Source organism: Ambystoma mexicanum, chromosome 10 (assembly GCF_040938575.1).
Source record: "Ambystoma mexicanum isolate Mex_15411 chromosome 10, UKY_AmexF1_1, whole genome shotgun sequence".
NCBI classification, from domain to species: Eukaryota; Metazoa; Chordata; class Amphibia; order Caudata; family Ambystomatidae; genus Ambystoma; species Ambystoma mexicanum.
In genome coordinates this window covers 756966458-757254815 of record NC_090932.1, presented here as the reverse complement: position 1 = coordinate 757254815, position 288358 = coordinate 756966458, and positions in this window count along the sequence as shown.

Below are 288358 nucleotides of genomic sequence, written 5' to 3'. Positions count from 1 at the left end.
TAGTGTTTGATCAAGTGGAATGAGTAAAAGAAAAAGAGTGAAAGGAACATCTTTATGGCCAGTAAGGTAGCTCAGGAAGTTAATCACGGCTTATTGGATCTGGGTTTGATCTGTAAGGTGCAGGTTTCAGCCCAGCAAAGCTGATTCAGACTTTCATGTAACTCGCATGGCCAAATGTTCCAGCTCAGTAATAGGTAATACTACTACTACTACTACTAATAATAATACTAGTAAGTATTTCCATTGTTATTATTATTACTGAACCAATAATACAATTATTTTATTATTTTCAGGACGATAATAAAATAGATATGATCTAAAAAGTAAAACAGTGTTCATTAGAAGTGAGGCAGGTGCCTTGGTTGGGGAAAAGATTAAATGAGAACTGTATACATCGGCGATCAGTATTTGTGAGAACATACATTCACCCAGCACACCAGTTTTGGGTGAATTTATTAGTTCAAACTTTGAGATTCCCAAATTTCAGGTGGGTCGAAAAGTTGGAACCAAGGTCAAACATATGAACATATCAGTGTGCTTGAACGTCATGCAGCCTTGAACAGCTTCCAGAGAAGCATGAGCTTTTTGTGGAAATAGGCTTTGGACATTTTGGAAAGTGTAATACCATTAGAGTAGTTGAGTGGCTGCAAGGTTGGGAGAGGTGGTGATTTTTTGGAGAGCCAGATTTAAAAAAATCATTCACACAGTTTATTGATATTTTTTTGATTGTGTTGTGCGACACATTCCGTTACTTACCAGTTCAAGTCTTCTCAGTGCAAGGGGATCCCTGAGAGTGATATGAGCTTGGGGGTCTGGTCGGTGGAAAATAGAAACAAGAACATTTGATGTTGTACGAGACTTATTAGGATCTGGAGAAAATAACAGTGACACTTGGTAGCATAGCATGACTGACGTACAGAAAGGCAAGAATGCTTGGGTGCATGCCCATGAGCGACACAGGACCATAGAATCACTTTAGACCACTTGTTCTATTGTGTTGACACACTGACATGACATTTGTGGTGGGAGAAAGTTATAATCATTCAGGGAGACAAGAGACACCTATTAGTGTACACTGCTTCAATTGAGTGAACTGTGCATGTGTCCTTGGGTGCCACTTGGGTGCAGACATTCATGGAGTCATGACAGGAGATAATATTTCTTGAATTGTGGGAGCTGCAAAAGTGCCCTTGGACGACCTCAAGTGCTCGGACGAGCAGAAACTCCCTCAATTAAACTTGTGATGTTGTGGACATGCTCACATAACGCTCACAGTGTGTGGAAGTTACAGACATTCAGAGAGGCAGTAGATAGCAGCCTGTCAGTATCAGATATGAATTGAATGAATGTTGCATGTGCCTTTGGACAACACTTGGGTGATGGGAGTGGAAGCATTTGCAATTGTCATGTGACAATGTTGGTGGGAGAATGCTACAGACATTCAGGGAGCAGGTGTAAATTATCAATGACCATATTTTGAATTGAATGAATTGCGCAGGTGACCATGGGTGGCACTTGGGCACACATTCAGGGTGTCATGAAACAAGATTAAATCGCTTGAGCTGAGGGAACTGCACAGGTGTCCTTGGGAGACACTATGGTGTAGGAAAAAGCAGAGAATCCCCAAGTGCACCATGTGTTATTGTTTACATGCTCACTTGTGGTGGGGGGAAATAAATACATCCAAGGAGGTAGAGGATACTAATCAGCGTCTGTCTCTTGGATTGAGTTATTGGCTCATTTGGAGAGTATGTCTGGAGTGCCAAAACTATTTAGAGACGGGGAGACATGCTGCTCTTCCTGCATGCATCTGCAAAGCCACAGGTATTGAACCACGATGAATGTGCACCTGGAATTTCAGAGGAGATTGCACTTCCAATTACATTCACTATGTCAGGGTACAAGGAGCGGATCTCAAATATTGACGATTGTGGCATAAAAAAACACAGCGCACTTGAAGTGCATGTTGAAATTGAAAGAACATGTTTGGGATTACATGGATGATGATGAGCAAGATTAAGATTGTGATCCATCAGAGTCTGCACAAGAATCTGCATTGCTTCTGAAAAGCAATGACAACAGTGGAGAAGCGGATGAGCAGAATGTGACCATTGGCCACGATGTAGAAGTAGTAAAAACTTGCCCCATGTACAGTCTCATGTACAGTCTCTATAAAAACCAGTCTTGCTGTCACACATCATATAGTGCAACATATCATCAAGTGCCATGTAAAAGAACATCCTCACCACTGCCACCATCAACACAATGATGCAATGAATTGATATGAATCCCTCCTGTATGTAGTTAGCCCACAAGAAAAATCCAATGTGTGGCAGTACTTCACACAATATAACAATAAAATGAACCTGGCCACTTGCACAAAATGCTACAAATATGTGTTCTGAGTAAAGGCAGGCGCGGACTTGGTGCCAACATGGGGCCCCATATATTTGTGGCCCCCTGTAATGCAAAGTCATGGGAAGAACTCAAAACACACTAGTCACATTCTTCCCCATACCAAATGACATGCAGCATAACACAATGATTCCCCAAAAATACTTCTGCCGGTGCTTTGCTTGGGATTCCAAGCCTGTCCCCTTGTACTCCAATGATGCATACCAGTAGCACCCCTTTGCTTCAGGCCATTGTTGTGGACGCATTGCAGCATAGACAAAAATATCACCGGTCAAATGACCTAAAGTGTGTGCTCCCCACAATTCATACCATTATTTTTTAGATGGAACATTTTTGATGGAATGATATTAGATGGAATGGGTTTAGATGAATTGACTCGATACCTGGTATATAACAGACATAGTGCCCTACTCTTTCGTTGAGTAACCTAGATTCCAGGGGCTTTTTGCAAAAAGCCAATCATAGATGGGAAATTCCCAGCCATTGTTTTTCACACCCAAGGGGTACTCATATTATTATTATTATTATTATTATTATTATTATTATTATTATTATATTTATTAAGTGTGGACGAGATTCGAGAAGCAATGACACACATTACAGAGGTATTTAACAATACAGACACACAATGGAGCATTTTACAGAGGTAAAGTACAGTACAGATGCATAACGGAGAACTTTTCAAAGGTAACAACAAAACAGATATACAGCGGGGAGTAGGATACAGAGGGGTCAGAGGAGGGGTACAGCTGTACATGGTCACAGGAACGAGAGTGGTCTATAGCATCTAGTGAGTCTGTTGACACAGGCAGAGCCATGATGGCCTAGGTATTGCGGAGGATAGACTCCTTGAAGTTGTGGGTCTTTTGTTCTTTTCTGATTTGTAGGATCATGTGGGCGAATCTGATGCTGACAAGGAGGAGGTTCCATAGTCTTGAGGCATATATAGAGAAGGTTTTTTTTGTTGGTCCTTTCCTTTTTGCAGCCGTGGATTTCAAGTCTGCACATGTCCTAGCTTCTGGTGGTGCGCTGTCCGCCCGAGATGCAGAGTATCTCCTTGAGGTAGCTGTGTGACTTGAGGGTGACTGCCTTATAGATGATGCAGCAAGACTTGAAGGTGATTTGTGCTTGCATTGGGAGCCAGTAAAGGTTGATGAGGGCCAGGGAGATGTTGTTGCATCTGCATAGAACCTTGATGAGGCAAATGGCAGCATGAAGGACACTTTTCAGGGGCACAACGGAGGAAGATGAAAGGCCTTAGCGGAGGGGATTGCCCCCATGCAGGTAGGATGGGACCTGTGCTTGAACGGTAGATCTAAAGCTTTCCGGAGGGATGAAGCCCTTTAATTTCTGCAGGAGGGAGAGCTGATACCAAGCTGACTGAATTTTCTTAGCTATGTGTGTCTTGAAGGAGAGGTGATTGTCGATATGGAACCTGAGGGACTTTGCACAGGAGGTGAGCTCGGGTGTGAATCCCTCAGGGTTCATGGTTGATAGCCACACCTGCTTTCTGAGTGCTCTGTGTTGTTGGTGAGGAGTTAAGTCTTTGGTCTTGGAGGGGTTGAGCTTCAAGTATGCACTGGACATCCAAGACTGGATCAGCGAGAGGCAGGTTTTGAGCCTATGGATGTCCTTGACAGAGTCGATCTTGAGTTCTAGATGTCTATTGTTAGCATATTGGTGGATGTGGATGTTGTGTGTGACTAGGAGAGCTCTCAGTAGCTCCATGTATAACTTCAAGATCACTGGGGAGACAATGGAACCCTGCAGGACTCCGTAGGTGATGGGGAGCATTGGCAATCTAGAGGAGTCCATCTGTAAAAAACGGCTGGCTGTTGGCAAGGTAGGAATGAAGCAGCGCAGGTCAAGGTCACTGATCCCCATGCACTGATGTAAGGTGTCTGTGAGTGCCTGGTGGTCTACTGTGTTGAAAGTGGCCAAGAGCTCAAGTAGAACCAGGAGGCAGGAGTGGCCGTCGTCAAAGAGGGTGTCGTCGACCACCTGTATGGTTGCCATCTCCATGCTGCATCTGGGTCTGAACCTGGATTGATAGGTTTGGAGGAGATTGTTGGTGTTGATGTGTTGCTGAAGTTGCTCGGCTACCAATTTCTCGATTATCTTACCTAGGTAGAGAAGATGGTTGATGGGGTGATATTTACCTAGGTTGTCGGGATCCAGAGTGGGTTTCTTTGGTAGAGAGGATTTTTCTTGTCTTTAGGGTCAATGAGAAGGTGCCTTGAGTTAGGGAGCTGTTGATGATCTCCATGTAGGGAAGGAGAGCTTCTGCAGGGAGGGTCTTGAGAATGGAAGCTGGAAGTATGTCATCTGTGTGCGATGCAGCTTTGAAGATGCCCAGGTTTTCTACCAGATCCTCTGTAGAGAGTGTCTTGAATGGTGCCGAGGGTGTGGAGATATTGTGAGGAGGCACATGAGGTGAATCTGTGGATGTAGAGCTGGTGTCTATGTGCTGGCGAATCTTGTTGATTTTGTCAATGAAGAAGGTGTTGATGGCGATGGATTTTTCATTGGAGTGTGGTATGGCAGGGTCGGGTAGCGGGTTGGTTCCTGTGCTTGACCACTTTAAAGAGGGCTCTGATTTTGTTGTTTACTTCTCCTATGGTACTATGATAGTAGGAGGTGGTGGCTGTGTTTATTATTTGTTGACGGGTCGCTCAGAGTTCCTTGAGGAATGCCAGGTGGCTTGCAGTCCTGGAGCAGCACCAGGTTTTCTCTTGTTTCCTGATGACTGTTCTGCTGAGGTTGAGTTCTCGTGTGTACCAGGGTGCTCATGGTTTTGGTTTGCTTGTGCGTCATTTTCGAGGCGTGTGTCAGACGATGGAGTCTGAGTGGGTGGCGTTGAGTGCTTCCAGTAGAGAGTCGCAGTTTGGTTGGGGGTGTTCAGCCCATGTGAGGTGGAGGTTGTCGAGGTCTTCCATGAGGGCATCCACTCAGAGGTTTTTGGAGGACCTGAAGGTTTGTCTGATGGGTTTCAGCTGGAAGTGCTTGACTGAGGTGGTGTGCAGATGTTGAAAGGCACAGCCAGGTGGTCAGATCAGTCAAGCAGGAGAGGAGAGTTTTAGTGGAGGGAAGCAGTGGATTGATGATTAGGTCGAGGATGTTACCTTTCTCGAGCACTAGGTCTTTCATGGGGTGTGTGAACCTGCGGTCGTCGAGAAGTCTCAGGAGAGCTTCCTTCATTGTTTTGGTGGCCTTTTTGCCTGGGTGGTTGGAGTCACCTAGGCAGATGTTGGTGGTGTTCATGATGGACATGGTGGTGACCAGGTCAGTGAATTCTCTGTAGATGAAATGGAAGGTGACTGTGTCTGTCTGGGAGAGCAGGAAGTGGCAGGGGAGAACTTTGAAGGAACCAATGTTGTCAACGTCAACTCTGGTGCAGGGCCAAAAGGTCTTGTGGATGACTGCAAGGCCTACGTCTGTCTTGTTCGGCTGGTCTGTTTGTTGGATGCTGCAGATGCCTGGAACAAGGATGTCTAGGATGTGGGTGGAGGTGGGTGTCAGCCACGTCTCAGTGATGGTGATGGTGACAAGGTTGTATGTAGTAATAAGGTCAGTGACATCTGCTACATGGGTGATAGCTGAGCAGACGTTGGGGGGTATCTACTTCAGTGTTGTGCATGGTAAGGTGTGTTGATGGTGGTGAGGTTGGCATTGCCTGGTGCTGGTGGGGATAGCCTGCGGGGGTAGAGGGAGAAGAGGGAGAAAATACATGTCGGCTCATGCTTACCTGTTGTCTGTGCAGGGTTTGGTCCCTGGATCTTCCCAGTCCAAACAGGTCCACTTCACTTTCGATGCCCATGTGAGAGACACCCTTCATGTAAGAGTTAAGAGCAGAATGCAAGAGGCAGGGCTAAGTAGGTGGATGGGGCTTATGCCATGTGACCTAGATCTACTTGCACCTGCTCATAAACTGCAAAGGAAAAGAGGCTGGAGAGCTGCTTAAGTAGGGGAAAAGGGCAGCAAAACAGGAAGGCACCAGCATTTTAGCAGTGATTGACAGGATGAGGGTAGGACTTAGGCCACATGAACTAGTTCCACTTACACCTGCTCACCAACTGCAATGGAAACGAGGCTGGAGGGCTGTTTAAGCAGGGTAAAAGGTGGTAAAACGGGAAGGCACCAATAGTTAAGCAGTAAATGACAGGCAGATGGTGCTTAGGCCACGTGACCTAGATCCACCTACATCTGTTCACCAACTACAATGGAAAAGAGGCTGGAGTGCTGCTTAACTTAGGAAAAAGGTTGGCAAAACAGGAAGGCACCAACAGTTTAGCAGTGATTGTCATGTGGGTGTGGCTTAGGCCATGTGACCTAGTTCCATTTGCACCTGCTCATCAACTGCAAGGGAAAACAGGCTGGAGGGCTGCTAAAGTAGGGAAAAAGGGTGGCAAAAAAGGAAGACACCAACAGTTTAGCAGTGATTGACGGGTGGGTGGGACTTAGGCCTCATTACCTACATACACTTGATCCTGCTCACCAACTGCAAAGGAAAAGAGGCTAGAGGGCTGCTTAAATAGGGAAAAGGGTAAGCAAAACAGGAAGACACCAACAGTTTTGCAGTCTGAGTGTCCAAAAATACATCTTGTAATGGACATGTGAACCACTGGTCAGAGCAGTGACTACATTGCCATCACTGCACACTGGGAAGACTTCCCATTCTCTAAAAGGCAAAGTAGGTCTGAGAATAATGCAATAAAGCAGCACATGCTTGCCTGACATGAGGAACCACTTTTAAATCAAGGATTTCAGGGCAGAAGCCACAGGGGAGTTGATACCTGGGAGAAAATGAAAGTGACTAAGGCCTCATATTTTGCAATTCGACCCTTATCACTGCACACAATGGATCACATTTCATTGCTTCCTTATGAATTGGCAATAATATGCACATTCACTTTATTGCACGTGTAATACACCTGGTCGTCACAGGCTTTTATAACAACTGTCAGAATGAAGAGGAAATAGTAACAGTGGCACAGAAGATCAGCTTCTATTTTAGCTGGGCTAACCATGCCAAAAACGGCCTGCGCCAATTACTAGTGTGCCACATATGCCACATAATAACTTAAAGGGATAAGCAGCCACTCTTTGGAACTACATTTTGCACATGTTGGAGAGGTCGTAGGAGCAGTGCAATGCCATCTGAGACTATTTTCTTTAAAATGTAGTATTCATCGGCTGATAAGACTTTCAACCAAGATAACAGTTCAAACTAAATATCAAATAGAGTAAAACAATATTAATCATGGCAATATAAAACACAGTTCAGAAGTATTGCCAAGTTAAAATGTTAATATATCTAAAACCTGTTTGTTAATAATCAACATTTTTACCAAGTGATTTATAATGACTACTCTTCGTTAGCCCTAAAGAGTAGTTCCCATGTGCGTTCAAGACTTTTGGGTTTCAGATCCCATATTCCTATCAACCTAAATGTCCCCATTTTAATAATCGCTCGGTTATTGCAGTAGAGTAACAGATGTTTAGTAGTCTATATTGACCCGTTTCTACAGAGCCTTCATAATCTGAGATGTTTATGCAGACTCATCCTAGACCAAGACATTGAGCATATTCGCCTGATTAAACTTCAGCCACAAGTATTCAGTGATTTTCTGATTATTAGGATAATCAAGTAAATAGCAAAGTGATGGCAGTAAGTGTTTTATGTGCTAACGTGCTGGGTTAGTCGTATTTTGTCCTCCCAGGTTCCTTATGTAATACTGTACTTCCATAAGGTTAGTTGCCATAAGCATCTGCAAGCTTGCTCTGCATCTATTTGTTGCCTTGCGTTCAGCATTTCTGCACTTAGCTAATGAGAAAAATAATAAAGGCTTTTGACAGTATGTATTTGTATCTGTCCTCTATCTACAGAACTATGTAAGCATTTCCTTTGTGTATTCACGTGTGTGTTTGTGTAACGTTGTGCATGGCTGCCAGTGTACTTCGTGACTAACGTGGCTACATCGTTGTGTCACTAATGACGTCAGCACAGTGGTTTCTCAGCATTAGTCAACATCATCCATCGATGAATTTGGGTCCATTCACTGGATAAGATTTGAATGGCTATGTGAGAGAATATCTTTCCACATATGTGTCAGTAACTGGTCCTCCTGGGGACTGGTCAAATAATGAGTGACTCTTTGGGCTGTCATGTTCATGGAGGTGATGAGGGGAATCCCAGGGAACCTCTCTTCAGGAACATTAGTTTAAACCCCATTTTATAACCTCTGATGTCAAATGTCTATTGAAAAAGACCTTATATGAAATTACTCTTTCCTCCTTGAATTTGTGCCAAAGGTCCCTTCTCCCTTATTCATTTTTAAGGAATGATTTTTCAGATTATCTTAGATATGTTTCACAACCTATGGCAAGATGGTTCATTAAATGATTACATATAAATCACTTACCTTTGGCAATAAATACAGTAAAAGGGTCTCCTGCTGGTCTGAAATGTGATCCTTGTAACAGTCTCGATGAAGAGAATACGATGCACTTCATGATTTTCTGTCAATTCTATCAAGCTCCAAGATCAAAATACTTAAAACCACTGCGTAAGGTTACATCAGGTTGTTTTTCATGGGATTTCTTTTCATATAATAATGCACTTTACGGGTAATGCACTTTATTAGTAATTTTATCTAGAAATGCATTTTATAAGTAATTGTATTGATTTAATGTTATACATTTTATTATGCATGCTGTTGCTGCTTAATTAAATATTTTTGAATAAAGCATGTTCCGACTGACTTATCTCAATAAATAGGACTGTAGTCTATGGTTAGCAAAGTTAAACACTACCAGTAACCCATTGTTAATGTATTAGTCGGCCCACCCATGGCATACGTCTAGCCATAAGTACTTCCTGTGGGTTGATGTTTGGCCCCCTTATGTTGGTGTTACTCAATGGGACACCTTATTTATAAGTGAGGTAGGGGACGCAGTTTTGGCTTTATCCAAAGGGTCCACATTTGTCAGTAGCCTCACTAAAGGCACAGCTATCAGCTATGAATAACTTGAACCGTTATCATTTTTTGGACTATATTCTTAGAATAATAAGTAACTGAATGCAATGAATTTTAATTGTAATTTTAACTTCGCCTGGTATATGAATTTATAATGTATTCAGAAGAGTGTCTATGTCTAAAAAAACATTGTTTAACATGTTTTATGTATTTTATGGTGTATTTATCAGTGTGTGCATTTTGTCAAACCATTTTGCAATTTAATAATACATTAGTGCCATCCATTTCCTAATGCCTGGTACATAATCCACCATATTTAAGGTGGGTGAAGTAGGGAAGGATTCACATCTTTTTTTCAACAAACTAAGGGCCTCTGACTCAAAGGCAAAAGAGAAGTTCAAAGGTGATTAAACCAACAACCTCTTGGGGAACATCCCTATCAGTAAACAAGACGTGACAGAAGGAAATCCAAATCCACACTCATGGGTTCTTCTAAAGCACCCATCATGTTTGTTAAAGTTCATTTGCATGTTTCAACTAAAACTTTGGTCTGTGGATGGTTATTGATTGAAAACATACAAGTTGCATCACATTCCATCTACACTGCCTTCAAATAGTTGGACATGAAGTTGGTCCTCCTACCAAACACAACTTCTTTTGGAAATCCAACTTGGGTAAAATACAATGGAGGATTTTTGTTTGCAATTGACTTGGCAGTCACAGTCCTCAATGGGATAGCATGAGAGTACCTTGAGGCAGAGATGACTACTAGTAGTATAAATCTGTTTCCTGGAGTAGGATAAAGAGAGAAATTCCACAACAGGGAGAGGCAACACATGTGCTTTTATTTTGTCCCACTTTTGACAGACATTTATAAAGTTGTACAACTCCTATGTGTGGCCCTCTAGGGCCTCTAGAAATAAAGAAACAAGCTGGGTTTTTTGTTTTCTTTACCTCAGGGTGTGCCGCTAAAGGTCTAACTGTTTGGGGGACCATCATCTTCCTGTGGTTTCCAACAGGTAATTAGAAGGGATCACTATGCAGGATCCTATGTTCCCAACAGGCCCTGGTGTTGCCCACTGGCTTCCACCTCAAATTCCACCCTAGGGAGAACATGTTCTGCAGATAGACTCTGCAGATCAGGATGGTCTTTATGGTAAAGCGATCCAAGGCCAGAAAGAATGTCCTCATCCTCGCCACTGAGAATGGCTCAGTGGTAGGTTCAGGTTTGTTGGGTAAAAGTAAAGGTGGCATTTGTCACCAGGAGGATAGCTCAGGAGAAACATGTTTCTCTTGGAAGCAAGATACTGCATATCAATACAGGTATGAATGAATCCCAGGCTTGCAATTAGAAACTGGTCCCTGATATTAAGAGCATTATGAAAGAACAATTATGAATTATTAATTATTAAACTGTGAGACATTGGAGAGGCAGAAAGCTCCTTCTCCTTATTGACCCAAGATTTCACCTTTGCTTTAAACTTTACCTTATTCTTTGATAAAGACTGGGCCTTTTTGGTCTGAAACCTTGTCCTCTGAGGATCTGCTTTGTGAGAAACTAGATCCAACGTTTCTATGTCATTTCCAGGGAACATCCTTCCTGGTAATCCCTTATGTGCACTCAATGGTAAGTTTACAGTCTCACCATTATCTGAGAGGGATACATTTAAGACATGTAAGACTGTGAACCTTCTGGATGCCCCATCAGCCAATTTAGTAAGCTTCTGAAGGTTCATAGCATACTCCACTTGGATGACAAATGTTATCTATTTTTCTGATGTGCTGTCTCTAGTGTTGTTAATGTCAGAGGATTCCCGGCCATTAATGAAGAAGCCATCCTTGACATAACGTTAAGGTGACATACAGCCCCCCCCGCAATGGTCTCACCCTTACATGCCCTTCAAATGGTCATTAGCCCCACAACAAAAAAACATTTACCAAAAGCTTACTGTACTCCCATTGCAGTTTGGCACAAAAGCTCCACTATCTTTACCAGGATGCCCATGTGAGAGACCACCCATATTTATGTGCCCCTGCTTGGGAAGATGTTTTATGAGATTAACTTTCTTAATGTGTCTTACCAACCTCAGGAGCCCCTTTGTCCATGTGGGAAATAGGTATGGTATGTATGGTATTGTATATATAGCACCTAAATACAGGCAAGTGTTTCAAAGCGCTCAAGGAGGGTGGGAGCACAGGGAAAAAAGAACAGTCACTCAGAGCCCTTGAAATCTGAAATGATAATAGTCTGCAAAGGCAGAGTAAGTGCATAAAATACATTTAACAGTATGGGATATCGCAAATAGGCCTGGCAGCGATTCTGCAATTTTAACAGTACAAATTATGGGTGAAGACAGGGGAGAAACAGACAGATGATCTTCAGGCCTGGTGTGCACGGATTGAGGAAGTGCTCAGAGGGTCACAGGGAGGGGAGGGTCAAGTGCACCCGGTCGGTTGAGACTGGGGTAAGTGCAGAGAGAACCACACTCTTGGTTTAATTTCTCAGTGCGTTGAGTGTGGTGGGGTGTAGGGCTCTGAGGCAAGTGTGAGAGAGGACTGGCGGGGGGGGGCGGTGACCAGTGAGACTCTGATGTATACCAGGCAGCCAGTGAGCATGTTGTGAGGAATAGTAGAGAGAGAGGGAAAGGAACGAGAACTAGGTTAGCAGGGTAGTGGGAGAGAGAAGGAAGAGAAGAGGAAGGTCTTGAGGTGTTTCTGGAATTTCAGGAGATCCGGCTGAAGACGTAGGGTGGCAGGAAGGCTATTCCAGAGGGAGGCATCTGCTGACGATAAGGATTTCCCACCAAATCTCTTCTTGGAGAACTGGCTCACTTGCAAAAGATTCGAGGTAGATGAGCGGAGGGCTTGTGAGGGACAGTATTTAGGTAGGCAGCGTTGAAACTTTGTGGTATACCCATAACTCAGCAGTACTGCTAACTTCTCTTAATTAGTGGTCTTAAATCTGGAGAAGCAGCACCAAAGATATGCTTAAGCATACTCAAATGTACCACACCCAAATTAATATGTACCTTGTGGATATCTATCCACCCATGCAGGTTCTTAAAGGAGTCATTCTTCCACGTCAAATATTTCACAAGTTGTGTCATCCTATGAGCTCAGAATCTATTTTAAGTATTTGTAAGGAGTCTTCCCAAACTTCTGTGTAAGAGCTTTTTCAGGTTAGCATATACCATTCCTTTACAAGCACTCAACTACAAAAAGTGACTCCATCCACTCTGGGGAAGGCTACAAATCAGCCATGTAACCTGATAATTACCTCAAATCCTTTGTACCTCACAAGCAAACTGAATATCAATTAAATGTTTTAAGATGCCATCCTTAACATCATACAAATTCAGCATATAAGTATGGAATCTAAAATTATAGAGGATCGAGAGCCATTACAATTGCTGGATTCTTAGACCATAGGAAATGTTTGTTAACTCCTATGGCCTCTCCTCCCTTTGAGCATCAAGCAGCCTTAAAGGCTGCTTGATGTGTTCTTTAACCGCCCTTCACAATTTGTTTGGGCACAATCCGCTTGGCACTTGCCCTTTTCGAGTGTTGTTCAGGTTCCCTAAGCCTAAAGGTGTATTTCTCTATTCTTTAAAGGTTCATAGCCTCAAAGGTAGTTACAGAACCAGCGGATGAGTGACTATACACTGTAGACAGCCCTTCAGTACAAACACCATCCCCAGAAACTAAACAAGCAGATATAACTTTGTGGAAATCAAGGATTTATTAAGTCAACTCAGATTTGGTGCCTGGGGAACCTCAATCCCTAGAGGTACATAAGTAATTCAACCAATGTAACTTTATACTTTCCTACTTTCCTAGGGATTCCACTGTGTACGCTCTAAACACCTTTAGCCCTCATCTTGCCACCAATTTGTATTTTTTTATTTATTTATTTTTCAGAATCACTACTTATGGGTTCTGGTATCCAACCTTAGTGGATCTGTAATGGTTCACCAAACATCTCTAAAAAAATATCTCTTTGTAAAAAGGCTGAGCAGGAAAGCTTAGATTACCTATTTCAGGGGCCTGGTCAAAAGTACAACCAACATAACCATAAGATTGTCAAGCCTCATGGGCCTGTTGCCTGGATCACCCACACTCTGCTGCAGTGAAATGCACAGTGCATCCTACTGGTGGGCCCTGCACATCTCTAGTCTGCTGCTATTCTCTCTATAAAAAATGTGTCCTGCTGGATCTTGACACCCGAGGTCCTGAGTTACAGTGCCAGCAGGTCCTGTCTAGGGTTACTTCACCTGCTTTAAAAAATAGGGACAGAGTCCAACTGCACTGGTTGCCTTAAGGAGTGACCAGTACCCCCAAAACAAAGTACAGTCAGGGAGTTGGGTTTAAAGAGAACTCAGTCCTAAAAATATCTCGCTCCATCTAAATAAACATCTTTTCTAACAAATGGTAGAAGTAGAAAACCACAGTCGTCATTTGCAAGCCTTAGATTGAAGCAGGGAAGAAATAACGAAAAAATGCAAAGGGGTTTTGTATTGGGCACCTGTCCCATTTTGGCAGCCTTGTAACACTTGACTCTGCAGGAAAAGAGAACGGTGGAGTTTGGTAGGGTAAAAGGAGAAGTAGGTGTGAAACCTAAGGTGTTGATGAGTGCAGGCCGAAACTTATCCAAGTCCTGCATGCCAGTTGGGTCCTATTTGGTTTCTGTCAGTGATACTTGCATATATGTTTTATCTGGAGTTAACCCAAGATCTATTTGATGACATCACAGAGGCACAGTGGGAGCCACTGGTGTGGAGGTAGGGGGAGTATCTGAAAAAGTTGTACATATGGCTGGCTGCGCATCAAGCTTTACGGTGTTGATGAGTGCAGAAAGGAAGTACCTGAGTTCTGAGTGCCAGTAGCTTTCTATACGGATTCTGACAGTGATACATGCATATGTTTTATCTGGCCAAACCCAAGATCTATTAGATGACTTCATAAAATCATGTTGGGGGCCGGCTGGTATGAATGTAGGGGTGAGTAAGTGACAGCCATATATAGGGCTGGCTGTGTGGTGATCTTTTAACTCCCCTCCAAGGATAATGTGACTGGGAATGGTCTCAGTAGGCATAAATATCCTGTGTATCTGTGGTGCCCCATGTGCACTATAAGGCTGCTAGTAGAGTTGAACCAGTTACATTGGAAAAAGAGACCTGGTTTAGGGCTGTTGAAGCATCAGGTTGATGGAGTTTCTGTTAGGCAAACTGGTCGAGTTCCAGTCTTCTGAGGGGGGATTTTGTTGTGTTATTATGCACCTGGATGTGCTGTTATTACTGTACTGCATTCAATGTATGATGATTTGGGGATGGATTTGGTGTCTTGCATCCCTTGGAGAGAAAGAGTTAGTAGACTACACCACTGAGTCAAATTCCATGATTTATGATTGATTACGATTGATGCTAACTTAAGTTTAGCCTGGTGGTTCCCAAACACTCCTCTATTCGGCAGAGTTAAATTGTAGAAACTAGTTTCTGATGTGGCACCTAGTGTCTAAAATGTGGGATCTAGAGGTTGGGTTCCTTAGGTTGTATCGAGTGTGCTTTACTCAATATTAGCTGTCCTTTGATGAAGACTTCTTCTTGTTACAACTAAATGAAAAATACCAGCATACATTTCTATACATTTGAGGAAATACAGTCTTTGTGGTTTTGGACTGTGTTGTTGATGACATTTCTAATGTAAAAGATTGGTAATATAATTCAATGGCTGGGCCTGTCTGTTGGGAGGGAAATGAGCTTTTCCCTCCCCCCATGCGCTTTAGAGTGAGGTGAGTCCCATAGATAGATGTGCGATGTACCAGGGGGGAAAGGGCCGTGCTAAGAAACCCGGCACGAGTACAATATCACAATATTTATTGATTCATAGACTTAGTGCGCGCATATAAAGAGATGCCATTTTATAGTTATGGGAGACACATTCAGGCCTACATGGATGCGCGGTAAACCTAGGCCCGGCGGAGAAATCTGAACAGGCCCAAATGCTGAAGGCAGATGAGCCTGCACTGCTAATTCTCACAGAAACTTCCGTTTGTTCCTTAACTGTTTCAATTACTTATCATCCAAGAAAGGAATGCACCCTGCAAGGCCATGAGACAGCACCAGGCTCCTTGCGGCCTACATTCATCACAGCCAGGCCAACAGCAGACCTCCAACCCCCACCCAGCGCACCAGGAGTAATGGCACCCACTACTGACCCAGTCCAAGTACCCCTGGATTCCACGATAGTGGGTGATCTCCGACCACAGCATTAAAATCAATGGCCATAAAAGATTTAAATGAACATGACCATTTCACCTTATCCCATAAACACACCCTTTGTAGTACGAGGTACAGGGAGGAATACATTATAGCTCAAAATGAGGGTGGAAGCCTTGGATGCTTAGAATGCAATATGAACCTAGCAGAGAATGTATGGGTCAACACGACTGTGTTCTTCCCCCTGTGCCAGTCCCCAGGTTTCCCAGGTGTATGCCATCATGATGTAGTAGGATTATTGTACAATAGTAACCCCGAACTGGCAACATGTGAAAAGCCTGACTTTCAGTCCCTGTAGAGTCAAGCCCAGCTGTCAGATCGTTCTCCAGCAGCAGAGTCATTTCATTGCACTATTATTTTTTGTGCGATTAAAACTTGTTATCCTTGCAAGCAATCTCTTGCCCTTTTTTCTCTAGCGGGTTGTATTCCTTTTGGTGCGAGCATACAGGGGCATGCCTTCATGTCCTTTGGATCTACACTGTCATATTCTTTTCTCTGATGTTTCATCCAGGCTCATGTGCATGGGCACTTGTTCTCAATGTGGTAGCAAGAACTCATGTTAAAACCTCTGAAGTGTTCTATGCATTTCCAGTGGGTGACCAGTGCAGTGATCTGTTGTGTACCCAATTGAAGGACAGCAATGCAGCAGGTCACCAGAATGCAGAAGTTAGATGAACCATCCAGGATGTGCACTATCTGAACAGCATCTTGGTTCCTTTCAAATCTATAAGTTGAAGACATTGTTGGCTGTCAATGCTCTTCCCTTTTAGGTGTCCTCTCCTTCTCAGCTCAGTACCTGCACTGTCTCACAGACAGGTATCTCAAGGCAACGGGTCTTGAAGGATTGCCCCTTGGCTGGTTCTATCAGGCCTATTGAAGTAGGAACACACCTTTGTCTTAAGAAAACAGTATTGGAAGGTTTTCATGACCAGCAAAGCTTCCACAGAATTCATATTCCGTTTTGACTTCTTATTCTGTTCTTTGTAACTCGTACCCAGGTTTGAAATAATATGACTGCAGATCATATGACTGAAAAGGAATATTGGGGCATATGTTTGCAACAGTCTCTTCACTTGGGCCTGCCACTGTAAACTATGCTGTCGGAAGCAGCTGCTTTGCAGTGCAGCTTGATGGCTTGGGACGCTCACAAGGTCTTTCCTCTAACTCATAGAGAGTGGCATGGTGTCTTGTTGTGCTCCATGTTTGGAGCTTTTCCCTGGTACCCACTTGGTGCAGGAGTCTGAGACCACATCTGGTAGAGGGCAGCCTGGTGACCCGTGAGTTTGATGAGCCATGGCCGGTTTGTTATGGAACACTCTTCCATCCGGTTTTGACGTTGTTGAGATCTGGACATGTTAGAGGATTTTGCTGCACTGTGTTTCACATCCTGATGTTCATCATGCTTGTTAAGGTATCCTCCCCCACCACAGGAAGAGGCAGCAAGTTGTTTTGTTAGTACCACAGGAGGTGGCAGTGGGTACTAGGCTCCCTTGGTCATCAATGGATTGACTTTAATGTGGACACATACTTGTGCTGTTTTTAATTAAGCCACGTAGTGTTCACTGTAATAGCCAGTGGATTTGAGTGGGGTGTCTCAGTTTTCTTGTTTGGCCCTTTAATTGTGCCCCAATGTTGGTGTACCCTGGAAATAATTTTTGAATTCCTATCACAGGAGCCCATGTGTTTAAAACGTGGTCTGGGCATGTAACTGGTTCTCTCCAACAACCTAGATTTGTTGATCCAGGGGCAAAAAAGGGGCTTTTCCATGAAGGACTTAATCTTGGGATTTTGGAACAGGACTATGTGTACATCCACAATGCAGAGTGGTAGTTGTATGTCAGAGGTTTTGGCTAGGAGTGCCCAAAGAAGACATCGGCTCCAAGATGTGAGAATGGAACTAACTATTGATGGTTGGCTGATTCTATTAGGCCTATTGAAGGAGGAAGAAAGCTTGTCTCCTACTCTGGCCACTTGGAAAAGGTTTAGGAACACAGATGGTGGCAGAACTTTATCATCTGAAAGCAGACTTGGAAGGTTTTCATGTCCAGAAAAGCTTCTACATGATTCATATTCGGTTTTGGGTTCTTCTTCTGTTCTTTGTAACTCATACCCAGGTTTGACATCATAAGACTGCAGACCATATGATTGAAAGGGCATATTGGGGCTGATTTTTGCAGCCGCCCATTCACTTGGGCTGCTGAATCATATCATGGATATTCCAATGTTAAGATTATTATTGGATAAAGAATAAGTGGTTCAAGCCGCTCATCCAAATAATCATTTAAGTTAATTTGGAGAAAGTCTTTCTGAAAGCCAAATTGGAAACATTGATTGCTTACCTTGAGCCTTGATCATGGCAATGAAGTCCCCCATGAAGAGTATGGATAATGTTATCTAATTGGCCATTTCACAGTGCTATCTTGGAGAAAGACGCGGTGGATGATGGCCCAATGGACACCGTGAGATGGCACGGTAACAAGGAAAAGATCATTGTTAGGGAGAATTCTCAGAAATGTGCTAATTCCTCTCTACCTTAGAGGCCCCTGTCAACTTTGCTGGATTTAAGGGCGTTTAATTTTTAACCTGGAGAGAGTGAGACCCTTTTCCCACTCTCTCATGTATTTTTAATGTGATTTGAACTCTGTGGTTCTTTGTTAAGTATGGAGTCTGACAAACTCCATAGGCATCCTCTTTACAGCTTCAGTGCAGTGGCACAGGGAAGTCTTTCAGATTTCCCAAAGGTTTAAATACCTTCTCTGTTTCCAAGAGCAATGAAGTGAAATTGACTTTACTTACATTTGTAACTTTCTAGACCCAATTCACACTATCTTACAATAGGGTCCTGCAGGGGTTACTTAGTATCCCCTTTATCTAGTTTCTCATGTAACATTTTTATGTTACCCTCTCCTCGATGAATGGCTGGTGGCAGTGGTGTGCTTTTACCGCGGCCTGCGTTTGCAGCTGCAGTAAAGAACCCAAGGGTGCCATTTTTGTCAAAATGGCCCCAGTCTTCTTTTTACCCATTTCTTTCTGGAAAGGTCCTTCTTGAGATTTACTCTGCACGCCAAACCAGGTTTTTTCCCATGTTCATTTTGTATTTGGCAGGATTCACCAGTGAAGGCCGCCTCTGGCTCCAGTGTGTCTGGTGGGGGAAGGAAGCAAGGGTGGTGCCCGAAACTCCCTGTGCTTAGTCTCCTAGGAGACAGAAATGCACTCTTAGATGATTGGCTGGATGTCTGTCCGGCAAGGACAGCCACCCTGCTGGGTAACTTACAGCTAGGCTGGAATGAATGGGAGAAACCTGCATAAAAGGCAAGGCTTTTTGGCTTGGAAGGCAGAGTCGACCACTGGACAAAGGAATCTGTAGTACAACTTGGAAGAGACGCCTGCTGCAACTCCTGGACCGTTGGTTTGCCTGGTGAAGCCCTGCTGCTGTGCTGAAGCACTTAATTTCTTTTTGACTAGAGAAGTCCTGTAAGGACGATTTTTCCCCTTGAGTTGGTGCAACCAATCAACTTCAAAGTAGGCCACCTGGACACCCTCTCAAAGCTGGTTGTAATTGCACTGCAGTTGCTGCTGGAACCCGAAGGGCCAGGGAGAGGAACACCAGATCATGTGCGTTGCTTTTAAGTTGGCCAAGAGCTCCAGGAAGATCAAGAAGCAAGACTGACCAAGCCTGAGCCACCTCAACAGAGTTCTGGACCCAGATGCAAGGAAAGCCCATCTCAACAGCCAAGATTGTGCAATGGCACTATTTGCTGAGACACAAGGAGCTGAAACCGCAAAGTGCCTCTGAATAGAAGTTGCTCCTTTTCTGTCACCGACCATTCCGTTGCAGTGCAGGAGTTCTCCAGACGTCCTCCCTCTTTTCCCCACAACTGAGGCCCAGGAACACAGGATCTGCAGAGCTGCACAGGAACGGAAGCCAGCTGGAACTATTTTTCTTCTAACCAAAGGTACTGTAAAATCTAAGAGAATTTACCTTGTGTTGTGTAACCTCACTTGTCCTCATTGGAGACTTGTCTTGGTTGCTTCTGTGGAGTTGCTAACAGCTTCTTTACCTCACAAGCCTAATCAGCTTGTGTACCTGCTTTGATTTCTTCTTTTCTACAAAGACTTCAAAAATAGTGTGTAAGACTTTTACCTACCTGCAAGAAGTACTTCAGCTCACCTTGACTTTTGTCCAATTTTTTTTGGTCTAGCCTGGCTCCCTGAATAACTCTTTTCCCTCTGACTGTGTGTTTTGTCTTCCTTCCTGGAAGGGGTTAACGTACTTTGCATTGGGGGTTACCAAAAGTGCTTACCTGCTTCAGAATATTTGTGAGATCTCTTGTTTTATTCTAATAATCTGTTTCTTTGACATACTCCAAAGTATTGCCCTAAATGCAACAGTGATATATTAATTGCCACAGTGTCCTAGCTATTGAAGTCACCTGAGGGTGTAGGAAGTGTCTGTGTGCCATCCCAAATGGGTATTTGCTTATTTAGGGAAGCTCAGAGTGTGTATTTTGGAGTGTATTTGAGTGTTACTATTATATTGCCCCTTCTGAAGAAGGCTTACTCAAACTGACTGTTAAATACATTAATAATTGTTTAATCAAAAACCCTTGTGTCTAAGAGTTTATTTGAATACTTGTCACTGTGAATCTCTGTGTAACTCCCCTACAGCTCACATTGGCCCTTCTTGAGATAAGCCTGGCTGCTCAACATGCTATGAACCTGTATAGTACAGACGTATTCCAAAGGTTGGGATCCTATTGCCAGGAGGTCAGGGTTGTTGTAGTGCACCCAAAGGGTACTGCATACAATCTTGCCTAACAATCATTAAGGATCTCAACCAGTGTAAAAACATGAGTATTTATGCATTTGTGTATAGTTCAATGAACTTTTACAAACACAACAACAGGTAATGTAATACAATATATAAAATTAAGAATCAAATATGAGTACAAATACAAATTCAAATACTGATACAGATACAGAATCAATTGGATGCAGACCTCCCATGATTAGTGGCACAATTAGGGGGTCGGATTGGCATTAAATAAAATTATCCCAACATGTTAGCAAGGATCGCAAGTCAAAATCTGAGATCTTATATTCTATAATCTATGGCCTCTATATCTACATCTACCATTACCTCACCATGCACGAGTTACAATACATGCCATAAGCACATTGACAAATGTGTTAACAAAACTTGGGTACCCGTAATTAACATTCCTAAAATCAAATCTCATCAAATCGTTGAAATATGAAGTAAACTCTGTGAGTAACCACCAATGAGGGCTCTCAATAAATAAATAAATATTAAACTAATGCGGGGCATCAAAGCGCGTTACCCATGGTAAATCAATTAGCTCCATGTAAGAAGATTAACCACCTCAGCATGGAAGCTCACAGTATACCATTTCGAGCACCCGGTCTAAGTTTCGTTAACGGGCCTTTCACTATTTACATCAGCAAGGTTTCTAGCCACAAGGCACCACAGGCGAAACAAAGCAAACTTAACTCTTTCTGATTCCAAGTTTATACAGTAATTCCAGAAGTCATCATGTTTAACCGCTTCATAGTTATATACAAAGCTCCCCAGGATTGTCATAAACAAAGAGCATAGCTTTTTTGCACTGCATAAGGAAGTGCATGAGGGGTTTCTAAGGCCCCAGGTACATTACAAATATGGCATATCCTGTCCACTTCCGGAATCTTACGCCTGACACCAAGGAATATCATCAGGGGTAGTTGATTCATTCTTAATTTCAGTAAAAAAGACTACATTACAGGGCACGGGCATTGCCTCAAATATCTTTGGGCTTGTAGATAGGTATGAGTCACATTTGCAACATACTTGTAGTTTGTAAGGGTATACAGGTGCAAATAATCGTTAATCCAATCCCACTACCTTATGCTATTTTTAAACAGTTGGTTCAATATGTGGACCCTTGTCCCTCGTTTGAAGTACGGGCACCATCCTATCCACTCATATATCTTAACATTATGCTACCATGTTCGGTTTCGCACTGTCTATTAAGGAAACCCAAAAATAATACATAAGGGCACCTGGCCAAACCTGATAAACCCAGGTGGGCATACATTTCAATAATCGCAACAATTAGGGTGAGAGATCACACATTCATTTCATATTGTATTCCTACACAGTGTCAACAACTTTTCTGAGGTTGTAAAAAAGTAAATCAAAAGATGTTTTGACTTTAGTTGTTTAATTCACATACATTTAGCAAATGTGGAGAGAAGAGAGTACCCAGAGACACTCTTAATTGGCACTTTTATGTACAATACAGGTGAGTACAACCCAGCCAAGTGGATTGGATTTTGGTAAACAAACAACATGTTTTGCGTTCATTGGTCAGCATATTTTGCTTTACAAATACAATGTGAACACGGAACAAAATAATTTTCAATGAACAGGAAAAACGTATATCAGTGTATGGAGTCAACACTGAATCAGTAAAGGAGTCGTCAACACTATTGTGTTTCGGCCCAGAGACAAGCTGTTGGATGGAGCTTATATGTAAAGGCCTTCATTAGAACGTGTGGTAGATGGTGAATCAGAATCCTGGGTTCTCTATCGTAGACTATCCTGTGCTAAGGTAAGTCCTAATTTTTCCACTCTTTTGTGGATAGGGAACAATATATGAAACACCGAATAGAAGGGGTAGCCGTGTAAAGGACATGACTTCCTCCGGAACCTGTATGTAAAATGGTCCTATTAGGATGTTGGTTTTCTATCGGCTGGTTTAACGTTCCGGCCATTGTGGTTCAAAGTTTTATCGGAGGGGCTGCTGTGTCAAGTCACTGTCATCCCGCTCTGTCTTACGTGAGCGTACTGGACCTTAGGCCCTTTGTTTGCAAAAACTTGGTACACGTACAAAGCATCCACCAACAAAGTACAGTCCAACCAAGTTTTCTGCAGCATAAATATATCAAAGTCAGCCAGGGTTTTACCAGATCCCTCTTCAGCCAGCAGATGACTAACCCCCTAGTGTTCCAACTAGCAACCTTCAGAGGCCAGTGCAACCCTATCTTGCTTTCATCCTCAGTTACCTGTTTGTGGGGCAACATCACCCACTGTACAATTTCAAAACCTGGAAGAGGGTACACCGGGGGTACATTTGGCAAGATGCTACTACAAGATTTGTTTACTGCCCTATTTTCTTGGTGTCTAACTTTCCCCGCAGTATGTATAACCTTCCTGGGGGAGTTGGGGCACCTTGGGACAGAGTATGATTCATTGCAAATTGTTAATTTCAACCCAAGGGACAGCATAACACCAGCATTTGCACACAATAGCGACACTATAGATGTAGAAACAAATCGAATCAGAACCCAATTAGTTGGGCTTCCCCACTCGGGTAATTCCAGTTGCACCATACCTGTAGAAGAAAACGAAGATAGCCATGCTGTGGTTGCCCAGTTTCGGAGCAGCGTTGCTCTGTTAAAAAACGGGCTTCTGTCTGTAGGCTTCATCTCCTCCAGTTTTACAGAATTTCCAGGCCTAATAGGACACAGCACTCTATGACTGGTGGTCAACCTATTCGGGCCACATAGTGTAGTAGTTCTCGCCCCTCGATTCTCCATGTCAATCATAGCCTTGGCACACCAGGCCTTCCGCTATCCAAAGGTAGTAGCCCCCCTCCATTTGTTTGCAAATGAGCCATAGTAGTATCCTTTAGTGGACTCTGAATGCCCCGTCTCAGCCCATGGGGAGGGTAGTGTTCAAGTTTACTACCCGCAGCTTCACTAGCTGCTTTCCTTACACTTTCTTTTCCTGGACCAGATTTAGTATGCACATGGGGGAGGTGTGATAAAGGATCACTGTTGGAGAGCGTCCAGCAGTCCCAAGGGCCCTTCAACGTCACTGTGCGCCTGGTCCCATCCGCCTGAAATCTAGTCACTTTCCGTCCTTTATCAGGCATTTTCTTACTGATATCTCTATCCACAATCCCATCGGTTTGGAGTAAGTAGGGTAGACAGGTAGCCTAAAGGATTTAGCCCCTACTCCAACCCTAAGCCCAACAGGAGTGGACATCTTGTTGGGAGAAGGTAGTGATTTCTCCATCACAGATATTTCCACACAAAGGGCTTCAGGCGGATCCTCCTCATTCCCTGCCTCAATGTTAACTGAATCTTGGGAATTTCAAGACACCTCAGTTGCCTCTGGGGAACCCGTGATTAGTGTTACTGGCCCGCCCCAACCCCATGTGGGTTAGAACCAGGTCTCACAACCGTCTGCTCCCTAGCGGGCGCACCCAGAGCCACCACCCTTAAAGGGCAAGTCTGTGAGGTTTCCCAACTCAGGGACTTTTGCATACAAAATGTTTGTCAATTTTTGTTTGACAGCAAATATTATGGATTTTTGCTCTTGGGTTGATTCCTTTGATAAGGTGGTAGCACAGCCATACCCCAATAAGCTGGACATAGGTTGTCAAACTGTCCTATATAAAATACAAGCTTCTCCCAATAGGGTTAAGAAAGCTGTAAAATTGACCTGAAGACAACCAATAGTTTAATTACTGCTGGTGAAGAAATCATTGTTGGTCAGGATGAGCCGATGTGCTTAGCTTTCCGGCTTACTGCTGCTGTTAGTATCTGCAGACTCTCTCTGTGGTATTATACCTACTCCCCAAAGATCTGTGGTTTCTACAGTGCCCACATATAGTCCAGCTACTTCCCCTCTGGGGAGGTATATTCACATTAAAATACCCAACTCCCAACTGCCAGAGATTTTTTATATAAATGAAAGAGGGTTTATTATGTACAGTAGAAAGATCACTATAACGAATGTGGATAAACCGGAGAGGACAGAGCCGAAAGAAAGCTCTCATTATCAAAGTCTTGGCCTGGATACATATGACAGTCAGACGTGGCTGCATTAGAACACAGGACCTGAGATTCTTCTGAAGGGTTCCAATTTAAAGACTGGTGTTCTGTGAGCAAAACAGATTGTATTGTCATCGGTTGTGGTCGAAGCAATTGCCTGTGTTTTGAGTTGATGCCACAACCTGAGTAACACTTAATTCAGCTCAAACTTAAGAATTATACTTGACTGATCTGCCTTTAACTTTGTTTTCAGTCTTCTTGGGCAACTGTATCATATTTTAATGTTTGTCTTTGTGTTTTCGTTAGAATGTACAGATTGGGATGTGTTTGGGATGTTTATTCATTTGTGTTGTTTTGGTTGTTTGTTTAGTGCTCTGAGGTCTATGGGTGAGTTGGCGCTTTATAAATAATGAATAATAATAATAATAGCTGTTGCAGACATCTCTTCGGGATTTCAACTCCAGTTTGGAATCACCTTTTCTTTTTTTAATTAATTTAATTTAGTTGCAATGCAACTTTACAAATAACGTATCTAAAATTGGTTCTACACACAAGATCATGTTAATAAAACCCAAAAAACAGTTATTCAAACACACATTTTTCAAAAATATTAAAACTAACATAAAATCACATCATTGTTTAAAATGATTACAATCTTGGAGTTCAATATACAACAAATCACATTTCCACATTGGAGACTTTACATTGATCACACTTAGCACTTTATAGTAGTCAAATTCCAACATTTTGTCTTATGGTACCATCTCTGGGTTACTTTACCTTATTCAGCAGCTATTTTTTTTACTTGAGTGATCATCCAGCTGTATTTTGTCAAGATAAATAATAATCGCTAAATTCATCGATATTTGTTGCGCATTGCACATCTTGATCCACACAATACACGTGTTTAATAATCTGAAATAATTAAAAAAGGTTGAAAAACTTTCTTGTATTATGTTTGCAAGAGCTTCACATTCGCACATTCTATGTTGTAGGGTCTCAACTTTTCGTTCATTTTTACAATATCTACATATTAAATTAAATTTCTTATCTTTGCGCTGTGCAGCTTGTTGTGCTCTGGTGGGCCATAAATCGAAAAGAAAATGCATAATTTTCATTCAGTAGAATGTATCAGGGTGCTTAACTAAGTATTTCGGGATGTCATTTATTTTTTTCACCCCAAAACTGTTCATTTTGAAAATATGCTATTTTTCACATTTAATAATTTTTTTTATCCAATCTCACAAGCAATATTTCTGTTTGGCTCGATTGGGGTTACAAGATAAAAGGTCATCATCAATGTCAGCCTCTTCCATTATTTTACTGCAATCTGCTTTCCAGAGGTTAATCATGTCTGAACTATTCTCAATGAAAGCCTATGCATTCGTGTTAATTACTGAAGTTTCATACTGGCTTCTATTCTTGCATTTCTCGTATAATAAAAGTGCATTCCAATTTACAACTGCTCCTAGGGATGTCAGCCCTAGCTGCCATGGTCATGAAGTCAGGGGCACAGGCATTCAGGGGTTGCATGCACATGAGACCTGGGTGGACACTGCCGCCTTTGGCACCAGGCTCATGAACAAAAGTAAAAAAGAACATCCATTTAACACCAACAAGATTTTATTATGGACATAGCACTTCAGATGCATTAACCTTGAACATTCCATTCATTAAGCGGGATGCATTAACCTTGAACATTCCATCCATTAAGCAGCCACAAGTGTATTATTGGTTGTGACTGCTAATGGATTGCTTTGCACGTGCTCACTCTCTAGGAGTGGCAGGGTGTGGCTGGTAAGCCGGCCCTAATGGGCGTGCCCACGATCTCAGCTATATAAGCTGCCACGATCGTCAAGACAGACGCTTTGCGTTATTCTGCACTTGCAAGCAGCGTAACGCTCACGGTCGCCTTAGGTCAGATTTACCTTTGAAGATCATGCTTCCTGGACATCCTGCTTCCTGCCAGCATACTTACCAACTGGGGGAAGCTGTTCTTACCTGTACATCTCTTCGTCGAACCAAGTATTCATCTTTACACTTTATGGAACGCCGAAATCTTCATCTTGGCAGCACAGCACGACACGCTGCATCGTTGACATCAGCACCTGCAAGGAAAAACAGAAGACAAGGTTAGACATCAAAAAAACAGTCAGTTTAAGGTTGCGCTTCGCCATACTTTGTGCTTTTCCTTAAACCATCACTTACCTGCTGTTGAACATTGCGGTAGCATCCATCTTCCATCCGGCTACGTCTCGCGTCTCAAAGCTGCATTGAGGCTGCATTTCCATCTAAGGGCAGAAAACAGAAGAGAGACATTATTGTGGGCATAAATAGGAGCAACATGTAAAGACATTAAACAGAACGAACAGCATCACAAGAGCTCAAGAAACACTTACCAATCATAAGGAGAAGGATAGTCGCAGCAGACTGGACTAATCCTTATCAGGGATCAGTGAAGCTACTAGATCCCATTCGACGCGCCCCTGCCCGAAGTAGCAGGACGGAGAGCTTATCTTCCATCATTCATAGGTGAGCTTTATGGGCCGGTATATACTCACTGAAACTGTACTTTGGGGTGAAGGGTTTGAGAGGTACAACAATCACAGATTGGCACACTCGCACACTCTTATCTCCACGCAGGAGCAGTATCACCACATACCACCGCTCACAGATGATTTTCTACTGAGGGAGAGGCCTGAAGGGGGTGATTCAAGTTTAGGGAGGGCTGCAACCATGCCCCAACACCTCCTCAGAGACCAGGTGAGCGTAACACTAGCTCATAGAGTATGATAGGCATAGGGAAAGATTTTGGGAATCTTAAGATGTTTTATCAGTAAAGACCTTCCAATAAGTCCAATTTGGATGGTCTGAGGCTAGTTTGCTTGCGGCTCCATATGTGACAGTAGGGATCACCTTTTGTTTATATTACATTATAGTTGGAACCCATGAGAATTTGCCGTACTTTCTCTGTACATTTTTGGCTTGAGAGTATAGCGTTGTCATCTTACGCTTCAGCTCTTCTTTATACGCCATATCAACCTTGCACTTATTTATGTTAGTACCCAGATATGTGTAAGTTTTAACTACTTGTATTTGTGTACTATCAATGATCCAGAGTTTTATCATCTTATTGGTCGGAAAATGTTTGCCTCCAAAAATGTATACATTAGATTTATCTGTATTTATTTGCAGGTTGTTTTCTTTTGCATAGTTTTCTAAAGCACTTAGAGACCTGGATAAACCAATAGGAGTCGGGTCTATTATTACGAGATCATCTGCGTAAAGGAGATATCCCACACTCTTATGATTAATTCTAGGCGGAAAAGATCTTACTTGACTAAGGTATTGTTTACATCATGGATATAGAAGTTGAAAAGAGTTCATGCCGGCAAGCATCCTTGTTTCAGGCCAATGTTAGTAGGTATTGTTCTTGTTAATAAGCCCCATCTGTTCAATTTCAGATGAATCGTTGTTACTGTATAGAACTGCTGTATTAGATAGAGTAAATGCGGTGGACAGACAGCATTTCTTAATTTGTTCCATAACATGGGATGAGATAGATTGTCGAAGGCTTGTTTGTAATCTATAAATGCTATATAGATGGGTGGTTTTCTTTTGATAGCTTGTTTTTTTTAATGCTTGTATTGTTAGAAGGTTAGGAGCTGTTTTTACCCCTGCAATGAAGCCCAGGGTCTATAATTGGAAGGATTTAATCCTGCAAATATTTTAAATAAAGGAAAGATAATTGAATTCTTCCAGGAATCTGGGATATATCCTGTCACATTTATGTTATGATAGATGTTCTGAAGTGTCATAGCCCATTTTTCAGGATGCCATTTAAGGGTGCCATTAGAAATACTATCAGGCCCTGGAGCCCTCTACATACTCAGTTTCTTCATGATTGATTCAATAATCATGTAAATCTATTGTCAGTTTATGTTCATCTGGTACATATTTTGAAAGAGTCTCCAGGCCCTGTAATTTGTTATAGAAAAGCCTGGTAAAATGAATGACCCAACCGTCCTCTGCAATACCATTCACAATGTTAGAAGTCCTATCCATTTCAGCACTGTCTTTCAGGAGAGACTTTATCTGGGCACTAGATTTAGTAGCTAAGGTTCAAAACATACACTTGTTTTCTTTTTGCGTTTTTTGTCTTTTGTACTTTTTTAAGGAATTTCTATATCTCGTGTGAATTTTAGTGTATTCTTTGCGATATTCCTCATTGTCTTTTGCAACAATTTGTCGTATTGCCCACTTTTGTCCGATTTTGTACCTTTAATGACCGGGTCATAATGTTTAATTGTTTGGTCAATTACCCGTTGTCTTTCATCTGTTGTAGTTTTGAACAAGCATAGGGCATTGATATAGTCTACTGATTTGGTTGTCATCATGTTTCCCAAAGGTTTATCTAGTTTAACATTCAACCATTTTATCCGATTAAGGCCTTGATTCAATCTGAGTTTGTATTTATAAGGATCTCTAACAGGGAGCATGGGTATGGCACATGTTATTGCTAAGATGTTATGATCATTTGTTTTTGTTGGAACTATTGAAAAGGTTTCACTATATCTAGGTGTCTCTTTGATATAAACTCAAAGTCTATAATTGCTTCTGGTTTATGGCTTTTCCATGTTGGGTGCGTGGGGACATCCTCTTCTATACATCCATTCAGCATTGTCATATCTCTGTCGCTCATTAAGCTTATCCATTGAGTTGCCCTTACAGATAATGTTTCTTTCCCACTAGATATGCAATGCGTGTTCAAGTCTCCAACATTTAAAGTCAAGTGTATACTTTGATCAATGTCAATATTTTCTAATACATCGCTGACTGGGTCTAAGAAGTCATCTTTGGAAATATTTGTTTGGTTTCAATATGCATTGATTATTGCAATAGCTGGGGCACAAGGGTGCTTAGGATTATCAGTTTCAAACATTAGAAGTTGTAAGCCAGGGTGAGGGTTTGCCCACTGAATTAGTTTCCCTGGTGAATTCATATTCAGAGCCACTATCAAACCCATCATGGGTCTACCCTTAGCAGCTTTTATAGCTGTCACCCAGAAAATATGGAAGTTTGGCCATACTGGAGGTGTAGTCATCCACGTCTCTTGGGGGAGTATTCGATCATAGCTCATCAAATTAATGTCACTCTCTGCTTGCATCAAATGCATAAACCCTCTGGTGTTCCAACTGGAGATTGTCATGCTTGTTCTCTTTTGTTCACTTGAGAGCTAATCCTTTTGCTCGTGTTTTGTTTCTAGTAGTGCTTTAGTCAACCATGCCCATTTCATAATTTTACTTGCAGGATTTACAGGCATTGTGTCTTGGTAGAACACGTCTCATTGCAGATTGCCCATGTAACCTTGACAATTAATCAGCAAGGGCCTATATTTGGTAATGTAGTGCTGTGGAGACTCTTAGTGAGGGATTCCTCTATTCTGTGAAAAGAGGACTTTTCTTTATATGTTTTTGTAAATTTGCATATCGAACCATCTTTTATAAATGCTCTTTCTTTCATCCAAAAGTAATTGTCTTACTATTAGCGACGGGACTTATCATAGCCACATCCATCTGACTATTTCTGGCTATGGTTACAGATTCAATATCTCTTGATTGTATTGCTCGAAGTGAGGGAATGGTGTGGAATGCTGCTATAAGAGTAACTGTATTTGGATAAGGATCCCTATGCTGCCTATCGCCCATATATAAGGTGAAGCACTTCGTTGAGTGCAGCTCCCCCTTATTAGGTTCATAGCTCTCTCTCTCCTGTTTGTCACTTGTATTTGAACTGGTCTCATGTAAAGCAGATTTTGAATGAATTTGCTTATTTATTTTATTATATTGAGAGTAAGGACTTATTTTTACTGAGACCCTTTTAGTGATATCTAATCTTCTCTCTTCCATTGTAACATATTTGGATACTATGAAACCATTATTGGGATTAATTAATTTGAGTGTTATTGGGGGCATTGGCGATTCTATTTCCTTTTGTTCTGCTGGTGGTACAGAGTGCATGGTTAGGTTGATTATTAAGCTAGCTCATATCAATCTCTTGGTCGGACACTTGAGGAGGACTTTGCCTTGCATCCTCATTTTAATATATACTTGTTTCTAAATCTTCTTCTGTTAACATGGTCTTACTCTTAGCAGATTTCTTTTCGGTGCTTTAGTTTTTTTAGATGTTGAAATAGGTAAATTAAGACCCTTTATGAATATTAATTTTCCTGTTGTTTGATTTAGGTTTTTCAGGAGTGTCTGATTCTTTGCTTTCTTATTTTGTTTCGAACTGTTCTTATTTTTGGTTTTTCTTTGTGGTTGTAATGGTTTGTATACTACTTCATTTTCTTGCAAATTAAGCAAACCTGAACATGGGCTTGTAGAGATGGAGTAAGGCTCACTTGCACCGTATGTGCATTCACCTCTACACTATAGGTGGCGTGAGAGTATGCACATCTTCCAGTAACTGGTTTATTCAGCGACAAGGGGTGGCCACACAATAAAGATCATTCTTATTACAGACATCTTGAGCCAACCCGATATTCACTTTGGATTCTAAAATGTCTAATATGTTTTCACAAATTGTTTTAGATGATGGTATTTCTCATTTCATTTCCATTATTCTCATATTTAACTGATTAAGTTCAGAATATACCTGGGCAAAATTTGTATTTATGCTTGCCAGTGTTGTAGAGTTTTGCTCTATTCTAGTTTCCATGTGTTCATACATTTTTTTCAGACTATGAAAACCAGTGTTCATAGCAGCCAGAGAAATTTCGTAGGCTGGTGTAATGGGATTTTTTAATCCAAATGAAGGTCTCGGGGTGGGTTATATATATGACATTTCAGAAGATGCAGTGGAGTCCAACATTTGATTGTTTGCATCTTGATTCAAATTGGAGAGCCCGACAAGTTTGATTCATCTAGCATACTACCTACGGGTTGCTCATTCATTTCATTCATCACATTATCTACGTATGTCTCATTCATCTGTGTCTCTGGAACAATAACCTCCTTTCCCTCACCATTGAGTGGCTCTGTAAGCAAATGTTCAGAGCTAAGGACATTAGTTTTGCGCAATTGGGTACTCAGACTTGGTTTCAAAAAACGTCTTTCCCTCATATTTGTTGATTCAAATGTTAGTGCATCACTTGACTCACGTTAACATTTTTACATATATCTTTGATATTTTCGTTATTGCATACGTTAACAGTTTCACCATCAACATAATCCCTGTGAAAAGGACAGGATGCAATTACTTGCGAAAAAAGTCTTGGGACAGGCAAGTTCTCATTAGCATGAATGTTTTCTTGAATAACAATAGGGAGAGCGATCATTTCGGTTCTACTCACGTGAGGTCGCATGAATTGGTACACTACGGACATCCTGTTGGCTTTGTGAATTACATTACAGAATTTCCACATCTGAAACGTTTGATGATTCAATAGTTGTCGCATCAGGAAGGCGCCCAGTTTCGTTCAATGAAACGTTAGCTAAGGCTTTCTCTTTGTTGTTTATAAACAAATTCACTTGCATATGTCTCTGAATAGGGGACCATAATTGGCGTAGGTCAGCACCAGCTGATTTGGATCACAGCACACCCTTTTTTGTCTCTGTAGAGTTTTGCTGGGTTGGTGGCTATCACATTTTCGAGGGGGATTTAGGTGGAACGTTTTGCAAAAGATCACTCGATCCAGCTGGCATTGCAGTTGACTAAGTATACATGGTGGAAAGGCACACTGGGGGTGACCCGGATGAGCTGCAAGGCTCTCCCAAATGTACACACAAGTTATCAGATGCTGACTGCGAAGGCTGTCCGGCTGCTCCGCTGCTCAGTTGAACAGCCGAATAGCACTCACAATCAGCACGCCCGAGAAGCGCACGTGCAGAAGCACGTGGTCACGTGATTAAATAGCCCTCTGGGAGATATGGGAGGAGTCACACTCTAAGGAAGCAAACAAACAATAATTACATGTGTGTGTATATACAAGGAAAGGCTATGCCCTTTAGGCAACCATACCGAGCATCCACTTTTAAACAAAGTTTGCAAATCAGTCCGTGGTGAAGCAGGGGATCCGTCAGAATCAGCACTCACAATCAGCACTCTGGAGAAGTGGGCGGCACGTGATTAAAATGCCCTCTGGGGGTTATGGGAGGAGTCACACTCAGGCATTCCATGTTGCATAGGTTACTATCCACAGGTAAACCAAGTTTGCAAATCAGTCCGTGGTGAAGCAGGGGATCCGACAGAATCAGCACTCACAAGCAGCACTCCCAAGAAGTGTGCACCTTCACAATTGAATCTACACAGCATTTAACATTCCAGCCATGAACTGGAATGCCAACTGTAGGACTCTCTCTGTGCGGTAGGTAGAGTACCTGCCCATACAGTGTCAATCGCATATGTGACTCACTCACTGACTCACTGACACTCACTCACTCTGACTCAAAGGAAACAATGTTAGGTTAATTGGCTTTCTTGTGGATTTAAACAGAATTGCAGGTAGGGTCAACCTTTTGTAAAAAACGTTGCACCCCACATAAAAGTACACACATGCTGCAACCAACCAGCCAAGCCAATACAACCTGCTGTGGAAGAACATTTATTCTGAGGACAGAGTGAGTTGCAACTCCCTAACCTTTATAAGCTTAGGGCTTTCTGGGGCGCATGCAGGACTTCCATTCTAATGTTGCCTTTGATCATGACTCATCAGGGAAAATATCAACAAAGCAGTCAGAAAGGTTGATTTGTATTCCAAGACAGGTGATCAAGAGACAGCAATGCATCCACCAGCATCAGGCGGAGATCTAGCAGTTAAGACATCAGCATACTTGGGGATGGGGGTATAAGCTTTTGAGTGTGATCAGCACCATTGTGTCGGCAGACAGATGCACATACATTAGTGGAAGTGAGAGTGGGAAGCTACGGTAGTAATGCTAAGCCATTTTGCTGCATTGATCCCAGGCACACTTAGGCCGATTGCCACTCTGCCAATAGTGGTTTCCAGTAACTTCAGGGTGAGCTGGCGTTATTGTATTGCCTGTCCCATTTCATAAACAGAAGCTTAAGTATGTATTTACGTATGCATGTAGTTCGGTAAGTATGTATGAATAAACAGTTCATTGAGTACAAGAGAAGTAGCTAACAGAATTCTGGTGGCTATTTAACTGACAGAAATATGTGTTTTTAAGTATTTGCTAAAATTCCTGTTACTGTAAAAGTTGCCAGAACTAGAAAAGCTCCAGTTCTAGCCTTTTGAAATCTGGATATCACTAGTAGGTGGTAGTCAACATATCAACATTTAAACTGGCTATCCATATGACACAAGATATTATGCAACCCAAGCAAGTCAAGGACCTTTTCCCCTGCAATGAAGGTGGTGTACAATAACATTATTTTAATTATACTACGGAATTCTTTTGAGGAGGCCTCCATCCCATCTTACACCCAATCTCTACCAGCACCCCTTTTAATATTCAATCAGAACAAAAATATGGCAGCAGCCACTGATGTTTGGCAACAAAATGCACAGCCTTCTAGAACATAACCAGGTTAAAAGATACTTCAATACCACACCAGTTTTTTGTTGTGAAAAGCAAAGCCAAAAAATGTCCCTCAACTGATTGCAGGAAGGGTAAGCGCTCCCCTCTTTGACAATGGAAAATTGTGTTTTCAATGATCTGATACTACTGCTATGGACAGTACACAAGGGTACTTCGGGCTGCTTACACTAGAGAACAAATAGGGCTTCAACACAGAGTAGCTAGCACACATGGGCAATCCAATTGTAACACAGGCAGCACATGAGAAATAAAAGTCAAAATAAAAGGGAATATAATTCAAATCCGTGATAAGGGGGTGATAGAGGAAGTAGGATAGAGTAGGAAAATGATTTTTCAAATGTGAAAAGAAAGATTTAAAAAAACGATATTGCAAAACTCTCTAAGTTTTGCTGGACCTGGAAATGACAGGCAAGCTTAAAACACTGAAAAACGAAGGAAAGGCAGTACCAAATCCAAGCTCAGAGCATGATAGAGGAAAAGGAATACTCTGGGCAAATCGCTTTTTAAAGGAGGAAAATAATGTTTTGGAAAAACGAAATTGTAATTAACACTTAATTAGGCTGGGGCTGAAAATAACACACAGAATTTCAACAAGGAGAAATGCACATAGAAATGCACATAGGAACCATGGTTTCCAGTAAAAATGACAGGGGCAATTGGATGCTCACAGTGGGAACAACGGTTGGGTTTAATATGACAGATGACTTTAATGACTAACAATTAATTAAACCACTGGGGACAAGATGGCTGGTTTCGAATTGCAACAATCTTGATATGTGAATTTCAATGGGGGAATTAATTGATTTACTAAGCCAACTATACTAAGGACCTACACAGACACAAGGAGTTCTTAATTGGGAGGTAGCAAAAATACACGGACAGGAAAGGAATTCTTTCACAGGAAAATAACTTAAATATGCAAACAAAAAAATGACTGTTCAGGTTGAAAGAGAACTATAATCAACAGGTCAACAGTGGGAGGATTTTGTTCCCTAGGAAAAATGACTTAAATGCACAGATGAACACAGTACTTGTCAATGGCAGGGTTACCACAATGCACAGACAAAAAAATACTTTTTTCAATAGAAAAATGACTACATTTCCCAAACAGATAGAATAGAGGATTTTTCCTTATGGTGACACTAAAGGGTAGTGCTTAAATAGATAGGACTTTTTATATCTGTGGCTGGGATCTATACTTACAGAAAAAAATGGACTTTATGGTCATCAAGGGTGCCAGTGCTTCACCGCAGGAACCATCAAATGGGTCCGTCAAGGCCTCACTCTGTCCTCCCAATCAGCTACTCCAGCTCCCTGCTTCACTCCCAAGACTAGGCCTAGTTTTCTGCAAGGATAACTACGGATTTTCAGTCAGCTGCACACCACAGATTTTGTAGCGAGAATCCTCAGTTGAGGAAGAGTAACTTATTTATAGACCAATGACATCACTGCTGTGGGATCCTCCTCGCACAACTGATTGGGCAGTAGTTAAGGGTTCTCTCCCCCCTCTACCAGGCGGTACGCTCAGAGAATGTAGGAGTGATTTGAGCAGTCAAGGGAGTATACACCATCAATCATATGCCTTTTCTCATCATGTTATGTCACCTATGGCAGCATTTCTAAATACTGTATTTTTCAGGCCGTCACCTCACCCTTGCTTGATGATTGTGGGACCTATTTGTGTGAAGCTACAGTTTCCCTCATTCCAGCCCAAACTATATTACTAAAAATTCAGGCATTCGATGGGCAGAATACCTATCACCTGTTACACATTCACTCACATTTTTATGATCATCATATTTAAGCAGAAATCACAATCAATTTTTTCCTTATAACTTTTGTTAAGTTGGGGTGACCAAAATCATTTTCGGTTGACCATATGAGCGTGCTGACAGCTTTCCAGAAATTTGCACATGAATACTCTGGGATGGATATTGTGATTATTACACAAGGAAAAGCACACATCCCATTTGTGTGCAATGGCACATCAACCCCCTCTATAATCCTGCCCCTCCCCTCTGCCATGGGGGGCTGTGATGTCACGGCATTGCTGTTCCTGCTTCAAAGGGATAATAGCAAGCTACGCCAGATTTTATGATGGGCTTAAGTGCTTTTGGTCATAAAACTGGGAAAGCAGAGAATTCCTCAAGCCATACCCTTGGCAACCAGGCTTGGACACAGCCAGTATCAAACCTAAGGAGCCCACAGCAGAAATGAAACTGATACTCCGGCATTTCCGCCCTGCAAGCATTTCCTTATTCAACTATTAGAATGGCAGAATTGCAATATGTAAAAACCCTTGCACAGTGGTTGCCTCCAATCACTGATTATAGAAAGGCAGCACAATGCATTTGACAAGACTTTAACTGAACATGTGTTTGAAAGCTCAATTACAATTTTGCTGCAGAAAGTTCCAGTTGTGACCCTTCATTTTGTGGCAATTTCCTGTTACTCCATGTGGATTCTGCGAATTATGTCTTCTCGTGATGGGCTCAAGATGCACACACGCACAGTTCCTTGATTATACCTTTGCCCTCATTTTCAGGAGCATCTCTTTAATACAAAGGAAGGGACTTTGAAGGCATTGATTTAGGTCATAGTGAGAAACTCCATTCTGCAGTGCAAGTTTGCACACAAATTTACATGCTGGCTGCTTCCATTTTTGCCAAGATGGTTTCAGTCTTTTTGGATCTTTCTCAAAAGGATCATAAGGTCTTCCCCTCATGTGTGGCAGGGAACATTTTCAGCCCCCCCCCGTCTTGGGTGCCTAGATTTTCTCCTTTGTGTTTGGGCAAGGGCCGCATTTTGCACATACTCACACGCAGGCCTTTACTTATGGCATTTTAGGGCTATTTCACCAAACACATAGCCTTAGATGAACTGAATGGAAGCATGTTTCAGTACACCAAAGTGCGAACCCCCTTCTGGCATCTTTGTACAATCAGCAATATGCCTGTGCAAATAAGATTGCTGAACCCTGAAACACTTACATTCCCAATGTTTTCGGGATTCACTGACTTTCTGAAACTTTTAAGAGATTGGAGTAAATAGATCAGGCAGTCAAATTCAGATGTCTATCAAAGAACTTGCTTCAGGAGATCTTTGGCAGTCACAGGAACATTTCTGAGAGAGGAGAGTACTATGACTTGCTGTGTTAGAGTTGGAGTATTTTAAATTAGGCCGGACTTGTACGGCTTCTTTTTAGCGGTAATTGTAGGCAGCAGTGAACGGAATGCAATTATACTTTTTATTTGTGCAAACCTCTTTACTAGCAATTATCTCTATTTCATATAAAGGCAGACAACATATGCATTGCTAGGACGTTGTCATTTTGCTTCTGGAAAGAGTTCACTTCATCCTCCAACCAGGCCCATCACCACTTGCCTGCATATTTTGTGCTGAGGTGTTTTGATTGAATACACGCTCCCACACAGCTTCAGGGGGGGAGTCACTGATTCACTGAGTAATTCACAGAATTTCGCACAAAAGTGGCGCACGCGGCTGGCGCACAGTGTGCGTGCACGAATGTCTGCCGTGCGCTAAAATCGATTTCTGCGCACAGCGTATTCATGGATTTTAGCCTCCAAAACCAGCCGTGGCAAAGAGTGGCGTAGCGACCCTGCAGCAGCGCCAGTTACGCCCCCAAGAACGCTCCTAGCGTAAGGAAAAGCCGTCAAAATCCCCAATCCAGCCCAAAGGGCTGTGCTAACCCTGGACCAGTTTACAGGGATGCCAAACAGCAAAAGCCAAGCGGGAAACGTGTATTACTGGGGTTCGCGTGAAGTTTCACACGCGAAAGGGCCTGTGCGAGTGGGGTACGTGTATAACTGGGGTTCGTGTGAAGTTTCACACGCGATTGGAGCAGGGTACGTGTATTACGGGGTTCACGGGAAGTTTCACATGCGATTGGATCCAGGTATGTGTATTTCAGGGGTGTGCGGGAAGTCTCACACGAGAAAGGGCCTGTGCGAGTGGGGAACGTGTATAACTGGGGTTTGCGGGAAGTTTCACACGCGATTGGATCCGGGTACATGTATTTCAAGGGTGCGGGGGAAGTTTCACATGCGAAAGGGCCTGTGCGAATGGGGTACGTGTATTCTTGGGGTTCACTTGAACTTTCACATGCGAAAGGGCCCTGTGCGAGTGGGGTACGTGTATTCCTGGGGTTCGCGTGAAGTTTTACACGTGAAAGGGCAACATCCATGCGTGATACATCACAGACGTGCTTACGCGCTAAGGGCCTTTGGTCCAATGAAATCGTGTACGTGTGCTGACCCGCTTACACACTAAGGGCCTTTCCTCGAATTACACGCTGACGTGCACATTTTTCACATGCCAAATACCTCTGTATCAAGCTGGCCACGCATACACACATGAAAGACCACGCTCCTGCCCTGAAGGCCATTTTCCTGCCCCCCAGAGCCCCGAGCACGCTCCCACCTGCCATCTGCTGCTGCCTGACTGTCTGCTGCCCACGCGCCCTGCTATTTGGTGCCTACACATCAGCCATCTGCAGGGGTCCAGTTGCTGTGTCCACCCCTTCTGGAACAGAAGACTCCCGACTGGGATACCATCGCTCCACAGCCCAGCCCCAGGACCCAGTTGCCCACCCACTCCTGCCTCTGGGGTTGCCATGTCGCGCACATCTCCATCTGGCACCACTGGCAACCCCCAGCCAGAGAGGCAGAGGACCACCAGCTTCACTGCCACCGAAGTTGGTGTCCTGGTGGAGCATGTCCTGGGGCATTATGATGCCCTCTTCGGAACATCACGCACCAACAAGGAGGGACGGGAGAGGATCTGGGACGACATAGTGCTTGCCATCAACGTGGAGGGGGTGGCAACCCGCGACATCAAGCACGTCAAGAAGCGCTTAGAGGACTTCAGGTCCAGGACCCTCCACAAGGCCCGGCGCCTCGTGGAGGGGTGCCGGGCATGCATGATTAACATCCAGATGAGGGTCCTGGAACTCCACGCCCAGATCCTTCGGGGGTAGACCCGTCTGGAGTTGAGCGGTAAGTGGCCAAGCATTGCTGTGTGAGACAGGGCATGTTGCAGTGTGCTGGTAGTCTGATGCTTGCCTGTATGTGTGACATAGGCCATGTATGGATATGTTTGTGCAGGGACATCATGGTCATGCATGTGAGACCAGTTATGTGTGAACCACATGGTTGGTGCATGTGTTGTAATGCAACATGGGGAGCTCTATGCGGAATGCACACAGTAAAGCATGGCTGTCTCTGTTCCTGGACATTAAGGAGGGGGTTAGGAATGGGTGCTGATGTCATGTACATGTATGGTGTACATGTGTGTGTGTGTGTGCCTGAGAAGTGTGTGTGTGACTTTGAAACGCTATGTATGCCTGTGACTTTGAAGGCAACATCTTGGTTTACAGGGGCCCTTCTACATGGATGTTGATGTTGATTGCAGGCGCCGGGACTGTTTCTGCATGTGTGTTGTGTGCATTCACCCATGTGTTGTGGAATGACAGGATGGAAGAGACATTTGACAGTGCCACTCATGTGTTATTGCTTCTTGTTTAGGGTATTTTGTACTGTACCCTGATGCTTGTGTTCTATGTCTCCCTCTACGCAGCGTCAAGTGAAGAAGAGGGCAGAGACGGCGCTGTTGAGCCAAGCGGCGGGGATGCCTCCACTGGGCGGCGACGCAAGGCCCAGCCACCCGCCCAGGAATTACCATCATCCGGGACCGAGGGGGCTGGTGCTGCGTCTGCCACAACGGCTGTGGCGGAAGGGCCGGGTGAGCCCCCACAGGGGCTTCTCCAATGGCAGAAGATGGTGTGGAGACATCCAGGTTGGTGGTCTCCACAGAGGAGGAGAAGCCTGCTACTGAGCCGCACATGGGGCCTGTTGGGGGTAGTACCACTGGTGCAAGTGGTGTAGTCCAGGGCCAGGGTTAGGAGGCAGCACAGGTCACCGCGGAGGGGCCTGTGCATGTCCCTGTCCTTGACCCTGTGACTGCACCACCATGCACCAGCAGGGAGGCCCATCCCAGGCCCGTCCGCAGGTAGGGGAGAGTGCCATGTCATCTGCCTCTCCACTACCTGCAGTCGAGGGGTCCCACGAACGTATGGGCTCCGTCCTGGTTGCTGGGTTCCTACATTTGTCGCGCACTCTGGCGGACCTCTCCTCCTCTGTGGAGACTATGCGCCAGTCGTTCTCCACACCGTCTTCCAGCCCAGATTCCACCAGGGCCCCCTGTGGACCTGGCCCGACCAACACAGCCAGCTTGGTGGAGCTCACATCCCTGCCACAGTCGGGAGTCGACGGCCCAGCAGGGGTGGACACCACAACTGGAGACCAGCTGATGGAGGATGTGCAGGTACCATCAGACACGGCACATGGACAGCAGCAGCAGGAGCAGGCTCTAGTTGGGAGCAATGATGGCTCGGGGCCATCAACATCGGAGGGGCAGGCATCGGCCAGAGGGCAGGAGGACCTAGGACTGTAAGTGTCTTCCATGTGGCAGCGGTTAGGCCATGCTATAGATGCGGAGCGGCAATGGCAGAAGAGGCACGGCTCACAATGGTCAGGGCGGAGAACTCCATGCGGAGGGCTCTGAGGTGGGCCGAGTGCCTCGAGGCAATTCGCAGGGAGTTGGAGGAGAACATGTCGTCGTCCCTGCGAACCCTCGGGGCCATGGAAGAGGACCGCCTCCAGGACATTGAGCAGGAGTTCGATGATGCCCTGGCCCGGGACATCCAAAAGTGAGCCGTCGGACTAGCCCGCTGCCATCGTAAATAGTTTTTAGAGTTAGGTTTCTTTTTCGTTTTCCTTTTATTTGTGGTCAATGGACAATGCCACCCAAATTTGTATATAGTTATATTTTTAGGTAGTTAGTTAGGTAGGTTTCATTTGTTTGGTTGGGATCATGGACCATTTACATCCTTGGACAATGGATTGTATATAGTTTCATCATGTATTCATTTTTTTTTTTTTTGCATCATGGACATGGAGCAATGGATTTATTTTTTCCGGACAATGGATTGTAAATAGTTGGACTATGGATTGATTTCTCTTATTTTTTTTATTATGAACATGAAGCAATGGAGATTTTTTATACATTTCCTTTGGATTTGCGTTGTTGGAGGGTGACTTTGGACTGTTTTTCTTTCAAACTTTTTTTGGATTGGTTATCATTTTCATTCAATCATCTTTTTCACATGCTTTTCATTTAATGCTTCATATGTTGGTATGCTTTCATTTCATTTTTTATTTCATGTACATAATACATTTTCATTTTTTAGTTCCATGTGTGGGATTCGCTCAATGGGTTGATGCATGTGAAAATGTGGGTTTACACAAGCAATGCCAACCAGTGTATGTGTGCGATGGACATGTGTTGATGTACATAGTTGACTTAAGGTTTGTGTCATGAGATCAGCATTTCACTGTTGGGGGGTGGCGGTGCAGGGGGACATGAGTGGGACATGAGTGGGGGCCTGCTGGCAGGTGCCCTGCACTGCTGGGGGGTGGGGGTGCAGGGGGACATGAGTGGGGGCCTGCTGGCAGGTGCCCCACACTGCTGGGGGGTGGGGGTGCAGGGGGACATGAGTGGGACATGAGTGGGTGCCTGCTGGCAGGTGCCCCGCACTGCTGGGGGGTGAGGGTGCACGGGGACATGAGTGGGGGCCTGCTGGCAGGTGCCCTGCACTGCTGGGGGGTGGTTGTGCAAGGGGACATGAGTGGGGGCCTGCTGGCAGGTGCGCCGCACTGCTGGGGGGTGGGGGTGCAGGGGGACATGAGTGGGGGCCTGCTGGCAGGTGCCCCGCACTGCTGGGGGGTGGGGGTGCAGGGGGACATGAGTGGAGGCCTGCTGGCAGGTGACCCGCACTGCTGGGGGGTGGGGGTGCAAGGGGACATGAGTGGGGGCCTGCTGGCAGGTGCCCCGCACTGCTGGGGGGTGGGGGTGCAGGGGGACATGAGTGGGACATGAGTGGGTGCCTGCTGGCAGGTGCCCCGCACTGCTGGGGGGTGAGGGTGCACGGGGACATGAGTGGGGGCCTGCTGGCAGGTGCCCTGCACTGCTGGGGGGTGGTGGTGCAGGGGGACATGAGTGGGGGCCTGCTGGCAGGTGCCCCGCACTGCTGGGGGGTGGGGGTGCAGGGGGACATGAGTGGAGGCCTGCTGGCAGGTGACCCGCACTGCTGGGGGGTGGGGGTGCAAGGGGACATGAGTGGGGGCCTGCTGGCAGGTGCCCTGCACTGCTGGGGGGTAGAGGTGGAAGGGGACATGAGTGGGGGCCTGCAGGCAGGTGCCCCGCATTGCTGGGGGGTGGGGGTGCAAGGGGACATGAGTGGGGGCCTGCTGGCAGGTGCCCCGCACTGCTGGGGGATGGAGGTGCAGGGGGACATGAGTGGGGGCCTGCTGGCAGGTGCCCCGCACTGCTGGGGGTTGGGGGTGCAAGGGGACATGAGTGGGGGCCTGCTGGCAGGTGCCCTGCACTGCTGGGGGGTGGAGGTGCAGGGGGACATGAGTGGGGGCCTGCTGGCAGGTGCCCTGCACTGCTGGGGGGTGGGGGTGCAGGGGGACATGAGTGGGGGCCTGCTGGGTACGAATTCCATCTGGTATCCTACCCCTTTGACCCCCAATTGCCCAGGACAATAGTTTACTGCAACTCCCACACGCACAACAACATCAGTGCCATGGTTGGGAGGCGACCAAGCAGTAAGGCAGGCAAAGGTGGCCGACCCTCAAAAGGTGGGCGTGGTGGGCGCGGCAGGGGACATGGCCGGGATTTCCAGGGTGCCCCTATACCCCCATGTGTGGAGGAACAATCAGGGACACCCATGCCCCCCCTCCATGGTTGAGGGAAACGTGGCTGACACCATCCAAGCTCAGCCCCTGTTGGACCAGCCCATTGTGGCACCTGACCTGGCACAGGATGACTCCCTGGCTGACTTCCATGTCATCAAGTCTAGGCCACGTGTGGCGGTGCAAGTTGTTGTCACCAAGCCACGTGGATCTGGGGCAGCTATGTCATCTGCTGCCCCAAGTATGCAGGGTGGGGAGGCTGCAGGGGCAGCTGCAGCTCCATCCGCCCCAGCTCTGACTCTCCCAGCCAGGACAGTGTCAGTCCCGGTCCATCAAACTGACGTTCCCCCTGCCAACATTACCCCTCAACCAATGCCTGCATCAAGACCTATGGTCATTGTGCATTCCGACACTCCTACTACCCAGTCCACCAGTGATTCTGCCCCTACTGACCAGAGCGGCGTAAGCCACTTTGGCTCTGCTCCACCTTTAAAGAAGAGGAAGAAGGGTGCTCTGGCATGACAGGCTGAGACCCCAGACACGGCTACACACTCCAGTACCTCAAGGAAGCCTTGCTTTAATGATCCGGAACTAGATGCACTTGAGGCCTATGTGTCGGCACATAGCCACGAAATGGTGGTGACTGCAGGGTGCAAGACCACACCTGGTCAACGTAAGGCACACTGGCAGACCATCGCTGACCGCATAAGTGCCCTTGGATTTGTGAGGCGTACAGCTGATGATTGCTACAAGCGGTGGAATGACCTGAAACGCAGAGCCAAGAACAAGCTGGCCTCAAATCATGCCGCTACTCTGGTGACTGGTGGTGGGTCTCCACAAATAGGACAACAAACTCACTGAACATGAGTCTGTTGCTGGGGCCTTCGTCACAGAGGAACAGATCCGAGGTGTGGGAGGACTACCTGATTATGATGCATTGTCCGGTGAGTGCCCATGCATGTGTGTGTAATGCATGTGTATGTTGTTTGGGTTACGGGTTCTGATTGAGTGGTAGGTGAGGGTGTGTGTGCCTGAGTGGTATGCGTCACCCATGTGCTTCATCTTAAACATTCAGCGGCCTTGGATTTGGGTGTGACAGTATTCCTTCTGTCCACAGTAGTAATTTTGCATAACATTACGGTAGTTGCCCTTGAAGTGGCATCTTGCAACAACATTGTTTGTATTTTTCAGTGTTCGTTCAGGCTGATTGTTTCAATTCTCCCACTTTTGCTACGCATTCCTCAGCCCTATTGTCACATTTGTGACATGCTTCTGTCATTGATGAACCCAACATTGGCCCACATGTGTTACCTTGTTAGGTGAATGATTTGACCATTCAGGCTGATTGAGTATTGGCCTGATCACAGAAATGTTTGGGGCCTGTTTGAATGTGGAACATGATAGTTGTTTCCTGTCATGTTGAAGTGCACAACCATTGATGTGTACATCAGCCTGCTATCACTGTATTTGTGTACACTGGATGTGTTGCAGTGTGTGGCACATGCGTATTTTGTCACACTATGTAGCATTTTTCATCTCATCATGTCCATCTCACATGGATGGCTGACAGTATTCATTCACTGACATATGGATGTACTTGTGTAATGTACATGGCTATGGTACATGCCATCTGTGTGATGGCATGTGTCATGTATGTGTATTGGACATGCCACTCACAGGCCAATATGTGATGAAAGTGCTACCCAGCATGCAGCAAATGTGTTGCTCTTCCATCTTGGTGTCATCAGTGTCTGCCTTTTGCCTCCCCTTCCAACTCAGTGACAGTGCTTGCATGGGAGGGTTATAGTCATGTAGGACATGTGTAAATCATGTACTGGTTCTGTAGCTTGTCAGGCCTATTTGTGTGCTATGGTGCTAATGCCTGTTTCCATTTTTTGTCTTTCATGTTTTTGCAGGGGATGACGCACTTGATGCTGTTGAGGTTGAGGAGATGGTGCAGACCCAGGAGGAATCTCAGGCATGACCGGGCACCAGTGGGGGATGTGGTGTGGTGGTGGGTGAGAACCCAATCTTGCTGCAGACCATTCTGTCGAGGGGTGCCTCTGGATGCACCTCCCCAGACCTCTATTCAGGTGCTGATTCGGATGATGAGACCTATGTGCCGTCGCAGGTAAGTGTTTCTGGCAGGGATTCTGTTCTGTCCAACCCACCTGCACCAGGGGTAGAACCCTCTATGGGGATGTCAGTGTTGGTATGTCCGCCTTTGGTGGTTACGGATGCAGGGTCACACTCCACAACATCTGATCCTGTTCCTAGGCCAGCAGATCAGAGGGGGAATGCAGTCCTGCAGCCTCAGGCAGTGCCGGCACAGCAAGGCGCATATCGCCTTGCCCCAAACAAGTGTGGTGCCCGCCGATGCGGTGGCCGTACGCCACCAGGCAATACCGCATGGGAACAATCCATGTACGGTATGGCAACCCAACAGGCACCATCAGTTGAGATGATGGCTCAAGCAATGGAGAGGGTGGCCACTTCCATTGTCCCCCCTGAAAGGCAGATGGAGCAGCTACAGCAGGTAGCAGACTCCATTTGCCAATCACACAGGGAGGACATGTTGGCGTCCAACAGGGACAGACGGGCGGCACTGGAGACTCTATGCCAATCGATATCAATAGAGTCCCAGGGCCACAGGGAAGCCCTGAGGGTAGAACTCCATCTCCTCAGGGAGACTCATGTGGAGCTTGAGGCTTCCGCTAACTTGAGGACAGAACAGCAGCTGGAGCGGCTCACATGTTCGCTCTCAGCTGAGATGCAGGCAACTCGGGAGGAGATCAGGGCATCACATCAGGTGCTGCATGGGGATCTCCGCACTATAATCCTCCAGAACAAGACCTTCCACACCCGCATGCTTGCTGCCATGGAGGGCCATACCAGGGCTTTGCATGGGCTGCCTCCCATAGCACCACCACCTCCTGTGGCAGCAGCAGAGGGTGATGAGAGCGACAGCAGCAGTTCTCCCACAATGGCATAGCCGTGCAGGCCATGAGCCCATGGAGGTGTTTTTTTTCCCCAACATCCACACAGGTGGCTGTTCGTGCGCACCCTGTCCTCGGACCTCCTGGGTGGCCTCTCCCCCCCCCGGCTCCCACATGGCCATTTTTGATTTTTGATTTTTGATTTTTTTTTTACAGTGTGTTGCCTTGTGTGGCTCCCGTGGGCATCCACTGTATTCCAGCTGGGCACATGCAGGTTTGTCCTGAGTTTGGGTTAGATGCTTGGGTTCGTGAGACACACACCCCTCCTGCTTCCTGTTTCCATGGGCTTGCAAAGGGTGTGCCCAAGTGACAGTGACTTACACAGTGACGTTGGACTCCCATGAGCTGTGTGGGCAGTCTGTAGTCAATACTGTGTATACATTCCTAGTGGATATTGTTGTTGTATTGTACACTGCATGGTGTATTGATATGTGCTTGTGCATCCATGTCTTCCTCCTAATTTGCAGGTTCATTCCTCATGTATTCACAAGGCTGTCTACTTTGGAGATGGAGTTCATGTTGTAAGCAGTGCACTTACACATTTGCGTGGCAGCAGCACCATACAGTTGGAAGTGGTCGATGTGCTGGCATAATCAGGTTGTAAGACTACCACTACTTTAACTTAGTATTGTCATGTTTATGCTATGTTTGAGGTTGTGTAGCTGCATTGTATTGTTGGTAAGTATTTGGTCATTTGTGTTGTTAGTTCTACATTAGTGGGAGCATTTTGTGTGTGGGCAGTTTCCATTAAGGACACTGTACTTTGACACGTGTGTCATGTTTTGGGGATTGCTTTGTTTGCTCTCACATAGCAATGATTTCCATGGTGTGTTGGGTGGCGGTGCTGGGGGGGGTTGGGTGACATGGCACTGTTGTCATGTTGTATTTTGCAAGGGGGTAATGAATTTAGCAGCATAGAAGTGTGTCTTTTGATGACACAGCATTGGTGGTGTTTGTGTAGGTAGGGATGCACACAATGTAACACTTCCAGGTGACCAATCTCAGGCTGGTATGGTTGTGACAGTTGACTGTCCCTTATGTCATCATCATTGATTGTCAGCTGGTATGTGCCAGGGCTGTGTGCACTCCACAGGGGTGTGATTTTAGGTGAAGTAATTAGCCACCAGCTGCGTACGGGCTCCTCACCCCGTTCTCTTTCCCCTCCCATGCGCAGCGGCCGTGCATGTGGTTGGGGATGTGGGGGCACCACCATGTCCACGGGCAGGCCCCGGCGTGTTGCAACGTTGTGCAGGACACATGCTGCCACTATGATCCTGCATACTACTGGGGGAGCGTATAACAGCTGCCCACCAGAATGATCAAGGGAGCGAAAGCGTGACTTGAGCACTCCGAATATGCGCTCCACTATGCCCCAGGTTGCAATGTGGGCTGTGTTGTATCTTACCTCGGGTGGCGTGGTGGGGTTCTGAATTGGCGTCATCATGTGGGTGCTCAGAGGGTAGGCACTGTCCCCTGGGGAGGTGGTGATGGGTATCATTAGTGGGGTTGTGACATTGCTCTGTATCTGACATGCATGCATGTGCTGTGGCATTTATACTCACCGAGCAGCCATGTATCGCCATGCCGACCAGCTTCTAGGTCCCGGTTTAGGGTTGACATTCTGTAAATGAAACTGTCGTGGGTGGACCCTGGATAGTTGGCATATACTGAGGTGATGATTCCCTTGGGATCACATACTACCTGCACGTTGATGGAATGCCAGTGCTTGCGGTTTCTGTAGATGTGCTCAGATGCCCGGGGGGACGTAGAGCCACATGGGTGCAATCAATGGCACCTAGCACTTTGGGGAATTGTGCCACCCCGTAAAAATCCTGGACTGCAGCCTGCCTTTCTGCAGGTGTTCTGGGCAGGTATATGTGCCTGCGGACTGATGGGCGTGCAGTCATGATGGCCAAGACCTGGTGTAGGCAGCATGACTGCATGGCTTGTGACACCCCCCTCCCCACTATAGCAGTTGTCAGCTGAAATGATCCAGTGGCCAAGAAGTGCAGTAAATTGAGGACCGTATGCAGGGGGCTGAGTGCTTGGGAGCACAGGGTGGGTGATGTGAGGTCATCCTCCCACTCACTGACCAGGTCGAGTATTATGTGAGGTGGAAACCTGTAACTCCCATACACCTGGTCATCAGGCATCCCAAAAAGGCTGGTTCTGGGTGTAAAAAGTGTAAAAATTCTGGGCCTGACTATCCTCCTCCTCCTCCTGTGGTATCCCACGACCACTGCTGCTAGGAACGGTATATTCATCATGGCGTCTGAGCTTGTTTGTTTTTTGCGCGCACTTTTATGCTGCGCGGGTCCACGTATGCCTGCTTTCTGCTGGCGTACGTGTTTCCGGATTAGCGCATCTTTTTTGGCGCACGCGTTAGCCCCGTTCGATTCCATGAATACGTGTTTCGAACGTGCGTGTGGGCGTTCCGCGCATTTGCCTCCTGTACTTCCCCTGTGACGCCCACATTTTCACGAGTTGTTCCCCATTCCGCGTGTCACGCCCCCTGTTCCTCCTACTTTTGTTGTGTGCGCCGCGCTATGTGCGATTTTGCTGTGTGCGTAGCGCACGCAGTTTGGAGATGTGTGCACCAGCATGCGGCACGCAGAATTTTGGCACATATCCTGGGATTTTCTACGCGCATGGACTTCCATGAATCGCTGTGCGCTGGTTTCGCTGCGATTTTCGCACTGGCACTGCGATTCGCACGCTTGCGCAGAAAATTTCAGCGCACATTAATTTCATGAATCGGCCAGTCTGTTCTTAAACACCTCAACTCAGCCTTTCACCCTTCTGAAGTCAATAAATACAGTTTGGGTGACACTGTATGTATTATATTTGTTCTGTATAAAGCGCTTAAGCGTACGTGCTTCATAATAACACATCATTAGCATTTGACCTTGGACGTCTGCTTGCATTCACAGTAATATGCTAAATTGGGCCTATACACAATTATATTAATGCTACATATTATGATGCATTCTTGTATGAAATGTATATCACATTATAGTGAAATGTAACCATATTTTCCGTAGTGTTCTTATGAACAATGCTATGTGATACCCCTTCCTGTTTTGTTAAGGTGTGAAAGGTCATGTTCCATCACTTCCTGTGATGTCACTGTAGGATGGGGACAACTGATATCAGTTCCTGTGATGTCATCAGAAGTCAAGGGTGGTGTGATGTCACTTCCACTACCCCTGACCTTTTGGTGAAAGGACATCCCTGAATATGTTCATCTGTGCATGGATGTTTCGCATTTTATGTTGCCATTGTTGGCACAAAGACTACAATTTATAACACGACAAAGGCAGAAGTAAAAGATGGCGAATTTCACTGATTTTCCTGCACCAGTAGAAATTCTGCCTGTGCCCTCTCCTCACCCAGCCAATTTGCAATGTCACGAAAGTTTCCAGGAGAGAATCTCTGAACTGTGCAGTGAAATGTACCTCTGAACTTAAGCAGGTGGGTGTTAACTAGCCCCTTCTTTTGACACTGCATCTGTTCAGATTGACACTTGAGTTTGCCATTATATAATAGTCCTCTGTTTTCCGGAGGCCTTTGCAAAGCGGAGCATGTGTGCGTTTGGTGAAATAATATTAGTAGCCGTGTAAGAAAAGCACTCCATGTTAGGTCCGCTCTTCTGCTATTAAGCAGGGATGCTGTGGCGCCGGTGTGCTCGTTTCTCCTCCCTTCCCTCTGCAGTGAGGCCTTGCCAGACAATGTGCCTTGCAGTCTGGGAAATGAAGTACATCCACGCTAAGGCAACGATGATGGATGGTCCCATTTATTCTTAGATAGGGATCAATCACTCCAGTGTAACCTCCATCAGCAGAAGACCCGCAGTGTCCTCGTGGCGCGACGTGGATGTCAACCTTCACGGTCACCTGAAGAGCATTGATTTTTTGTTTTTTGTTTCAAAAATAGCAGTGAAGGGCTCTCTTCCTGGAAACGAAAACCTCGTACCGCTAAGTCACGAATACTCACGTTGTTGGGTAATCAAGTCAAGTACTCTGGGTGCGTGCATGTGCCAACTCTTCTGTGCATGTCTTCATTTTAGCGCAGACTAATAGACGGCAGCTACCCACACATTACTGTCTTTCGTGGTATGATTACCCACGCGCTAATGCTGATGTGCTGCTGGAAAGTGCAACCATCACCTGGTAGACCTCATTATCATGCGTAGAACGTTTGTTTGTCTTCTGTTCTTCGCAGTTTCACCCAAAATGACCTCCGCATTCAGGGAAACATTACCAGCCCCTCCTACCCGCCACCCCAACACTTAAAAAAATCACTCCTTTTGAAATGCTATTCATATAGAATTCAGAGCCTCGTCACCATGGCAACTCGACTGCATTTCAACACATAATGCAGATCAATTACGAAAAGGAAGGCTTTCAGATGTTTATTTTTCAAAAGGTGTCGAATACTTCTTGATTATAAATGGGTTCCAACTAAGTGGAATGCATTCCAAAATGCTCCTGCGCACTTTTAAAGCCCTGCGAAACCTGCACCCGAATTTACAGCCGTGTCGCCGACATCACGACCAACTGCCATGTTATGTGTAGGCACCAGAGGACCAAGAAGGGTGAGAAAGTAAAAGTAACATGGGGGTTGAGGGTGAAAATGTAAGCTTTTATCCAGGCCGAATTTCTGAGAACTCCTGCAGCTGCAGCCAAACATGGCTATGTCGTTTTCATTATTCTGGGAGCTGCATGGTAGCTTTATAATGTATATAGCGCTACGAACCCTCAGACATCTAAGCGCTGATCCGTGTAACGTGGAAGGACGAAAAGCTGAGCGTGGCCCTACCGGTGCTCGCACCTGCATTGGAAGACTCTGCAATGATATGATTGGTTATTTATAACGCGCCTAATACCCAGAGGTTTCCAAGCGCGGACCCGGGGATCGAACCTGTGTTGCTCCGGGTCGTCTGATCTCAAAGCAAGCAAAACATAAGAGGGATTTCCAACAAACTACCGTTACATATTCTCACCAGAGGTCAACATAACTGGATCTGACACCAGATACAAGTGATCACAGACCATCAATCTTTTAGCAAATATAAAGAGATGGTAGGCTCAATTCTAGCAAAACATATTTCGTCAATTTATTATATTTTTCTCATAAAAACAGACCATTAGGTCACAATTGTACAACTCATTATACATAAAACAACACAAATAAAAAAGAGACATATAATCAGTAGTTCAAATCTTGTGATGTGTTCACATAATATTTGGTAGTCAGACAATAGTGATGTTAGTAGCACAATGGGTGACTTTGCAATAGCTTGGTATTGTTTTTGCTAAGGCGTCCCCACTTTGTTTGTGTCGACGTGCACAAATAAGTTTCCAGCCTTAATGTTTTTAAACGACTTTTCCTTATTTCATAACACTTAGTTGTATAGATAAGGCTTTCTTCAGGACACAGTATTGACAAGTATAACTTGTCACACAATCAAATGTGCAATGTCTCAGTATATCTAAAAACCAAGAGAACGAAAATCAATTACTAAAAAGAGCCTAATATTATTTTTCACATGTATTTATGGCAGAGAACCAATGTTTATACCATTCTAGCAATTCGGGTGGGTAGGTCTATTTCAACAGAAACACATAGGAGCCATGTGATCACATTAGCACCTCAGTGTGTGTCACTCATATAATTTAGGAGACTATATTTCTTATTGGCTCTTGTTGCTTAGCCCATCAATCTTTATTGTCAGTGGAGGAAGAGTGCATAAGTGCCACATATCTATGATCACTCACTTATTCTCAACTAACAGCAAACCTTCACTAGGCTATTAGAGAGAATATCATACATGAATATGACAAAGAGGAGAGGTAGTGCAACGATCTTATTCATACAAACCACCTTTTTACTCCTACAGACAAATTTGGTACTTTTTCCATATCAACAACTTTGTTATGCTCATATCATATAGTTGATTTTTAATCCGAGAGACATATAAACATACCACCAATCATCCGGAATGTCAGTCCTCTATATTGTTATGGCCTTCATTCTTTCTATGGGCACTGGGTCCCACTAAGGGAATTCCGTTGTAATTTGGTCCTGTCTATCTACAGACAAGAAACACAGACAAGAAGAAAACACAGGGCGGTCAGTGTCGATGTGTTTGTTAACAAACAGTATATTGTGAGGTACTACGGTTCCCAACACTGTTTTTTAAAACTCGAGCATGCTTCAAGATGTAGCACAAAAACAAAACACATACCGGCAGAGCTTTTCTTTGCCGGGCTCTGCACTGTCACAGAATCAATCTTGCAGGTACATACAGGGTACGAGCATTAATTACCGCTCGACTCCACGCGATTTCTAGTAAAAGGAAAAACACGTATGTATGCACAATTATTATACCTCAGCTGATATCACATTGCATTGTTTATAACAAACAATATATTACAATTGTATACATACTCAAACATTCATAAAGTTACACAAACAGGCACTCATTTATTGCATATAGGCACGAAGCACATGCTTATGACCCAGATAGGCAGAGGACGGATACCCATATATATCGCTATATATTACTATTTTTGACCAAAGCTGAAACCGCAAGATGCAAATAGTTCTAACATGGAGAAGCCATAGGGAATGATATAGAAGCTATAGGTCTCTGAAATTAGTAGCAAAAGAGAGACAGGCTTTGAGTACATGGAAAAGCTGATGTGATCGCTGCAGCCAGAGGCGAGCAGAAATAAGGCAAGTGGAAACAGAAAGTTCCAGTTACCAAGACAATGAGCCACCTGCAGAAAATCAGGCTAAAATCCTCATAATTACAAGCAGGTCAGCTTAATTTTTTTGTCTCCACACACGTGACCCAGCCGAACAGGACAATGCCCATTCAACCAAGGCAGACAAACAGGACTGTTCCCAGGAAACCAGAAGGGAAAACAGCTATAGTGTTGCCCACAAGCTGCTAACTGACTGCACTCTCCCAGGCTTAGGTCATCAGAGATTGCAACAGTCGGAACATTCCGCACCTTCAGGTTAAATCTCATTTCCTTGAAAAGGTACACTTAATCTGGTAGCTGTCCAGGGTACAAGGGATGGGAGGACACATTCTGACCAATCCAGATTCACCTTTCAAGTGGGGATATAATTTGTTACAAGGGTCAATGAACTCTCTGCGACCCTGCACAATTGTAGATTGATATTAATAGAAATGGTCAAAGGAGGGGTCCCTAGACATAGCTATCCAATTGTAGAACTAACCCATCCAGTTCCCATATGTATCCTACCCAAACTGACCAATGTAAATGTGTGATAGGTTTCTGGGATGGAACCTGAATTTGTGACATCACACTGGGATAAAGCCGGATAACACATGCTTAGAAGACAAGAGCTCTGGGGGATACTTGTTTTTCCGGTGTGATCCCTGTCATGTTGTTTGCTAATTGTTTTTCCCCCATTGCTGAGTCTTCCTTTGTTGTTTTGGGGAGTCTTTGATGGGCCCAAGTGTACTCTGCTGATAATTGGGGTGACTGCTAGAGGGCCCTGCCCACCTATATAACTTCACATCTCCCTCTCCATTACATTATGCCTCTCTCCCTCTATGTGTCTCTCTCACTCTCTTTCCTTCTCCCTTTATCTATTCTGTCACTTACAGTAATGCAATGTTTTGCTGTGTATAACCTCTGATCAACATGGTATGTTGCTATATGCTGCTGACGTGAATATACTGCACAACACAGCCAATGCAATTACATAATCTCTATCTTTCTCTTTCAGTGTGGTGTTGTTTATTCCATAATTTATTCAGCTGTGTGGTGGTGTGCTCAAATATTGTAACATTATGTAATATTATACTAGAATTTTCCTTAACAGAAGAATCCCCAAGAGTATTCAGCCCTCTTCAAAAACAGGACATTGGCTGTGCCATTCCATTCAAATGCCTTGTAAATGTTAAAGTACATTGTGACCTCATTTTGTTCTACTAATGTAGAGCATGTGAAAGCAACTTATAACGCATATGTCTCCCTCTTTTTTATGAGCATGTAGTGTAATACTGACTTCTATTTGCATATGCAAAACCTGCATTTATTATCACTTGTGCTTTCCCTTCTTGTGTCTCTCTCCCACAGCAAATGTACTCCTCCTGTCTCTTCCTCTGTGTGCTTCACTGGTCAACACGATGCAGTATTTCTTCATCAGCTCCAGCTTGAAGAGGCATCCCTTGACATCTGTCTTCCCATGGTACAATGTTACAGTTTTACAGCAATGAGCAGCAGCCCGAGATCATACCTCTGTGCCTCCCCCATATATTCTGCCTTACTATTAATTCGTTTTTTTATTATACTGTAAACATGATTGGGGGGTGCTGAGTTTGACAGAGTGTTCCTAGAAAACCATTGCATGTCCTTTGCCTGGGTCTGTTGTTCTGTGTGCACTCCTAACATCTTCACGTCTAGCATAGTCCTATCGTGGGGAGACAAGACAGCAGAAACCCCATCTTGTCATCTCTTTGTACAGTCTTTCTAGTGCTCTCTCTGTGGTATGTGGGGTAATGTGCCTTATTATTCTAACATTATATTTTTCTTAATAGAATTCCTTTAAGGAGGTCTGCAGAAGGTCTGCAGTTTGAGAAAGAGAAAGAAGAGGAAATATAGTACTTTACCATGCAGTGGGAGGATAACCCAAACTGAACATCTGTGTGGACCATAGCAGCTACCTAGCCTCCCCATTGCTCCTGATACCCATCACCTATTTTACCAGGCATGTTTTCCAGACTTGAGTTTCACAGAAGACTTTTGTGACATCTTGTGTGTAGAGAGTACTAAATGAGTGACAATTCAGACTTGTGTATGATACCAATGTGGTGGTGTTTGCTCTGACCTTTGAAAAATAAATTGTAAAGAAAAGTTAGAAGGTTGATATTAGAGCCCCCACCATTGTACGCCATTCCTTATCCCCACTCACCACTACCCACCTACTACCACCCATATACCTCTTTCTTTTCCTAAACCTGCACCACTGTTGTACCCCAGACATCTCCTAACATGCTATCAGCGTTACACCCACTACCTTGTCTTCACCAACATCAATCCTTGCGGTACCTGCCTACTCCTTGCCCACAGTCAACATCACAAGCCCTTCCTTCACCTCACCCACATCTATGTAGTTACCACTGGCTTCTTTGGCACCACTGATTTCCACCTACTTTCCCATTTGATGGCATGCATTCCACATATCCTATGCCCCCACTCGTGGCTCAAAGGAAGATGAAGGTTGGTTCCCTACTGCCTAATAATGGAATGAAAACCATTCAGCAGTGGATGAGCAAGTGATTATTAATACCTTTAGGAAGAGATCTTGCAATATGCCACACATATTGTTTACATTTTTGGCCACATTTGAGCAGCATGAGCAGTGTTGCAAGTGAATGAACTTGGATGGATTGAACATGGCTGGAATCCCCTTTCCTCTGAGGACCACCATCCTCATATTTGTGCAGGTAAGTTTAAGGGAAGACCACACCCCGTTTGGTAAGAATAAAATAGACTGCTTATTGTGAATGCAAATGCAGAAACTGAGGCCCTTGAATCTTCTCGATCCCGACCCACTGCAACCCCTTCAGCCCTGCTTCCACACACTGCTCCTTCCCTTGGCCTCTGATAGGAGTATCATCAATCATACATCACCCGTACCCCATGCACTGCTCTTTTGCTTGCTCCCTGATATCAGAAGCAGCCTTACACTTTCATCCCCTGCCGATGTGCAAATATTTACTTTAACTGAACATTTTACCATACTGGACCACACTTGTTTTCTTGCACCGGCAATAGCAATTTGGAAACAAAATGTCTACTATAGTATCCTCTCTAGTCTACTGTATTTACTGGGTCACTAGTGCAGTACAACATCTGAGTATCTGAGTAACATAACAATGGTATAAGCATTTAGAAGAGGGCATACACCACATGTACACATTGGTCATGGCACCTTTGTAGTTCAGAACCACAGGGAGCCTGGTCATAATGTGGCTTATCATCCTATCACAGGTATGTGGGGTGAAGACTTGCAACCAAAACTTTGAGATATCCCTCAAGAATTCTGCCTTGTTGGTAGGCTTGAGGATCCGCTTGAGGTACCCCTTAATTTTTACCCAGATCAACTCAATTGGATTTAGGTCAGGAGAATCTGTTGAAGAATTACTCCAAGTCAGCCGTATTCTACCATAAAGTCAGCTACAAAGAGGTGTAGCTAGGATTGTCTAACAAGTATGGTCTAAAGCTAATCTAGATGGGCCCGGTGCAGTGACATTAAAATATGTAAATGCCCACACAGCACTGCTGAGCTGGCATTTACAGATTTTGGTTGGGAATTGCCTGCTCAGGCACAACCATATCTATGTGTCTGCAGCTACAAAGGAGTGCTTTGGGTCATTGTCCTAAACAATTAACACTTTTTATGGGCCATCAGGCCACTTCTCCATTGCATATGGAAACCTCCCTTTCCTAATTACGATCTCTATACAGAATGCTCTGTCCATATGACCTCAAAATAAACCCGGGGTCCTGGACACTTCTTAGAGATGCCCCCCGGAGACATGTACATTGATTTGATGCTTCAGTATGGGCTTGCTTGAAAAGTGTCCTATCCTCCTCAATGGAATCCTGTTAAATCTCTTGAGAGCAAAAGTGGTCTTGACCATGGCAACCTCAAAGTCTTAGCTCATCTCTATCCTGGGCTTTTATGCACCACTTGATTTGCCTTATTGATATTGTGGATCATCATATGGAAGATCTGTGGAACATGAACAAGGCATGAAATAGCTTCTTTCGGTTAGGTAGATTGGGGTGATATAGAGTGGGTGAGGTAGTGTGCAGTAAGGTATAGTGTGCGGGTGTGGTGATGTAGAGTGGTTTGATGTAGAGCTGGTGAGTTGGATGAGGTAGAATGAGGTGCAGCAGAGTGGGTGTGGTGGAGTGGCTGAGGTACACCATGGTGAAGCTGAGTGGTGTGATGCAGAGTATGAGAGTGGTTTGAGGAATAGTCCAGTGCGGTAGAGTGGCTGAGGTAGACAAGGGTGGGGTTGAATGGAGTGAGGTACAATGGGAGAGTGTAATGAAGTTGAGCAACATTGGCATTGTAGAGTGTAGTGATGTAAAGTGGTGTGAGGTAAAGTCAGATGAGGTAGAGTGAGTAAGAGAGGGATGAGCTAGAGTGGGGTTATTTAGAGTGGGTCGAGCAGCTTGCATGTTTTGTGATGAGGTAGATTTGGATGAAGTGCAGTGGATAAAGTACAGTGTGTTAAGGTCAAGTGGGGTGAGGTATAGTGAGTGGGTGGTTAGGGTGAGGTAAAGAAGGGTGAGCTAGAGTGGATGAGGTACAGCCATTGAGTGGCCTGAGTTAGAGCAGGGTGAGGTAGGGAAGATGAAGTGAGTTAGAGCGGCATGAAGTAGAGTGGGTGGGGTAGAGTTGGGTGAAGTAGATCTGGTATGTGAGATGAGGTAGATTGGATGAGGTGGAGTTGGTTGAGGTATAATGGGTAAAGTAGATAGGAGTGAGATCAAGTGGATGAAGTGGAGTGCATGAGTGATGTAAGGTAAAGTGGTACGAAGTCGAGTGGATGTGTCGGGTGAGGAAGAGTCAGATAAAGTGGATAATATAGAGTAGATGGAGTACAGTGGCGAGATGTTGAGTGGGCTGATTTAGAGTGTGGTGAGGTAGTGTGTATAACATAAGTATGGTAGAGTGGGGGTGTTTCGGTGGATGCGGTAGAGATGATTTAAGTTGAGTTGGGTGAGTAACAGTGCATGCAGTGAAGTGTTCTGAGGAACAGTGCCGAAAGGTAAAGTCGGTGGGTGGTGTGAGGTTTTGTTCATTGGGGTGAACTAGAGTGGGTAATGTGATATAGAGTGAAGTGACAGAGTAGGGTGAGGGAGTGTGAGTGAGGAAGAGTATGGTACACAAACTGACCTTGCAGTGTGTACTTTTAACCCAGAGCTGTGAGTATGGTACATAACACCTATGCAGATGGTGATCCTTTGAGCCCGAAAGGGAATTGTCTTTAGCTGCCAAATTTCCTTATCATCATCCTGTTTTATCAGCTCATCTATCACTTTGCACATTTGCCTAACAGCAAGTCTATGGAAAGAGAATGGTAATGCCCATTGTAGTCTAAGTTTATCACACTAGCGCCAATCAAATCTGTGACACCCTAAATAGATGTTGGCCATGTTTATTAATTTTCATGTTGGGTAGCCACTTCATCTTTCACATGTGCACTTTTTCAAGATGTCTTCATATCACTAATACGTTCTCCTTCTAACTAGGGCTTGACACATGGGAAATGAACATCTCTTCCATGAATGTAATGTTGCTGCTACAACACCCTCAGGGTCAGCCGCTTCTCGAAGCTACGAGCTGGGGGTAGATCTCTCTCCGCAGCAGGGGCCTCCCTCTGGAACAGCCTTCCTGCCTCCCTTCACTCAAACTTGAGGAGAACCATCTCCGGTTCCGGAAGCACCTCAAAACCTTCCTCCTTGCTTCTGCTTTCTCTCTCCCTCTCCCCTGCTAATTCTTCGCTGAAACTGCACTGAATCTGCAACTGGGCCACTCTCACCGACCCCAGTCCTGGGCCCAGCCACTCTCCACTTGCACTGCCTCCCTGGCAACCTCTGCACTGCGGGACTGTCTCTGTATCCCTACAGCCCCCCCTTCCCAGCACTTGTCTGCACTTACCTTGCACTTGCCACCAGCTGGCCCTCTTTATTTATTTATTGATTTTATTCTTCTTACCTTGTACTGCATTTCCCCCCCTCCCCTTCCCCTTGCACTTTCTCCCTTCCCGCTACCCCTGCACTTGCGTGATCTGAATGACACCTGGCCTATTAGGATCGTTGTCTGTCTTCCCCTTGTTCCCCCCTCCCTGCCTCGTCGCGCCTTGAAACACTTGTGTATAGGTGCGTTACAAATGCCATATCATATCATATCATATCATAACACACCAAACGTCTTGTTGCCATCAACGTTATTCTTCTGACCCAGGGGAGTTGGTGGGCATTTATATATAGAGTATCAATAAATGTTTGCATGCATATCTGCCTTGTACTTTCAAGCACAAAATGTACTTCATCTGTAGATTGTGGCAGCACAATATACTCTACACATTTGAAATTAAACCTGCATTTCGAATCACTCAATGTATCATTTGTTCAGATCATTGTGAGGCAATCATACATAATATCACTCTTCAAACTATGACCACAGCACAATGAAGCTGTACAACACTTACATGTCTTGAGGCATAATTATCTTCTTATGTGTGTGTACTTTCTCACTAACGTGCTAATACATTCCAGATGACATGAGAGAAATCTTGAGAGTGCTAAGTAATTGCAGAATTCTGTTAGGGATGCTCCCTGAGATTGGGGATCACCTCTAGGCTAATTCAGTTCCACATCACTAATATCATCCATTCAGGCATCACAGGGGCAGCAGATGTACAGTGGCGCATGAGGTACAATGTCAGATGAATAACTGTCAGGACCTCTCCAGCATGGGCCCCTTTACATGGGATAAAATAGTAGGAGCTGTTGAATCCAGCCATTAGGCCATAGCAATTTAATCATAGCCTATTGGCATTTTTCAGCTTGAACAGACAGTAATCGCTGATCTGAAAAGATGTGATCACCTTGCAAGTGACCAAACCTCCTGGCAGGCCCTCTGAAGGAGGCTACCTTCATCATATGGAAGGGGAGGGGGGGGGGTATTTTACCCTACTGTACTGTGACGATAACAGACACACTAGAGCACTTAAGTGGGGCACACATTTTAACATTTTTGTATCAATGTATCTGACCATGAATGAAAAGGTGATATTGGAAGGCAAGGAGCTTCAATCGTTGCCTCTCCAGTGGTGAAGCACAGAGGATACCAGGCTATGCACTACCTTCTAATAACTAAAATAAAATAAACCCCAGGTCTCAGGCCATACACACTTCTCAAATGTTCATACATCACTGTAAACTGGTCCAAGTGACAAAGCCCTGTGCATGGTCAGCACACTTTCTGTCTAGTGGCACATCAGGAAGAGTGTGGAGAGGTGCAGTTACTTACTCTGTAGAGACATTATCAACACAGAAAATGATAAACCAATCAGTGGCGACTGAACAAGTCCAGGGGGTCTCATCGAGTGGCATAAGGTATTTTGCTTGTCAGATGATATTTCAACTTTCAATGACAGGTACTGTAGTCCTGGGTGGAAAACAGAAACTGGACAAATCAAATGAAGAGTGTACCTATTCTTTACCTTCCATACACGTTTGTGGTCAATGTAACCTTTGCATAGAACTCCAAATCCGTTTGACAAGTGTATAAACATGTTTTAGTACTAATCACTGTTATAAATAAAACAGGTTGAACGGAAACTCCCTTGATTGCATATATACAACCAAGAAATCTATTACATGTCCTTGCCATAAGTGCATTTCCATTAGATTAAGGACAAATATGTCCTGCAACATACCCATGAAATGTCAGGAGATGGAAAACATGCCAGAACATCTGAACCCAATCTGCCTTAATAACCACTATTCAGATGCAAGGCCTTTACATCTGCAAATAATGCAATGCTGTGTAACTCATCCAATGCAAGAATGCTCCCATGGGAAGCATTTTGGTGATACATGCAAGGAGCTTGTTGAAAGAATGAATTGACATAGATAAACTATCTCAAAGCCCAAAATAGAAAAACACTGGGCCGCCATTTCATGCAAAAGACCACACACCATAGGACCTGTCAGTGATTGTATTCAAAGGTGATCTCTCGAATATCACACACAAAGAGAGTGGGAACTCAAGTACTCGAAGATGCTCAATCTAAAAAGCGCAGGTCTGAACATAGGTTTAATAACACACTATGGCCAACTTTGAGCCCAGAACTATCAAGTCAATCATATCAGAAACACCAGAAGACAACATGTTAAAACCACAAATGGGTGCGGACACAAGACATGGACAATGGACATCTTGGGTGTCCAAGCTCAGATGGTTGGCATCCATTATCATACATAAGGCACAGTAAGGTTGACTATGTGCCATCGGGCACAGGCAAAATATTTCGGTTTTGCCACTTTTATCCCAGTGATCCATTATCTAGTGTAAGGTATACAGAGGTAGCTTTGGCCATAGGGAGCAGAATTTAGAGTAATTAAATTGTATGCAGCAAGTAAGCTTCCATCAACTATGTTTTGAACAGTGTTTTGAAGTCAAAGCACAACCATAATACTACACAATGCCTGCAGAAAACTTGCTTAAATCTGTCTTAATGCTTTAGCATACATATACATAGGGCCTCATTACGACCCTGGTGCTCCCGTAATGAAGGGTGCCGGTACGGGATCGGCACCCTTCATTACGGGGGCACCTATTACGAGGTTCCCTTTGCAGGACTCAGAACAGACGTCTGGTAAGCCAGACGTCCTTTCCGGGTCCCACAAGGGGAACAGGGAGCTAATAACAGACCGTTTTTTACGTGCCCGTTATTTGCTCCCTCCCCATATTAGAGCCCTATGGGGGCTCAAATGGGAATGGGGAATGGTTCCTTCAAGGAGGAATTACCGGGTCCTCCAATGTTGGAATGACCCGGTTATTCCTCATTGAAGGAACCCAGTTTTGGAGCCCGGTATGGAGGCAGCCATGGCGCTAATAGCACCATGGCTACCTCCATACTCCTAATGAGGCCCATAGTGCTGCTCTTAATGCTTTAGTGTAGGTAGGCCTCATTACGAGGCTTGCGCTCACGGAATGAAGGGGGCAGGTACGGGACCGGCCCCCTTCTTTCCATCAGGGCTGATTACAAGTTTCCCTTCGCGGGACCCGGATCAGACGCCTGGTAAAACCAGGCATCCTTTCCGGGTCCCGCAAGGGGAAGAGGGAAGTAACAACGGGACACTCATAATGTGCCGTTGTTACCTCCATCTCCATTCCCATTGAGCCCTATGGGGGCTCAAATGGGAATGGGGAATGGTTCCTACAAGGAGGACTTACCGGGTCCTCTTATGTCGGAATGACCCGGTAAGTCCCCATTGCAGGAACCCGGTAAAGGAGCCCGGTTTGGAGGCAGCCATGGAGCTAATAGCTCCATGGCTGCCTCCAAACTCGTAATGAGGCCCATATAGTGTTGTTAAGTGACATTCTTAAGTTTAATTTGACTTTGAAGTTGCTTCAAGCTATTGTATGGGAGGGTTTGTGAGGAAGTTAGAGACAGAGGTTGCATTTAAAAAATCAGAAGTGTGGCTTCATCGAGGACCTGTTAACGTTTTTGGACTACGGGTGGGGTAAATATGAAGCAACAAACGCAGCTTTCAATACTTGATTTCAATGTGTAATTCTTTAAACTTGCTGAATGCCACTTTTGGGCTGCTTGAGCCAAATTTGGTGAACATATTATATGCAACATTCTTTTATGAAAAAAGTTATGCCTTTCTTGAAGTGGGACCTCAGCACTGCAAACACTGTGAATCGGTTTAAGGCGTTCCATGCCCTGCTGCCAGAATGATGCCTATTTAGAGAACAGGGAGGAACCGGGCCTGCATTCAATGCAGATTCCTGCTTCACCCAACACATTTTAAAGTGAAAATGCATTTTGTTTCTACAAGAAATACATGTCTAATGTGTTTATTTGTTTTACTCTGCAATCTGCAAATCTAATGAAGATGCCTATGGGAATTCAAAAGAAAGCACCTTGTACCATCTCAGCATACTTAAGAGCTACACATGCTGGAATGTTGTGTGACTTTAATACTTAATTCACATGGTTTTAAACCTTTATTTGATTTCATTACCGGATATAACACCCTTTGGGCTTCATTACGAGGTGGGCGGTAAGGGGTTAACTGCGCCGGTAAAGGTGCCGGAGCCGTTAACCCCTTACTGCCCTATTACGAGGTCCACTCGTGGTACCTGCTCTGGATGCCTGGTTTTACCAGACGTCCTTAGCGGGTCCCGCGAGCGGCCCAGCATGCTAACAACAGGCCCATCATTAACGGGCCCATTGTTAGCATGCTCCCCATTCCCATTGAGCCCTATGGGGAACGGGAATAGTCCGGGTCCGGGATCCCTGAATGGGGAAATACCGGCCCTCCAAGGTCGGAATGGCCCAGTATTTCCCCATTCAGGGAACCCGGCCCTTATTAAGCGCATGGCTGCCTCCAAACTCGTAATGAGGCCTTTTTCTTTCATTTTTCGTGTGACAAGTGCCAAACAGGTCAGAAACATAGCAAACCATTTTAGTCGGGAAATTCAAACAAATCTCAAATAATTTCTCCTCTCTGCCTCTCAGTTTTTAGGCTAAATGTTCCTTACTTACCAGCTTGTCCATTTTTTCCACCCAGTTATACGTTCTGAGGGTAGTTTGTATGTCCCCATGTTTCAGAGTTATTCATATCTCCATTAAGGTAGCCATTTATGCCCATTACATGTGTTCATAACTTGTACTTGCGAGTGTGGCGCTGTCTTCAAAGATGATCACCAACATTTTTTATTCTACTGATAAAAGAAGGTTAATCTGGTACAACACCTCTGTCAGAGGTACATAACTTTAGGACAGCTGTACATCAGTGTGTATAGAAGTATTCTTCTGTATTTTATATTCAATATGCAGCCTGCAGTCTGTTTGCACCTGATTGGGCTGTGCCACATGCCAATTAGCATGGGCCACATGAATTGGCCATGTGACCCAATAAAGACTTCCTAGATGCTGCGCTCCCCTGTGACCCCTTATCCTTAGGTCATCCGTCCCTCCTGGGACCACCAAGACTGTCATCCGAGGCCCCTCAGACTCTGCCACCTCCATCTGGCCTCCTCTGCTTCCTGTCACTTCCTGATTGGACCCAGCAATGGCCGCCTGACTTGGTCACATCATGTACACTATCTATTTAACACTGGCCACCATTGGGCTCCCCCTGCCTGGGCGTCCTCACCAAAGGGCGACCCTCTCAAGGGAGGTGGCTTTTCCTGTTTGCCCCTGTTCTAGCCTGGTACGGCTTCTCTGTCCACTCCTTCTTTCTGTTTTCATGTTCACACTTCTTTTTACCATAACTATAATTTCTCCTACTAATACTACTACACCTAACTTTCTTACCACGGTTTCTACCAAATGTTGTCACTCCCAGCACGCTACTGGCCATGGTGGTGGTACTGGCATTTTTTATCATTCGTCATGGTCTCTCCTCCACCTGACCTTCTGCCCTTTTCCTCCTTTGAATTTCATTTTACTTCATTCACTAAAACTCTTCCTATTTCATTTGTTACACTATACCATCCCGAGGCCATATTTTGGACCTTTATGATGATCTTTATTTTCTCTGCTCCTTCTTATTACCTATTACCTCTCCCTTCATTTTACTTGGCAATTTCAATCTTCACCTCTCCCACTCCCTTCTTTCCACCCTGTTTTTCTCTCTACTTAACTCATAGCATCTTTTTCAATGTTCAACTGCTTCCTCTGATATTTCAGACTCATCTGTTGATCTTAGATTCTCTACTTCTACTAATTCTGTCCCTGTCCATCCCACCTAGCTTTCTGATCATTTCTTACTTTGCTTCTCACACATACTTCCTACCCATTCTAAAACACCTTCTACCTCAGCCACTTTAATTCACCAGGACTTGCATTCATTTGATACTTCATCATCTTTTGCTATTCTTAGCTCTGCACTTCCCCCTGCTGCATGACTTCTCCTTACTGTTGTCTGATCAGATGGATTCTTCTATTCAATCTAATTTGCCTTATACTCTGGATTCTCTTCCGACCTTTCCAATGTTCTCCTTCTAGTAAACCCCCTAAGCCATGGCTTAATCCTTCTCTTGTTGCTATGCGAACAACTCTGAATCGGGCTCAGTGTCACTCGAAAGAATCTCAGTCTCCAGCAGACCTCATTACTTTTTCTTCCCTTCACTCATCTTACAATAATTCTGTATTGGTGGCTAAAAAGCTTTTTTTCTGACCTTCCTAGCTCTTTGTCGCATCATCCTCATTATCTTTTTCAGCTCCTCAATACCTTTATCTGTCCTGGCCCCCTATCCCTCCTCATCTTCTTCATTATCCTCTTTGGACTTTGCTGACTTCTTCAGTCTAAGGTCCTAGCCCTTTACTCTTCAATCTTCATCTCCTTGATTATCCCCTTCTTATTCCACTTCTGATCTTCATTTCCTTTCTTCTTTTACTTCCTTAACTGACTTAGACAGTGTGGTTCTTCTTTCACATGCACACCCAACTTCTCCCTTCTTGACCCCCCCCCTTCCTCACTTATCTCTTCACCACCTAATCTCAGATTTTACTTGTCTTTCTCTACGGCCTCCTTTCTGTCCTCATTCAAACACTCCACCATTATTCCCATCCTTAAAAAACCTAACCTTAATCCTACCATTCTGTTAAAAGTTTGACCTGGTTTTCTTCTTCCTTTTCTCTCTAAACATCTAGAGTGTTGCTGTTTATTTACAGGTGTCTTCCCATATAAACTCACATCCATTCTTGTCTTCTCTTCAATCTTGTTTCCTTCCTCCTCACTCTACTGAGCCAGCTCTTCTTTATGTCGCTAATATGCTTTTTTGCCCACATCATTCCAAACAATCTTCTATACTTATTCTTCTAAACTTTACTGTAGCTTTCAACACTGTTTTCTTCTGTCCTCTCCTCCCTCTGGATCTCATTCTTAGTTCTTAAATTGTTTTATTCTTATCTGTGTAAATGCTCTTATTCAGTCTCCTGGTCTGGTTCTACTTGTTCTCCCTGCCTCTTGCACTACAGAGTCACTCAAAGCTCAGTAACTGAAGCCATCCTTTTTCCCTCTTGCTACTATTCCACTATCTGATCTCATTTCTTCCTTTAATCTATCTTTCCATTTCTACGCTGGTGACACCCACATTTGCTTCTCATTGTCATCCTTTACAGACTCTCTCCATTCTACCTTTTCCATCTGCCTCTCTGCTATCCAAACTTGGATGACCTTTAACTTTCTCTAACTTATCTCTACTAAAACTGATCTCTTTTTCCACCTAATACTCAATATGGATGTTGATCGTTGTTGTGCCTGTTGGTAACTTTTCCCCTTTTACCTACTCAATTCAATGTTCAGTTCAGTGGTCCTGTCTCTCCTACCTTTCTCAAAGTAGATCATTTTGTTTTCAGACATATCCTTCTGATGAGAGCTATTGTGGGTTGGGGGTTACACCTCAATGTAATTGTTTTTATGCTGGGCATACGTTGCAAACCCATGTTTTTGAGTTTGTATGTCTGAATTTCATTATCATGCATGTAAGGTTCTTACAGTTCTAGATTCCCTGTGTGGGGAGTCTCTACTTTCTGCATAGCTCTCAGGAGGACAACAATGCATTATCGGATCTCTTCAGATGTTTTAGTACCTGGTAGTACCAGGACATTACTATTCAAACATAGTCCCCATGGAAGAGGTTTGGCATGACCAGGAAACCGAAGTTGTTCCAAATAAGAGCATTATCTGTCTTCAGAAGTTCACAATCCACATATTGAGTATATTTCTGCAGAGTATCCTTCACTATTTTCAGATTAGTTTGTTGGGCCATAATCCCTTTTGAGTTGGCATATGTCAGAAATAACTTTGTTTTTCCACCAGCAATTTTGATTCTAATTTCACCCAATTCAGACTCTGATCTGCAACAGGTTCATGAAGCAGCACTGTCCGTTGTGGTAGGAAACTTGTGTAATATTTCTGAACATTTGGAAAACCAAAATCCTTGTTTTGAAATAGAATTTATAGTATTATGAGGGATAACAAAGGTTTTTTGTATCTCCCAATTTTTATTATAATTAGTCTTTCTATTTCTTGAAATGTTTTCTGCCATGGATCTTGGCAATGAAATAGGGCCTCATTACAGGGTTGGCGGTAGCCCACAGGGACATTACAAATCCCGGTGGCCCGGGATATCAGGCTGTGGAAAATGTTAGTCCCCATTCCTGTGGAGTCTAATGAAGTATTTTTCAAAGAGCCATACTTTTAATTAGATTGAAGCTCCCCACAGAACCAGTTCCAGAGATATCCATTAATGCATGCTATCAGAGATGTCTTTAGGGCCCAGGTTAATATTGTGACTCAAAATCTTTTCCATACAATTTGAACAATTCATCCCTGGAACCTTATTGGCATTTGTGCTATTCGCTGTACAACCTCCTCTACTTCCTAGGCTGGGTTCATTGGGAGTATGGACATCACTATGGCTTTTCCCACTCACTGAAGGTAACTGTGGTTGACTGGACAAAGCATACATATTTGAAAGGTATTGCTTGAATATTATAAATGAGCCCACTGCGTTACCAAAAAAGTCTAATGTTATTCCTAAATACAAGAAAATCTGATAAATGTGTACATGACAGATACAATTCTCATGTTTTAAGCTTAAAAAGATTGGAGGTGAAGTGTTTAAATCTAAATAGGTTATCCCATGTTTACTGGCATTAGAGAAAAACAAATGTTGTACTTTGAAAACCATAGTTCTCCGAGGCAGGCTTTAAGTTAATGCCAGAGAGAATTGGTGATCAAAGCAATCATTGTGCTAGATTTGTGGTTCTTAATACAGTCTGCATATTCTATGATTATAATGTGCAAATAATCCTTTGCAGAGATCTACTAGTTGTTACAAAGTTATTGGCAATGCTGGTGTTCTTAGGCAATCTGCACTTCACCCCCAAATGTCCAAATACAGCTTATGACCTTTGTTCACAATAAATGTGTGCTTCATTAGAACAGGTGGACCTATACAGAGACTAGCTCAATGCTGCTATCAGGAAGTTTCCTTTGAAGATTCTTCTCTGTGCTGAAAGTGCAGACATGTCTTCTGATGAAAGCTGTTATCAAGTGTCCAAGTCCACTACAGAAACAGTTCCAAACCACAACCTTGAACCCTCTAAACCCTGTGGTCATCTCTACTTCTAGAGTAATGTGGACTTCATTGGCAATGAGGGTAAGAAAAAAAGTATACAGTAAATCAACTGTTAAACATGACACTGAATCAGGATCCATACATCCTTATTTTAAAAGACAAGGCATAAAACCAAGGCCTAAATGGATTACAACTTGTTTTTTGTATGCTCTGCTTCATGATGCACACAGTGTCCTTAACCTCTGCACTTTATGCCTCACAAGTGAATCAAATTACACGTACACCTCAATTTTCCATCCATCTCAAAGGAGTACCTCTAAAAGATACCTACTGCAATAATGCAACACCTTACCAGTTAATTTTGTACCCACGTTAACAGCACCAAATTGCTCCCTTTTTGAGCTCTTAAAGTGACTTTTCACACAGATTAGACTAATCAGTTGGATTGTTGGTTGAGATTTTAACTGATATCTGCTCAAAAGGTTCAGATTGTTTAATTGTGGTTGTTGGTGGTATGAACACCTCTTGTCTTCTTTTGATCCAATATTAGAAGAATGTATATTTATGCATATTCAATCCCATGGGGTGAGATTGCCTATGCGTAAGCATCTGGATGCCCAAAGGATGGCTAAACTATATGCTGAATTAGGACCCTGGCAGGGGAAGTGTCATCCTCCCAGCCATGCAGGATGCTCAGAACAGGGTCTTTGCCTCATGGGTAATCCCCCATTCCAAACCTCCTTGGAAGCGGGAGGCCACCATCTTTCCCACCGGGATGAAGGTAAGTCCGCCCCTGAGCTCCCCTGTGACCCCTTCCTCCACCTCTAATTTCCACATCCCTAACACACCCCTGCCCCACTTCCTAGTGCTCCTTTTCCCATTGCCGAGGCCGGGAACACCAAGTGTTCCCTTGCATCCACACCCCGGTAATGGCCAACATGGAACGTGAGAAGAGACTACATGAGGCGACTTTCCATCTGAGGCGACTAGGTAACACGGCTGAGACCCTCTATGTTGTTTTAACTTTTATTGTGCTTTTTATTGTTATTTCTTGCACTCTGTGCGCCGTTTGCTCTCCCCCCTGCCTGGTTCCATTTCCTGATTCCCTCCCTCTCCCACCCGCCTCCCAGCCCGCTTCTTCCCCGTGATTGGCTGCTGTCTTGTGCCCTCCTGGCGTAATGGCCCACTTAGGAGTTTTTCCTGTTCTTAAAAAAAATTGCAACTATAAGTGGACGTATTTAAACATTGCATTTTGAAACCTAGGCCATTTTCCCTCTATTCAGGACTCTCAAACTTAAATGTATTTTTCGCCTGTTCTTAAAATTGTATTGTGTAAGTATTTAAAAATAGCATTGTGAAACCTAGGTCTTTTAACCTCTATTCAGGACTCTCAAACTTAGGTGTGTTTTTCGAATGTTCTTAAAATTACATTGTAATAGTCCTTTAAATCTGAGTGTCTGTCGTCTTGTCTCACTTCTCTCTCTTGTCTGCTTACGCCCTGCCCAGTGCCCTTCCCTAGACCCTTCCTCCTCTCTCTTCTCCCTACCTACCGTATGGTGCTCTTTGTCTCGCCTATTTTCTCTAACTGCTTGTCTATCAACTATCCTGATCTCCTCACTAAATCTGGTAGGAAGACTTTTAAAAAGGACATCCTGGTCTCCAACCCAGGCCTCCCTATTGCTGACACCTATTTCAGTGCCTCCTACAGGCAAACTTTCACCAACATTCTCTTTGTCATTCCCTCACCAGACCTATGGACCCTACATATGGTCTCTGTGCTCTCTCATTTCTCTTCTTCTCCCGTTGATGGTAGCACCGAGTGGGAGGCCCTCCTGGCCTCCTTCCACTCTTCTAAGGTCATCAGTAATGTTTACGTGAATGGTACCGTCTTGGTCCAAGGCCCTCAGGCCAACCTTCTCCTCTTCGATAGATGCTTCCTGCGCCCCATCAATTTCCTTTCTTCGCCTGCTGTCCCTTATACCCTATAACCACGACTTCCCAGCCTCCCCTTGCTGCCTCCTTCATGACTACCTTGCCCTCACCTCCGTCCATTTCTGCCCCCCTTCGGGCTTCTTCTAGACCTCTGTAGGGCATACCTCTGATCTGTTCCCCTGCCCGTAAGTCTTTCAAGGACAGCAACCGTGTCCATATTGCCACTCTTAACTCTCGCTCTGTAAGTGATATCAATCTGGCACACCCAAGTCACGCCCAGCATATAGTGCACAAATGAAACCCTTATTTATTTTGTTATCTATAAGTTCAATATTCTGAACGATATACCACTCATATCACACCCTTCTTCTAAGACCCCCCCGGTCACACTGAACCAGGAATCAGGCTAGTTTGCAAAGGTAGATATTTATTTATGTATTTATAATTTAATCACAATATATTTTAATAGGTAATAACAATCACCAATGGGGTGACAGGACACTGAATAATATATTTAATGCACTAGGAGTGAAATAATAAGCACAAAAGCAAATGCAGCACAGAAAAGAATACTTTTGTGTTGGTTTGGAACAGATGGCACTATGGTTAGGGGTTCCCCCTGCAACACCCCTTATCCCACCAATAGGCAATTTAAATAGATGTGAGGAGAGAGCAGGTACTCAGGATTAACACAAATCAAACAGAATATCAATCCCACCTTCCCCCTTCAAACACAAGAAAAAAACAGAATTGACTTTTCAACTGTCAGTTTGGCTTTGAAATTGTCTTTGGAATTGACTGAGCAAAAACACCAAATGTGCACAAAAGTACTTACATTATTATAAATTCCTATGGGAGCCACTTTGTACAGATGTAAACAATCACAAGCAATTATTTAGTCAGAAGAAAACATTTGAAATCTCAAAATCCAAGTGGAAAATAATGTAAAGCTAATTCACACGTGTAAAATATTTCAGAATGTCAAATCGTGGCAAACTTTTCCTTCTGCAATATTCACTATAATGGGCCAATCATACTGTTTTGCACTGAGGGGTTCTATGGATAGCTAAGGATGTTAGGTACGAGTAGGAGTTGAAATTTTGTTTCTATCATGAAAACGGAGGGAGTCATAGAGGTTTTAGTAAAAGTCATTTTTGCAAAATAGGCGCGAGAATGGAAAACAGAAATTCGGGTTTAGAAATGACAGATAGGTTTTCTTATGCTATATTAAGCACTACAAAAAAGAGAATGCCACACAGGAATCAGTCATTTACGGCCGCTCATAACAATTCATGTGTGATACTCTAGTTTCCGTTTGGTTTGGGAATTACTTTTCTTAATCAAATCAATAAGTTAGGGTTTAGGAACAAAGGTGAGAGAAAAGTCAGCACAAGGATAATTCTAGCAATACTATGGTTCTGAATTAAGGATGGGATGGGTTAGAGGTTGGGATCATGCAATGCAGGTATATTATGGGTCACTGTTCTTCCGATTAATACTTACAGAATTAGTTATTAAATTGGACCGTCAGTTCTGGTCATGGATTGGGTCTGTCAAGGAAGGACAGCAAATCAGGCGCAGGACTGGATCATCTAGGCCGGTGACCGGATTTGCACAGGATCTGCCCTTCTTGTTTGTGGGTATTTCAAATCAGCTGGATAGCGAGTTCCTCAGGCAAGCCTTGTGGTAGAAAGCCAGAGAGTTTCAAGGTACTAGCTCAGAAGGCCTTCCCACACCACAGCACTCCACTGGGTTGTGAGAATAGGTTTGAGGGTTTAGGCCTTGCTGAAAGTCAATAGTTCTCTACTGCCTTGGATGTTAAAGGCTGGATGCAGAATGCTGGAACAAGATGCTTTGCAGGAATCAGGAAAGTGAGTGAATCAGTGAGTCTCTTTGTGTAGGCACTGTCTCTATTTATCCTTTCAAATGACATCACAAAATGGGAGTATGGGCCAGCTTAGCTAAGCTTGCCCCTGTGAACTGGGATTGGATCAGGACCTCATCTCTGCCTTGCATCTGAGTGATTGGATCAAGGACGGATGATGTCACATTTATGGTTTAGCTTTACAGTCCTTAGAGACCTCCCCTTAGCCACTAGTGTCAGAATCGGATTTTATCCTAAATACATATTTCTACATTGGTAATCTCTACACAAATCACACACAAAGATTTCATATTTTATGTAGCATCTGTTCCTCAAAATCCCTCAGGTGTGGGATCTCGTTTCGCCTGTCTACAGAATTTTGTCCTTTTCACCATGAACATATTTTCCAAATGTTCTGCAAATTACCACAAATGTGTGCGTTTAACATGGGGATGTGTGTGTACATTTTCACAATTCTAGTACTAATACAGTTCACATAAAACCACATATATTGCCATTCCTGTCCAGAATATGTTACACAGATCTACAACCTCTTAAAACGTGCAGCTAAAAATTAGACTAACAGACCTGTCCTTTGTATATTTTTTACCACTTTGAATCACAAGTTATGAGTCTCTAAAAATTGTTAATTGTTCATTCTTAACAGCAAATGGTCTGCCCCTTTGTCACTCCCTGGAGTCCAGGAGTAGCTGCCTCCTTTGGAGAATTCCTTCCAGGAGCTTTTATGACCATTTCATACCTCCGTTTCCTGGGCTGGAGGATATGCCATTGTTCATTTTCTTTCTGTAGACAAGAGTCTGGCCTAACCCACAGATATCATCAACTAGTGAGTTTCTGCTGAGAGGATTTCCCTCCCTTTGGGAGAAACCTGTTTTTCCACTTCGTGCAGCTCAGCCAGGCTAATGTATTCTTAACTTCTTAAATCCAGGAAAAACCAAACTTGTTGCTTCAAACATAAATACATTACTTTCTTAGCTTTAAATCTGTGGGATCAAAAACACAACTCACATCTGTATTCCTTTTAGCAACAATCCTTTTATGTTTGCTAATCCAGCAGACTTTTCATTTTAGATACTTTGAAATTTCATCAGGAGCTCATCTGACAGCTGTCATCCACAGGTAGCCCAGTGTACTGCACACTGATTTTGACAGGAGCTGTCAGTTTACAGACAATCAGGTTTGTCTTAGGAAATGTTTTGCTCTGTACACTTTAGGGCTTTGTATATTTGTCAAGCTTCATTAGATTACATGAATTTTAGCGCCAAGCAAGATTTTGAATGTTGAGAGGTGTTGTGTATAGGCATTTTGGAGTTTTTAGCAACAAAGCAAATGTCATTTATGGGCACATTTTGAAGTTTAATTTGCAAAGCGCTGCTTCTCTCTCTGCACTCTGCTTGCTGGTCATGGAGCCCACTGGCACATTTTCTGCAGTGTGTGCTCTATCCCACCAGATATGCACCATGGGTGGCAGGTTGTGCATCCATCTTTTTGTGCATTTAAGCATGCGGTTTTGCAGGTTTTTGGGACACACAAGAGTTTTGCCAACATTATTGCTGTTTCTTGCACCATAACTATCAGAGTGATGCCGCATAAGATGACAGAGTGGGTCAATACATCCCATAGCTCAGCTGTCAAACTTTCCTCTGACATCTGCCGCCTTCTGGAGGAACTTCACCTCAATGTCCTCAGTCTCACTGAGACCTGGTTCACGGCCAGCTCTGCCAGGAGATTCAACACTCTCCTCCCTGAGGGGTACAAGATCCTCTCCATGCCCAGGTTCAACCATTCTGGAGGGGGTGTGGCCCTTATCTTCCCCAAGTGGATCCCTGCCTCTGTCATTCCTATGCAGGCCTACTCCTCTTTCGAATGCCTCATCTGCAAGCTCTCTCTCTCTCCTAGCCATTCCCTTACTGTGGCTACTATCTATCAACCACCTGGTCAGATCCCCTCCTTCCTCTCTGAGTGGGTGGACCTCTCCTCTTCCTTTCTAGTCTCAACCACTCAACTCCTCCTTTTTGGAGACTTCAACATCCACCTGGATGCGTCCTGTCCTTCCTCTGGACTCTTTCGCAACCTTTACGACTCTCTCTTACTCTCTATTCTCCCCTCTTGCCCAACTCACTCTGCAGGCACACACTGGATGTTCTGATCTCCTCAGACCATCCCCTTTCTATCCCTCTTACCCTCACCACTCCTCTCTCCTGTAGTTACCACTTTCTCCTTTCCTCCCAGCTCACCCTATCTACCCCTCAGGCCAAGCCAACTCCATCACTGCCACCCACCTTCTCGGTCATCTGACACATGAAGCGCGTGTCAGTTGAGGCTTTCGCTGCCACTTTATCACCCCCCATCTCCCTTGGGCTGACTCACACCCTGACACAGAGCCCTTTCCATGCTCCATTCTGCTATATTTGATACTCTCGATGTTCTTGCCCCTGTCATGAGGATCCGCCTGAAGCCCAAAGCCAGGTGCAACTCCTGGTATGACTCAGACCTCATCACCTTTAAACGCAAGTGCAGGGTGGCTGAGAGGAAATGGCACGCTTCATGTACATCCTCTCACAAACTGGCCTGCCACCTGCTCCAAAGGCAATGCCAGCTCTCTGTCCTCACCAAGAAGAGAGCTCACATACAAGCCTGTATCTCTGCGGCATCTAACATCTTGGCTGAACTCTTTAAAATATGCAGGGAACTGGCCAATCCTGCCGCAGTCTCTACCTCTGCAGTCCCTTCCCAGGCCCTCTGCATGGCTCTGGCTTCTCATTTCATCTCTAAAACTCAGGACATCCTGTCCTCTCTCTTTTCCTCGCCCCCTCCTCCCTCTACTCCCTGCTCTTCCTCTGGCCCTTCTTTAGCCACCTCTCCTCCCTCCTTCTCTGCCTTTCCTCTGTTCTCCACAGACAAGGTTTCAAGACAAGTCCGATCTATGAAAGTCTTGTCTAAACAGGTTCATCCCTGTTCCTCCAAAACCATCAAGAATCACATTAACTCCCTGGCTCCTGCCTTGGCCGACTTCTGCAACCACTCCTTTGCCACTGGAGTCTTCCCTTCCCCCCTGAATCACTCCCTTGTGCACCCTCTTCTTAAGAAACCCTCTGCTGACTCATCCTGCCGGGCTATCTATCGCCAAATCTCAATCCATCTCTCAAGTATGCGGACCATCGCTTACCCGACCTATGCATTCTTTGCTGTATTTGTTTAGAGTGCCTGTTTACCCATTTATACTTGCACAATTCACTAGTATCCCTACAATAGGCAGTTAGGTTGCCAGACAATATAATGCTGTCATTTTTAAACATCCACCAGGATAAAACAGTCTCAGTTATGCTTGTAACAACAGCCTCTGTGTTTTCCCTCTGGGGGTCATACACATTCAGCAAGAGGAATCTCATTATCCCCATTTGTGCACAAGTTAAAATTTCAGTTAATAAGACATTTTTCTAATCAAGTTGAAGCTTAATTTCCCTGGCCATTACGCTGTGCCGGATACCAGTTCCCAGTCTCCTGACAGGGCGGCCCGAGAGTGCCTTTGTGGCCTTGTTATGGAATATTGTGAAACGTTCGACCATTATCTGTCCCAACAAACAGGTTTCTTGCAACATAATCATATTAACAAATTCCCACAGTTCTAATGAGCCAGTCCGTACCAGCAGATTATTAAAACCACAAGTATTTCATGTTAATTGTTCAATTCACTCTTGATTAAATGCAGCTTTGGCAAGATTTTCACTAGCCATGTCCACCCTTGTAGGTCATTAAAGTAGTTTACCCCTTCTCTGTGTCAGGTGACTTATTTCTTCAACATATTCTCATTAAGAGTTGTATTAATTGTTCTCTTATTTGTTTGTTGTTTCTGCTCCACATCATTTATTTCAAAGCCCTATTTCAAAAATGGAGACCTGTGGTTTAAATATATCAGGTTACACTCATATGGTGGCGCTAATTTAAAGTTTTGGGTCAGTGAATTAGCCCTGATATTATAGCAGATAAACATGTGCACACCTTGTTTCCTGAACACAACTGCAGAAACGCAGTGGTGTGTCGCCGGTCTATGAATTGCCGGCATCTGTTGCTAAAAGTGATCGCCATCTGTCTAAAGTATTTTGGCAGCTTGAATGCATTGTTGTAGAATGCAAACCTAAAAAAGCTGGACTAGCCTTAAAACGCACGCTGAACCCTGAAGCATGGAAAGAGCCATGTTGGAATGGAGGCGGTTACAAGTGAAGCTAATGAATGTCATGGTAGCCGTAATGCTGTGCTACAGTCTAAAAAGTGTGTATTTAGTCACAGTATATTGCAACTCCAGATATAGTATGTAGAATGAATTCAACTGAAAAGGAGCTAAAATAAATAGGTCCACAGTAGGTGGTTATTCAGACCATTATTACGTGTATGGAGCCTATAAATCCATATTTGTTCAAGTTTAATCAGCTGATTGGAGGTGCTGTAGTCATTGAGATCAGGTTGGATGCATTTGATGATGAACCACTTAAGTTCATCTTCACTCTGGTGAACGCCGCGTGAATGTTTTACTAGGGGGCCTCTAGGTTAACGGTTCTAATTCCAGATCAGTGTTCAAGGATTCAAAATGATGCAGTGCGCGTGGCCATGCCCACATAGAGTAACTTGCAGGGATAACAAATATTGGAATTAACATTTTTAGTTCGACTGATGGCGAGTTGTTTACTTTGCCACTTGGTTGTCTTGTGAGTACAAAAGGTGGTCTTGATGGACAGCAGCAGGTCGTGCAGTGGCTACATGTAAAGAGACCTGTCCGGCGTGGAGTACAGAATCTAAAAGATTGTTCCCTTGTCTTTGGCGGGGAGCATTTTTTGTGTTGGGCATGTACTAGTACTAGCTTGTCCTAAATATTTGAACCTCGCTTGAGGGCAAAACTCAGTTTTTGACCCTGCTAGTGTGTGGTTAAAGAGAGGTTGTTGTACCAATAGTGAAGTATGAGTTGTCTGAGTTTAGGTGTGAATCTAGAGTATATGGTAACTATGCACTTATGAATTGACTAGACCATGTTTTATTTGTAGTAAGGTATACCTGTTGACCACTGTGTGGCTGTCTGCTTCAGAATGCGGACAGGATAACATCATTTAATAAACATTCTGCAGGCTTCCATGTATTATGTAAATATAATCCAACAAAAGTCATTTCTTTGAAAAGTAGCGTACGCGCAGTCCTGTAACTTCAGAGAAGCTAATGAGCATTCTTTCTGTCTTTTCACCTGCCTGCTCTTTTCATCCGCAGTCTCCAGACACTCCATAATCTGAGAGACACGTCATATTTTTAGAATTGGATTCCAAACCCGTGATCTTCAACAATTCAAAGTAGGTCAGAGGTAATCCTTCCCCAAAGAACTATGAAAGCTGAGCCTATGGCTGATTTCCCAAGCGGTCTGCTCATAGCAGACTCGATTTGTTATTTAAGGACCATTTTGTGAAAAATGCAAAATCTTTCCAGACTTTTTAATTGTTTTAGAAACTGGTGCCTGGAATTTAAAAAAAATAATATTAATAGAAAGGGCGGGAGAAGATGCTTTGGTCACTCACAAATTACATTTGATTTGATCTTGTCATTTTGCACAGAGAAATACTCTGACTGGTTGAATACCACTCTATATTTTATGATGAAATAACCAGGCTGCTTACGTCAAATGTAGGACACACTACACGGTGCTGAGTTGAATAATCGTTACTTTAGAATTAATTATGAGTTTCAGGCTCAGGCTGGGGTATAATAGATATTTCAATGTTATGTAATGTCCTGCCTCTAACCCTGTAGCACTGCTCTGTGTAGTGTGCGTTTAAGCGCTCCATGCAACATGAGGTGCCCGTGACATACCAGTGACATACACAGCATGCTGTACATGCTGGGAGGCTGTGAAACGGCAGGTCTGGTATATGTGTCTGCCTGCATCAGCTGGACTAAACCAGTGTCTCCCAGCCACACTGGTGTTTTTTTTTCCCTAAACACTCTGATTGTTAAACAAAAATGAAAGTAAATTTCATGGTAACAATTACCACCATTCATACTACCACTTTTACCGATCGGGGGATTTCACTTGACTTGCCAATCGAAGTTAGCAAACCTGCCATCTTTAACACCAGAAGGAGATCCACACTTTGGTGGTACACCAGCATATTCCAGAATTCTCCTATTCTTTCCTCCCCCCGCAAAAGCAGGCGCTTTTCATTAGACTCTATTGTAAATGACTGCCACAAACGTTAATTGCGGTAGACACGTACACATATTATTATTATTGTAAAGTGTTCACAGTCCCCTCCAGTGCAAATGGCGATGTTTATCAAATGAACCCCAGAATGCATTGAAGTCTCTTTGCAGCCAAGCTTCATTGGCTTGCCAAGCTCCCTACACAACCACAGTAGATAGATAGCATGTCAGCTGTTTCACTGGGATGGATGGATCACTTCCACCGATATGGGCCTAGGCTTAGACCTGCTGAGTTCTTGTATACGCCCAAGCACCACCGATAGAGGGCCATAAGAGGTGCATTGTCAGCAACAGGTGAACAGCGCAAGAAAGCCAGGGACGGGTGTTGTGCAGTGGTTAACGCCTGCGTCAGCACCTTCGTTGCCAAGGGCTCCATAATATTTCATTGCTGTAATGTATTCCAGTCATTATTTTTTATTGAATAATCTCTCCTTCACGTTTTAGGTAAAACAGCTTGTTCTTTCTGAAAAACATTGTATAAAGTATACAGACTCGAGAGTTACGGGCTTAAATGAGATGAACATGTTTTAATTCTTTTGCAAATAAAGGAATTTTCAAAAATGGTTAGTGGTGTCTGGAGAAAGGATTCTTTAAACATGATTTTGGTTCTTCAAACAGCTGTTTTGTGTGACCTGGGAGGGGTAGGAGGGGGATGAAGTGAGTCATGCCAAATGGAAAAGTTCAGTGGGCAGTAATGTGTAGAAAAGTGAGTAGTGAGTCTCAGGATATGACATCACAGTGGGGTCATTAAAAACAAATATGTAAATGATATTGAATGCGACTGGTAACACTTGCGGGTCAATGTTTCATAGATTGTTGTAAGGCATAGAACTCCATTTGTGCCTTTTACCACCCCTTCCCAGAAACATGTGTTAATGGTGTTTGCCATATAAGCGCATGATGGACAGCATTTGCATGAAACCCTATGGGTTTGAGCATCTCCACCCGCTTGACACCTCAATGCTCGGAGAGATCAATGCAGATTGGCAGTACAGAGCAGTAAGGGGAGGCAGAAGCACACTTTGCTCTTTGTGCCACAGCTCCATGTTGCCAAAGCACAAACATAAACTGGATCGTAGGGTCTGACTGGGGCATACAATTGTCTCGGGCACCAACGAAAAAGTTGGCCACCGTTACAAATGGGAATTCATTCATTTTGTGACACTGTTTGAATAGGTTTTTGATAAAATGTGATGCAAATTGTACATTTTAAAGAATATGTATTCAGCAACACTGGTCAAAACTATTAGAAGCATAGTGAAGTAACTCATCAAACTGGCCAACATTGGCCAAGAAAATGGCCCACTTGGACCACAAAAACTGGCCCACGCAAGCATTTTGCGTTTTTGCTTTGGCCATGGACCTATGGCCCTGTAAGCCAGTCCGAGCCTGATTGGAATTTAGTGGTGAGAGGTTTGCATCCTCTAGTCAATCCAGATCCGATATTTACTGTGAGTCTTATTGCAAGACCCCCAATGTCTCTTTTCTTCTGAATATGTACCAAGTGTGCATCAGCAACACTGAAAGATATTATATGCAGTACTGAACCTATTCAAGTTAAATGTTTATCGCTTTTCTTTATATGGCATGTGGTGAAAATGCTTGGTGTTCAAGGAAAGAGTAACACATTTCACCCTACTTTTATTGGTGGGGAAATGCAGTAACATCTGCGTACCACTAAATGAGGTTCTATATGCACCAAGGCTTGCAGTTAGAGCTGGGCGCATTATCTGTGTCTACCTAATGTGTAAACATTAATGTTATGTCATGGTACACCTTTTTAGACAAATGGAGTGATTCATAATTAACAACAAATTTAAAGATCTAGTTTTACCGTGGACTGTTTGCACTCGGTATGTAGCTGGGCCACAATTTTCCAGTCTAAAACAGTCCCAAGTAGCTGCTACTGAGCGTCTTCTTCCGAAAACAGATGATGCAAATTTTTCCCTTTTCTTTTCATGCTTGGGTTCTTACTGGCACAGGTCCTTATTTTACAGTGATTCGGGTTCTGCTGGCCTGCTAGTGGGTTTTTCCTTGCAAGTTGGAAAGTCACCCACGCTGGCGATGTGGTAGAAAACGCAATAGTCTTAACTGGTGTTACAAAACCCCCTTACGGTTCTGTGATGCGTCTCCCCAACTTATCAAGCAGTCTCAAGCTCTTGGTAGGGGTTAGATTTATGGGACAGGCTCGAGTAAGGTGTCCAGTTTTCCTACAAGAAAGACATAGGTGTTTTCCTGGTCTCATTTAGTCCAGAAATCCCCTTGAAGGAGTGGATTCTGTCACCCCACAAGTGGAACTTTCACCACCTCCCATTCTGACAGAATTGAGTTATCTTCCTTCTCTAGACGTCTTTTAGTTTTTTTTTTCTTTTTCTGTGAGGTCTCATCTGGGAAGGAACTTAAAACATCACTGACCACGCCCCTTTGATAATGCTGGGCAGAATAAAGGACACCAATCATAAAATCTTTCAAAGGTTCAGCCCTCCAACCTTATCAGTTCAGAGCAGAGCACCGGGCTCGGTCTCAACAATATAATGTCGATTTTCACTCAAGGTAGCCTCACTTAGCTAGAAATCTGGAGGATGTCGGGGACAGAGTTATGTGACGGCATCAGTGACTTGACCCGGTCAAGGTGAGGTAGGGACCCTTCTAAGCCTGGGGCAGAAGGCCTACCAGGGGTTTTTCCAGAGCCAGTCCTGTCACAGGGGTGGGATGAGATAGTTGAGAAGGTCCCAGTCTCTGCCTCCGTCCTCTGTGTGCCATGTTCCAAATGGAAAGTACCACTGTTAATCACCCAACGCCTACCATTCCTCATTCTGGACCGCATTTTCTCTTTTCCTTGCAGAATTGTATACCCCAGGAACCCCCCGAGTTATAGACCAAAGTAAATGATCCATGTGAGAGAAATGCAGGGAAATACCCAAAGTCAGACATAAACAACTCCCCAGGCCTCAGCAAAGCAGGTACTCCAACATGGCAGAACGAAAACTAAACATCACATGAGCAGCTTTTCAAGACACCATCAGTGGCGGCTAATGGACCCAGGATGGAAAAGGGGCTGGGCTAAACATACTTTTTACAGCATTTCACTTGTCTAACCCAGCCCCTATGGAAAAGATAGGTACATATTGGTCCCTAGAGTTATGTGAGCACTGCAGCCAGTGAAAGTGGGGGAAGGTCACAAAGAGAATAACAAAACTATAAAAGGGGAAGAAAGAAACTCCAGAGTGTGGGTTGTTCGAGTGAGGTCAGATGGACAGTAGGCAGACCAAGAGGCAAGGTAGATGAACATCAATGAAGCATGGAGGAGACTGAAAGAGAGAGTGGTACCTGTTTATGGGAGAGCATGAATGATTGTTGGAAGGTTTGAATGAGGGTAGAGAAAGAACAAGAGAGTAGGAAGAGTGTATGAGAGAGTGAACATGGTGAATGTATGTAGGAACAGAAGACAGAAACAGGTGATCAGTAGAGGAACAAGGATAGTAGAGAATATGAGAGTGGATAGTAGAGAGGAGAAACGTGCAAAGTGCAGTACAGAGGAAAGGAGAACATAGTTAAAATGGGAGAGGAGATAATAGAGGGGAGAAGAGAAGGGAACCAAGAGTAGAGCGAACAGGAAAGTTGATAGTAGAGGAGAGAGAAGAGGAGATCAGAGGATGAGAGAGAACGGGCAAGAGTATGTAAGACTTTGTGTGACCTTCAGAGGGATGGAAGGGGGTTAGGTGAAGAGGGTCTGGCAGGATCAAGAGGGTATGGAATAGCTGAGAGAGGGAAGAGTGAGGAAAGGAGCATCAGGGACTGGAATAGAAGAGTGTGGAAATGCAGAGCACAAAAAACTGGGTAGTTAAAAATGCACTAGATTATATTGAGGACCAGAGTTCTGGGAAGCTGCTAAGGTATATCTTTCCCTAGAGAATCCTGCAGGGAGTAAGACAGAAAAGGTCGAGCCCTTTATGCAATCACTCTATTAAAAGTTATATATATAGTAGGTGTTACAAATCTCTAGTTTCTAGCAAGGTTAATAAGGAAGCCTGGGCTATAGAGGTGGAAAGCCCATTGGAGACAAGAGATGGACATCCATTAGTGTATCACCTTTTATCCACATATTCTCAAACTTCCATATCATTTGAGGTCTGCTTATTAAAATCCCTTGAACCATCTACTTGAGTGTGACTATTCTTAATGCCATCTTTGACAGCCAGTATAGGTATGTGCAAGAAATATTGATAGCCATTTGGAAACCAAATTAATTTGTATTCCAGGTGCAACAAATTGGATCCTGTTGTGCAGGAGTACAAAGATGAGTAGGAGTAAAATGCCCACTCAACCATCACACTTCTAAAACCCTAAACCCAGCGCAATCATAAAAGAAAAAGAGGGACAGTTCAGAGATATAACTCCTTTACCTTTTGTGGTTATGTGGGCTGGGGGAAGGCAATGCTATTAAGTGGGATGTTAAGCTGACCAGGAGTGACCCCATTAACAGAGCATCACAGTCCAAAATAAAGGGAATGTCCAATCATGGTTCTATGAAAATATAAACACTTTATTTAGAACACACTATCTGCACGTAGAACAAATAGAGATTACTACACACAAACCCATCCCAAAGTAAGAGCAAAGAAGAGGCAACAGACTGGAGAAAGATGCACTCTGATTGTGGTTCCAGGGGTGTTATGTAAGGTAATACTATAAAAAAGGATATAAAAAGGATATCTTCTGGAAACAGATTGTGACCTTACCAGTCTCAAGGGTCCAAATGGACTGTGGAGGCAGGTCAAAGTGAATTCTTGTTGGGCTGACGCAGTCAGAACTGAGTCTTAATGTCAATGCAAGCTGATCAGGCTCAGTTGGGGCATGCAGGGTCATGGAGTTCCTGGCAGCAATCAGCGTTGAGTAGTGGCAAATGCGGGTAATCTGTGTGGTAGAATGTTGGCTCTTCAAATATGCATGTCGGGGCAGTCTCACAAATGCTTCGCAGTTGCCCCGGCTTAGTCGTGTTTTAACCACTGTGAGAGGTTGATGAGTGATGCTCCAGCAGTCGAGTCAGCGGGCAATGGTTGTCGAAGGGGTGATTTTGGGTGAGTCGATGTGCAATCAATGAGGCAGTGGTTCAAGCGCTAACTGGGTCGAGCCATGGTTGTGACCCCCAGTTAAAGTCAGTGAGTGACTCTCCAGGGATTTCGTTTGCATCCTGGCATTGAGCAGTCGCTTTGGGCCTATCAGGTGACAAGCTTTAGCTTGGATATGATGCTGTGTCGAGTTGGTGGAAGTACAATCACTAGTTTGGTTTGGTGGAAGGGCCCCAAAGGTCAGTGTTGGCACCTTCCCTCTTGATCAAGGTGCAATAAACACAGAGTGACCAGTTCAGTGCAGTAGAACATGGAGCTTCAGCTAGTTTGGTCCATCAGTTGCTCTGAGGCTTCTGCAAATGAGTTGTGGGCAGGATGCTTCCATTCCCAGTTTGCTCTCCAAGCTTAAGAGATTTGCTGCAGTGTGGTTGGTCCTGGTCAACAGCACTGGTCACTCACGATGTGACCTGGGAGTGGGCAGGGGACAGATCTTCCTTCTGTCATGGGCGGCTCCTTCTTTATCTCAGGTTGAGGGATTTGGAAAGTACAAGTCTCCCAAAGGCAGTGCTGTTAGATGTTCAGAACGATTATGCAGCCTTAAAGGATCCAAGAGGAACTGAGAGGAATCTGCTGAAGGATTGGAAGACCCCTTCTTTTAAGGGCAAGAGCTCTCAGGTGATTTCACTAAAGATAACCTTCCTTAGTGGTGCAATGCCTGCTCTGGGGTGGAGTGGACCTTTACCTGTTGATCTCACACTCAAAGTGCTTTGCTCCAGAGGAAGTGGAGGGGACATGGACAAGAGAGGGACAGTGATAATTACAATGTTGGAAACTTCCCTCATTGACCAGAGCCTGATGGCCTATCATAACACTGCCCGCATCCCTTCTTACAGAGAACAAAGGCTTTTATAGATGCAGTACCCTGATGTGAGGCTTCTCCTTTTGAATGGGTGTGCTCCCTTGATGCCCAGGCCCATGACAGCTGCCTGCTGTGTGACTGTCTAGGGTGGAGGGTGTTACCGGCTCTCCCAAAGAGATAAAAGAGGAGGCCTGGCCTTCCAGGTTATCATCTTGCCATTTGGTGGGATACACACGGCTGACCAGAATACACATCACCTTCCATAGTGGAGCTAGCTCACAGGAGCTGACACATGTGTGATATCAATTGGAATGTGGCGATTGTGGTCATAAATAGCAAAATGCACTTTACATAAACATAGGCATAGATTTAATTTAGAGTTTAACCTGCCAACAGCACGAGCGAATCATGATCACTGAAGTTTTAGGTAGAGAGGGGCATACCTTAAATGTTGCCTCTGCACCGCAGGGACTTGGATCTCTATGCAGCTGTCAAGTGGGCACCTTGTGACCTTCAAAACCCGCTCTGTGCCACAAGTAGAGCGGGGGCAGCAGATCAGGCTACTTATGCGACAGGTCGCAAGTGCACTATGTTTTCGGCATGGAGTCTATGGGAAAGGGGAAATCTGGTTGGCAGATTACCCCTTTTGAGACAGAATTACCCTTGACATTCTGTTTGTTAATAAAAAAAAAATGAAAAGGCCAGGTCTTTGCACTCTTGCCAGATGGCAATCCCTCACACCAGGAAACTATCCCATCCAATGCAAGAGCCTGTAAACCTCTATGGTTCTTGAGATGGGCTGACCTACTCTGGCAAGGTTTGCTGCTTCCATGAAGCTACAAAAGGGAGCATCGTACTTGGATTTCACCTCTAGAAGAAATGACATGTACCTGATATAGAGATTTCATTTAGATCAGCTGGGACTTTTGGAAAATATGAAAAAAAGGAGACAATTCCCAGATGTGTTCAAAGTATGCCATTGTAAAGGTGAGTCTAGAGAGTGCTTTGTATTACTCTTCTTCTGGCACAAACTGTCCAGGGAAAATTTGGCTGACACCAGTTCTATCAAGAAACAAAAGGAAAGGTGGGTACTAGGGTTTGAGAATAATATTAAATGTGAATGAACAAAGTAATTTAAATAGACTGGCTTTGTTCCTCAACCAAGCTCAAGCAGGCAGAATGTGAGAATGACTATGACTAGTTCTTAAATATGTAGTAGACCGCATGCCCCAGACCAGATTGCACTTTAGGAAGTATTTATTGTAGTTGACTTTAAGCCGTTATCTCTTTTTAAACCTTCTGATGGATAGTTTTTAGCCCAGAGACCTATATGTTTGGATTTGGGGATTTTAAATATTATTGTACATCTGTGTGTGCTTAATAAATATATCTTCAAATAAAGCAATATTTCGTTCAAGTGGAAAAGGTTGTAGAAGAATATCAGGAGGTGGTGGAGAAAGTCTTGAAGCAGGTGACAAGGTGCCATACGGTAAAAAGAGGAGATTATCGGGAAGTGAAAGGACAAGTGCATCAGGAGGCAGTGGGAGGAGGACTCTAGGAATAGGAGATGAAACAACATTGTGAGATGGTCTAAGGTCAAAATAAGAGACAAAAAAGAGCGAGCAAGTTGGTGTATGACAGTGGGAGATTGCAAGCTTGACCCAATGCAGCCCTTAGGGGTTGGACACTGATCTAAAGTTGTTAAGACCATGGTGGGAGGCAAAATATGTGCATGGCGTGGTGGCTAGGAGTAAGACCAGCATGTGAGATGTAAGGTAGCAAATATGGTTTCAGTCAGGGTCCTAGAGAAAGATGCCACTTTGTGAAATATCCCTATTAGCACCAGATCTAAATAATATAAATTATTTGAAGTCTCCAGGGAAAACCAGTGGTAGGGAATCCCTGAGAAAAGTAGGATTTGGGAATCCTTGTAGATGACCTCAGGTCTTAAGGCAAGCTCTTTGATGAAATGGGAACGGAGAGGGTGTGTGAACTCCTTTAAACCCAGAACTATGACCAACTGAGCAGAAGCTAACTGAAGGTAGCAGAAGCTAAGTGGAGGTGAGAAAAGAGGTCACACAATCAACGGCAGCTGGAAACTGTGTAAGCCTGTGAAGTACAGTGTGAGAAACAGTTAACACTGACTTCAGACTAAAAATGATCCCATCTGGGGAAAAAGGGAACAAAGGGTGCATAAACACTTTTAAACCTAGACTGTGTGTTAGACCAAGTGGCAAGAAGACTTATTTAAATTTCACTGTAGCATTTGTTATGTTTCCCATCCTGTGTTAGTTTTTCAAGTAGACAGAATTGTCCTTTAACTGCTATTTACATCTTGTCCCTACTGTTGATCCCTGTCACACTTGTGACAAGTGCCTTCAGAAGTGGAATCACATTTTGCAGACAGAATAAATCAATGCAATTACACAAGTAAAGCCATTTGACGCAAGTGCCAACTACTTCTAGCCTTGTGGGATGTTTCTCGACTTTTCTTTTGGGCTTGGTTGTGGGAGTCCAGTACCAACTAAACCATCAACAATGAAGATTATGGTTCTCAAATTGGCTGCAGTGACTCTCATAGCAACCAATAGCAGGAGCTTCTGGATCTGCTCTGGACCAAGTCTGCCTGCCTCTGCAAGATACCTAAGGCATTTATCAAAAAACCCTTAAGGGCACCAAATGGATCCCACTGTCTGGCAAATGGCTCTCACTGCTTACTGCATGTTGCCACCTTATTGTCAGCATAATAGAGAACAGCCTGGCCTTTTTGTAGACATGCCAGTGATGAAAATCTCCTTGGACAAACCAGAACCAAGAACAGCATATGTGGGCATTAGTAGAGTTAATGCAATGCCCATCTAACATGGCAGGTGCAACCGAAGCCCCAAGGGAAGGGAGAGAACACACATTGATATCCCTCTTTGATAAGCTAGTAAATGGCCATCTGATCCTGTTGGGACCACTTCAGACTCAGACTCAATTCCACTGGTGGCCCTGTTCTATAGGAAGTCCCATGGAAAATATCCCAAAGCTTTTTTTTTTTACAAATTTGAATACATAGTAAAATCCTCCAAGTGGATAAACACAAGGTTGCCTCACAATGTGCCCCTCTATTGACAGTTAATTTCGAATTGCCAGACCAATTAGGAATTCATGAGAGACTGCATGCTGAGAAGGCTCGGTGGAGAGGTGGAATACCAACAGCCAAAAATGTGGGAAGTGAAACTGCTGCACCAGGAATCTTCTCACCAGTTATCTCATCACATGAGAGTTATGGTAGAAAATGGATGTGGAAGATGAACCAGAGGGGATAAGCAAAAACATCATATTGCATCAGTTGTTCACCTTCCTTGCTCAGTAGCAATGTACAGAGGCATTTGTGACCATTCTATCAGCCAACCATAGTGTTAGCTATCGAGACAACTACCAATGCACATCAAGGCTTGCAATGGAGCCCAATGGGACCTGATTCTCATGAAAGGAATCTGGGTCAAAGTCCAATGAATCATTAGTGGGCCACCATCCCCAGTGAAACCTGGAAGGCTGAGCATAGCCCGAGAACCAAGAAAACCAATGCTACTGACGGGTAATGACCTATTCGGAAGTGATTTGCCAGTGGAATCCCATTCCGTTTGTCCCAATCTTTTCCAGGCATTACTGCTCCACAACCAATTGACACACAGTACTATGTTCTGGAGAAGACTGAAGAAGCATACCAGACATGGCAGCTGAACCTGGTTTATCAAGGCCTGAAAACAATGAGAAGCAGTGAGATTCTTGCACAAAGAACACACCTAAAAAAATATTACCTTCCCATCCACCTGTAAAACACGAAATTCATGGCCATGCTGGACGATCTGTTTTCTGCCTAAAGTTTGATGTAAAAGGGAAGCCCTATAAAGCAGAGATGACTGTACACTTGTAGATATATGGTTGTCTGACTAACATATCTCTCAAACTGTCATGCTACTTCATAAAATGTTAATTGTTGGATCAATTTAAAGCCATATAACATCAACAGCTTGATCACTGTGACATTAACCGAGCAGACTTTTAACACCTTTGCTGTATCATTACTTATCCATAGTAACTGATGGATGGAACAGCACTGTGAAATGTCTGCCACTGCGATGGTGATTGTGAAGGCAACTGGTCCGTAATCAGAACAAGGTACAGGGGCATTTCGCACAACATGCTGTTAAAGGGCAAATAAAGGCAGCAAACATGAATCACCGGATCGTTTGCTGCAGATATCTGCCACATGGAAGGCAAGTTCATGTTGGGTAGTCTAGGCTGGTCAGTGGGTTGAAAGGGGATTTGGGAGTCTACTCATTTTTCAACAAGGTGAAGATCTACTAGTTCTACTAGTTCTGTTGAAATCTCAAGCACACTTGATCTATGGATAAGAGCATTTCAAATGACCATGCTGTATTCCCTTCTTGCTCACTTTTTTAGTCCTCTGGATTTAGTGTTCCCTCAGGGGCCATTAAGATAGGAAAGGGTATGGTTGCCTTTTCAAGGATGATTTACAATTTGCTTCATTCTTTAATGTGTCATTTTCCTTACTTGGCTCTAGTAATTGTGATTGTTATATTTGATTCCAGGATTAAGGTATTTTCTCATAATTAATGCCACACTTAATCCTCCAATGACCTACTTTGTATGAGAACATTGACAGATTTTAAAATATGTCTGAGAAAAGTAATTATTGACACCAAAATCCCTAAAATTGACGATGTACCGTCCCAAGATACATAGTTGGTTAATTGGTTCCACAGATCAAGGAGTAGCCTTGGGATCCGACGGCTACTCCCAAGGAGAAATATCATGGGTATGGATGACACTGATGATAGAGCAACCTCAACAGCAGTTGTTATTGGGACATTAGGAGAAGGTGTAGAGAGGCTTGATGGAGGCGATAAGGTATCATAAAAATATTGAAATAGAAGATTAACAGGAAGTAGAAGGAAAAGTGTTTTGGAAGGCTGTTGGTTGAAACCAAGAGGAGGAGGTGGTAAAACATCAACAAGAGACACTTATGAAGGGCCACCAAGAAGGACAAGAGGGAGACATCCAGAAGAAGTCTCCAAACATTCAAAAAAGAAAACATTGTCCAAGACAGGGCTCAGAGGTGGGATCTTGATATTATAGGGCAGACGACGGCAGTGAGAGGAGAAATGAGCCCGTGGCATTGCGGCGAAAGATCAGGTGTTGAAATGTGGTCAAGAGAGTAGGCCACAGGGCCTTTGAGCAGGGAAAGAGGTGACAGAGGCACGCTCAAAATCCACTGTTAAAACTCCAGGGGGGAAATTCCCTAATGCCTCAAAAGCTGAAAGACAGAACATGAGCTGATGTCTCCAATGTGACCACCAGTGGGAGTCCCTGAGAAGAGAATGGTGTTGGAACATGTAAGCCCATACTGAGGCAGCTTGGGAAGGCCTTTGGGAGAAAAGGGACAGAGAGGTTGTGGGAACCTCTTTAAACCCAGAAACACATTCAAAGGAGAAGAAATCAAGTGAAGATCTGAGAATAGGGACGCCTTAATCCTGACCTAAGACTAAAAACAAATCCACTTGTGGAAAAGGGGAACAGAGGATGTGAACACCATCATAAACCCATTGTGTTATTCCCATATTGCAAGAAGATTTACTTAGGTTTCTCTCCTCATTTTGTTGTTTTCCCACACAAAGATATTTCTCCCAAAAAAACACTGTAGTATAACCAATATTTCCATCATGGCCAGGTTATTAAACCCTGATAATCTCATGACAGCATAATGTGTGGCGTTGCACTCCATCAAGATGTGAGAAAGCACAGTGTCTCACTTTGTTCTAAACAGCTTAGAGTTGTCTGTTCCTCACTGAAAAATGTCCCAAAGTGGAACATTGCAGAAATGATCAGCTGCAAATGATTGTTGTGAAAACCTTCTGTTTTCTTAGGGGGGTCACCACAAGGGTTTGCTTCGCGTGTGCCTTTTCCTGCAATCTGGTAGGTCAATTCAAACTGCAAAACTCTGAATGTTCAACAATGGGAGTGACTCTAATGGGACTGTCATAAAATTATGTGTATTTTCAATTAAGGAGCCAACATTGTTAACAACACCTGTTGATTCAATTTGCTAGGCCTCACACAAGGCCATATCATTCTTAGGCATCAACATGGGGTTGCAAAGACTGTGAGCCTAGATGTTTCCTGTGGTTGCTTGGGCAGGACACGTTTAATGGTGACTCACTCTTCATATTCTGGCCAATATTCTTACAATCCCTCCTTTGGCATTGTAAGAATAGGGGTGAGGAGAGTGAGGGAAGACCCATGATAAAGGACCTACTTGATCAAAGAGGAAAGTCTTTCATCATAAACACAATTGCCAATAGGAGAATTATAAGATCCCTTACCCAGAGGTCTGCAGGATTGGCAGGCTAGCAAGGGGACCCAAGGTATCACTGGCCACAGGTAGGTCCCACATAACTAGGGCCTATCACCCTTGTCTTCAGCATAATAAGGGCAAGTCCCATCACCATAAAATAACAAAAATCACTATTGGATCTATTTCAATATCAACATCTATTTATTGGGTATTTATAATGAGATTATAGAAGCAACAAGACAAGAGGGGGGCAGGGATGACAAAAGCAAAAACAGGCCTACTAGGCCTTGTGATATTCAGAGTGTGCAAGTGCAGAAACAAGAAATGCTGGGGAGAGTCGATGGGGGGGGGAGGTGCCGGTCAGGGCAGAAGGGCCTGTGAAAAGCGAATGCCAGAGGAGGCCAGGTGGACAGAGCCAGGGGAATGCAGAGAGAGCAGGGGAAGGAAAGTTCACAAGATAAGTGCATGGTAATTGACTGGAAGGGCTCAAGGGGTGAAGGCCCAGCAGGCTAGTGCAGGAGGAGGGGGCCCGGAAGGGCCAGTGCAGGATGAGGGGCTGTGGGGATGAGCTGTCGCCGCCCATTATTCTATCCCAGAACAAACTAAATCAATAGACTGGGTGGATGTGGGGATGAGCTATCGCCGCCCACATTCACGCCAGAATAGGAGAACTGCGCAGTTGGCACGAGACCACTCCAAAGATACAACCTTCTTGGAGGGGTTCCACATCACCACTCTACTGTAAGGATGCCATCAAAACAATGTTAAGCAAGGGTCCTATACTATCAAGCAAAAGACCCCTCTATTGAAATGCAGTAATTCAAGACAACTCAAAAATGGATGCAGTACCGACAAATTCCCCAAGGTGGCGTTAGTGGTCTAAACTCTGACAGGGAAACTGTATTTAGGAGTTGCAAGAGGGGCAGGGACTTCAAATCTTGTTAGTTAATTGGAAATCTTAGCCACCTGCTGTTCCCAGAGGCCAAGAGGCTGGGAAACCTTAACACCTCAGAGATTCCCACACTAGGAGGCAGGATATCACATGACCCTGTTGATTGATTGAGGAGAGACTTCCAGGCAGCCTGCTGGAGCCCACACAAAAGGCTCTTTCTGTTGAATGGGGTATGTTAATTTTGAGTGTTTCCTGTCAACAGCCCTCTGCCAGCAAGGAGAGACATGTGATCACTGACCCACCCAGACTCCTGGAGGCGGACCCAAACACTTGGGGCAGTTGAATTGCAACAAATATATATTTTATAGAAACAGTGATAATTTATTGTAACCAAATGACAGGAATGTACAACTTTGAGAGTCTTAGTTTGAAAAATGCCCTCACGATTTGAGTCCAAACTCCAATTTGTACCATGTTCTGGGGCAAAACCCCGCTAATTATGAATATTGTAGACAATGTGTTTAAGCTAGGGACATGGAAAGTTACTGGGATATATGTGGAAGGGAAATGTACCTTTGTATAATTTTTGATGAAAATCCCATATTGCACAACCCACTAAAATCAAAAATAAGTTGCCATTTTTGAATGCAAGCTCCTAGAAACGCCAGAGGCGGAGCAGAGACTACCTTAAGCAAGGTGCCATATGTACATGTAATGTCAACCACTTGTGTACCTGGGAAATGATTTGTGGGCAAATTGACCAGAGGAGGATCCTCTGACCCATAAACAGACCTCATCACTCTGACTCACAACCCAATTCCCCCAATCATGGGAGAGGAGAGAATTGGGCCAATGACAAGTAGAGAGGGGCAGGCTCAGTTATGCCACGCACACACCCACTTCCAGAACACATAAAAAGAGACTGCTGGGACAGGTAGAGACATTCAATTCCATTTGCTGCGGAGCATGCTGACCGAAGACTTCACATCCAGAGATCCAGACTTCAAATCCATCAATCTCCAGAACCTGTAGCAGAAATTAACTCCAGAATTTGTAGCAGAGAGGCCTGAATCCACCAGCTGAATCCTCTTCAGCAGGCCTCAAAACCAACCAAACTATTTAACAGCCGGGCGAGCTGTTTGAATTTTTGCCAAGAATTTTTGCAAGAACCTGTAGCAGTATCCAGAAAGCAGTGCTGTATCCGGAACCCGAGAGAACCACAAACCAGACCGTTGTGAGCAGATCCGGTGCTTGACAGACCCAGAGAGCAGAGCTGACCCAGATAACCGGGACTTCAGAACCACACGCCGGAAGTACCGTCCAACCTGACCAGACCGTGACGAGGCCTATTTCGAATTGATATTGTGAGTACCTAGCAGAACTGTGCAGAACCAATCTCTTCGTTAAAATAATCTAATCCAAACTATTTTAACCTAAGTAGAACAGCCTCCTAGAAATCGTGTCATCTGTCATTTTTAAAGCTGCAAGCTGTCACCTGTCATTTTGAGTTTTACTTTAAATCCGAAAATCTACCTTTATTAAATCGTCCATATCTCTGGAACCGTTTGGGCTAGGAACGTGGTTTAACTTTCATCGGAAAGCTTATAATCTAGGCCTTCCAAAGAACCTAGTTCCTACCCTTTATACTTTTTCCGCAATCACAATTTACGCACTCGCTAAATTTACCGCGATTTGCGATTTTGGCTCAATTTCTCCACTTGTCAAAATAGCAGCTCCATTCTTTCCTTTGTTAAAATCCGTTTGCAACCTGGTAATAACTCATAGAGCATTGCTAAAGTGAGCCTGAACTAATACTAACACGCACACGCATCTCCCACTCACCCTGAATCTCTAGAGGGAATTAAAATCAGTTGGCACATTTTCCCATCCATTGCCATCACATTTAAAAAGCATTTTGGGCCTGTGTTTCAAACTCCTACCTGTTTCCTCTAAGCTTGCTGGAGGGGAACTGAATTTCGTATTGTATTTGATTGCATTCCTGAGAACTGTGTGCTCCTCTTTCCATCTCCTTCCATTTCTTACATTGCATAGGGGAGGGGGGTGAATTGCCAGAGAAAAAGTGATTATCTTATCTTTTGCTAAAATCATATCAAGTATTTCTGTACTGCATTTTATTCCTCATTGCTTTTCCCTTGAAACCATGAAAGTATTTTTGCTACTTTATCCATCCTATACGAACTCCTCATTGATTGTAAAGAAGTGTGCTAGTGCCAGATTACCCATTGTTGATCAACATCATATGTCTAAGTGTACTATCAGATATTATAAAGTGTGATATATATATATATATATATATTGTTTAATTTTTCAAATAAACCTTTAATTTGCAAAACAAACCTACTTCTTGGCTCAGTGGGGTCAGGGGGATTCTAAGAGGGGGGTGTTATACAAGGGTTGTCATCCAGAGTACTGAACTGGACATAAAAATACATCAATAAGGGTTTTCCTCAGCATCCCAGACTAGGCATTGACTTAGCTGTAGTGTTGATTGAATATCGCTTACAGAAGTGGGGGCTCGGAGCCGGGAAATTCTGGGTTAGAATTACCACTTGTGCAGATTAATACAGTGTGCCAACTGACCAGATACACATATCCGGTTAGATCACCACGCTGTTTTACACTGTGAAAGCATCCCTCAAAGGAACGCTCTAAGGAAACGGTCTGTTTTGCAAAATAAAATACAAACTTCTGTAAGTCAGGAAGGAACTCAAATTCCAGAATGACGACCTTGGTAGATATGAAAATAGCCAGCGAGCACTTCTTACATAAGCCATTTGTGAGAGGTGAGTGGACTCATCAGGACCAAACGGTCTGGTTGCAGGCAATCGCGCAACAGGTCACTGAAACAGGGTCAGATAAATGGAGAGATCAGGGTCCATTACATGTGGCCCTGAGTGAATTATACATGGCTCCTAAAGTTAAAGATGAGCACGATAAGATGGTTAGGATAGCGGCATATTTGTATCTATATATTGGAGCCATGCAGGACAAATGTGCTGAAGGTCAAGATCTGGTAAATAGGCAACAGATGGCGTTAGAAAAGGCCCAATCTGACCTGGTCTCTTCTGAGCAGAGGCTGCAGAGGAGCCAGGAGTCAGAAAATGATAGTAGGCAGTATTCATTAAAATAAAAGAGGACATGGATATACTGCAACAGGAAAAGACAGACCAGGATACCAGAATTCTGGCTTTGCAGAAGTAGCACCAAGACAGTTTGGACTCCTTACTGCAGAGCCAGAAAAAGCTGGAGCAACAGATCAATTTGAACAGGGCATGCACAGAGCAGGTAGCCACCCTGCAAATCCAACTAGACAGAGAGAAAGAGGAAAGCAATACATTGATTTTGGAAGACCTGGATACCCAGGCAGAATTTGATGAAGAACGCCAGAAAGCTGGTGCCTTTCAAAGGCAGAGGGACAACCTGGCGTCACAAATGCAGGCTCTTGGTCAGGAAAGGGATACCTTAGGCCAGGAAGTCTGCCATTTAAAAAGAAAAATTTAAGAAAATCACTTGGCCCTCCAGGGGCTGGGTGACCTCCAAAAAGAGCATCAGGGCGTGCTAGATCACACCAGGAGGGTGGAGGAGGCTCTGGCAAGAAAGGAGCAGGTCAGTAGGGATGGGACTGAGGAGGTAACCCTCCTGAAGCAGAGACTGGCCCAGTACTCCAGGACCAATCAGGAGGCACAGAGAGAGAATGACGCTCTCTGCCAGCACAATGATAGGCTCCAGCAACAGGTAGCGATGCAGGAGAGACTGATAGAGTCTAGTAAGGCCTTAACTGAGGAACTGAAAGCGCAGGCTCTTGCATTGCAACAGGAAGCAGGGGCGGATAGAGATGAGGTTCGCTGGGAAAGAGCATAACCTCAGGAGCCCTGGTACCAGAGGCCTTCATCTCTCCCAGTCCCTGGACTCTGCCACCCCCATGTCCCCTCGCGCACATGAGCCCAGGGCCACGGCAATGGCAGATTACTATCCAGCTAGAAGTATGGGGCTCATAGGCCAGTACCTCCCAGGAATGGATGGGCGGGCATCCGAGTATGGGCACCCAAGCACAGTGCAATTTAGTGGGGAACCCCAGGATAGTAGTCCCATTAAGGGCATCCTGAAAACCTCTGCCCAGTTAGGTCAGTGGGGGGGAGTTCCCATCAAATCCTGGCAGCAAGGTGGGATCTGAAGACTCCACTGAGCATTACAGGACACAGGAGACCAGGTCCCCACATTCTGCCAGCCATTCCCAGGCTCGCAGAATCCGGGAAAACCTGGAAGATCAGACGGGCACCTCTGGGAGCAGTGCTTCTGAGTCAGAGGATGAATGGACCAGGGTTACCCGAACCAAAAAGGCCACTAAGACAAAAAGGGCCTTGTTTAAGGACCCATTGAAACAAATAAAGGCAATAAGGAGTGTCATCACGCCTTATCATAAGAACGCCAAGTATTCTGTTTGGGAACATTTGGAGCTCTATGAGCAAATGATGGAGACTTTCCATTTGAAGGACAGTCAAAGCTGTATTCAATATGTAAAGTGGACCTTCTCACCAGAATACTCCAGTTTCTTTGCGGGGCTGGAGGATCAAAACCATTCAAGGTGGTCCACATACAGGGCGGCCATCTTGAAACATTTTTCTGTGCACAGAAATCCTCAAGAGGCTCGCAAGGCAGCCTACAATTTGCAATGTGGGGAGGATCAGGCCCCACAAGAGTTTTTGCAAGAATTAAAGCGTGCTTTTGCGCAGACCACCAGAAGGGTGCGCACGGATAGCAGAGAATTTATCAATACGTTTTTCCATGCCTTACCCAAATACATAATGACCCAGCTTGTGAGAGATTTTCATGAGAAAAGATCTTTAGACTGGGTCATTGAACAGGCTACCCGGATCTATGAGGTGCAGAAGCCCATCGAAAATAAAAATAATGCGCCGAAAAACCCCAAAACCAACAGCACCACTGCTGCTGCCAAGGTGGCAGAGGTAAAGATTACCACCATTTTAGATTTGGAGATGGGGGTGCCTAAAAACCTGCCTGCATCAAATAATTCACAGCCCAAAAGGCCCTCGGGCCAGTCACAGACAGGGAGTCGAGGAGGTAGTCCCACAAATGGGGTCCCCCGCTCCCCTGACTATGTAAGTCCCCGCTACAAGGGAAACTGACCAATCCTGGGTTATGTGTGGACTCCTTCAGCCCAAGGGGGGGGATCCAGCCAAGCACCTAATTCAGGGAACTTCCCTCCTAACTTCCCCCAGGAGGGCAGAAATTCACCAAATCCTGGGCAGAACTTTTTCCCCAGGTATCCACCCAATTTCCAGTCCCAAAATCATCCATCCTTCTTTCCCCAATTCCCTGAGCCCAGACAACCTAATCCGGGAGAGGGGAGGCCAAGGGTGGAGGGGTACCAAAATCTTCCCAACCAGGGGTACTACCAGAGAAGGGATAGTTACCCTTCCCGGGATCAGCCCAGGGGAGAAAATAGAGCCCCGTATCAGCCTGAGTGGGTTTCACAACTTGAGCGCCAGGTCCAAAATATGGCACGGGATCTGGGTCACATACTGAGGGCTCAACAGAACCCTCAGATGAGCATGCCACCGCAGAATGCCCCAGACTCTGGACCTGGTGCTCCAGAACAATGACGGGGGCAGCACCCCGATAACCCACCGGTTCCCAGGGAGGAGGCACAAGGGGAAGGGGGATGTAAAGCCTTGGAGGAAGCTTCCTTCCCAACTTGTAAACAGCCCCTGGAAAACCAGGAACCGGAAACAAAATCATCTACCCATGAAAGTCTGCAACCCAAGGAACATAGGGGAGGTAGGAGAAACAAAGTACCCAAACAGACCCATTTTGTGGTGGAGGTACAGGTCTTCCAATTTGAGGGAGAGGGATCCTCCCAAGGAAAAATGGGTCCCAAGGGATTCCAACCCAGACTGGGGAGATGTGGGGATTGAGCTGTCGCCGCCCATCATTCTATCCCAGAACCAACAAGACCGAAAACCCCTGGTTCAAACCCATCCAGGTGACTGCCTCCAAAAAGGGGGGGCGGCCCAGAACTGGGACCAGGGGAACCAAAAACCGCATCAATATCCAGTTGCAAACTTTTTCTTTCAGATTCCCATGACTCTCCACAGAATTCTGCCCAAATCTCTTCTCTAGCCATGACCAAAACCAGAAAGTTAGCCCACCAGTTGTCCAAAAATGTGCATTATCTGTGCCCCCTTGAGGAGAAGGAGGGAAGATACTATGCCCCGTTACAAGTACAGGGGCAGGGTACAATTTTGGCACTGGTGGACACTGGATCCCAAGCTACCCTTCTGTCCAAAATGACCTTTGATGAACTGAATTCAGGTAGGGGGGAGAAGTACCAAATTCCCCTCACCTCTCTTCCTGGACAACTGCAGAACTTTGACGGGAAGGAAATTCCCGTCGAGGGGACTGCAGATTTGGACATCAAAATTGGGCGACACAAGGTGAAACACCCGGTTATAGTAGTGACTCCAGAAGGCACCCCTTGTTTACTAAGGAATTACCTCCTGAGAATGGTTGTCACCCCTAATAGACTGCGTAAACAAGGTCCTCTGGACCCAGACTAGCCGACCAATAAAATTAAAGCAGAGTGTCAACCATGTTAGTTTAAACGGCACGTGCCACATGGTTGAAGAAAAATCTGACCAAGTAGAATTTCACTTCCAGAACAACCAAATTCCAGACGTGACAGTAATAGCAGTAGGACAACAGACTGGTGATGGGGGGTCCTCTCTAATTCTGAAAATCAACCTTACTTCCAGTTTAAGGTGGTATTCCACACTGGAAGGAAATACTCTGAAATGCTTTACCAATCCACAGTCAGACACTCCCACTCCTATAGTCCAGAAAGATGTGAAATCAGCTCAGAGCCTGGCCGATATTCAGCAAATTGAAGAGCAGTTGTTCATCCCTGTTCAGTTAAATGATGGGATGGACTCTGTTGTCGCTCGAGTGTGTGTGAACAACGGTAAGAGCTTCATCAGCGAAGCCATGTTCCGCCAACTCCCAAAAGATCCAGCCATTCCCACATTCAAACTGATAGACAAATGGCAAATGGACCTGGAAGCACCCAATTGAAAACATCTCCTGCCAAGCAGGTGTATGCTCAAAATCTCCATTGGCAACAAGAGCATAGTCCATAATTGTTGGGTCGTGCGAGACGTCACTGCCGCCTTTTACTTAGGCAGTGACATTCTCAATCGCTTTGCCATTAGTTTGGACCTAATAAACTTCAAAGCTTGGTCCCGATTAGCAGATAATCCCATGGGCTTTGATGATTCAGAAAAAGCATTTAGGTCAGCTCAATTGCTACCTTATGCAGTTGAAATTCAGATTAAAGAGGAAGTCACCATCCCAGAAAGGACCCGACAATTCTCACTGGAAGTGAAAGTTAAAAGAGGACAAAAATTGAAAAACCCTGATGCTTATTTTCATCTAAATGCTTCTCTCCAACAACAAGGGTTAGGGGTAAACCCAACACCGTTATTCAACATAGAACATGACACCATTCCAATAGAGGTGGGTAACAGCGACTTACAGAGTATTACTCTAGCTGCAGGCACCATCATTCGAATGGCAGTTGATGACCGACATTTCTCCATTGATTTAGGAAATGAACTGTTAGGACCGATCCCCAAGGACTGTTTTGACAGTGACAGTGAGGACAATACAACACCAGACAGGATTTTCACCCAGCATGGGGGGAACTTCCTGGTGTACACTTCTTGCCCTTATGTTAAGGAAGATGTTACTTGTGACTTCAGAGGGGATGAGGTGATTTTCCAGGTCCATGAGGGCTGCCTTGCCCACCTGAAGCCTCCGGTCCAAATCAGCACTCTGACCAAAGACTTCTCCACCCAGCTGGAGGAGGCCGCTGAGATAGCAAAACCAGAAGTCTTTCCAGGCTTCAGGCAGATGGTGGAAGAGAGAGTCAACCTAGCTGATGCCTGCGCGACTCGGGAACAGAAGTAAAAGTTGAAACAAGTTTTCTTGGATTTCCAAGATCTCTTTGCGGTAGACTCATATGACTGTGGTCGCACTGACATCCACACCACAACAATTCCCACGGACCCTGGAATGACTCCAGTGTTTGTGAAGCAATATCGTTTGCCTCTCGCATCCATGGAGTCCCTTACTGAAATAATTAAGAACCTTGAGTCCCGGGGAATAATTCGTCCAGTACACAGCACCTTCAATAATCCGATGCTGGGAATATTGAAGCCAAACGGCCAGTGGAGACTCTGCGCCGACCTTAGGGAGCTCAACAAACGGGTCCAAACTTCCCGATGGCCTCTGCCCTACATTGACCAAGGGCTGGCCCAGATTCAAGGGTCACAAGTATTCACTGCAATAGACCTGACCAATGGATACTGGACCATGCCTGTCAGTAGGGAGGACCAATACAAACTGGCTTTTATCTTTGGGGGCCAGCAGTATACATGGACCCGGACTCCCTTCTGATACCACAACTACGGCAATGAATTCAACATTTTCCTACATAAGGCCATGCCCGACCTGGGTGCGAGGGGTAACCTGGCTTATGTAGATGATGTCCTCATAAAAAGTTCATCTGTGGAAGAACACATAGCGGAGATCCGTTATGTTCTGACACAGTTGAGGGCCGCCGGAGCAAAACTTTCCTTCCAGAAAGCGCAGTGGTATAGAACCCGTGTTAATTTCTTGGGGCATAAGATTACTCCTCAGGGTCTCTGTCCCCAAGAAAAGAAAGTGGAAACACTCCAGAAACTGAAGGATCCCACAACTCTGCGGGAACTAAGGAGCCTCCTTGGACTGACTAATTACAGCAGAAAGTTCATTGAGGGCTACGCAGAGATCACTAGACCCCTGATTCCTCTCCTGAAGGGGGGGTCAAGTGGGAATGGGGTCCAGAACAATCCGAGGCAGTAAGACAACTCAAAAGAAGCCTCTCACAAGCGCCTTGCCTAGCGTACCCTGTCAGAAACAAGGAGTTCTTCCTGGAGACAGGGTTCTCTAATACGTGCTTTACGGCAGTATTATACCAAAAGCATGACAAGGTCAATAAAGTAATCTCCTATGCGAGCAAAACTTTATCCTCTGTGGAGGAAAAATTCAACGATTGTGAGAAGGCACTCCTGGCAACGGTGTGGGCATTGAAGAATTAACCCCGTTTATCCAGGGGGAACACATCATAGTGGAGACTCCACACCAGTCTCTGCAATACATCCAAAGTGACAGAATCCGGGCCGGAAATGTGAGTAATTCCCGAATTACTTCCTGGATTCTGTCAATGCAAGGCTTTCCCATAGAGGTCAGATATGGCCAAAACAAGAAAAGTCCCCTCGCGCAAGGTCTGGCTGACTTGCATGATTGTGCCAGAGAAAACTGTCTAGAGGACGAAAGTCTAAAAATCAAGGACAACATGGATGCATACCTTAATTCCTCCACACAAAGTCTTTGAAGAAGACAAGTGTGAGGGAATGCCCACTGTCTATGTGGATGGATGCTCTTACCATGTTGACAACAACGGGGAGAAAGAACTGGTGGCCGGTGTAGGGAATGCATGGGTGAATGAGTTTCCAGAACCCTCCGCTGGATACAAAATTGGTCCCCGAAGTAGTCAGATGGCAGAATTGATCGCTGTGCATCAGGCCACCCTCACTGCTGTCCAACATCAACTCCAGGAACTGGTCATAATCAGAGATTCGGATTATGTACGGAACGGGTTCGTGGAGCACTTGGTTAATTGGAAAACCAGAGGCATGTTATGTGCTAATAACAAACCCCTGAAACATGGGAAGTTAATCCAAAACATAGATGATCTGGTCACATCGAATGGGATGACCATCTACTGGAAAAAGATCAAGGGTCATTCCAAAGTAGACAGACCAGACAAAACTGGAAATGACTTAGCTGATCAGCTGGCCAACACCGGGGCCATCCATGGGGATCTAATAGAAATAGAGTCCCTTTTGGGGGAAATCCAGGTCACTGCCATCACTAGGTCCCAGACCAATGCTCACAATGATCTTTCAACTGCACAATGTAGTAAGGAGACCCCTGATGCTGATTTGATTACAGCTCAGAAGGGGGATCCAATTATTGGTAAGTTTTACCAAAACATTGAGGACCCTGAGAACTTTCCCCTGACGGATAACGATTACATTGGGAAAGAGGACCTAAGAGTGTTGATGAAATGTCCAAAAAGTTTCTGAATCCAAGACGGTTTGTTGGTAAGGAAATCCCAAGCTGGCCATGATCAGTGGGTGGTCCCTACCTCATTCTGAAGCCTGATGTTAAGTCACGCCCATGATGCGGCCACCGCCGGTCATAGGGGGTTTCACACAACGCTGGAAATCTTAAGAGAGGTTGCATACTGGCCACACATGGGGCAGAACCTCGACCAATACTTGAAGGGGTGTCTTGTGTGTGCACAATTTCAGCCATCATCCCTCACACACCGTGCGCCTCTCCAAAAGAGGGGGATGACACTGCCATGGTCAGATTTGCAAATCGACTTTGTAGGCCCTGTAATTCGCTCGTCTAGAGGAAACAAGTACATGTTGACCGTTACATGCTTGTTTACCAAGTGGGTGGAATGTCTCCCGGCCCCAAACTTCAAGGCAGAAACAGCAGCTGCCCTGATGATTAACCACATCTTTTCCCGTTTTGGTCTACCTCAAAGGATTGAGTCAGACAGGTGTAGCCACTTCACCGGTGAAGTAATGACAAAGATGTGGGAGATACTGGGGGTCAAAAGGAAGCTACATATTGCTTACAGGCCAGCTTCTTCTGGAGCAGTAGAGAGATACAACCGAACCATTGTGAGCATATTAAAAAAGTTTGTGGCAGATTCTGGGCCAAGTTGGGATATCCGACTACCTCTGGTCCTAATGGCCATCAGATCTACCCCTTCATCTGCAACCAAAATGTCACCATTTGAGTTGATGACGGGGCGCAAGATGGTGCTTCCCCAGCATTTGCTCTACAGAACCCAAGAGCAAACGTTGATAAATGCCTCCACAACTCATGAGTATGTGGAGAATTTAAGGAAACACCTTCAGCATGCTTTTGCCTATGCTCAGCGGAATCTAGAAAGATCAGCCAAGAGCATGAAGACCCACTATGATTTAAAAAAGTACCCGAAAGGAATATAAGGTGGGTGATCGGGTCTATCTGCACAATTTCCAAAGGAACCAGGCCAAACAGTGAAGGGACCATTTGAAATTATAGACAAGATCTCCCCTGTTGCCTATAAGATCTGCATCCACAAAGGCAGTTTGGCAGAGGGGGTAGATAAGTGGGTCCATATAAATCAGCTAAAGTGTTGCCATCCCAGGCACACTCTGCAACAACTGGAGGAGTCCTCTGCAATACCAGAGGGGACTGCCCCAGAGTAATTCAATTCCAACCCTAAAATATCCCACATATAGTCTCTAAAATATTATGATTTGGAAAAAAAAAAAAGTCTTATGATTGTATCTTGTTTTTTGTTAAAATAAGAACGCAAATGTTTTGACTATAAAATCTATATGCCACCCCACTATATCAATGGTGGGGAAGAAATGTCTACGAAAAGGTATTGCCGCTTTCCTTTGTCGTCCTAGGAGAAAGAAAACCAGGATACTGGCCAAGGAGGACAATCCGGAGACCGGGAGCAGAGACCCAAGGGGCCTGGGGTACCGCCCAATATTCCCATCAGGACCGGCGAGGAGAACCGATCGATCCAACCGGATGGAGGAAAATATGCTGAACTTTGCCATCCACAGAATTGGAAGAAGATAATGGGGACATACCAGCGTAAGGGCTCAAAACCTTATTTGCGCCCGACTTCCCCTCGACTTGAATCAAAGCGCAGTCGGGCGGGGGGATTTGTCAAGGGTTTTGAACCATGTTAAATCAATAGACTGGGTAGATGTGGGGATGAGCTGTTGCCGCCCATTATTCTATCCCAGAACAAACTAAATCAATAGACTGGGTGGATGTGGGGATGAGCTATCGCCGCCCACATTCACGCCAGAATAGGAGAACTGCGCAGTTGGCACGAGACCACTCCAGACAGCCGGGACTTCAGAACCACCCGCCGGAAGTCCCGTCCAACCTGACCAGACCGTGACGAGGCCTATTTCGAATTGATATTGTGAGTACCTAGCAGAACTTAAATACGTTAAAATAATCTAATCCAAACTATTTTAACCTAAGTAGAACAGCCTCCTAGAAATCGTGTCATCTGTCATTTTTAAAGCTGCAAGCTGTCACCTGTCATTTTGAGTTTTACTTTAAATCCGAAAATCTACCTTTATTAAATCGTCCATATCTCTGGAACCGTTTGGGCTAGGAACGTGGTTTAACTTTCATCAGAAAGCTTATAATCTAGGCCTTCCAAATAACCTAGTTCCTACCCTTTATACTTTTTCCGCAATCACGATTTACGCACTCGCTAAATTTACCGCGATTTACGATTTTTGCTCAATTTCTCCACTTGTCAAAAGAGCAGCTCCATTCTTTCCTTTGTTAAAATCCGTTTGCAACCTGGTAATAACTCATAGAGCATTGCTAAAGTGAGCCTGAACTAATACCAACACGCATCTCCCACTCACCCTGAATCTCTAGAGGGAATTAAAATCAGTTGGCACATTTTCCCATCCATTGCCATCACATTTAAAAAGCATTTTCGGCCTGTGTTTCAAACTCCTACCTGTTTCCTCTAAGCTTGCTGGGGGGGAACTGAATTTCGTATTGTATTTGATTGCATTCCTGAGAACTGTGTGCTCCTCTTTCCATCTCCTTCCATTTCTTACATTGCATAGGGGAGGGGGGTGAATTGCCAGAGAAAAAGTGATTATCTTATCTTTTGCTAAAATCATATCAAGTATTTCTGTACTGCATTTTATTCCTCATTGCTTTTCCCTTGAAACCATAAAAGTATTTTTGCTACTTTATCCATCCTATACTAACTCCTCATTGATTGTAAATAAGTGTGCTAGTGCCAGATTACCCATTGTTGATCAACATCATATGTCTAAGTGTACTATCAGATATAAATGTATTATAAAGTGTGATATATATATATTGTTTAATTTTTCAAATAAACCTTTTAATTTGCAAAACAAACCTACTTCTTGGCTCAGTGGGGTCAGGGGGATTCTAAGAGGGAGGTGTTATACAAGGGTTGTCATCCAGAGTACTGAACTGGACATAAAAATACATCAATAAGGATTTTCCTCAGCATCCCATACTAGGCATTGATTTAGCTGTAGTGTTGATTGAATATCGCTTACAGGGGGTCATTGGAGACCAAGTGCAGGGGTAGACTGGGCAAGGAGGTCCTGGTGCTCTGTAAGAATCGCAAGGATCCAGACAGCCAGTCAATAGGCAGAAGGGGACATTAGCAGGGGAGGGGGAGAAGGAAGGAGGAAGAAAAAAATAATGTCTTGAGAAGCTTCTGGAACTTAATGAGATCTGACTCAAGTCTGAAAGGGGCAGTGAGGCCATTTCATGGGTAGGCACCTACGCAGAGGAGAGAGATCTACCCCCACTCTTGGCTTGGAAAAGCATCTGATCTGCTTCCTCTCTTACACTGTAGGGCTGTGGGCTATTGTTGGCAATAGTGCCAAGATGCACAATATTGCTGTTAGTTAAACAGTATCATAACTAATACTATTGTTTTTCATAACAGAAAAAACATTCACAAATGTTTTTCAAACACAATTTCCACACAAATCTAAATGTATTTTATTATGAACACAACGTGAGTAAAAACACTATCAAATGCAAAAGGCCTCATTCCGAGTAGGGCGCAAAGGGATATAGGGCACCGTTAAGGACATCGGTGCCGGTAAACCCTTTGCGCCCTACTACGGGGTCCCTTTGCTGCCCTGTCCTTAACACCTGCTTTTACCAGGCATTATGGACAAACATCTATATGAACACATGATCAACACCACAGTATTTTTGTTTCTTGGCAGATGACAAGCTCTGACTCCCAAGTGCACTCAGCAACACCCTTCAGACAAAATCGGTTTGCCATATACCAATTATTTGGTTGATTAAATATCTGTTGTCATGGTGTATCTGTAATCAAAATAAACACATAAAAGGCATCCTGCAGGTAGCCTCATTTGGGTACCTTACATGCACTTTAGGCACTTAATAGTATGTATGTTCTGCACAACCTTCACTATATACGTTTGCTTATTGAATGCCTGATAAATTATGATAGTCCTAATATTTACTTAATGTCTGCAGGAATTCTTATGTAGACACACTGCATAACTTCATGGCATAACCCTACATGTACCTAATGCATGTTGTCCCTGTGCATTGCGATGAAATGTACTGCTTAACTTGAAATATTAACCAACCATGCAGGTAATGTAAAGTACTATATAACCTGTAACATGTTATTGCTTAGCCCTGAACTGCAATCAGTTGCTCTAGCAATTACTAGTCATGTCTTTACACTTTTCTTGCTTGCTTGGTCCACCTTTTAGTGCAGCAACCCAAATGTACTAATGCAGCCCCATACTAATTTTGGATTGGATGCACAATCACACCTTCTCTGATATATTCTTTTAGCTGGATTGCAGAGCACAGTGCGCTGCAGTGGTAGGTTGTACAAATGACTGATCCTGATGGATGCACCGACTCACGCACAGAGCACAACTCACAGTACAGCGCTACTGTAAAAGATGTCAGCTGAAAATATAGCTACCTAGACACTGTACAGCACTCCATTGCTCTCATGCTCCGTCTGTGCTTTAAACAATAAAAGAAAACAATAAATAAATGATCAAAGTATTCATTACTCGTTACTAACCATGGCCATCTATCTCGCTTAACTCAATGAGGCTCATTACGAGTTGGGGACATATTCCGGCAGTAAATCCGCTGGAATATCACCCAATGGAATTACTGTTACCGCCACTTGGTCTGGCGGGATTACCGCTGGATTACAAGTGGCGGTGGCAGTTAATCCCCATTTTTTGAGAGTCCATTGGACTCTATGGGGCATTTTTGGCAGAATTATCGGTGGTGGAATTATTGCTGCAGTAGTTCCAATGATTTTTGGGGGAAAGTGGGAGGATTTACCTCCAGCATGATATTGGATGTTTATCCCCCACTCCAGGGCCACACGCGTAATATGGCGGGGCAGGAAAAGTAGCAGTAATTACGTTACCACCAATTATTTCCCGCACTTCCATACTGGTAATCCTTGCTCCCTTTGGAAGACACTAACATGTCACTGTAGAGTATGAGCTAAACGTGGGCAGAGTGAAGATTGAGTTCTCACCATGATCCACTGTGATTGCAACATTAATTGCCAACGTACAAAATACATGCTTTTGTTCACCGTACACGAAAAAGCTAACAAACAGAACAAAATACAAACCGAATTGCCTGGCTGAACGAAATGCTTAAAATGCGAAGATATCTAGAGCACAACACCATCAGGGGCTACAATGAATGTGAATTCAGCTTTGCAATTATAAGTTGTGCTTCACAGGTTTTATTCTGGTTAGAATACGTGTTGGAAATGGCACTCAGCTTTAGTCATTCGCAATGCCTTGAAGACAGGAACAGACACGATTTACACCTCCCACAGCCCTGATGCAGGCCATAATTTAACCTTAACAGCACACTTTTCATTTAACAAAATCATAATAACGAACACTAAAAGCTCAGTCTTTAAAGTTGTGCCTTTTTATATACAGATCCATACATTACTCATGTACTTTCGGTGATGTTGGCACAATGTTAATATTTCGATCGTTCATGCATGTGTTTATCATTTATACAATTTCCATCTAAAATAGAATACAATATTTGATAGAATGTAGGTAACACTTCCTTGTTGATCTTAACAGAAAAACAATATATATATACCTGTGCCTCCTACAATATAAATAATATTGAGACAATCTATAATAACTAGATATATTTGGTGTATCATAGCCGAGCTTTCTCTCTCGCTCCCTCAGTCTCTCTCCCTTTCTTTCTAACTAGGTTTACTTATCTTAATATCTTTCTCTCTCTGTATGCTTTCGGTAGGCGACAGTCACACTGTCAGATAATAATTTAGTGGCACTAACTCAGCCATTGCTGAAAACAGTGCAACAGGAGAACAGCACATATATGTTGAAGGAGGCCTGGGGGGCCTTGTGTTTACGATTAAAAGTAGAATTCGAGCAGTGACGTTATCCTCTGAGATGGATTCATGGAGACATACGTTGGGCCTCATTACGACCCTGGTGCTAAGGGATTACCGGTACCGGTAAGGGTACCGGTACCGGTAATCCCTTAGCGCCTGATTACGAGGTCCCTTTGCGGGTTCCCACCTTAACGGCTGGTTTTACCAGCCGTTAAGGAATGGACCCGCAAAGGGACCTTGGTGCTAAATACGGTACCGCAATTTGCAGTACCGTAATTACCGCCTTCCCCATTCCCATTATGCCCTAGGGGGCAAAAATGGGAATGGGGAAGGGCCATGTTGAAATGGGGAAGTACCGCTCCGCCAACCTTGGAATGTGGTGGTACTTCCCCATTTCACCATGGTGGACTCGTTACAATACCGGCAGCAACCATGGTGCTAATAGCACCATGGTTTAGAGCCGGTGTTGTAATGAGGGCCATTGTCATCCTGTTTGTCCAGTAGGATGTTGCCATCACAGTGAGGGAATATTGTCAGTATGGGAGGGGATGAGGGGACATGGATAGGCTATGTGGGCAGTGCTGGGGCACTCTTTGCCTTTGTAAGGGACCTGGCGAGCAGGCTTAAGGGTCTACAACTGCATTGGTCATTTCTATGTTTTGCTAATTATTAGTGTTTGTTTATTGTGTAAAAGTGATCACAGAAGAAACAGATTATAAATTTTACATGGGGCATGACCCTTTCCAAGAATGGAGGACATTTGAGAAATGTGGTGTGGTTTGTTGCCAAAGGAAGCATTATAAAAGGACATTATTTAATTGTACTGTCTTTGAAAGGGGGGTCTTTTGAATTGTTAAAGGCTGCAGCAGTGGCCTCTAACATGTGGCAGGTAGCCGTGGCCCAAATCAGTGGAGCCAAGCTGAAAGTGAGGGACTCTAATGAGGTTACAATTGGCCTACCGTTTGTTGGTGTCCTGCTGGTGAAGGCACCAATGCTATTAAGGCATGTCACATTCAAAAAGACGCTGGTGCTTATATTGCTCCTGTGCATGATTTGGCGACGGGGACCAATTACGTTAGCACTGTAATGTAAGCTGGAACCAGCCACCACGTATTGGTCATTTGCTCTGCATGGTTCAAATGCAAAGGGCAAAAGGGGCTGTACAAGTGTGTACGCTTCTTTTTGCCCTTCACATTTGCACTCCACATTGAAAAGCAAATAAATGCTGCCTGGCATGCTGGCACTCTAGGCAGCATTTACTTTCCATTGTGAGCACCACTTGCCATGCTCATAAGTGAAATTAAACCCTCCCTGACATGCACGCATGTTGGTGAAGGTTTCAGTCCGACTGGGAACACTGCTTACCAAGCACGCATGGTAAGCATTGGTTCCCAACTGAAATTAAACACTCCATGTCCAGGAGGATTTCATTTTATCCATAGCAAGGAACATGGTGCATAAAGCAGGCAGACCCCATAGGGATCTCCAGCATTTGCCCTGCCATGAAAATCAATACCAGCACATGTGCTGGAGCATTTGTATGGCAGAGAGAAAGCGTGTGGCGGAAACACAAGTTGCGTACCGCCCCTCCTCTCTGCCATACAAATCCTGGAGAAAGAGCCATGGTGTGAATGTAAGGCGTTAAAGCCTTACTCGAGGCTTTTCCGCCTTGCATTCACGTTATAGCTCAGTTGAATATGAGCCCCACTAGGGGTGTAATTTTGTAAAAATCAGAAATTGCATGTAGGGAACTGCTTACATGTGCACTTTTGTGCTGTGGGGTCCCATGCATGCAATATTCATCACAAAGCAAAAACTAAAGAGTACAACAAGGTAAAATTGCTTTTTACTCTTCAGTTTCACTCTCCACTTATAGAGATTTAAAACACAGTTTGCAAATATGCTTTGCAGTTGACGTTTTATAATGGATTCCAATAGAATCCTCCTGCTCATTAACAGGTGCTAATGTCAGGAAAATTCCTTTGGAATCCATTCGTTTTACGCCTGCATGAAAACCTACTGCAGGTGTAAAAAGAAGTGCTCACCTGAGACGAGGAGGAAATAAAGCAGATGGCAGGAAAATGTGCTGCACCCGAAAATATAAATGTGTAAAAGCAATATTATATTTACAATTACCCTTTGAGTTGGTCCAACCAACATCATTAGGGAACAGGAGTCTCAGTGGACTTATCAATGGTCAGCTGCCTTTGATATGGACTGGGGGTGCAACAGCAGTGGGGCAGAGAATACCAGTGTGTGCCATCACTCCATTGGTGGGAAAGCAGGCAGGAAGAGGTAGCTGCGAATGGAAGAGAGTGCTAAAGCAAAAAGCAAAAAGCAAATTGCTTCCCTCTGGTCCGTAACTATGCGTCCTAGGGCATTGCCTGAAGTGGTAATTACCAGGTCAGGGTTTATTGCTTTATTGCCCGTCCCATTGGATCGTGGTACTAATAGAATCTTTTTAGAAGTTGTGAAATGCTGTCACAAAGGAAAAGGAAAACCAAAAAAAGGGGTGCCCACCGTGGAACGGGGGTAGAAGCGACCATATAGTCCCTTCTCGCTTTGCATGGCGACAATTCAAAAAAGAAGAAAAGGTCAATAAAAAAAGATGGCCACCAATGAATGGGAATAATGGACTACATGTAGTCCCTTCTCCCTTTCCAAGGTGGCCATTAAAAAGTAATAAAAAGAAGTAAACACAAAAAATGGCCATCAGTGAAAGGGGACAAGAGACTACATGTAGTCCCTTCTCCCCTTTCATGACAGTAAGACGCAGTGTAGTCCCTTCTCCCCTTTCATGACAGTAAGACGCGAACATTGAGGGATGGGGCAGAAGTGAAGGAAAGGCTTTATTAGGCTTGTAAATACCAAGCGAGGGCCAATGAGATTGTGTTTTACAATCTTATTGTCCCTCTCCGGGTACTAAATAACTTGCCACAAGAATGCCCTGAATCTGTGAATGTTCATTGTGCACCACTAGAGAGCACTTTGAGGGAGTACAAAAATGATCCCAAAGACCCCACTGACTACGGCAGTAACCAAACCTCCTCCTCTGGTTGATGACTATTTCCCACTTACAAGTAAAACATTTCATTTGATCAGGGCCACAACAAACCAAACCCACAGATCTTGAAGAAAATGTGTGTGCATGGCAATATTACTTGTGTTCTCTAATTGGGTGCACAATCCCTGACTTCCCTCAGTGCAGCACTAAATCTGGTATGTTAGTAGTATGAGCACACTAGGGCCTTGTGCTATGTTTGATGAACCACCGTTGGGCCTTATTCATTAACCTCAATAGTTGTGCAATTGGTATTTCCGAATATCGCACAACAAAATGCAGAGTATGACACTGCATGTGAGAAAATCAGATGCAAAGATGGGTTAACTTTGTAAATTTCAGGAGTGGTAATGTTAAACACCGGGCAATGGAATAACCACCAGACAATAGATACACTACAACATTTACTTCCTATTAAATAAAGGTAGCCATGACAGGCAGGTACGGTCAAATTATGCACAGCCACAACCTATAAACCCCAACAGGATGGAAAAGGTACATCAAAACATGATAAAAAACAAAGATCATCAAGCAGCCAGGTGTAGACCTCTCCCTCCCCATTGGAGAGTGGTCTATTCTTTTTGATGGCAATAAATATGAGCACATTCATTTACAGAGAGATTTACAAGTAGGAAGATGGAGATGATAGCCCATTCCCAGGGTCAGACTACACCCATGTGCAATAACTGAAATCCGAATCGTCATGATGCACTGCCTGAAAAAATATTGTAGCTTATAGAGGGAGAGCTACAAGTAACATCAATATATTCACAGTCATTGACCCTCTATTCAAGGTGGTGTCCATATTACATTTCTGTGCCACCAGTACATTCCAAAACGTGTTCAACAAGTTGCAAATAATGCCATAGCTCACATTGTCACCTGCCCTGGTATTACACACCTGTTAAATGACTCCAATTAAGCAGTCCCACTAAGTCAGTGCCTTGTCTGGGATTGCTCAAGGGAAGCCCTTATTTTTATATTTTTATGTCCAGATTGTGTACTCTGGATGACAACCCTCATATAACACCCCTCTCTTAGAATCCCCCTGATCCCACTGAGCCAAGAAGTAAGTTTGTTTTGCAAATTTAAAAGGTTTATTTGAGAATTAAACAATATATATATATATATATATATATATATATATATATATATATATATATATATATATATATATATCGCACTTTTATAATAAATTAATAATTGATATCACACTTAGACATATGACAGTGAGTGATCAACAATGGATGATGTGATACTAGCACACTGGGTATTTACTTAGGAGTAGTATAGAGGATAAGGTAGCTGAGAATTCTGTATATGGTACAAGGAAATGCAAGGTGGAAAAGAAGCAACACAGGAATAAACTTGATATGATTTCAGCAAAACATAATATAATGACTTTTCCCCTTTTGGCAATTCACCCCCCCTCTATGCAATGTAAGGAGGTGGAAGTGACACACACAGTCTTCAGGAATACAATCACCGTACAATCCCAATTCAGTTACCCCCTAGCAAGCTTAGATCAACACAGGCAAAGTACTTTATAGGTGGTATGCAAAGAAGGGAAAAATATGCTAAAAATTATTTTAATTCCCTCTAGAGGTTCAGGGTGAGTGATAGCTACTTTAAATTAGTTCAGGATCACTTTAGCAATACTCTATGAATGATTGTCAGGTTGCAAACGAATTTTAGCAAAGGAAAGCAAGGACAAATATTTTTACACGTGGCTGAAATGAAGCAAAATGTCAAATTGTGGCAATTTAGTCACGTGCGTCGAGCGCAATTACGAAGGAAGTATAAGGAGTAGCACGTCGATTTAGAGCTTGTTGGAAAACCTAGAATCTCAGCTTCAAAATAGAAGTTAAATCTCGCTTTTATCACAAACGGTTCAAGAGATACGGACGATTTTGTGGAGGTAGATTTGCAGAAATGGTCTCTGTCTGGATTTGAAGTCTAAGTGCTGGATCTGGTGTCTTCTGGCAAAACGCTCCGCAAGAAATCAGCTTGAAGTGGGAAGTGAATGTCCCTACCTGTCCTGCACAGTCTCCTTTTATGTGTTTAGAAAGTGGGAGGGTCAGCTCATCTTCTATGCCCAACCCTCTCAACTTATCATTGGCCAGTTCCTCCTCTCTCCCTTGATTGGGGGAAATGGGTTGTGAGTCAGAGTGATGAGGTAGGTTTATGGTCAGAGGATCCTCCCGTGTCAAATTGCACACAAATCTATTTCTGATCCAAATACATATTTATCTATGTACCATTTTTCTAATATTATATGTCCAGTTAACATATTTTCTGTAGCACCAAACCATCCGATCCCTGTCTTTGTAAGATGTCGTGTCCACTTATGACAGAATTCTCCCCTTTTTATCCAGATAACGACCTCTAACCTTTCCAGATTTTACACAAATGTGCACCAGGGATATGGGTTTCAGATGATAAAGTGTCAGATTTTTAACATGCATACATTTGGAGTAACAACCTTTTTTCCGCAACTATCCCCAAGAACATACCCCAGAGTCCTAACACCTCTTAAAATGTGCACAGAAAAATCATAAGAATGATAATGTTATTTATATAATTTTTACAAGTCCGCACTATGAATTATCCATATTTTTAAAATGATGCTCTGACCCCAAAGTGGTGTGGTTTTCCAAAGCACATGGTAGAATTTCTGGTTTATCCACTTCCCCCAAGCTCAGCTTGCTCACATGCAGTGCCCCTGCCCGTTTCCTTCCAAGAGGAAGCCATTTACGACCCCCCTAATTTAACATTTGCCTGGGCCAAGGACAGTGCTTTGTTTAGTTTCCTGTAGTCCCCAGGTACTCCTCCCCTGAGTCAATCAGGGAGTTGTCATCTCCTTTTGGTGGGGGCAGCAGAATGCAGCCAGGCCTGGGAAGAGTGGCTGAGCAAGTTTCAACTCCTGTCGGGGGTAGTTGTCGGGCAGAATTCACTCTCTTCAAGCCAGGTTTCAGCTAAATGTCACTTTAGTTCCCAGTTTTCTACATTCAAACCAAACTTGCAATTTTTACACATGCAGCTAGAACGCTGATTCTAAGTTCAAAACTATGGCATTTAACAGTTGCAAACTATGTGCCACTCAACAGTAGGTCACTCATTTATTTTAAACATTTAGATATTAGTGTCTTTCAGTCCAATTTCACTTCAGCTGCTGACATCCACAGCTCAGCCAGTTTTGTTATAAACATTGTTTTGGGATCTTTCTCTTTCCAGATTTTGTATGCACACAAGTCTACCTTCTGCCAAATGTCTGCTGGTGTTCATTGAGATTTTTGAATATCTTGCAATGTTTAAAAAAGGCATTTTTAGCTTGCATTTCAGAGAAACAAAGGTGATTTCAAAGCGCTTTTTTTTTTTTTAGCCACCGGTACTGCTGTTTTTCCTTTGGCACACATTTCACTCATGGCACTCCTGGCCTATCACGCTCGCACTGGTGGGTGGCAGGTCAGGCGACCATTTTGGTGTGCGCAAAACTGCGCGGTTCTCCTGGTTCTGGGATAGAATGATGGGCAGCGACAGCTCATCCCCACATCTACTGAGTCTATTGATTTAGTTGTGTTCTGGGATAGACTGATGGGCGGCGACATCTCATCCCCACATCTACCCAATCTAATAATTCAACATGGATCAAAACCCTTGACAAGCCCCCGCCCGACTGCGCTTTGATTTCGAGTCGAGGGGAAGTCGGGTGCAAAGGATGTTTTGATCCACGCGCTGGTAAGTCCGCATCATCTTCTTCCAATTCCATAGATGGCACAGTTCAGCATCTTTTCCACCCTCCAGTTGGATCGATCGTTTCTCCTCGCTGGTCCTGATGGGAATATTGGGCGGTACCCTGGGCCCCTCGGATCTTTGCTCCCGGTCCCTGGGTCGTTCTCCTTGGTCAGTCTCCATCTTTCATCTCTCCTAGGATGATAAAGCAAAAGCGGCAATACCTATTCATAGACATTTCTCCCCCACTATTGATATAGTAGGGCGGCATATACATTTTATAGTCAAAAACATGAACATATACAATTTTTAAATCAGGAGGCAAGAACATGTTCAAGAATCAGAGAATTTTATAGGCTATACGTGGAATATTTTAGGGTGGAACTGAATTAATCTGGAGCAGTCCCCTCTGGTATTGCAGAGGACTCCTCCAGTTGCTGCAGAGTGTGCCTGGGATGGCAACACTTTAGCTGATTTATATGTACCCACTTGTCTTCCCCTTCCGCCAGACTACCTTTGGGGATGCTGATCTTATACGCTACTGGGGAGACCTTGTCTATAATTTCAAACGGTCCCTTCCATGTAGGCAAAAATGTTCGCTGTTTGGCCTGGTTTCTTTGGAAATTGTATAGATAGACCCGGTCTCCCACATTATATACTTTCCTGGAAGTTTTCAAATCGTAATGGATCTTCATGCTATCAGCTGATCTTTCTAGATTCCGCTGAGCATAGGCAAAAGCATGTTGAAGGTGTTTCCTTAAATTCTCCACATACTCATGAGTTGTGGAGGCATTTATCAATGTCTGCTCTTGCGTCCTGTAGAGCAAATGCTGGGGAAGCACCATCTTGCGTCCAATCATCAGCTCAAACGGTGACATTTTAGTTGCAGATGAAGGGTTAGATCTGATGGCCTTTAGGACCAGAGGTAATCGGATATCCCAACTTGGCCCAGAATCTGCCACAATCATTTTTAAGATGCTCACAATGGTCCGGTTGTAGCATTCTACTGCCCCAGAAGAAGTTGGCCTGTAAGCAATATGTAACTTCCTTTTGACCCCCAGTATCTCCCACATATTTGTCATTACTTCACTGGTGAAGTGGCTACCCCTGTCTGACTCAATCCTTTGAGGTAGACCAAAACGGGAAAAGATTTGGTTAATCATCAGGGCAGCTGCTGTTTCTGCCTTGCAGTTTGGGGCCGGGAGACATTCCACCCACTTGGTAAACAAGCATGTAACCATCAACATGTACTTTTTTGCTCTAAACGAGCGAATCACAGAGCCTACAAAGTCGATTTGCAAATCTGACCATGGCAGTGTCATCCCCCTCTTTTGGAGAGGCGCCCGGTGTGTGAGGGATGTTGGATGAAATTGTGCACACACAAGACACCCCTTCAAGTATTGGTCGAGGTCCTGCCCCATGTGTGGCCAGTATGCAACCTCTCAAGATTTCCAGTGTTGTGTGAAACCCCCTATGACCGGCGGTGGCCGCATCATGGGCGTGACTTAACATCAGGCTTCAAAATGAGGTAGGGACCACCCACTGATCATAGCCAGCTTGGGATTTCCTTACCAACAAACCGTCTTGGATTCGGAACATCTTTGGACATTTCATCAACACTCTAAGGTCCTCCTTCCCAATGTAATCAGTATCCATCAGGGGAAAGTTCTCAGGGTCCTCAATGTGTTAGTAAAACATACCAATTATTGGATCCCCCTTTTGATCCCTAATTAAATCAGCATCAGGGGTCTCCTTACTCCATTGTGCAGTTGAAAGATCGTTGTGAGCATTTGTCTGGGACCTAGTGATAGCAGTGACCTGGATTTCCCCCAATAGGGACTCTATTTCTTTTAGATCCCCTTGGATGGCCCCGGTTTTGGCCAGCTGATCAGCTAAGTCATTTTCAGTTTTGTCTGGTCCCTCTACTTTGGAATGACCCTTGATCTTTTTCCAGTAGATGGTCATCCCATTCGAGGTCACCAGGTCATCAATGTTTTGGATCAACTTCCCATGTTTCAAGGGTTTGTTGTTAGCACATAACATGCCTCTGGTTTTCCAATTAACCAGGTGCTCCACGAACCCGTAACGTACATAATCCGAATCTGTGATTATGACCAGTTCGTGGAGTTGATGTTGGACAGCAGTGAGGATGGCTTGATGCACAGCCATCAACTCTGCTACTTGACTACTTCGGGGACCGATTTTGTACCCAGCGGAGGGTTCTGGGGACTCCTTCACCCATGCATTCCCTACGCCGGCCACCAGTTCTTTTTCCCCGTTGTTTACAACATGGTAAGAGCATCCATCCACATAGATAGTGGGCATTCCCTCACACTTGCCTTCTTCAAAGACTTTGTGTGGTGAATTAAGGTATGCCTCCATGTTGTCCTTGATTTTTAGACTTTCGTCCTCGAGACAGTTTTCTCTGGCACAATCATGCAAGTCAGCCTGACCTTGCGCGAGGGGACTCTTCTTGTTTTGGCCATATCTGACCTCCACCGGAAAGCCTTGCATTGACAGAATCCAGGAAGTAATTCGGGAATTACTCACATTTCCGGCCCGGATTCTGTCACTTTGGAGGTATTGCAGAGGCTGGTGTGGAGTCTCCACTATGTGTGTTCCCCCTGGATGAACGGGCGGTAATTCTTCAATGCCCACACCGTTGCCAGGAGTGCCTTTTCACAATCATTGAATTTTTCCTCCACAGAGGATAACGTTTTGCTCGCATAGGAGTTTACTTTATTGACCTTGTCATGCTTTTGGTATAATACTGCCGTCAAGCACGTATTAGAGAATCCTGTCCCCGGGAAGAACTCCTTGTTTCTGACAGGGTACGCTAGGCAAGGCGCTTGTGAGAGGCTTCTTTTGAGTTGTCTTAATGCCTCGGCTTCAAAATAAAAGTTAAATCTCGCTTTTATCACAAACGGTTCCAGAGATACGGACGATTTTGTGGAGGTAGATTTTCAGAAATGAAATTTTAAAGCTTCAGAATGACAGATGACTGTTTTGCAGCTTTGAATCAAAAGACGGGACGCAATTTCTATGATGCAGTCCTCAATAGGTTAAAATAGTTTGAATTAGATTATTTTAAACTAAGACATGGTTTTTTTACAGTTCTGGCTGGGTACTCACACTATATTTTGGAAGGAATGGGCCTCGTCACAGATCTGGTCAGGTTGACTGCGGTTCTCTCGCCACGGACGGTCTTTAGTACCGGTTCTCTGGTTACAGCAGTCTGGGTCAGCTCTGCTCTGCTGGTCTGGTCTGGCACTTCACAAAGGTCTGTTCTCTGGTTCCAGGTACAGCTCTGCTTTCTTTGTGTTTCTGGCTCAGGGTTCTAGGCCAGAATCAAACAGCTCCGCCCGGCTGTTTTACTCCGATGTGCCCCTTGTAAGTATGGGGTGAATCAGTTTGCAAAAGATTTTGAGGCCTGCTGACAAATTCTGAAGTCTGAATTCAAAGTTCTGGTCTCTGTCTGGATTTGAAGTCTAAGTGCTGGATCTGGTGTCTTCTGGCAAAACGCTCCGCAAGAAATCAGCTTGAAGTGGGAAATGAATGTCCCTACCTGTCCTGCACAGTCTCCTTTTATGTGTTTAGAAAGTGGGAGGGTCCGCTCATCTTCTATGCCCAACCCTCTCAACTTATCATTGGCCAGTTCCTCCTCTCTCCCTTGATTGGGGGAACTGGGTTGTGAGTAGGGTGATGAGGTAGGTTTATGGTCAGAGGATCCTCCCCGTGTCAAATTGCACACAAATCTATTTCAGATCCAAATACATATTTATCTATGTACTATTTTTCTAATATTATATGTCCAGTTAACATATTTTCTGTAGCACCAAACCATCCGATCCCTGTCTTTGTAAGATGTTGTGTCCACTTATGACAGAATTCTCCCCTTTTCATCCAGATAACGACCTCTAAACCTTTCCAGATTTTACACAAATGTGCACCAGGGATATGGGTTTCAGATGATAAAGTGTCAGATTTTTAACATGCATACATTTGGAGTAACAACTTTTTTTCCGCAACTATCCCCAAGAACATACCCCAGAGTCCTAACACCTCTTAAAATGTGCACAGAAAAATCACAAGAATGATAATGTTATTTATATCATTTTTACAAGTCTGCACTATGAATTATGCATATTTTTAAAATCATGCTCTGGCCCCAAAGTGGTGTGGTTTTCCAAAGCACATGGTGGAATTTCTGGTTTATCCACTTCCCCCAAGCTCAGCTTGCTCACATGCAGTGCCCCTGCCCATTTCCTTCCAAGAGGAAGCCATTTACGACCCCCCTAATTTAACATTTGCCTGGGCCAAGGACAGTGCTTTGTTTAGTTTCCTGCAGTCCCCAGGTACTCCTCCCCTGTTTCAATCAGGGAGTTGTCATCTCCTTTTGGTGGGGGCAGCAGAATGCAGCCAGGCCTGGGAAGGGTGGCTGAGCAAGTTTCAACTCCTGTCGGGCGTAGTTGCCGGGCAGAATTCACTCTCTTCAAGCCAGGCTTCAGCTAAATGTCACTTTAGTTCCCAGTTTTCTACATTCAAACCAAACTTGCAATGTTTACACATGCAGCTAGAACGCTGATTCTAAGTTTAAAACTATGGCATTTAACAGTTGCAAACTATGTGCCACTCAACAGTAGGTCACTCATTTATTTTAAACAATTAGATATTAGTGTCTTTCAGTCCAATTTCACTTCAGCTGCTGACATCCACAGCTCAGCCAGTTTTGTTATAAACATTGTTTTGGGCTCTTTCTCTTTCCAGATTTTGTATGCACACAAGTCTACCTTCTGCTAAATGTCTGCTGGTGTTCATTGAGATATTTCAATATCTTGCAATGTTTAAAATAGGCATTTTTAGCTTGCATTTCAGAGAAACAAAGGTGATTTCAAAGCGCTTTTTTTTTTTTAGCCACCGGTACTGCTGTTTTTCCTTTGGCACACATTTCACTCATGGCACTCCTGGCCTATCACGCTCGCACTGGTGGGTGGCAGGTCAGGTGACCATTTTGGTGTGCGCAAAACTGCGCGGTTCTCCTGGTTCTGGGATAGAATGATGCGCAGCGACAGCTCATCCCCACTTCTACTGAGTCTATTGATTTAGTTTTGTTCTGGGATAGACTGATGGGCGGCGACAGCTCATCCCCACATCTACCCAGTCTAATAATTCAACATGGGTCAAAACCCTTGACAAGCCCCCCCGCCCGACTGCGCTTTGATTTCGAGTCAAGGGGGAGTCGGGTGCAAAGGATGTTTTGATCCACGCGCTGGTATGTCCGCATCATCTTCTTCCAATTCCATAGATGGCAGAGTTCAGCATCTTTTCCTCCCTCCAGTTGGATCGATTGGTTCTTCTCGCCGGTCCTGATGGGAATATTGGGCGGTACCCTGGGCCCCTCGGATCTTTGCTCCCGGTCCCTGGGTCGTTCTCCTTGGTCAGTCTCCATGGTTTCATCTCTCCTAGGATGATAAAGCAAAAGCGGCAATACCTATTCGTAGACATTTCTCCCCCACTATTGATATAGTAGGGCGGCATATACATTTTATAGTCAAAAACATGAACATATAAATTTTTTAAATCAGGAGGCAAGAACATGTTCAAGAATCATAGAATTTTATAGGCTATACGTGGAATATTTTAGGGTGGAACTGAATTAATCTGGAGCAGTCCCCTCTGGTATTGCAGAGGACTCCTCCAGTTGCTGCAGAGTGTGCCTGGGATGGCAACACTTTAGCTGATTTATATGTACCCACTTGTCTTCCCCTTCCGCCAGACTACCTTTGGGGATGCTGATCTTATACGCTACTGGGGAGACCTTGTCTATAATTTCAAACGGTCCCTTCCATGTAGGCAAAAATGTTCGCTGGTTGGCCTGGTTTCTTTGGAAATTGTATAGATAGACCCGGTCTCCCACATTATAAACTTTCCTGGAAGTTTTCAAATCGTAATGGGTCTTCATGCTATCAGCTGATCTTTCTAGATTCCGCTGAGCATAGGCAAAAGCATGTTGAAGGTGTTTCCTTAAATTCTCCACATACTCATGAGTTGTGGAGGCATTTATCAATGTCTGCTCTTGCGTACTGTAGAGCAAAGGGGAAGCACCATCTTGCGTCCAGTCATCAGCTCAAACGGTGACATTTTAGTTGCAGATGAAGTGGTAGATCTGATGGCCATTAGGACCAGAGGTAATCGGATATCCCAACTTGGCCCAGAATCTGCCACAAACATTTTTAAGATGCTCACAATGGTCTGGTTGTAGCGGTCTACTGCCCCAGAAGAAGCTGGCCGGTAAGCAATATGTAACTTCCTTTTGACCCCCAGTATCTCCCACATCTTTGTCATTACTTCACTGGTGAAGTGGCTACCCCTGTCTGACTCAATCCTTTGAGGTAGACCAAAACGGGAAAAGATGTGGTTAATCATCAGGGCAGCTGCTGTTTCTGCCTTGCAGTTTGGGGCCGGGAGACATTCCACCCACTTGGTAAACAAGCATGTAACCATCAACATGTACTTGTTTGCTCTAAACGAGCGAATCACAGAGCCTACAAAGTCGATTTGCAAATCTGACCATGGCAGTGTCATCCCCCTCTTTTGGAGAGGCGCCCGGTGTGTGAGGGATGTTGGCTGAAATTGTGCACACACAAGACACCCCTTCAAGTATTGGTCGAGGTCCTGCCCCATGTGTGGCCAGTATGCAACCTCTCTTAAGATTTTCAGTGTTGTGTGAAACCCCCTATGACCGGCGGTGGCCGCATCATGGGCGTGACTTAACATCAGGCTTCGGAATGAGGTAGGGACCACCCACTGATCATAGCCAGCTTGGGATTTCCTTACCAACAAACCGTCTTGGATTCGGAACATCTTTGGACATTTCATCAACACTCTAAGGTCCTCCTTCCCAATGTTATCGGTATCCATCAGGGGAAAGTTCTCAGGGTCCTCAATGTGTTGGTAAAACTTACCAATTATTGGATCCCCCTTTTGATCCGTAATTAAATCAGCATCAGGGGTCTCCTTACTCCATTGTGCAGTTGAAAGATCATTGTGAGCATTTGTCTGGGACCTAGTGATAGCAGTGACCTGGATTTCCCCCAATAGGGACTCTATTTCTATTAGATCCCCTTGGATGGCCCCGGTTTTGGCCAGCTGATCAGCTAAGTCATTTCCAGTTTTGTCTGGTCCCTCTACTTTGGAATGACCCTTGATCTTTTTCCAGTAGATGGTCATCCCATTCGAGGTCACCAGGTCATCAATGTTTTGGATCAACTTCCCATGTTTCAAGGGTTTGTTGTTAGCACATAACATGCCTCTGGTTTTCCAATTAACCAGGTGCTCCACGAACCCGTAACGTACATAATCCGAATCTGTGATTATGACCAGTTCGTGGAGTTGATGTTGGACAGCAGTGAGGATGGCTTGATGCACAGCCATCAACTCTGCTACTTGACTACTTCGGGGACCGATTTTGTACCCAGCGGAGGGTTCTGGGGACTCCTTCACCCATGCATTCCCTATGCCGGCCACCAGTTCTTTTTCCCTGTTGTTTTCAACATGGTAAGAGCATCCATCCACATAGACAGTGGGCATTCCCTCACACTTGTCTTCTTCAAAGACTTTGTGTGGTGAATTAAGGTATGCCTCCATGTTGTCCTTGATTTTTAGACTTTCGTCCTCGAGACAGTTTTCTCTGGCACAATCGTGCAAATCAGCCAGACCTTGCGCGAGGGGACTCTTCTTGTTTTGGCCATATCTGACCTCCACAGGAAAGCCTTGCATTGACAGAATCCAGGAAGTAATTCGGGAATTACTCACATTTCCGGCCCGGATTCTGTCACTTTGAGATATTGCAGAGGCTGGTGTGGAGTCTCCACTATGATGTGTTCCCTCTGGATGAACGGGTGGTAATTCTTCAATGCCCACACCGTTGCCAGGAGTGCCTTTTCACAATCCTTGAATTTTTCCTCCACAGAGGATAACGTTTTGCTCGCATAGGAGATTACTTTATTGACCTTGTCATGCTTTTGGTATAATACTGCCGTCAAGCACGTATTAGAGAACCCTGTCTCCAGGAAGAACTCCTTGTTTCTGACAGGGTAAGCTAGGCAAGGCGCTTGTGAGAGGCTTCTTTTGAGTTGTCTTAATGCCTCGGATTGTTCTGGACCCCATTCCCACTTGACCCCCCCCTTCAGGAGATGAATCAGGGGTCTAGTGATCTCTGCGTAGCCCTCAATGAACTTTCTGCTGTAATTAGTTAGTCCAAGGAGGCTCCTTAGTTCCCGCAGAGTTGTGGGATCCTTCAGTTTCTGGAGTGCTTCCACTTTCTTTTCTTGGGGACAGAGACCCTGAGGAGTAATCTCATGCCCCAAGAAATTAACACGGGTTCTACATCACTGTACTTTCTGGAAGGAAAGTTTTGCTCCGGCGGCCCTCAACTGTGTCAGAACATAACGGATCTCCGCTATGTGTTCTTCCACAGATGAACTTTTGATGAGGACATCATCTACATAAGCCAGGTTACCCCTCGCACCCAGGTCGGGAATGGCCTTATGTAAGAAAATGTTGAATTCATTGCCGGAGTTGAGGTATCCGAAGGGAGTCCGGGTCCATGTATACTGCTGGCCCCCAAAGGTAAAAGCCAGTTTGTATTGGTCCTCCCTACTGACAGGCATGGTCCAGTATCCATTGGTCAGGTCTATTGCAGTGAATACTTGAATCTGGGCCAGCCCTTGGTCAATGTAGGGCAGAGGCCATCGGGAAGTTTGGACCCGTTTGTTGAGCTCCCTAAGGTCGGCGCAGAGTCTCCACTGGCCGTTTGGCTTCAATATTCCCAGCTTTGGATTATTGAAGGTGCTGTGTACTGGACGAATTATTCCCCGGGACTCAAGGTTCTTAATTATTTCAGTAAGGGACTCCATGGATGCGAGAGGCAAACGATATTGCTTCACAAACACTGGAGTCATTCCAGGGTCCGTGGGAATTGTGGTGTGGATGTCGGTGCAACCACAGTCATATGAGTCTACCGCAAAGAGATCTTGGAAATCCAAGAAAACTTGTTTCAACTTTTGCTTCTGTTCCAGAGTCACGCAGGCATCAGCTAGGTTGACTCCCTCTTCCACCATCTGCCTGAAGCCTGGAAAGACTTCTGGTTTTGCTATCTCAGCGGCCTCCTCCAGCTGGCTGGAGAAGTCCCTGGTCAGAGTGCTGATTTGGACTGGAGGCTTCAGGTGGGAAAGGCAGCCCTCATGGACATGGAAAATCACCTCATCCCCTCTGAAGTCACAAGTCACGTCTTCCTTACCATAAGGGCAAGAAGTGTACACCAGGAAGTTCCCCCCATGCCGGGTAAAGATCCTGTCTGGTGTTGCTTTGTAATCACTGTCACTGTCAAAACAGTCCTTGGGGATTGGTCCTAACAGTTCATTTCCTAAATCAATGGAGAAATGTTGGTCATCAACCGCCATTCCAATAATGGTGCCTGCGGCTAGAGTAATACTCTTTAAGTCGCTGTTATACACCTCTATTGGAATGGTGTCATGTTCTATGTTGACTAATGGTGTTGGGTTTACCCCTAACCCTTGCTGTTGAAGGAAAGCATTTAGATGAATATAAGCATCAGGGTTTTTCAATGTTTGTCCTCTTTTAACTTTCACTTCCAGGGAGAATTGTCGGGTCGTTTCTGGGATGGTGACTTCCTCTTTAATCCGAATTTCAACTGCATAAGGTAGCAATTGAGCTGACCTAAATGCTTTTTCTGGATCATCAAAGCCCATGGGATTATCCGCTAATCGGGACCAAGCTTTGAAGTTTATTAGGTCCAAACTAATGGCAAAGCGACTGAGAATGTCGCTGCCTAAGTAAAAGGCGGCAGTGACGTCTCGCACGACCCAATAATTATGGACTATGCTCTTGTTGCCAATGGAGATTTTGAGCATACACCTGCTTGGCAGGAGATGTTTGGAATTGGGTGCTTCCAGGTCCATTTGCCATTTGTCTATCAGTTTGAATGTGGGAATGGCTGGATCTTTTGGGAGTTGGCGGAACATGGCTTCGCTGATGAAGCTCTTACCGTTGTTCACACACACTCGAGCGACAACAGAGTCCTTCCCATCATTTAACTGAACAGGGATGAACAACTGCTCTTCAATTCCTGAATATCGGCCAGGCTCTGAGCTGATTTCACATATTTCTGGACTATAGGAGTGGGAGTGTCTGACTGTGGATTGGTAAAGAATTTCAGAGTATTTCCTTCCAGTGTGGAATACCACCTTAAACTGGAAGGAAGGTTGGTTTTCAGAATTAGAAAGGACCCCCCATCACCAGTCTGTTGTCCTACTGCTATTACTGTCACGTCTGGAATTTGGTTGTTCTGGAAGTGAAATTCTACTTGGTCAGATTTTTGTTCAACCATGTGGCACGTGCCGTTTAAACTAACATGGTTGACACTCTGCTTTAATTTTATTGGTCGGCTAGTCTGGGTCCAGAGGACCTTGTTTACGCAATCTATTAGGGGTGAAAACCATTCTCAGGAGGTCATTCCTTAGTAAACAAGGGGTGCCTTCTGGAGTCACTACTATAACCGGGTGTTTCACCTTGTGTCGCCCAATTTTGATGTCCAAATCTGCAGTCCCCTCGACGGGAATTTCCTTCCCGTCAAAGTTCTGCAGTTGTCCAGGAAGAGAGGTGAGGGGAATTTGGTACTTCTCCCCCCTACCTGAATTCAGTTCATCAAAGGTCCTTTTGGACAAAAGGGTAGCTTGGGATCCAGTGTCCACCAGTGCCAAAATTGTACCCTGCCCCTGTACTTGTAACGGGGCATAGTATCTTCCCTCCTTCTCCTCAAGGGGGCACAGATAATGCACATTTTTGGACAACTGGTGGGCTAACTTTCTGGTTTTGGACATGGCGAGAGAAGAGATTTGGGCAGAATTCTGTGGAGAGTCATGGGAATCTGAAAGAAAAAGTTTGCAACTGGATATTGATGCGGTTTTTGGTTCCCCTGGTTCCAGTTCTGGGCCGCCCCCCCCTTTTTGGAGGCAGTCACCTGGATGGGTTTGAACCAGGGGTTTTCGGTCTTGTTGGTTCTGGGATAGAATGATGGGCGGCGACAGCTCAATCCCCACATCTCCCAAGTCTGGGTTGGAATCCCGTGGGACCCATTTTTCCTTGGGAGGATCCCTCTCCCTCAAATTGGAAGACCTGTACCTCTTCCACAAAATGGGTCTGTTTGGGTACTTTGTTTCTCCTACCTCCCCTCTGTTCCTTGGGTTGCAGACTTCCATGGGTAGATGATTTTGTTTCCGGTTCCTGGTTTTCCAGGGGCTGTTTACTAGTTGGGAAGGAAGCTCCCTCCAAGGCTTTACATCCCCCTTCCCCTTGTGCCTCCTCCCTGGGAACCGATGGGTTATCGGGGTGCCGCCCCTGTCATTGTTCTGGAGCACTAGGTCCAGAGTTTGGGGCATACTGTGTCAGCATGCCCATCTGAGGGTTCTGTTGGGCCCTCAGCATGCAGCCCAAATCCTGTGCCATGTTCTGAACCTGGCGCTCTAACTGGGAAACCCGCTCAGGCTGATACAGGGTCCGGTTTTCTCCCCTGGGCTTATCCCGGGAAGGATAGCTATCCCTTCTCTGGTAATACCCTGGGTTGGGAAGATTTGGTACCCCTCCACCCTTGGCCTCCCCTCTCCCGGATTAGGTTGTCTTTGCTCAGGGAATTGGGGAAAGAAGGATGGATGGTTTTGGGGTTGGAAATTGGGTGGATACCTGGGAAAACATTTCTGCCCAGTGTTTGGGGAATTTCTGCCCTCCTGTGGGAAGTTAGGAGGGACGTTCCCTGGGTCAGGTGCTTGGCTGGATCCCCCCCCTTGGGCTGGAGGAGTCCACACATAACCCAGGATTGGTCTGTTTCCCTTATAGCAGGGACTTGCATAGTCAGGGGAGCGGGGGACCCCATTTGCGGGATTACCTCCTTGACTCCCTGTCTGTGACTGGCCCGAGGGCCTTCTGTGCTTAGAATTATTTTGTGCAGGCAGGTTTTTAGGCCCCCCCACCTCCAAATCTAAAACGGGGGCATCCTTTACCTCTGCCACCTTGGCAGCAGCAAGGGTGCTGTTGGTTTTGTTTTTTTTTGGCTGATTCTTGTTTTCCATCAGTTTTTGCACCTCATAGATGCAGGTGGCTTCCTCAATGACCCAGTCTAAAGACCTTTTCTCGTGAAAATCTCTCACGAGCTGGGTCATTATGTATTTGGGGAGAGCATTTAAAAATGTGTTGACGAATTCTCTGCTGTCCGTGCGCACCCTTCTGGTGGTCTGCGCAAAGCCACGCTTCAATTCTTGCACAAATTCTTGTGGGGCCTGATCCTCCCCACATTGCAAATTGTAGACTGCCTTGCGAGCCTCTTGGGGATTTCTATGCACAGAAAAGTGTTTCAAGATGGCCGCCCTATATGTGGACCATCAAAGAAACTGGAGTATTGTGGGGAGAATGTCCATTTGACGTACTGGATGCAGCTACTGCTGTCCTTCAAATGGAAGGTCTCCATAATTTGCTCAAAGAGCTCCAAGTGTTCCCACACAGAATACTTGGAGTTCTTGTGATACGGCGTGATGACACTCCTGATTGGCTTAATCTGTTTTAAGGGGTCCTTAAGCAAGGCCCTTTTTTGCCTTATTGGCCTTTTTGGTTCGGGTAACCCTGGTCCATTCATCCTCCGACTCAGAAGCACTGCTCCCAGAGGTGCCCATCTGATCTTCCAGGTTTTCCCGGATTCTGCGCGCCTGGGAATGGCTGGCAGAATGTCGGGACCTGGTCTCCTGTGTCCTGTGATGCTCAGAGGAGTCTTCATATCCCTCCTTGCTACCAGGATTTGCTGGGTACCCCCCCACTGACCTAACTGGGCAGAGGTTTTCAGGATGCCCTTAGTGGGCCTACTCTCCTGGGGTTCCCCACTAAATTGCACTGCGCTTGGGGGCCCATACTCGGATGCCCGCCCATCCATTCCTGGGTGGTACTGGCCTATGAGCCCCATCCTTTTGGCTGGATAGTAATCTGCCATCCCTGTGGCCCTGTGCTCATGTGCGCCAGGGGACGTGAGGGTGGCAGAGTCCAGGGACTGGGAGAGATGAAGGCCTTTGGTACTAGGGCTCCTGAGGTTATGCTCAGATGTTTCCCATTCCCAGCGAACTTTATCTCTATCAGCCCCTGCTCCTTGTTGCAATGCAAGAGCCTGGGCTTTCAGTTCCTCAACCAAGGCCTTACTAAACTCTATCAGTCGCTCCTGCATGGCTACCTGTTGCTGGAGCCTAACATTGTGCTGACAGAGAGCCTCATTCTCTCTCTGTGCCTCCTTATTGGTCCTGGAGTACTGGGCCAGTCTTTGCTGCAGGAGGGTTACCTCCTGAGTCCAATCCCTAATGGCCTGCTCCTTTCTTGCCAGAGCATCTTCCACCCTCCTGGTGTGCTCTAACAAGTTCTGATGCTCTTTTTGAAGGTCACCCAGCCCCTGGAGGGCCAGGTGATTTCCTTCAATGTTTTCTTTTAATTGGCAGACTTCCTGGCCTAAGGTGTCCCTTTGCTGACTAAGAGCCTGCATCTGTGCCGCCAGGTCGTCCCTCTGCCTTTGAAAGGCACCAGCTTTCTGGCGTTCTTGATCAAACTCTGCCTGGGTGTCCAGGTCTTTCAAAATCAATTTATTGCTTTCTCTTTCTCCCTATCTAGGTGGCTTTGCAGGGTGACTACCTGTTCTGCGCATGCCCTATTGAAGTCCAGTTGTTGCTCCAGCTTTTTCTGGCTCTGCAGTAGGGCATCCAAACCTTCTTGGTACTCCTTCTGCAAGGCCAGAAATCTGTTATCCTGGTCAGACGTTTCCTGTTGCAGGATATCCATTTCCTCCTTTATTTTAATAATATAATGCCTACTATCATTTTCTGACTCCTGGCTCCTCTGCAGCCTCTGCTCAGAAGAGACCAGGTCAGATTGGGCCTTCTCTAATGCCATCAGTTGCCTATTTGCCAGATCTTGGCCTTCAGCACATTTGTCCTGTATGGCTCCCATATGTAAATATAAATATGCCGCTACCCTGGCAATCTTGTTGTGCACATCCTTGGCCTTAGGGGCCATATATAGTTCACTCAGGGCCACATGTAAGGGACCCTGATCTCTCCATATATCTGACCCTGAGGCCTATGTAAGAGATGTTCTCTGGCTATTTTGATATCTACCAAGGTCATCATTCTGGAACTTGATTTCCTTCCTGACTTACAGAAGTTTGTATTTTATTTTGCAAAACAGACCATTTCCTTAGAGCGTTCCTTTGAGGAGTGCTTTACAGCGTAACACAGCGTGGTGATCTAACCAGATATGTATCCTGTCAGCTGGCACTGTATTAATCTGCAAAAGTGATAGATCTAATCCAGAATCCCCGGCTACGAGCCCCCACTTTGTTAAATGACTCCAATCAAGCAGTCCCACTAAGTCAGTGCCTTGTCTGGGATTGCTCAAGGGAAGCCCTTATTTATATATTTTTATGTCCAGTTCGTGTACTCTGGATGACAACCCTTATATAACACCCCTCTCTTAGAATCCCCCTGACCCCACTGAGCCAAGACGTAAGTTTGTTTTGCAAATTTAAAATATTTATTTGAGAATTAAACAATATATATATATATATATTGCACTTTTATAATAAATTAATAATTGATATCACACTTAGACATATGACAGTGAGTGATCAACAATGGATGATGTGATACTAGCACACTGGGTAATTACTTAGGAGTAGTATAGAGGATAAGGTAGCTGAGAATGCTGTATATGGTACAAGGAAATGCAAGGTGGAAAAGAAGCAACACAGGAATAAACTTGATATGATTTCAGCAAAACATAATATAATGACTTTTCCCCATTTGGCAATTCACCCCCCTCTATCCAATGTAAGGAGGTGGAAGTGACACACACAGTCTTCAGGAATACAATCACCGTACAATCCCAATTCAGTTCCCCACTAGCAAGCCTAGATCAACAGGGATGATTTTAAACACAGGCAAAGTACTTTAAAGGTGGTATGCAAAGAAGGGAAAAATATGCTTAAAATTATTTTAATTCCCTCTAGAGTTTCAGGGTGAGTTATAGCGACTTTAAATTAGTTCAGGATCACTTTAGCAATGCTCTATGAATGATTGTCAGGTTGCAAACGAATTTCAGCAAAGGATAGCAAGGACAAATATTTTTCCACGTGGCTGAAATGAAGCAAAATGTCAAATCGCCGCAATTTAGTCGCGTGCGTCGAGCGCAATTATGAAGGAAGTATAAGGAGTAGCAAGTCGGTTCAGAGCTTGTTGTCAGCTTCAAAATAAAAGTTAAATCTCGCTTTTATCACAAACGGTTCCAGAGATACGGACGATTTTGTGGAGGTAGATTTGCAGAAATTAAATTTTAAAGTTTCAGAATGACAGATGACAGTTTTGCAGCTTTGAATCAAAAGACGGGACACGATTTCTATGATGCTGTTCTCAATAGGTTAAAATAGTTTGAATTAGATTTTTTTAAACTAAGAGATTGTTTTTTTACAGTTCTGGCTGGGTACTCACACTATATTTTGGAAGGAATGGGCCTCGTCACAGATCTGGTCAGGTTGACTGCGGTTTTCTCGCCACAGACGGTCTTTAGTACCGGTTCTCTGGTTACAGCAGTCTGGGTCAGCTCTGCTCTGCTGGTCTGGTCTGGCACTCGGCGCTTCACAAAGGTCTGGTCTCTGTTTCTAGGTACAGCTCTGCTTTCTGGGTGTTTCTGGCACAGGGTTGTAGGCCAGAATCAAAGAGCTCAGCTTGGCTGTTTTACTCTGATGTGCCCCTTGGAAGTCTGGGGTAAATCAGTTTGCAAAAGATTTTGAGGCCTGCTGACAAATTCTGAAGTCTGAATTCAAAGTTCTGGTCTCTGTCTGGATTTGAAGTCTAAGTGCGGCATCTGGTGTCTTCTGGCAAAACGCTCTGCAAGAAAGCAGCTTGAAGTGGGATGTGAATGTCCCTACCTGTCCTGCACAGTCTCCTTTTATGTGTTTAGAAAGTGGGAGGGTCGGCTCATCTTCTATGCCCAACCCTCTCAACTTATCATTGGCCAGTTCCTCCTCTCTCCCTTGATTGGGGGAACTGGGTTGTGAGTCAGAGTGATGAGGTAGGTTTATGGTCAGAGGATCCTCCCCGTGTCAAATTGCACACAAATCTATTTCTGATCCAAATACATATTTATCTATGTACCATTTTTCTAATATTATATGCCCAGTTAACATATTTTCTGTAGCACCAAACTATCCGATCCCTGTCTTTGTAAGATGTCATGTCCACTTATGACAGAATTCTCCCCTATTCATCCAGATAACGACCTCTAAACCTTTCCAGATTTTACACAAATGTGCACCAGGGATATGGGTTTCAGATGATAAAGATTTTTAACATGCATACATTTGGAGTAACAACCTTTTTTCCGCTACTATCCCCAAGAACATACCCCAGAGTCCTAACACCTCTTAAAATGTGCACAGAAAATGCACAAGAATGATGATGTTATTTATATAATTTTTACAAGTCCGCACTATGAATTATCCATCTTTTTAAAATTATGCTCTGGCCCCAAAGGGGTGTGGTTTTCCAAAGCACATGGTAGAATGTCTGCTTTATCCACTTCCCCCAAGCTCAGCTTGCTCAAAAGCAGTGCCCCTCCCCGTTTCCTTCCAAGAGGAAGCCGTTTACGACCCCCCTAATTTAACATTTGCCTGGGCCAAGGACAGTGCTTTGTTTAGTTTCCTGCAGTCCCCAGGTGCTCCTCCCCTGATTCAATCAGGGAGGTGTCATCTCCTTTTGGTGGAGGCAGCAGAATGCAGCCAGGCCTGGGAAGAGTGGCTGAGCAAGTTTCAACTCCTGTCGGGGGTAGTTGCGGGCAGAATTCACTCTCTTCAAGCCAGGCTTCAGCTAAATGTCACTTTAGTTCCCAGTTTTCTACATTCAAACCAAACTTGCAATTTTTACACATGCAGCTAGAACGCTGATTCTAAGTTCAAAACTATGGCATTTAACAGTTGCAAACTATGTGCCACTCAACAGTAGGTCACTCATTTATTTTAGACATTTAGATTTTAGTGTCTTTCAGTCCAATTTCACTTCAGCTGCTGACATCCACAGCTCAGCCAGTTTTGTTATAAACATTGTTTTGGGCTCTTTCTCTTTCCAGATTGTGTATGCACACAAGTCTACCTTCTGCCAAATGTCTGCTGGTGTTCATTGAGATTTTTGAATATCTTCCAATGTTTAAAATAGGCATTTTTAGCTTGCATTTCAGAAAAACAAAGGTGATTTCAAAGCGCTTTTTTTTTTTAGTCACCGGTACTGCTGTTTTTCCTTTGGCACACATTTCACTCATGGCACTCCTGGCCTATCACGCTCGCACTGGTGGTTGGCAGGTCAGGCGACCATTTTGGTGTGCGCAAAACTGCGCGGTTCTCCTGGTTCTGGGATAGAATGATGGGCGGCGACAGCTCATCCCCACATCTACCCAGTCTATTAATTTAGTTTTGTTCTGGGATAGAATGATGGGCGGCGACAGCTCATCCCCACATCTTCCCAGTGTAATAATTCAACATTGGTCAAAACCCTTGACACACCCTGTTTAAACATGTTCCTGATCACATCACACTTCCTACCATCCATGATGTAAATAATGTCACCAAGGTGCAGTCATATGAAATTGCCCAATTACCTAATGTCATAGGTGACCAGGACTGTGCACATGCTCTTTTGGTGCCACTCCATGCAAGGGAGAAGGTGTACCAAAACTAGAAGCAGCAACACACCATCAATGTCCAGATTCCCTATGTTGCTTATCTGCCACTCATGTATTGCTGCACCTGGTTTCCATGATCCAATGATTCTTCCCAACTGCACTATGTTAGACTGCATGGCCACCCGCAAGGAAAAACAGAAGTGGTTTCCCACTCATGGGAATGCAAAAGATTGAGAAGAGGTTTTCCTGAAAGAAGACTGGACAGGGAGGAGAGTTGTGCTGAGGGAAGGTTGAGGACTTGTTGTGTGGCAGAGGACTCTCCTAAGTAAAGTGTGAGGCTATGGAGGGGTGATTGTCATGGGGGAAGGTGTTCATTAACACCCTATTAACTCTCTCAACCCCTTGCTCTGCATAGCCCACACTGAAAAGCATGTCAAAGAAAATCAAATGTGTGCACCCACTGACGTCACTTGGTTTCACCAACCAATAGAAAACACATACGATCCACTGTAGCCATGGATTCTGACACCATACAGCATTAACCATGTGGCAATAAGCCCCGAGACGGCGGGCTAATACCGCCCCAGGTATTGCTCCCGGGGCCTCAATTACATAATTACATAATTAACGAAGCCCCCGAAGCATTACCGTGGGTGGTATTGGCCCGCTGTCTCAGGGCTTATTGCAATTAGTACCCCGGCCCGTTAGACCAGGGTACTAATAGCATTTTGTTTCTGTTTCCGAAATGCTACCGCGTTTTGAAAAAAAACAGAAAAAAGGTCAAATAAAATGGCCACCGGGAAGGGGAAAACGTAGCCCTTTTTCCCTTTGCATGGCAGCCATCGGGAGCGGACGCGCTGGGAACAGAAGTGTTGCCAGCGCGTTTTGCTACCGTGAAAAGAAGAACAAAGAAGGTAAGTGTTAGGGGATAGTTTGCAGAGGAGGGGGGATGGAGGAAAAAAAACTTACCTGAGTCCCCGGCGGGGGACGAAGGCAGCCTCCAGCGATGGGGAGGCTCGGAGCAGGGATTGCCCCGTTTTGAGCCTCCTCATTGGCTATGGGGCTGCCACGCCCCCTGCCGGGAATGAACCCAGGCAGTGCACGTACGTGCGTGCATCCATGGGATTACAATGAGGTACGGCTCAAAAATTAGCCAATAATCTTTCAGTGTAATCACGTGGACGTGAGTGCCTGTGTACTAATGTTTGTTACTCTCTGCAGCAATTTCCTCAACGTAGAAAAAATACTTCCAGCTGACGAGTGCCCAACATCAGTAAATAGGGAATTGGTAGGTGAGTACACACCCTTGCCGGATGAAGACTACATACAAGCATGAGGAACCCGCCTAGAGAACTACTGTATTAAAAATACCAAGTAAGTGCGGTCATCCTGCACTAACACTTCAGCAGTAAGCACAGCACGGGCCAGCTCACATAAAAGTGATCTGCATCACTGGCCATCAGAACCCCCAGTCATATTGATACGCTATTATTGAGTAGCATGACGTCCACCAAAATTGGAGACAGAAACTGTGCCGGATTCAGCGTTTGTGCTTCTACTTTAAGGACGAACGAGGCTGAGATCCGCAGCATTCGTGCCCTTGATTGAAAACAAGAAGCGATCTTAAGTAGCGCAACGCTTAACATATACCGCATGCTTTCCTATAAATGATGAGACAGAGGTTTTGCCAGTCTCCGCAGGCATGCTTTCAGTCTGTATATATCAGCTACCAGTAAACGCATGCCTACACAAAAAAAACGAAAAGTCCAAATTAGAGCACACTCAGGCACCATGAGGCACCCCCCACCCCCAGGGTTTGTTATGTGTATAATGAAATGCTCTGGGAGTGGTTTAGCGACCCTGCAACATGCTGTCCAATTAGCTTCAGCGATATGCATGTATTACCAATAGTAAGAGATTGACAGAGGGAAACAGTCCACAGTCAATGCGTTTAATTTTTACCGAAACCAAAATACCTAAAAAATACAGAATTCAATTATCTGGGGGTGGGAGCTCGGCCGCCCACACCCCCACTTCCCAATTTTTCGACCCATCCCAACCCCATCCCCACCTGTTTTAACCCCTTATCCCTACCCTATATATATATTTAAACATATTTTCGGTATTTTGGTTTTGGTAAAAAAATACCTTGTTAAAACATGTTTTCGTAAAATCACAGGATACCATAAAAACAACCAGTACTCAATTGATAAGTCTAGCTGATATGTATGAATAATCAAAAGCAGGATGCTCAAAATTAATAGCATACTAATATTTGCTTTTTTACAACAGGTCCAACAGAAAAAGGGCACTGATAAGAAGAAAAATAGAAAAATAAAAATAAATTCCAGGCATAGAAAAGCAGTCCAAAGACGCACGGTCAGTAAAAAGTCAATGTGATTAAAATATCATTGTGCATGAACTAATGATAATTTAAACTAAGGAAAACGATGAGAAATGTAAAATGAATATATGTCACCACTACAGGTGCCACCACACATCTAAATGTGGCTGGAAGCAAAATAGCATAAGGAAATCAAAGAAAAAGTATGAAAAAAAATAGATTTGTCAAGATCTAGGTCAGTGGCCTAAGGTGATGGAGCATATCTGGTATAAATGTCTAAGCAGATAGAGAGACCTCACTCACTGATGTTTCATGTTTTGATTCATAATTCCAAAGAAAAGCTAAGCGGTAGTTTAGCGGTTTAATCGTTGTGTATTTGAAATCTAATGTAAATCCTGATGAAGGCCCAACTGAACACTGTAGAAGAAGACCGCCAAGTATGGTCTGATCCTAACTAAACGGTCGAAACACCCTGTGTTGACCAAACATTCGGTGCAACAACATCCTCCTGTAATAAATGCGGTAAGGAAAAAATATTAGTAGTTGACTGCTGGGTTAAAGTGAACACATAAACCAGTATGTGAAATGAGTACGAAATAATATCTGACATCATCCAGCTCTGGTTTGTTGTAGAGCAGCGGCTGTCATCTGTATACATTAATTATAAAAACTGCTTTTGATTAGCAAATGCTGGTGTCGGTGTTCTCATACCCCTACAGATAAACTTGAAAAACTATTCTAAGATTGTCAAATGCATACAATGCACCCTTCAATACTAAGCCCACATTGCACCGATGCACTTTAATGAGCAGAGAGAAGCCATTTGTTCAAAACGCTGCACGCTCAATACAATTTTATGTTGAATGTTACATGTATGTAGATTATTTTTCTTTTTTTTCATATGTACATTATGTGATACTTAGATTATTGTTTTAAGAATTCTGTATATTGACTTTTATGTATTAAATGTTTTTCTGATCATAATTTAAATAAGCTAATTCTTTCAGGAGAAATGAGAAGTGAGGTAAAGTGCAGCATTTTTCCATATCTGCACCCACTTAATGGTTGGTCGATTGGTCTCCACACAAGAGGGAGAGGTAGCTTGAGACTTGGATTTTAAGTCCTGATCTTTGGAGTAATGACAGCCATCATCACTGTGACATCAGAATGTGAAAACAAATAGTCGTTTTTCTTGTAATCAAGGGTTGCTAAAACTGGTGGGTGTGCTAACGCTTCCTTGTGTTCTGTAAATGGGTCAATCATTTGAGGTGTCCATATTATGGGGCCTTTTATTATCTGTGCTTTTTTTAACCCCTGAAGAAAGAGCTTTGTAAATGTGAAGCAGTCGAAGAACCATGCCCGGCACTAATTGCACAGGCCTCAGAACTGCTGAATCCACTTGAATGTGTGTGGCTGTGGTGTGCTGTATATTGCTTCTGCCCACTCTGGAGTGATCCTCCTGCTATCTGCTGATTATAGCTGTCCTAATTAAACTACTTCATTTTGGCAATACTGTAATTTCTGATTGTCTATGTTGTGTTCCTTCTCTACCAATAATGTTAGGAGGGTCACTGAATCCTTCCTGTACTGGTCCTCCATTATGCTGCACACCAGGAGGTCATGCACATACTGGATGACTGTGCTAAGCATTTGCAAGTTCTTTAGGTCCACCTGGAACACCCTATTGAACATACTAGGTCACTCACAATACCCTTGTGGTAAGAAAGTGTGTTGGAACCAGGTCCTACAATATGTACATTCAGTGAAATACTGTAAGTCTGTGTGCAATGGGATAAAGAGCACACTTTCCAAATCAATAACTGCATAATATGTCACATCTGTGGGTATATTACACAATACGGTTGCTGAATTTGGTACTAATGGAAACTCTGCTTCCACTACATTGTTCAAGGTGCAGAGATCTTGAATAAATCTACGCCCCGCCTTTGAATTTCTTGACAGGGTAAAGGGCTGTAATGCATGCAGATTCTGAGATTTTTTTTATACCATGTTGCCATGGTCTGAGGAGCGTGTTGTATATGCTGTAATCTGTCTCTTGTAATAGTGGGTATTGTTTAACCGGGGGCAACAGTGCCGCTTCCTTCAATTTTCCACAGACTGCCCCTGCTCCCTTCAGCAACCCTAAATCATGGTACTTTCTTCAAATCATCCTACAACTGAGCAGAAATAGGCTCACTGTCTGCATCCTCTGGGAGACCTGTCTCTCTTCTATATTCACCTAACATGCGGTCTCTCCCTAATATGTTGATGGTTGTGTCTTTCGAATACAACAGGATCACTACTATTTGCTTTGCGCATTTTGTGAGTGGGAAGTCAGAGAATCCCTGTGTGTCCCTTGTCAACAGGGGAATGACACCCTCCTTAATGCAAGATTTGGTGACTCCCGTGTTGACCAAAAAGGAGAAATCTTTTTGTGCAATATTCACTGCTATTTTGGGTTCCTCTTTGGAGTCTTCAGTTACTGAAAGGATTGGGCACACGCATGTCCTCTGTGGGCTGGCCTATTGGGCATTTGGGATGTGTCATGGGAATAGGTTCTATGATCAACCCTGTGTAGTGTTGAGCTCTGTTCTGTGCTAACAATTGAATGATTGATTGATTGAAACATTTATAAACGCGCACACAATTAACCAAATCGAATCCTGGTGCAGATGAAGTGTGTCATCAAAGAAAAGGAGAGGATCAATCACATGGCAATAGTATCACTAAAGTCACAGCAGGAGAGCAAATTATTTGAAAATATTAGTTTTTAAACCTGCTCGGAATGTTAGAATGGAGTTGGTTTTCCTTAGGTTCTGAGGAAGACTGTTCCACAATCTGGGCTCAAAGACTGAACATCTACAATCTCCCCTTGAAACACATTTAGCCCTGGAGTAATAAGTAGAAAAATATTTTCCAACTTTAGGACCCGAGCAAGATGGTATAAATTCAACTTATCTCTTAGATAGCTTGGTGCCAAAATATTAATACATGTAAACACCAGTCAGCCAATCTTGAACTTTATACGATCTTCCACCGCTAAACAATGAAGGGAGCAGTGGAGGGCTGAGGTTGGAGTGTTTTTAAGTACACCAATCACTAGTCTGACTGCTGCATTATGTGCCCTTTATAGGTGGTGGAGCTTCCACTCAGGAGTGTCTACAACCATATTTTAGCTCACTGCACAATCCACAGAGGAGAAACATTCATTTGCATATCGGTCTTCATCCCACCCACAATTGCAGTCCAGCACCGAAATGCTAGGCAATTCTCCTCTGAACAAAGCTACCATCAGCAACCAAAGACACGTGTTTCAGCCTTGTTGGGCCTCCTTAGTGAGGTGAAGCTGAGCCTCTCTAAGGCACAGTAAGCAAGGGGTCCACGTCTGGATTACCCTGTGTTACTTAGGGTGAAACCTAGGTTAGTAAGTATTTCCTGGGTTCCTTCCAATGGTTGAAGAACATTTCAGCATTGCTGATGCACATGAGACAGAATTCACAGACAGAAAGTCTTTAAACTTCCAAAAAATGTTCAATTTCCTTGATTATGAACATACCCCCATTCATTATACATCCATGCCTAGAGACACTAATAAAGTTCAACCGGTATTTGGAAGACAATACTAGTTACCTCTAGCACCGATGGCATCACTCATGGAGATTATCACAATCTTTAAATCCCATAGGATTATTTGACCAATCCACAGTACTAAGGGAAATGAATACAAGAGTACACATGTCAAGATGGTTTCTTCTTTATTTTGATCAGTGCCTTGCTCAGATCCAGGGTTCTAAAGTATAAACTGCCCTTGATTTGACTGATGGATATTGCACCGTCTGTACTCTGTGAACAGCAAAATAAACATACACCTGGAAATGTACTCCTTTCAGTTATATAAATAGTGGAAATTAGTTTAATATATTGCTACATAAAGCCCTGCATGATCTAGCAGAAAGAGATAATTTTGCCTGTGTAGATACTTGTTAATCAAAGTAAAACTGTGGGAGAACTCCTGCCGGAGATCCTCTTTGTGTTGACCCAGGTGAAAAATTAAGCCTGAGGTGCAGAGGTAATAAATATTTTGTAGGCTGTGAAATTACGGCCAAGGTCTTTACTCCCCACAAAAAAAGGTTGGGGCTCTACTGACGTTGAATTGCACTACAAATCCATGTGTATTATGAAGTCATGCAGGATTTCCATAAATCCATAGAGAAGTAGGCAGAGCTCACTCATCTCTTGGTCCATTTATTGAAGGCAGCGATGAAGTGGGAGTGGGAGTGGGGCCTTTCCAAGAGAGGTTGTGAAACAACTGAAAATAAATCTGTTGAACTGCTGCCTTACATCAGAAGCATGACCAGGTTAATAGCGTGATCTCGCACATGAGCAAACCTTAATCGCCCATTAAAAAGAAATGTAATGAATGCTAGCAATGACTCCTGTAAATTGTATGGACGTTGAAACTACCATTCATTTATACATCGGGAACATACAATAAATGAGACCTTAAGAAGACAATCTCTAAAACCTTGACCAAATCAGGACTGATAATGTCTTTAACTCAAGGATGACTTCTTGTTTTCATTCAATGCATGGTTATGCATTAGAAATTAGATATGGTCGAAATAAAAACAATCCAATGGCACAAGGATTGGCTGGTCTACATGCCTGTATACACAACACCTGTGTGGAGGATGAATACCTCAAAACAAGAAATAATACAGAGGCATATCTAGCTTCGCCTCTTAAGGTGTAGGACAAAAGCACCTGTCAGGGAATGCCTAAAGTTTATGTGGATGAAAGTTCCCACTATACTCAAGAAGATTATGAAAAGGAATTAGTAGCCGATATCAGAAATGCTTGGGTGAATTACATTCCTGAAATTTCACATGGCTGCCCAATTAGAGCTTGGAATATGACGCCTCAGAGAGTGCATTCCATTAACCCGGAGTACCTCCCAGTATGCTGGAGAGAGTGTGCACAAGTTGGGGGCCTGATTCATATGTTGTGGGCTCGCCCATTAGGGGAGACATGTTGGAAGGAGATCCGAGCCATATTAAAGAAGTGGTGGGCGTCCAACTCACCTTAGATCCATTGGTAATTCTGTTGGGAAAGGTGGTGGAGGTTTGTTATGCGAAATCTGGGAATAGAGCTGCTCTTATCACCCATATCCTGTGTTCGTCTAGAATCACCCTAGCACGAGCATGGAAAGGTAAGCAAGGGCCGGTAGTGGCCAGATGGTCGGTGAAACTGTGGGGAGTGATATCCATGAAGAAGGTAACAGCATTGGCATATGGATCGATTTCAAAATACCAGAGTATATGGCAGCCGCTGCACGAGTTTATGGAGGACAGGGAGCAAATGTACTTTGAACCTAATCTCCTCCGCTGGGTATCTATCTTATGAATTCCGCACATTAACGATATGCACTGGTGCACAATGCATCTTCGTGAACTGGACAGTGTTGTGTTGCCTTACCCAAAGTTGGAATTTATACGACAAAAGGGGGGGGTGGAGGGTGGGGGGAAGTGGGGTTATAATAGTTACATTCATGAGTACTTGTACGACAACACTGTGGTTTAAAATTATGCTTATGATGCTTGTAATTTGTGCTCTTGAAAATAAAATAAATAAAGTTTGTAAACAAAAACAATTAGTGCTTGGAGTATTCAAGTGGTAGAACAGATGGGCAGATATAAAGCTGGCCTTACTGCTGTAAATCATCAACTCCAGGAACTAGTAATAATAACTGATTCAGACTATATTTGAAATGGATTTGCTGAATACTCAGTAAACTAAAAAGTCTGTGGTATGCTGTGTGCAAACAAGAAGCCTACCAAAACAAGGGAAGTTAATCCAAATGATACATGATTTGGTAACATTGAATAATATGAGCCTATTTTGGAAAAAAATAGAGGGGCACTCAGAAGCTGAGGACCCTTTAAGAAAAAGGAAACAATTTGGCTAAATCTGGAGCAATCCAAGGGGAATACATTCATATAGATCATCTAATTGAAGACATACAAATAACAACAGTAACTTTAACACAAACCCATACTGAAAGTAATTTTTCTACTCTTCATTGGAGTAGAGATGCTCCAGATCAAGATTTAATTATTATCCAAAAAGATGACCAGAATATGGGAGAATTCTGCTATTAACGAGAAGATCTAGAAAATGTTCCCTTGAATGTACAAGACTGTCAGGGAAAATACTAACTCAGAGTCTTGATGACATTCCAGTAAATATTCAAATTTCAAGATGGAATTTTGGTTAGGAAACTTCATTCTGGTCATGATCCGTTGCTGTTACCTACCTCATCTCAATCATGATATGGCTTTCTACCCTCTCTATTGCTTGGGCCTCGGTGAGGGCTCTGGGCTGTTAAAGGCCATGTCCGCCCCTGACAGCAGGGGTGAAAGCCATTCTCACCTCAGGGTTTATCCAGGGGTGCAAATGTTGTTTTAATCTCTCGGGAGATTGGTGTCGCAAGCATACCTAATCTCCTGAGGAGAAAAAAAGAATGAAACAAAGATGGTCACTGCCATAGGAAGAATGGACTAAGTACATTTTCTATTTATATGGTGGCAGCCGGGAGATGGGAGGAGCGCCAGGACTGGAGCACACATCTCTGGCCCAGTAAGTAAGTGGGGAGGGATGTAAGGAGAGGGTGGGAAAGGGGAAGGGGAATGGATTGTTTTGGAGGTAGGGGTGGGGAGGCATCAGTGAGAGGCTGATGGTTGCCTCCCCACATGAAGAAAGAAATGGCAGCACCTGGGGAAGAGCTTTGGGTGGGGGGAAGCTGCGGCCAGGGAATGTTTATTCTCGCCCCACTGTTACAGACACCTGATTGGCTAAGCACCATTCCCCTAGTTTGAATGTTAAATCATGACAGCTGGTCATGAGATATTTCAAAAGATGATGGAGATCCTATATTTGGTTGTTTATTGGCCATATGGCCACACATCAGTCAGAATCTGAATATTTATTTAAAAGTGTGTCTGCTGTGTGTTTAGTTCCAATGGAATATTCCACGCACAGACTGCTTTACAAAAGAGAGAAATTACAATAACATGACCTGATCTTCAGATCTACTTTATTGGTCCATTCTTCATGTGGCAACAAATATTTGTTGACCATTACATGCCTCTGAACCAAATGGGTTGAATGCCTCTTAGCGCTGAATTATAAGGTAACAGAAACCACAACTATTTTATTGATCAACCGCATGTTTTCTTATTTCAACATTCCTCAAAGAATTGAATACAGACACGGTAGTCGTATTACTATTGAAGTAATGACTAAGGTGTTGAAAATTCTAGGAGTGAATTGAAAATTAAATATCCCCTACCACCAGGCATCCAGCGAGGTAGGAAAGGATAGAGCAATATAATAAAACCACGTTTAGAATTTTAAAGAAGTTGGTGGTGGATTCTGCACCTAGTTGGGACTTTCAATTGCCACAATTTCAGATGACATTGAGGTCTAAAAACAAAGGTGGGGACCCCTACAAGGGGATCTGGGGTGTGTTCAATATATACTAAACAGAGAGGATGCCCTATGTGCTGAAAAATGAAATAAATGTGTTTCAGAAAGTGCATTCTGAGGACCAGAGAGTGTGTTCTTATTAAACATATATCATTTTATTCTGTGACAATTTCATAAAATACATAATTTTTAAACAATAATAAGACAACAATTCATTTCCAATCAACATATATTTTTGTGAACAAAAGTTTTTTTGTGCAAGTAGCACATTTTTGTGTAGACATTTCGCCTATTATGGATACATAATGGTGGACTATCAAAGTAGGAATATTACTACTGTAAAAGTTATTCAGAAGGTCTCTATATTAACTAGATTGGATTGTGAAGATGAATGGTAGTATGGTGTGTTAGTGATATACACATAGGAGAAATGTCTACACAAAAATGCGCTATTTGCAAAAAAAACTTTTGTTCACAAAAATATATGTAGATTGGAAATAAATTGTTGTCTTAAAATTGTTTAAAAATTATGTATTTTATGAAATTGTAACAGAATAAAATGATATATTTTTAATAAGAACACACTCTCTGGTCCTCAGCATGTGCTTTCTGAAACACATTTATTGAATTTTTTAGCACATAGGGCATCCTCTCTGTTTAGTAGACATTGAGGTCTAGCCCTACTTCTGCTACTAAGAGACCTCCTTTTGAAATGATAATTGGTAGAAAAATGACCAATCCTCAGCATCTGTTGTAACGGACAAAGGAACAAATATTGATCAACCCTTCTACCACTCATTAATATGTAAAACACCTTCGCAAACTGTCAAACTTAATACTAGAGGAAAGTGTGTTGACACTCTCCCTCGAACCACAGAAGCCGAATGAAGTCGACCCTCCACCTGTGGTTGGCACAGATACCTGATATATATAAATACAGGATACCAAGTGGCAGCCAATGGGGGGAAGAGGGTTAGGAAGAGGTTGTGGACGTGGAAGGGAATGATAGGAAAACCGGATAGAGGGTTAGGAAACACCTAGGTTGGACAGGATGGGGGACGTAACCAGGAAAAACCCTACTCTGCCTACAGAAGATAAAGAACCATAGAACCTAATATACAACACAGGTCAACAGTAATGTCCTCTAAATACAGGTCACCACTGCACACCAGTAATGTTCGCTTAATACAGGTCACTACTGCACACTACTAACCTCCTAGCACCTTCTTATTACAGGTGCACACAATACTCCCATTACATGAAATACATGTATGCAAGCACAAGATGAGACAAACTCATGGGAGAGTATCCCAACATGAAGAACATAACACACGGCCCAATGGGCAAGCAGTAGCACATTGACACACATTAAACATGTAGGCACCAGTGGTCTTAGTAGTACCACCAAACATAACCCTGTGGTTCACAGGGTAAATAATTATTAGCACTAGTACACGGATGGCAGGCTGTCCTTATTGCCAGGTATTATCCATATATACACACACAAAAGGGTCCACTTCACACCATCGATAATAACAGTTGCTGCAAAGTTCAATTCTGCCCATGCAAGTAACAAAAATGAAAACTCAATCAACGCTTATCTGCGTGTCTGGGAAGCTCGAGAGCCTTCCCAGATGTAAGATGATGAAGCCATAATTGCAGCACGAGATTCTTCTTCGCTGTCTCGCGTTCGTGCCGCGTTCCGTGAAAGAACACAGAGATGAAAGCTCAGCTGCCTCGCGCTCTCCGGGCCGCGATTAGAGAGAGAATGCAGAGCGGCAACCTCCGCCGCCTCGCGCTCTTCGTGCAGCGTTCGGAGTAAAAATGCAGAGCGGCATGGAATCAGCGTGTAGACACGGTGCGGTGCTGCTCCTATTCCAGTTGCCTGCTTGACACTGCAGGCGGGCGTTTCTTCAAAAGATCCTCCTGCATGGCTTCCTCTCCAAACCCAAAATAAGCCACACATGCCATGGGCCGGTGAGCCCTAATAAGCTGTTACTAATTACAGACAGCTGGCTCAACGTGCGCACAGCCAGAACTACACCATACCCAGAGGCTGCTGGGAAATGTAGTTTCTTGTGTCCTTATCACTTTATTTAAGCGTTCTGAGGACCTGCCACCTCTTCCTCCTCCACCACCCCAAATTCCTGACACAAACATAATTAACCTGCATTTGCACAAACGAATCTGAAAACATATTGAGTAAGTATAAAGAATGATAATGAGCGGCAGACATCCAAGAAGGAATACAAAGGTAGGTGATCTAGTTTAACTCTATCATTTTGATAGGAATAAATCTCAAGGGTATACATTCCTCCCATATTCGCAAAGGTCGTTTGGGATTACAGATTAGATCTGTCTGATTGCCTACAAAATCAAAATACCAAAAGGGGAACAGACAGAGGTATGCTGGGTTGTTGTGAACCAGCTAAAGACCTGTCATTCCCAAACCATCCTTAATCAAATTGAGAAATCGATTCCTCCTCTCAATGGTACTGTGAGGAACTGCCATGTGGCAAGGGTGCAAAACCCTAGACTTTTGTATTTAAAAAAAATAGTAAAATAATGTGGGTAGTTTCATTTCTTAAAGGACAATCTGCTGATGATATTCCCCTTGCATCAGCTCCATGCCCAAAACATAGTATGTATCTGTGGCATGCTGTATCAGTACTCTGAGTTGCAGAAACTGCTCTACCCATGGCACCAAACAGGTCCAGAAGTTACAGGTGCCCATGTGACAGTGACAGAAAAGTCTTTACCATGAAGGGGCGGCATTTAAGATGTGCACCTCTGTACCCAAACAATGAACGGATGCCACATTCCAATCAATATCACACATATGTCAGTCCCTGTGAATCAGCTTGGCTGTGGAATGTGATGTGTATTCTGGTCAGACGGGTGTAGCCCGCTTGTATCCCTCCAAATGGCAGGACAGAAACCTGGAGGGAAGAGCCTCCTTTTTGAACTCTTTGTGGGGGGAAGGTAACACCCCCTGTCTGAGACAGCTGCAGAGCAGGCAGATGTCCTTTGCACAGGCTTCAAAGGTACACACCCATTCAAAAGGAGTAGTATCAAACTAGGGACCTGCATCTTTAAAGGCCTTTGTTCTTAGTGAGAAGGAAAGGAGATAGGATTATGATAGGCAGGAGGGCTCTGATCAATAGAAGGAAACTTCCACCATCTTGATTCTCACTGCCCCTCTTTATCTTTCCTCTGGAGAAGAGCACTTTGGGTATGACATCAGAAGGTCAAAGACCCTCTATTCAAGAGTAGGGACTGGACCAATGAAGCAGGCTAGCTTCAGGCCAATCACTTAAGGACTTTTGCCTTTAAAGGAGGGGTCTCCCATCCCTTCTTCAGATTCACTCAGTTCCTTTTGTAGCCTTTAAGGCCACAATGTATTCAGAAGATCTCAATGGACTTATTTTGGGAAAGATGCACTTATAAAGCCATCAGCCTGAGGTGAAGAAGGAATCACCTAAGACAGAAGAAAGATCTGTTCCCTACCCAGTCCCAGGGTACATCGGGAGTCACCTTTGCTGTGGATCACAACCTACCACTCTGCACTAAAATCTCCTCAGCTAGGAGAGCAGATAGTGAACTGAACCATCCTATCCTCAAGTCCCCCAGACTGAGCCCCACAGCAAACAGAAGGCCAGGCCAGTCGAAGCTCCCTGTTGTACCTCACCATACCCTTCACTCTGTGTTCACTGCACATGGAGCAAGCGAGAAGTCTCCAGTGCTGGCTGCTGCGTTCCTCCACCATATCGAACCATATGCACTTTCAACCTGCGTGACACTGCATTGTGTCCTAGCTAAAGCTCATCACTTGATAGCTCCTAAGTGCCTTCTCAATGCCAGGCCCCAAACCAACTCACTGGAGAGTCACACTCCAACTCTATCCAATGGGTTACAACCATAGCTCAACCCAGCTAGCGCTGGAACTGCCACCTTCTTGATCATCCATTGAAACACCCAAGATCACTGCTTTCGATTATCGTTGACGGTGCATTAAAACTGCTAGAGTGTCACTTATCGACCCCTCATGGAGACTAAAGCCTGACTCAGCCTGGCCAACTATACTTTCTCAAGTCTGTCACATATTTTCTGTTCCTACGTTGGGGTGGGTTTTTCTGTACAGTTTTTCCTATTTGATCAAGATGCAGATGGTATGTTTGATTAAAGTATGTATATTTGTATAGAACCTTGATTGGACATTCTCTTTATTCTGGAAAGTGATACTGTTTTGTTTGGGGCCACTACTGGTTCACCTTAAAAACCATCTTAAGATCATAGCCTTCCCTTGGCCCAGGTTACCACAAAAGGCTAAGGAGGTATATCTCTTAACTGTACCTGTTTTGCCATTATGATTGCGTTGTGTTTTGGTTTGTGGATCTGTGAGGGCTGAGTGGACATTTTTAACCCTATTCATCCTGGTACTCCTGTGCAGCAGAATCCAATCCGACACATATAGTGTGGAAGTTCAGATGAAACAATGAATGTTTGTGTAATATTAATTCAATACATATATGCTTTAGCCATTCTTGTTAACATTGAGGTAAAGGATAGAATAGGATGTAATATGGGAAAATGCAATATTAAAATTGCGTGAAGATGTTATAATAAAATAATAACCAGCATTTCTACCCTCTCTCTCAGTTAAATAATTTGATGTTATTTCCATGATGGGTGACCAGAAAAAAGGAAGGAAGAATGCCAAATACCTGACACCAAAAAAGAGGAAAAGAGGAAATGAGGATGCAAACATCATGATCCAAGAATACATTTAAAATCCCCAAAGAGAAACACCTGCACACATGTCCTTCCCCTCAAAATCATTGGACCCTGGCGGGGGAGTTTGGGGGGTTAGGTGTGGACATGCATGGGAAAAAAAAGAAAAATTAAGACTGGCTGAATCTAAAGTGAAAAGGCGTTGGAATGGAATAACACCTCGGTTCATGTACGTGTTTTGATTTTTTTCAATTACCATATAAAAAATGCATAGTTACCTTCTCACTTGCCACATAGCCCCTACATACAGTGCATATTTTGCGACACATCAGAAATATTCCTTTGAACTGGCTAAAGGACTGGGTGATGAACATTACCCTCACTGCCGTCATCTAAAATGATGTCTTGTTGGACTGGCCACAATTTATATGTTATTTGAAAAGTACCAGAACGCATAAAAGAAAACTCAGCGCCAGTTTGTATGTCACCAGGAAGACATTTAACATGGAAACTATACTTTCAAATGTATTCACCTGAAAATTCTTGAACCAAAGTGCTGTCTTTGGTTTTCCAATAGTAAGCAAAATCGAATATACTACACTATTAATACACATGATCGAAAAATGCTGTATCCGAACTTGGAAAGGCAAACCATCTTGTAATTTTATAGGATTAAATTATGTGTTTCAAATGGAGCAGCTCTGTATTTAGATAATAAAATATGGAAAATGAAAGAGTATAAATCATAATGTTCTGCTTATTCAGGATATGTGGAAATGAAAGGGAAGAAGTAAACAAGCATTTCATCTATCAGAAATCATATGATGACATGAGTTGTCTTGGCCAATGCTGGTTTTGTTAGCACTCCAGTGAAGCATGACAACAAGCCCTTTAAATAGTCTAAGCCATGCAAACATTGTTGGGTGGGGGAAGGGTTGTAATTTTAGGGATTAGTTTGCTATCATGAGAAAACAGACCAATATTACTAAAAGCCATAAATGAAACACATTAAAATCATAAACCTTAAAAACCTCACCTCTTCGCTGTTGCGTGGATATTCTGAGTTCAACAGTAGTGGAAAAAACAAAAAACAAAGTCTTTTTTCAGTTTCTTCTACATCAGTACCAAAGAGAAATACCTCCACCTTAAAAACCACACTCCATGCGAGGACTGTTGTGGTATTTGGCCTGTTTGCTGTCATGTGGATATTCTGAATTCAACAGCAGTGGAAAAAAAAAACAGAAGTCTTTTTTCAATTTCTACTACATCAGTCCTCAAGAGGAAGACCTTCACCTTAAAAATCTCCCTTCAAGCGGAGCGTGTGGAGTGTGAGCAGTGTTGTGGTGTTTGGGTGTGTGGGGGTTGAGCATCCTTATTGCCAGCCGAGTTTGCTTTCTAGGACCGGCTTCTTTGGAGGCCCGTCATTTTCCCTCTGCAAAGGACCTGATTGATCCTCCTCACATTTTCTTGAAAGCCAAAACCTGAGTACCACCTGTATCTATATTATATCACCTAAGTGTGCTAATGAAATCTATTAACAGATATGGGGCCTCATTCCGAGTTTGGAGGTAGCCATGGTGCTTTTTGCGCCGTGGCTGCCTCCAAAACCGGGTCTGGCACGGGTCTGGTTGAATGGGGACTTACCGGGACATTCCGACCTGTGCAGACTCGGTAAATCCCCATTCAACCAACCATTCCCCATTCCCATTTGAGCCCCCATAGGGCTCAATGGGAATTGGGAAGGCGCTAATTACGGGCCCGTTATTAGCGCCCTGGTCCCTTAGCGGGACCCGTAAAGGACGTCTGGTCAGACCACACATCCTTTGCGGCTCCCGCTAAGGGACCTCTGAATTGGGCGCTAAGGGTTTAACGGCACCAGTCTCCTTACCGGGGACGATTAACCCTTACCGCCCAACTCGGAATGAGGCCCATGGTTTCGGCAGCACTACACCCAGAACTAGAAAGCTCTCTCAGAGCCCTGTTAAACAAACAAATGGGTCAAATGACGTCCCTTGCTCTAAAAGAGGCAAACAAGATAAATCAAACATGACAAATACAGTGCAACCTAAACTTACTGGCACTCCTATGGCTCTACAAACATTGGAGCCTATTAATGACACTCCATTTGCTGCTGCTAGTTTATCTGACTACCCTCCCACCACGGAGCAATTGGGTAATCCAGATAATAGTTTCACTCACTGTTCTCCGTCTTTGGATAATAATGGCTCTTTACTGAACTTGTGTCGTAATCTCAAGAGAAACTTAGCTGGGCCCGCATCAACTTGTTTCAACAATATTATTGGTGCAAATGTATCCGCAAGTCTGAACCTGGAAGCGCTAGTGTCTGCAAAAGCACCCTTGTACGTTGATTCTGAAACTGAGGACACTCTATCATTCTTCTCCAGGAATTCCTCTTACACCACTGAAAGGACTTCACCATCTTTTATTAACATATTATTTTCCAAAATTGAAGCATTACTTACTCTCTGTTCTACCATTGTAGCAGAACAGCTTGAACTAAAATGTATAGTTGCCAAAGTTGTTGATGTGATACTTGACTCTAGTCAAGGCTATTTTGATCGCAACACTACTGATGCTGGGGACATAGCACCCTCAAACCATTTAGTGTTAGCTTAATAACTAACGCACCTGCACAACCCGTGGAACAGACTGATGCATTGAAACAAGCACTGCAGGAAGATTCTTGAAATATCATTGCTGCTACTGAAGAAGACGCTCTTGAAGCAGTTTTTAAACAAACTATCAATGATCGATAGCCCCCCCCCCATTGTGGGTACAAAAATATGTTGGAAACATCAAACAGTGGAAAAGCCACAGTAAACAGGAAAATGTGTGGCTTTCCAGGACACTACTCCCATCCAAGCACTAAGATTCATCCCCCACCCCTCAAGATAGGAATATTTTGAAAGAACAGGACGATGGGACATTCAGACAGTTTACATTGTGGGGGGCCACTTGATAACAGGGTGCAATCTGGTAGAAAGTCATCCATGAGCATGGTAGCAAATCAGTCCAATTCAGTATCCATCTGGAGGGTTAGTGAGAGTAATCTACCACTTACTGACCCAGGTAAGTCCAAAATGACTATTGCTGTTCCATCTGGTATATCCTGTTCAGCTACTGAATTCCCCAACTTGCATTCTTTGAATTCTATAGATCATTTACCTAGACTGTGACATGCTTCGTGTGTTCCCAGTAACAACGTCTCTGTGGATAAATTGGTAAAATTGGAAGAAATATCACCTAAAGCTGATAGCCCTTAATCACATTTACCTGCTCGCATTAATAGAAAATATACACCTGCTTTCCTCGATCAAGAGTAACAACATTCTTCCTATCAAATTACCCAAGTGGGACCGTATCTCCAACTGGGCTTTGATCAAATATGCCTCTTATGCTGTTGTATCACTGTTAAGCACATGTACTGGAAGTTTACAAACTTTGGGGTTCAAGTTCACTGTCTGCCAGAGGCGACCGGAGCAAAGAAATTCTAGATTTAGTCATCATGTGTACAATTTAATTTAGAGGACCCCACCTTCAACAGTGCGAAAGAAGTGGCATCTCCATTGGCAAATTCTATGCTTGCACTGTGGACAATGGAGAAGACATTGCTTGGGTTAAGGGCACCTGTCATTCAGATTTTCAATGACTACAGACACATTTTAGTTCTATAAAGTGGCTATGCTGGAACACACATGGTTTAGCTCATTTTTAGAACATCAGGGTGTTGTTCTCATTAAATCCAGCAATGTTTTATACTCCAAGAGACATGGACCAACAAAGTTTTTAATATGGATGGTTATAATATCTTATGCTGCACTGCCACCCGTGGTACTAAAGGTCGACCATGGGGTGACCTGGCAATAGGCGCTTAATCAAAACTGATGTTGAGACCTTTTGCAGTGACATTGCCTCACCTTTTGTTATGTTTGCTACTCTGAGTGACTCACGTCTCACTTTATATAACATTCTGTAAGTAGTTTCAATCCGGCACACACCCAAGTCAACCCCGGCATGTAGTGCACAATTGGAACCCGTATTTATTTTTGTCTATACGTTCAATATTCTGAACGATATACCACTCATATCACACCCTTCTCCGGGAACCCCCCCCCCCCAGTCACACTGAACCAGGAATCAGGCTAGTTTGTAAAGGTAAATATTTATTTATGTATTTAAAGTTTAATCACAGTATATTTTAACAGGTAAACAACAATCACCAATGGGGTGACAGAACACAGAATAATATATTTTAATACACTAGGAATCAAGTAATGAGCACCAAAAACATATGCAGCATAGAAAGGAATACTTGTGTGTTGGTGTGGGCAGATGGCACTATGTTTAGAGGGTCCCCCACAACATCCCTCAACACCCAATAGGCAATGTAAAGAGATGGGAGGAGAGAGCAGGTATTCAGGAATAGCGCAATTCAAAAAGAATATCAGTCCCACCTTCCCCCTTCAAACACAAGAGAAAAACGGAATTGACTTTTCAGCTGTCAGCATGGCTTTACAATTGTCTTTAGAATTGACTGAGTAAAAACACCAAATGTGGACAAATGTACTTAAATTGTTATAATTTCCTTTCGAAGCCGCTTTGAACAGTTGCACACAGTCATAAACAATGATTTAGTCCAGAGAAAGCATTTGAAATCTCAAAGTCCAACTAACAAACACTTTAAAGCTATTTCTCACGTGTAAAGCCTTTCAAATTTTAAAATCTCAGCAATCATTTTCTTTGCTCGATATTCACGATAACGGGAGAATCACACGGTTATGAGTTTTATGTATAGCTATGGATGTTATGTACAAGTAGGAGTTGAAATTTTGTTTCTATCACAAAAACTGAGGGAGTTATAGAGGTTTTAGTAAAGGTCATTTTTGTAAAATAGGCTTGAGAATGGAAAACAGAAATGCACTTTGAAAATGAAAGATGGGTTTGCTTACACTATATTATGATTATGAAAAAGAGAATGTCACACGTGAATTTCCACAGTTACCTGGCCAGCGTAACCCTTCACGTGTGATACTCTAGTTTCCGTTGTAGGATTTACTTTTCTTACTCAAAATCACTAATGACGTATGATTTTATAAAACAAATGAGAAAAATCAACATAGGAAAGGTTCTGACAGTTCAATGATTCTGAATTTAAAAACGGGATGGGTTGAGATTGGGATAAGACAATGCAGAGATATTAGGGTCTATTTTCTTACTATTAATACTTACAAAATAAGTTAAATGGACCGTCAGTTCTGGTCAGGCATTGGATCTGGTCTAGGAATAACAGCACATCAGGCACGGGAATGGATCAGCTAGGACGGTCGCCGGTTTTGCACAGGATCTGTCCTTCTTGTTTGTGGATATTTCAATCAGCTGGATAGCAAGTTCCTCAGGCAAGCCTAGTGGTGGCAAGCCAGAGAATTTCAGGATACTGGTTCACAAGGCCTTCTTGTTCCTCCACAGCGCTCCACTGGGTGGGGAAAATAAGTTTGAGTATTTGGGCCTTGCTGTAAATCAATAGTTCTCTATTACTGGCAGGAGTCTTGGCATCTGGATCTGGAAGAATATTAAAGCTGGATGTAGAATGCCGGATCAGAGTGCTTCATCGGAATCAGGAAAGTGACTGGATCAGTGAGTCCCTATCTGCTGTCAGCTGTCTCTATTTATGCTTTAAAATGACATCACAAAGTGGGTGTATGGGCCGGCTTAGCTAACCTTGCCCCTGTGAGCTGGGATAGGATCAAAAATTCATCTCCGCCTTGCAATTTGAGTGATTGGATCAAGGCCGGATGATGTCACATTTTGTGGTTTGCTTTACAGTCCTCAGAGACCTCCCATTAGCCACTGCTCTCAAAATCGGATTTGATACTAAATGTACATTTCTACATTGGTCACCTTTATACAAATCACACACAAAGATGCCATATTTTATGTAGCAGCTATTCCTCAAAACCCTGCAGCGATGGGATCTTGTCTCAACTTTCTACAGAATTTTGGCCTTTTCGCTATGAGCCCAATTTCCAAATTTTATGAAAATGCCCACAAATGTGTGTGTTTAACAGGGATGTGCGTGTACATTTTCACCATTATAACATTAATACATTTCGCATAAAACCACATATATTGCCATTCCTGTCCAGAACATGTCACACAGTTCTACCACCTCTTCACACGTGCAGCCAAAATTTAAATTAACAATTCTGTCCTTTTAATATTTTTCACCACTTTGAATAACAAGTTACGAGTCTTTTAAAAATTGTTCATTGTTCATGTTTAGCAACATATGGTCCGCCCCTTTTTGTCTCCCTGCTGTCCAGGAGCATCCCCCTCCTTGTTTGTTCCTTCCAGGAGAGTTTACGACCACCTTCACACTTCCGCTTCCTGGGCTGAAAGGCTTGTCATTGTTCCTTCTCTTTCTGTAGACAAGAGTCTGTTCCACCCCGCAATTAACATCTCCCAGTGATTTTCTGCTGAGAGGAAGGCCCTCTTCCTAGGAGAAAAACCTGCTTTTCCAGGTCTTGCAGCTCAGCCAGGCTAATTAACTTCTTAAATCCAGCAAAACAACATTTGTTGCATCAAACATAAATACATTAATTTCTTAGGGCCTCATCACGAGGTTGGCGGTAACCCTTAAATCCAGCGGTAGCGCTATTACCGCCGGATTTAAGGGTCCGCCAAATCAGGGTTTTCGGTGGATTTCTCCCCAGCTCTGAGCTGTGGGGAAGTCCGCTGAAATTTTGCGCTCATACCACCGGCGGGAAATCCGCCAGCGGTATGAGTGCGAAATTTCCCCATTGAGCCCAATGGGGAATGGGGCATTCCGAATGGGCTCAGTGGGGAATTGGGACTTCCATTACCACCAAACCCATGATCCGGCACTAATAGCGCCGGGGGTTTGGCAGTAGGGCAAATAGCACCAGCGCTATTAGCGCCGGCGTTACCGCCCAACTCGTGATGAGGCCCTTAGCCTTAAAATCTGTGGGATCAAAAACACAACTAAACTCTGTATTCCTTTTGGTAACACTCCTTTTTATGTTTGCCAATCCAGCAGACTTTTAGTTTTAGCTCACTTTAAAGTTTCACCAGTAACTCATCTGGCAGCTGTCATTCAGGTAGCACAGGGTACTGCACCCAGATTTTGGCATGGGCTGTCAGTTTTCAGACAATCCAGTTTGTCTGAAGAATGTTTTGCTCTTCACATTAGGACTTTGTATGTTTCACAATGCTTCATTAGATACATGAATTTTAGCACCAGGCAAGATTTAGAATGTTGAGAAGTGTTGTGTTATAGGCCTTTTGGGGTTTTTAGCAACGAAGCAATGTCATGTGTAGGCACATTTTGGGGTTTCACTTGCAAAGTGCTGCTTCTCTCTCTGCACTCTGTTTGCTGGTCATGGGGCCCACTGGCACATTTCTGCAGGGTTTGCTCTATTCCACCGCACATGCACCATGGGTGGCAGGTTGTGCATCCCTCTTTTTGTGTGCTGAAGCACACAGTTTGCATAGGTTTTTGTAGGTTTGTGTAGGTTTTTGGCATGCACAAGGGTTTTGCCACCCTTGTTGCTGTTTCTTTCACCATAACTGGCAGGGTGATGCCGCATAGCATAGCGGAGTGAGTCAATACATCCTGCAATTCCTATAATTAATAATGATAACCATCTGGAAGGGGTCACCTTGCTGAAATTACAAATATTATAGATAACATACTTACCAAATGGAATGATCTTTGCTGTAAGGGTAATGTTGTCTTAGCTGGCGATTTAAATGCCAATCGCTTGCCGATTACACCTCCAGGTGCCCTTGATGAAATTAGATATGATAGTTTGTGGAGCAGAACTTCCCCATTAGCTTTGGGTGATCTTGGTTGGGCTAAAATTGTTAAAATACATAATTTAGTCTGTTCAAATACAAAGCATAGAGACAGGAATGTGTCACTTTAAACTTGGATAAATTGTGCTATCTACTCCTGTCTTGATTACATCTTTGTTGACCAGAATTCTTTGGAGCAATGCAGGCATTTGTCGACAGTCTTCAATACTGTTAGTGATCATGCAGTGTTATCTTGCTCTAGCAAACCCACACATCCACGAAATAGTGGCTACATCAATTACCATATCGCCTCAAATGAGCACAGTAATAGAATTATATGGAGTGAGAAGAATGTTCTACTAATTATACTAATTAGTAGTTTTGTTCACCTAAACCAACTGGCTCTCTTGCAATGGTTGGAGAAGAGTCAATGGGGCCTTTCTAAATTAATATCCCTTTTGTATAAACTACTACATCTGAGCTGTGGGGCCCCTCTGATCAAGCTAATCATACAAGCATTTTTGACATTGCCATCCAACATGCAAAGAAATCACTTTGTAAACAATGTGTTACTATTAAAAACTCAAAAAAATGAATGCGACAAGAGAAAAAAGCAATTGCTTGCCCTTGCATCAATCAAATATAAGAACTGGCTTTGTAACCAGAGGTTTTCAACGTGACTAGAAGTTTTGTGAATGGCCCCTCCAATTTGGAGTTAAGTCCGATTAGTGAATTTGAATGGTTAACTGATATTCAGAATCTTTTCTTTAACCCCACTTTAAGCACTAAGCCTCTTCCCTATCCTCCTATTATATTTAATCAAGTTGGGTTTGAAAGAGATGATAAAGCTATGATTATTAGTACATTGAAAGGCTCTTGTGCTCCTGGACCAGATTCATTGGCTAATATTGTTTTAAAAAACAACCCCTTTTTCTGGGCAACTGTATTAGGACAACTATTCTGTCAAATATCAATTACAGGGGAAATCCCTGAAAGGGAAAGTTGGCGGAAGTCTATATTGATTCCCATTTTTAAAAAGGGCCACCATGGCAATCCATAAGACTATTGATTGTTGGCAATGACCGATATTAGCCAAAAATCTTTAAATAAAACATAATACCTGGGTCTCAACTAAAAATCTACTGTCTCCTTTTCAAACAGGTTGTCGAAAAGCACATAATACTCTACATAAGATTATTGCTATACACTATTATTTCTGCATGTTGTAGTAAAGTAAATGGTAATCTTTATATATGTTTTGTGGATTTCACTAAATCTTCTGATACCATTTTGCTTCCTTTGCTCTGGACCAAACTGGCTAACTTGGGCATTCATTCTCCTTTACTATCCTTCATTAGATCTCTCCTTCTTTATAACCTCTATGTCTCCGATATGGGTGTTACCATTGAATACGCTCACATCTTTCCTTCACGCATTGGTAATACTCTTGTGCCCTGGATTGGTTACGCTGATGATACTATACTATTACACAACACCCCGATCGGTCTTCAACACTCATTGGGTGTCCTCTCCACTTATGCAGAATTTCTTTTTCTCAAGGAAAACATAACAAAGACAAAAATCGTGATCATAGGCCGGAAATCAAACATCTTCAGATTTACACGGTTTTGCAAGGGGACCCCAATTGAAGTTGTAGATAAATATATTTATATTAGGTGTCCCTATTTCCCTTTCACAGCATTCTTCCAGTGACTATGTCACAACCAAAATATTGAAAAAACTGGTTGCTGTTAAAGTGTTTCATTCAAAAAAGGGAGAGCATATTATCAAGGGTCTGGTCTCTATTTACCACAAAAGCATCCTCCCGGGGATCCTCTAAAGCCTTCCAAAATTGCCTCAGTCTATGATGAATTGGGTAGACAAGTTTGAGGAGAAGCTTCTGCTCTCCATTTTGTGTGTATCACATACTGTACCCGTAGAGGCACTAACTACCCTGTGAGCTGAGTGTACCATTGAATTGTCTGGCTCATTAAGCAATGTAATCTCTTTGCTACAATCTATACATCTTCCCATTCTTTTAACATCCTGATTGGCGTTTTGGCTCAACAATATATTCAGGAATGGGTGAATACCTTTTCGAGACAGTTAAGTTCTACTGCTATTGAGCACCTCTCTCACATTGGCTTGACCTTAGACGATCTGGTTCAAGATCCCCAGGCTTCCGCAATATTAAAAAAGAAAACCAGAGACGATGACCTCATTATAAAAATCTCCCTATTAAGTAACAAGAAAATGTATATAGCTCACAGCACACAGGGCTTTCAACATGATCACCTTTGCTCTTATTTAACTGAATTAGGTTCACTGAGAATACGCAGATTTATTATTGATCTGTAATTTAACATACTACCTACATGCAAGCATCTAGGCCAATGGCACAAACTACCCTGCAATTCTCTGTCCTGTTGGCTTTGTAATTAGACTTTAGAAAAAGCTTGCCATCTTCTCACACAATGTCCTGTTTTGGAATCTTGTTATTTAATGAACGACACTTGTTATGTTACTAATATTCATTTTATTGCTACTGATCAGTTTTTGAGCTCCATATTTGGGGCTGAATAAATTGTTATTTCCGCAGCCTGTTTTCATGTATGGAACAAAGCCTCTTGTTTAATAGCATTGCCTAATGGATTGTAACTGTGCTAAATTATTTTATTGTTCTCTTATCATGTTCATTATGTCATTTTTGCTATCTTCTTTTATTCCAGCAAATCTGCATAATTTTACCATTATAGATTCTATGCATTGATACATTTCATATTTTATGTTTTCAATATTGTATATGTGAAAGTTTTGTACTGTAACCACATGCACTAATAAAGTAAAAAACACAATTAAAAAGAAACACTTGAAAGGTCCCAAAACAAAAATCATATGTTAATGAGATGGCCACACCCACGTGGGAGCATTTCAAGAGAAATATCTTTACAATCACATCTTCACATTCCAAATAGTCTGCGTTAAAACATGGTAGAAGTCCTGTTTTCCACATTCCCCAGCTTCAACAATACATTATTGCAGTTACAGTCTATCCTTTTGAGATCAACCCAGAAATTAAATTCACCAGATGCCCAGTAATTGGATTTTAGAGAAAGGAACCTCTGCTTATATGACTCTTATATGACTCATGGTGGTAGCTCAAGGCTTTCAACATTTAAGAACATACAATCTAAAATGTAAAAAGCCTCAGAAATACATTTTAAATGATTTTGCCAGTGTAACCACAACCCTATGACCTAAACGCAAATTGAAACATGCTTTATGACTCTGAGGTTGTCCTGTACAAAATGAGTCTGACCTAGAACTACCTAATAATTCCATCAAAATGTTTCACACACATTCAAGCCACATTTCCTGTCATTCGTAGAAACCAGTGGAATCTAGGACTCACTATTTTGTTGGTGCGCCATGTTGCTACGGTGAGAGATGGAATCAAACATGAGTTTATATTGACAAGTCAGAGCATACAACACCTACAAGTTCTAAAATATGATCAAACGATTAAAATGAAGGTGGTGCATTCTCGAAAAGTGTCTGCCTGTTCAGCAAGTCACTGGAAAGATGTAATCAATTAAAAAGTTTGAGGTCATTACGAGAAAGCTGCTCCGAGCTCTAAAATAAATATCAAAGAGTTGGCAACAGCCCCATGCAAGTAGCAGTATGGAGTATGATGGCCTCCGTTTGACAACTGTGAAAGTGTATCTTGAAAGCAAACCTGAGTTCAGTTATGAAGACTATTTGAATTCCATCGTTCCACCTCATGCACAAGTAGTTCATTTAAAGATTAGGTTCAACAACCTGAGGCCGATTTATGGAATAATTGTCCGCAGAAATCGGTGGCGCAATCTAGAAAAATCCAGTGCACGTGTGCGAATCGCACACAAGGAGATCATGGAAGTCTGTGCGCGTGTTTTTCCAAGGAGCTGTGCCGAAACAAACACTGGCGCACACTTCACTGCGACATCCCGAACGCTGTGCGCGATGCGCACAGCAAAGTGCACAATGTGTAGTGCACACACCAAAAAGGGGGCGGAGCATGCGGAATGGGGAGCAACGTGGGAAAATGAGGGCATAACTGGGGAAGTACTGCTGGGAAATACATGGAACGCCCACACGCTCGCGAACAACATGCACACTAGTATACACGTCCACCACACAAAGGCAGGCAAAAGCATCCCTGCACAGTATAAAAGTGTGCGCAAACAACAAACACGTATATGCAGCTACGACGAATGTCCCATTTCTCAAAGCAGTGATCGTGGGACACCGCAGGAGGAGGAGAATAGCAAGTCCCCGCATTTTTCTGCCAAGGACCAACCTTTTTGAGATGTCTGATGACGAGGTCTATGGCAGGTATAGGTTTCCACCTCATATCATCCTAGACTTGGTCACTGAGTGGGAGGATGAGCTCACATCACCCACCTTGTGCTCCCAAGCACTGAGCCCCTTGGAAAAGGGGCTCAATGTCCTGCCTTTTTTTGCCACTGGTTCACTTCAGTAGACAACTGCAATAGTTGGGGTTGTCTCACAGGCCACGCAGTCACGCTGCCTACACCAGCTGTTGGCAATCATGGCTGCGCGCCCTTCAGTCCTCAGGCACATATACATGCCCAGAACACCCACAGAAAGGCAGGCCATGGTCAAGGACTTTTGCAGGGTGGCACATTTCCCCAAAGTGCTTGATGCCATATATTACACCCATGTGGCCTTACATCCACATAGGGCCACTGAGAACATCTACGGCAACCGCAAGCACTGGCATTCCATCAACGTACAGGTTATATGCGATGTCCATGGAATCATCACCTCTGTCCATGCAAACTATCCTGGGTCTACCCATGACAGTTTCATATACAGAATGTCTGCCCTGAGCTGGGACCGGGAAGCTGGGAAGAATGGCGACACATGGCTCATTGGTGAGTACAAATGTCTTTGCACATGCATGCATGTGCACAACTAATGATAACCATCATCACCTTCCCAGGGGACAGTGCCTACCCTCTGGGCAACCACATGATGACGCCAATACGGAATCCCACCACACCACCCCAGGGAAGATACAACGCAGACCATATTGCAACTAGGGGCATAGTGGAGCGCACATTTGGAGTGCTCAAGACACGCTTCCGCTCCCTTGACTGCTCTGGCGTATAAGTGATTTCAATCCGGCACTCCATCTAAGTCAATGCCTAGCGTGTAATGCACAACTGAAATCCTTATTTATTTGTGTCTTAAAGTTCTTTTATTCTGAACGATGTACCACTCATATCACACACCTCCCTTGGACCCCCCCCCCGGTCACACTGAACCAAGAATCAGGCTGGTTTGCAAAGTTAAAAAAAATATTTATGTATTCACAATATAATCACACTATGTTTAATGGATATACAATAATCACCAACTGGGATTCAATTTATTTATTCACAACACTATTGATTTATGATTTTAGAATACAAATAAGAGAACTCAGCGCAAGGAAAGTTCTGACAATTCAAACTACTCCTAACAATATCAGGTTCTAACTACAAGAGAGGATGGGTTTGAGACAGGGATTACTATGGACAGTACATATGCAGGCCCTCATTACAACACCGGCGGTAACCAATGGCGCTATTAGCACCATGGTTGCTGCCGGTATTGTAACGAGTCCGCCAATGGAAAAATGGGAATACTGCCCCATTCCAAGGTTGGCGGGGCAGAAATTCCTCATTTACCATTGGCCCTTCCCCATTCACATTTTTGCCCCATAGGGCTCAATGGGACTTGGGAAGGCGGTAATTACAGTACCGCACATTGCGGTGCCGTTATTACCTTGGAAGTCCCTTTGCGGGTCCCTACTTAAAGGCTGGTCCAGACCAACCGTTAAGGTCGGGAGCCGCAAAGGGACCTCGTAATCAGGCATTAAGGGTTTAACGGCGCCAACACCTTTTATGGCGCCGTTAAACCCTTAACGCCAGGGTCGTAATGACCCCCACAGTCCTATCTATAGATACTCACTATATGGGTTTCAAATGGAACCATAAGGGATTATGGTCAGGGATTCTGGTTCTGGGACAGACTGCTGGGCACACCGGACTGGACTGGGTCTGCAATCAGCAAGGCACTCTGGTCACCGCACGACAGGACTGGACAGGGTCGGCACAGCACAGCACGGCACAGGATTGGGTTTAATCTGCCCTTCTTGGTTCTGAAGATAATTATTTAGCAGACAAGCAGAGACAGCACAGCACGGCTGTTTCGTTTGTTCCCCTTAGCTTTGTGGGATTCTTTCTGGTTCTGGAAATTCAAGGGCTAGTTGAAAATGGTTCAACCAATGGAATGGGCCTTTCTGCTTGCCAAGTTTCTGGAGTCTGGAGCAAGGAAAATTGATGGTTCTCTCGCAGGGTGATCCGCAAGCAATCGGGTTAATGGGTGAATCTGTGTGTCTTTCTAAGTCCTCAGCTGTCTCTTTTTATGCTTATAATAAAGAGGGTGTGTGCTGCTCTATCCTAAGCGTGCCTCTTTGGCAGGCGATTGGCTGGAGTCTCTTCTCTCCCTTGATTGGAGAAGAAAACAGGGTGTCACCATGAGGATGTGGTTTATGAGTCAGAGAATCCTCCCCTTGTCCCTTTGAACATAAAATCTACTTTTGGTACCATACATATTTACATGTGTGCAATCTTTATAACAATAACATATACAAATCACATATTTTGTGCAGCAGATACTCCTCCAAGTCTCGTCGCTGTGGGACCTTGTGTCTGCTTTTGACAGAATTTTGCCCTTTCTGTCCGGAACACAATGTCCTGTTTATCCGAAAATGTGTACAAATATGCGCGTTGAACTTGGGCATAAGGGTATAACGTTTCATACTTCTGGCACAAATGCATTTTGTATAAAACCACCTTTTCCGCTGTTTCCTTCTCGAACATGTCACATGGTTTTGCTGCCTCTTAAAAGGTACAGTCAGAATTTAGATACACAAATACACAAATATGTGATTTTGTCATTTAAACAATTTTAAGTGGTGAGTTATATGTCTTTAACAAAATGTTTCTTTGTGAATGTTCTGCCCCAAATGGCTGTTTGTCTCCGCCTACAACTGGGTCTATGTAGTTAGAAGCAGTCTTCTCCCATTTCCTCCAGAGGCCCAGGCCTCACACTTAGCCTTCCTTTGACTGGAGGAAGTCCATTGTCTTCTTCCCCTGGCAGACCAAATTCTCCTCCACTAATCTAACCATCACATAGGTGTGATTTCCTGGTGGAGTGAGCAAAAGGGAGATGCCTGGCCTCTGTGGGGGAAGCTGTTGGACTGGTTAAATTGCTTTGAGTCAAGCTTAAATTCAATGTCATTTTGTTACATTTTTTTTCTTGGTTTAAATTTCAAAACAAGCAGCTAGAACACTTATTCCAGGTTCTAAACCCTGGGATTTAAATAGTTACAACCTAGGTTACTCTCAATAACAGGTCATTTAGTTTTCAGACATTAGATTTCAGTTGTACAAGTTTACAGTTTTAATGCAATCTAGTGACAGCTGTCATACATGCGGCCACGGGTACTGCGCCCAGTTTTTGGCAGATTTCACAGGGAGGCACATTTTTGCTGTCAATGTTTTGATGACAAAAGCAGCTTTTCAGAGCATTCCCTGTTCATAATGATTTCTTGAACTAAGTGACTTGTAGCACCCAGCAAGAATATTGGATGTTTGATGGTGTTTTGTACCGGCATTCTGCAGTTTTAGCAACCAAGAAAAAGATTTAAAAACAAGATTATGGATTTCTTTCAGCAAAGCACTGCTTTTCATGCAGGCTCCATTTTTACTTGTTGGGCAGCCAGTGACATGTTTCAGGAGTGAGATCTCCGTTCCACCACTAACAACATGCATGGTAGATTTGGCAGCCATCTTTTTGTGTTGAAAAGCGTGATTTCCATAGGTTTTGGCACGCACAGGGTTTTTACGGCCATTTTGATAATCCTGGCACCACCAGAACACAGTGATGCCGCAGGGCAGAGCATAAGTGGGTTAATACATCCCACAAAGCCTCCCCTCATGACTAGAATTTGACCGCCCGTCAAGGGGACGTCGGGAAATTGGGATGTCATTCTTTCTTTTTGGTCCAAGTGGAAAAATGTGTCTGCTTCTCCCTTCAGTGCTGGATCAATAGGTTCCCCTCGTCGGTTCCAGATGGGAGTGTGGTCTGGGACCCTTGGGTCTTTCCTCCCGGTCCCTGAGTGATCCTCCTTGGTGCTTAGAATCCATGGTTTCAGTACTATGATGACAGAACAGAGCATGGTTATGAACATTTCCCCATCACTATTCATGTAGTGGGGCAGATGCATACATTGGACATACAATTGACAGTCTTTCCCGCCTGTAATTACTACTGATGTTTAACAGGTGGAATGGTTTTACAGTTGGAATTTTCTAGGGATCCGGAATGTCCCCCTCTGGGTTTCCAGATTGCTCCTCTAGTTGCCGCAGAGTATGCCTAGGATGGCAACAATTCAGCTGGTTGATGTGGACCCACTTATCTTCCCCATCTGCCAAACTGCCTTTGGGGATACAGATTTTGTAGTGGCTGATGGGATGGTCACCTCTCCTCCATTTCTGAAATTCCATTAATCACTAGGGTCCAAATTAATATCAAGTTGGTTGAGGAGGTCCCGGCTCACATAAAAGGCGGAAGGGACACCTCGCACAACCCAACAAGTCTCTACTATGCGTTTGTTATTCCTAGAAATTTTAATCAAGCAACTGCTAAGCAGAGGATGTTTAGAGTGGGGTGGCTCCAGATTCCATACCCATTGCTGCACTGACTCTACGGCGGGTAGGGTCTGGTCTTTTGGGAGTTTGTTGAATAGTGCTTCGCTAATGAAGCTTTCTTCGCTATTCAAGTCAACTCAGGCGAGGACAGACTCCTTCCCGTCATTTAACTGAATTGGGAGGAAGCGCTGTTCACCCTTTTTCAGAATGCCAGCTAGGTTCTGTGCTGGTTTGATGTCAATTTTGGCTATGAACTTGGGGTTTCTGAATTGTGCATCAGTGTAAAAGGTCAATGTATCTCCCTCCAGGGTAGAATGCCACTTAAGACTCGGAGGTAGGCTGATTTGTAGAAATGGAGAAGGGTTCACCTCACTGTTGGGTGGTCCCATAGCTATGACAGTGACGTGGGGTGCATCATTGTTCTCAAAATAGAACCTAACTATGCCGGTTTTTGCTCAACCATGTGGCATGTGCCATGTAGACTCACATGGTTGATGTTTTGCTTTAATTTAATTGGCCTGTGGGTCTGGGTCCAGAGGACCTTGTTCCCACAATCTATGAGGGGAGACAGCCTGCGGAGGATGTCATTCCCTAATAGACAGGGGCTTCCCTCTGGCACCACAACCAGGACCGGGTGCTTCATTTTGTGTCAGCAATTTTAATTTCCAGCTCTGCAGACCCTTCAACAGGAATTTCCTTCCCGTCAAAGTTCTGGACCTGTCCAGGAAGAGGGGTGAGAGGAATTTGGTATTTCTCCCCCCTTCCTGAATTTAGATGCTCAGACACCCTTTTGGACAGCAAGGTGGCTTGGGGTCCCGTGTCCACCAGTGCTGGAATTACGCATTGCCCTACCTTCCTTCTCCTTCAAGGGGCAAAGGTAATGGGTGTTCTGGGCAAGCTTAATGGTCTATTTGCTTATTTCTGACTCTGACACTGGGATGGTTGGGTCAGGAGACGGTGTCGGAGTGGGAGAATCTGGCACCAAAGTCTCACACACCGCTGTTTGGGGAGTCACAGGCTCCTCTTGCTTTGTTTCTGGGCTGCACCCTTCCTGGAGGCAGTCAACGGAAGTGGTTGGTGAGGTTTGGGGTTCCTCTTGGGCTGGTTCTGGGTTGCTCCCCCCTTCTAGGAGGCGGTCCCCAGAATGGAGTGTGATACTTTGGGTATCTGAGCACCCAGTATCATGCTCAGTGATTTGAGGATTCTCAGGATCCTCCCTTTCTGATTCAGGGCTGTCCCCCCCTTGTCGGAGGCAGTCCTTAAAAGGGTTGTGAAGAGCTAGGGACTCTTCTTCCTCTGATTCTGGGTCACCCCCCCTACTTGTTGGAGGCAGTCCCCAGAATGGATTTGGGCAGGATTCTGTTTGGGGTCTTGGGAGTCTGTAAAGAAAACAGGATAGTTGAAGATGGGGGGAGTTTTGGGTTCCCCTGGTTCTGATTCTGGCTGCCCCCCCCCTTTTAGAGGCAGTCACCAGGATGAGTTTGAATCAGGGGATATTTATGCTGGGCATTCTGAGTACTGATGATGGGCGGTTTCAACTCGATCCCCCCATCTACCCAGTCTGGATTGGGATCCTTTGGGACCCATTTTTCTTTGGGAGGAGTTCCCCCATCCCTGAAGGAGAAGATCCTTTTCCCAGGATCCTCTGAGGATCCCTCTCCTTCAAACTGGAAGATTTGTACCTCCTCCTCAAAATGGGTATTTTTGGGCTCTTGATTTCTCCTACCCGCCCTCTGCTCCTTGTGTAGCAGACTTTCGGGGGCAGGAGATTTTGGTTCTGGTTCCTGGGTTTCCAGGGGCTTTCTACAAGAGGGGAAGAAAGCTTCCTCCAAGGCTTTACCCCCTATTCCCCTTGTGCCTCCTCCATGGGAACCGGTGGGTTGTCGGGGTTCTTCCCCGTCATTGTTCTGGAGCACCAGATCCTGGATTTGAGGCATTCTGAGCCACCATGCTCCTCTGAGGGTTCTGTTGAGCCCACAGCATGCAACCCAGATCCTGTGCCATGTTCTGGACCTGGCACTTTAGATGGGACACCCGCTTTGGCTGGTACGGGGTCCTCATGTCTCCCCTGGGTGGATCCCGGGAAGGGTAGCTATCCATTCTCCCGAAATACCCTGGGTTAGGGAAGTTTGGGTACCCCTCCACCCTTGGCCTCCCCTCTCCCGGAATGGGCTGTCTGGGCTCAGGAAAGTGGGGAAAGAAGGATGGGTTGTTTTGGGGGTTGAAATTGTGCGGGTACCTAGAAAAGAAATTTTGTCCGGTATTTGGGGGATTACTGTCCTGCTGGGGGAAGTGAGGAGGGAAGTTCCCTGGGTTAACCCGTGCCTGGTTGGATCCCCCCCCTTGGGGTGGAGGAGTCCAGACATACCCCAGGATGGGTCTATTTCCCTTGTAGCGTGCGCTGATGTAGTCAGGGGAGTTAGGGGTCCCATTTGTGGGGTTACTTCCATGGCTCCCTGTTTGTGATTGTCCGAGGTCCTTCTGGGTTTGGGGTTGTTTGGATTCTGTGTGGGAAGGTTTTTAGGCCCCCCATTTCTAAATCTAAAATGGGGGTGACCTTCACCTCTGCCACTTTAGCAGCAGTGCTGGTTGTTTTGGGGCTTTTTCCACTATTTTTATTTTCCAACGGCTTCTGCACCTCATAGATGTGTGTTGCTTGTTCAATGACCCAGACTAGTGATCTTCTCTTGTGAAAGTCCCTTATTAGCTGGGTCATGATATACTTAGGGAGAGCATGAAAGAAGGTGTTTACAAATTCTTTACTGTCAGTGCGCACCCTTCTAGTGGTCTGTGCAAAGGCATGTTTTAATTCCTGAACAAATTCCTGTGGGGCCCGATCTTCCCCACATTGTAAGTTGTAGGCTGCCTTGCGAGCCTCTTGAGGGTTCCGGTGAATGGAAAAATGTTTCAGGATGACCGCCCTATAGGTGGACCATCTGGAATGATTCTGATCCTCCAGCCCCGCAGAGAAGCTGGAGTACTCAGGAGAAAATGTCCACTTCACATACTGAATACAGCTTTGGCTGTCCTTCAGATGGAAAGTGTCCATCATCTGTTCAAATAGCTCAAGGTGCTCCCAAACTGAATATTTTGCATTCTTGTGGCAGGGCATAATGACACTCCTAATGGCTTTCATTTGTTTTAGGGGATCCTTGAGCAAGGTCCTTTTGACTTTGTTGGCTTTTTTAGTTAAGGTCACCTTGGTCCACTCATCCTCTGACTCAGAGGCACTGCTAACAGAGGTGGCTGTCTGGTCTTCTAGGCTCTCCCAGATTCTGTGAGCTTGGGAATGGCTGGCAGACCTTTTGGCCCCATATTTTCACTTGGGTTGAAGTCTACCATCACCATGGACCTTGGCTCATGTGAGCCAGTGGACATGGGGGTGGCAAAGTCCATGGAACTGAAGAGATGAAAGTCTCTGGTGCCAGGGTTTCCTTCTCCCAGCGGATCTCATCTCTCTCAGCCCCTACTCCCTGTTGCCATGCAAGAATCTGACCATTTTGTTCTTCGATTAAAGCCTTACTGGTCTCTATTAATTGTTCCTGCATGGCCACCTGTCTATGGAGCCTGTCATTTTTCTCACAGAGAGCCTCATTGTCTCTCTGTGCTTCCTGTCTAATTTTGGAGTATTGGGCCAATTTCTGCTGCAGGAGGGTCACCTCCTGAGTCTGATCCTTCCCAGCCTGATCATTCTTTGCTAGAGCATGTTCCACCCTCCTGGCATGCTTGAACAGTTTTTCGTAGTCCCTTTTGAGCTCACCCAGTCCCTGAAGAGCCAGGCAATTTTCTTCCATCTTGGTTTTTAAATAACTGACTTCCTGAACTAAGGTGTCCCTTTCATGAATTAGAGTACCCCTCTGTGCAGCCAGGTCGTCCCTTTGTTTTTTTAATGCACCAGCTTTCTAGCGCTCTTCATCAAATTCAGTTTGATTTTCAAGGTCTTTAATAATTAATGTATTATTTTTTTCTTTTACTTGGTCTAGGTGGTTTTGCAGGGTGACTACCTGCTCTGCACGGGCTCTATTAACATTTAATTGCTGTTCTAGCTTTTGTTGGCTCTGTAATAGAGAGTCCACTCTTTCCTGACACTCTTTTTGCAGTGTCAGTACTTTGATATCCTGTTCTACCCTCTCTTGCTGCAGGATATCCAGATCTCCTTTTACTTTTATTAGGTACTGTCTGGTTTCATTCACTGATGCTTGGCTCTTTTGAAGCCTTTGCTCTACAGAGTCCAAAACAGTTTGGGTTTTTTCTGGTGATTGTACTTGCCTTTTTGCCAGATCTAGGTCTTTGGCATATTTTTCCTGTATTTTTCCATTGTGGAGGTACAGGTATGCTGCTATTTTGGCAATTTTGCATTGCTCTTCTTTTACCTTAGGGGCCATATACAATTCACTAGTGCCATGTGTAATGGACCCTGTGTTACGCTCACCTGACTCCCACGGAGGCGCTGGCCTGGTTCGCGCTGCTGTGACCTCTTCTAAGGTGATGTGCAGGGTTCGGAAGATGGACTGGACCGTGCCCCCAAATCTGGCTTGTCTGGCTCACAGAAGTATCCTTCTGTAGGCGAAAATAGGGGATTAACTGTCTGCGGGGTAATGCAATCGGCCTCCCACTTTCCCCTCTCACCCTCCTCGAAACCCTTCTGTGATTCCTCGTAGCGTCTCACCTTAGGGTCTGGAAGGACGAGCTCTCCATCCTGCTTCTGATGCAGGGGCGCGTTGGTATCCAGTTACTTCACTGGATTTTCGGATTGGTGAGAACCAAACTTGCTTGGCTTCCAGGTAAGTTTTTTGATAAGAGGTTCCCCTTGTGTCCATGCATTAATGTACTAATGCTAGTGTCTTTTTCCCCATAGGGGCCGGGGTACGGAATGCAGGGGAACAGGCACCGACCCCAGATGAGAGGTGAAATCCTTGTAGAAATCAGGTAAGTCTTTAATGAGCGTTTTTTGGTAATGTCTTTTCATTCGCTCATTAACGCTGATGTCTCTTTTTCCCCTTAGGGGCCGGGGTCCGGAAATGCCAGGATGCGGCGCGGACCCGAAATGAAGAGGGAATGAATCAACAGGTAAGTCTTAACATGGAGATTTAGCTTTCCTTATTCCCTTCTCTCTCTCACCTTTTGTTCTGGTCTTTTTCTCCCTAGGCGCTGGGGCGTGACTGTGAATCCGGATGATCGCTGCTGAACATGGAGGTGCCCTGTAAAGGTGAGTGGAATGCGACGCTGCAGCGATCGACACGATCAGCTTTTAAATAAAAGTTTTCCTTTTCAGGATTGTCGGCGAGATGTCTCCGGGATGCGGATTTAGCAGATAAGGACTTTTCCTTCTTCTGTTCTCTTCTTCTCTTCCTTTGCAGGTGATCCAGGATGCTGGCAGGCGTGGCAGAAGTCAGGATGCAGGAGCAGACACGGTGAGTGTCCAGCTGCTAGATGCAGAACAACGCAAAGCACGTGTGGCTGTTCGGGTGGGGTTTAAATAGCCTTGGAACAAGTTCCAGGTATGTATCCTTCCTCCAATCAGGTATGTATCCTTCCCCGACCACTCCCGGATGGTAAATTAGTCCCACAGGTAAAGTAGTTCCTTTCAGGCCTCAAGGAGGCCGGGATCCTGCAGCAATGAGCCTGGCACCTATGACGCCAGGACTGATGTCTTTTATGAGCCTGGCGCCATAGGCGCCAGGACACTGTCCAAAGGGCCCCTATATGGGGTTGCTGGGTCCTTCCTTGGGGACTGGATGTCCGCTTTCGGGGATGCAGGGCTTGAACCGGCTCCCCGGGAGTGGGCATCATGACACCCTGATCCTGCCATGTATCTAATTCTTTGGCAGTGGCTTGTTTTTTGATTTCCTGCAGCCAGACATTCTCATCCTGCTCTGTCCATTCATCCCTGAAAAATAATTTGTGCAGTAGGTGTTCTTTTGCCATATTAATTTCTACTGGGGTCGCCATTTCGGAAATATTAATTTCCTTCTGACTTACAGGAGTTATTTTATTTTTGCAAAACAGGCCAAACTCCTTAGCGCGTTTCTAATGAAGGGTGATTTCACAGTGTAACACAGTGTGGTGGCCCAACAGGGTTTATGTACCCCGTCAGTTAGCACGCTGTATTAAACTGTCACAAGTGGTATGTCTAATTGAGAAATCCCGGACGAGCCCCCAATCTGTAAGTGATTTCAATTCAGCACTCTACCTAAGTCAATGCCTAGCGTGTATTGCACAACTGAAATCCTTATTTATTTGTGTTGAAAAGTTATTTTATTCTGAACGATGTACCACTCATATCACACCCCTCTCTTGGAACCCCCCTGGTCACACTGAACCAGGAATCAGGCTGGTTTGCAAAGTTAAAATATTTATTTATGTATTCACAATATAATCACACTATGTTTAATGGATATACAATAATCACCAACTGGGATTCAATTTGGACCAGCCCTTAAGGTCGGGAGCCGCAAAGGGACCTCGTAATCAGGCGTTAAGGGTTTAACGGCGCCAACACCTTTTATGGCGTTAAACCCTTAACGCCAGGGTCGTAATGACCCCCGCAGTCCTATCTATATCTATAGATACTCACTATATGGGTTTCAAACGGAACCGTCAGGGATTCTGGTCAGGGATTCTGGTTCTGGGACAGACTGCTGGGCACACCGGACTGGACTGGGTCTGCAAACAGCAAGGCACTCTGGTCACCACACAACAGGACTGTACAGGATTGGCACAGCATGGCACAGCACGGCACAGGATTGGGTTTAATCTGCCCTTCTTGGTTCTGAAGATAATTATTTAGCAGACAAGCAGAGACAGCACAGCCTGGCTGTTTCTTTTGTTCCGCTTAGCTTTGTGGGGTTCTTTCTGATTCTGGAAATTCAAGGCCTAGTTGAAAATGGTTCAACTAATGGAATGGGCCTTTCTGCTTGCCAGGTTTCTGGAGTCTGGAGCAAGGATAATGGATAGTTCTCTTGCAGGGTGCTCCGCCAGCAATCTGTTAGTGGGTGAATCTTTGTGTCTTTCTAAGTCCTCGGCTGTCTGTATTTATGCTTATGATAAAGGGGGTGTGTTCTGGTTTATCCTAAACGTGCCTCTTAGGCAGGCGATTGGCTGGAGTCTCTTCTCTCCCTTGATTGGAGAAGAAAACAGGGTGTCACCATGATGATGTGGGTTTATGAGTCAGAGAATCCTCCCCATGTCCCTTTGAACATAAAATCTACTTTTGGTACCATACATATTTATATGTGTTCAATCTTTATAACAATAACATATACAAATCACATATTTTGTGCAGCAGATACTCCTCCAAGTCTTGTCGCTGTGGGACCTTGTATCTGCTTTTGGCAGAATTTTGCCCTTTTTGTCCGGAAAACAATGTCACATTTATCCACAAATTTGTACAAATGTGCGCGTTGAACATGGGCATAAGGGTAGAACGTTTCATACTTCTGGCACAAATGCATTTGGTGTAAAACCACCTTTTCTGACGTTTCCTTCTAGAACATGTCACATGGTTTTTCTGCCTCTTAAAATGTACAGTCAGAATTTAGATACACATATATGTGATTTTTGTAATTTAAACAATTTGAAGTGGTGAGTTATATGTCTTTAACAAAATGTTTCTTTGTGAATGTCCAGCCCCAAATGGCTGTTTGTCTCCGCCTCCTTCTGGTTCTCTGCAGTTAGAAGCAGTCTCCTCCCATTTCATCCAGAGGCCCAGGCCATTTTACGACTCTTCACACTTAGCCTTCCTTTGACTGGAGGAAGTCTATTGTCTTCTTCCTATGGCAGACCAAATTCTCCTCCCCTAATCTAATCATCACAAAGGTGTGATTTCCTGGTGGAGTTAGCAAAAGGGAGATGCCTGGCCTTTGTGGGGGAAGCTGTTGGACTAGTTAAATTGCTTTGAGTCAAGCTTAAATTCAATGCCATTTTGTTACATTTTTCTTCTTGGTTTAAAACAAACTTGCAATTTCAAAACAAGTAGCTAGAACACTTATTCCAGGTTCTAAACCCTGGGATTTAAATAGTTGCAACCTAGGTTACTCTCAATAACAGGTCACTTAGTTTGCAGACATTAGATTTCAGTTGTACAAGTTTACAGTAAAGTACTGCTTTTCATGCAGGCTCCATTCTTGTTGGGCAACCCAGTGACATGTTTCAGGAGTGAGATCTCCGTTCCACCACTGACACTGACAACATGCATGGAAGATTTGGCAGCCATCTTTTCATGTTGTAAAGTGCGATTTCCATAGGTTTTGGCGCGCACAGGGGTTTTGTGGCCATTTTGATAATTCTGGCACCACCAGAACACAGTGATGCCGCAGGGCAGAGCAAAAGTGGGTTAATACATTCCACAGGCGGGCAGCTACTATATGCACCCCCAGTAGTGTACAGGATCATTGTGGCAGCATGTATCCTGCACAATGTTGCAACACAACGGTACGTACCGGTGGACATGGTGGTGCCACGACATACCCAACCATAGGCACAGGTGCTGCTCGTGGGAGGGGAAATGGCATGTGGCGAGGCATCCCAGACCCAGCTTGTGGCCACATTTTTCACCTAAACTCCCACCCCTGCGTAGTGCACACAGGCCTGGCACATACCAGGTGACAATCAATGATGAAAAAGAGACAGTCAACTGTCACAACCTTACCACCCTGAGAATGTTTCCATGGAAGTGCTACATTGTGTGCATCCCTAGCTACTTAAACATAACCAATCATATGTGACCAAAAGGAACACATGTAAGATGCATATCACACATCCCCCCTGCAAAACAGGCCTTGAAAATCACTGGTATGTCTTCCAAACCCTCCCAAACCCCATCACCCTTGTCAGCCACACCATGACATGGCATGCAACAGCAAAAGAGAAAACCAAAAGCACAACTCATGACAAATTAGATACGAAGTGCCACGTGATGAATGGGAAGAGGCAATCACACCTGACATGGAATCAGATGAAATGACTGACCAACAACTTCCCACACATACAAAGTCGTACACAAATGCATGTCACCAGCAGTACCATCAACAAAATACAGAATGCCTTTTAGCATGCACATTGGCCAATCCAAATCCGCAAATCCCAAAACCATGTGCTGTGTGTTTCCCCTGCAACACACCGCTCAGCATACAGCATAGTGAGTGGCCATTGTGTTGGGAATAAACCTTGAGCATCATATAAAAAAGGACAAGCAAAAAAATTACCCAGTGACGCATGTACACAATCCCAAAATGGTAAGTGGTGATGCGCTGCAGGGACACAGCATGGCAGAGAAGGCAAACTGTGTGCACGTGTGGGCATGGATGGGTGGTTGTATGTGTGGTGGTGCATCGTGTAAGTGTGTGTGTGTCAGTAGGGGCATGCACTCAATACATGCATGTGAAATGAAGTGGCCCTCAGTGTCCTGTACACATCACATGTGAACATTGCCCATGATGTGGACACCTCCGTGTGTCAATCCCCTGACACCTGAAAAGTAAACCCAAAACAGGAACAGCCATTGACCAGCAGAACACATCATGTATATAACACCCCACATTGACAATGTCAGAGAGTGCCCAATCACTGTAACCCAAGCGTACTGTCTGAAAACAAAAGCCCCTCCCTCATTTCCTCATCACCTTGACCTTCAGAAGAACTGTCTCTGGGGTCCGTCGGCTTCTTCCTTCTAGTCTACCTTGCTTCAGAATCCCCCTTCCCCTTGGTTTCCTTGTTCTTCCTTTCGTGTGAATAGGGTCTAGCCCCCTCAGAGGCCACCTTGACTGGTTAAAATACTAAATCGCAGAGAACTCCAAGGAGCCAAACGCCCAAACCAGGAAAAAAGCCTTTGGCACCAAAAAACCCTGTAAGAGTCTCCAGTAGATGACTTGAAGTCGTAGAATATGGCCAAGTACATGTCCAAGCTGAATGATAGAATAACTTCCAAGGTTGCACAATTGTACAATGGTTCAACAGGATGGTTTGGAATTTGAGTACACAATAATCAATGAAGATGACACAACTGATGGGTAGAGCTGAAACTTGAGTAGAAAATAACCAAGGAGGCTGGCACAACTGGATGGTTGAGCTGAAACCCAATCAATCCTTGATAGTGTGAACAAAGAAAGGCAGAGACAGCACAAGTCTGGAAAGGCACAGTGAATGCAAGATAGCTGGAAACAGCTGACAGCAAGTTAAGAGCTAAAACAGTTGAATAGCATTGGTAAAAGGCCAAAGTCAACATAAAGGTATTGATGTAATAGATGAAAGACAGGAGGAGCGAGAGAGAGAGATGCTGTGGTACAGAAGTATAACAAGGCAAACTGAGGCAGCCTAAGAGTACGTGGAAATAACTGCCCGAGAGACGGACGGACAGATCTGCAACAAGGACAGTAGCAGGAAGAAAAACAGGGACTAAAGGCACCAGAGTGTGAAAAAGGAGTAAAAGAGCTGTAGTCCAGTAGGAAATCTGCATCGGCACGCAGCAGCGAAGTCCAAGAGGGAAGACAGATACAACTTGCCGTCCAAACGGAACGGAGCAGAGAAGTAGTTTAGGCGGACATCTCAGGTGAGGACTGGACCGTCAGTTGTGCTTCTTGGGTCACATTCCTAATGCTTCCTCCTTTGCCACAGTCCGAGTGGCTGAAATTAACATGTACCAACTTGACATTGTCACCACCCGGCCACTCCCACCATCAGTGTGACTTAGAAAGCTAAAAGGTGCAGGCTATCGTCTAGAGCATTAAGTGCATCAAGCACGTATACAGACAAGAAATGAAAAAAACATCACAATCAACTTCAGTAAATGTACAGTTCAAAAATGTACTCACCAAAATTCATTGCATGCATGCCGTGGAGAAAACATCCATAATCCCCACTAGGGCTGTAAACACAAGTAGTACAGCAGCAGACTGGCCACAGATATTACGAACGTCCAATGCCCTTGTGTAAATTGCTGTCACACTGAACCATTCTTGCAAGCCCATGTAAAGGGGAAGCAGGAGTTGCATATGTGTCTGGACCCCAAGCCACAAACACATACAAGAGAAAAGCTTGACTAGGCCCAGCTGGAACAGACAGTGGATGCTTTCAAAAGCCACAAAGCACCACAACATCACATGAATGCACAATAGACAAACAATAGTATTAAAAAAAATAAAAAACAGCCACATATGACCGGGTGGGGGCTCCCAGGAGGGGAGAGGTACAGGTGACACCTCAACACTGACATGTGATGAGCACCTCCCGGCATGCACGTAGCTCAGCCGAGATGGTATTCTCAAGCTGATCCAACCTCTCCTCTGACCTCTGCCTCTGGGACATGCTGAGCACACCCAGAGTAGCTCTGTGGGATTCATGATCAACCCTAAGGGCCTCCATGTGTGCCTCTGCATGAACAGCAAGTGCTTGACGCAGAGACACCATTTCAGCCTGGCGTGCCTGTCTGAGGCCTCCATGCCCAGCCTGAGTGAGCGGCCCGTGGACTGCACTGCCCGCTGCTGGAGCTCCACCTGCATAGCAGGGGGGAGCACAAATTGGGACACACGTTCTCTGCTCTGAGCGAGCTTATCAATAGCTGCCCCCTGTTGCTCTGAAATGCATATATGGATTTCTCCCACTCAGTCTACCCCGGTGGCGCATGGCCACTGCATTGCCCGACATGACACCCACGGGGCCCAAGGAGCTGTGGTCCTCACTGGATTGGCACCGCCCGCATCTGCAGGACTACATCCCTCCATTGACATGATGCCCCAGGCACATCAGCAACTGGTGTGGAGTATGACCGTGCATCCCGAACCACCACAGGTGGAGGTTCCAATACTGTCTGGCCCCTGAGTGCAGGTGTCGCAGAAAGAAGATCGTCCACATCAGGATCACTCACCGGCGACAAATGGACATGACGTGCATCCAGCTCAACATTGTGCTCAGAGTGATCATCAAAGCTTGACTGATTTCCAGCCCTGGACACGATGGTCTGTAGCATAAGTGGGTTCTTGTGGTCTACCACCCCACGACCGCCACTTGTGTCGGGTTGCCGATGTAATAGCATCCCTGTGTCTGGAATGATATCACCATCCTCTGGTTCCATTGCGCCATCATCTGTAATGTGAAAAAAAGAAACACAAGTACATATATCAGAAGCACATAACCCACACACACATAGACATCACATCGACAGCCAACACATGAAGCAGACATGTCACACACAACTGAAATTCCGGCATGCATCCAGTGGCATTGATATGCAATGGCATCCCAAAAGCAGAAATGGATGCGTGTAAATTGAGAAGCCTACACATGTACTGAATGTAGTATATCACCTTCATCACACACCAAATCTGTCAGGCACATACCACAGGAAGAAATGACAGATGGCAACGAAGAGATGGCACATACCATACGCATGTCTGAACAGCCAAATGGCCACAGCTGCAAGTGAATCAAAATACACCATGGCACACGTAATATGCATGTACACATTCATCACTAAATCATTATCACCAATATATCTTCATCCAACCACAGCTCGGCCCTTACCGGGCGTCATGGGCCATGTAGACATAGTGAATGTCCTGAGCAAAGCAAGGGACTGCAACAAGGCATGAGGGACCATAACGCCCAGTACGGTCCGAGCTGCCGGTCCATGAAGCCTCCAGAACACCACTCAGGACCTGATACAGCACATTGTGCATTAAATGTGGCAAAACACATTATTCAGTGTGTACGACAGTGCACCTTCAGGATTGTGCCAGTTGAACATAACGGGCACAATATTGAAATCTCAGCAGCATTTAAGTTAAATAACAACAAATCAGTCATTCAACAAAAAAGCTGCAGAGAACACATGTGTAAATAAACACTTTCACACACACATAGGTGAATAGCTGCAATGTTGCACTACACAATATTGAAGCTGCTTGCATATGTATATGTGAAAGTGTTCAAATACACCCGTGTTCATATACACCCGTATGGTGAATATGAACAGCATCCTATACAGCAAAGCAAGCAGCTACAACGCTGCTTGCTTTGATATATGTGAACGTGTACAAATACACACGTGCAGGCAGCTCCACAGTCATTACAACCTGATTGGCAGGCTATAATCAATCTGCGGCCTATACCAGTTAGTATAGGCCACAGATTGACCAATCAACTTTGCTAAACACCTGCTATGGTGTTCCAATACAGAGTACATGTGTCACAGGATGCACCTGTGCCCGTGCGTTTCATGACAGTGAAGGGATGACAATCTGAACATACATGCAGGTCACTTTGACATTGCAGCAGTGAGTAGGCATGTAGAACGGTGTAACATGGCTCAGAGGTGGGTGGGTGCAGTGCAGAACATGTGTACATTACCAACTATCTACATCAACAATTATGTTATGATGTCAATCAATAAACATGAAGGCAGTTTAAGGGCAAGTTCAACCATCATGTGCAATGTGCATGGCTACAGACAGCCCATCCTCCCCCTTAGTGAAAATGCAGGCAATGACAGGTTATCCAGAGAACTCTGTATTGGCAGACAGTGTTGAGTAGCATCAATTGCATCATCCGAGTCAACTGACACCACTTCAGACGAGAATGGGACAGTAAGTACACCCATTTGTGCAGAAGGCACTACACACGCTGAACAGTGTCAGGGGGCCTGAAACAGGGGGAGGCCTTTGCCCCACACAGACTATGACACCCGTGCGTGATGCAGGACTGAGCCAGAGTGAGCATGTAATGGATGACCAAACGCCATGATACGTATGTCATCCTGGACACGTACAACAATGATCATCCTGCCAAGGACACATAGGGGCATGCATGGAATGCACATGGAGCATAGCATGAATGGACACTCATGTCCCCGGGGGTTAATCTGCCATCTGCACAGTCTGAGTGAGACACCTTGCATCAAGGACAAAAGATGTACCCCCACAGTATGTGTCTGGCAGGTTGGCAGGGGGAAGTGTGAATGTACACAGGCACGTGGAACAGGCCATTGCAGTAGTCCAACATGTTACCTACCAGTGTCTTGGTGAAATTGAGGTGCAGGGGGGTGGAGTGGCAAGGAAGCATTTCCACATGGAGTACTGGTATGCAGGCTGAACACACATGCATGTCAGTCATGCAATGACATAGTCCGAGTGCTGAGTGGAAAGAAACCCCAGGCTACATGCAGAAGGGTCAGTGAGCTGGAACATGGACCAGAGGGGCAGCCGGGTGATTAGCATGTGGCTGGCCTCTTGAAAATCTTATTTGAATAAATCCTAGCGGAGGGACATATCCCAGGTACTTGGCAGGCAGCTATTCTCATACCGGTTTGAAAAAAAGGGAACAGAACTGAACCTGGTAACTATCGGTTACTGTCTATGTTGGATTGCACGGGCAAGATGTTCACGGCGCTAATCCTAATGGAATTACAGAAGTGGGCTGAGGGTGGGGGAATACTTGACCGCTTCCAAAGCAGATTTAGAATGGGCTCTTCTACATCCCACAACCTGTTAATTATGAACTCACTTAGAAGTAAGGCACTGGCACATTCTAGTCCCCCGTTGTACACTCTGTATCTAGATTTCAGGGCGGCCTTCGACTCGGTAAACAGATCCCTATTGTGGAGGAAACTGAGAAGTCTGGCTTGCCCTGAGTCTCTCTTATACTCTCTAGAGCTTTTACATACAAATACATCCGTACAACTGAGACTCGACAACCATGGCACTATGACCAGCCCCATATTGCAGCTGAAAGGTGTAAAGCAGGGCTGTGTTATGGCTCCTACTTTATACAACCTATTTGTCTCTGATGCTCCTGATTGCCTGCGGGGGATCAACAACTGCCCTCGAAAGGTCGGCTCCAGTCACTCTTCGATATTGGCCTACGCAGATGACCTTGTGATCTTAGACCATACATTTAGTGGGATTGTAAGATCCACGGAACAGCTATGGCGACATGCCGAGGCCAACAAACTTGTCATTAATGACAGCAAAATGTACCCGCTATTATATACAGCGGAAGGGTGGCTAGGCTGCGTATTTTGGTTGGTACTATTGAAATTAATTACACCCATATGTACAAATATCTTGGTGTTGAGTTTGACCACAGGGGAAACTACATTTCGTGCATCCAGGCGCGTAAAATCAAGGCTGCTCAACTCACAGCGTTAATACATAAATTCACGCGCGATCAGTGTGGCTTCTCGATCTGGGCAGCACGTCAACTGTATATTCAGTGTTTAGTACCTATGGTCATGTATGGCCTAGATCCTCTTATCAATATGAATCTGGAGTGGTTACAGCTGGTAGAGGGCATGTTTTGGAGGAACATTTTTGGTCTCCCTCAGTGCATTCCTATGGCTATGATCAGGCTTGAACTAGGACTCACCTCTCTTAAGGCCATTGTTCTGAGAAAGAGAACGGAATTCTACATTAGATTCAACAATAAGCCTACTAATAGGCTTCTCATGGCTATTAAAGAGCACGCACAGGTTGGCAGACAGTATGAATTAGAAGCCCAAATGAATACCCTGTTTGAAGAAATCAGTTGGTCACCTCAGTGGGGACAGGATAATGAGCGCCTGTTTCTTAGTATGCAGAAACGCTTAAACTTGTGGGATTGGCAGAGTAATTTTGTGCACCTGGAAATCCTGAAAAGCTACAAATTCATCATGAATATGTTGTTTACCTTTAAAAAGGCTCAGCTCTATTTAAATCTGTGTCCTTCTGACTTGTTAAGGTTTTATTCTGCTTCTGTGGACTAACCATCTTCCTACATTAGCTACTAGAGGCCCTGAAATGGGCCTAGTAGAGTCAAAAAGGTATTGTAGAATATGCGCATTGCCTTCTGAGTCCGAAACTGCTCGTCATGTTCTAACCCAATGCCAAGAAATGAGTACAAGTCGAGTTAAAAACTTTGGGAAGTTTGTTCATAACTCAGAATATCTAGAACAGATAGAATTTTGGTATCAATGTGTTAACACACTAAACCCCAAACTACACATAGCACTTTTTCAGGTGTGGCGTGATGCCGCTATTCGTATGAATAGCTGCACTAGGGCTGGCCTGGCATCCAGACGCCTTCTTTAGTAGGCGATTGTGAAAGTTAGAGGTAAACACGCAGACTCTACCAAAACTGGTATACATTTGTATATACATGATCGCATACTAAAAAGTTTGTATGAGTTCTTATGTCTGAAATGATGAGGCATTTGCTGCTGTTGTCGTATTATTATCATTTTTTATTCTATAATATGCTGTAGGTCAAGTTTGGTTTAATCCATGACCTAGTATATATTGGGCCTCATTACATGGTAGGCGGTAAGGGTTTACCGGTACCGGTATTTTACCGGTACCGGTAAACACTTACCGCCTTACTACGAGGTCCCTTTGCGGGTTTGAGAATTTAACGCCTGCTTTTTGCAGGCATTAAAAACCAACCCGGAAAGGGACCAGGGTGCTAATTACGGTACCGCAGTTTGCGGTAAAGTAATTAGCACCTTCCCCATTCCCATTATGCCCTATGGGGCAAAAATGGGAATAGGGAGGGGCAATGGGGGAAGGGGGAATTACCGCCCCACCAACCTTGGAATAGGGCGGGAATTCCCCTTTCCACCAAGGCGGTGCCGGTATTTTACCGGCATGGACCAAGGTGCTAGTAGCACCTTGGTCCACCGCCGTCCGTGTAATGAGGCCCATTGTATTTTTTTTTACTGATTCTGTTTTATTTTATGTGGATATGTCTAAAGTTTTTTACTTATGTATAAAACTGTATCACATTAATAAATTATTATTAATGATACAAAACGGATGTTACCTTGTATTTCCGGGTCGACATATGGTAAATCAGACCTTGACAATAGTGCAAATAAACAGATTGAGGGCAATAAAAAGCATAATGAGAATAGTGTTCAAGATCATTCAGTGTAAGAAACTAAACTATAAGTTGTAACCAAATGCAAAGTGTTGGAAAAGTGAATAATCATACACCTGACCATAATATCTGGGACAAAGATGGTAAGACGATGGCCCGAGTGAATCTTAGATGTCCAGCTTTTCCCAATGAGCCTAGCCTTGTGATGTATTATGTCTTTTACGAAGGCAGCCCACGGGCTTAAATAGGCAGTAAATATTAAACTTATTTAGTGATATTAAGGAATTGAGCTTGATAGCATCTGCTGATATACAGCTAGTTGACTACATTCACAATGAAAGGTTTGATTATGTCAGGTTGATAATAGTCTCGCCATTAGTAAGGTCTCTGATATTGAAGGAGGCTGGAGCACTGCAGAAAAGATGCTATGATGTAATACAATATCAAGAACTAACATGCAATTTGGTAACATCTAGTAACATCTAGTAAGACTGAAGGAAGCAAACCATAATACAGTAAACCATGGTATGAAAGGAAGTGGGCCCCAAGACAATGCTGGCCAAGAAGCAGGGGCGCTGTCTGTGACAGAGGCAAGGGCCCATATGACGGACATGCATGAGTGGCGGTGGCTCGCGTTATCTCAGAGAGAGTCCATAGAGAAATTAAAATCTGTGAAGGAACCTCTTTAGCAAGAAAATACCATATAGTTTTATCTCCTGGAATACCAGAGGATGTGCACATCTAGTCGCAAACATTAAAATTGCGAAATTACTGGAACAGCATGATTTTGTGTTTTTGCAAGAGACATGGGCTATGGGTAATCTGTTGTGGGATGGGTATGGTAATATTTATTTGCATGTGAAAAAAGGTACACTTGGTCACCCTAGTGGTGGACTTGCCTTGGCCTATCGTTCAGAAACTAATATCACAATGGTATCTGAACATTTGATATCGGATTGTGCAATAATTGGAACTTTTAAATTAACAACAAGCATGCAGCAAATTGATATAATTCTGATGAATATCTATTGGAATACGGCATCGCACAATAATGAACAGCTCGTAAATTTGTTTCAGTTGCTAAATTCTAGGCTTAATGTGTGGCTGGATGAATATCCCAGCGGGTCACTGTTGTTATCAGGAGACCTGAATGGAGATTGTAGCATTGCAAAAATAGATACATCATGGATCCTTGTTACAACTGGGTCCGACAGTGTACCAGCCTCTAATAAAGCGTATAGATGCAGCTTATGGCTAGAATTTATGGAAAGCTGGAGTATGCAGCTCAAGTTTAATACTACTCCTACTTGGTATGCTAGAGGTCTTAATTCAATTTTGGACTATATATTTGTGAGCAGTCAATTTCAAGATGTGGTGTGTAACATGAAAGTGCATAGACTTGATGAAAGCGATCATGCTATGATATCAACTGACTTTCCCTGGATTAAACAAAAGATGGCTTATTGTGATGAGAGAGTGGAGGTAAGTCCATCAGGCACTAGAGCCAAGTGGACCTGGTTGGCATAACCTTGCAAAACTTAACACCTTCATTGTGTACACAAAAATGTCATATTCATTAGAAAAGAAAATTGAAATATATTCTGGTGAGGGTTTCAAGGACTAGGTCAGTGTAATGTTACAACGTGCAAACGTCATGAAACCTTTCCATAAAGATCCTGCGAAAAGCCGCACTCATACATTTGATAATGAAGTGAAATGTAGAAAGGTGCAATTGAGTAAAGAAGTGCGCTGTTTAAAGAAGGCAAACAGCGAATCTGAGGATATTAACAAAAAAAAAGCATTGTAAACATACCTATATAAATTGGGTAATATCGCATCGCGCAAATATGGCACAAAAAGATGGAGAGTTAATGCTATCCGCAGTGCATGGAGGAAGTACCCGAAATGTCTGGTCCATTATTAATAGTACAGAAGTAACAGAGACGCAGTTAACAACGAATCCAATAGCTGCAATAGTGTGGCTGAAACACTTTGAGAATGTATACAGGTGTCCGGACGAGAATATATCAGTACAAAATTGCAGCAATTTAGGGTGGTCACTGAATATTTCTGTTAGCAACATATTACGTCAGATAAGGAAAGCTAAGGCATCAACTACTCCAGGTCCAAATAACTTGTTATATGTTACACTGAAATATAATGCAGTAATGTGGGCTGGTTTATTGAATTGTATGTTTGGTGGCATTATAGGTGAGAAAACAATTCCAGAATCATGAAAAATGTCATATGTCTTACTAATTTTCAAGAAAGGAAAATCGCCTTTGCCCTTTGAATTATCACCCAATCACGATGACCAATGTGGAATCCAAAATCTTTGCAGCAATTGTACTAGAGGAGTTGAACAAATGGATAGATGATAACAGTATACTGGACCTGCGACAAATTCGTTTTAGGCGTGCAATGGAAATGGATGTGGGAGGGTTGATCATATCAAACCTACAGAGTAAGGCAAGAGTGCAAGGAAAGCAATCACTATACATTGCCTCCATGGATTTAACTATGGCATTTGACAGGGTAGACAGGAATACACTATCGAAGACCCTATTAGACCTAGGTATTGATAAAGGTTTACTTGAGCTGATTATAATGTTTTCAGATACAGTGATGAGGGTACGTCTTAATACTAGAGGTTTATTATCAGATGTGATTCATACACACAATGGTTTGCGGCAGGGATGCACGTTAGTAGCAACTCTCTTCAATTTATATGTATCTGAAGCATGAAAGGTATTGAAAATGAGCGGTCTAACATCACCGAAGATAAGTGGTACAAAAGTAAAATGGGTTGCTTATGCGGACGACTTTTTGTTGTTTGATGAAACCAAGGTAGGTTTACAAAGATTGATACTCTCATTTAAGGAATTCATTAAAGAAAGGAAACTGTTGATAAACCTGAGTAAAACCGTGATATTTCACACCGGTCCAAAATTGATCAAGCAAGCATCACTCATGTGGTTTTGTGGAGGTTTGAAGATAAAAAATCAAACAGTATTGAGATAGCTGGGTTATTCATATGTCAGTAAACACACACTTGGTTTCATCAAAAGCAATCTTAAGGCTAAGGCATCTGCAATTGCAAACCAAATAAAAGTAATTGAAAGGAAATACGGGAGATTTACATTAACACCTTGTATTTTATTCTATCGTATGAAAGCTTTCCCGCGCTTGTCCTATGGACTTGATTTTTGTCCAGATGAATTAGTGCCATACTTGAAGAAAATCGAAGCATGTGTATGGCAAAAGTTATTGTGCCACATTCCAAAATGTATAACAATGAAAATGATACGATATGGGTTTGGATTGCCATCACTAAAAAGTATAATGTGTTGGAAGAAGTTATCGCCATTGAGGAAATGTCTTGTGTCTGAAAAAAACTCTATGTACTATTACTTGGGGAATGATCTTGAAGGGTTGTTTATGTTTTCTCTCAAAAGAGTATGTAACAAACACGTACAGTACTTGGGTTATATGTGGAGACTCTTATAAAACATCCCGGTAAGGTTAAAGAACTTATAAATGCATTTGACTGGATGGAGAATAACGTTGTGATTTTAAATTAAACTTTGTACTCACAAGTGATATCATTTTGGAAGTGGAAACCGGTACCAGAGAAATATATAGAAAAATATCCTTCCAGAGTTTTTAGGAATGCAACAAAGAGATTTAGGTTTAATGTACTGAATACACATGAGATTTTGAACATACGAGCTAAAAATGATGATGAAAAGAATTTCTGTAGGCATTGTAAGACAATTGGAGTGAAGGAATCCCTCATTCAGCTGCTATTGATTTGTCCAAACCTTATGACGCAGAGGATTGAATATTTTTCATTGTTTGTGAATGATTGCCAATGTGAATAGAGATAATCTATAGTACGAGATGCTTCATGGTAACTCAATAGCTATGAAAATACGAGTTAATGAATATCTGAAGATTATATGTGATCTTGTATGAATAGGGAATGTCTACCCATGAACAATTTATGGGAAGTAGATAACATTTTGGTGAAACGGTAGAGAGGTGGCTCTGCCCTAATGGACATTGAAAAGCTGATATGGTAATGGACATTGAAAAGTACAGACAAAAATGTTTTAATAGAGTTGTGTAAATTGATTAGTATTATGTGTAAGTTAAGCTTGTATGATTGATATGATTGATGGAATTCAATGTATTCAAAATTGTCTTTTTTGATACTTTTCTGTAAATTTTGTAAAGATTTCAATAAACCATATACAATAAATGAAAAAAAAAACATTCCCATTGTGGACAGATCACTCCTCATTTGAATACCTAAAATCCAAATTGAAGCAAAATATACGAGGCTATTCGTACATGCATTAAATGTATCATTTAAAGGGTTGCCCTAAGCTAAAACAATTGTTTTCACACGTGTGTAGCCTCACAGACCTCCAACGGGCTAACTCAGGGTCTGTTAGTAATGTTTCACGAAAGCAAAAAAAAATGTTCTTCCTATTAAAAACGTGTCACATAACTGGGTTATCAGTCACTCCACGTGTAAAGAGCACAACCCCTTCCTTCTCCCACATACGCAAACATTATACCTCGTGCCTTTACTTTCAGCAGCAAAGAATTCTCTGTGTTCGACGAAATACTTAGCCGAATAACCGAGCATACTGAGATGTTTCCCTTTTTAAAAACATTCCTCCACAGCCGTGAGATACATGTTCTAACAAAATCAGTGCTGGCATGCAATATAGTGGTCATCTTGTAAGTTCCTGAGCACAGCAATGGCGGCTTGAAACAGCCTGACAGTTGATATGCTCCCAGTACTACATGCTTGCGTTTGCATACTAATGTTAGCTATAATCGATGTTCAGTATGAGACCCAGAACAAACTCCTTCCGTGCTGATCAGTCTTGCTTGCACAAGCAAATATCCAAGCATACTTTCACAACAATAGTAGTAAACAACAACATATTTATGGGGCAAAAATACTTAAAGTGACTCACACTCAAGCATTCCGAAGAATGCCTAAATGACCTGGGATCGGAAAACTGAGCATCTGCTGCATAGCCACACCCCTTAGGACTTCAGCATCCACAGTGTAACATCGCCCACCAAGTTGGAACAAGTCTCCATAATGCTTTACAGATAAGCGGTAAATCTATTGTTTATGACCTTTCATGAGGACCATACTTCAGTATGTCTAATCTCTTAGTCTATTCTACACACAGGTATATTTGCCATAATAAGGGAAACATATGCATGATACATTGAGGAGTCAGTCTGAATGGCACGTATCCAGCAATGCTTATTGGGTACCACAAAGTCCCTCCCTCTCTCAGATAAGTTTATTCAATCTGAGGAAATAATGCTACACCCTCTATGTCACTACCTTCAGGGACATGTCAGAGACAATATGCTGTATATCTCCTTACTTGAGATTGAACATCATGAACAACCGACTGCCAGGGAACCCCTGCTCCCAATCTCATGATGTACTTCACATAGTCAACCCAAAACAGTTAAAGACTTCTTATATCAGATCACATCCTATCAACATCGATCATTCCTCACAGGACAAACCTGCTTACAATCTTACCAACCATCATGTTAACTTTAGGTGGAGAAATTCCTGTGCATATTCAGGCAATCTATCTTTGATAAAACATGGTAAATCAAACTCAACATGAATTTCCCTTGGTACAATGCAGTCCAAACGATCAATCCAACCGACTTCTTTCTGCATTGGCTTTTGTACATGCTCTAGGATTACACATTTCATTTAGGCTACATTGTGTCCAGCCTCCAAAAAGTGGAGGGATACTGAAGAGCACACATTTTTAGTTCTTATATTTGATTTATGTTCGGTCCAGCAGACCTTTGCCTTCCTTGTCATACCAACGTACATTAGCCCATGTGGGCAATTCAGTGCATATATGACATTAGTAAAATTGCAGGTTCACGAGTGGCTGAGTTGAATCTTTTTACCTGTTTTTGGGTGCGTAATCATTGTTGGCAATTGCAGCAGGGTTGTGTACCCATAAAGGTGGTTCTAGTATTCCCTGATAAGGTAAGGTCAGCTATAACAAGTGTGTTCTTGAGAGTTTGACTGTTAAATATTGGAGAATTGGGAAAATGTTTCTCCAATGTGGAATCCATCTGTAATAAAGACCAATGTTTTTGAATCACATGTTGGATTTTTGCTCTGCAGAGAGTAGGTAGTTACAGAAACTAGTGATGGACTTACTTTCGCTCGCTTGGGTATAAGATCTTTTCTCTTTGTTTTGGATACTTTGTCTATCAAGTTCAGAATAGCCTCTTCATCATATTGCCTCGCTACAATTGTCTCTTTTAGTACCAATGTTTGTCATATTCTTTAGGATTTGAGATATTTCATCTGTACCTCAAAAACTGGCTCAATGGAACATTGGGGGTCATTCTGAGTTGGGCGGTAAGGGTTACCGGGCACCGGTAAGGAGACCAGTGCCGGTAAACCCTTACCGCCCAATTCCAAGGTCCCTTAGCGGGAACCGGAAAGAACGTGTGGTCTTACCACACGTCCTTTACGGGCCCCGCTAAGGGACCAGGACGCTAATTACCAATTAGCGTCTTCCCCATTGAGCCCTATGGGAGCTCAAATGGGAATGGGTAATGGTTGGTTGAATGGGGACTTAACGGGTCCGCACAGGTCGGAATGTCCCGGTAAGTCTCCATTCAACCAGACCGGACATGGGCTCATTGTCTAATGGGCTCATTGTCTAACATGCGTTTTGGATGAAAACTTGTATGCAACAACAGACTATTGCGGTTTGTAGGCTTTGTAAAAATGTGTGTGTTCATTTTATTGTGCTTCAAGTATATTTGTTGATCCAAAAGGTCTATATCCATTTCACTCTGATCTGTTGTAAATTTTGAACCACTCCATACTCCAAACACGTCATCAATGAGCCATCCATCTCTCTGAATTCAGTACATGTAAAGATTCAAAATAAAACATAAAAACTATTTGCATAGCTTAGGGCCATGGCCACCCCCATACTAGTTCCTGACAGTTGTAAAAATAACCTATAATTGAATCGGAAAAAAATGTTCATCAGCACTAATTTGAAAGAGTGAGTACAGAAAATCTGTCTCTATTACACGTAGTATGTGATAAAAGTCACCACTCCATAGCTTCCAGCCCCACCTAATGTGTTCTGTTAATATACAAAGAAGTCACATCCATAGTGAATAGGATGTCTCATACTGGTACAAATTCAATATTCCCCAATTTTGACAAGAAGTGTGTTGTGTCCTTGAAATAGGTTGCACTTGTTTGAATTAGGGGTTGTATTACCCTGACTATATATTGCGCCAAAGGCTCAAGTAAACTTCCCATTGCCTAGATAATTTGGCATCCAGGGGGATTATTAAGACCCTTATGGATATTCAGTGACAGGTACAGTACCGGCATAATACAGTTCATAACTTCTAAAAATCTTCTAGTCTTTTTTGTTATAAACTCCACTCATTTCTGCCTCATCTAGGGTTTCTTTGATCAGTAGTTTTACTTTCTCTGTTGGATCTAATGAAAGTTCCAAATATGCCTCCTTGTCTTGTAACTGTCTTTGTTCTTCTTTTAAGTAGTTCTGTTTATCCATAAGAACCAGAGCACTCACTTTGTCTGCTGGTTTAAAAATAAAATCATGGTTGTTCAGTAGCCTCTTATTGGTTTGTCGTTCCCTTTGAGAGAAATGACCAAACTTTCTATGTTGAAATTGTATTTTCTTAAAGTCCACCAGCACATGTTTCTCAAATGCGTTCAAGATCGCATATTGAACAGGTGGATATAAATACCTTTTAGGGGAAATCTGTAGATACTCTGATTCATCACCCCCTCATCGACTCTTTCTTCCATTGTCTCAAAGAATACTTTTAATTTAGGCTTTCTCGTGAGTTTAAAAAAAATGTTCTCCAGTAGCAAGGTGCTACTGTACTGAGGAACACACAAGAGACCCTTCTGAAGTACTACAAGTTTGAACTTGGACAATTGATTTTTATTCGATATGTTAACTACTAGTTCCTATTTTATCTGACTTATTCTGTTGTGGAGTAAAATGCAACAAAAGATGATGGTCTAAAACCAAGTGAGCTGAAAAAGGCCTTCATATATCTCTCATTTTTTGGAGATTGTGACCTCTTGCTTGGTGTCACTATTAAAATGATGCCTAATTTGATTGCACACTTTGCTTGCTGCCATTTTCAAATAGGATGCCATTGCAAAGTGCAAAGAAATCTGCACACAAACCATACATTGTAAATATGGTGCAAGCAACCTCTGGACTATCATCATTTTTGAGGCTGGATTTCATAGGTAAAACCGAGAGTTCAGATTACATACTGTTTCAGCCACTGTGTGAAGTCTAAGCACCAGACAAGAACCTGATACAGATACAGAAAAGGCTGGAAGCTTGTCAGAAGTGAAACATTTATGGATTTCCTATATTCAAAAAAGAGCAATTTGTATTTTATAAGCCCTCTGTAGAGGAACGTTTATCTGCAGTTTAATAGCAATTTGAATTTAAGGACTGTCTTTATTGTGCAATGTGAGTACATAATGAAAGTTTAGAAAAATACAAGCCCTTTTAAAGCATTATATGAAACATCACAATATATATATTTTCAAGTGATTAGATTTCCATTTACTATTTAACAAAAGGGGTCTGAATGTGTAGGGTAAAACTGAAACCTCATTTAGTTTAATTGCCTATGCATGATGGAAGAGAGGAAATAAAAACTTCAAAGATTCACAATATCAGGCTTAACACTATAATGGCCTGACCTAGCTCATGAATGCACATGAAGGGTACGCGCAAAGGGCCTTGATGCCATATTTGAGCAAGTTCTGAAGATTATATATGCAATAGCCATGCCAGACTCACAGAAAGGGGTTTACACCCTCAGATTTAAAGGCCTTTCTATCTTCGGCCAAAGTCAGGTAAAAGAATACTCCATTAACCCAGGTTAAAGAAAAGGGCACATAAATATGCTCAGAAAAAGACATCTGTTCTCACGTGCATAGAATAAATATATCATGGAAAAGGAATAAGTAGGTGATGCACCACCACTTCCACCTGCAGGAAAACATCTGCAACTACACACTAAAAAACGTGTTAATTTTCACATGAGGAAAATCTCACATGAAATGTGTAATCACTAAATGGTTTGCTGTGTCACAGTGCAAGCACTGAACAACATTACAATTAGACAGTTTGTAGATAGATGCAATATGTATAAAAATATGTAATACAATATATACCTGTTATGTTCGGAATAGATGAAAAAAATGGCAAAACACATACATGAGCCAAATCTAATTGCAGCAAAATTATTCCAAACCTCTCAAAATGTGAACTGATCTTGCAGAATCTGAAAATATACATTTTTTTTATGAGTCTCACATTTTTAATCAGAAATTTGTGTATAAAATGCAAGAGGTTTGTCTTCAATAGGAGTTGGCTCCATCCAACATTTGGAACCAGGGAAACCACACATCTGCCGTAAGGAAGAGGTGTAGTCAGGAATGAGATATAATTCCATGCATAGAGAGAGGGGACCATGGAATATTGGGTAAATGGCATGAGGAACTATCTGGTGAGGGGAGAACAAGACTTGAAGAATCTCCCAAGAGAGGAGGCCAGTCCATTGAGAGAAGAGTGACCAGTACGTATATCAGAGATTGATGTCCAAATAGCCACCTGAAGCAGGGGTTTGCTGAATGAATGATTCCCGGTTGACTGATTCTCCAACTATCGCTGCAAAAATTAGAGGTCATACTCATAAGGCACCGCAAGCCCCAATCAATCCCACATTTTCCATGTAGAGTGAAATATGGGAAGACAAAATTAAGGGAACTTCAGCAAATACAATTTGAAAACAGGTGCTGAGAATTCAATGCCATGTGTTGCCCAGTTTCTCGGACACAAGGTGGGTTATTTCTTTAATGGCCATCACACTTTGCATTGAAACGCAAAATTGAAAACTGAATGCATTTTGATGTATTGCTTCAAACATAATCAGTAGCCTAAACAGTCCAGAGCTATCCTGGGTCATGATATTCTTGCAAGATATGATTGCCTAAGCTGATATCGTACATGTAGCCGGTGGAAGCCATACTCATAGATCAAATGTTGGTGGAACAGACAGAATGAATATAAAGAATAACATCTGAGGAACAACAATTGTGCAAAATACAAACCCATGCTTTCTCGTATCTTTCAATGCACAGGCAGACTCATGTGTAATGTGGAAGGACAACATTTTCTTTTATAACATTGTACATGCTACATTGGAAGAGTATCTCTTTAGCATCAAAATACATGCAGGCTGAAAACGACACACACACACACACACACACACACACACACACACACACACACACACACACACACACACATACATACACACAGATGCATTAAAGTTGTGCAAACATATATAGATTAAAGTTATACATGCAATTAGGTTGAAAACAGTACACCCATAAGTGAATTTAAAACAAACTGCATACATAGCTGCATTCACAGTAAATCACACACACCAACACACAAGTACAAACTCCAAGTAACATACACTGAGTGAAAGTCACAAATGCATGATTTGTGACAACTGTACCCATGTTGTTTGAGAACACAATATTGATATTGGTTCATGATAATATTGTTTCCAAAACAAACCTATAGGTGCTAAATTTAGCTGGCCATTGTCTGCAGTTGAATGACCTACATAGCCAATACATTCACTACATCACACTTGCAATGGGGAGTTTGTTTGTCATGGATGTACCATCAAGTATTTATCCCATGCCATTTGCTATAAATAGCCATGTAGTCATCTCCATGGTGAAAAGCTGGAGACGACCTTAGATAAAGTTACATGTTTCTTTTCTGATTTTTGACTACCTTACTGTCTCTTTCTTGATGAGAATTTTGCGGTTGGATTGTATAAATGCTGATCTTAAATTAGTATGTTATGCCAGTGCAAGCCGAGAAATCATAAGATTTTTTCAGAAGAGAGGGTTGTGGGGGAAGGATTACTTTTTCACATATGGTAGTCCTGCAACATTACCAAAATATACTAGAAGGACATCATTAGAAAAACCTGATGAGGTGGGTGATGAAGCAGCCACCAAACCAGTGAGGGGGTGCCGGGTTACTTTGGCTAGAGCATTGATTGAAGACAGATGGAAAAAAGCCAATTGGCTCCATCCCAACAGATATGGGTGAGCAGATTTAGACATTTGTATATAATGTGGATGTTAACATACACTAAAATCAAGAAGATAGTGAATTTCAAAAGACCCTGTTTCTCCTTTATTGAACAAATGGAGCTGGCCCAGTTCACCAGGCCATTTGCATAATTCCATGTCTCTGTGCTGATGGAATTCCTTGAAGTTACTTGAGTGGCAGTGATCTTGTCCGAGGATACTCAGTTTTATGACAAGCATAGATCTGTTTGTACTTGGCTATACATTTAATACCCCTGACTATTTCTTCAATGATGGGATCCTCTCCTTGATGAAAATGATAGCATGCGCTCTCAAAGGTGCCTGGTATTACAGATCTGAAATATCCCATAGCTGTTTTGATATTGCTTGTCCAACACGTGCACTATTGGTTGTTTCTCTTTGAGAAGATTCTTTTGCTGTGTTTTTTTTTTCTCCTAATAAATGGTGTGTTGCATTGTATGATAAAGTGACTTTCTTCTGCAAAAAATACCAGAAGCAGTTGCAGAATTTGGTCTGTTATGCCTATCGCTAAAAGTCCTATAATTCAAAACATATTACTGTCTCAATGCTTGTCTATCCAAAATATTTCCCTTTTATGCTGGCTGTTAAATACTTCTAAAGTGTGGGTAATCAACAAACTGATCTATTCTGATTTTACATTAAAGGAATGTAACCTTAATATTCTTGATTGGAGTTGGAATCACTAAAGTACAAAACAGATAAATAAGAAAGCTGTTAGTGGCTTCATAGTTCATTTAACAAGGTAAGACACAAATAAAGTTACATTAAAACATTCAAAAAAAAATCACCAAGGGCCCACAGTGACCACAATTGATGTAGGACAACCACTTTCAAATTCCCAAAGAGAGCAGCAACCACATTTTTATTGTAATTGGGTACCATATTTAGGGAAATAAAACCAGCAGGGACCATAAAGTAAATAGACAAGGGCAGCAATTATTATGCAGTTGTGATCTTGGTAGTAACAGAGAGATGTACAGTACCTCGAAACCGGAATGTAATTTAAGGCAGCCTTAGATGGTGAGGCTTCAGGTGAGAAGGACCACATCCAGAAGCCTTGATAACCAATCTAAAAGATTAACTAGTACCAAGCTGGCCTAAATTTGAGACGTCTAAGAAGAATATGCCTAAACATCTTATCCAAGATAGCCGTAATGTAATACTGAGGTGAAGGCCATTCCGAAAATGAAAGAGGTGGTTGCTAGATACGAGGCTGGGCCAAGTTTCATTGAAGTGTCCGAAGGAGAGATGGGTTGCTGCAGGTTGACAGAAAGACAGCTCTTCAAACAATGCCTGCATGCTGGAAAAGGGGTCATCGGTGGTGTCCAGTTTTGCTAACAATACCAGTGCAATGAGCCATGGACTTTGGAGGGCTCAGGAAGGCTGGAAAGAAGTCCCTGCAAAGTGACTATGTTCTGGCAGCTGAAATTAAATCACTGATACATGTGGCAGTGTCACCTGATGCTTTCACCTAGGTATTGTGAAACCTGGTATTTTGCAGAATTTTTAAATTAAGAAAAACCTCTCTAGCAATCATTAAATGACAACATAGTATTAACAATAGAACTGGGGTAAAAATACAAAAGGTGGCAGATTGATTCCCTGTTAAAATGTTATTCCAGAAATAAACTCACTTGATTGAAGGATGTTCAGTATTTTCCCAGTCATGGGAAACCAGCCAGCCCGTCAGTCTTCAACTACAGAATGCTATAGTTATAAGATGTTGAAATACATCCTGAAAGGGAAGCATTAGATGCATCCTTGTGATTTTGAGATCAAAGCCAGTCTGCTGAAAACAATTATCCTGCTTATATATTTTGCTCAAGTCATATATTAAGAAATTCTGTTAACGTTAATGCATTGTGTACATACCAGATACATGGCTGTGGTACTCCTGGTCGCACCAAATAGGCTATAAAAACAGGATTCTCAAATCTTGTTTTCCTGTTGAATGCTGTATAAGTGATATCAATAAACACACTACATGTTATAAACACAGAAATTCACTTACCATTATTTTAATAAAGGATGTGTGGTGTCTCTCTTATTCACAAACAGTGCTGAAATTTTAAAGAGGTTGGCTTTATAAGAGTCCGATTTTCTAAATGACAGTGAAGCAAGGCTTGCGTGACCATTTTACTGAACCAGAATGACTGCCTATCGGGAGACCATTTAGATTTTGAAATGGCATTGATTTCTAAGCTCATTTCTTTCTTTATGCTTCCTTGCAATAATTGTAACACTTTCACAGTTTTTCTTCAAGCGGAATACTGTTGCCAAGTTACCATCCAAAATATCTGCCTTTAGTCAGGTTATAATATGCCAGTTTTCCAAAATGTACTGCACTGCAGTTAAAAAAATTACGTTTTAGAGTGTCTAACATCGATATTTGACACATTAGTTCAATTGCTTTTTCTTATACCAGTCAATCATCTAACTTTATAAAAGGTTACTCTTTCATAGGAAAAATAGTCCAATGCACAAAGACACTCTGTATTGATTACACAAATGAATATTTTAATTAATTATTCATTTTATAACTGGAGAGGTTTTATAATCTAAACAAGGCTTCATTACAAGTTTGTCGCTGTGGGGAAAAAGTGGCGGTTAATTCCGCTACCACAATTTTTTGGGGTGGTGATGGAATTACCGTTTTCCTGCACTGCCAAATGATAATGTTGACAGATTTACTGCAAACAGTGTGGCAGAGCCGCCGATTTTTGCAAGACAAGTGGTGGATTAACTTCTAGCTTGTTGCTGGAGGAAAATCTGCATGGTAATTGCACCAGCGGTAACTCTTCCAAAAATCCCCATAGAGTCATATGGACTCTACAAATGGGGAGTTAACACCACTTGTAATTCCATAGAACCCCCACAGGACCAGGTGGTGGTAACGGAAATCGAGTTTGGTGTTCATTTGGCCCGAATTACCACCAAACTCGTAATGAGGCACTCATGAATTTCTGCTCTTAAGAAAGTGGGCCCAAAATGTACAACATGGTCAAGACAGCAGAAGCATTTCTAAATCATGCCTTTTCACCAACTTCTGAAATGTTAATAGTAGAAACTCACACTAAAGCCACACAAAGCATAGCTCAGTTCATAAACCCCACTCCCAAGAAAGGAAAGGAGACAGAGTAGGCCTTTACAATCAACAGCAACTGGCTATATGCCCCTCCTCCTTTTCTGGTTTCCACCCCTCTTTCTTCTGACACATTACTGTTGAAATCATTAAAGCAATACTTATGATGATTCTGCATATCTATTGACTCTGCTGCCCTTGGATCATTCTCTTCTGACTGAGACCTCACCCTTGTCCCTCTCCTATCATCCTTAAGGGACATTTCAACCTATCAAGCATCTCCAATACCCAAAGTCTCAAGCTTCAATTGATAGTCCCTGATCATTCTTTGGTTGCCCTTCACAACTAATATACACCAAATCTAGAATGCTCTCTCCCATCCCCTAACCCACCTGCAACTAACTGAATATTCAAATGAGACTCAAAGGCTCCCTACCCAGTAGAAATCAGATTCTGACTCACAGCCCTCTTTCTACCCAAAGCCAGCTCTATCAAGCAAGCCATCATGTACTTCAGCTTGGTAATTCTGGTTCCTTTTGAAAACCAATATCCTGTGCTCTACTTCTCGGCATGCACCCAGATTTGAGTCACCCCCTGATCTTCCAGCTGAAGAAGGCCATCAACATGTATTAGTGATATTGTCTGAATACAACTCACTTTACCTGCTACAAGGGATCACTTATACATCTTTTGATTGCACTTGACTCCAAAAAAATATTCCTATTACTCCTACCTGATTTTCCCTCTCTGATACCACCATTGTAAACTCTCCTCTAAGACCCTGGCCATGTTAACTCTTTCCATCGTCACTCAGTCACCTCCTCTCTTTCCCTCTTCCCTCGGCCGATTATTTGGTCTCATGGTTCTCAAAATCTATAAAATCAGAACCACTATCACCCTCATTATATGTTTTCTGGTCTGGAAAAACTGCAAGTCTGTCGATGGGTACATTGAACGACTGGCAGGCTGCTGTAATGTATTCTCAGCCATTGTTCTGCAACCCCCGGAGTTTGAAAATCAGTAATGAAGGATGCCTTTGTGAACGAATTGCACCGACCTTAGGTGCTCTCTTTAATAACGTATTTTTCCTACAAAGTTACTGTTTCTCATGACCTTAAACATAATAAGTGCCAACAAGTTAGCTAAGTGCAGGGCGAGAGCCTCAAGGGACCCAGCAGCTGCCTGACGCGCTAAAGGAAGGAAAAGAAGAATCATTGAGCAGAGCTCTCAGTGAACGAGCAGAGAAAGTGGTGAGCAAGCAGCGCCAGTGGCGCAAAACTCAAGACAAAGTACAAGCAGCAAGCACCATATAAAAAAGTAAGTGAAACAGGGCATGTACCGCGCACCAAGAAGCTGCATCTTTTGGTAGCCATACTCTGCACACGCATAATGCTTACCCTAGTAAAACTACAAGGAGGGACTTAAATATGTCCAACAATGTGACACAGCCATTTTGGATTATGATGGTTGTCATAACAACGCTCTCCACAACATTAAAATAGATGCATCCATAATGCTCTGCAACGTGTGGTGGCCATTTTCTTTATCTGATCACCATAACAACACCGAACACGTAGCCCAGTGACTGCTTTACCTATTTAAAGAGCCCCTCAACATATGGCAACACACTCACTTGACACATTTACTACATGGAAGGATACACTCTACTTGCAGAATGAAGAAAGTTAAACAAATATGCATTTTAAGAGCACAAAAAAACAATAATAGAGTCAAAGCAATGCAGAACAATCCTGCTCCTTGTCCTTTCCTCGACAATCCTGTCAGTCCCATCACACCTTGGGAACAATGGGTGGATACATTCCAGGTGTATTTGCAAGCCATTGGTGGAGCAAAATTCAATGACAACCTTAAAGAGGCTAAACTAAATTGCAAAGGAGCTAAAGCACTCAGAATCTTTTGCACACTACCCAACCAAATTTGTAATGATGAGGGAGCAGGCGATTACACTGGTACCAGCAGCAATAGGTGCTATGAAACTGCTCTCCACAAGCTTACTACGCACTTTGGAAAAAAGACACATGTGGTCCTAAAGAGGTATCATTTTTTTTCTAGTAAGCAAAATGAAGCAGGATCAGTGGATTCCTATATTTCAGCTTTAAGAGGATTAATTGCAATGTGCTAATTCACTGGTGTTCTGGGTGAATATCTAAGAGACCAACTGGGGCTCCATGCCGTTGATACTCATATTCAGAAAAGATTATGGCAGGCGGAAGATCCCACACTGGACCAGGCAGTAGAGATTGCCCGAACAATAGAATTAGGTAATAAATACATGAAGACTGTTCAGACAGAACAGGATTTATCAGAAATTAAGAGTATGCACGTATAAAGAGATGAAGATAATGAGGACACCTTAGTGGCAGTTATAAGGAAGATGTCCACAGTTGCTCCCAAACTAAAAAAATAATGAAAAAGTCAGGAGAGAAAGAGAGAACAAAACACCATAATGGCAAAAGAGAATGCACAGCAAATGCGTCTGAGTGTTTCAAATGTGGCAACATAAGGCATTATGGAAGAGTTTGGAGGAACAGCAGAGGAAGGGGTAGGATGGGTCCTAATAGCAGAACATAAGAGGAACGCAACAGCCAAAATAACATCAATATCAAAGCTTTGGAACAAAAAGGTGGCCCAAGCAGATTATTATCTATATCAAGTTGCAGAGAAGAAGAGGAAGTGCAAATATTGACAATTCACTCAGAAGGAAAGAGAGGTTCATGGGAATGCATGAAAGTCGATTCCATACCCATACAAGTTATGGTAGACACATGCTCTCCCTAAAAAATGATGGATGTTAAAACATACATGAAAGAGTTCAATAGACGGCCTGAAGATTTGATAATAACCAGCATAAGAGACATATGGCAAGAGCCCTATAAACTTCATGGGATATAAATGAGTCCATCTTAATTTTAAAGGTAGAGAAACATACTGTAAATTGTATGTGCCAGAGAATGGATTGTTAGTGGTATGATGGGAGGAACAGGCCTCCCTCCGAATAAAGATACACCCAGGCGAGGCAACCCCGACATAATGAGTGTCTAGTGATGACTTTATTTCCAACGTAGGTTTAGCAAATACTTTTCTTTGGTGTTCAATAAGAACATTGGAATGCTTAGAGGCTTCAAACATATAATTGGTTGAAGAGCGGCGCTTAACCAATTACACACAGAGTGAGAAACCTTTCTTTTGGCACAAGAGAAGCATTACAAAAAGATTTGACAAAGCTTTGCGAACAGAACACCATCTCTGAGTCCTCTGAATGGTTATCCCCGATAGTAATTGTACGCAAATCAGACAATTCCATAAGGATGTGTGTTGACCTTTAGGAACTTACCGCCAATATTTGGATAGACAGACACCCTTTGCCAAATATAAATGAAATGTTAACAACCATGAAGCCTGCCAAGTACTTTACCACACTCGACTTGTCGTCAGCTTACCGTGAAGTGGCTTTAGATGAAAGTTCAAAGCATTTAACCTCATTTGTCACTCCTCTTGGAGTGTTCAGATACCAAGGCATGCCCTTTGCTCTAGCATCTGCTGCGGCAGTCTTCCAAAGAGTGATGCAACAGCTTTATGATGGTCTGGATGGCATTGTTATGATATGCTCTGCTGTTCTCCTGTGCCCTTCTGGAACCTCCCCAGGTTCAGGAATGACACGGTAGAGCCGTTGACAGAGAAGCTAAGTGAGCTGTGCTTCAGTGACTCCACCGTGCCCCGGGGGTCTCTTTCCCACCATTAAACCTCACGTTTATTACCTTCCTTCTTCCTCATTGTATGTTTACCATGACAACTGGTGACAAGGACGGGATGCCGTTGACTGCTATGTCCAAGAAGGAGAAAGAGACCGCCGATGTGAGTCCTCCGCAAGAAGTGCTGTTGGAGAGCTGTGCACATGATTCTTGCAAAAACTGAAAGAAGCAGGAAGACTCTAGCCTCTGGACCATTGTATTATTATAACATCAAAAAAACAGAAAAAAATTGTCCAGAGAAGAATATATTTACAGTAATGTATCAAAATGTATTTAATGTGATACAAAAATTGGAAACTGGTGAATACATCACAAATTATTAAACACTAATCACTTCAACATAGCAAAACAGCAGCAACAATATACCTAAAATCCGATAAAACATCATCACACATACTTGCCATTCATGGTGCAACATTCAAACACAACTCATCATACCATGACATACATCCAAGATATTAAAAAACAAACAAAAGGACCATACTAAAAACATATGGGGAGAAGAAATTCATAACTATTCCCCAAAATGACAAACATTATTATTGTCTTTACAAGCAATAGAATCTGTTCACAGACAATCTATTGTAAGGGTGGATCGGAAAAAGGAAATACAAAGATCGCATCCCTGTAGGGTTTATCTCGACCAGTTTCGACGTGTAGTGTTGGTTTACACAACGTCTTCCTCAGGAGGTAGATGTTACCATTCTGTAAGAAATCACACAAAAACACAGCTGTAAAATAATACATAACAGGCCTTTAATCATGCAGACTGCCTGCCAGTTAAAAACAGTTAGGGGCCATATATACCATAATGTGAATAATAATTATACTAGAATCCCAATCTAGCCGCTGTGCACCCCAGAGCAAAAGGGTTAGTGACTCCCAGAAAAGAACCGTGCTGAGTGGCACAGGACCGTTGGAACCAAAACAAACCTGCCAAAAATATATATATACATATATATATATATATATATGAACCGGGCCAGTGTCGGCATCTGTGCCTAAAGTAAATCCACTGACCTAGTACGTGCCCAGCAATATGAAAACCAATGCAAAGTAGTAGAGCCAGCATCTGGAAAGGCTTCAAGACTGTATCCTGACCCAAAACAGAACCAGAATGCACTTGGTTAAATAACACAAGACCTGTCCTCTAAATAGATTACCTACTACAGTAGGAGATAAAGGCAAAGGCTCACCTGAAGGGCGCCCTGTAAAGCTCAGGGGAATCCAAAGCTGCACATGTTGAAAGTAGAGAAGAGGAAAAACTTTGCCAGGGAGATCAAAGCCGTCTGCTGTGGCTGAAACTAATCAAAGAAGCGGCCCGGAAAACCCTATTAGAACACTGTTGTCAGGTGACAAAAATAACTAACTTCACCCCCGCAACAATAAAGACGCCGTAATGTTGGTAATGAATCGCCTACATATGGCTGCAACGCACCTGAGGGGCTCGGGTGCATTGAAGAGTGCTCTAAATCGAGCTTGCGTGGGGTACAAGCAAGGCCACTAAAGCTACTCCCGCAAATGCCGTCATAGTGTATACTTAAATGAACAGGTAACAAAAATCCAGAAAGCTTCACATAAAGATCAAATGTTACAGAGTGTGTAACTCAAATTCTAGTAGCAGGGAGGATGGACATGCGCATACGTGCATGAAGCGCTGGCCTTGTCTGGCTTCTCACAAGCTCAGAAAGGGACGGAGTAACTACCTCTTCGTCCCGCAGCGGATTGGGATGAATACGCCACGCATGCGTGTAGGGAGCCTGCACATAAAGACTGGCTGCAGCTCAAGGGCATTCGGAGCGGGTTTAAAATGATAAAAGTATGGAACTGCGCATGTGTGAAAGTACCGATGGTAAAGGACCACAATCTCAGACGTATTCTGGGAGTTGTAGTACAGCCTAAACAAGGCGCACGGGCTAATAACCTCAATCCTAAGTACAAAATGAGCAAAGAGACACCTGTAAATGGAACAGTCACCATGTCTGTTTTAAATACAGAAACAGACAATGGAGATAACTGAAACTGGCCAAAATACTCTAATGTCGGTAATAAATGAAAGGAGGGGTCTAACTTTAAATCTATGCAGCCGGTCAAACCAAGCCCACTAGAAGCAAATAATGAACATTCAGGACAGACTGGCAGTACACACTAATGAGCGTTGAAGTCCCACGACTCAAATGTGTTGAGACCTTTGTGGAGTGTTTTTAAATTGAAAATCCACATTTGTTCCTTATAGGACAATTTATTGGTCAATTGTACTGTGTTGTTGGCAAAAGTTTTTTCTAAACAGAACCAAATTAAAGAGCATGTGTCGTGTCCCATTTCTACACAATGGATCACTGGTGGTGCCGATAAATTGCGCGTTCTGATTTTAAAATGGTGCTCATTGATGCGTAGGTGGACTTCCCTAGAGGTGTTACTTACATACAAAACCTGGCAAGTGCACTGAATCGCATAAATTACATTCTTGCTTCTGCAAGTAGTGAATGTACGTAGTACCCAAGTCCTGCCATTGTAGGAAAAGTCTGTCATTTTTTTTAGAAAACTTACAAGCTGCACATGAAGAACATGGGTAGTGGCCTTTAACCTGGTTAAGAATAATGTCTCTAACCTGGTTCTGGTGGCCCAAGTTAGTTTCTGCCCTAAATTTATACTATTTTTAAAAGCAAATAAGGGTTTCTGAAAATTAAGATTAGTGGAGTTAAGAATCCTCCAGTTTTTCAGCACAATGGCTCTAAGCGTCTCACTATGTTGGCAAAAAGTAGACATACAGACTAACTGTTCTTTCTCAACCGTTTTAGTTTTTGGCCTCAGAAGGGCGTCCTGATTGGTGTACCACACTGTTTTTCTTGAATGTTTGATAAGTTTGCGCGGGTAACCTCGATCTAAAAGCCTAGCCTATAACACATCCGCATGAGTGTTGAATTGCATGATGTTGGAACAGTTGCGGCGTAACCGTAGAAACATCCCATAAGGGAGGTTGTGTAAGATGCTTTTGGGATGTTGGCTTTCAAACTGTAGCGTCATATTCCTTTCTGTCGGTTTTCTGTAGAGCTCAGTCTGCAGAAACCCTTCCTCATTGTAAATAGATAGATCGAGGAACGCAATATGAGAGGAGGAATATTCCAAGGTGAATTTGATGTTAATATCTACCTGATTGAGCCACCAAACAAAAAGTTCCAATGTGGCAACATCACCCTCCCACAGTAGCAAGATATCATCAATATACCGACGCTATAACTTGATGTTTGTAATGTAGGGATTCACGACATTCAGGACAAAGTTCCCTTCAAACAAGGCCATAAAAATAATAGCCAAATTAGGGGCAAAGGAACAGCCCATCACCGTTCCTTTAGTTTGTACAAAAAACCCATCTTTGAACTTAAAGAAGCTGTTGGAAAGAACCAGTTCCACACATGTAGTCAGAAAATCGGTTGGAACCACATGTACAGGTGGACGGCGATCCAACATGACTCGCAAATACTGAATAGCCTTGCCTTGGGGAATATTAGTATAAAGGGCCTCTATATCTAGCGCGACCAAGATTTGCTTAGAAGCATCAAACGGAAGGCCTTCAACCAAATTAATAACATCCCTAGAATCTAACAAGAATGTTGGTGTCGCCATCACCAAAGGTTTAATGAACACGCATATGTATTTGGATAACGGCTCTAAAATAGAGCCGCACCCTGATACTATCGGACGACCAGGCGGGTTAGATGTATCTTTATGAATCTTAGGGATGATATAAAAGAGGGGAGTTCTTTACTCTGAGAAATTAATAAACTCAAATTATTTTTTTGACAATATTCCCTCTTCAAGTGCTTTTTCAAAAAGGCTGAGGATTTTCTTTTAAATCAAAGATGTAGGATCACAAATAATTTTACGATAGTGGCCTGGGATGCTGAGAAGTCGAATATCCTCCTGGTCGTACAACCCGTAGTCCCAAACCACTATGCCACCGCCTTTGCCAGCAGTCTTGATCACAATAGAAGAGTCTTGTGAAAGAGATTCAATGGCTTGGAATTTGGCTAGTTTATAATTAGGCCTCTTAATATTTCTAGGAAACTCGAGACATTTGGATAGTTCTTTAAGGAACATTTTTTCAAAAAGGAGAACTTCAACTGGAAGTTCCACTGCATTAGGAGTAAAAGAAGAACGTCTGGCCAGCCCTGATTTGTTAAGTTCAGAAGTATTTTCCTTGTCAGAGAAGAAGGCTCTTAGCTTGATCTTTCGGAGGAATTGTTGGACCTCATTAGTAAGGTGCATGGCACTAGGGTTCTGTGTAGGAACAAAAGAAAGTCCACATTTAAAAATGGCCAGCTAGGGTTCAGAAATAGTCGGAGATGACAAATTGAAGATAGGTAGGTAATGCCTCGTTCACCACCTGTACGACCGGTTGCGTGTTTGAAAATCGTGGTGTCCCTGGCATTGTGGGGGGGGGCATTTAAGGCCTGCAGGTAAAGTGGCCTCTGGGGGCCTCTTCCCTGTTGGAAATTCCTGCAGCCTCTGTGACCGCCCCTCATGGACCGTCATGTATTAGTTTACAGCCATGTTTTTGAGTGCTTTTTTACAGAATGGTAACATCTACCTCCTGAGGAAGACGTTGTGTAAAACAACACTACACGTCGAAACCGGTCGAGATAAACCCTACAGTGATGCGATCTTTGTATTTCCTTTTTCCGATCCACCCTTACAATAGATTTTCTGTGAACAGATTCTATTGCTTGTAAACACAATAATAATGTTTGTCATTCTGGGGAATAGTTATGAATTTCTTCTCCCCATATGTTTTTAGTATGGTCCTTTTGTTTGTTTTTTAATATCTTGGATGTATGTTACGGTATGATGAGTCGTGTTTGAATGTTGCACCATGAATGGCAAATATGTGTGATGATGTTTTAGCCGATTTTAGGCATATTGTTGCTGCTGTTTTGCTATGTTGAAGTGATTAGTGTTTAATAATTTGTGATGTATTCACCAGTTTCCAATTTTTGTATCACCTTAAATAAATGTTGATATATTACTATAAATATATTCTTCTTTGGACAATTTTTTTCTGTTTTTTGATCACATGATTCTTGCACCACCGATTGTGCCCCAGGTGAGTGCAGTTGCCCGTGAGGGGTGGCTGGAGTATTTAGGCACCCCAATCTCCATCAGCAGTGGGTGTGCGAGCGCCCAGGTCCAAGAGTGTGCACCCGCTCCAGTTGTACTGGCCGAGCCCAACATTAGAGGAAAGGACCTTTGAACGTAGATGTACGTGCACCCATCTTGTTGAATAGTGCATCAGGGTAACCCAGACACCCAGCCCATCTGCGTTCAAACAGCTCCCCAGAGAGATTGTATTTCACAGCTATGCACAGAAAAGAGATTTACAGGAACGCAGTGAAGAAGATTTGACAGATAGGCCAAGAAATTTTAAGAACATTCACATGTACGCAGTGAAGATTTAACAGTTTTGCCAACTTGCAAAAAAAAAAAAACTGTTTAGGAATTTGACTGTCCATATCAAACACAAATAACTGAAAGTAAGCCACAATAAAAAGGAGGATCACCAGAACACAAGTCAAGGTGTTGAGCAGAGACTCCTCAGGGAAAATACAGTGTGGCACTGCACTTCAAATGCAACAATGCAGAACACACCAGCCCCTACAGCATTTCTTGCTTCTCCTGGAGAACCCCCCATACCAAAGGGAATTATGGGATGACGCATTTCAAGTATACCTACGCACCTTAGGGGGGAGAATGTTCAACAATGATACAAGAACAATTGAACTCGGGAGAAAATGCATGAAAGCTGTACAACAAGAGACAGCTACATCCCAAGTGTACAGAGTGGAAGAATGTGATAATGATGGCGATGGCCTCACTGTCGCCCTAGTAAGAAAGGGTTGGGCCCTGCAACAAGGCACAAAACCAAAGTTATTAACAGAATGAAAAAAGAGAGTGGACAGAGATTTTCTGATGAGAATGAATGTCCCCAATGGAGGTGCTACAGGTGTGGACGAGTGAGACATCGTAATGGTGAGTGGGGGTGCCCTGCTATCAATGTTGAATATATATGTGTGGCATTGTGGGATATTATGGGAGAGCCTGTAAGAATCCCAGGGCTAAGGGATGCTGTGCAATAAGGGCTCTAGAAGAGGTTGGAGGATCCAGCAGTCTCCTCGCTATCATATATGCAGTGAGAGAAGACCCTGTTTGCTTCCTTACAATTGATGCTTCAAAACAAAGGACCCTGGGAGAATGTCTTAGTGAACAATGTCCCACTGGAGGTGATTGTGGGCACTGGTTCACCCTACACTATGGTAGATGTGGCTAGATTTCAGAATGTGTTGGGTGGGTCCACACAAGATTACAAATTCTCAAATGTGAGAGCCACAGTTTATGGCCACAGTGCCATAGATATCCTTGCACTCAAATACACTTTGATTTTGCGAGCAGAAAGACCTATTGCAAACTGTTTGTGGCTCAAAAATAATTGGCTATTTTGGGCTGGGATGAACAAGCCGTGTTACAACTCAAGATTCATCTGGGAGAAGAAAAACCCATCTTGAGTGTCACAACTCAAACCTTATTGACCAGGAAGACCTAGTGAAGCAGTTTCCTCAGATGCTCAATGACACAATTGGCACACTCAGAGGATTTAAACACTATATTCTTCTGAGAAGGGGAGCAAGGCCAGTTGTACATAAGGTGAGGAACATTCCTATTAGCACGAAGGATGCATTACAGAAAGAATTGGAGAATCTCTGCAGACACAACATCATAGAACCTATTGAGACTTCTGATTGGATGTCTCCTATCGTCATCATTCAGAAAGGTGATGGCTCAATACATATGTGTGTGGACCACAGAGATCTCAATTCCAACATTTGGGTGGACAGGCATCCAACATTACTGAATTATTAACAAAGATGAGACCAGCAAAATACTTCACCACTTACTACTTACTATCAGGTAGTATTGGATGAAGATTCAAAACATCTAGTAACCTTTGTGACACATTTGGGAGTGTACAGATATAAACACATGCCTGTCGGATTAGCTTCAGCTTCCGCAGTCTTCCAGAGACTCATGCAAAAATTGTTTGGAGGATTAGAAGGGGTGTATTTTTTCCAAGACAACATCTTAGTAGCAACATCCACGAAAAAGGAACATGATGCAAAGCTTCTGGGGGTTTTGAAAATAATCAGGGGGAAAGAATTCACTCTCAAAATAGAAAAGTGCAAAGTAAAAGTACAAGAGGTTACGTACCAAGGACATGTTATCAATGGCGAAGGCATCATGCCAAAGAAAGAACTAGTGGAAACGATAAAGAGCATGCCCATTCCCAGTAACAAGGACCACCTTAGGTCCTTTTTGGGCTTAGCTGAGTAGTACTCTAAGTTTGTCCCATGCTTCATGGAAAAAACCCAGCACATGAGGATATTCATGAAGAAGAACACAACATTTGAGTGGTCTGACCTATGGTAGGAATAGTGGAATATCATAAGAGCAGATGCCAGTAAAGCACCAACCCTCACAATGTTTAACACCACTGCTACCAGTATAATTACAGTTGATGCCAGCAATGTGTTATAGGGGGGAGTGCTTGCACAAATCCAGGAAGGTATAGAGGTGAACATTGCCTTTGCTACTCAAGTGTTAAAGGGTGCAGAACAAAACTACTCCACAATTGAGAAGGAAGCTCTGCGTTTGAAGTGGGAATTTGAGCATTTTAGGACACTATTTTGGGAATTACCCATTATAATCAAGATGGATCACAAACCTCTAATCCACATAATGAATTCCAAAAGCCCCCACTGGGATCTCTGAGGATCCACAGGTGGATGCTGAAGATCATGCAATACAATGCCAAAGTTATGTATACCCCAGCTAAGGGAAACTTTATCGTGGATTGTTTCTCCAGGTTTCATTGGACTGATGAGCTAGGTCAGGAGATGGAAGAGTGTGAGGAGAGCATTATTGATGAAGTTCAGTCAGGAATAGCAAAGGGGGATGGGATCCGAGAATCAGCGGAAGTCCCTGAACAGTGTTTACTCAGATGAGCTCTTCATGAAGGTTGGAAGAGCATAGGGAAGGCTCTTCCGGACTTTGAACATATTCATGATGAGATTGCTGAAAGCATTGAGTGTGTTGCGAGAGGAGATCACATAATTCCACCAAAGTCCTTGATGGAGAAGATTATCAACTTGGCACATGAGGGCCACATGGCAGGAATTTCACTTTCAAGAGAAGAGTGTGAGAGAATTACTGGTGGCTGGGGATGCTGAGTGAAGTCAAAGACTAAAGTTATGCCAGGCATGTGCTGTCAGTGACAAGTCTAAAAACATGCATGAAGCACCTCTTTAACCAGTGCAAGTTCCAGGGTCTGTGTGGAAGAAGCTGGCAATGGACATTACAGGACCTTTTGAAGATTTAGAGTCATGAAAGGTGTATAGGGCAGTCCTCATTGATTATACATGATTGTAGTGGGTGGAGTGGTGCATTGCGCAAGGAAGTGTGATGGCCACAAAAATTGTGAGGTTCGTGGAAGCTGTTTTAGCAGAGAGGGGGAGACAGAGGAACAGGTCACTGACAAATGGGCACAGTTTCTCGCGGAAAGCATGCATAGGTTCTTGAAAGATTGCGGGATCACACACATACATACATCCTTATATCATCCCATGGCTATTGGCCTTGTAGAGCGCATGAACAACTTCATGAAGGGGATGATTCAGTTGGCTGTAGCAAACTCATTACCCTGGAAGGAGACCCTAAAGGAGTCACTGAATGCATATGGGATGACACCTCCTTCTGTGACTGAAATTTAACCTTTTGTCATGATGAGAGGAAGAGTGCCATGTAGCAGACTTAGGGCCTCATTACACGTTAGGCGGTAAAAAATGCGATTTACCGGCATGGCGCTATTAGCGTGTCCGCCCTCGCAGGAGACCGCTAATAGCATTCCATTACGAGTAAGCGGACACGCGCATAGGGCCATGCCGGTAAATGACCCTACCGCCATGGCGCAAAAGCACCTTTCCGGCTCCGACCAAAGTGCTGATAGCACCTCCGCCCTCATGCTGCATGCTATTAGCGGTCACCGCTATTAGCGGTCACTGCTATTAGCGGTCACCGTCAAACACCGGAACCGGAAATAGCGTCATCGCACAGGAACGGGAAAGAGCCCGGCGGCCATCTTTAAAAACACAATCCATTGCCATCCCCTGCACTCAGGACCTGCAGCAACACCACAACTGGCAAAACCACTTCCCACAACATCAAACAATGCCCAAGGCCCTAAAGAAAGCCGATGTGCGCCAGCGCAAAGAACGCTTTTCAAACGAGGAATTGAAAATGCTGGTAGACACCCTGGCTGCAAATGCAGACGTAGTGTTTGCTAGCGACATGCGGCGCCCTGCACTCCTGAGAAAAAAGGAGATCTGGGCTGAGGTGGCGCAGAAAGTCAGTGCGGTGGGCTCCACCCCCCGCACCGTAAAGGACGTGCGCAAGCGGTGGGATGATCTGCGCCTCCGTGTACGCAGCATATTATCGGCCAACAGGAATCTGGCCATGGGCACAGGAGGCGGAGGAGGATCCCCAATGAAGATGCAGGAGTGGGAGGAGACATGTGCCAGCACCATTGGCATTGAATCCATCGAGGGAGTGGGCCGAATGGAGTGCGGTGTGGCAACAACGTCAGACGGAGGTGAGTGTCCAAGCAAAACACTGCAATGCAAAGCATGAGTTCCTCCCCCAAATGTGAAATGGGAATTAGCTAATGGATGGGGTCATCACACACACATGTTCACAACCCTGCATATATTCCGTGCACATCCCCACACAACCACATGCATGCAGCACCTCACACACGTGTCACCCTGACTCATGTCATGATGACCCACCCAGCTGGCCAACAACCTGCATGTCCAAACTAGATGTCCAAATCCAAAGAACTGCAGCAACAACAACATATGCATGATGCACGTTGACCCATCACTGATGCTATCCCTGTCTTGCTCCCCCACAGGGTCACATTCTGACAGTGAGGAGCTGGACTCTGCAACGCAGGCCCCACCACCCAAAAAGCAGGCCAAGGGAAAGGATGCAGGCACCAGGCCCAGTACATCGAGGGGCACTGGGAAATCTGGAGTGGCCCAGCGTTCACAAGCCACACACGCACCGACCACACCAAGGGTCGAAATGCCATCCGACACTGTGGTAGCACCCACACCACCCACCCCCACCACTCAGGAGCCAGTGCCAGAAGGCACACCGTCCGCAGCCAATAGCTCCGTCGGGGAAGCAGCAGCCACGGCACCCATGAGTGATGTGGATGACCCATGTCCGACACCGGAAGGGCAGCGTACACCCAGCACCCAGCTGTCCCCACACCACAGCCCATGCAACACATCCAATGGCAGCATCCATGAGGTGCATGCCAGAGATTCAATGGATGGGTCATTCAGTCCCGTGGCGAGCTCACCTGATGTCGGCCACATGCAGCAAGCTGAGCCGAGGAGTAACAGGGGCAGGGCCGCAGACGACAGCATGAGCCTGATACCACAGCGCCAGGAGGAGCTCAATGCCCTGGTTGCCCGGCAAGTGAGAGAGGCTGCCTCGACCAGGGAGGAGATCCGGGGGTTATCAAGGGACATGAAAGCTGCCTTGGACAGCAACACGACACGCCTATGTGACGAGATGGCCGCTGTGAGGCAGGTCCTAACGCGCATTGCTGAGGCGATGGAGAGCATGCGTCACACACAGGGAGCAGATCAACCAGCCACCCCCTCGTCTACTAGCTCCGACCAAACAACCATCCTGCGCAGGTCCAGCCGGTCCTTGCGGCGGTCTTACTCACAACCCCCCAATGGTGGTAGTGGAGGAGGGAAGTAGGGCCAGCCTGTCACTGTTGACACTTGGAGACTAATGCAGCACTGATGTGTACACCATGTTTGGTGGAGTTGTGGGGGGAGGGGGGTGAGGGTGTTTGGTGGAGTTGTGGGGGGAGGTGGGTGAGGGTGTTTGGGGTGGAGGGTACATGCACGTTTGAATGACATAATGCTCAATACACACGTAATGACATGGATAATCACATGACTGGACATTGATTATTGTGTGCTTTATTGTTGAAGGGTGCACTGTGTTAATGTCCTCCATACACCCCGTGCCCTGAGCTCCACATCAATTGCACCCTCCTAATCCATGTGCATCAGAAACAATGGTCTATCAGGTGCTGCGCACAGCACGTCCCTCATGGGCATAGCCACCTGCATGACCTGCAGCCCCCTCTCCTCCATCCTCATCCCCATCATCATCCTCAGACGGTGGTTGCAGTTCAATGTCAGGGGGCATTGTCACATTCCGTTTGATACACATATTGTGCAGCATGACACATGCCATGGTGATCTTGGCCACCTTCTCATGCCCGTACAGGAGTGCCCCGCCCGACCTGCTGAGGCACCGGAAGCGTTCCTTCAATAGGCCGAATGTCTGCTCGATCACCAGGCGGGTACGGGTGTGTGCATGATTGTAGTCCTCTTCGTGCCTGTTCTGTGGGTTCCGCACAGGGGTAAGGAGCCACCTCTTCAGGGGATAACCTGCATCACCTGCATGGGTGCAACAATGGGTATGTGTAAGTGTCTACATTAAAGTGGAGCCTGCACATATCACACAAACAAACATAGCATTATCAACGACATCCACTGATCCAAGCACGCATGGCAATCAGGGTAACTGCAATGTGGGAAGGTGAGGTGGTCCTTGCAAGTGGACATGCACCATGCATGCATACGGCAGGGATTGCCATGTCCCGCCTGAGTTTAAGTAATTTGTGTTTCCTGGCCCTGGCAACGTTAGTGCCACACTGCTAGTTCACTGCCATTTCTTAGTTGATGTCCCCATGCTGTTCAATGGCAATTCAGTGGTGGGGTACGGGTGTGGCTCACTACAATGGCTACAGGAGATACATTTGTATGCACTCATGTGCGCGGATCATTTCTGATGTTGTTCAGCGTACATTTCAGATGTGATTTTTATATGCATGTTGCTGATTTGTGTAATGGGGGGAACGGTGTGTTGTGCGGTGTGCATGTTGTTTGGAATGGCCTGTTTGGTATAATGGATTGATATGTTTGTCGTGGCACTCACTTCTAGCATGTGGCTTTGTTTCTGGTCCATTGTGGGCTGCCTCACTGTACAGTGATGCAAATATGTATGTCCATTCTTCTCCTGACACCAGTTCACACCCAGTTGGAGTATGCACCCCCCCCCAATCACGCCCAGTTGGAGTATGCATCTCCCCCCCCAATCATGCCCAGTTGGAGTATGCATCTACCCCCCCACTCACAATCCACATCACACTGCCATGTGGTTGGCCTGCTACTCACCAAGTAGCCACGAATGTTGTCCAGCATGTCGCTCCATGTATCGTAGTATCCGCAGGACCATTGCATCATGGGTTGAACCCGGATATCGGGCACAGCAATGTGTGATGATCTTGTTGGAGTCACATACCATTTGGACGTTGATGGAGTGGTATTGCTTTCTGTTACGGTACACTACCTCATTGGCATGTGGGACCACCAGTTCAACATGGGTACAGTCGATGGCCCCGATGCAACTTGGGATGCCTGCCAGTGAATGGAAGCCAACTTTGGTGTTGGAGATCTCCTGGGCAGTCCGTGGCATGTATATGTGTTGACTTGTGTGCTTCAGGAGGGCATCGAGCACCTGGTTCAGTGTGCGTGAGAATACTGGTTGTGATATGCCATGCATCTGACCTACCGTATGCTGGTAGGTGCCTGTGGCCAAGAAGTGGAGCACAGTTACCACCTTCAGTAGAGGGGGATGGCAGTACGGATGTCAATGAGACTCACAATGTCGTTGTATATCATGTCTACAATGGTGGTGATGGTATCCCGGTCGAGACGGTACAGGGTGTGTATCTGCTTAGGGGTTAGGTTGACTGGACTGGCTCTGATCCTGGGAATTGGTGGCTGCCTCTGTGGTATCACTAGGTGCACTGGTGGTGCTTGCTGCGCCTGTCTTGCCCTCCTCCTCCTCCTCCTCCTGCGTCTCCTCTGTGCTGCTGTTGTTGTAGCTGCTGCACTGCAATCATGTCCTCTAGCCCATGTAATGCTGCTAGTATTGCATCCATCTTGGTATGGGAATGGGTGTGGGAAGGGGTGTGGTGTGCTCTTTTGTGCTGCCAGTCTCCATTGCCTCCATCTGTGCTGATTTTGTCAACCTGTGGCAGGTAGGAACACTGCTGTGCTCTTTTAACGTGTGGTTCGCGATGCCGGTATTAGCGCCTTGCCGGTAAGGGGTTTTTGGGTCTACTACATGCCGGTATTGCCATGTCCGCATTGGCTCGTGATGGCGTGCTATTAGAGCTATGCCGCTATTTCCGGACTGAGGGGGCCCGCGCTCACGGACTTGCCGCTAATAGTGCCACCGTACTTAGAGGTGCCGCTAATAGCGGTATGTCCGGGTCGTAATTGGGGAGGGGATTTACCGATACCGGTAACCCCTTACCGGTAACGGTAAATCCCTACCGCCTAACGTGTAATGAGGCCCTAGTCTCTCTCTTGGTTGATAGCAAGAAATGTTAAGAAAGTGGACATGGATGAGATTCTTCGAAAAGTGAGGGAGAAGCAGGAAAAATAAGGACCATTATGACTGTGTCAAAGCTAGCAGTGAAGTTGAGTTCAAGGAAGGAGACTGGATCAGAGTTTCAGAACATCGAACAGTGATGAAGGGAATGTCCAAATTCGAGAAACCACAGATAATTGAGAGCATAGGGAGGAGAACTGTGGTGCTGGAAGATCGCAAGTTTTGTTCATTTGATGACATTGTTCATATTTCTGACAATGTTTCTGAGTCTGTGCCTGACTTGGAGATGCTATATGATGGTGACATATCACAATGTTCACAGTTTCGGGGAGATGAGGTGCAAGATGGTCATTTTGGGTCATCAGAACAGAAAAGGAAGATCCAGCTCAACTTGACAAATTACTTTGTGTATTACTGAACTGTATCCTTTGCTGCTAAACCCTCCCGTTCTTTCCCTACCTCCTACCTCTTCCCTTCCCTCTCCTTCTTTTGCCCCTTGCATCTTTTGGGGGGGAAGATGTTATGATATGCTCTGTTGCTCTCCCATGGTGTTCTGGAACCTCCCCAGGTTCAGGAGCGACACGGGAGAGCGATAGAGAGAGAAGCTGGGTGAGCTGTGCTGCAGTGAATCTCCAGTGCCCTGGGGGTCTCTTTCCCACCATTAAACCTTATGTTTATTATCTTCATTCTACATCATCCTATCTTCATCACGACAGGCGTATACTATTTCCAGGATGACATTTTAATTGCAACAATAACAGAGGTTGAACACAACGCCAAGCTGTTAGGAGTTCCAAAGGTCATACAAGAAAAAAGGACTTACATTGAGAATTGATAATACAGAATCAAAGTGAGAGAAGTGACATATTTGGGGCATACCTTCAATTCGGAAGGAATTACCCCAAATAAGAACTTAGTGGAAACAATCTGAAACATGCCCTCTTCCTCCAATAAAGACCAACTTTGCAGCGTTTTGGGATTTGCAGAATACTGTTAGAAATGTTTAATACATTTTATAGACAGAACACAGCACATGAGATACAGTATTTTAACTACAGATATACTGTTTCTCGTGCCTCCATTGCCTGTGATATCCCAGTATTTCCGGATATCAGGTGGTAGAAATGGCAAGCTGATGTTGCTGGTAGACGGCCAGTAGCACTGGCGGCCGACCGGCAACTTCATAATGAGAGCCCATGACGTTCCTCCAAGACCCCCTTCTTCTCCCCACCACATGATGGTTTTTCTTTCTCTTCTCTACCGCTGTTCTACTACTATTCTCTTTCAGAGTACCCTTTGAGTTGGCACCCATGATCCAGATTGTCAGCCTTCATGTGCTAATGTGGACTCCTTCACCCTTCAGACCATGAAGGACCTAGCAGCCCTATCCTGCCCCCATCTCCCTAGCATATTTATCTGTTTTCTTGCATATGAATCTTCAATGCCTGCTATAAAATAGCTATTATTTTACCCATTCTCAGAAACCCTCCACTGACCCAATGGCATCTGTCAAACATTCTTCCGTCCCTGCACCTCCTCACTCCTCCAAAATTTTTGAATATGTAGTATTCAAGAATATATCTTCCAGTGCCGGCTGATGAATTTTTTAACTTGACGTAAATATTTGCCACAAATAAGAGTGAGCAACAAGCATAGCCCAAGAACCTCCCGCCCTGTCCTCAGATGACATTTTAGACTATTGGGTTAAAGTGCGCCATTATAGAGAGACACTTTCTATGAACAATTGGGTAAAAAAAAGACAGTTTCAATTGGTTTTTATAGGGTAAAACGGGGAAAAATCCAATATATGCAAGACACCTTGGTACATAATAACATTTCCCATCGCATTTGTATGATGCCTTTTCCCACAATATATGTCAGCATAAAAAAACATGTTCACAGTGGCTCTGCTCATACATTTCCATGCTGGTTGCACCTATACATGCTAGTATTTCAATATAGGAATATGCTCATGTTTTCTTTGTGTATCGTGCCAGCAGTGAATGATACTAGAAGAAAGCATGCCCAAGCTGGCCCTGTCAATACATACCAGTACCTTCAAATAAGAACATATTCCTGTTGACGTTGGCATAATAAATGCCATGCCACAATTGATATTGATATTTGCTATTGACATTTTATTTATATCGCGCTCGTACACAAGTGTTTCAGAGCGCAACAAGGCAAGGGAGGGGAACAGGGGAGAACAAAACAGCGATCTAACTAGGCCCAGTGACATTGAGAACGTGCAAGTGTATGGGAGAGGGGGGGGAAAGTGCATGGAAAGGGGGAGAAGTGGAAAGTGCGAAGCAGAAGAGAAACAGATAAATAACAATAAATAAATAATAAAGGCAACAAACAGTTTTAGTGCAGCAAGCAATTTGCAAATGCTAGGTTTAAGGCAGCAGACAGGGTAGGTCTGATAAGTGCAGGAAGAAAAAGGGGGGGCCGTAGGGGTACAGATACAGACCCCAGTGCAAGGGGTGGCGCGGAGGCAGTGTGGGAGGGTGGCAGGTTTGAGCAGGTACCTGGGCCCGGAGGACAGAGGGTGGCCAGGTGCACCGTGCCAAGAGAGAACAGATCAGCAGGGGAGAGGGGGAGCGAAGGCAGAAGAAAAGAGGAAGGTCTTGAGGTGCTTCCGGAACTAGAGATGGTTCTCCTCAAGTTTTAGAGTGGCAGGGAGGCTGTTCCAGAGGGAGGCCCCAGCCGAAGACAGAGATCTACCCCCAATAAGAACACATGTCTGACACTTAATAACACATTATGATTGCTTATGCTTACAATAAATGCCCAGAGAAAAGTAATGCCACAGTAAGAAATGGCTAGGTTGGCTGCAGGAAAATGGCTTGCTGGTAATCAGTCTAGCTATTTTTTATTGTTGCCAGTGGCTACACCAAAATGCCCCTCTAGCTACATAATAACACTTATCATTTTCATATTTCATATTTTATTTGTATTTATAAAGCACTTTACACCAAGGGTCTGTACATATTAAAACAACACCATACAAATGAAAAGAAAAGTGAATCAAGAACCAAAATGGAGTTAGAGCAGATGAACTTTAAGGGCAGAGCAGAAAAGAGGGTATGAAAGGATAGAGCGAAGATAGAGCGGGAGCTTGTTCCAATGGAGAGGGGCCCGGAGAGAAACGAGATAAAGTGGAACAGTTAAGAGTAAACAAGAAGAGACTGAGAGAGGAGGGTGCGAGACAGAGAATAGAATGAACCAAGGGAAGAAAGATACGGGAGGCGAGATTATGAAGGGATTTGAAAACCATACAGAGAAATTCTAATTTTTGTCGGGTATGAAAGTGTGACCATCGAAAAGAAGACAGAGGAGGAGAGGTAGAATCCCGAGGGGAGAGGGAACAGAGGAGATGAATAGAGGAGCTCATAATTGACTTAAGCGAGCTAAGAGGGGAGACAGGGAAGCCAAAAAGGAGGCAACAGCAGTAGAAGAGGCAAGAAAAGATGAGAGAGCAGATTAGTAACTTGGATGTTTGTAAAGTAATAAAGGGCCTAGCCATACAAATATTAAAAAGGTGGGCCCCACAGGAATGAGAAAGAGAAGAGAGAGGAATCCAAGTGTACACTAAGCTTGCAGGTGGATAGAGAATAGGGATATACGAGGGGTTGAGGAAATAGATGCAGGAAGGAGGGTAGCAATGGGGGAAGATGGAAAGAAAAGGCCTTCTGTCTTAGTGGAATTAAGGAAGAGGTAGTGGTCGGACATCCAGAATTTGATGGTCAGAAGATATGAAGTTAGAGTTCTGTGAATAGAGGAGGAGAAGGAAGAAAGTGATAGAAGAAGCTGTGTGTTGTCAGCATAGAGATGGTGGGACAACACAAAAGCTGAGATGATATAAATGAGGGTCGAGGTATAGCGGGAAAAGAAAAGACGAATCAGTACTCAATCTTGGGGAACACTGTGGTGGAGAGGGTGAGCAGAAGAGGATTTGCAAGCCCAAAAAAAGTGTGTGTGATTGGACAGATAAGGTCATGCAAGATAGGAGTTGTTGCATGGCTAGACCGAACTGCATTGCTGCATCCAGTCGGGCATTTTGTATTGGGCCATCATGTTTGCTTTAACACTGCCCATTATAACATGTACCCTTCCCCACATCTTCAAATCTGACACACACCCCATCCCCTATTCCTAGTTGAGACTCTTGTCCTTCACAGTGTCTCTCCCCATCACTCTGCTTATTCTCCCTTTCAATGCCTCTCACTATGTACCATTCCTCTTGGTATGACCCATCTTTCATCATGTTTCTCACAGCCATCTCAATCATAGTGTGACTCTTCCCTCACTGGATTTCATAACCCACACATTGATTCTGCCACAAACTCCATGTTCCACCACTCACAGTGGCTCATGCCCTCACTGTGCAACAGCTTTTCACTGAACCTGTGCCCCTTACTGTGCTACTGCCCACTCTATCTTTTCCTGCTTTCTCTATGCTTGCACCCCTCAATGTGTCACCTGCATCTTTCAACACTCCCTAACCCACACTAATCCATCAAATTATAACTGTTCTCCTAACTCTTCACTTTTTACCTTACCCTCACGTTGCCACCATTCTTTAACTGTGCTTGTAGCTAACTTTGCTCCTAACCTTTACTTTGTTCTCGGCTCATCACTATATGCTCCTGAAGATTCTCTGCCAGGTTCTTGCAACACATCCATCAGTTGTGGTAATGCCCCTTGGCTTTTATCTTTTCCTGTACTGCTCACTCCACTCCAGACCCGACAACCTGTCAATGGTCCTTCGAAGAACTTCTGTGCTGGAAATAAGGAAAACAAAATGTTAAAAGAAAAAATCTAGAGCTGACTAATGTTGCACCACACATCTTCTGCTCCTGAATTGTCTGTTTAGCGTGCTTGCAGCTTCAAGTGCTGAAAACTAAATCAATTCAGCCTTGGTGAACCCTTGAGCTAAACTCATCCTTATTTTTTCATGCATAATTATGAAGCTACTCTTCAAATATGTTTTGTATTTTCACCATGAAAATGCCCCTCACTGCCGTGTGGATTCTTGCACAGCCCAACAGAACGGATGGGGAATGTCTTGTGTTCTGTCTGGCATGGCAGCCATCACTCTCCCAGGGTCCTTTGCTCAAACATCTTTGGTCTGACCAGTCACAACAGCTCAGAGATTGGCTGTTACATTGTGTGACAGAATCAGTTCAAGCAGAATTAGATGCTAGTTGTTATATCATGCTTTCTGATTGGGAGAGGTTCCCCATTTGTACTGACGCAAGAGGTGATTTGTCATATCTTTACAGCTTGTTGGAGAAATTTGACTTGTGGAAAATTGACATGACTACAAGATCTGAAGTGGGGGAGGTTGGGGGCAACTGTGCTATCTACAATGTGTTTCTAGGCTCATGAAAGTTATCTGATGTATCCTGCATTCAAAGTGATGTGTTTACGCTTTACGGCCTTATTTATTTTTATTTTTATTTTATCGAGCATTTGTTAGGTCCCTATACAACAGAGCTGTTTTTCAAAGCTCCACAAGGCTAAATGGGAAGGGAACAAGGGAAATAATAACAATGGCAAAAACAGTAAATGAAAGTTATGGTCCTACTAGGCCTTGTGGCATTTGGGTGTACACGTGCAGTGAGGAGAAGTGCAGGAGAAAGAGAGGGAGGAGGGGAACAGAGGAGTTGACAACTGCTGCTGGAGGGACCAGCAGGGAAGTGCTTTGGAGAGCCATGGAGGAGAACATCAGGCTAAATGTTAGTGTAGGCGACTCACAAGGGTGGGGTGAAGAGCTGCGTAGCAGAGGAACGCAAGTGCAGTGCAGTGGGGGGGATGGTGCTGGTATCGACTGGGAAGAAGGGACTGGAATCCTGTGAGATTCATAAGGATCAGGCCACCATTCACAGCAGCCATTGGGTGATTAACAGGGAAGGAAGGGAAAGAGGGAAAGAGGTGTAGAACAGCAGAGTTTTGAGCAGTTGCTGTAACTGAAGGAGGTCCGGCTCAAGTCAAGAGAGGGGCAGGGAGGCTGTTCCAAAGGGAGGTGCCATCAAGCAGAGAGGGCTGCTCCCCACACTCTGCTTGGAGAAACATTTGACAGTCAAAGACTTGGAGTTAGAGGAGCGTGGGGCTGTAGCAGGGGGGTATTTAGGGAGGGGAATTTGGAGATAGCGTGGCCCCAGGCCCCAGAAGGCCTTGTGGATGATGCAGAGGGTCTTGAATTTGATCCTTGCAGCCACCGGGAGCGGGGATTCTTGGGATGGAGAGATTCAGTCCCTGGGCTTGAGGCCAGGGATAAGTCTTGTGGACCTATTCTGGATTAGCTGGAGGGGGCCTAGGGAGGAAAGAGGGAGATTGAGAAAGAGGCTGTTGCTGTCGTCCAGCCTGGAGAGGACCAGAGCTCTGGAGACATTGAGCTTTTGGGGGAAGGTGAGGAAAGGAAGAATGCCACTGAGGAGGTGGATCTGGAAGTGGGACTTCTTAGTGAAGTCCATGATGTGAGGGGTGATGGAGAGAGTGGAATCAAAGATGACCCTGAGGTTTTTGGCCTCACAGGATGGTGGGGCTAGAGGAAGGGTGGCCAGAGGGTAGGAGGAAAAGAGGCCACATGTGTCCCAATGTGAAGGATCTCTGTCATACTGGCAGTAAGACAGAGATCGTTAGAGGCACACCATGCCTGCATGGTGGACACACAGAAAGAAATCAGATAGGAGAATGAGGAGGTAGTAGAGGGAAGTTTGAAGGAAAGCTGTGTGTCATCAGCATGACACTGGCACTGTAAATGAGGAGAGAAGGAGGTGCTGTACGATACTGCCTGGTGAGTGGAGGTGTCTTCCATTTACTGAAGTAAGGTAAGGGGTGTAATACTTATACTACGTAATGAGAAAAGGAATAATACTTACACAGTCTGGTTGTGAATGTGTCATACAAATATTCAAAGGGACGTGTGACATCAAAATGGTCTGATGATGAATATAAATAAATGGCCTTTGTGGGAATAAACCAATGTTGCCTGTTGGAATAGATATGCTATGTTATCTAGGACTCACACCTATATTGCTCTATGGAGTCTTTCGTACGCTGCGTGCAGTGAAGGTCATTCATATACTGCCGACCAGGAGGCATAAAGGAGCTCAGACCTTTAAACGGTTTTCATTTTGCGACGATTAAAGCTGTTAGATTTGCCAATGGCTGTTGTTTCTTCTGCTTTTGGGGTTGTATAATATTATCTATATTCCATCCCGTGTCTTCCCAAATTAAATCTCATTCTGTGTTTTAAATGGTGTATGCAACAGAGATGGATCACACAAACCTTTTCAACATAATGTAACCCGTATTATTATTTCTTCTTCTTCTTCTTCTTCTTCTTCTTCTTCTTCTTCTTCTTCTTCTTCTTCTTCTTCTTCTCCTCCTCCTCCTCCTCCTCCTCTCCTCCTCCTCCTCCTCCTCCTCCTCCTCCTTCTCCTCCTCCTCCTTCTTCTTCTTCTCCTCCTTCTTCTTCTCATTATCATCATTCATGTTTTTTCTCTTGCTATCATCAGATCTCTCGTATTGCTGCTCCACCTCCTTTGGCTTCCTGCTTCTAATCTGATCCAATGTAAATCATTATATATAATAATACTTGACACTAATCTGTCACTGTGTGTGATAATAAGATCCGTCAGAATAATAAACTAAAAATGCAGGATTTTTGATAGTGATGAGATGCAACACCGAGTTCCCAGGACTCAACTACTTTTGAATGTTCACAGTCATCCCAGACTTTGAATTAGTAAGCGATGACAGACCTAACAACTCACCGAACCACTGATGCCGGATTTTATGGGAATAACTAGAAACATGCAGACGTTTCAAGCTGCTTGATAGGTGGACGCGCCACGACGTTGTTGAGATGGCCGTGTAGCGACCGAGTCTTTGTCCACGACTCTTGCAGAGCTCTGCAGCTACAGCTGTCCAACTTGTCTTAGCACAACTTAGAAAAGTTCACCGTTCAGGTCCACTTTCGACTGGGTGCTCCCCTGCATTGGGGATGGGTGCAGGGCTGGGGAAAGGATGCTGCAGGGAAAGTGTTTCTGTGCACTGTTGTCTTTTTATCGGCAGATTTTAAAGCTGCCGCAGCGTCTCAGAGATCAAAGAGGAATCATTGGGTGATAGCAGTGTGCTGAAAGTTTCAGCTCTAAAAAAACTGTGATTTCTACATCGCACCTATGAGCTGAAAACTCGGACGTGTTACTTTAAAAATCCATACATGTGATCTATGCATTCATGCATTAAACATATATGCCAAATAATACATTTAGGTCATATGCATGTAATTCAATGTTTCATAATACTTTCTATTACAGATGTCATGCATGTATATTCTTTAATTAATATTAAAGCAACCATATCTCAACCACCACTATCAACTACAAGTCGTCCTAGGCCATTTACTGCTCATGAAATATTAAATTGTGCTCATTGACATGGGAAATCAGGGCTTAAAAATAATCTTTAAATTCATTTGGCATTTGTGTTGTGGGCCCTCAAATCAAATTAAAAATGACTGCAAGCAGCCTGGGCTACTACGTTGTTCTTTAACTGTTTTTATTCCTCATGACCTATGGCAATTGTGGGCACGTCAATTTCATTTGTACTTGCACATGCGGGATCATTAACAGTGCATGTCGTCGGTGGCCGAGAGGTATGCCTGAGTTATGTTTGTGCATGCTGAGTTAAAGTTGCTTATGAAGCCATAACTGGCACATGGTTGAGGTTTTTCTTTTGCACTGCAGCCACATAATTTCTTTAACAATGATGTGCTCAATGATTTTCAAATCTGCATTATTGATACACACTATCAGACCTGCTGTGAAAACTAGGCATGGCCTAAGGTTATGCCCAGTTGGCGCTCAATCCACCTGACTTGCCCACTGGGTATGGCCTGCTGTAATCCCCTTTGATAAACGCTTGGCCTTTGGAAACGCATCGAGCATCACCACCGCGCTGCTAGATGTGCTAGATGCGCATGCCCTCTGGGCGTGCCGAGTGACTGATTTGGCTAGAGTGGCCTAGTGTTTCGCTATTCGCACTACTGAGCCGACCGATGGACCAGCTGGGCATGGCTTGTAATAACGACCGGTTGCCACTTTACCTGTGGCATATGTATGACCGCACATCGGGCACCTCTTTGGGAGCGGATGGAAACCATCGGCATGGCCTTCACTCATGCCCAGTGGTCACTTTGCATATTATGCCCTGCAACCCTGACACAGCTACTCCCAATGTATCAACTGGACCAGACCTATGGACGGATTTCCCAGTCTTGCCTCAAGTACGTCATATAACCCTTTGCTTGAGGACATTTCTGTGGGACACTTTCATGAGGTATGGCCTGCAGCCCTGCCCTGAACTCATCCGTGAGCCCGAACAAAGCCACTGGGGCTGGCCTCTGGCATTGCTCTAGGCACCTCCTAAACACATGATGCACTTTCTCAGTTGTCATTGTGTCTGAGCCGTCCCCTTTATCTATTCTTCTGGCATGCTGAAACCACTGATGTTGCATTTTCCCATTGCCTGTGGCCATGTCCAGTTGCCACTTTATCGTGGGCATCAGACAAGCACTAAGCATCTCCTTGAGCTCCTCTGTTACTACTGCGCATTGTTTTCTGTCATATTAATGGCACACACAAGCCTCCGGAAGTGGGACATGTCGTGGGCTAGGGCCATAATCAGTGTCTTCTTTGCCTCAGCCAAGGCCTTTGGCCAATCTCCAGGAATTTGAATCAGCCATATATAACTTCTATGGGCTCTCCCAGGCAGCCAACTTAAGTGCCCACTAGCCAAGCCATCTTGGCATGCACAGTGGCCAGTTTGCCAAGGGCATGGACATCAGCAGCACATCCCATTGACCATGGCAGGACTGCAGGCTTGCCCAAGCCCTTTGGTCTGGCCTGTGGATGTGAGCCAGCAGCCAGGGTTCAAGAGGTCTATGGAGGGTCCGTACATTGTGGGATTCCTGCCACCATAGGGAGTGTGAGAGACAGCCAGGAGGACTGCAATTTGGACACAAAATGGGAAAAGGAGCGGTTTTCATGGGACCACCTGCAGATTGAACAATCAATAAAGGCTTTTTTGTTTAGTGTGTGCGAAATATTGCACCCTTCTGGTGTCCCCATCAACGTGACAATGGGGGTCGTTACGAGTTAGGAGGCAGCCATGCGCTATTAGCGCCATGGCTGCCTCCAAACCCGGGTCCGGTCTCACTGAATGGGGACTTACCGGGTCATTCCAACCTTGGAGGACCCGGTAAGTCCACATTCAGTAAACCATTCCCATTTGAGCCCCCATAGGGCTCAATGGCAATGGGGAAGGAGCAAATAACGGGCCCGCTAATAGCGGGCCCGTTATTTGCTCCAAGGTCTCTTAACGGGTCCCGCTAAGAATGGCTGGTCAGACCAGCCATTCCTGCTGGGTCCCGCTAAGGGACCTCGAAATATGGCGGTAGGGGCTTAACAGCACAGCCATCCTTAACAGTGCCGTTAAGCCCCTACCGCCATACTCATAATGACCCCCAATGTGTGTGGGTTCCATCAGAAACTACAAATTTGTTGTTTTATTTTCAAGGAACCTGCTATCCAGGAGTTTGATATCATTGGTGAACTCTTGAATAAGCAAACTGATGCCCCAAAAATCTTATCACCACAGCCAGACTGATGTTAAATATCACCAGCATTAGCAGTAAGCCCAAGAGGTCCCCTAGATATGATTAAACCTTCATGTGACAATACTACAACTAATACAAAACAGGCATGTCTACCCTTTTAAGAAATCCTGAAAAGCATACAATGGCATTGTCTGCAACCGTTCCCACTGAGCTGACCTGCGAAAATGGAATGCTATTACATTTTCAGAGACCAATGAGAGGTCTTATAACACCAATCTTCTTCTTGCCTAACCAATCTCAACTATGCTCAGCAGCCAATTCTATACATGGAATAGCAGAAATGGCAATCGATGCCTGGTTCAGAATCATGACAGATGTCTGTACTTAGACCTCTTGAATGTCTGATTGAAAATGTTTCCAATGTCTTTGAGAGCATTGGGGGGTTTGTCTGTACTTGTAACTCTAAAATAGTTGATACCAAAATGCTGTCCACCATCGTTGAGAACACAGGGAGGTTTGGCGTAGGCGTCCACTTAGGCGTCCACTTAAAGAGAATTGTCAGTTCTATATCCTGCTTCTTTGAGATAGGGTTCCCCATACCAGTTTAAGACATAAAAGTAGAGGTTTATTTTAACCTACTTGCTCCCACATCCAATGAGAGCTCATTGTCTTACATGGATTTACCCCCTTGGTCTCAGATTCTATTTGTTAAAGTCTAATCCGAATCCACTGTATGTGATAGAAAGGTTCAGCTAGCATTTTTAGCATGTTTCATTTAATGTGGGCACTGCAGAGCTACAAGGTTGCACACATTGTAAACAAAGACACTCTATACAAATCCCACTTAACATAACTTCCATGTGAGATATGCAAAGTAAATTCCAAGCAATGGAGAAGTGGCACTGGTCGGATGTTATGAAAAAAAAGTAGATACAAGAGTGCTCCTGAGGAATGTTCTACACTGGGGATTTGAAGAACAGAAACATGGCATGCAGAGCTGAATTCTGTCCATTACATATTGAAATGTAATATGAGAAAACACAGATGATAGATGTTCTTAAATGATATGGAGAGGGTAAAGGACAACATGTTATGAACCAATGCACGGAGATAAAAGGGTTGCGCATGTGTGCATAGGAATTTGTTTGTTGATTATAAGGGTTAGGAAGCCTTCAGCACCATTGGATTACATTGGTGTAAAAGAAAAATACGTTTTTCAATCTGATGCTCATTGCTTGCTTAATTTGTTTAGTATGTCTTATACGTGGAAACAGCAAATGCAAATGTATGTTTTTTGTATTAAATGAATTCACGTGTTTGCATATTTGGTGTAAATAGAAGTGTAGTCATCAGATTTCCCATCTGTACACATAATCCAAAATATATCATGCGGATGTGTCACAAACATGCAGTTTGAACAACAAGTAACATTGCATATACAAACCATAGTCCTGATTTCTACATCTATCAACGTGCATGTGTAGATCGTGTTCTTTAGCTGCTCATCTCAGGGGCGATTGTAGGAAAAGAAATTAGTTATTTGGTCCTGTTTAGAATATAACAATACTCTCTTAGTCAGGAATGAAAGGACTTTGTTGAAATGATTGTATAGAATAATGGTTATGTTTTCAGCAATGCAAAAGATGTTTAAATGACACATTGCAAGAGTGTAGGTTGAAGTTGCACAATGGCATCGTGTTTATCTATGTATATGTTAACATTTACCACGTTTTTTCTTCAATTACTATATGCTGAAATGACATGCCCTCTTCCAATTACGCGAAGAGGAAACCACAGTTCAGCAATAATGGAAGTAATGCCTACATGTTGAGTCTCTGTGATTAAATGGGTATGTAATGGGATCATTATTCTGTCCCTGCAGTGAATTCAGACACACTGAGCACGTTGATAATTAAAAGAGTTTGCATTATAATCAAACGTTGATTACTTTTGGGAGGAGAGGGTCCTTATACTCTCTCTATTATGTCACAGTGCTAATGTGGAAAACAGCCTTTCAAGTCCTTTGAACGCAAGGTACGAAGTCATTAAGAATCAAAACTGGGATAGTTCAGACAGAATTACATATTGGGTAATGCATAATCATGAAAAGTCCAGCTCTAGACCCAGTGCACACTTCGTTCATACAGGAGCATCACCGCCCTTCTTCTGGATCGGCTATGGAACTAAACATACATTCCAAGAACATTATCATTTCCTATACAGCAGAGGTCATCAAACCTTGAGTAAAAAGAGCGTTGCCAGGCCCTTCCAGATACCATATCTGCTTATATTTTCTATTGCAAGCAGTCACCATATTCCCTTTTTGAAGGGCCGTGTGACCCCCTTCTCCGCCGGGCTGCCCCGGCCTCCCTTTTGGGCCCCTCTTGGGGGGCCAGCCCCATCGTTTGAAGACCACTGCCTCACAGGGTGAGGTTCATGGGATCATGGATTGGTAACATTCCGATGCTTTGCAGAAATTAAATGCGAAAGTAATGTACATTGATTCCATTGCACGGATACATATCTCATCCAGAAAGCCAACCTGGGTTCTTCGTATTCAGCGGCTAGACACATTCAGGATCATATACACTAATTAGAGATTTCACTTGCCAGTGGTCCAGCATTATCAGCAAGAAGAACAATCTCTCTGTTAATAAACCTAAAAAAAAATGGGGGTTTGGCCGAAAGGTAAGTAGACGCATATGGAAAGTGGGAAAGGAGGAAAACAACAGGGGCTATGCTGGGGACCCATGATGAGGTTCTGGAATAAAAAAGGGAACAAGTGAAGGATACGCAGTCGTTACACTGCAGTTTGTAAAAGGAAAGTCGGGTCTCCCACAAATGTCCAAAAGTATCAGAGTGAATATTTTGAAAGGCGTTGGAAAACATCAACAAACGCGACAGACATCTAAATCTACCTATGAAGTAATTTTACTAAAGGTGATGTTTAAATTTGCATTTAAACACACATATCATGTTAAAAAGATGGCATACAACGCATGTGTTACCAGCTACGTTGCTCTTCATTAAAATAAATGAAGTGTATGCAGTGGTATATTCATAGTTGGTGGTATAGCCAGCATCATCAGAGGAATGCAAGTGGGGCACAAGAAGCACCAAAGATACATTAACAGGTTACCAGACAATTCATCGAAAAAAATTGGTCGACTGGACCAATGGTCGAACCAATTTCGTCAAAAACCAAATGGTCGAATTTTTGTTTTTTGTATTTTTACCCTTTTTTTGCCCCCTTTTTTTACTAAATAACCCTTTGTTTCCCTAAACTACAACCTTAAAAATAAATATATAAATTTTAAAAAAAATCGACCATTTGGTTTTCGACGAAATTACGTCGACCAAATGTCCTGTCGACCAATTGTTGTCGATGAAATGTCCGGACACCACAGTAACACATTGTGGTGGGTTGATGTGCATTATGACACGGTTCATGGCTGGACCAAATATAATCAAAACAGTGCATGGATTTTGGGTTGTCAATTGTAGATGCCTCAATGAGTAGAAGTAGAGAAATGCGTATGAGCGTTTGCGTTGCGTTGCAAATTGTGTTGAATCCTGCAGGTCATCACCAAATAATCCATTAGGAAAAGTAGCAGAATAGGTAGAAACCAGGTTTATTTCCATACTGCAGTGTAGAAATGGATAGAGAAACTGGCTTAGCGTCCCATTCTAAACTTATGGACCATGAGCACAGAAACCCCAGGGTTATATAGGGTTTTACACAATCAGACTTACAGAAAAGTGAGCAAGATATTTTGAGTCTGTAACATTAACATGATATGATGGGTTATTTATAACACGCTTAATACCCAGAGGTTTCTAAGTGCGGACCCGGGGATCGAACCTGTGTTGCTCTTTGTTGTCTGTTTCCAAGACGAGCATGTTGCCCCTGAGCTATCCTCCCAAGACGATGAACTCCCTAAAAGTGCATCCTCCAGCCTTGGAGCTCATTGCTTTACAGGACCATTTGCGGGCTGTAAAATTCTGCTTAACCTACGCACCTGTTATTACCAGAGACTCTAGTGCGTCTTTCCATTACAAATAATAAAGCGTGAGTTTACACATAGTGCCCATGTGGGTATCAGGTAATATTATCCCCATATATATGGTCACCGTATATAATATCGCCGGGAAAAGGTTGTGGCGATATTATATGCAATAAGGTCCCCACAAAAAACGGCAATTTTTCGGCGACATTTTTGCATGGCAATATTTTTGAGGGGACATTATTACATGGAACCCCCATGTGACTCTCACTTCAGTGGCAGGAATTGTGGAATGCTTTCAATGATGACATTTGCACCAATAACTGGCCATACCTGCGTCCTGTGCAGAGTTTGATGTAATATATGTGAAAGGGTTATGGGCTCCCCTATGTGTGCCAATCAATCGGCTTCCAAACTGCGGCACCACCCTAGGTTTGGCTGCAGACACTGCCTCATCATGTGGCATACAGTGAAAATATCTTCTTTGATTTTTCCAAAAACAAAAAAGAACGATTTAGAAAGCCCGCTCTGAGTCCACTCTTCTAAGTCCATGGAAGATGGAAGCTGTGGATGTTTAGGTAAGGTAAAATTAATGTTAATGTGTATGATTATGTGTGTGTGTGTCTGTGTCCATAGAGGGCAAATGTTTGTAGTGTGTAGGGGAGTAAAAAGGTGTATGGTGTTTGTGTGGGTCGAGGAGGGGTGTTTGTTGCATGGAAGGGAGGAGGTGAGTGGGCGAGTATGTGCGTTTGTGTTTGCATGTATGTGTGTCTGTTTGTGAGGGGAGAGGGCACTGGGAAGGAATGTTTATGGCTGTTATGGGTAGGGGAGCAAAGGGGTTTTGGGGTAACCCCCCAATTTAAATGGCTGGTTCCTCAGTCACAATAATCTATTTACTTTGCGCATGGCCTTATATATTCAAAACTAGCTCATAGAACCCATCTTGTATCATGATTGTGGCTTTGCTTTGTCCATGACCCATAGCATAGGAAAGTGCTGCATTTATCATTAAGAATGAGATAAAGAGGGATCAAGATCTCATAGTGGCTATTCTAAACTTAATGACAGTATAGTGAATTGGTGATAATTAAATCAGGTATGGCTTCTTTGATCACTTGGACAATGTTGTAATTTTAGAGCTACTATAGCAGCGAGAGCTGACCTCTGTAATGGATAGTTTTATCAGACCAACACCAGGCTGATTTAGCCGAGTCTCTTTGCCCACCCTAGATAACCTCAGGCCTATTGCACATCCCCAGTGACAACAGTGATACATTTAAATATCTGTCATATCAACCTTCAGTGGTATTTGCTGAGCTTACCATGGGGACCATGGCCAATGAGTGATCAGGGTTTGATTTCATACCAGGAGCTAGAGAAAAGGGTATCATATTCAAGGACGGAAGCTGACACACAAATTACCCACTCCTAACTCTGAGGATATGTGATTGCAATGAGTACACTTAAGATCCTTTAATGTGGACCCACTTGAGGCCAAGTCTGGTGCCAGCAGCCACAGTAATTCCAGCTCCAATGATGTATATTAAGGTTGCTGCAGCTAAAAGCGAATTGTTGGATCTTGCAATTCGACTGGTGGTCTGCTACAAGATGAGTAGCCAGCTGTCCCAGCACCTACCTTGCATTATCCAATTGATGCTTTTGATTTAGGGTTTTGGGGTCCGAAGCATCTACTTTGAACAAAATAGAGTAGTCAAAGCAGGGTGGTACTTTGAATACCTCATCTATGAAAAATGGTATAGGATTGTGGTCTTTTGTTGGTTTTCTAAGGTTTATAAGATGTTTTAACTTGGCAATATCTAATTCTGGAGAATTGTCCACCACCACAATGCAAAATTCTCCTTTATTCAAGAAAGTTCTTTTTATGAAGTTGGGGCCCCCAATTTAATAGAATTGATTCCTTACAGCTTTCCTCCTCTTTCGGGACAAGAAACACGCAGGGCTGCATAGAAGGTCTATTCATTAGCAAAACAGAAATAATAGAATCAGATTGAAGACATACCAATTGTTTACAAGGCCAATGATGCGAAATAATCAACATACTAGTCACATCAGTTTTCAATGCCACAGTTATAGAAATAGTGACTTAGTAACCTAAGCATCACCATATGTATCTATGCATTAAATTCCCCCTGAGCATACAGGCATCTTGGATTGGATGCATGAGAGGCCAGAAGGAATCTTTCATTTATGAAAACGACAAATTAGTTAAAATAGCACTGCCTATCAACTTCTCACTACATCCCTTTTTGTCAAGATGCCTCTCCCTTACTCGATAGACAGGTCAGAGTTTCAATTCAATTGTAAACAACTATTGGACCTTTGGGTAGGTGAATAGCTTGTGGAAAATAAAATGTATGTTCAGCAGTGTGTTGGCGGCAACACTCTCTTCAGTGATGTTTCTATTCAATGACAGTGTAAAATGTACCTTTCTCCCTTTCAATTAACACTTTGAACATTGGAAAGAAATGGACTTTGAATAATCAGCCTCTCCCTTTTATCAAGAGCAACTTAGCTTTAACAACAGTATTCTAGTCAATGGCATACCCAGGAAGTGCCTTTAATTACTTTGTCAAGGTCTGCACACATTGAGATGTCCAATGCTCTTCTGTGCTTGTGAAACACATGTTTGTTTGTTTGTTTGTTTGTTTATTTGATATGGTGCAGCCGAGACCCTTAGGTAGTTGGGTGCAAGCATTACAAGGATACTTAACAGCTTAGTTACAGAGTAGTTATATACATACATAGTTATATACAAGCATAGATATCTATACAAAGTTACAATGAGTGATCATATTTACAGTGACAAATTTACAAAAATACCAGAGGGTCCTACGTGAGGGTGGTACAGTGGAATATATACAGTCGGAGTAGGGTAAGCCGAGTGGTAAAGGAGAGTAAGCAGTCAAGGTGTGGAGGGAGAGTCAGCTGCAGCTCAATTCAGGCATCACTTGTCCATAACCAGGCTAAAACGTTTCGCCTAAATCTAGGGTAGGGTTGGTCAGTTCTAAGCTCTAATGGGAGTTCATTCCAGGATTGGGCAGCAATAACTGGGAAACTGGAACCACCCACTGTGTTTCGTTTATATCTAGGAACCTCTAGGGTGTAGGCGTTAGCAGATCTCATGGGCTGGTTTGAAGCGCTCCTGTTTATTCTCTCTGTAAGGTACGGAGGCGCTATGCTGTTTAGGCATTTGGAGCTAAGGGAAAGTGTTTTGAGGAGGACCCTGTCTTTTATCTTGAGCCAGTGAACATTTCTTCTGAAGGCAGAGATATGATCTCTGTTGGGAATATTCAGAGCTGCTCTTAAGGTGTTGTTTTGGAGTCTTTGCAATTTGTCTATGATGTACTTAATAGATCCTGCATAGAGTGTGTTACAATAATCCATTCTAGATAGTACGAGTTTGTTGGCTAGGGTGATATAGCTAGTTTCAGAAAGAAATGATCTACAAACTCGGATCAGTTTGCAAGTTTTTGCTGAGGATGATGCTAGTGAGTTAACTTGCTTCTTGAGGGCAAGCGCTGAGTCAAGATAGAAGCCAAAGGTTTTAACAGCAGGTACCACTTTGATGTCATTGTTTTCAATGTTGAAGGAGGCATAGCTAGGGTTGAGTTTTTTAATGGCAGTCTCAGAGCCTAGGATTAAGAGCTCTGTTTTGTTGTCATTCAGGCAGAGGCCATGGGATGCCATCCATGACTGAATGAGGAGGTATATGTTATTTACTAAGGCCGGGTCTTCCAGGAAGTTGCCCGAACGGGGAATGAGGATCTGGGTGTCACCTGCGTAGTTAGTGTAGGTGACATCCAATATGTCCACCTTGTCAAACAAGGCCTTAGTAAAAATGTTATACACAGTGGGAGAGACGCATGATCCCTGAGGTACACCGCAGGGGACCTGGATGGGATCACGGCTGCTAGAGGGGAGAAGACTCTCATGGTGTGGTTTGCTAAGAAGGATTAAATCCAAGTTATGGCATCACTTGAGAAATGGGCAGCTGACCTGAGGTGGTTGCATAAGACTGTGTGGTCCACTAGGTCAAAAGCCACCGATAGGTCAAGGAGGAGTAGCATAGCTGAGTTCCCTTTATCCTTAAGCTCGTCAATTTGAGTCTTAAGGTCAATTAAGGCTGTTTCTGTGCCATGGAGGGGGCGGAATCCAGACTGACATCATCCTAGTAGGTTGTTGGCTTCTAGGTAATCCTGTATTTGTAAATATGCTACTCTGTCGAGGATTTTAAGTAAAAAGGGGACCGTAGTGATGGATCTGTAATTAGTCGGAATAGAAGGGTCTAGTGTTTGTTTTTTGAGCAATGGGAGGACCCAGAAGTGTTTAAGGTTGTTGGGCACTAAGTTTGTCGTGAACGAGGCATTAATATGCTTAGAGATGAAGGGGGCTAAATCTCTAGCTGTATCCTTTATAATTTGGGCTGGGCAGCTATCTCCTTTGCAATTGGATGGTTTAAGTGAGAGTATGATTTTTTCTGTTTCAATAATGGAGACTTTCCTGAAGCTGAAAGGTAAAGTAATACTGTCATGATGAGAGGAGACGGTGGCTGTTGAGGTACTGTCTCTCCGGGTAAGAGCAGGGAAACTTTCTTTTTTGCAATTTTAATTTGGAGGGATGTAATTTTATTCGATAAGGCATTCTGAATGTCAGTACATCATAGCTTGTCCTTGGGAGTGTTATAAACCTGCGGTATGGGTGATTCATTTTCGCGAAGGATAGCAAACAGTTCCTTAGTGTCTGATTTAGCCTTAGATATTCTATTGTTGAATGTGTTCTTTTATAGAGTAGGATTCAGGGGATCTCACTATCTACACGCCATGGACCTAGTCTATCAATTAGATATGTTTTTACAGCAGCACATACAGTTTCTGAAATGTTCTCTAACTTCTTGGGATGCACAATTCATTTATCTATTTCCACCCATGTTAAGAACTGAAACACAATGGATACAGGAGAATGATTCAAAGGTTCTCGTAAATGGATACAGACTGGTAGCAATAAAGGATACACTCGAAGTCTTCTTCCAACGGAAGATGTCAGAGGTAAGGAGTAGTGTATCAAAAGAGAACCTTCTAACTAATGTCACTCTCTGACTAGTAAAACCCACAGTCAGATAGAGCTATTAGTGGGAAGGGCGTGAGTGGACCAAGATTCACCAGGCTGTTGATCAAGAAGAACTAATTTAGAATGATGATTGAAATGAAGGAAAATAAAAACCTATGTTGAACACACTAACCTGGATGTGTAGCCAAGGAAGTCTCAAGAAGTCCGAAGAATCCAAGGAAACAACGGCAAGGAAAGGGTAGTGAGGGATCTAACCCGAGCGGAACGAGGGCCGCACTAGAGACGGGTTGGTGCACACACAGGAAAGCGTCCAGAGTCCAGTGCACATGTAGGAGAGAAGGAGAATCTTGATCCAGGAAGGAACAGTCCTTAATACAGTAGAAGTTCGATGAGCGCAGGATCTTGGTAGATGGAGACAGAGCAGGACTCTGCAGGTTGTTGGTACTGCCAGCCGAAGTCTCTATACAGTAATAGGAAGCTGCGATGTGGAGCAGCAATGCGGCAAGCTTCCAATAGAATAACAGGAAGATGCCACGGATAAATGGTAGGACTCCGTTTAAACGAGGAATCAAGAACTGCGTGCGAGTGCGGAAGAAACAGGCAACTCAAGGAAAGCTGGAAGTTGTCGGGAGCTGCGTCGGAACGCAGGAAAGCAACCGTACCTTAGGAGGTAGAAAACGTCTGCGAAAAGCAGAAGTAAGCTCCGGAACGCGAAATGAGTAACAACGATCAGAAGCGTAGTTGCAAGGCTTCTGCTTTGTTAAATGGAGTCAGCTGACGTGCGTAAGACACACGTGAACGTAAACGTCATCGCGTTGGTCATGTGATCCATGCATTTGGATTAGCGTCTCCCGGATAACTTCCATTGAGTGTAGAACGGTCTAGCCGTTCTCAAGGCTGAGGAAGCCGGAAAACAGGGACGTTTGGATTTCACATCGGAGCCGGGTGGAGAGGGCGGAGAGGTAGGCATGACAACCCATCAGTTCTAACAAATAATAGGGGCCGGAATTTACTCTAATTCCATTTATAGGATCACTCTGCACAAGATAATTCCCTTTTAGATGAAGCTTACGTCAGTATTTCTTTTGGTTGAATCACAGATAGGTGCCCCCCTCTGAAGGACTGCTTCAATTCTCCCCTCCAGAAACAGGTGGGCATCAGTCAGTAAGATATGAACAGCTTTTCTCCAGAGCCTGTCTGCTTTCTCTTCCAATGAAGAATGCCTGAGACTTTAACTCCTTCATGGCCTCAATTTCAGGCCACTGACTATAATCCAAAATGGGTACAAACAGTGAGCAATGAATTTCATCTATGTCTGGTTATCATGAATCCTCTGTTCTCTCCTTCTCCCCCATCAGTCCGTGATTGAGTGAGTGAGTGTCTTCAGTGAGTGTCCAAGAGTAAGTGTCTGATTCCCCCAGTCTGTTTGTGTTTGGCCTTTTATGTAACAAAACCCCTTATAACAAAACCCCTACCCTTATGAGGTGTGTATGAGTACCCCAATCTAAATGGTCAATGTGTATGATTGGATAATGGTCCCTAAATTACATCACAGTAGGCATACATCTCTGCAGTCATTGGGCATATTATTGAAGAGGGCAGTCTGATGGGAGTAACTATGTACCCAGTTTCCTTCCCATTCAATATGATGTAATCTCAGAGGTTTCTCTCATTAAACTGTATCACATACTGAAACATTACATTCCACCTATATGACCTCCTTAATAATTTGCTCACCAGATTCCTCTTTTGGCACAAATCAATTGATACACGCTTTATCATTATAACACAGATCATTTCTCATTGGTGTCCTTTAACTCACTTCTAAATTTATGTTCAAATGATTTTTCCATTTCAACAAAACAGGCTTGTCCCTGCAAATGCTACGATATATGACACACTAGTGGTAATTCTGAGCAGAGGAGCTGATTTTAGGATAGGGGGTAGGAGGGAGATGGAACTTGTGGGGTGGTCAGGTGGGGTGCTGTGATTTTTAATGTAACCAGTCTAGCCATTTCTTATTGTGGTATGACTCTTTATATTTGTCATCTTGTGGCTACATTGGCATTTTGGTGCAGCCGGTTTGGATAGATTGTCAAACTGTGGCATGCATTTTGGTAAAGCCAACAGGAGGATGTTGTTGGGGTACTGGTATATATTGGCAGAACCAGCATAGACATATTTTCGTATAGTATAATTACTGCCATTATGCACAAGCAAACATGAGTATGTTCTTATATGGGAATACTGGCATGTATTGGTGCAGCAAGTATGGAAATGTATGTACACAACCACTGTGAACATTTCTTTATACTTGCACATATTGTGGGCAAAGGCATCATGAAAATATGTAGGGGAAATGCTCTTGTGCACATTGATAATTTGCATCTATTGAATTTTTTTCATGAGTTACCAAACAAAGCCAATTGCAAAATGTTTGCCTTTTTAGCCATTTTTTCAAACAAGTGTGCTGTATAATCCACAATTTGAACCCATTATTTGAAACAAATTGTGGATGAGACCCCCCCGTGCCATCCTTTATTGAGTAGTTCTCCCTTGCTAAGCTCAGTCACTAAGACATATTTGGGGAGCTCATGAGCTTGTGGCCAGAAGAAGCAATTGCAAGTTTCCAGGTGGGCTGGCAGTAAACCTGCCTGCCTCTATTGCTGTTGGTAGCCTCTTCCCCCGGTCTACTTTTGCTGACCACACAGTAGGGGATTCATTCGCTGATCACCAGTAGCACATTTTTTACCTTCTTATGGTCTAGGCCAATTCACAAGTGATGAAGCTGGAGATGTTGGACAGGGTAATGTCGCAGCTACCCTGGCATAAAACAGATTCTCGGGTATTAGCTTCTAACTACCACCTTCAGAAGTTATGAACCGCTAATTTTAAGCATAATACTAAGCAGATATTCTCTCTATAGCAGTCAGTGAAAAGGGAAGAGTTCAGCACTAAATTCACATCCATTGGAGGATGTGAGAAATATGAGAGGGGCATATGGTCAGGTTGCTTTGGAATGCAGCCCAAGGAGCGTGGTGAACTCCATCTAAGGACTAAGGATGTGAGAACCCTAGCCAACAAGTACTCTAAGATCAATTTGAAAATAATATTGAAGATGGAGTTAAAGAGGGTGTGAAACTAACAAGAGGTTAATGAGTGGGAGCCATGCTGTTGAACTGCAGGATTCAACAATGCAGGAAGTTTGGTCACCCAGTACAGTGAATCCCCCAGCAGTATGGCTGACCTGGTTCACCCTTCCCCTAATGGTTGCATTATCACAGTGACATTCACCCTCACTGGCTGTGGGTCGGTTTAGAAGACCCCAGCGTAGATGGCTTTTGGGTCAATCAGAGAGAGTTACAGACCCCTGGAAGAAGATTTGCTCTGTCTGTGGGTCAAGGGAGATTTATTGCTGCTGCGCCCTCTGTAAACTGTCCTGGCCCCTGTATGGGCCACAGGGGTGGCAACAGGGAATTGGGCAGCCAGCTCCCAGTGTGACTGTCAACTGGGGTGGGGAAGACAAAACAGTGTGGAGAAATTAGGATGAGGACAAAAGTGTGCTGGTTGAAGTAGGATCATATTCTGGTATTTGCACCACTGACTCATCTCATCTACGCTCTAATGGAGGTAGAGCATGTGTGATTTAACTCAATAAATGGTGAACTGTGACCAGGTAAAGTAGTGACACCAGAATTTCTATTCCAGTTAAGCAGCAGTCCTTATATACATGTCTGTCATCTGACATTGGTAAAAGGGTGACAGACTAATGCAACTATCTAGTAGCTGGTTCCATATGAAGTTTCATAAGTATAGCCGGCGCTAAAAAACGATTTTATTTGGTCATCCGATTAATTGAGGGTTTGACACCACAACATTTTCACATTTTAAACCAGTTAAAAACACTGCTTGTTTGCATGGAGCTGGGAATGAAATGTGATTACCCAAAGGGTCTATTTTGGGAAGCAGAACTGGAACTGAAGGATGAACTAAATTACAGGAGAGGGCCCACAGTGCTGACACACATCAGACACCAGAAAAGGTAATGACTGACAGCAGTACAGTGAACATGGAAGTTGAAATCCTTTAAGGAGTGTGTAACAACACACCTGTTTTATAAATTCACCCTGAAAATGGATGGTGCTGGAGTGCCAGGACTATCCCGAGTTGCTTACGTTGTGAGCTTTGAGAGCTACATCACAATGAGTAGGAGGGCTGCTGCAGTATGCATGGAAGCCCAGGGAAAGGATTAGGTGGAGACACCACAGGTTCAGTAGTAGCAAATATTCAAATGAGATATTTGACGGCTGCAAGGGGAAGGGTACCATCTGAACATGGGTGAGACTGTCAAATGCTGGTGAGAAGGGACAGGCAATGCCCTCATTGCCCACAACTGATCAAATGGAAGTTTCACTCATAAGCCCAAATCTGGAGCGGTGAATACCAGTGCCCTTGCTGCATCCAATGCGCTACTACAATCACATCCCAGAGAAGCAGGAGGGAGCTCCAGACAGAATGTTCTTTTCTTTATAGAGTGCAGTACACTCTGGAATGGGTTCACTCTGGAAGAGGGCCCAAGCCTTGGAAAGTGTCTTGATTCCAGAGATATCCAGAGAGTTTTCACTGATCCCTGAAAATCCAGGAATGATGGTGAAAATCTTGCAGCAGGTTATTCCCTTACCCTTAGCAGGTCTCCAAGGTGAACAATCACTAGCATAATGGAAACATGTAGATAAGAAACGTTGACAAGTCAGATCAGTAATTTCAGTACAAGGATTGGCTCTAATGGCTGGTTCAGTCCAGCTAGGGTGCCAATGGTTCTGGGCTTGCACATCAGCTGTATAAGGCATTGCCCTCTAGGGTGACAGAGACACTGGATGTGAGCTGGGCCATTCCTGTGGATTGCACCAGCTCCACTGGTTGACAATCTCTACTTCCTTCCCTCAGTGCTACCTCAGCAGATACCTTTAGGCTGACTTAGAATTGGTGTGGACCAGACAAATCTGACTTTTAATTATAAAGAACAGCGTGGCAAAATCCAACAGCCAGTGTTGACTAAGTGTGAATTCTGCTGAGTGTTCGGAATGTCAAAGTGAAGAAATTTAATGAAGCACAGGTGGGACCAACTATGGCTATCATAACCCTTTGTCAGTCCTAGTGACCCTTACCTGCTGGTAACTATCCCTATCATATGAATCCTTTTAGGAGTAGTCTGCAAGATATAGCCTAAAAGAGTACAATACCATCTATCCTGACCATGTTCAAAGTAGCTAGATGTTCCAAGAGAAATGGTGAATAGGAATACACACACTGTTAGGCAGAATCCTGTGCAGTTCCCTTAGGGAGCATTACAGAAGATTAAGACTACAGGTATGAGCAATAAATTCCCTTTGGTATCAGTCTGTACCACAAAGATTTAGTTGGTAGCTGTGGCTGAGCAGTCAGACTTATCTCAAGATGGAGATGAGCAGTATTCAGGGTTTACACCAGAGGACACAAAAAACAGTGGTACAAGGAATCACTGACAAAAGCTTTGTATTGAAAATAATATATATATTTATTTTACACACTTCTAGTTCAACACATTAATCACAGTTATTAAAGCAAGTTAAAATCAGTCAAGAAAAGTATACACAACTCCCTAGTTAAATTATAGACAAGATTGAGCAAGAGTGAAAACTGAGAAAAACGGCACAGTGAAAACCAAACACAAATGGCACTCTCAATTTCTCAGAAGTGAGGGAAAAAACATGTTATACAGGAATATACTCTTAGGCACCCTAGCAACACTTCCCAATAAGTTTGTGAACAAGTTTAGACAAGGTAATACTTTAGTATTTATGATGCTGTGGTGAAAACCGAGCAAAATGGCACTTCACAAGTTTACAAAAGTGGGAAGGAAGAGGGGGTTATAAGAGTTAGGTGCACCAACACATTTCTAGGAGAGAAGCAATCTAGAGAAGGCAGTTGTAACAAATTCAACCAGAGTCAATAGGCCTGTGCCAGAGTCAGTGGTACAGGACAAAGAGCCCAGGAGCAAAATGTTCTTGTAGCTGCAGTTAAGTCTTTGTTAAACGATTCGAAAAGGTGGTTGCAGAAGGAGAAAGACAATGTTAGAGGATAGGGGCGGCCAACCCAACAGGTAGGTAAAGGATTTAAAAGACCTTTAGCGCTATCCAACGAAAAGGGATGCCTGGTGGAACAAAGTACCTTAAAATGTAGAAGAGGCTCCTGCGGTGGCGGTTGTTCCTGCCAGTTCCTGCAGTTCTGGGGATCCAGCAGAGGAAGAGAGACTCTCGTTGTGGAGGAAGGTTCGAGTTACTGCACTGCCCAGGGATGAAACCAGCCGCGGTGCTGCCAAACGAATCAAAGGTACGTTCCTTTAAATCATGGTCCGGGTGGACGGGTGCCTGGCTATCTGGTCTCTGAGTGCAGGGCACTGGCGATTCGACCAAGGCAGGTCCAGGAAGGCGATTGGCAAACTGGTTGGCCCCACCAGCTCAAGGGAAGAAGGCTCTTGCAGCTGAAGAACTTCTCTCGTCGTGTGGAGAAAAGTGGTGAGACGCTGCAGCAGGGCTTCACCGGTGGTTCAGTTGTTGCAGATGTCTTTGGCTTCTCTCCTCTTTGGCTTCTTAGTTCCAGTGGTGACGTCTTGCTCTGCCAGTCCTCAGGGGCCTGCTTTTATGCAAAAAGATCCCCATTCATACAGCCTATCTGTCACTCACACAGTGGAGTGGTCATCCTGACGGGAGACCCTCCAGCCTATCAGGGCAGAGTGCGACATGGGGTGCTGAGGCAACCCTGTACAGGGGTCCTACTCCCCAACCCACACAATGGATCCACCCCAGACTCAGTGGCGCCAAAAGGAGGGCTTCCTAGCAGAAGCCCGCCAAAAGGACAAACAAAGGATCCCCGACCTGGGTTAGGTTTTTAGAGAAAGACACAAGAAAGAATGTACGTAAAAGTTCTGGTGAATAAAACCTACCGGAGTAAAGTTAATATAAAAATAAACCGGTGGTATGTTAGAGGCTGTCAGTAAATGTGGTAGCCTCGAACAATGGGAAAATTCCATAGGGAAATATTCATGGTCGAATATTTTTGGTAGTAACCACTGCCACCAGCCAGAAACTTTTGAGTGACGGACTGTACGGTACCCTCTCGAAAATGAACATAAGGGAAAAACTATTAACCCCTGCCAGTACCTCCATAGTAAGTTGGGTTGTACTGGTTTTGTTCATAAAGATTGACTAGTAAGGTCAATGGGGACTTTACATGCCCTTGGAGACAGTAGTCAGTCCCAGGCTATGGAGTCTATGTTTGGGGGTCGCTATGACACCCCTGTGTCACTGCACAGAGGGTGCTGTGTAACACATGTGGATAAAGATGGTTCCTATGGGGGTGAGATACACCCCATAGACATTAAACACAAAAAATAGCCTAGAACACACATAGCAAAAATGCCTAAGAGTGGGAAAAAGAGTTTCACTCTTAGCAGGAGAAAAAAACAAACCCTTCAAATCCAGCAAAGCTGCTGGGGACTCTATAGGTAAGGGAAATTAGCCATACAATGAGAATTCTCCCTAACACTCGCACCCCACCCCGCAGACTAAGGTACAGGAGGATCTAATACTCCTGGATGAGTCTCTTACCTCTAGTCGGTTATGAACATCCTAGAGAGACGATCAGCATTTTGGTAGTGACATCGTGACCTGTGCTCAATGGTAAAATCAAAGGTTTTCCTTTGCATGCTATATGACCTACAAACCCGTTGAGAAACATTTTTCTTTTTAAATCTTTAGGGGATCTGGTTGACCAGTCCCTCAGAAGGTGATACAACTCCTGAACCTGTGATAGGCTTTTTCAAGGGGTCCTTATAAAGGATTCCCTTAGATCTAGAGAGGCCTCCAGGGTTCCTCACCACCTCTCTTTTGGGAGCAGGTTGGGTCTTAGGCCTCTTGGGTTGAGGGGCTTGGGTTAAGCAAGGTACATGCTTGCCCTTCCTCTTAGATCTAACCTTACCTACTTTAGGAGTTTCCCTCCTAATACTAGGATTTGGGTTGGAGTCTTCTGTAGAAGGTCCAACAGTGTGAAGGCTTTTGGCCTTAGACTTTTCTTTTCTGGTTTTCCACCAGCCCTGAGAATTACCAGTTCTCTTAGGCCTAGAGAGGGGCCCAGTTGGTCTATCCACCTCTTCCTCAGAAGCAGGGGGAGTCAGATACTTTAAAACTGGGGGAACAATGATGAAGCTTGGTAGAGGCTCCCATTTCCCTAACATACTAGCCTGCAATTTGCCTGGGTTAGAGGTCAATTTACTAACACACGGGCTTGCAGTGGGGGTCTCTGTAGAGGTTCCCACAGGCTTAGAGGGGTCCCTTAACGTGGCCTCTCTAGCCAATTTGGTTTGGTTCTGCTTCTCCATACTGGGAGGCCTGGGTGCACTGGATACTACTCCTAGAGCCTTTAGATCATTCCCCAACAGGACTCCCCCACGCACCTCAGTCTGAACACTGACAGGAATCCTCACTGTCATGTGTTTACACTGAATGAGGGCTGATAGAATAGGAACCAACTGGACAGGACCTCCAGAAAATTTAGTGGGACCTTTGGGTGCCTTAGCAACATCCTCAGGCTTGAAAAATCTTTCATCCACTACTGTTCTGCTGGCCCCAGTGTCTCTCCTGGCAGGGGTATCATGGCCATTGACAAGAACACTGCCCATGTAATATACTTTAGAGTTTTCTGGAAGGGAGTAATACACACCCCTAATCTGTTTGCTAACCAGACCCATGGACTCTAAGGATACAGTTGCTTGAAGAATCCAGGGTTCTTCAGCAAAAAATGCAAAGTGAGCACTAGCCATTTGTACTTCTTCCTCTGGGGGGAAGGCTAAGGAGGCAGTGCTGATCCCGGCAGGTTTAGCCTTGCACCTGGGATCTCCTTTGATATGATCAGTTGACCCACAGACATAGCATTTTCCAAATGCTCTCTGGAATGGGGGCTTCTGCTGACCTCCCTCTGATTGAACACCAGAGGACTAACTAGCCCTATTTGGTTTCCCGTGGGGCCTACCCTGGTTATTTTGTTGTTTGTGGCCCTCTTTGGGATGGGAGGTATTAGAATTCTCTTGGTTCTCTGTTGGTGGCTGTTTCCCCTCATCCTTCTTCTGAGTTGCCCCAGATTCCTTGTGAGTAGCCCTGTTGGCAACCCAAAAGTCAGCGGCCTTGCCTAACTTTCTAGGATCCATTTCCTTAGAATCAGCCAAGTGCTGTCTGAGCTCAGGAGAGCGGGCATCATAAATAGACTCCAACATAACAAGATTTCTCATTCCCTCATAAGTGTTAACTCTGTAATCCTTAATCCAACCCTCTAAGTTTTTCAAACACTCATTCACCCAAGTAGCCCAAGGGGTACTATCATGCTTTTTGAGGGTCCTAAACCTCTTAAGGTACTGGGAAGGAGTCTCCCCAAATCTAGCTATTAAAGCTAGCTTCACACATTCATAATCCATCATATCCACCTCCTCAACTCCATTACCACATCAGATGCAATAGGGGGGAGCCTAGAGAATAGCCAGGGGATCAACTGATTCCCTGTGATATCCTGGAGCCCATGATTGTATTCAAACATAGCTATCTAATCTAATACCTCCAAATTAGGTTCATACATACCCACGATCTCTTTAGGCATCCAGGGTCTTTTTGGACTGCAAGATCTAGAGGATTCGGGGAGAGAAGCATTTTCCAAAGACAATTTCTCCATCTCTAGCTCATGATTGAGCTCTGATTCTTTGAGCCTTAGTTCTTGATGTCTCTGTTCAGTTTGGGCACTAATTCTTTTGAATTCTAGCTCAGGTCTACTTTTTTCTAGGGTGTTAAATTCAGGACTTAATGTGGGACCTGACGATGGTCCAGTAGTCACAGATTGAGGCCTTTGAGCAGGCGGAGGGCCAGAGGGGGTGACATTGTTATCCTCCTCTTCCTCGTCTGCTTCAACAATAACATCATTAACATTATCATCCTCAATGTTTGCTACATTTGCTGGAGTAGTAGGTGCTACAGCACCACTATCCTGATTTAGTTTTTCTAACAGTCTATCAATCATTTCTGATTTCTTCCCTTTGACAGGAAAACCTTTCTGTCTACACAGATCCCTTAAATAATCAGCAGTATTAGTAAGGAGGGTCTCCTGGCTGTAACTTTCCATACTTTGACTTTGTTTAAAATAAACTTGTTGTGATTGTTAACCTTGTGGTTAATTGAACCAAGGTATTAGCAGTACACTAAAATGTAAATCCAATACTTTTATCCTCACCGCTGTACACCAGTGTTAGGCAGAATCCTGTGCAGTTCCCTTAGGGAGCACTACAGAAGATTAAGACTACAGGTATGAGCAATAAATCCCCTTTGGAATCATTCTGTACCACAAAGATTAAGGGGTCGATTCATAGAAATAATGTGCGCCGAAAATTCCCGCACAGAGGTGCCGAAACGTGCGAATCGCAGTAAAAGTGCGAAAATCGCAGTGCAAGTGTGAAAATCGCAGGGAAACCAGCGCACATCGATTGATGGAAGTCCGTGCGCGAGGAAAACATTGAATGTGTGTTAAAAATGTGCGCCGCGAAATCGCACCTAGCGCGGCGCACATCACAAAAGTAGGCGGAAAACGGGGCGTAACACTCGGAATGGGGAACAACGTGTGAAAATATGGGTATCACGGGGGAAGTACAGGAGGCAAGTGCGCGGAACGCCCACACGCTCGCCTACAACCCGTATTCATGGAATCGAATAGGGCAAACCAGCGCACGGTCAAAGACGCGCACAGGGCCAAACAAGTACGCCACAAGAAAGCAGGCAGTAGCGCCCCTGCGACTGAAATAAATGTGCGCCAAAATGTGCGCTAACAAAAAGCACCCATATACAGCCATGATGTATGGGCCATACAGTGGCCCTCTAGGACAAATGAGGTGCAAAGGGGCACCGACAAACACGGACACCCGCTGTGTGAAAAATAGCGTGTGCGCGTGTTCCTGGGTGCGCAGGAAGTTCCACACACGATTGGCCTGGGTACGTCTACTTCGGGGTGCGCGGGAAGTTCCACACGCGATTAGCCTGGGTACGTGTACTACGGGGTGCGCGGGAAGTTCCACACGCGATTGGCCTGGGTAGGTGTACTTCGGGGTGTGCAGGAAGTTCCACACGTGATTGGCCTGGGTACGTGTACTTCGGGGTGCGCGGGAAGTTCCACACGCGATTGGCCTGGGTACGTGTATTCCGAGGTGCGCGGGAAGATTGATACGCGATTTCAGCAGGGTACGTGTATTTCGGTGGTGCCGGGGAATGCTACACGTGATTTGGCCATGTGGATCCTCCCAGGTGTTTCCTCTATACCCTCCACAGCCCCTGCAGGCAGCCCACACCACAGGGTACTACCCTGCACCCCTGCTCATGTCCCACAGGCAACCCATCCACCATGGCCATGCCCACCAGCCAACCCACATGTCACCTTGCACTACTGATCACCAACACATGTCTCCCATCACCCCCACCCCCAGCAGTGCAGGGGCAGCCTCCACCAGGCTCCCACACATGTCCCCCTGCACCCCCACCCTCCAGCCACCAGGGGCAGCCTCCACCAGACACCCACTCATGTCTCACATCACCCCCACCCCCCAGCAGTGCAGGGGCAGACTCCACCAGGCCCCCACCCATGTCTCCCATCACCCCCAACCCCCAGCAGTGCAGGGGCAGCCTCCACCAGGCCCCCACCCATGTCTACCACCACCCCCACCCCTCAGCCACCAGGGGCAGCCTCCACCAGGCCCCCACTCATGTCTCCCATCACCCCCACCCCCCAGCCACCAGGGGCAGCCTCCACCAGGCCCCCACTCATGTCTCCCATCACCCCCACCCCCCAGCAGTGCAGGGGGAGCCTCCACCAGGCTCCCACACATGTCCCCCTGCACCCCCACCCCCCAGCCACCAGGGGCAGCCTCCACCAGGCCCCCACTCATGTCTCCCATCACCCCCACCCCCAGCAGTGCAGGGGCAGCCTCCACCAGGCCCCCACTCATGTCTCCCATCACCCCCACCCCCCAGCAGTGCAGGGGCAGCCTCCACCAGGCCCCCACCCATGTCTACCACCACCCCCACCCCCCAGCTACCAAGGGCAGCCTCCACCAGACTCCCACACATGTCCCCCTGCACCCCCACCCCCAGCCACCAGGGACAGCCTCCACCAGGCCCCCACTCATGTCCCCCTGCACCCCCACCCGCCAGCAGTGCAGGGGCAGCCTCCACCAGGCCCCCACTCATGTCCAACTCATGTCTCCCTGCACCCCCACACCCAGCAGTGCAGGGGCAGCCTCCACCAGGCTCCCGCACATGTCCAGCTGCACCCCCACCCCCAGCCACCAGGGGAAGCCTCCACCAGGCCCCCACTCATATCTCCCATCACCCCCACCCCCCAGCAGTGCAGGGGCAGCCTCCACCAGGCACCCACCCATGTCTACCACCACCCCCACCCCCCAGCCACCAGGGGCAGCCTCCACCAGGCCCCCACTCATGTCTCCCATCACCCCCACCCCCCAGCCACCAGGGGCAGCCTCCACCAGGCCCCCACTCATGTCTCCCATCACCCCCACCCCCCAGAAGTGCAGGGGCAGCCTCCACCAGGCCCCCACCCATGTCTCCCATCACCCCCACTCCCCAGCAGTGCAGGGGCAGCCTCCACCAGGCCCCACCCATGTCTCCCATCACCCCCACCCCCAGCAGTGCAGGGGCAGCCTCCACCAGGCCGCCACCCATGTCTACCACCACCCCCAACCCCCAGCCACCAGGGGCAGCCTCCACCAGGCCCCCACTCATGTCTCCCATCACCCCGACCCCCCAGCCACCAGGGGCAGACTCCACCAGGCCCCCACTCATGTCTCCCATCACCCCCACCTCCCAGCAGTGAAGTGGCAGCCTCCACCAGGCCCCCACCCATGTCTACCACCACCCCCACCCCCCAGCCACCAAGGGCAGCCTCCACCAGGCCCCCACTCATGTGTCCCATCACCCCCACCCCCCAGCAGTGCAGGGTCAGCCTCCACCAGGCTCCCACACAATTCTCCCATCACCCCCACCCCCCAGCAGTGCAGGGGCAGCCTCTACCAGGCTCCCACACATGTCCCCCTGCACCTCCACCCCCCAGCCACCAGGGGCAGCCTCCACCAGGCCCCCACTCATGTCTCCCATCAACCCTACCCCCAGCAGTGCGGGGGCAGCCTCCACCAGGCCCCCACCCATGTCTACCACCACCCCCCAGCAGTGCAGGGGCAGCCTCCACCAGGCCCCCACTCATGTCTCCCATAACCCACACCCCCAGCAGTGCAGGGGCAGCCTCCACCAGGCCCCCACCCATGTCTACCACCACCCCCACCCCCAGCCACCAGGGGCAGCCTCCACCAGGCCCCCACTCATGTCTCCCATCACCCCCACCCCCAGCAGTGCAGGGGCAGCCTCCACCAGGCTCCCACACATGTCCCCATGCACCCCCACCCCCCAGCCACCAGGGGCAGCCTCCACCAGGCCCCCACTCATGTCTCCCATCACCCCCACCCCCCAGCAGTGCAGGGGCAGCCTCCACCAGGCTCCCACACATGTCCCCCTGCACCCCCACCCCCCAGCCACCAGGGGCAGCCTCCACCAGGCCCCCACTCATGTCTCCCATCACCCCCACCCCCCAGCAGTGCAGGGGCAGCCTCCACCAGGACCCCACCCATGTCTACCACCACCCCCACCCCCCAGCCACCAAGGGCAGCCTCCACCAGGCCCCCACTCATGTGTCCCATCACCCCCACCCCCCAGCAGTGCAGGGGCAGCCTCCACCAGGCTCCCACACATGTCTCCCATCACCCCAACCCCCCAGCAGTGCAGGGGGAGCCTCCACCAGGCTCCCACACATGTCTCCCATCACCCCAACCCCCCAGCCACCAGGGGCAGCCTCCACCAGGCCCCCATTCATGTCTCCCATCAACCCTACCCCCAGCAGTGCGGTGGCAGCCTCCACCAGTCCCCCACCCATGTCTACCACCACCCTCCAGCCACCAGGGGCAGCCTCCATCAGGCCCCCACTCATGTCTCCCATGACCCACACCCCCCAGCAGTGCAAGGGCAGCCTCCACCAGGCCCCCACCCATGGCTACCACCACCCCCACCCCCCAGCCACCAGGGGCAGCCTCCACCAGGCCCCCACTCATGTCTCCCATCACCCCACCCCCCAGCAGTGCAGGGGCAGCCTCCACCATGCTCCCACACATGTCTCCCATCACCCCCACCCCCCAGCAGTGCAAGGGCAGCCTCCACCAGGCCCCCACCCATGGCTACCACCACCCCCACCCCCCAGCCACCAGGGGCAGCCTCCACCAGGCCCCCACTCATGTCTCCCATCACCCCACCCCCCAGCAGTGCAGGGGCAGCCTCCACCAGGCTCCCACACATGTCCCCCTGCACCCCCACCCCCCAGACACCAGGGGCAGCCTCCACCAGGCCCCCACTCATGTCTCCCATCAACCCCACCACCAGCAGTGCAGGGGCAGCCTCCACCAGGCCCCCACCCATGTCTACCACCTCCCCCACCCCCCAGCCACCAGGGGCAGCCTCCACCAGGCCCCCACTCATGTCTCCCATCACCCCCACCCCCCAGCAGTGCAGGGGCAGCCTCCACCAGGCCCCCACCCATGTCTACCACCACCCGACCCCCCAGCCACCAGGGGCAGCCTCCACCAGGCCCCCACTCATGTCTCCCATCACCCCACCCCTCAGCAGTGCAGGGGCAGCCTCCACCAGGCCCCCACTCATGTCTCCCATCACCCCCACCCCCCAGCAGTGCAGGGGCAGCCTCCACCAGGCCCCCACCCATGTCTACCACCACCCCACCCCCCAGCCACCAGGGGCAGCCTCCACCAGGCCCCCACTCATGCCTCCCATCACCCCCACCCCCCAGCAGTGCAGGGGTAGCCTCCACCAGGCCCCCACTCATGTCTCCCATCACCCCCAACCCCCAGCCGTGCGATTTGCCTGGGTATGTGTACTTCGGGGTGCGCGGGAAGTTCCACACGGGATTGGCCTGGGTACGTGTACTATGGGGTGCGCGGGAGGTTCCACATGCGATTGGCCTGGGTACGTGTACTTCGGGGTGCGCGGGAAGTTCCACACGCGATTGGCCTGGGTGCGTGTACTACGGGGTGCGCGGGAGGTTCCACACGCGATTGGCCTGGGTACGTGTACTTCGGAGTGCGCGGGAAGTTCCACACGCGATTGGCCTGGGTACATGTACTTCGGGGTGCGCGGGAAGTTCCACACGCGATTGGCCTGGGTATGTGTACTATGGGGTGCGCGGGAGGTTCCACACGCGATTGGCCTGGGTACGTGTACTTCGGGGTGCACAGAAAGTTCCACACGCGATTGGCCTGGGTACGTGTACTACGGGGTGCGCGGGAGGTTCCACATGCGATTGGCCTGGGTACGTGTACTTCGGGGTGCACGTGAACTTCCACACGTGACTGGGCCTGTGAGTGTGGGGTACGTGTATTCCAGGGGTGGGGCGGGAATATTTACTCGCGACTGGGCCTGGGAGAGCGTGCTACGTGTATTCATGGGGTGGGCGGGAAGAGTCACACGTTCGCCTACGACGTGCCGAAAAATAAATGGTCCAATCCTGAAACACGTACGCCAGCATGAAGCAGGCGTATGTTGACCCGCGCAGCATAAAAGTGCGCGCAAACAACAAACAAGCAGATACGCCAGGATGAATATACCGTTCCTAGCAGCAGTGGCCGTGGGTTACCAAAGGAGGAGGAGGAGGATAGTGAGGGCCAGAATTTTCACTCCCAGAACCAGCCTTTTTGGGATGCCTGATGACCAGGTGTATGGGAGGTACAGGTTTCCACCACACATAATACTGGACCTGGTCAGTGAGTGGGAGGATGACCTCAGATCACCCACCCTGTGCTCCCAAGGACTCAGCCCCCTGGAGAAGGTCCTCAATGTACTGCACTTCTTGGCCACAGGATCTTTTCAGCGGACAAGTGCCACAGTGGGTGGGGTGTCACAGGCCACGCAGTCACGCTGCCTACACCAGGTCTTGAACATCATCACTGCACGCCCATCAGTCCGTAGGCACATATACCTACCCAGGACACCTGCAGAAAGGCAGGCTGCCACCCTCGATTTCTACGGTTTGGCACAATTCCCAAAAGTGCTAGGTGCCATTGACTGCACCCATGTGGCACTACGTCCCCCCAGGGCATCTGAGCACATCTATAGGAACCGCAAGCACTAACATTCCATCAACGTGCAGGTAGTATGTAATGTTAAGGGAATCATCACCTCAGTATATGCCAACTATCCAGGGTCCACCCACGACAGCTTCATTTACCGAATGTCTACCCTAAACCGGGACCTAGAAGCTGGGCGGCATGGCGATACATCGCTGCTTGGTGAGTTTGAATGCCACTGCACATGCATGCATGTCAGATGCAGAGTTATGTCACTACCCCACTAATGATACCCATCACCTCCTCACCAGGGGACAGTGCCTACCCTCTGAGCACCCACATGATGTCGCCAATTCGGAACCCCATCACGCCTCCAGAGGTAAGATACAACACAGCCCATATTGCAACCCGGGGCATAGTGGAGCGCACCTTCGGAGTGCTCAAGTCACGCTTTCGCTCCCTTGACCGTTCTGGCGGGCAGCTGTTATATGCGCCCCAGTACTGTGCAGGATCATAATGGCAGCATGTGTCCTGCACAATGTTGCAACACACCGGGGCCTGGCTGTGGACATGGTGGTGCCCCCACATCCCCAACCACATGCACGCCCGCTGCGCATGGTAGGGGAGAGGGCTCGGGGTGAGGCAGCCCGTATCCAGCTGGTGGCTAATTACTTCACATAGAAATCACACCCCAGTGGAGTGCACACAGCCCTGGCACATACCATCTGATAAGCAATGATGACGCGACCTGACAATTAAGACGAAAAAAGGGACAGTCAACTGTCAGAACCATAGCAGCCTGAGATTGTTCATGTGGAAGTGTCACAATGTGTGCATCCCTACCTACACAAACACCACCAATGCAGTGTCATCAAAAGACACTTCCATGCTGCAGAAATGAATACCCACTCGCAAAATACTACATGAAAACAGTGCCATGTCACCCAACCCCTCCCCGGCACGGCCACACAACACACCATGGCATGTCATGCAATGTGAGAGGAACGAAATTAATCCCCACAACATGCCCCATGTGTCACCAGCTACAGTGTCCCTAATGGAAACATGTCCACACATGAAATGCTCACAGTAATGCAGGACCTACATCACACATTTCCAAATACTTACCAAGAATACCAATCACCTACACAACCTCCAACCTACCTTAAACATGACATTACAGACTTAAAAATTTGCTAGCCTCACTACCTGATGATGCCAGCCCTCCGAACACTTCCAAGTATACAGTGTTAGCGCCACGCAAGAGTGTAGGTGCACTGCTTACAACATGGACTCCAGTTCCAAGGTGGACCGCATTGTGAAGACATGAGGAATGGACCTGCAAATTAGGAGGATGAGATGGATGCAGAGGCACATATCAATACACCATGCAGTGTACAATACAACAACAATATGCACTATGAATGTATACACAGTATTGACTACAGACTGCCCACACAGCTCATGGGAGTCCAATGTCACCAAGTACGTCAATGTCACTTGGGCACACCCTTTGCAAGCCCATGGAAACGGGAAGCAGGAGGGGTGTGTGACACAAAAACCCAAGCATCTGAACCAAATTCATGACAAGCCTGCATGTGCCCAGCCACAATGCAGCGTATGCCCACGGGAGCCACACAAGGCAACACACTGTCCCAAAAAATAAAAAAATAAATAAAAAAAATAAAAATATAAAATGGCCATCAATGGGCCCGGGAGGGGGGTGGGGGAGGCCACCCAAGAGGTCCGAGGACAGGGTGCACACCAAAACCCACCTGTGTGGATCTTGTGAAAAAAAAAACACCTCCATGGGCTCATGGCCTACACGGCTACCCTATTGTGGGAGTATCACTGCTGTCACTCTCCTCACCCTCTGCAGCTGCATCAGGAGGTGGTGGCACTATGGGAGGCAGCCCACGCAAAGCCCTAGTCTGTTCCTCCATGGCTGCAAGCATGCGGGTGTGGTAGGTCTCGTTCTGGAGGATAAGTGTGCAGAGGTCCCCATGCAACAACTCACGGGATGCCCGGACCTCTGCCCTAGTTGCCTGCATCTCAGCTGAGAGCGTTCGTGTGAGACGCTCCAGCTGCTGTTCTGTCCTTCTGTTTGTTGAAGCCTCAAGCTCAACAAGAGTCGTCCTGAGGTGAAGGAGTTCCACCCTCAGGGCTTCCCTGTGGCCCTGGGACTCTATGGAAATGGCTTCCTGCAGAGTCGCCAGTGCCGCCCGCCTGTCCCTGTCGGACGCCAACATGTCCTCCCTGTGTGACTGGCAGATGGAGTCGGTTGCCTGCTGTAGTCGCTCCATCAGCCTTTCGGGGGGGACAATGGAAGTCGCCACCCTATCCATGGCCTGAGCCATCATCTCTGATGATGCTGCCTGTTGGGTTGCCATACCGTATATGGATTGCTCCCATGCGGTATTGCCAGGTGGCATATGGCCACCACGTCGGCGGGCACCACACCTGTCTGGGGCAAGGCGAACTGCGCCTTGCTGTGCCAGCACTGCCTGAGGCTTCAGGACTGCATTCCCCCTCTGATCTTCTGACCCAGGAACAGGATCAGATGTCGCGGAGTGTGACCCTGCATCCGTAACCACCAAAGGCGTACCTGCCAACACTGACATCCCCATTGAGGGTTCTAACCCTGGTGCAGGTGGGTCGGACAGAACAGAATCCCTCCCAGGAACACTCACCAGCGACGGCACATAGGTCTCATCACCTGAATCGACAACTCAATACAGCTTGGGGGAGATGCAGCCAGAGACACCCTTTGAGAGCACGACCTGCAGGAGTTGTGGGTTCTCACCCACCACCACACCACGTCTCTCACTGGTGGTCGGTCTGCCCACAGACCCCTCTTGGGTCTGCACCATCTCCACAACCCCAGCAGTATCAAGTGCGTCATCCCCTGCAAAGACATAAAAGAAAACAAATGGAAACAGGCATTAGCACTATGGCACACAATTAGGGCTGAGAGGCTACAGAAACAGTACTTGATTGACACATGTCCCACATGACTAAAACCCTCCCATGCATGCACTGTCACTGCGTGTGAAGGGGAGGCAGATGGCACACATTGATGACACCAAGATGGAAGATGAACACATTTGCTGCATGCTGCCTAGCAGTGGCATCACACATTGGCCAGTGATTGGCAGGTCAAATACACATGCCATCACACAGATGGCATGTACCCTAGCCATGAAGTGAAGAGGGAGAGGAGGTCACCAATTGTTCATTCAGTCCAGTTTGCTCATGTCATTGATTTTTTCATTGAAATGGTTCAAATGTTTAACCTGCAGCTGCCAGTCCAAAATGGTCCTATAGCACAGGGACATGTCTTAACTAATCATGTCCAGGAAACTAAGCCAGTCCACTGTACCATATCCATGTCAGACATGTGACAATAGAACTGACAAATCCCGAGTAAAAGTGGTGGTATGCAAACAATCTGCCTGAATAAACAGAGGTAAATAAGCAACAATGTTGTGGCAAGATGACACTCCAAGGGCAACTGGCGTGGTGTTGGGCTGGATGTCTAATGTTGGCAGAAGGGATGCTGCTATACCCAAATGCTGGTGCCAAGAATGTATAGGAAGAGGCACATGGGTGACCCAAACCACTCAGGCACACACACCCTCACCTGGCACCCAAACAGAAGCCCTCCCACACACACCATGCAGATGGATGACACACACATGCATGTACACTCACCGGACAATGCCTCATAATCTGCCAGTTCTCCCACGCCTTGGATCTGTTCCTCCGTGATGTAGGTCCCAGAAACCTGCTCATGTGGAGTGAGTTCTATGTCGTCTGCTGGAGACCCACCTCCAGTCACTACAGTTGTGGCATGACTTGAGGCCAGCTTATTCTTTGCCCTGCGCTTCAGGTCATTCCAGCGCTTGTAGCATTCATTAGCTCTGCGCCTCACGATTCCAAGGGCACTTATGATGTCCGCAATGGTCTGTCAGTGTGCCTGACGTTGTGCAGGTGTGGTCTTGGATCCTGCAACAATCACCATTTTGCGTTCATATGCGGACACATACTCTACAAGTGCATTCAGTTCGGCCTCATTGAAGCTGGGCTTCCTTGACGGGGCGGACTGTGTAGCCATGTCTGGGGCATCAGCCTCTACTGGACGAGCACTCTTCCTCTTCCGCTTGGAAGGTGGTGGGGATCCTGAGTGTTCTACGCCGCTCTGGACACTAGGGGCAGGAGCGTGGGATTGCACACTCAGCATGGGAGTTGGTGCAGGCATTAGCTCAAGTGTGATGGTGTCAGGGGGAATGTCAGCATGATGGACTTGGACCGACACTGTCCTGGCTGGGTGTGTGAGAGGTGGGGTGGATGGAGCCGCAGCTGCCCCTGTAGCCTCCCCAGCCTGCCTACGCGGGGCAGCAGATGACCTAGCTGCCCCTGATCCACGTGGCCTGATGACACCAACGTTCACCGGCGCACGTGGCCTAGACCTGCTGACCTGGAAGACAGCCATGGAGTCACCCTGTGCCAGGTCTGGTTCCACAGTGGGCTGGTCCAACAAGGGCTGAGCATGGATGGTGTCAGCCATGTTAACCTCAACCGAGGGGGGCATGGGTGTCCCTGACTGCTCCTCCACACATGGGGGGCTAGGGGCACCCTTCAAGTCACGGCCACGTCCCCTACCGGATCCACCACGGCCACCACTTTGGGCTCCGCCACCTTTGCCACCCTTACGGCTTGGTCGCCTCCCAGCCATGGCACTGATGTTATTGTGCGTATGGGAGTCAATGTGAACTATTGTCCTGGGCAATTGGGGGTCAAAGGGGTTGGGTACCAGATGGTAATCGTACCCTAGTGCTCTAGCAAGGCTGTATTTCACCCCTGGGGAAAGATGACAGGTCACGCAACGCACAGGCACCCCAAAAAAGGGAAGTAAGGTGCATGCAACCCCTCCTAGACCACGTGCGTGGAAAAATAAACCTGCACTACGCTGTGGCACCCAGAAACACCAGAATGAACGTATGCGTGTCACACGCAGCCTAGAATGACCTCTGAAGGGGTACGCGACACACGGGGCAAGCACAGATGTTAAATACGTGCGCGACTCACCGTCTGCCAGGAACAAAAGCGTGAAAAATATGCGCGTGTGCGCGTTGGCAACACCCCCACCAAAAGAAGAATTGTACGCTGTCTGAGGAGACAGGACAACAGTAGAAGGGAACGCTGTTTGAGGAAACAGGCCCAGGAAAAAGAGGAAAAGAGAAAAAGCTGTCAGAGGTAACAGGGAGTACGAACTGGAAACGCCGTGAAGTAAATTGCGTGTGAACCGACAAGAAGTACAGATTTCACCCACTCGCTCTACACAAAAAGCTCGTACGAGGAAATGGCGTTCTACACGTACCTTTTATACACACTTCACAGATGCACATTCGCAATGAGGCCATTTCCACCAATTACACGCTTTGACACTCGGACGTGTATCTCTTTTTTTTTACACGCGCCATTCTCTACGGCCATGCGCGTGACATCACAGCTGCGCATGGTGGCCTTTGGGCCAATGAAATCGCATATGCGAACACACGTGGTAAAACTGCACGTCCGAGTGTCATTGCGTGTAATCGGAGGGAAGTGAGCATACACGCGATTGGCCTGGGTACGTGTATTTCTGGGGTGCGCAGGAAGTTTCACACGCGATTGGTGGAAATCCACGTGTGCTCTGTCATCACGTCTAATGAGGGAAAACACCCGCGCGCGTCACGTCACAGACGCGCTTACGCGCTAAGGGCCTTTGGTCCAATGAAATCGCATATGCATGCTGACTTGCATACACGCTAAGGGCCTTTCCCCGATTTACACGCAGACGTGCATGATTTTCACGTGCCGAATCACTCTGTATCAAGCTGGCCACGCGTAAGCACACGGAAGACCACGCTCCTGCCCAGAAGGCCGAATTACTGCCCCCCAGAGCCCCGAGCACGCTCCCACCTGCCATCTGCTGCTGCCTGACTGCCTGCTGCCCAAGTGCCCTGCCATTTGCTGCCTGCACATCAGCCAGGGGTGCTGTTGCTGTGACCACCTGTGCTGGAACCGAAGACTCCCGACTGGGATTCCATCGCTCCACAGCCCAGCCCCAGGACCCAGTTGCCCACCCACTCCTGCCTCTGGGGTTGTCATGTCGGGCACTGCAACATCTGGCACCACTGACAACCACCGGCCAGAGAGGCAGAAGGACACCAGCTTCAGTGCCAGGGAAGTTGGTGTCCTGGTGGAGCAAGTCCTGGGGCAGTATGATGCCCTCTACGGAAGTGTGCGCGCCGACAAGAAAGGACGGACTCGGATCTGGACGAACATCGTGACTGCCATCCACCCGGAGGGGGTGGCAGTCCGGGACTTCCAACATGTCAAAAAGCGCTGGGAGGACTTCAGGTCCAGGACCCTGAACAAGGCCCGGCTCCTCTTGAAGGCAGTGGATGCTAAGGGGCGCCGGGGCTACTTGTCGGAAGATCAGATGAGGGTCCTGGAACACATATCCCCAGCGCTCCACGTCCAGGTCCTTGAGAGGCAGACCCATCTGGAGTCGAGCGGTAAGTGTACATGCATCATGATTGTAAGCTGTGCGTGTGGTGATGTGCCAGTAGTGTGCCGGTTGCACATCTGTTTGTATGGGGCTGAGTATGGGTGGGGGTGTACAGGACCGTGAGGCTAACACATGCGAGGGCTGTCATGTGTGAGACATGGATGGTGCTTGTGTGTGTAGGCTTGCATGCCAAATGCAGTTGTGTGGGCACACATGTTTGGATGAATGTGTATTTAAGTGGGCATGTTCGTGATGTCACGCATGTATGTTGTTTTCTGCTGCATGTATCAGCACTGTGTACATGTGCATGTGTGTGTATTTGACAAGGGTGCAACAGTGATGCAACATGGATGCATGTGACAGCGGGATGTGGAAGCCTGATTGGCAGATGTGACATGGATGCCCATCGGAAAACTGCAACAGTTGGCTGAGGTGTACACATGCATGCAAGTGTGGTGGTGTGTGTGCATGTGTAGTGCACTCCCTGTGTTGCATGTGATGTCTGGCTCACCTTTGCCTGCTCATGCTGTTGTATGTGTATGGATGGATGGTGCTGGCAGTTGCGATGTGGCTGTTGTATGGCTCTTGTGTGCAAGTTGAAATGACATGTGTGTTGCCGATTGTGATGCCATGTCTGAGGTTTGCCAATGCAACTCATGTGCAACTGTCATGTGTGTATGTGTCCATTGTACAGTGCCCTGATGCCTGTGTTTTATTTCTCCTTGTCTGCAGCGTCAACTGATGAAGAGGGCGGAGAAGGTGCTGTGGAGCACAGCGGCGGGGATCGCACCGCCAGCCGGAGACGCAAGGCCCGGCTCCCCTCTCAGGTTGTGATCTTGTTTGGGAGTGAGGAGTCCGGTGCCGTGTCCCAGGCCGCAGCTGCCGGGGGAAGGTCCAAGAGGCGGGGGTCGGAGTTGGACTCCTCGGCAGCAGAAGGGGCAGCTGGGACCCCACAGGGCCCAACGGGGGAAGATGGCACGGAGTCATCCAGGTTGGTGGGGGGTTTGGTGGAGGAGGAGGCCGTGCAAGCAACAGAGACGGGGTCTGGAGGTAGGGATTCCACAGGTGCTAGTGGTGCAGTGCAGGACCAGGGAAAGGAGGCAGCACAGGTCGCCGCGGAGGTGCCTGTGTGCAATCCTGTCCCTGATCCTGTCACTGCATCATCTTGCACCAGCAGGGATGCCTACGTCCAGACCCGTTTTCGGGCAGGGGATGAGCTCACGACAACTGGCCTTCCTCTGCCTGCGGACGTGGCTATGCGCGTCCGGGTTGAGCCTGTCCTGACTGGTGTGGCATTGCGTCAACGGGCCATGCGAGGTCTTTTCATGAGGAGACTGCACGTCATCTCGAATGGCTCGTTGACCGCGTCGGCCTACTGGGACAGGTCACCCAGGCCGGATTCCTCCGTTTGATGGGGCTTGCTACGACCCCCTCAACTGAACCCCGTATGCGCCAGTCGTCCTCCGTGCCATCTTCCCACCCATCAGTCACCTGGGTGGCCTGTGGAGCTGCCTCTGACGGTGCAGCCAGGCTTGTGGAGGAGGCATCCCTGCCACAGTCGGGAGTTGGATGGGGTGGCCACATCTACGACTGCACCCCAGGCAGCGGAGGATGTGCAGGCAGCAGGAGGCAGTGCACGGGCAGAGGCGCAGCAGCAGCAGCAGCAACGTGGTTGGAGCCATGATGGCTCGGGGCCTTCCACATCGGAGGGGCAGGCATCGGCCGGAGGGCAGGAGGACCCGGGACGGGAAGTGTCTTCCGTGTGGCAGCGGTTGGGCCACGCCATAGATGCAGAGTGGCAGCGGGCAGAAGAGGCACGGCTCACGATGGTCAGGGTGGAGAACTCCATGCGGAGGGCCCTGAGGCATGCCGAGTGCCTCGAGGCAATCCGCAGGGAGTTTGGGGGGAACATGTGGACGGCCCTGCGGACCCTCGGGCCATGGAGGAGGAGCGCCTCCGGGACATTGAGCAGGAGTTCGATGATGCCCTGACCCGGAACATCCCGAAGTGAGCCGTCGGACTAGCCCGCTGCCCTTGTAAATAGTTCTATAGTTAGTGTTAGGTTTCTTTTGGTTTAGCATTTTTTTTTGGCCCTTTTGGACAATGGGCCACATTTTTGTATATAGTTATTTTTTTAGGTAGTGTTATTAGATAGGTTTCATTTCTTCGGTTGGGATCATGGACCCTGGATTGTTTATCTGTACATAGTTGACTTTTGGATTTTTATTATGATTTCGCAATGGAGCAATGGTTTTCGATTTTAATTTTCCATTGGATTTACTTTTGTGGACTGTGACTTTGGACACCTTTCCTTTGCATTATGATTTGTGGTTTTGCATTATTTCACGGACCTGCTGTTTCTTTTTTTAAAACATTTCTATTATTGTTTGTTTATTTTTGATTCAATTTATGTTGCTTTTAATACATTTTTTGATTCAAAGTTCAATGTGTAGTATCATCTCATTGGTTTCATGCATATCATGATATGGGTTTTGACATTCACTGACACCCATTGGGTGTATGTGAGGGACATGTGTTCATTTTCAAACTTGCAATTGGGCTTCTATCATGTTTTTGCCATTTCTAAGTGGGTGGATGCAATACTCGGGTGGGTGTTTGGAATTTGGAGGCTGACCATAAGGGCCAGGGATCTACATTGTGGTGACATGTTGGATGGGGGACATGAGTGGGGGCCTGGGGGAGGCTGCCCCTGCACTGCTAGGGGGTGGGGGTGATGGGAGACATGAGTGGGGGCCTGGTGGAGGCTGCCCCTGCACTGCTGGGGGTGGGGGTGATAGGGGACATGAGTGGGGGCCTGGTGGAGGCTGCCCCTGCACTGCTGGGGGGTGGGGGTGATAGGGGACATGAGTGGGGGCCTGGTGGAGGCTGCCCCTGGTGGGTGGGGGGTGGGGGTGATAGGGGACATGAGTGGGGGCCTGGTGGAGGCTGCCCCTGGTGGCTGGGGGGTGGGGGTCATAGGGGACATGATTTGGGGCCTGGTGGAGGCTGCCCCTGCACTGCTGGGGGGTGGGGGTGGTGGGAGACATGGATGGGGGCCTGGTGGAGGCTGCCCCTGCACTGCTGGGGGGTGGGGGTGGGGGTGGTGGGAGACATGAGTGGGGGCCTGGTGGAGGCTGCCCCTGCACTGCTGGGGGGTGGGGTGATAGGGGACATGAGTGGGGGCCTGGTGGAGGCTGCCCCTGGTGGGTGGGGGGTTGGGTTGATAGGGGACATGAGTGGGGGCCTGGTGGAGGCTGCCCCTGCACTGCTGGGGGGTGGGGGTGATAGGGGACGTGAGTGGGGGCCTGGTGGAGGCTGCCCCTGGTGGGTGGGGGTGGGGGTGATAGGGGACATGTGTGGGGGCCTGGTGGAGGCTGCCCCTGCACTGCTGGGGGGTGGGGGTGGTGGTAGACATGGGTAGGGGCCTGGTGGAGACTGCCCCTGGTGGCTGGGGGGTGGGGGTAGTGGAAGACATGAGTGGGGGCCTGGTGGAGGCTGCCCCTGGTGGCTGGGGGGTGGGGGTGCAGGGAGACATGAGTGGAGGCCTGGTGGAGGCTGCCGCTGGTGGCTGTGGTGTGGAGGTGGTGGGAGACATGAGTGGGGGCCTGAAGGAGGCTGCCCCTGCACTGCTGGGGGGGTGGGGGTGGTGGGAGACATGAGTGGGGGCCTGGTGGAGGCTGCCCCTGCACTGCTGGGGGGTGGGGGTGATAGGGGACATGAGTGGGGGCCTGGTGAAGGCTGCCCCTGGTGACTGGGGGGTGGAGGTGATAGGGGACATGAGTGGGGGCCCGGTGGAGGCTGCCCCTGCACTGCTGGGGGGTGGGGGTGGTGGGAGACATGAGTGGGGGCCTGGTGGAGGCTGCCCCTGGTGGCTGGGGGGTGGAGGTGATAGGGGGCATGAGTGGGGGCCTGGTGAAGGCTGCCCCTGCACTGCTGGGGGGTGGGGGTGGTGGTAGACATGGGTGGGGGCCTGGTGGAGGCTGCCCCTGGTGGCTGGGGGGTGGGGGTGATGGGAGACATGAGTGGGGGCCTGGTGGAGGCTGCCCCTGGTGGCTGGGGGGTGGGGGTGGTGGGAGACATGAGTGGGGACCTGGTGGAGGCTGCCCCTGCACTGCTGGGGGGTGGGGGTGATAGGGGACATGAGTGGGGGCCTGGTGGGGGCTGCCCCTGCACTGCTGGGGGGTGGGGTGGTGGGAGACATGAGTGGGGGCCTGGTGGAGGCTGCCCCTGCACTGCCTGGGGGGTGGGTGTGATAGGGGACATGTGTGGGGGTCTGGTGGAGGCTGCCCCTGCACTGTTGGGGGGTTGGGGTGGTGGGAGACATGAGTGGGGGCCTGGTGGAGGCTGCCCCTGCACTGCTGGGGGATGGGGGTGATAGGGGACATGAGTAGGGGCCTGGTGGAGGCTGCTCCTGGTGGGTGGGGGGTGGGGGTGATAGGGGACATGAGTGGGGGCCTTGTGGAGGCTGCACCTGGTGGCTGGGGGGTGGGGGTGCAGGGAGACATGAGTGGGGGCCTGGTGGAGGCTGCCCCTGGTGGCTGGGGGGTGGGGGTGGTGGGAGACATGTGTGGGGGCCTGGTGGAGGCTGCCCCTGCACTGCCGAGGGGTGGGGGTGGTGGGAGACATGAGTGGGGGCCTGGTGGAGGCTGCCCATGCACTGCTGGGGTGTGGGGGGGTGGATGACATGAGTGGGGGCCTGGTGGAGGCGCCCCTGCACTGCTGGGGGGTGGGGGTGGTGGGAGACATGAGTGGGGGCCTGGTGGAGGCTGCCCCTGCACTGCTGGGGGTGGGGGTGATAGGGGACATGAGTGGGGGCCTGGTGGAGGCTGCCCCTGGTGGGTGGGGGTTGGGGGTGATAGGGGACATGAGTGGGGGCCTGGTAGAGGCTGCCCCTGCACTGCTGGGGGGTGGTGGTGATAGGGGACATGAGTGGGGGCCTGGTGGAGGCTGCCCCTGGTGGGTGGGGGGTGGGGGTGATAGGGGACATGGGTGGGGGCCTGGTGGAGGCTGCCTCTGCACTGCTGGGGGGTGGGGGTGGTGGTAGACATGGGTGAGGGCCTGGTGGAGGCTGCCCCTGGTGGCTGGGGGGTGGGGGTGCAGGGAGACATGAGTGGGGGCCTGGTGTAGGCTGCCCCTGGTGGCTGGGGGGTGGGGGTGATAGGGGACATGAGTGGGGGCCTGGTGGAGGCTGCCCCTGGTGGCTGGGGGTGCAGGGGGACATGCGTTGGTGGGCAGTAGTGCAAGGTGACATGTGGGTTGGCTGGGGGGCATAGCCATGGTGGATGGGGTGCCTGCAGGACATGTGCAGGGTAGGCCCCTGTGGTGTGGGCCACCTACAGGGGCCGTGGAGGGTGTAGAGGGAACACCTGGGAGGACCCACACATGCAATTCACGTATGGTGCTCCCCGCGCACCCCTGTAATACACATACCCTGATGGAATTGCGTGTGATACTTCCCGCGCACCCCTGAAATACACGTACCCTGCTGATTTTGCGTGTGATACTTCCCGCGCACCCCTGAAATACACGTACCCTGCTGCTTTTGCGTGGGATACTTCCCGTGCATCCCTGGAATACACGTACCCTGCTGTTATTGCGTGTGATACTTTCCGCGCACCCCTGGAATACACGTACCCTGATGGTATCGCGTGTGATACTTCCCGCGCACCCCTGAGATACACGTACCCTGCTGCTTTTGCGTGTGATACTTCCCGCGCACCCCTGAAATACACGTACCCTGCTGTTTTTGCGTGTGATACTTCCCGCGCACCCCTGGAATACACAAACCCTGATGGAATTGCGTGTGATACTTCCCGCGCAGCCCTGAGATACACGTACCCTGCTGCTTTTGCGTGTGATACTTCCCGCGCACCCCTGAAATACACGTACCCTGCTGCTTTTGCCTGTGATACTTCCCGCGCACCCCTGAGATACACGTACCCTGCTGCTTTTGCGTGTGATACTTCCCGCGCACCCCTGAAATACACGTACCCTGCTGCTTTTGCGTGGGATACTTCCCGTGCATCCCTGGAATACACGTACCCTGCTGTTTTTGCGTGTGATACTTTCCGCGCACCCCTGGAATACACGTACCCTGATGGAATCGCGTGTGATACTTCCCGCGCACCCCTGAGATACACGTACCCTGCTGCTTTTGCGTGTGATACTTCCCGCGCACCCCTGAAATACACGTACCCTGCTGTTTTTGCGTGTGATACTTCCCACGCACCCCTGGAATACACGAACCCTGATGGAATTGCGTGTGATACTTCCCGCGCACCCCTGAGATACACGTACCCTGCTGCTTTTGCGTGTGATACTTCCCGCGCACACCTGAAATACACGTACCCTGCTGTTTTTGCGTGTGATACTTCCCGCGCACCCCTGGAATACACATACCCTGATGGAATCGCGTGTGATACTTCCCGCGCACCCCTGAGATACACGTACCCTGCTGCTTTTGCGTGTGATACTTCCCGCGCACCCCTGAAATACACGTACCCTGCTGTTTTTGCGTGTGATACTTCCCGCGCACCCCTGGAATACACGTACCCTGATGGAATCGCGTGTGATACTTCCCGCGCACCCCTGAGATACACGTACCCTGCTGCTTTTGCGTGTGATACTTCCCACGCACCCCTGATGCACACGTACACAGGACAATCGCGTGTGGAACTTCACGCAAACCACTGAAATACACGTTCCCCGCTTGGCGTTTGCTGTTTGCCAGCCCTGTGAACTGGTCCAGGGTTAGCGCAGCCCTTTGCGATTATTTGGGGATTTTGAAGGCTTTTCCTTGCGCAAGGGCGTTCTTGGGGGCGTAACTGGCGCTGCTGCAGGGTCGCTGCGCCACGCTGCGCCATGGCTGGTTTTGGATGCGAAAATCCATGAAATTCAGCCAGAGTCAATAGGCCTGTGACAGAGTCAGTGGTACAGAGCAAAGAGCCCAGGAGCAAAATGTTCTTGTATCTGCAGTCAAGTCTTTGTTAAACGATGCGAAAAGGTGGTTGCAGGAGGTGAAAGACAATGTTGGAGGATAGGGGCAGCCAGCCAAACAGGTAGATAAAGGATTTAAAACACCTTTAGCACTACCCAAAGAAAAGGGAGGACAGGCGGAACAAAGTACCTTAAAATGTAGAAGAGGATCCTGCAGTGGTGGTTGTTCCTGGCAGTTCCTTCAGTTCGGGGGATCCAGCAGAGGTAGAGAGACTCTCGTTGTGGAGGAAGGTTCAAGTTACTGCACTGTCCAGGGATGACCAGCCGCGGTGTTGCCAAATGATTAAAAGGTACGCTCCTTTAAATAGCGGTCCGGGTGGACGGGTGCCTGGCTATCTGGTCTCTGAGTGCAGGGCACTGGCAATTCAACCAAGGCAGGTCCGGGAAGGCAATTGGCAATCTGGTTGGCCCCACCAGCTCAAGGTAAGAAGGCTCTTGCAGCTGAACATCTTCTCTCGTTGTGTGGAGAAAAGTGGTGAGACGCTGCAGCAGGGCTTCACCGGTGGTTCAGTTGTAGCAGATGTCTTTGGCTTCTCTCCTCTTCGGCTTCTTAGTTCCAGTCGTGACATCTTGCTCTTCCAGTCCTCAGGACCCTGCTTTTATGCAAAAAGATCCCCGTTCATACAGCCTAGCTGTCACCTACACAGTGGAGTGGTCATCCTGGCGGGAGAACCTCCAGCCTATCAGGGCAGAGTGTGACATGGATTGCTGAGGCAACCCTGTACAGGGGTCCTACTCCCCCTCCCACACAATGGATCCACCCCAGACTCAGTGTCGCCAAAAGGAGGGCTTCTTGGCAGAAGCCCACCAAAAGGAGGAACAAAGGATCCCCGACCTGGGTTAGGATTTTAGAGAAAGACACAAAAAAGAATTTATATAAAAGGTCTGGCGAATAAAACCTACCGGAGTAAAGTTAATATAAAAATAAAACAACAGTATGTTTGACGCTGTCAGTAAATGTGGTAGCCTCGAACAATGGGAAAATTCCATAGGGAAATATTTGCGGTCGAATATTTTTGTAGTAACCACTGCCACCAGCCAGAAACCTTTGAGAGAGGGACTGTATGGTACCCTCTCGACAATGAACATAAGGGAAAAACTATTAACGCTTGCCAGTACCTCCATAGTAAGATGGGTTGTACTGGTTTTGTTCATAAAGATTGACTAGTAAAGTCAATGGGGACTTTACATGTCCTGGGAGACAGTAGTGAGTCCCAGGGTATGGAGTCTATGTTTGGGGGTCACTACAACACCCCTGTGTCACTGCACAGAGGGTACTGTGTAACACATGTGGATAACGATGGTTCATATGGGGGTGAGATAAACCCCATAGACATTAAACACAAGAATAGACTAGAACACACATAGCAAATATGCCTAAGAGTGGGAAAAAGAGTCTCACTCTTAGCAGGAGAAATAAACAAAACTTTCAAATCCAGCAAAGCTACTGGGGGACTCTATAGGTAATGGAAATTCTCCCTAACACACACAATGCCTGGTTAGGCATTTCTTGGATAAACAAAACCTTGTTAGGATGTTGACAGAGACATGATCAACCCACCTAAATTGGATTTGCTAGAGAGATGGCTGCACACATTCATGAATCAGATAGAGCACTCCAGGAATGCCAGACACAGAACCTGTGAAAAGCTTCAGAGTCTGGATACAGCAGCACACAGAGACATGAAAGGATAACCAGACCTGTAAACCATGCACTCCCCGGACCAAGCCTATATTGATTCTGTCAAGGGATATGGTCTCTGAACTGTCATTTGGGTGGTCGTGTTGGATTGTGGCTGCAACCAGTGTATGTGCCCTCTCATGTTATAGACATTAGTAACATAATAATAAAATGCTTAGGTATGCTTCTGTAGTCAGATGATGCAAATGATCAGTTTTAGGTTGCTCTATTCTGTCCAAATGGCAAAGTGCACCTCTGTGGGCCCTTTCAATTCAACAATAGCTATCATATTAACAAACAGAATGAGCATGGTTCTACACAGTCACCTTCACCTCCCACTATCATAAGCATTCCAAATAATTTCAAGTTACTTCTTCCCACCCAACTTCTCTTCATACAGGGCACGTTGGTTGCAGTGTCAATGATCAGTTAATTACTGGCACAACGTTTCAATCTTTAAAGAGTGAAACGCTGTCGGATGAATGCCTCCTCACAAGCTAAAACTGAAAGTAGGTGCTGTAATTATGCTACTATGCAATCATATGCCATCACAGGGACTCTACAAAGGAATATGTTTGGCAATAACGCATCTACAAAGACATATCATAGAGACCCTTGTAATAGATGAAATGTAGCTACTTTTCTTATACCGTGCATACCTCTCATTCCATCTGATACACATATGCCTTTCAAATTCAAATGAAGACAGTTACCTATATGTTTAGCTTTTTCAATGACCATTAATAAGTCACAGGAACCTACACCCCCCTCCAGGAAGTGATCACTGGTGACAACGAATAAGTGACAGGGAACTACGCCTCCTTCCTGGAAGCTATCAGTGGTATTTCCAATGCTTAGGAAGGGGGACAGAAGTTACCCTATGAATTACCGACCGCTGTTGACCTTGAAGATATGCTTGAATGGCATATGTTACACCGAGAATGGAAAGTTGTAAATGTTAATGTCAGGTATGGTGTGTTATGTTTTAGAAATTGTTAGAAGGTGTCTAATGTGATTTACTGTATGCGTTGTATTTACTACACTGTGTATGTATATAGCATGTGTTAGGGTATATAACTATGCCCACAGCTTGTAAAAAAGCATAATAAACTGACTACTGATGTGCAGCTCATTTACCCAGAATATGTCCTTTGGTGGCACGAATATAAACAAATGTCTCGTTTTCTAATCAGTGACACAAATAAATAGATTACTAAGATTCTCACTGTCTCTCCCACAGTCAAGGAAAAGGCTTTGATGAAATCAGCGGTAAAGAAAATACAGTCGAGTGACACTAAATTCTGGCACTGTGAGGATGAATGAGCAATGTCAAATAACTGGAAGTCCCTTTGTTGACTATGGAATATGACTGCTCATATTTTTTTCACTTACTGTGTGAGGCATGGGGTGATTTTCCTGGGGCTTTCATTGCTAGTGGTGTGTGTCCAGCAACCGTCAGCTGTAACCTCCTCCAGAAACAGTGACAGGAGTGGAGTTTGACTGTGGTGGAACACCTGTCAAATCATAAAACAGGTTCCCTTAATTGGGATTAGGATGGACAGAATACTCCAGGAGAGCAGAGGGGGGAAAAGCTTGCTTGATCTCAATGTTCAGTAACAATACATATGCTGACAATGAGATCTCATGATTCTTCTTTTCAGTATCAAACAGGAGTTGTCAGAAATGTTACCACATGGATAATTGACACCTGCTTACAGCATTGCCACTTTTAGATCTTTTGATGCCTGTTCTTCCTACCATTGTGAAGCAGAACTCAACATGTGTTGGATTGTTCAGACCATAATATGGAACTTGGGGTGGGACTATTGTGAAGCAGTTTAGTTTTACCCTACTAATGTGTTGCAATAATAATCCTGCTTAGTACAAAAGGATACAATGGTTCAGACATTTGTTGTATGTCCTTGGCTAAGGAGTCAATGGGGTGTAGATACCATATGTGGGATTATGAGTGAACACATCTATGTCAGAATCAGCCCCAAAACCATCATTTTACTGAAACTCTGTGGCACTTCTGTTGGCTTCGGACAGCCAGCCAATGTGCATGTAGGTAGAATACATGATTCTACATCATGGTTTCAAAAGAAGCAGTGAAACTACCCCATGCAAACTATTGAAAGTCATCTTTTGAGCCAAGTTTTTTTAAGAGTGCACCAGGGGCTCTCTGCTGCCTGTGGGGGCACTGGGTGCTCACCCCTACTAAAGCACTGTAGTGACCCGGAGATCCCTGTTCTTCCGGGTGGCCCCTGGGATTAACAGGAGCCTTTCACTACAGTGGATATACTCTGCAGTGCATTTGCTTGCAGGGAGGTGGTGTTCATCCTTTACAGTTAGCCTGCTGATCAGCTGGTTGCCCCACCATTGCAGCCAATGACAAAGGCACATGACCCTGCTAGGCGGAAACCCAAGAGACCCTAGCGGTGGGTAATAGGTGAAACTCTAGATTGTGTGTGCATATGGAGGTTTAAGAACTCTGAGACAGGATAGCAGCTTAATCCCTTGCCAAGGGCAGAAGGAAGGAATTTAGGACCACCCTTTCATGGGCATCTCGTTGGGGTTGGCTGGCCCAGCCATCTGGTCTGAACTTGTTCCACCTGCTAATCTCACAAGGCCATCTCACTGGGGCTTTTGGAGAAGATGGCCTGAGTCACAGCTTGCATGACTAAATCCAACATTTGTTTCCAGCTGAGCTCTTTATGTCGCCACTGTGTGGGTTCTTAATAGTGGATAAAATGGCTTCCTGCAGAATGGTTGAATGGAACACGAGTCTGAACTTCTTTTCGCATCTGGTCCAGAAGGGTTGTAGACACCCACAATTTGGCAGGAGGCCAGGTGACAAGCTGTAGGCTGGGCCAGGACTTTGTGAGGTGGTGGAGACATCTGTGCAAGCAAGCACGCCAGAACAGAGCAAGGCTGAACCCCATAAGGGAAGACCCAGGCCCTGCTAGGGCTTCATGAGGCATGCTCGGACATCTGGGCTGGCATCACAGAGAATGAGACCTAAGCAGAAGTCAACTTTGAATAAGTGTAGCAGCATACTCATTTGTTAGGCAGGCAGTGCAGATGTGCATCCCAAAAAGCAGACAGGGCACAATGAGCCTCAGTAGACAGCAAGGCTGCAAGGCTGATCAATTACAGCAGCTGATATGCTGGTAATGCAGGGTAAGTCCCATGCTCGGCCAGAGCTGCTTGAGGCATGCATGGATGTCCATCATGGTTGGCATTCCAAAGATTAGGTGAGTCTAAAGAGACTCTGTGAATGGCAAGGCTGGGTCAGTGCAACATCTAATGCTCAGGGACCTGGAGTGCAATTCCCAGAAAGGGCAAGGACTTCTCAAGGCTGGCAGGGATTTATATCTGTGTTGGAACCCCAAAGAACAGGTGGGGCATAAAGTGACATAGTAGACAGATAGTGGTTGTGGAAGATAACAAAATGCTAAGGGCAAATAATGTTGAACCCTCTTCAAGCACATGGTCATCCCTTATTGTGTTGGTCACACAACCTGATAATTCAGTAAGGTTTTGCATAGACGTCCGAAAGGTCAATTCCATCTCCAACTTCGATGCCTATCCTGTGCTGCCCATCGACAAATTGATTGATATACTCGGAGATACCACCTTACTATCAACCCTAGACTTAACCAAGGGGTACTGGCAGGTCACATTACATGGACCTGGTAAGTAAAAGACAGCTTTCCGATGCCCATGGGACTATTCCAGTTCAAAATCCTCCCTTTTTGCCTACACAGGCCCCCACCACTTTCCAATGGCTTATGGACAGGATATTACAGCACTACTCTGATTCTGTTGGGCTTATATTGATGACATATTCATTTATAGTAAAATTTGGAAAGACCATCTTTTCCATCTCTTTACTATTATGTGAGCCGCAGGCTTAAATGCCAATCCATCCAAATGTAAGCTAGCTCAATCAGCTGTGAAATACCTTGGCTTCTTTGTAGGGAATGGCGGTGTCCAGCCTCAATGAGAAAAAGTGAAAGCCGTCCTAGATACCCCCACGCCTAAAACCAAGAGAAACCTCAGAGCATTCTTAGGATTAATCGGTTATTACCATTGGTTTTTCCCTAATTTCTCAGACAGAGCATCTATGTTTGACAGACAAATTAAAGAATGCTGAACCCCAGAAGATTTGTTGGACTGACGAACACGTTGTATGTTACAACAGCTTAAAACAAACCCTGTTCCAGAACCCGATCCTAATTTGTTGACAGAATTTGTCTTACAAACTGACACCCCTCTTACAAGGTTAAGAGCAGTTTTGTCACAAGTTTGTGATCGATTAGAACACCCTATCCTATTCACTAGTCGAAAACTCTTCCCACGTGAAAAAAACAACACTGATATAGAATAAGAGGCCCTCACCATTAAATGGGCCATCACCCATCTAAGATACTATCTCCTAGGAAGGAAGTTCACACTTATCACAGATCATTTTCCATTACTGTGAATAAGCCAACAAAAGGACTCTAACCCTCCAGTCAGGAGAACGTTGATTTCATTTCTTGGTTTCCCTGTTAAACAGATGTGGCTACATTGCATAGGGGCAGGGCATATGAGAAACCAGATGGTGTCTTACCCACTGGTCCCCGGGGATCTGTCATCCAGGTGGCCAGGGCAGGGTCATCGCTTTTGATTCCAGTTCCTGGGTGTGGACCAATGCGGGAGGATCACCTGAGTGACGGGTCTTCGGGTAGTGGGTTGCCAGATGGTGAGACACAGTATCCTCTTCCCTATAACTGCTTTACCCCATCCTACCAGGTAGGATATTTGGGAACTCCACCCCCTCTTTTACAACACAAACATTTTCACACAGACAGCCCACTATGAGAGAAAACAGACTGACACCTGAGCAGTATAGCTGACGTGTTCCAATACAATGGTTAGGCAAAGTCAGGCAATTACTGACCATCACACACACCTGACTTCCATTAAGTTTCCCCACACGGATAAGAGGCAGAGCACGAGAGCACACTCTGAGCGAGGCAAATCACACGAGGAAACAGCAGTTTCGAGACAGCAGCTGAACGAGAGTAGAAAGACAGCAATACATAAGGGTATCGCAAGGATGGAAGTTCCCATGACCTTTTCGACAAGGAACCATTACTTTCCAGAAACCTCGAGAATAGAAAGCGTAAGAATGGGAAAGCAGGCTGAAAATCCTGCATTGTGTGTCGGAGATACCCGGGGCCCTCCCACTTCAATAATAAAGGCGGGGAGAAGCACCAGCCACTGTGGCACTTTCCTTGGCTCCAAATACAAAGCAGCGTCAGTGAAATCAACACAGCCGTTGAGTTGGGGAGATCAATACAAGGTTTGTCTGTGTTGAAGCCAAGGTTGCAAGCAGCAAGATTGTATGGAGGGTGCTGGAACTAACATTGATAAAACGCGTGTGATGAGAGATGCAAGTAAAGTTCAACTGCTGATGAGTGATTGAACTTTAAAAGTTAGAGACAATACCTTTGGAAGAGTGGTCTGGCACCGTGTGGGTGCTCAACCGTAGGTCTCTGTAAGGTATCCAGCTGAGAAGTGGCAAAAGGTTATATCAAGAAGCGAACAAGTAATTGTGAATCAAAGTGGTTCTACAGCGGGTCAAGCTAAATCCTCTGCACAGTTGAAAGTCTTCAATTTTGATGAAGTAGAGCAAGTTTGGAAAAGTAGATCAATTTTTCCGAGCATGGCAGTGGGAGACCAATTGAATGATTTGTGTTAAAGTGGGTCTGAGCCCAGAAGATGGGGACCCTTGGTGAACAGTAAATAACCAGAGAAGTGGTATATGTGAAATCCTAAGAAGAAAGGAACTTTAATGCTTCTCGTATTGCATCAGGCCCTCTGAAATGAGAGACTTTGAATGGCGAAGATACTTTGGGACAGAAGGCCCAGATGTTGAGGTTTTCAACTGCATCCTTGTGCTGGAGAAGCCAGACAGTGTGCCAAGCTCAAGTGTTCCACCTTGTCACGTGCTGAAAATGTGGGGAAGGGAATCCAGCGGCTTGAATATCCTGCCATATCATTTCTTGAACACTATTCTTCAGTATAACATTGTTTCCCACACTTTTTTTATTTAGAAGCAAGGATTGATAATAGCTGTATTAGTGTAAGCCCTTTTATTTTTGACAAACTCAACCAGTGCTGCGTTAATTATTCTTTTCTGGTCATAGCTTGCTCCCATCTTTAGATTTAGGATTAGATAGGTGTTTTCAAACCCAATTGAAGTTCAATAAACACCCTTGTACTATGATCACTTGTGTCTGTCTTACTGTTTGATACCATGCCTTCCTTACAATGCCAGTCATCAGTCCTGTGGCTGATCAAGTCCAGCAGTTGATGTCCGGGGTGAGCTGGAAGATACGTCCTAGGCCTCCATAAAGCAGGCAGGGTTCTACTCGCACCGCACCTGGAAAGAGCTTGTGGGGCCCAAGGACATGAGCAAATGTAAATGCCAGCAGGGACCTACCACATCTGTACCTCAAAGGATCAGATGACGTAGGGTGAACCACCTAAATTGAAAATGCAGGCCGGACCCGCAGCCTGAGATGACACAGGCTTCAATTGCACAACCAAATGACTGGGCCTCTCCAGAAGTCCGGTTAAATTACATTTCAAATTCTTTACCAAGGGAGGTCCATTAGGAAGTTGACACTTTTACTCTGATGATCCCTCTGTCACCTTGGGTACACAGATTGCAAGAAAGCCCTTTGTAAATGGAGAGTGTGAATATGGAGCACAAAGACCAGCCAGCTGACTTTTCGAAGTAGGTCCAAGTTTGGCTTCAAGCAACCAGTAAGCACCCTTAGGGTAGGTGAGGCCTCATTGCAGGACTCCAGCCACTGATCCAAGGTGGCTGTGCTTGCCATTCATGAGCACTGGGGCAGGTCCTAGCCTACTTCATAGAACCAAGTACTGACTTGCTTAAGAAGAAAGGACTCACACCACTTTCTGAGTTGCTGCCCTAGACCTGGGCTCCAGCCACCTATCTGACTATCCATGACCAAAGCATAATTCTGCGGCGATCCAATCCAAGGCAAGGTTTTGTTTTCGGCTCTAGCATGGTGCAGGGAATCATGAGAAATGAGGAAGGGTCCCTGCTGTGAACTCTATATGCATGAATGGTAATAGAAGATGGCTGGCCTTGTCTGGAGATCCCAATGCAGTTATTTTTTCAATGTTTAGCCAGTCAGATATATGAGGAGGTCAGATACTTTCACTCTGAAAGCTCCCTGTGTAATTCCGGATAAGCAGATTACCAGAAAGCTCAGTCACCCTTTCCATATTCAATCAGAGAATGCACATTGCAAGCCCAAAATTCCAGCCAGCTAGTCAACTGACCTCCCAGGGATACCGTGGAGCCCAAAGAACCTTCAGGAGGGTGAACAACCTTACTGAAGCCTGAGCAACCAACCTAAGGTTGGTCCTGCCCAGCACAGAGTTCCAAGAGCCCTTGATGGAATCTCAGCATCCTTTGGGTGCAGAGCCCTGACAGGCCCAAGTCAGAACTCTGGATGGCCGCAAGGTCCAGCCAGGTCATTGCCCTGGTCTGGGACTCCAGCCCCCGACTCAGGATGTCTATACCAGTGTAGTGCTCTGCAAGCTCCTGATGCAGAAAGAAAATATGATGACACGCCACTGATGAAAAGCGTGATGCTGCCGCTGGTGTTGCAGGTGATGGTCTGAGTGGCAGCTGGAGGAAGACTAGGACACTCTGCGCACACCCTATCAGATGAAGCTGGTGTGCAGCATTTTCTTAACAGAACTAATTTTCTATCTGCCTCTAGTGACACCTGCTGAGGTGCGTGATAAGCAATTAGGTGACCTGGCCATAGGCATTGGCAAAGGCATTGCCACATAGAGCACTTTTATTCCCCACAAGGAGACATTGTGAAGCTCTTTGAAAAATCGATAATACAGATCCTTTTGTAGGGCAAAAATATACACACATATACCCCAAACCTTCATACATCCTCTTCTACTAACCTCCCCACAGCCTCTTTGGAACCTAACAGGCCCTAAGCGCCCTCTCTATACATGCTTTGATTTTTTTTCTCTACATATGAACTTTGCAGTGTGTCCTACATATGACCCCACCAATTAACCTCAGCTACTCTACATCGCAACCCGAGGCACTGTGAACAGAACTATCTGAACCCCAAGAAAAATGTGATATGAGAATTCATTTTCTTGGACAATTACCACTGCCTAGGTTTCATCACTCCTCATTTGCCAGTGCCCTTACATTCTTCCAGGGGTGCAAAGCGCTCTACACCCCCTTTCTATATGTGTTTCTCACTCTTTTCCCACAAACTAGGAATGGAATTGGAGGAAAGAAAATAAGTAAAAGGTAAGAGAGAGGAAAAGAACGAAACTCACATTAAATCTCCTAGAGCACTTTATCTCTCAATTGCTCCACCTGTATCTGACACTGTTTTTTTTCTGCAATTTGACAAACCCATCCACTTGGAGGGAATGACATGTAGACACCGTTACCCATACATCACTTATGAGGGCTTAAACTTTCCTTATCCATCCAGGAATCTGCTCATATCACTACAATTAAGTACAATGTGGTAAAACCTTCAAGCAAACTCAGAGCATCCTCTGTCTTGTTTTGCTTATGAAAACCTGTAATAACTCACTGTTGTCTTTCCCAGCATAAGATCTGCTCGTATTTACTCTGACAGGCTGTTCATGCTTGCTTGACTCCATCAATGCAAATATAACGCTAACTCACACGTATTCTTACAATGGTCCCGTACATTAATTCCTAATCACATACTTCCTCTGGAGACGTCAAGGAGGAATGCCAGGTATGCTCAACAATGTAGTGTCCTGGACCCAGCAAAGTAACCTTATGCATCATTTGATATTTGGAATTCCACATTTATTTTCTAGGCATTCAATTATGTTTCTGCTGTCACAAATGTTTCCCTGCCACCCGTACTCACCCCTCCTTGAGGTTCAATGGACACCTACCCCTCTTCCTATGTTTTTATTTTATTTTTTCTGACCTTTACATCACAATGTGGTCTGCAAACTCAGCATTGAAAAATGTTAAGTTCAGGCACTTCCAATCTGCACCAATCACACTGCATTGTAAAACCCGGACCCCATTAATCTATCTTGTGAATCCTTAAAATAGTTTTCTGAGAAACATGTTTCCTGTCAATCTAACAACATTCACCTGTTCCTTGCCTAGTGTCAATATATTCTGGGTCAAGGATATGTGATAGATAATGTGCCTTCTTTTAACAGAATATGTTAGATCACATTTGTTAAATATAAGTTTGTTCTCATCCATACAGGGTCCTACTTGCATATTACTGATAATGTTGCAACACTGTGCAAATGTTAGGTTGCATTTGACTAGTTCTCACTAGGAATTGTTAACTCTTCTACTATCTCACAATTGAAAAACCCAGGGAAACTTCACGAGAATCCCGAGAACGCATGACTAAACCTCAGTTTATTCTTCTACTGAGGCTGAGTACTGGCTCCTGTTCACTGTTACAGCTGAGACGCTGTTTCACGCGATTACTCTTTCAATTGTCCTTGCAACTGCATATTAAGTGGATTCAACGATTCTTCTATCTTTTGTTGCTTACCACATCTATTGTGATATTATTAAAGACTTCCCACTACTCAGCCTCAGTAGAAGAGCAAGTGCCGAAACACGTGTCAGGCTACCTTCTTTGGAAATAAACACATACCAACTGCAATTTATATTGTGTGTGCGCGCAGTGTGTCTGTAAAATCAACTTGGTTCTGTCTTATTGGTGGAGGACTTGGCAAGTCCCCACACCCACACTCACCCGCAGCGCTCCTCACACCACTCCTTATAATTCAAGTCCTTGCGCTGAGTCTCGCCGTCCTTGTTTGCCAACTTCGTTTACTTAGCTTAGCCTCAGCTTAGCCACATATCTAGTAGAATAGATGTGGCTACAATATGTTTTAATATTAATGCATTTCAATGTGTTTTTATACCAAGGTTTGTAAAATTGTAAGTTACCTATCGTCACAAGTTAAATTCAGTTTATTTAGGGAAATTCATTTCTACTCTTGGTTCCCCCTCGACCCCCAAGTCAAACTTCAGTGACCACCTCATGCATGGCCTTACTGATTGGAGGACCCCGTTTTGCAGTTAAGAGTTCACATTAGAATAATCAAGGTGGGACTGATAAGGAAGAAGCTTCTATCTGTGTGTTAGTGGGGGGATAGTGTTTAGACAGATGATTAGATGGGAAAGTATGATGAAGCTTTACCGGGATCAGGTAGTGGCATCATCTGGCACACAGAGTAAGTGGTAGAAAACATTATGTGTTTTCGGCCCTTTGACGTTTATGAGTAACCTTTTAATGCTTCAGTATCTTAAAAGGAGAATGGTATGCTGAAGTATACATGACACCCCTTGCTGTGCATTCTATCGAAAGAGGCAGGAGGTACCACAGTAGCTTTTCACTGGCAAACACAGGAAGATGCTCACTACATTTATGTCTGAGGGTATGGACTGCCTGGAAATGCATACCATTCAAAGTGTGGTCGTAAAACCAAAACACTCATGGAAGTCCACCTGACGTTGCAAAGGTTTCTGGATCCATATCAATCGTTGGAAAGGAAGAGACATAAGATAGATACATTTCCATCTCAGCTGCCATGTAAAAGCCCAGTTTGCCAAGACAAAATTTAGAAAAGTCCTCTAAGCAACACTGCTACAGAACAATGCCACAAGTCATTTGCAGCTCTGGTCAATATCTCTTCCTGCCAAGCCAAAAGCAATAACTTCCAGCCAAATCGAGGGCCATTCACGTCTTAGAAATTGTAAATCAGACATTGAGTCAAACATTACATTGTTCCAATTAGCCATCACTGACAACTATATATCTCCTCATTGGTGAACTCTCAAAGTGCCCTATGGGGAACATAACATCCAATTGGCTATCTCTTTCCCAATTGGATTGTTAATCACCAAACATCATGTAGTGACAGGAGTAGATGCTGATTTTCAGCTTAATCACATCTACCACTTTCACAATATTGTGAAGGATACATCATTTGGCCATAAGCAAACTTTAGAAAAATAAGCCACAATGTATACATTCACAGAGAACAGGCACAGTAGATCAAATATAAACTTCCCATGTTACTACAGACATCGCTTTTTCAGTATTTGTGTGTGCACAGCAATTATATCTGCAAACATATATCACTGGATTTTTTCAGTGGCTACACATAGTGCACAACCTTTTGGCACTTTGGGCAGATTCTCAAAGCTTTATTGGCACAAGTGATAAGATGTGCTCGTGCATCCCATGACTGGCAACCCTATGCACAAAGGTCATAAATATCCACATTGTGTATTTTGGGACAGATTCTCAAAAAGAAGTACAAATGAAAAAATAGATAGAGGATGTGCCTTTTTTATTTGCACATGTTTGTGAAATGTGCAGTCATCTTATTCTCAAATGTGGACTGCTCATTTCAGTGGGGCTGGACAGCATGGTCCAGCCATTTTGCACATACCAGGGCCTGTCACTGTGAAATTCTGTGAAATTCTAAAACGTAAAAGCATTTATATTCCTGTTTGAGGGATAAACATAGAAGTGGGACAGCAACAGTGCATTCCACTTGTTTTCCATTTACAAAAGAAATGCAGTTGGAAACAGCCATGCTATGCAATGCCCCCAGCCTGTTATGTAGGGGATGCTTCACTTGGTTCCCTTTATCTCTATCTATTGCACTCCTAGTCCCACTGAACCATTTTTTGATGATCTTGGGCAACTCCTTGATTCTCTTTGCACTAAACATCACCTCATTCTCTTAGGTGACTTTATTCTTTACTTTCCAACCACTTCTCAGACATCTGAACTTCAGTCTTTTCTTAGTGACTAGCTCTTCACTCTATCCATAACCTACCTACCCACACAGTGGGTAACTCTTTGGATCTTTTATTTATCTCCCCCTCTCCCTCTAATACCACTGTCACACCATCCATGTCTGATCATTCAATTGTTTCCACCCTCCAACCTTTCCTCACCACTTGCTTCACCTATTACTAAAAGAAAATTAAAACCTTGTGTCATTCTCCCCTTCAACTATGACCTACTTTTTTCACTCTCCTCCTTCACAACCGATACCCCTTCCATCAACAGTTTCTTCTCCAGCTTCCAATCACTACTATGTGATTAATTCTCCACTCACTTCCCACTGCTTAGTTTCACCCCATGTCTCAGCATCATCAGCCATGGGTCACCCGATTCATGCACTCTCTCAGCACAGACATGTGCTGGCTGCTGTGCAAATGGTGGTGTACTCATTTGCATAAAGCCCTGAAACTCTCTGTCCTAAACTCTCTCAAGTCCATTCTTGATACAGTGAAAAGTGAATTCCACCTTACACTCATTGCCCTCACTGCAGCCATCCTCGCTGGCTACAGGGCACTCCAAACTCACCTCTCACTCCTCCTAAGTCTATAACTATCAACTACACTCTCACAGCTAAGGACCTAGCTGAATACTTCACTGAAAACATTTCCAAAATTAGACGCTCTCTCCTTGACTTCCTCACACTCCTTCCTCCAACATTGTACACTCTGCCTATTCTACCATTATCCTCTGCCTCTATCTCACACTTTAGTCACACTTATACTGACAAAGTGCTATCTCTAATGATGAAGGCTAACCCCCTTGTGTCCTATACGACCCTCTTGCTCCTCAGCTAGTGAAGCCTATTGCCCCTTTAGTGGCTTTTAGTTACTTCTCACCTTACTGAACTCTTCAACCTGTCCATTGACTCAGCTTGCTTTCCCTCTGTTTTCAAAGCAACCACAGTCATCCCATTCCTAAAATAACAAGGGGCTGACCCAAAACTACCAGCTAACCTTTGCCCTGAGTCTCTCCTTCTGCACTACACTGCAGTGATAGAAAGGGTTGTGTTCAACTGCCCTACCAATTCCCTAGACATCCACATCCTTCGAGACACTCAACGGAAACTGGTCTCATGAATGTGTCCAACCTCATTGCCTCTGCTAATCACTCCAACCTATCCTCTATCCTAATTGTCCATGACCTGTCTGCTGCCTTTGACACTGTCAATTATTCTGTTATCCTTAATACTCTCTTTTTTTTCTTGGAATTCATGATAAAGCCCTTTTCTGGATTGAATCCTACCCTGCACCTCACCAATTATCTGACTCCTGGAGCAACAACACCTCTCAACTCACTCCTCTAATTGTCAGTGTTCCACAAGGCTCAGTCTTGGGTCTGCTCCTCTTTACACTCTACACCTCTGATCTTGGGACACCAATCTCCTCCTTTGAGTTCTCGTATCAACTCTTTGCGGTTGACACCCAATCTCCTCCTCTTTTCGGAAACTCTCCTAATATTTTGGATGGCTTGGCACTCCCTGATGTTAAACTCTACCAAAACAAAGGAGCTCTTCTTCCCTGCCAAAAGCTCTCTCTCGCCTCTCTCTCTGTCTATCCAGTTCCCACCTGACACAATCCCCTGCTCTTCTACAGCTAGAAACCTCAGTGTCATCTATGACCTTTCTTACACCTTCTCTCCTTTTATCTCCAAAGCTGGAAAAACAGCTCTCCTCAACCTCCCAAATATCAGGAAAACCAGGTACCTCTTTCCATTCCACACCACCAAGCATCTCTAACCACTCTTGTCTTCTATAAACTGGACTTCTGTGCCAGCATCCTCTTTGGTCTCCATAACCCGGCTTTCTGTCCTCGATAAGATCATTAACTTCCCTCCTAGGAATCTCTTTGAACTCCTTCACATCACATCTGCTTCCTCATTCCGTCACCAGACTGCAAGGCTGATGATACAAAACAGGGCAAGATTTCAATGTCTTCTCCTGGTTCTCAAATCTATCTATGCTGAGGCACCACTGTATCCATCCTCCTCTATCCAACTCTACACAACTTCTCGTTATCTCCGCTCTGCCTCCTTGACTACCCCTGTGGCTCCTCTCCCTCGCTGTGCTTCCTCACGCTTCCGCTCCTTCGCACTTCTTGCTCTACTTGCATGGAATTCTCTTCCACTGGTCATCTGAGAAGCAGTCCACACTGATATGTTCAAAACCAAACTAAAAGCCTACCTCCTTGCCTCTGAGTTACCATCTTAACCTACTTCTCATCTGCCTGCTAGCTAACACTTTTCCCCTCATCTCTAACCTGCCTTTGTCCGTCACTTCTTCTGCCTGCACTCTAGCACTTCACCCATCACTGTCACATCCTGAGCACAGCTAACCTTACCGCCTACCTGCACTTAATAATGTCCAATGTTTGTTATCCTTAATCTATGTATGTGCACTTATGTTTTGCCCCCAGTGACTGTTCCATCTACTCCCCTCCACAACCTGGTCAGAATGTCCCCAAACTCACTCCATTGTAAGAAGCCCACCACTTACCGTCAAATCTGATTTCTTATCTATTGTTTGTTCTTTTGTGATCCAAAGAGTATTGTTCCTTTGGTATATAAATGAAGAAATGAAGAAATACATTTTAAGGGTCATACGATTTGTGGACATGGGATGAACTTTAAAATGAACATAAACACCTTCTTATTTGTGCAAATCCGCAGAGGGTAAAAGAGGGTCTTTGGATATGTGCATCCTTGATGTGCAAATTCAAATGTCTTTTGTAAACAGGGTGCAACTCTTTTTGGCACTTCATTGGATATGCAAGCACATTCCACAAATTTGCTCCATATTTTGACTGCATATATCACATATAAGTCAGCAGGTGCAAATCTGGGGTACTTTTGGGCATCTACTTATTTGCTCCTGTACTAATTTCAATGTATTAGACACTCAGGAGATAATTTTAGAGTCACCACGTAATACAGTGGTGGGAAGCTATATGCATGCACTTTGGTGTGCACATGTCCCCACCATCGAATAGTCGCCATTTGCATGGAGGAGTGTAAAGATGAAGTACGCTTCCTTTTGCCCAACACATTTGCATTCCAACGAGCAAATTATTAAATGCTGCCTACCATTCTGCATGGTAGGCAGTGTTTACAATGGACCCCAATGAAGTCCACCTGCTTTATGGTGGTGCATGTGTTTTTGCCTAGACAAAAATGCATAACAGTGCACATGCTGGGGCATTTGTATGGTGGAGAGGAATGTAGGAAGTGGAAATGCAAGTTGCGTTCTGCCCCTCCTCTCTGCCATACACATGTAGGGGAATGGGGCGTAGTGTAAACAAAATGTATACAAGCCTTTATGCAAGGTTTTTACACATTTTTCATATGCTATGCCAGGCAGAAAATTGCCCCCCTCAGTGAGTTCTACTGTACGTTCAGCAAATGTTGTCTGGTTATGAAACTAGTTTTGAAAGTGGATGTTCATTCTTTCATATTTAGTTTTCATAGGCTAGCAATGAATATCTTTTCTCCTTCCCAGATGCATATCACCATATGTTTAGATTTGTGAAGTACTAATATGGCAAAATGGCGCTGAATTATTTTTGTTTTCCAGGAAGTAATGAATAAATAATGTGTAATGGCTCTTGAGTGGAATTCTACCTCGTAGAATTCCACTCTTGTTCTGATGTCATGCTTGCATTTGTTTAATGTTCTACATTCCAAGAACAACGGTTATGAGTTTATGTGGAGAGCTGTAATGTAGGCTGAGCACTGTTGGGCTCAGGTTGGTTGCTATTAAAGGATCTTCACTTACCTGCAGTGTACGCTTCCTTATTACACTGGCGACAAGCGCAACCAGCCTTCAACCCACGTAGCCATTCGCCGCCCTGCAGTTGCCTACATTCCCTTACCTGAGGCCGGTCCGCTTCCCAAGTGCTGCCCAGGTCCGTTAAGGGAAGAGTTCTCAGGCCGACGCTGCCTGCGTCGAGCGAGCTCCTCTGAGGGAAGAGGAGTTTTCCACTGCACGTCGGCATCAGCCTGGCCTGTGCTCCCCAGCTGGGGTCGAGCGCGGTGCCCCGCAGTAACAGGAGTGCAGGTGAGGAGGAGGAGGGCTGTCCCCACGTGCCTGGCCTGCGCTCCCCAGCCGGAGTCGAGTGCAGCCCCTCCGCAGTAACAGGAGTGCAGGTGAGGAGGAGGAGGGCTGTCCCCACGCACGTCTGTGGCCAAAGTCTACCGCTGGTCTCCCGGTGCGAACGGGGGGTCCTGGAAAGGAGGCGAAGACTAAGGGGGGAGAAGAGGGGTCAAGAAGCCGTAAGCCCACACGCGTCGGCATCTGCAGCCGCCGTATTAGCAGCTGAGCTCTTCGGCCGTAGCCAGCGCAGTGCCCCCGCTAGCTACGGGGAACAATCCTGGAGAAGAGGAAGAAATGTATGGGGGGAGAGCTTTGAACAGCCTCCCTGGCCGGTGAGAGGTCCCGCTCACGGAAGAACGTTGTCTGCCCCACCCATAAGAGGGAGGCGTGCGACATATTAGCACGCATTAGGGGGCGTTCCCGCTGGATTCTGTTGGAAAACTTAACCCCATGTGGACACTTCAAGAGTTTTGTGACGGTGTTAGTCTTCAGGATGCCAAGGATCCGCAGTGTGCTGTGAATAATGACAATTTAAGTTGTTTGCTTCTTGCCTAGCACGGATGTGAAGTTATAGACTGACATTGCCAATACCCAAACTTTGCTCAACATGCAGCACAACAATGCACGTCCGCCTCCTGCATTTCTGGCCAGTCCGGGTGAACCAGCAATTGTGTGGGACTTATGGGTCGACACCTTCAAAGTATATCTTAGGGCGGCAGGTGGGGCTAAATTTACGGACGATGAAAAGGAAGCAGCTTTGCTCAACTGTTTGGGAACTGAAGGTCTTAGGCTGTTCAGACATCTCCCCGGTCCCAATGTGCACGCTACCCCTACTGCCCCCACAGAAGGGAACGATGGGGCTGATGCCCTACCAGGAGTGGTGCTAGATAACGAAACAGCTTTAGGCAAGTTGGAGGCACGATTTGGCAAGAGGGTCAATGTGGTACTTGAGAGGTACCACTTCTTCTCGAGAGCTCAAGGCTCTAACGAGGGCATAGATGCTTATGTGACTGCCCTGCATACTCTGATAGCGACGTGCAAGTTTACTGATACCATTGATGTGTACATCCGTGATCAGGTGATGATGCGGACATGTGATGTGCGCGTTAGAGAAAGGCTATGGATAGAAAAAGATCCACCCCTGGAAAAGGTCATTGAGATAGCTCGTGCTATTGAGGAATCCAGGAAGAGCGTCAGAGAGATGTCCGATAAGGGAGAAGAGGTACATGCTGTGATTCCCCGCAAATCAGTTGATGCCAGAGCAAAGAACAAGGACAGTTGGGCAATACTCTCGTCAAGGGAACTGTGCAGGAGATGCGGTTGGCGGGGACATGTGGCAGGTGCAAAAGAATGTCCGGCTGCCAATGTGGAATGTAGGAGATGCAAAACCAAGGGTCATTATGCCCGCATGTGCAGAGGTGTTGTGTCCGCTAAGGAGTCAGTGAAGTTGGTGGACACCAATGATGATGAGGAAGGGGTGACAATTGTGGGGTACATGGGATGTTCTGACAAAGACATCAGTGGCACACCAGAAGGATCATTGTTGAGTGTGGGCAGTTGCAAGAAGAGAACGTGGGCAACGCTCATGGTCAACGGAGTCCCAATGGAAATGATGGTGGACACGGGGTCACCATACACAATGATATCCCCTGAACTGTATGAGTCTAAATTTCACAAGAGGGTGTCTGATTTGTTGTGTTCTGACATAAACCTGTGTGCCTATGGGCGAGTACCCATCAAGGTTCTTGGGTACGAGTGGACTGATATAGAGTTTGAAGGACGGGCGGCGAAAGGAAAATTATATGTGGCTCACAAAGGTGACCCTGTTATAGGGTGGGACGAGCAAGCTGCTCTAGAACTATAAATAAGACCAGGGAAAGCAGTCCCTGTGATGTGTGTGAGGGGAGAGAGTGATGGAGCTGAGTTGCATGAGAGACTCACGGCAGAAGTGCTGGAAAACAGATTTCCCTCTGTTTTTACCCAAACGTTGGGCAAATTGAAGGGTTTTGCCCACAAGATAATTCTCAAGAGAGGTTCTGTGCCAGTTGTCCATAAAGTCAGGAGGGTTTCAATCATGGCTTGTGATGCCTTGAAGGAAGAGCTTAATAAATTCAAAGAGTCTGGAGTCATAGAGGAAGTAGAGAGTTCGGAATGGTTGGCCCCGGTGGTCCTGGCACGTAAGAGCGATGGAGGCATGAGAATGTGTGTAGACCTTTGGGATCTTAATTCATGCATATTGGTTGACAGACATCCTCTGCCCAATATTAATGAAATGCTTTCCTTGGTGTGTGGTGCATTCTGTTTTTCGACGTTTAACCTGTCATCCGCATATCATCATATAGATCTGTATGTTGACTCCCGCCCCCTTACATCCTTCGTTACTCCTTTTGGCGCATTATGTTTTTGTAGAATGCCCTGTGGTTTGTCATCTGCTGCCGCTGTTTTTCAGAGGACAATGCAGAAACTCTTTGCAGGGATGCGCGGGGTGGAATGTTTCCAAGATGATATTCTGGTGTGGGGTGAGTCTTGATTTGAGCATGATCGTAGAGTTCTTGAGGTGATGAATGTCGTAAAGAATTGTGGTCTCACGGTCAAGCTTAGTAAATGCAAAGTGGGTGTCCCCAGCGTGACTTATTTGGGACACTCTCTGGATGCCAGGGGTATTCACCGTAAGGTTGAGTTTGTGAGGGCTTTGAGCGATGCGTCATCCCCAGCTAATAAAGAGCAGTTGAGATCGTTCATGGGACTTGCTGAATATTACAGCAGGTTTATACCTTCTTATGCCGACAAGTCAGTAGGTATGAGGTCATTACTGAGGAAGGGCGTGCATTTTGTGTTGTCTGATCAGTGTCAAGCGGAATTTCTCAAGTTGAAAGAAGAAATTGAGCAACTCCATCCTTGAGTTCATTTTCCCCTGTCAGGAAAACATTTCTAACTGTAGATGCGAGTGAGTATGGCATAGGTGATGTACTGGAACAAAAGGTTGAGGGGGAACTTCGCCCCATAGCCTTTGCGTCAAGAGTGCTCAGAGAAGCTGAGGGCAGGTACGCTGTCATAGAAAGAGAAGCTCTTGCAGCCGTGTGGGCTTCTAAATATTTTCAAACCTTTCTGTGGGGAATTGAGTACACCCTTCGTACTGACCACAAGCCGTTGGTTCATATATTGACAACAAAGGGGTTGTCTCATGCATCTACCAGGATCATGAGATGGATGGCCGATATGACAGAATTTAATTTCAAGGTGGTGTATGTCCCTGGTTTGAGAAATGCGGTAGCAGATTGCCTGTTTTCCGAATTCTAGTAGTGCTGAAGAGTCTCCAGGTGTGGTGGGGGACGAATGTTCCTTGGTGGCTAGTGTAATGCCCGCCGTATCGGAACCAGAATGGAGTGCAGAGTGCACAGTTGATCCCGAGTTGGTTGAATTAAGAGCAGCACTTAGATGTGGTCTTGTTAGTACTGGGTTGTCCAAGCTTTATGGGCATTTATGGCAGGAATTGTCTGAAGGTCCATGGGGCATGGCTAGAGGTCTGAGGTTAGTTCCACCTTTTTCCCTTAGAGGGAAACGTGTTGAGTTAGCACACACGGCACATTTGGGCAGGTCTATGACCAAGAGCAGACTTAGAGAGGATTATTGGTGGCCCGGTATGGACACGGATGTGGAGGATGTGGTAAAGGATTATGCAGCATGTTCCAGCAGTGATAAAAGCAAGGTTCCTGTTCCCCAACCAGTCTATCCTGTTTAGGTTCCCCGTCAGGTCTGGTCCAAAGTAGTGCTTGACATATTGGGACCTGTGGATTCTTTAGGAGGAGACTTGAGATTTATCGTGGTTATGTAAAACTTGATGACGGATCTACATGGAGTCTCAGGCGTGTGGTGGTGGTGGACAAAGACAAAGTCGTTTCTACAGGGGGTGAATATAGTAGGCCTAGTGGCGGTTTAGGAGAGGCTGGTGTAGGGTGTGATTCCCCCTTAGAAGGTTCCACGGTCCGGGAAGACAGTGAGGAACGAGTTGACTTGCAGTCCATGGTTAGAGGGGCGGCTTTAGATCTCTGGGAAGTTGAGGAACATTCCATTCCTATTTCTGTGCATGATTCTGATATTAGAAATGTTCCGGTGGATGAACGTGAGGTGTCCGCTTCTGGGGCGGCCGACTCTGTCCTAACTCATGCTCATTCTGTCAGGGAGAGGAAGGTTCCTTCCAAATATAAAGATTATGCTTTGGGTGCTATTGTTCATTAGCACAGTTTAGTTTTTCCTTGCCCCTAGAGGGTCCTGTAGTTGGAGTTGAGTGTGAGTGCTTGGCTGGGTAGTGTGTGTCTGTGTGCGTGGTTGCCTGTGTGTGTGTGTGATGTGTGTGAGTGTGCATGGTGCGTGTGTGTATGTGGCTTCAAGGGGGTTGTTTCCTTTGTTGAGTAAAGGGGGGAGAAGTGTTATAATGTGTAATGGCTCTTGAGAGGAATTCTACCTCGTAGAATTCCACTCTTGTTCTGATGTCATGATTGCATTTGTTTAATGTTCTACTTTCCAAGAGCAGCGGTTATGAGTTTATGTGGAGAGCTGTAATGTAGGCTGAGCACTGCTGGGCTCAGGCTGGTTGCTATTAAAGGATCTTCACTTACCTACAGTGTACGCTTCCTTATTACACATTTCAAAACCAGGAATTGGGAACTGTGCAACACAAGTCATGGAGGGATATTTTTTGGGATAATTGTCTCCTCCAATTCATGTTCTTTCCCATGCCACCATGGAGGAGGCAAATATAACCTATGCCTTAAAGCCATACTGTTGGCAACTGCTCAGAAACAGTGGCGTTATTAGTGTTTTAACAAAATATATTTGAATTTGAAATATTACACATTTGTACGATCTCTTACTGTAGATGTTCCAATGTAATTATTTTGGGAGTTTGAATTTACAGGTTTTACCGATAAGACCCGGAAGCTTACACCTTTTCACAAGAATGGGTTTTTCGTTATTGTTTTCATATTTTAGAAACCAGGTCAGGAAAAGTAAGCAAACCCAATGAAAGTGAACATCTGATTTCACTGGTATTGATTCCAATGTTTATTCTTGCCTGCCAATTCCCCTCAGAAGAAGCACTGAAGAGCAGAACTGACAAAAGGAATTACTGGAGCAAAATGCCTTCTCTAAACATGATGGATACAACAATGGCTTGCGGGGGTCAGCGCAGTTGAACACACACACCAGTACAAGACTCGTCCCTTATGCCCCAGCCATGGCGTTGAGCAGGTTTAAATTGAGTATCTATTTTTGGAACACAGCTGAGCACTTTGCGTGATTTTAAACATCAGTGCAGTAAATTAAATAAACATACACGTTTTATGCACTGTGCATCTTTTTACATATGGCAGGTTGTAAAAAGTCTATTTTGGTTAACACAGTAACAGAACAGAAGGTTGCAAAGTTATTTAAATTCTTTACTTACAAACAAACCTGTGTGTGTGATCAGTGAAAAAACCTTAGTTAGGAGAGTTAACCTGAGCAGAGTTATCACAACAAAAACACGCTTGAAATTCAGCAGCTTTGGGGAGTGATGGCCATTTTAACTAGGTGTCGCCTGTAGATGCCGCCATGATGTCATTTTGAATGTCATTGTTGAGAGGGGAGGGTGCCGAATTAAGATGGTCATCACTTCCCACGCCCGCTGAATGTCAAGAGCTTTGTTGAAATAAATCAGCTCACCTTAACTCCCTCTTAATTAAAGTTTAATTTCAATGAATTTCAAGGTTTTCATATGCTATATTTTCTTCAGACCCCAAAAGTCATGGGGCCTCATTACACGGATGGCGGTAGGGATTTACCGGTACCGGTAAAATACCGGTACCGGTAAATCCCTACCGCCTTACTACGAGGTCCCTTTGCGGGTTGGGGGATTTATCGCCTGCTTTTTGCAGGCGTTAAAATCCAACCCGCTAAGGGACCTCGGAGCTAATTACGGCACCGCAAAATTGCGGTGCCGTAATTAGCGCCTTCCCCATTCCCATAGAGCCCTATGGGGCAGAAATGGGAATGGGAAAGGGAAATGGCGGAAGGGGGATTTACCGCCCCTCCAACCTTGGAATGGGGCGGTAAATCCCCTTTCCGCCAAGGCGGTGCCGGTATTTTACCAGCATGAGCCATGGCGCTAATAGCGCCATGGCTCACCGCCTACCGTGTAATGAGGCCCATGGCCTTTGCCCACTGTCCATTTTGCAACAATGAGTTAAAAAAAGGGAAGTCTACCGGCTAAGGCCAATTCACATCCTTAGTATTAAACCAGATCCCATCAGCCATACCCTACAGGTGCTCTCCACCTCTCTGCAAGTTTAAGAAGTTATGGTTAAACCACAGCAGTCCATCGACTATTGGTTAGTTTACCTCCCTTGCTTTTTCCTGTGATAATGTATTGTGCTAACAATGATTGGCTTTTATGATGGCACTATTTATTTGTGCGATAACATGGTGCAATAACTTTTGCCAATTAAAACGATATCAGTAAAATGCTAACATGAAAAAAGTCTTCCTTGTCCTCATTGGCACTCACAATGTGCCACACCCCTCTTTTTCTTACTGGGTTCTCCCACTCCACATTCTAGTGTATTTTCCTCCTGACCCTCTTCCTTTATCCCTGTTCACTCTCCGAATGCACCTTACAGCATTACTGCAGCGATCTTGCAAGATTCCCATGGATTGCCCCTCATAAACTGAAAAAGTTCTCACCTAAATGGGCTCCCCAGCCCACCTCAAACTCCCCCACTGCACATGTGCTCCTTTTTTCCCCTTCCCACCCGTAGCCTGATATTGATTTTCCCCTTTGACTCTTTCAAATGTCATTTTGAGCACTTTTCAGTTTTGGCCTCTGTAATGATTCAGGAGTGTGACTCTGAGGCATTATGATGACCCAGAGGCATTATGATGATTGCTGTAGACTTGTATTAAAGTAAAAGAAGGGTTGGAGAAAGACCTATCTCACCCTATCACTATGAGGGTGTAAAGGGGGAGGCCATGACCTACCAGTGTGTCTCCTTCCCTCTCCTGAGGGTTCTCTCCCCCATATGATCCTCCCTCGGCCAGCCAACACCAGGGTCAGAATCAGGTAGTGGCTGGCCTTCCCTGGCCATATTAGAAGAGAGTGTCCTCCGAGGGGGAGTGATGACATCACTGGATTCAGCACACTTCCCTCAATATTACCATGAGAGCTGTCCCTTTCATCCAATTTTAATAAGAACCTCTGAAAAAGAGTTAAATTAAAACACATATATTTTAAATGTGAAAAATTCCAATTAAATTTCATTTATGCATAATGCTGTTTAATGAATACAAATTAAAGGTTCTGCAAGTTCTAATATGAATGTTTTATGTATTTATTCAGTTTTTTCTGGGTATCATTATGAAAATAGCCATAAATTAAGGTAGTATGTAAAAGTAGACTTACATGTTATTTATATTAAAATAATATATATTTTGAACTTTTATGTAAAATGTTTTAAAGTACTATTTCATTTTCTAAATTACTATTTGTTAAAATGTATTTGAACAAATGGCGGAAGGCCGTGGCTAGTGGCCCCAAACAAACCTATTGGTGCAACATGTACAGTGGCCACGGACAAAGTTTAACAATACCAAGGAAATGTCAGTGGAACATCTTCAGTGAAGAGAAAGTTAAATAGCAACAAAACCTTTGAAATAGAGGGAAAACACCTGTGTTAAGAGAGAATTAAGGTCATCAGATTTAACACAAAAAGACATAGCAACAAAACCCTTGAAATTCAGCACTCACATTTGAAGCAAGTCTACCTTAACTTTCCGCCCCCTGTTGCGCAGTATATCCCCACAATTATGACATTGCAGATGGTGTCCCTGATGACATCACAGGTGACATCACTAATTACATCATACATGACATCACTGATATCAGTGGTTTAATTAATTACATTTTGAAATATAACTGTTGTGTTACATAACATACATGTATACATTTCATACTTACACAGTACATTGTTTTCTGCACTTGTTTCTTCAAATGTAGTGTACAGTGCACAAGTGTAAGACCATACTGACATTATTAATATGAAGAGTAGTTTAAGACATTACATAATGTGGAAGGTAATCTGTTATATTGAAATACAACTTCATAATTTATTTTCAAAAGAAATCACTAAAAATATTAGTAATACAATTGCCACTCCTATAATTAAATATTTACTTTCTAATCTTCATTTCTTTCTATAAATGTAATTATACAAGTGATTGTAAATTTAACTGATTATTTTGGTATATTAACAAAACTTGAGTTCTTGGATTTTATAATATAATGCATATGGATATGTACATTCTTTTGTATGTGATTTTTATTTATAAAATGTGTAATTTAGAAAATAATGTGCTCATTTAGCAGGAGATTTACTATTTACTATTTTCATAACACTTCCTATTAAACATGTTTCAACATCTAGCTATTCTTATTTGTTTTACTACTACATATGTTATGTTTGAAATACCTGAAATAGATTTACCTGAATCAGGTACTTTCCCTGCAATGAAGTATTGTATTTGTATAACGTTACATATTATTATTTGAAATTGTTTAAGTTGATCAGTACTACAAATAAATGCTCCACACGTAATAATATGATTGTGTATTGTTTCATTTCATGTTGTTATTATTGTTACGTGTAATAAAATATAATACATATCAAAAGAGGTGAACAAAGATATTCCAACTTATATATTCAATAATGTCATATATGATGTAATTATTGATCTCATCTGTAATGTAATGTATGATGTAATTAATGAGGACATCAGGGAAGTCATGTGTGATGTAAATAGTGATGTCAACAGTGATGTAATCTGTGATGTCATCATTGTGGTCATACGCTGCGCAATGGATGACATAGATAAGGTGGACTTGCTTGAAATGAAAGTGTTGAATTTCAGGGGTTTTGTTGCATTATATCCGATTACCTTAATTCCCTCTTAACTAAAGCTTTTTCACTGAAGTTCAAGGGCTTTGTTAAACTGTAGTTTATTCAGGGGCCACTAGCCATGGCCTTCGCACTAATAGTTTTCTTTTGGGCCCACTATCAATGGCTTTCAGCCATGGCCTATGGCCACAGCCAAATATGTGAACATGTTGCATAGTTTCTTGAGGCTTCACTAGCCATGGCCTTTGGCCATGACCACAGTACACATCAAGAGTTTTCTTTCCGACCCATTGACCATTGACTTTGGCCATGACCAGTGGCCACAGCCATAAACTGGGGCCTCTAGGGTTGTTGCATATTTTCTTGAGGTCTCAATAGCTATTGTCTTCTGTTGTAGTCTCTGTACATGTTGCACCAATAGCTTTCTTTTGGGTTTACTAGCTATGGCCACTGGCCATTTCACACCATTAATTTATTAGCAAATACCCATTGCTCCAGGCCCTGCAGATGGTAAACCTTTTTCTTCTAATTCCATTTTCTCTCATTAATTTCACAGTAATTATTTAGAACAACAGAAATTTCTGTGGCGGTTCGCCGATTCCCGAGATAAAGGGAACAAAATGCTTGGAATTAAAAAAGTCTTCCTCATCCTCACAGACATTGAACATGTGTCCCCCTTATTGCTTTCAGGTCCACTGACTCCAATACATTGATTTTTTCCTCCTTAACC